Raw genomic sequence first — 288,358 nt, 5'->3', positions numbered from 1 at the left:
TTTGCGACACCGTCGGCCGGATCACCAGGTGGCGGATCACACGCAGCACCACTGCGGATCCCAAACACCACCTCCGGCACCACCGACGACGCCGCCCCCAGCCACTGAAGGAGCGACTGGCGCAGCCGCAAGCCTCAAAACGGCCACTTTGCGACACCGTCGGCCGGATCACCAGGTGGCGGATCACACGCAGCACCACTGCGGATCCCGAACACCACCTCCGGCACCACCGACGACGCCGCCCCCAGCCACTGAAGGATCAACTGGCGCGGCCGCAAGCCTCAAAACGGCCACTTTGCGACACCGTCGGCCGGATCACCAGGTGGCGGATCACACGCAGCACCACTGCGGATCCCGAAAACCACCTCCGGCACCACCGACGACGCCGCCCCCAGCCACTGAAGGAGCAACTGGCGCTGCCGCAAGCCTCAAAACGGCCAATTTGCGACACCGTCGGCCGGATCACCAGGTGGCGGATCACACGCAGCACCACTGCGGATCCCGAACACCATCTCCGGCACCACCGACGACGCCGCCCCCAGCCATTGAGAGCGCAGCTGACGCGGCCTCGTGTCGCAAAATCACCACATCGCGACCTGGTCCGGCAGATCACCAGGTGGCGGATCACACGCAGCACCACTGCGGATCCCGAACACCACCTCCGGCACCACCGACGACGCCGCCCCCAGCCACTGAAGGAGCAACTGGCGCGGCCGCAAGCCTCAAAACGACCACTTTGCGACTACGTCGGCCAGATCACCAGGTGGCGGATCACACGCAGCACCACTGCGGATCCCGAACACCACCTCCGAAACCACCGACGACGCCGCCCCTAGCCACTGAAGGATAACTGGCGCGGCCGCAAGCCTCAAAATGGCCACTTTGCGACACCGTCGGCCGGATCACCAGGTGGCGCATCACACGCAGCACCACTGCGGATCCCGAACACCACCTCCGGCACCACCGACGACGCCACCCCCAGCCACTGAAGGAGCAACTGGCGCGGCCGTAAGCCTCAAAACGGCCAATTTGCGACACCGTCGGCCGGATCACCAGGTGGCGGATCACACGCAGCGCCACTGCGGATCCCGAACACCACCTCCGGCACCACCGACGACGTCGCCCCCAGCCACCGAGAAAGCACGTGGCGCGGCCGCTTGTCTCAAAAGCGCCACATTTCGACCTAGTCTGGCAGACCACCGGGTTGTCGACGCCGTGCCACAAGGCACCGAGGCGGACTTGACAGCCACGACGCCGCCGCCGCCGACGCCGCCCCCAACTGCCGTGAAGGCTCACGGGGGGTGGGCGCGATGCAGACCGGCCGTGCTCCCACTCGCGCCGCAGAAGGCGCCATACCGTCGCCTGCCGCAGAGGGCGCCACCATGCGCGCCACCTTGGGCGCGCCGCCACCTGCCGCTGAGGGCGCCACCACGCGCGCCACCTTGGGCGCAACGCCGCCTGCCGCTGAGCGCGTCACCACGCGCGCCACCTTGGGCGCGCCGCCGCCTGCAGCTGAGGGCGCCACCACGCGCGCCACCTTGGATGCGACGCCGCCTGCCGCTGAGGGTGCCACCACGCGCGCCACCTTGGGCGCGCCGCCGCCTGCCGCTGAGGGCGCCACCACGCGCGCCACCTTGGGCGTGCCGCCGCCTGCTGCTGAGGGCACCACCTTGGGCGCGCCGCCGCCTGCCGCTGAGGGCGCCACCTCAAACGTGCCGCCGCCTGCCGCCGAAGGCGCCGCCACGCCGCCGCTGCCCACCTCGGCCGCAGCTGACGCTGACGCACAGGTACCTGACGCCGCCCAATGGACAGCCGCCACGGGTCTACCAGGTCAGTGTGCCGGCGTATCTTTAAGTGTGTGTGTAAGGTGTTGAGGCACAGAACGGCCTCGTCGAGGGGGGGGCATTTGACGCCGTCGTCGGTGCTCCCTCTGAGAGCACAGGCCGTTATGTGTCCTCAACACCTTTTCAGTGCCGCGCCTCGAACACGCCCGCGCGGCAACATAGTGCAGTGCCCCGAACGGCGTGACGTCAGTCACGGCCTCCTACGTGTGCAAAGCACCCGGCCGGGTGTGGCACTGCGCAAGGGTATTATTTATTCATGCATTTGATAAGAGAAACAGAAACTATTAAGTCTAAGACCATTAATAATTAATGTTAATTTAACTATCATTTTATAAAGGGTTATCATTCACAAAACTGGCCGAAGTCATCTTCCCGCGCTCCGCAGTTTTCCCGCGGAATTTCCCCCCCTCCCTGGCCCCGGCGGCCAGGGAGGTTAGTCAGTCGCCATCCAGCACTCGCCCGGGCCGGCAGCCCAAACACGGGGAGCCTTCAACTTTCGCGCCAACATCCTGTAACTGCAATAGGTAATTATAGCCAAACCGTTTTTATATCAGCTCCCAGGTCGGCCCAAATCGGCCGTTAGCGACCTCTGGCGGTCTATTAATAAAGTGTGTAGTCCATCCAGGGACTTTTTATATCCTACGTAATTAATTAGGTGGCCCATCGTGGCACCTGCGCCTCACGCTATAACGCCCCACATCGGGACATAGTTCATTGCCCACGCAGGGCGGCACTGCGCCAAACGTGTTACCTAAACATTCGGACGAGTCATCAACTGGGACGTGCCACGGCCACGTGTGTGATATCATACAAGATTCCACCGTGTCCGTACCCAGCATAACGTGGCCCTCGCCACCTCGCGGAATAGCCGCCTTTGCATATCCACCTGAGCGGGACTTACCACAGTGATTTAGTGTAATGTGTTATTTTAAGTAATTTTACGGGACCTATCGCCCACGCACTTCACGTAGCGTCCACGTACATTAGCATAAGCCAGAACAGGTTCATCGTGCGTGGAGCTTAGGTCGACGATGAAGCGGCCAGTTACGTGAGTGTGTGACGTGTAGATTGTGCTACGCAATAAAAGAGCTACAAGTACGTGTGTGTTTCATTAATCAGGCGTCCTGGGAGGCCATAACAGCCCGGGGGGCCCTTTGTCGCCGCGTCCCTGCCTGCAGCCACGAGGCCAGGAACCCCACCCTTGAGATCCAAAATTAATCAAACAGTTTAAATTCACGTAGAATCAGATCAGGCAACGGGGACGGCGTCAATATTAAGTTAATCATTAAGTTTTATTGTATGAATTTAGAGCCACTTGCTTTTTATTATTAACGTAATTTTTTACGAATAACGGAACTTTAGAAACTCTGGCGCGACAGGGAGCTCACCCCTCCCCTCGCGCCAGGGCCAGACGCTAGTACAGCGCGACTCGCGGACCGGGACGGACGCACGTCCCACGGGGAGCCATCATCTATTGTATTCATCGAACTTTAATCTGGTAATTATAGTCACACCCGAAACCTTTTTTAAATACTCCCCGTGTGCGCCCGGTCCTTTTCCGGTGTAGGGCCTAACCCAGCCGCGTCAATTTAACACGCCCCACACAAAGCATTACGTGGGGCCGTGCAATATACGGCACGGGCCGACTCCCGCCAACACAGACTTTCGCTTAATCGCCAAGTGCACAGTCACTGGCTACATCCAATAGTAGACGTGTTCTTAATTTAATACCGAGCCACAGTCCACACAGGTGGGCCCGCGCGTCGCCGATTACCAATTACGGAATTAGCCGACTCTAATCAAACACTCTCCCTCAACTGCAACTGGCGTGAGTGCATAAAGTTAGTGACGGCGCATTAGAGCGCCTCGTGTGTAATTGACAATGTACTTTATGTTAGGGAATTCGGGTGATTGTAAGTGCCGTATAATTTGCCAACGTAATTAAAAATCCACTCGCACACTCCGTGCGCGAGGTGTGAACGACAGTGCAAACCGTGTACATTTTTCCTAAACCTCACCAATCCAGTTAGGGATCAGCGTCCTATGCTGTGTATAGGGCCAGTGGGGCAACAGGCATTAAGGATCCCTAGCATCATCACCACCGCCGCCGTTCCTAGCGGGCCACGCAGGGGCTTCCGGACCTCACGACCCACCTCGTGGCTAGCCACCGCGTTAGCCTGGCGCCCTCCCGGACACGTTTCCCCGCAACAGAACAGCCTTTCCGCTAGGAACACCGCCGAGTCTCGCACACGAGAACCCGGGCGACGGCACGTTAATACATTTGTGAGTGCTCCCCTTGCGGTCTTCAGCCTAAATTAATTTGAGTATTGTATGATGTAATAATGACCTCCCCAATTTTTTTGTGTAACTCACCACTGGAGCAGTCAACAAGTGATGAACAGCCTCCAGTGTGACTCGTATTATTCAAACCTAATTACTGTAAACTTGTTAAATCTAATTCTTAGAGAGTATCTGCAAATTAGGTTTATCTTTATTATTTAATGTATAATTTAGAGCCACTTTCAATCTCTTGTTAATTTAATAATTTCCGAATAACAGAACTTTAGAAACTTTGGCGCGAGAGAACGCTGAGGATTTCCCCTCGCACCAAGGCCATACACTAGTACCGAGCGACTCGCGTACCGGGGCGGATGTGCGTCCCATAGGGAGTCTTCACTACTGGTAACTATAGTCAGGGCCGCAACTAGAGTGTCTGGCAACCGGAGCATGAATGGATTAATGCGCCCACCACTCTATTTTTGCACATAGGTACCACACCAATAAAGCGGATGTCCAGGGGCCCTCCCACGGAAAAATGGTGCTATTTAAGCATTTTCCATACCTACATGTAAAAGTTTCTGTGCTACTGTAACTTCCATGCAAAAACTTTTTACCAGTTACCAGTTGTAGTAGGAATTACAATGCAAGCGATTTCGGCGCCCCCGACAGCTTTGCACCCGGGGCGTATGCCCTGCTTACCCCCCCCCCCCCCCCAAAAAGTTTAGGCCCTGACTATAGTCATTCTTCCAATCCTCATCATTGTTTAAACTCCCCGTGCGTACCCGGTCCATTTTACTGTGTAGGGCCTAACCCAGCCGCTTACGTGTAAATTCCCCACACAAAGCATTTCGCGGGGCAGTTCAGGCCTGTAATGTGTAAATAGCATAGGCGTACCCGCGTGGGAGGGGGGATATTTTGGGGGTTCAAACACCCCCCCCCCCCCCCTCCAAAAAAAATAAGGCAGGAAAATTATGAACACTCATGTAATTCGAGCTCAATTTCTAAACACAGAGCAACGAGAGAAATAACGTCACCAAGCAGCCCAATTGGTAATTAAACGTAAACAAATTTGAATTGCAGTGGTTGTTTCATGATAGGTCATTCTAAATTCTCAAATCGCAGTGATTGTTCTATAGAATAATCAGTTTAACTCTACTTTGATTATGTTTTACAATTGCTTAGTAGAATTGGGCATTGAGTAACAGTAGTGATTGCGACCTAATTTCATTAAAAACTCTATAAAACTATTAAAACATGGGGGGGTGGGGGGGATGGGATGTTTTTTGGTCGTTTTGTCAAGTCAGGTGCTTTCATTTAAATACTGTACATCTCTACAAATAACACGAAGAAAAAAGTTTGATTATCGCAAGGTGCGTAATTTTAAACGAATGCTACAAACATTGACAAGCTGAAATGTAAATGTCTCGCCTCAGATGAAACGGAACTCGTTTAGTGCAAAGTGGTGTTGACGTCGGCCCAAGTGTCTCCCCGGCTCCTCCAGGCCGTTATGCCTCGTCAGCGTCCTCTCTTGCATTAAGTGAAGTGCATTGTGGTGGTTACGATCAGGGACGCACCCGTGTGCGCCAAGGAACGTCCCTAAACGAATACGTGTTTTGTAAATAATTCCTTCTATCTTGTAATTATCGTGTCAGTGTATTTCCTGTTGTCAAATACGTTTTTTATAATACTTTGTAATGTTCTTAACTTTTGTTTACGTTGACGCCAACCATTAGTACTCCTCGAATCCGCACGGACCGCTATGGCGCGTCGCCGCCTCGACCCGAGTGTGTGCGACGTGAACGCACCTGGGTGCAGGGTGGTGCAAAACCTCGAAGATAAGCTGCCTCGCCTAATCGACTGTCGCCCGTGCGATAGTCGACCACGGGGGTACTGTGAGGTGACCTGATTATCTGGACTTTGTAATTAACTTTCAGCGCTCTTAAAAGCAATCTAAATTGAGTAATGGCTATGTTTAATTATTATTTGTAATTCTGGACTTAAGCGCGATCAGGCGGCGTGCATGGCCTGGGATTACTTTTGCACACGACACGTTTTCGCGGGAGCTAGGCTGGAGAGTCGTGCGGACGCCACATCCATCGTCAGTTGATCACCGCCCTCCAAGGAGACTAGTCGTGAGTCGCCCGCGGAGCCTCTCAACCTCCGCCCTTGCCATCTCTACTGGAATTGCGTGAGCTTTCAACCCGTCAGCTCCTAGCCTCACGGACAGTCCGGCTAGTCGACCTGAGTTCACCCCTTACTTAATTCGTACTCATCACCGGAATTCCCAGTATTACTAAATACTGTTTAAGGTTAGTTGAGTGTGAAGTGTGCACTGAACATTAGGGTAGCGCGGCACAAGCCCATCAGAAACGTGGCCTGTAGAGTGCGGCTCCCAGTTAGCGGGCCATGCACGACGCAGCGCATGTATAGCGTGCCTTATAATAAAACACTTTAAATTAAGCCTCCGCGTATCTGTCACAAACCCGTAGAATAGCTTCCCTGGTGGCTAAAACAGCCGGGGGTTACTCTCACGGAACGACCCTTACTGCTTGCCGGCCACGTAGCGACGTCACGCCCTGAGTTAAGAGTCTCGGCTAGGCACTAGCACGTAGTTAATATTGCTAGTTGGCGCCCAAAAGCAACTCCACACACTTAACATCACCTCGGCAGAAGGCAGATGGCAACAAATGGCGCCCACCTAGTGTGGCAACATAACAACGCTGCAAACGCCATCCGAATAGCAGCAAATCCGGCAGAGTTACGCGTAGGAACAGCACAAAGGGGAGAGAAAGCGCGCACAGATGTGCAGTAGCCGCAGAACGGGACGCGCCGGGTAATCAGGCCACACAACCCCCCTACCGCCCACAGATCATTCGCTCACTCCCTCCCGCATTCCACGGTTCCACACCCCCCTCCTCACGCATTCAAATCGTTCGCTCACCCCTCCTGCATTTCACGGTCCCACCAAACCCCTCGCGGGAGAGTGTACTGCCCCGACCGATCGCGCACCGAGGACAAATGAGCTCGCCCGAAGATCACCGAGACGCCAGAGTACGTCACCAGCAGCGGCCGCGTAAACAACCACGAGGCACGTACGTGCGGGCAAGACCGCTCGGTCGTAAGCGCAAGGGGGCGCATCCCCGGTTCTGCCCGCGCCCGCCACCGACGCTTCAACCCGACGTTCGGGTCGGACAGACACGGATCGCCCATGGACAAGAGGCCGGACATAGCCATCACCATGAAGAGCTATTGCGCCGGGTGCTGTAAACCCCACACCACCAGCCACAGCACCTGTGAGTACCCCCAACTGTACTGCACCTGCGAAACGGTACGCGTCAAGTCGGAGGGGCAGCCCAGAACCCAAGAGGATCCCCAGTGCGCCGCTGTCCACTGTCCTGGTTACTGAGGCGAGGTAGCGAAATGCCAGCAGTGCGGCACAATTAAACACCACGCATGCGCAGACGCGCTGGAGTTCGTAAATTTCCGGGACGGACTTTTTGTGTGTGGGGGTGCGAGCGACGCGCACGAGGGCACCCAGGGGGTCAGCTAGCTACCACGTCCCGCCCCCTCACCGGGCCTATTACCCTCCCGGAGTTAGCGGGCCTCAACCACGAGGATCCGCGCGTGTTTTTGCGAGCATGCGAGGCGAGGCTCGTGCGGCATCAGATACCGCAGGAAGAGTGGGCGGAACGCGTGAGTGCGCAGCTGCGCGGGGAGGCGCGCGAGTGGTGGGCCCAGGCGGGCAGCTACGACGCAGACTGGGAAGACTTCGCCCGCCAGCTGGAGGCGCGCTTCAATGACACCCGAGCCCTGAACACATGTCGGAGTGAGATGTTCAGCCGTTGCCAAGGGGACGGGGAGGCGGTGGAGACGTTTGTTTATAACAAGCTCAGACTATACCGCCGCCAAACACCCGGGGGTAAAACTAGAGACATACTCCCCTTCATAGTGGAGCTAGTGTCCCCCGAACTTCGCCCATTCTTGCGCGAAGCAGTGACTCGCGGGCTGGAGCCGTAGAGCATGCCCTCCAATCAGCTCGCAGCGCCAAGGGCGTCGCGACGCCCCGGTCAGCCCCGTCCACCAAGGGAGCGGCGCGCGCAGAGGTCGAACGTGCCGTAGTGCCGTACACGGGCCCGCCGCCGCCGAGGGGCAACTACCGGCCCACCGACCCGTCCCCGATGGGGGAGGGGATGCCCCAACCGGGCCCTCCTCACCGTGGCGCTGTACAGACTCGTCGCGACGACCACCGCGGGGGAACACAGGGCACCCAGGACAGCCGGCCACCCCGCTGCCGCTACTGCGCGACAGAGCAGTACCACTGGCACACGGTGTGCCCGTCCCGCGAGGCAGTCTGGCGAACGCGAGGGGCGAGGTGAAGTTCCCGGGAAACTCCGTCTAGGGGGCGGTGACGCAGCTGGCCACCACCCCCCAATTATCAGCCCAGCTCCGTGGAGAGACGCACCCCGGTGCCGCGGAACCACCCAGCCGCCACCCCGCCCACCTATCACAGCTGGAGAGGGTCCGCCCCACCAGGTCGCGATGTTCACGTCCCGCCCCAGGTCGCCTGCGAGAGACGCCGTCCACCTGACGTCGGCGCCGCCCACGCACACTGCTGCGGGGGCCACCCAGCTGCCGTCCCATCCACCTGGCGCGGGTGAGGGCGGCCCGCCTCACCTGGTCGCGATGTTCGCGTCCCGCCCCAGGTCGCCTGCGAGAGACGCCGTCGACCTGACGTCGGCGCCGCCCACGCACACTGCTGCGGGGGCCACCCAGCTGCCGTCTTATCCACCTGGCGCGGGTGAGGGCGGCCCGCATCACCTGGTCGCGATGTTCGCATCCCGCCCCAGGTCGCCTGCGAGAGACGCTGTCCACCTGAATTCGGCGCCGCCCACGCACGCTGCTGCGGGGGCCACCCAGCTGCCGTCCCATCCACCTGGCGCGGGTGGGGGCGGCCCGCCTCACCTGGTCGCGATGTTCGCGTCCCGCCCCAGGTCGCCTGCGAGCGACGCCGTCCACCTGACGTCGGCGCCGCCCACGCACGCTGCTGCGGGGGCCACCCAGCTGCCGTCCCATCCACCTGGCGCGGGTGGGGGCGGCCCGCCTCACATGTTCGCGGCCTGCCCCAGGTCGCCGGCGAGCGACGCCGTCCACCTGACGTTGGCGCCGCCCCCGCATGCTGCTGCGGGGGCCACACAGCAGCCGTCCCATCCACCTAGTGCGGGTGGGGGCGGCCCGCCTCACCCGTTCGCGGCCAGCCCCAGGTCGCCGGCGAGCGACGCCGTCCACCTGGCGTCGGCGCCGCCCCCGCACGCTGCTGCGGGGGCCACCCAGCTGCCGTCCCATCCACCTAGCGCGGGTGGGGGCGGCCCGCCTCACCCATTCGCGGCCTGCCCCAGGTCGCCAGCGAGCGACGCCGTCCACCTGGCGTCGGCGCCGCCCCCGCACGCTGCTGCGGGGGCCACCCAGCTGCCGTCCCATCCACCTAGTGCGGGTGGGGGCGGCCCGCCTCACATGTTCGCGGCCTGCCCCAGGGCGCCGGCGAGCGATGCCGTCCACCTGGCGTCGGCGCCGCCCCCGCACGCTGCTGCGGGGGCCACCCAGCTGCCGTCCCATCCACCTAGCGCGGGTGGGGGCGGCCCGCCTCACCTGGTCGCGATGTTCGCGTCCCACACCAGGTCGCCGGCGAGCTACACCAGCCACCGGGTGCCCCCGGCGACCCCGACAGCACCTGCGGTGCCTCCTTATGCACCGGCGTACCTCGTCAGGACTGACGGGGATGACCAGTACTACCCGTCAGCGGCCCGCACCAGGTCGCCGGCGAGCTACACCAGCCACAAGGTGCCCCCGGCGACCCCGACAGCAACTGCAGTGCCTCCTTATGCACCGGCGTACCCCGTCAGGACGGACGGGGATGACCAGCGCCACTCGTCAGCGGCCCGCACCAGGTCGCCGGCGAGCTACACCAGCTACCAGGTGCCCCCGGCGACCCCGACAGCACTTGCGGTGCCTCCTTATGCACCGGCGTACCCCGTCAGGACGGACGGGGATGACCAGTACTACCCGTCAGCGGCCCGCACCAGGTCGCCGGCGAGCTACTCCAGCCACCGGGTGCCCCCGGCGACCCCGACAGCAACTGCGGTGCCTCCTTATGCACCGGCGTACCCCGTCAGGACGGATGTGGATGACCAGCGCCACCCGTCAGCGGCCCGCACCAGGTCGCCGGCGAGCTACACCAGCTACCAGGTGCTCCCGGCGACCCCGACAGCACCTGCGGTGCCTCCTTATGCACCGGCGTACCCCGTCAGGACGGATGGGGATGACCAGCGCTACCCGTCAGTGGCCCGCACCAGGTCGCCGGCGAGCTACACCAGCCACCGGGTGCCCCCGGCGACCCCGACAGCACCTGCGGTGCCTCCTTATGCACCGGCGTACCCCGTCAGGACGGACGGGGATGACCAGCGCTACCCCTCAGCGGCCCGCACCAGGTCGCCGGCGAGCTACACCAGCCACCGGGTGCCCCCGGCGACCACGGCAGCACCTGCGGTGCCTCCTAATGCACCGGCGTACCCCGTCACGACGGGCGGGGATGACCAGCGCCACCCGTCAGCGGCCCGCACCAGGTCGTCGGCGAGCTACACCAGCCACCACGTGCCTCTGACGACGTCGGCAGCGCCCTTGGAGCAGTCGCGTGAGTCGCCTCACATGGGACAGTTGGGACCTGAGGCTGGGTACCTACTTAGGATACCGGTGGCCATGAATGGGCAACCTGAACATGCATTAGTGGACACGGCTGCCAGTCATTCCTACGTGTCAGCTCAACTCATACCCGAGGGGGACCTGATCCCGGAGCGTGAGAATGTACAATTAGCCACCGAGGGGGCGAAGGCACTTACGGTCGGCTGCACCCAAATAGCCCTTGCCATTAGAGATCACACAAGTCAAACCACCGCCCTCGTGATGGATGGGCTCAGGGACCAGTTGATTTTAGGTTTGCCATGGTTAGCCCAGGAGGATGCTACAGTAGAAGTGCGGGCGGGGAGGGTGCACGTCGGCAAGCAGGAAGGGCGTACCGTATACGGCCTGGGTCGGCGGCTACCACCTCGGCGAGAGAACCCCATCACCCTAGATGAATTGCAAAATGGCGTACCACCCGAGCAGATAGACCTAATTAACCGGGTATTGGCACAACAACCGCAAGTGTTTGCTGCTACTGATATGCTACGACGCACCACGGTCGCTGAGCACGCCATTCCGACCAGGCCACATGAACCCCGGTTCGTCAAACCGTTCGGGTTCGGGCCCAAGGAGAACGAGGTCATCCAGACGCAGATCGCTGAGATGTTGCGCGATGGCGTCATTGAGCCAAGTGAGTCCCGTTACAATTGTTTGATTGTGATGGCCAGTAAGAAGGATGGCTCAATGCGCTTTGTGTCAACTTCAAGCCAATTAACGCAGTCACCATACCTGCCCCCCCTCCCCTCATCAACATCACGGATGCCTTGGCGTGGCTGGGCGATGCATGTTTCTTTACCTCGCTAGACCTAAAATCAGGATATTGGCAGGTGCCGGTACGCCCGGAGGACCGGCACAAAACAGCTTTCACCGCGCCTGATGGGAGGCGTTTCCAGTTCTGCGCCATGCCGTTCGGGCTGATGGACGCCCCTGCGACCTTCCAGGCCATGATGGTCCGCGTCTTGGATGGCTACGCCGGCGAGTTTGCTGCAGCGTACCTAGACGACGTCATCATCTGGTCGTGGTCGTGGGAGGACCACGCACGCCACCTAGGCCTGGTCCTTGAGCGGCTGGCCAGACATGGACTCACATGCGCCCCCCACAAATGCCACGTGGGTGCGCGAGAGATTGAGTACCTGGGGCACCTCATGGATGCCGAAGGCTGTCGGCCGCTGCCCAAACACCTGAACCTCATTGAATCCAAACCTGCACCCAGCACCTGTAAGCAGCTACAAAAACTCCTAGGTCTCTTTAACTGGCTAAGATCCTTTGTACCCCACTTTGCCAGAATAGTTGCCCCTATGACCGACCTATTGTCACCGAAGACCCGGTTTCGGTGGACAGAGGAGGCAGATCATGCACTGGCCACCGTCAAGCACGAGTTCCGGGAGTGCCACCGACTCGCCCGCTTGCGGCCCGACTCCCCGCTATACTTGCAGACAGATGCAAGCCAAGAGGGCATGGGGGCTGTCCTATACCAGGTAGGGGAAAACGAGGAACGCCAGATAGTGGGGTACGCGAGCGCCAAGTTCGGCCAGCCCGAGCGGCGGTACCATGTGAACGAACAGGAGTGCATGGCCGTCGTTTGGGCGATGCGGCGGTACCGACACCACCTGGAGGGCCGGCGTTTCACGTTGAGGACAGACAGTCAGTGTCTAAGCTGGCTGGATTCCGCCCAAGGCGGCAAGTCGAAGTTCACGCGGTGGGCACTCATGCTCCAGAGCTTCGACTTCGCGGTCGAGCATGTGAAGGGGCAGGACAACCAGCTCGCTGACGAGCTGTCACGTCACCCCGACCCTAGGTCCATTTTTCAGGACGACCACAGCTGGGAGGGGCTACTACCCCCACCAGGTACCCTACCTGTCGCCACCGGGGAGGAGGCACCAGCGGTGTTGTGCGCCGTGACCACGCCCCCGGACATTGCCCCAATCCAGGTGCTCGAGACCCTCACTGCCCTAGTGGCGGCCGTGCAGCATGCCCAGCAGACGGACGAGTCCACTCAGACCGAAGTGCAGGCGGGTGAGGGAACAGTCCACCCCTACCAATGGGTAGTAGACGGAGTGCTACAGACACGGGTGCCTGGCGACATGGAGGCATGGCGTCTCTACGTACCCGGGTGCGCACGAGCTGGCGTACTACATTTTCACCACGACCATGACTTGGCTGGCCACCCCGGGGCAGACCAGACGCAGACGGACATCCGCAAAACATTTCATTGGCCAGGCATCACTCGCGACGTTAGGGGTTATGTGCGACAGTGTCAGCGCTGCCAACAGCGGAAGGCGCGGCGGATGGACGGAGTGGAGCAACAGCGCCCCCGTCGACCCCAGGACCCGTTCCACACACTGGCACTCGACATCATGAGGCCATATCCCCAGACCACTCGGGGCAAAAGATTTTTAGTGGTCATCACGGACATCTTCACAAGGTGGGTTGAGGCCTTCCCAGTGTCCAATGTGCGAGCTGGGACCATAGCAGCTCTACTGGACCAGGAAATTTTCCCGCGCTACGGCTTCGCGAGGGTACTACTGACAGACAATGGGTGTCAATTCACTGGGAAGCGCTGGCGAGCTGACTGTCGTCGGTGGGGCCTAAACCACCACACCAACCCTGTCTATCACCCCCAGGCCAATCCGACCGAGCGTCGGAACCAAGAAGTAAAAGCACAGTTAAGATTGTGCCTGGGGGACGACCATTCTAAGTGGGATGTACATATACCCAAGTTACTGTATTGTCTTAGGCGCCGTACGAATGCCGTCACAGGCTACATCCCGGCCGAGCTGCTGTATGGACAGAACCTCGCCCTACCAGGGGAGTGCCGGGTGGCAGCGGCCATCACGGACACTCTAATCCGTCCGGAGATTGAGGAAGGGAGGGAACAGGCCAGGCAACAGCAAAACCAATTCCTATCGGAGCACACACCACAGACCAGTCACCCCCCAACGCCCCTACAACCTGGACAGTGGGTGTACGTGAGGCAGCACCATCTGTCATCGGTCGCTCGCAATTTCTGTGCGGGGCTGGCCCCCAAGTGGTCGGAGCCAAGGGAAGTGCTCTGGAAATCCGGACCCACGTCATACGCGGTCCGTACCCCCCGGGGACGGCCTGCCAAGGTCCACAGGGATGACCTGCGGTTGGTAGCACCCGGGGTAATGGAAGGCGTGTCACCAGGGCCCAACTCGAGGGTGCCTCAATCAGAGGGCCAGCAGGTAACGAACCAGCAAGTTCTGCCAAAGGGCTCCGCCCCACCATCTGATGATAACATGGGACTTGAGCCGATACATATTGCCCCCCCCCGAACTGGAAACTCCAACTGCCCATACACTGAGCCCTCCGATCGACACCGCGGGTGGCTCCCATCAGGACTCCCCGATATGGCAACAGAATGACGAGGAGGAGACAGAGGAATGGGATGAGCCATCATGGATGCTGAACATGAGCTTGGTAGATGCCAACCCGCAGATGTCTGTCGACGAGTCAGGTGATGAGTCAGAAGGGGGGGAGGAAGGAACTGACATTGGGGGAAGGTACCCATCACGCACGCGGCGGGCTCCAGTCCGGACGTGCTGTCTAGACGAACATGAGTCCATGGATATCACGCCCCTGGACGAGCCCGGGAAATACATAATTGAGGATGTCACCCCCCCGGACGAGCCTGAGAGAGACCAAGCTAGCCATGCCTACACCCTGGCCGAACATGGGACATACATAATTGAGGATGTCACCCCCCCCCCGGACGAGCCTGAGAGAGACCAAGTTAGCCATGCCTACACCCTGGCCGAACCTGGGACATACATAATTGAGGATGTCACCCCCCCCCCCCCCCGGACGAGCCTGAGAGAGACCAAGCTAGCCAGGCCTACACCCTGGCCGAGCCCGGGAGATACATTATTGAGGATATCACTCCCCTGGACGAGACTGAGGACAATACCTCGGACAAGTTCTTGCCCCTGAAGGTGTTCCTCCCGCCGAACATCACACCCGAGCAAGCGGCAGCCCCCTCCCCTCCACTGCGGCCACAGAGGACCCGCAGGGCTCCGGTTCACCTTGCTGAGTACGAATGGACCAATCATCAGGGCCAGGCCAGGGACCCTACAGTGCCACCACAGTGCAACTCAATGGAGCTTATCCACATCAAAACATCACTGCCCCTACTGAGGGGGAACGAGCATAGTGAGGGAGGCACACAGTCATTTTCTTGTTTGAAGAGAGATGCTCAGGGCCTAGAATCTCACCCCAGGCATAGTACACCACCCCAGTGCCGTGCTTCGAGTGCATAACTCCCGTGCGATCATTGTGAGGCGTCGGTGCACATAGCGGCCTCAGATAGAGGGGGGCATTTGACGCCAGCCGATAGTGCGCCTCTTGGTCGCACAGGCCGCGATGCCTCTCCTACGCCTCTCAAAGCCGTGTGCCACGAACACGCCCGCGCGTGCAACATGGTGCAACGAGTGTGAGTGCACCGAACGACCCACAGCTAGCACCACTACCGGCCACCTCGGCGGAAGCACTCCGCCGGGTGTGGCAATGTGCTTCCGCCGGACTATAGCATCAAGGGCACATGTTTTCTCTCACAGACATAAACTATGTAATGTATATTTCATCAAATGTTTTTATTTGTTAATTCCATTGTTCAACGTGCGAATAGGTCCTAAACTTGGCCGCGTCTGTTTCCCGCGCGCTGCGCTTCTGGCGCGCAATTGGCAGGCCTGCTGTAGCGCTGTGCTACACGAGTGAGTCAGTACCCACCGGGAGCTCGAAGAGGCTGGTCGTCTTCGCGCCAATTCCGCAACCGCATCTAGATCGTGAGTTACAACACCACTGGCCGTGCATCACCACGCATCACCGCGCAGGTCTTAGCAGCAACGTCCGCCACGTACTGTTCGCTCAAAACTCCCCCCTCTCCATAGTAAGCGGGGTCATCGCCGAACAGCCGTACACGCGCAGAGCTCTCTAACCCCGAACAGTCGCGGCCAGGGGATGGATAGCACCATGAAGAGGTTGATGTGTAATAAAAACCACACTTCACGTAGCGGAGTGCATCATTTGTAGTATAAGGCGTCTTGGGTGGCCTAAACAGCCCAAGGATCAGCTCTACGGACACGTCCCTGCCTCCCGCCACTTGGCTGAACCCAAACCCCGAGACCCATCCCGCAAAACTTGATAGCTTTGACGGGGAGGCAGCCGGAACGGTGTCAAACGTCTCTGAAATTACGCAGACACGCCAGCTGGAGACGTACACGTAAAAGTCCCTTGGAAATGAAAGTTATTTAGATAAAACACACGTTACACATTACACGTTTATAATGATGATAATTAAAAGGCGAAAGTTAGTCATAATTATTCTCAACACTTATTACGGAGGATCTACGACGTTGACGATTAATTGCTAATGAGCCGAAAATTGCGTACCACTACTACGCGGTCCTTAAACTGGACATGGAATTACGTATGAAAATAAAGTACCTTGATGGGAAGAATTTAATAAGTTAAGAGTCGCACGAAATATCGTGCGACTGGGTTGGGGTCGGCGCCGAGCTGATTAAAAGATTTACAAAACTTACACTATTGCTGAAATGTTGAAGAGATGCTAAAGTTGATGACCCGACGTTCGCGGAGCGCCCGACCCCTTCGAGCTCCAGACGGTAACTGAGCACGAGACCGCCCTGCGGCCTCGCGCCTAACCACGTGAAACGTGGGAAAACCGACCCGGCCAGTTTTGGACTTAAAGACAAGTTACAAAATATATGCTTATAAAACCATTAGACATAATTTCCCTTACATGGATCCTCTTTTAAATTGTTATTAATTTAGTTGTTTTAATTTGACAAAATAATTATATAATTAATTAGGCGCATTACCACACCCGGCCTGGCGCTGACGTCGCTTTGGTGTTCGCCGCGGCGCACTTACACACACTCGGCGGACATCACGCTCGGGCGTGTTCGATGCACTTAGGAGCAAGTGTTGTTGTGGCATAACGACCTTTGCGGACCAGAGGGAGCACCGGCGGTTGGCGTCAGCATCCATACGGAGACGTAACCATGCCTAAAGAAATTTAAAAACGACTTTGATCAGCTATAAACATCCTAATTGTTGCAACGAAACATTATACGAGCTTTCCAGCCATATTAAATAATTACAATTGCATAAAACTTGGAAAAAACCTGACGCCACTCCCACTGCCTGATTATGTTTAGAATAAATATTGAATTGAAAATGATCACTGTTGAAGGGGCGAGGGGTAAATTCGACCTCGTGGCTGCAGGAAGAAGTGCGTCGTTAGTTTAAACTACCTGGGCTGTTCAGGCCACCCAGAACACCTTGAAATAAAAGGAAAATGACTGAGAAAACACTGTACTTTATTACTGCTTGATACACTTGCTTGTCCAATGCCTGGCCGAGTCTGTCGTCAGACCTTCGCTTCACGATCATTTTAACACATTGACGTTGCGCGCGAACAGGTTAGGCTGCAAACATGTGTATAAAGTTCTATCCTGAGGCCGGCACTGACAAAACTAAGGGTGTGGCAAATTACTGCAGAACTGATAGGTTGCAACTATATTTATATTGTAATTGAAGTTAAAATAAAATGGCAAAAGCATACGATCAAAAGTTCTTAAACATGAGCGCAATCTAACCTACTACAATACGAATGTTTCAGCTTTTGCATAAGCGCGGCTAGATGAAAATTATACTAGAGTCACAGTAGCTCCTTAAAGGTTGATAAAGTTCTTATTACGAGGGTAGATTGCAAATACACATATTACCATTGGCGAAGCTTGGGCAGGGGGGGTTTAGGGGTTTAAACCCCCCCCCCCCTTCTTAGCACCAAATCTTTTAATAATTTCTTATTAATCTCTCAAACAAATTTCATATTAAAATTAATAAAATTTTTACCATTACAATATTTAAATTTAAGTACCGAAAACTGCTAAAATAGCACTATTTTACACTTTAAAATCCTAATTTTCCTGGGGGAGGACCCCTGGACCGACCGCTTTAATACCAGGAGGAGGGGGGGGGGGCGGCATGCTTCTTAACACCCCCCATACACAAATCCTGGCTACACCACTGCATATTACACAGTCAAAGTTAATTAAATCGAAAACACGTTTACTAAAGTGTTAGAACACCATGACACTAAAGGCTTGCCAGAAGCCCTAATCAACGACGATGAACTGGTGTCGAAGCCTGGAGAAATGTGTAAGACTGAAGTCCGCTGCCCGAGTACTTTGAACATTAAATTTACGTAATATGCCGAAATATCCCTGTTGGGATTTAAATGATTAAGCGAAAAGCCACACATAAGAATGTACAGCTAAGTGGGGTCGGGCACAGAGCTAATTGAAAAAGATTAGGTAAACTTACGTCTATGGCGATGAACTGGAAAAGTGGCGCGAAAACTGTAGGCTCTGCTTTCACTGAGCGACCAACCCGAGTGAGCATCCGGCGGCAACTGCCGCTAAAGCATCGCGCGACTCGCGCCAAGACGCATGTCGCAATCGCGCGGGAAAACAGGCACGACCAGTTTTGGACTTAGTTGTTAAATTTTGTGATATTACATGATTATTTTACAATTGCACATAATAATCATATAACTTCAGTATCTTTTAATTGTTATTATTTTGGTTTTCTAAAAAGAGGAATTACTTATTTAATTACACACTAGCACATTGCCACATTTGACTGGGCGCTTTGGTTGACTTGCTGTTCGTCGCGGCGCACTTCAACTCACACGGCGGACATCACGCATGGGCGTGTTCGTTGCACTTACGAGTAAGTGTTTTTGGGACGTAACGGTCTGTGTGACCCAGAGGGAGCACCCGTGGCTGGCGTCGAAACATACATTTAAAATTGCCAAAATACCCTTACACAAATGTGCTAATGCGATATGATCAGGTGCTGCTGCTAAAGTGCTCTGTGTAACGTGGCTGCTGTTTTTCAACGTATTTACTATTTTGTCATACTTCAATATTTGCTTAAACATTAACTATTTACATGCAGTAGGTATTTTTATAGGCATTCGAAAAAGTGATAAAACTCATTGGAAACAAGAATGTCTTTTGCCATGTAAAATATTTCAAATATAGAAAGTATAATAAATTGTGCTTTTTTTTTTTTTTTTTTTTTTGGCAAATTGTATATTCATTTTCTCTTTTTTTTATACCTCTCTTCCAATTTGCGTCTTTTAGCACATTGTTATCTTTAAAATGCACTAACCTTTTGTGTTCGTATTGAATATAATTGTAACTCTTGTAAATTTCCATCAACATGTAAAGAATTTTTTAATTTTTTAAATGTGTTCAAAAGTTAATTTCCATTGACCTTAAAATACATTATAACATTTGGAGGGAAAGCTAACTTTTTTTATTGTACTTTTATCTAAGATTTAAGTTTTCTTTTATTATATAACCGAATAATTATACGATTTACCAATAAATTCTAGCTTTCTGAACATAGCATCGTTTTTGACAAATGAGCATCGGCATGCGTCAGGCATTTCTATGAGCATATGTGTATCCTGTGGGTTACAATTTTAACACGTACTTAATCAACAAAATACAACAAAGTGGAAGGCGAGAATAGTATGTCCAGACAGATGAGTGACGAAAGCCATCCTCGGACCTTGTACGTAGGTAATTTGGATACTTCTGTTACGGACGATCTTTTGTGTGCCTTGTTCTCGCACATTGGACCCGTCAAAGGCTGCAAGATCATTCGTGAGCCCGGAAATGATCCGTACGCTTTCCTCGAGTTTATGACACATCAGGGGGCTGCTACAGCCCTGGCAGCGATGAACAAAAGAGTCTTCTTAGAAAAGGAAATGAAGGTAAACTGGGCAACTTCTCCAGGTAATCAACCTAAACAAGATACTAGTAACCATTACCATATATTTGTTGGTGACCTCAGTCCGGAAATTGAAACACAAACGCTTAGAGAAGCTTTTGCACCATTCGGTGAAATATCTAATTGCAGAATAGTTAGAGATCCTCAAACTTTGAAATCTAAAGGTTATGCTTTTGTATCATTTGTTAAAAAAGCTGAAGCAGAGAATGCAATCTCTGCCATGAATGGCCAGTGGTTGGGTAGCCGGAGTATTAGAACAAATTGGTCGACTCGAAAACCTCCACCTCCGAGGAGTGAACGTCCAAGGCATAACAATCAAAAGCAACCAACATTTGATGAAGTTTATAATCAGTCAAGCCCGACAAATTGTACCGTGTACTGTGGAGGATTTGTTAATGGTGCAATTTCAGATGACTTAATGCAGAAAACATTTGCTCCTTTCGGCACCATTCAAGACATTAGAGTTTTCAAGGACAAAGGCTATGCATTCATTAGATTTTCAACAAAAGAGTCTGCTACGCATGCAATTGAAGCGATACACAACACGGAGGTTAACGGACAGACGGTGAAATGCTTTTGGGGGAAAGAAACGGGTGATCCAAATCACTCTCAAGCAGCACCCCAAGCTCCTGCCGGTACACAGTACCCATACGCGTACGGTCAACAGATGGGTTACTGGTACCCACAAGCATACCAAGCTTCTGCAGCCACAGCAGCTGCGCAAATGCAAGGCCAGTACTTGCAAGGAATGCAGGGATACCCATACGGGCAGTTCACCGGCTATCAACAAGGCTACATGGGGAGAATGGGCATGCAGATTCCGACCGCAGCATGGCAGGGCATGCCTGCCCAGACGCAGATGCCAGCAGCTCCCCAGCAGATGGCGGTTGCCCAGGGAGCAGCCATGCAACAGCCTGCCGGCATGATGGCGTACACCATGCAACAGTTCCCGACGCAGTGATGCATGCTCGCCAACTAGATGCCGCGACACACGACTTTGCGAACTGTTTTGGTTCAACAGTGCTTGAGGTAAAAGTATCTGTGTTAAGTTATGAAAACTGTGGAACATTATAAACACGAGGTGCCACGATGCTCGAAATTATGTGAATTGTGGCTAATAGTTTTGAGGTCTTGCCCAAACTAATGGCTGAAGAATGCTTGGTTTTGGGAAACATTTTTCTTCATCCATTAGTTTACTGTCTTGTGTGGAGTATGTCTGCGAACACATTGTGGTCCCCTTGTTTACCATAATTTTTATCATTTATTTGTACTATCCAGTAGACCACATAGCCTAGCATGTTACAGTTCTTTTGTTACTAGTAAAATTAAAAGAAAAAAAGGACAGGACTGATTATGAAACAGTGACAAACATAACCTCTTCTTAAAGTGATGTAACTTAATAGAAAGCTAGAACAAACTGTAAAAATTTTTATGCTCATGTCAGATTTGAAAAGTAATTTTTTTCAGGAAGTAAACCTAGTGAAGGCTTATTGAAAATTGTAAGAGATACTGGTTGTTTCAGCTCATGCCAGGTGTAAATATGTTGGGCAATGTGTGGGTGTACGTAGTAGACTTGTGCCGTGCGTTGAGAGTGGCTTGTCACAGTTCCGCTAACTGGAGTGAGTGCTTCCTTGTGTCCGACGTCGCTCGTTGGTGTCGTGCACCGCTTGCTGACAAACACTTAGATTAGCAAACAATAAAGTTGGTGACAGCAGAATGTTTTTAGAGTGCACCAACTCTGTACGCGAGCTCAAAAAAGTGTCACTAACGATGATGGTATAAATATTAGGTGTAAGTTACAGTCAGTAATCCTGTCAAAAGTGTGAAATGTATTCCATTGGAAACTGATGCCCTGAATTTTTTTGATTGTTATAATAAAAATGTTTGGGCCTGGGAGCCTTTTGAGCTCATTTTCTACTGATTGGTCATAACCAGGATTTTTTAATAGCCTAATATACTTCAGATGGAGAATTTAGTTAGCAGAAATGTGTTCGAAATGGATCTCTGAACGTATTGTGATTGATTTTCACAGCTTTTTAACTCTGGTCTTGAAATTTTGTAAATAACTCATTGTGGCTGTTTTATTCCTGGTTATGGCAGTTGGAACATTCCTGCTTCATTCCTCCTCTTTCTATAAAAGTTTTGAAAAAGTAGGCCTAACAGTAGAGCCCAGATATTTTTGCAATTTTTGATTTTTTGCCCCTTTTGGAAAAATACTTGCAAAATTTTGAGCATGAATTGTAATAAGGCTCAAGGCTTGATAGTTTACTATCGCAAACAACATTATCGAGAGTTGAAGGTTATTCCAAGGAAATTGTTGTGATACCAGAGTTATTTAAGTTATTTTCTAGCCATGTTTCTGTTTGCATTCTGAAGTGTTAATTGGAAACTCAATTTCGCTCAAAACTATTGAATCTAAATGGGTTTAAAAAAAAGTACAGTATTATTGTATTAATAATGCCCATCACACTTATTTGCAAAAAAATTAAGTGGGGCCAGTGTGTCATATTTTGTATCCAGTGGCTCTGGCGTCTGTCGACTAGCTACTCGCCTATCTGTAACTCTCTGTTCCCTCCGACAGGAAAGTAGTGTCGCTTGGTGTACCAATGTTATTGGATTGGTCTTTACTAGCACTCCTCTCCCACTCCCAGGCAGCGTGACAGAGTCCGCGTATCCGTCCATTGTGTGACTTGGTTTGAATACAGCTTGTACGTGTCGAAGCGCTGGATACACCATGTGGGACAATGCCCTGTAGAGCAGTTAATTCAATCTTTTCACACTTAGTCCATGTTAATTCTGTTCTTGCACAGAGAAAACAAACTAATCTCAGGTTAAGATTTCATTAAAGGTAAAAGTTTTACTAATGAGTCTTTAAACCGTATGGTTTATGGCAGAAACTAAAAATTTTGTGTGTTTTTATATTGAAAAATAGTGATGGGCATGACTAGGCTACTTTTGTATTTTCTTAATTGGTAAAAAATAATTGTTAAAATTAATATTCCATTTAGCACAAAGCAATGCAGATTCAAAATTGATTAAAGTAAATGTTTGAAATTCGTACACATTTTGTGTGTTGTGCATTCACGAGTGTGTAAAGTGCAAACACTGTGTAACTGTTCAGCAGTGGAGGTTTATTTGATTTAGTTCAACACGTTACGAACAGGAGCAAGCTAGATGGCTTTGTTAGACTTGAAATCTCTGTTGGCCACTGTTCTAAACTATAATTTATGTGAAATAAAACCCATTTGAGCGAGTGAAATCTGTATAATTAATTGCTTTAATTCCTAATCAGAGTTCAAAGTACCTTTAAATTTAATCTGAAATTGTGTGAAATATAAGTTTCATGTTTTTGGAGGCAACTAAAATAGTATGAGCGAGAGACTTAATTCTGACATTCTTGTTTTTTCAAAAATTCCTCACATCCTGAGCATGGTGAGGTCTGGCTCATATATGAGCAAGTGATGTGTGTTAACTAAGATTGTATGCTGCTGTGTGTTGGTTCTTTCTCAAGCACCTGTTAAGATCTGACCACCTGCAGCTGTGAATGTGACTGCATCACATTTCAGATCAGGATTCAACCCACCACGGGGAAGGCAACTGTTTTATTTTGGTATCTTTTAATTGTGGACAAAATTTTTAGTCATTAATTATTTGTGAGGTAATATTTTTGCAAAACAAAGGTAGGTAATTATCTAGGAGAGAGACTCATCTGAAAAAAAAATATCTGAAAATGCATTTTTCTACTTTCTAAATTTTGTTATAATATCTTTATTAAAGGGCAAAGCTATAATTTTATTATTTAATTTATTTAGACAGTTATTTTTCAGTAAAAGTTCTGTATCACATATCAAAGTTTATCCCTTGGTCCTGATGGCATGATCCTGTACATTTGATCCTGTGGTACATGATGCTTGCTGTTTTAATTTAGTATGTCGAAAGATCCTGCACATAACAAAAACTTGTCATATAACAATAAATTATGAAGTTGAATAAAAAGGAAAATCTATTTTCTAGTCACCTTAATATCATTCATTGTTATACCACAAGTTTTTTTTGACGGGCCAGGATCTTTCAACGTACAACTTAAAACGGCAGGCATCATATATTCATTCCGGATCATGCTGTCAGGATCAAGAGATTAACTTGGATACGTGATATGGATCTTTTACCTATTTTTCTATAGCATGTTTGTAGTAGGATATGATTTTGGCCATGTCAAATACTTGAAACAATATGCTCGCATGTCTTTTGAAATGTGTGTTGTGAGCATTTGTAACTGGTTACAAAGGTGGTTTATTTACTTCTTCGTATTTTGTAGAACTAGTGATTGATTGTAGTCAGTATATGTTGCCAAGGTTGGAATTTCTAAAATTTCGTTGATTATTGCTTACAAAAAGTTTGGTTAGATGACCATACACAATAAATAAACAATTTAGCTGGACTAATCTAACCAATGTTCACTTGTTTGTACATTATTTTAATCTTTACCATAGCTATTGTCAATATAAATTTTTTTAGTTCTATTTCTTACAAGCTGTTTGCAACCTTTATTGGCAGGTTATATTTTGACTTGGTTACAAACTTTGTCTTGTAAATTTTTTAGTATCATACTTCCCGTTTCCTTCTTTATCTAATATAGCTGGGATATGCGTCTTGATTATTTGATGTAGGCCTAAATGTCTGCTTAAAGTTTAAAACCCCATTATTAGGCCCAAGTTTTTTTAAAGCAATTTTAACATAAAAAACATACAAATTTTTATTAAAATATAAATACCTATTGTATAACATATTTTTTCTATACTTTTACCTTTGTGTTGTCAATAGCTAGGTACAACAAAGTTTTGTTTTGTGACTGACAGTATTTCTGAATAGCAGCTACTGTTGTGTATATTTAATTTACTAAATATTGTTTTATCTGTTTTTTTTTTAAAAAACAATCAATTTTTAAGTCTATAAATGTTAAATGAGTGTCTTTATCAGGGTTTCCATATCATGGAAAATCAAGAAATATTAAGGGAAGTTTTAACATTGGTCAGGGGAAGTCAGGGAATTTACTTTGAAACCTGGAAAATTCATGGAAAATCCTCAGTGATAGTAATTTGAGGGTAATATTTAATGCTTCTGTATGTGATCATGTAGACTCTGAGCACATTTTTTGAAGGGAAACTACTGTGAGCGTGAAGAGAGTAAAATTTTAAGACCGAATTTTAATGCAATGTTTTCGTGAAACATTTTTGTAAAAAGTTTCTAATGCAAAAAGGACAGAGAATGGGTACTTGGCAAAAGAGATATATAGTCAAGATTTGAATTGCCAAAGAAGTTTCACTTCTATCACGTGTACTGAGTTACACATGATTTTTTTTTTTACCCCTGATGGTGTTTCAGCCCATAGTCATACACTAAAATGACAAAGCAAGGTCCTATTTGAACTCAGTATTACTGCTATAGGGGTGGTGGAGGCTAGATTGTCTTTTTTTTTCTTCGGAAAATTGGAAAATAGTTACATTAAAAAATATATTTGTCAGGGAAATTTGTAATTTTGGACATGAAAAGTCTGAATGTGAGGGAAATGTTTCTAAAGATTTGTGTGAACTCCCTGCAAAGTATTTAAGTAACTTTCTTTTGCTGTGATAATTTATACATTGATTAATTGAAAGTAGAGATTGTCAGAAAATTTTAAAGTAAAAATTTTAATTTAGTTAAAATAAACAAATTAAACAGTTTTTTTTTGGTTAACTGTGTTCACCTAAGTTAGTTCAGCAATTAGTATTAGATCTATTTTCAAAGTAACACGAAGAGAAAAACAAACCAAATGTGCATGTGCTGGAAGGGTTTCTGCTTGTGCCCTGGGAAACAGAATGGGGCTAATTTGCAACGGGTAAAAAAATCTTACTGGCATGTGAAATTAGAATATGAATTTTGTGCTATGTAACATAGTACTAGAAATAATTTTTTTTTAATTTTTAGACCATAAATATTGTAATATTTATACTTAAGTTTACAAACTTATTTCTTAAAAATGGTATGATTCTCTAACTGTATCTCAGGGAACCTTTTTAAGGGTTTTCATTGATGATGAAACCAAAATTTTTATTTATTTTACGCATTTCTACAGTGAGTCTTATTTTAGACAGTTACCAGGTGTGCTAACCTAGCATAGGTAGGGACGTCAGTCACAAGAGATGAATGCTAACCTAAGTGAGATGGTTGATGGGATGGCCTTGGAAACAGCTGCAGAGGATGATTTACTGAAACATCATGAGTGGAAACTACAAATTGTTTGGAGGGAGTATAGATGTAGCTAGAGAGTTTCCCGTGGGAATTGCATCTAACTTTTGTCTGCCGTGAACTCGCTTACAACTGGATAGAGTTGGTACCAGTGTGGGCACAGGCAGTGTAGCCAGCCTTGTGGTGGAGCGGTCTGCATTCAGCTGTCTAGTATCCGCGTTGGGAAACAGCCAGTACCTGGCAGGGCTTAAAGCTGCTAGGACCGTGTCTGTTGCACACATCCTCTTGCGATCTGTTATCCACCCTCGGTACCTTGTCAACACACCAGATTCCTTTTACTTGGCCTGACAAAAAGATGTAGCATATTTAAAAAAAACCACACTGGGAAAATTTGGATTTTAAGGTGTAAAATAGTGCTATTTTAGCAGTTTTCGGTACTTAAATTTAAATATTGTAATGGCAAAAATTTTATTTTTTTAATATGAAATTTGTTTGAGTTATGAATAAGAAACTAATTAAAGATTTGTAGCAAAGGGGGGGGGGGTGTTCGAACCCCTAAACCCCCCCCCCCCCCCCTGGTTACGCCCCTGGCCTAACGGTTTGTCTGCTTGCTCTCATGTGCATGTATGAATAATTTGATGGTTACTTCTCATCAATCATAATTGTAGTATCTGTGCATGTGCAGCCAAAATTGGGAGTCAGTTGCCAGATTGTACTCAACATGCCACATTTACAGGAAAAAAAAAGCTGAATTGACAAACATTTTCCCAGTGTGGCAACCCTGCAGCCAGAGATGCAATGGTAGGGTGGTTGAAGGGCAGAGCTACAAAGGAAGAATAATACATTTTCATGTTCTATTGATCATAGATGGATGTGTGGTTCCTTTCAACATTTTGCATGTTTGCATAGTCTAATGAAGTTCCTTCAGTCAAACACAACCTTGCTGGAAGGCAGGTGTGTTTTTGTAGAATCCAGCACAAGATAAATGCACTCAAGATTATGGTGCTATGGTTAACACATTAGAGCACAGAGGTGAAGTAATTTTCTTGGGCTCTGGTTCAGGGCACTAAATATTGAAATGTTTTTTGTTTTGTGAAAAAATAATAATTTTTACTAGAAACACCACCACAACTTTTTTGTACTACTATTTTGAATAGTAGGGATCGTCCATCCATTAATCACATGAGGCTCAAAAAGGGGGGGGGGGGGGGGGGGTCAGGAAAAATCACGAAATATCACAAAGGGGGGGGGGGGGGGTGTAGAGAGATATCACGTGTATTTTTTTTTTTCGCCCGATTTCTACTAAACCGAAAAGCGATGCGTGACCTAGAGTCGCCGTAGCCAGACAACAATATCCCTGCCCGCCGCAACATGAACCACCCGGCTCGGCTTGCCAGTCGCCAGTAAGACTGTGATTTTGGCGCCGAATACATGCGTAAATCACATATAAGCCTTTCCTTTATTATTTTTATGCCAGTGAGAATAAACCTGCAACCTAAATGTGTGTCTGGACATTTTTATCACTGTGCTTAATTTTCCAGAATTAAATTAGATTATACCTATATTTAAAGATAATATTCCAAAATTTTAAAAATATTTTGTACCAAAAAAATACACGTGATTTATTGGGGAAGGGGGGGGGGGGGGAGTTACTCTGAAACCTCACCACAAATCACTAGGGGGGAGGGGGGGGTTAAAAATTTGCTAAAAAAACATCACGTGATTAATGGACGACCCCTTACAATGTTCATTTTTGCTTACACATTACAAATTCAAAAAGCTTAGTTTTTAGTTATATTCTTGATGATAAAATACTGTTGAGTATTATTTTGAAGTAATTACATTTACAGAAAATTGTATTTCTAAAAGCTTCCTGATCTAATTGATAATTATACAAGTTGTGTCGCAAAGCACTTGTAATTTTCCAGATGATGGTTTTATTGTAAAAGTTGAAAGGTTGTTCATGCGAGGTCATGGAAAAGTGTCGAAACTGAATGGTAGGACACAAAAAAATTCCTAAATAAACAGTAACTGTGTTGGAAGTCACTATAATTTAATTTCCAGCAAACTTAATGCAACTTGGAATATGGTTTTTTGATGATAGAAGGATCTATTTTGAATTGTGTGTAATTTTGCTGATAATATATGCAAAAAAAGTTGTATGAAAATTTTATTCAAAGTTTTTGTTTACCAGGTTTTTTAGACAGCATGTAACAGAACTACTACCCATGCTTGAACACAAGCAATTATAGGAATTTTAATGGGATAATCTGTCATGCTGTACTCACAGCTTATGCAATGTTTATTAATGCAAAAAGCTGGAAGTACATCTACAGAATAAATTCCCAGTATTTTTAATTTGTATTAGTTATGAGTCAAATCCCCAGTTTCTGTAATTCAGTTTTAAATATGAATTATGTACAAAGCATACCTCAAATCTTGGACTCAAGAATAAAAAATAAAATAATGTACATTAATAAGGGGGTTAAAAATTAAACTTTTTAAATGTTTGTTTCACAAACTAAATTTTTCAAATCAATACATATTGACATTGTATTTACATTATTTATATATTAAAAGTACAATATATTGGATAGGTAAATAAAAACACAATTACACCTAGTAAACTTAAGAGTTGTCAGGGTAGAATTTTTTAATTTACTACATTTCCTGAAAAAAATTTCTTGAATCTTGTATTTTCAAAATATTAATGGTTCATTTGTAATGGAGGATTTGACAGGCCCATCCCTATTGATTATACTATTGCATCTTTTCTCCCCATTACCTTGAGAAGCTTAATTGAGTTTCACACTAGTTAAGTAACTATTAACAAGCACTAATCATAACAGTGGACTGTTAATCGTTCAAGAGAGTATAGTAAAGAATTTGAGAAGAAACACTCCACCTAACTGAAGTTCAAGAGCAGATAAATTTTACTTTACATTAATTCTAGAATGATATTGTAAATGAAAAATGGAAAGATGAATGCACAAACAAGGTGTCAACATTCTACAACAGCCAGGGACGTTGTCGTCGCTCCGCTCGCCCTCCCTCGTCGCTCGACGCCCGGTTGCTCAGTTGTACTAGGTAGAGTGGGGTTCGGCCAGTGTGGCCCGGGAGGGACAAGCTAGGATGTAGAATTAATATCCACCAGTCCGTGACGTACACCCGATTTATTGTTACAAGGCCCTATACATGGGGCTGTCCCCACACCGCCTGTGACAGTCTGGTTGGCGCGTGGCGACGCGAAGGTTTATCCCCTGACTGAATACTCCACGTGACGCTCTGGCTAACCTGCACCGTGCTAAATCCGGCAGTTCAGAGGCACCCGGAAAGGTGACGTGACACTAACACACTATGCCATGAGCTACTGTATGAAAGCCTAATGTCCCGCGAGATATTATATGCACAGTAGAAGCTACTACTCTCCGCCACATAAAAGAGCAAGCTATAATTAGGAAGCTGATGCCTAGCTGCCCCTATGCCTGCATCGCGATGCACTTACTAGTCGTTGGCTTATAGCTCAGCGACCGTCTCGAGGCACGACACACTCGTGACACGACCACTCCTCGCGCCTGCCTGGCAACGACTCTCACTTCCACTGACTGTCTCGAGGCACGACTCCTCAGCGACGCGACCGCTCCTCGTGCCGGCCTGATCTCAACTGACTTCCCCTCCGCGCTGCGGCTCATCCCTTCCCCTCTCTTGCGTCCCGCGCCTCACCTGACGTGTCGCAGGCGGGTGGCACGTCGTCGCCCGGTGAACATGGTAGGAAAACATAAGGACTTCAAATAATATAATAAACTATTTACAATAAAAGAATGTTAATGAATATTTACAATAATTAGTCTTGCTGTAACACAGCGTCCAGTCCTTATGTATTTACCGCTGATTCCCTTGGCGCGCGCGAATCTCTCGTCTCCCCCCCTGCCCTAGCCGCACTGCACAATCGGCGCACACGCAACACAGGGCAGGAGAAGGCGTTGGCGTGGCATAACGGGCTGTGAGAGCTGGGTCGACACTTGGGTCGACGTCAAAGTTAGGATTGGTCAGGGATCTTACCTGTAATTCTGGAAATGTGATGATAATTAGCAGGGAAAATATGCTTCCAGTCTGCTATCACCCAGACTACGAAAACACCTTTTTTTTTTTTTCTGATTGCGTTTAGATGTATGCAAGGTTTTATTTGAAATAAAGTGGCAGGAACACTAGGGCAGCTATAGGGATGGTGGAGGCTGAATTTTTTTTTACTTCTTCTAGAAAACTATTTAAAAAGAAAAAAAATAAGGGAAATTTTTATTACAGATTTGTATGGACACCCAGAATTTATAATAGAAGGCAATTAATTTGAATTATTGATTGAAATGCTGTAAACAAATGTGAAAAAAAGGACATTTAGGGCCAACAACATAATGTTTAAAATGAATTAAGAAGTTGATTGTGTCTCAAGGATCGGTGCAAGCCGGGCGACCCTCCAGGGTCCCGTACCAGCCCTGTTATTGCCGATACACATGTAGTATCAACATTTTTTAGGATAAATTAGCCAAACCATTATTTAATAAGTTCCAAATTGGCTTAAAAACATGGTTCTAAAGAATTTATTTTTTAAGTTTTCCACAGGAGGGCCCCTTAAACTAACCTCCTTTTCTCTGGGGACTTTTCCTTATCTACCAGGTCCCCTTGATAGCTCCCCTCCAAAATATCCAGGCCCTGCAGAAGGCTATGGCTCCAATGTGAGGAACTCGTAGATGCTAGTGCCTCACGCTTGAAAATCAGTTCACTATGTAGAAAAATAGTATGAGAAACAAGTACAATGACAAGTCTTTGATCTGGCATTCTATGGTTCAGGATATTCTGTAACCCAGTAACAATAGAGCCAATCGTGCTCAAATTTTTTTGGGTGGGTTCCGGCATTTGTTCACTTTGACTGCGAGGTCACGTTAATACGCTGCTGGCTTTTTTTTAACTAGCTAAGAGTTTATCGTTACTTTTGGGATTCATTTTAGTGCAGTGGTCATTGTCTAGCGAGTTAAGTTTCACATTTGGTATTCCCATTAAAACTATATTGACGTTTGCTAATCCGGCATGGCTGTGGTTCCGAATGTGCCGGATTAAAGACTTCTCGCTGTGTTTGTCAATAGTAACATATGAGTTAGGAAGTGTATCTTACGTGAGTCACTGTATGTAAGTACAGGAAACTGTCCTTGCTTTCATTTCATCTCACTAAAGAATCCAAACTCTTTTTTTCATTTCTCCTCCATTTTACTTGGAGTGGGCAATGCAACCCATCTCAACCATTTAAAGTGCTTTACTCAGCTAGAGCAAAACCATCAAAAATGGTCCACTTGAAACTTAATATTCTGGCAAAAGGCAATTATTCAAACTATACCAACACTAATTAGCCGGATGGATGGTGAAGTTGTAAAACATTGATTTTCGATTATAGAGGACTCTGGTTCGAATCTCAGCCCAGCCATCCTGATTTTGGTCAAGTTTAACAACACTTTTTATGATTTTTGAATAGGTTATTGCTGACATCAGATAGGGGGGGATCAATCACTTGAAATCTGTTAAAGGCATCATTAACATAGGAAAACCAGTTCTGTTAGTTATCAAATATAAAATATAATTCAGTGTCAATGTCTAGATATGAATTTAAGAGATGTAATTTTCCTTGGTGATCAGAATGTTCTCCAGCATAGCATGATTCTGAAAAAACAGTCCCATGACTACACCTTAAAAAACTTTGTAGTATTCTCTTTGGAATCGAGGCCTTATTTCCAGTGTTGTTAAGTAAGGAATTACAAGTAATCGGATTACTTGTAACGATTACTTTTCAAGTAATTTATACTTGTAACGAATTACATTTAAAAAATGTGATTCGTACTTGTAATCGGAATACATAACATTAATTGTAATCGATACATTAAGGTAATGAATACTTTATATTTACTTGCTGTTACTTTTATTCTCGGAACGTTTAATGAATACAATTAAGAACAAGAAGATCATACACTTTTGTATTAGTAAAGTTTATAATTTTACGCTTGTAGTGCTACGATCGTATGCACATCATCTCTGATCAAAAATGAAGAGCCATAGTGACTTGCAGTGTCTCCATCATTACCCTATCCTAAAATCTGCATTTTAAAAATTTAACACATCACTGCCGTCAAGTGCTCCCGTTGAGCATCTTTTTAGTGTTGGTAAAGATGTTTTTGCCATCAAGAGAGGGAATCTATCTGATGAGAACTTTAAAATGCAATTGTTTTGTAAGGTCAATTCCACTACTTGTATGAAGTCTTTTGATGTTATTCAAGCAAGTTTGTCCTCAAATATTATTCATTTAATTAAAGATAATAAATTTAATAATTACATGAAATCATTTTTTTAACAAAACATATATGTATGTATGTTTATTAATGTAACAAAGTGTAAAAAAATTGAATCGTAGGTCAGTTTTAAAATGGTAGCAGAAAGTAATTGTAATTTTACTGATTACTTCTGTGTAAAGTAATTTTTACTTGTAATTAGTTACATTATCACCACAGTAATTGCAATTGAGCCCAATTACTTTTTCCGAGTACTTTTAACAACACTGCTTATTTCCTTCGCTCTAGTGAACTGCTGCCATACCTGTCAAATTTGCCTCTGGCTTATCTACATTCCTCTTGACCTGAAGATGCAAGACAATACAGATAGTCATGTAATCTACAGTAAAGTTCTCTCTCTAATCTTCTCTTCATCCATTGAAGGAAATACTTCATTCACATATTTTAAAAGAAATTTCATATCAAAAAACAAAATAAATATGCATCATAACTGGAGGAAGCTGTGAGAAGAAAATGTAATACTATTGCCAGAGAAAACTGTTGGGAGGAAATAAATTATATTTTAGTGCTGACCATTACACAATTTCGGAAAACTTTACACATCATTAATAACTTATATTTTAATAATCGCACAAATTTGAAGTGGTGCATAGCGATCTATCTGCACTCTTCCACCCTCCTTGCATCAAAATCCACAATGCTCTAAAAGCATTTCCAGTGATGGAAAGTAACAAATCAAAAGAATTATGCATCCATAATATTGTGCGGTTTTAGTAAAAATGTATTAAAAAAGTGACTATTAAACAGAAAGAAAACCATCCTCTTCATTAAGTGTAAAGTGCAGTGCACAAGTTGGACCGGAAAACTCATCATGGATAAATGCCACCGACCAGATAGAAAATAATAGCTACGAAACATTGTTTAACTGAATTTTAATGTGTTAATATTTACCTGATTTACAGTTTTCAAATACAAGCATAAGCTTCTTAAGGAAATATAATAATTATAAAAGTTTGTTTATAACACACACATTAGTTCAAAATTTTCACAGCACTTAGATAATGAGATATACACTGTGAACGACCTTTCAAGTACAACAAAACCAATTAAGTTTACCACACACCACTTGAGTGAATAGAACACAATGTTTTAATGACTACTCAAATGAATATTGCACTAGACAAAAAAAAATGCTTACCGCAAATTGTAAGCAAGTTATGAATTACATAACTTAAACAAGTATCATTATTATACATCAAATTTTTCTGTAACATAATTATATGTTACATGGTTTCAGATGCAATACTGATAGTTCACTCTGGATAAGTTAAGATAAAATATAATTGTATTTTTGCCAAGAAGAATACTTATTAACTTGACCCATGCTATGTAATTTCATACACTGCATTTAAAAAGCTTTATCATATCAGATGCACATTTCTGTTTATCGTTGCAATGGGTTCTCCTCATGTTATGACATATCATCACTTCAGCACACTGCCGGGAGGCTGGCTGGGGTGTCGCTGACAGAGGACTTGGAAAGGAGCCCCAACACGGACCAACCCTGTAGTCACAGCCTGATATTCCTCCGTGGAGCGCAGCAGTAAGATCCGAGTTTGAAACCCATCCGGCCAACCTGATCTCAGTTCTGCGTGATTTCTCAAAATCACTCCGAGCAAATGCTGGGATGGTACCTCGCTACAGGCCAGAGGTGGCTGCCCCAGGCTCGTGGGCCGAGGCTTGTATGGTGGCCCACCACACTATCAAGAAACTACCACAGTACTACAAGACTGCTAAAAAAAAAAAAAAAAAAAAAAAAAAAAAAAAAAAAAATCAGCCAAACACAGTAACTCATTCTGACAAAAATAAAATTTGTGAACATTCTTCTCATTTGGTATTTTTGAGAGCAATAGTTTGTTGTTTGCACTTAAAACTGTTCTATTACAGTAAATTGGCTTTCAAAATATTTTAATTCTTTAGTATGACTTCTTCAAAGGCTGGCCACTTCTGCTATAGACATGGCTGATACCAATTCCCAATATTCCTGGTTCGTGTTGCTATTCACTACCTTTAATGAACGTGCTGTTGATCATATGTTATAACCCTAATAATAATAATTACTATTCATCTTGTCCTAGCATCATACCTTTGCACACGACCTGCCAAGCATACGTGCACAACGTGGCGGCAAGCCTAATTAGTCCTGTCTCTCGAGTGACCGTCAGCTAGCGGTTGACCAAGGCGAATGCACCAGTCAGGGTGTCTACAAATACTTGGTCAACCAATTTTTTGCACTTTTTCAAGACCTATTTATATCATACGGTCATTTTTTATTGTACAAAAAAAACTAAACATAATACGTAATAAATCCACTATTTGCAGGAACCTTCCGATTTTTTAGGTAAATAGTCAACGCCAGTACTGCTTTCACCTTGTACCTACCCAAGACACAGTAGAGGCCTCCCTTCTCACTAGTGGCTCTAACAGACGACCCTAGCACGACTGCCACGGGCTGAGAGAGTGAGAGAGCTCTGTCGTAGCCACACGGGACACATCTACTGCTCCGAGGAGCCTGGCTGCGGCCTGCCTGCAGACCCCGCCCGCTTCCTACACTGCGTTACCTGTCAAACCCCTGGTTAATAAACCAGGTTCTCCAGTGGTGGATTGTGCCGACTTGACGCGGCAAGGTGAGGGCGCGAGATGCAAGTGGGAAAATTATAACCACACAATTTTCGGGAAAATTTCCCTTTTTCCCATTATCAATATAGAGTTAAATAATTTAAGATATATTGATATATGTTGTACAACAATTTATTTTCTGCAGATTCGTAGGTACTGTTTAAATACAAATTTATTTGTGCCTGTAAATTGCTAGTGGGTAGCATGGGTCCTACCCAACTCTGAAATGTTAAGTAAGCCATAAGGTGGTAAAGAAAGACAAAATGTTATGTTTTATTTTCTTCTGTTTGAATTAAAAAGTTGATAAATTTATGTTTATTTCTGTGAAAGTATAACTCGGAAAATTTTCCCACAGATACTATTCTGGAAAACTAACATCTCTAGTAAGGGCAGGCAGCACTCCTGTGTGCATGCCCGTGCATCAAGGCTCACTCAGAACCACCAATATTACTGCATAAAACATCACTATGTACAAACTAATCAAATAATTACACATAGGGTTAAGTAGAAGTACCAACAGTTCAAACCATTAACAGAAACCATTTACAGCATTTATAGTTCTCTATAAAAATTTCACCAACATAAATAACATGAGTTTATGTTCATGAAACAAACTAAAAATGAATAATGACATCTTAAATTAATAATAATGATGATAAATTTGCTGTAAATTACCATTATGATGTGTGTACTTTTGCCAAATATTTATGTAATGAGTCACATTTTCAAAGATACTATTTAGTATAATCAAGAACTATCCATGAAACTTAACATGATTTCAGGTAGCTTTATACTTACTCTAACACACAATACAAGGCTAAATGAATTCATAACAGTAACTTTCTGAACTATTCATAACAAAAACATCTGAACAAGACTAATCCAAATGTACCATACAGAGTTCTCAGGGTTCCTGTAGTCCATTAAAGTCCTTTCCAATTTTTATTCAAGGGCTTTAAAATTCCCTTTATTTTTTATTAACAATGTATTGCAGTAAAGAAGAAAATTGTGGCTTATTGACAAAATATCATCAGCAGTTTTGTGTTTGTTAAAAAATTAAGGGTATAAAAATCATATTTTACTAACACATTATAAATTGTTCAACCCTTTGAATGTAAGATCGTTAGCTGTACCACTATTACTGCAGTCGTACCACTTGAATGGTACTTGCACCATGGACTTTGTGGCCACCGAGGAATGCAAAGGTATCGTGTTATTCTCCAACACGCATAACACAGTGTTTTACACATCTGAAATTTACCATTACCTTGTGCCATTGTACAGTAATTATGCACAATTGTAGTATGAAATCCAGTCCCTTCCTGCACAAAGTTATGATCTGGTTTTGAATCATGTCTCTTTAAAATGGTTTGGATCAAGTGAAATAAAGGCCCAGAATTGTAGGGAAAGCATATATTTAATAAATCGTTCGAAAAAGAAATTTATAAATTATAGTAGATCAAGGAATTATATTAAAAAATCCACAGAAGTTGAGCATCTAAAGGAAACATCTTATGTATCCATGTTACATAGTCTGAGACATTATTTATTATGGTTACATTCATACTGTACCGATTAAAGATCTAAGGATATTATTGATAGTGAGTACTTGAAATGAAAGTAGAGTCTTTCACAAAAAGTAGAAGTTTTCAGAGACAGTGTGTTGTTCATTCAGTGCAACATAATTAGAAAGACAATAATTGTTGAAAATAAGCATTAGTTATGTAAATTCAAATATAACCTTCGTTAACGGTTAGGCAAGAGTCAAAACAAGTTAAAATAATTTCAGTCTACATTATCATTACTGATATTGTTGCATCCAAAATTTATTAATGAAACACTGTCTATCGCTTGTCAATAGTAAAAAACTGTTTTACTTTTTATAATGTGTTTTATCTTCAGAAAGACTGCAAACTGATAAGTTCATCATTTTTCACCCCCTTAAAGTTACATATTATTTTTTGTAGCATTTGTTTTTGATAGGCCCTTAAAGTCTTTAAAGTCCTTAATTCTTTTGATTACAAAGGAATCTGAACCAGATACTAATTACATAAAATCATAATTTTTAAAGCAGTAATTGAGCGTGCTCTGAAACTCATCCAGGAATCTGTCATAGTAACTAAGATTGCAGATTACAGCTCTTGTCAACACAGATGAATGCTAAAATATCAAACTGCTAATACACATCAGTTTGTACTACATCTTGTATTACATACTTCTTACATAAGAGTGCACAAATTTGCCTATACGTACAATGTTTTGTATAAAAGTAGCAAAACACAATTATTCCATAATGCAAAATAATTAAGGCTAAGGTTGAACATTGTATGTAGCATGCTGTGTTAGGCCATGTAAACAATCAAAGCAACACTACTAAAAATAACATGCAGAGATGCACTGAAACTGGCTTGCCAGTGTCAGACGGAAACTGTTCTACTGCCATCTGTTCTAAACACACAAGCACGTCACATCTAGCAGGCTACATCTGCGATTCGTTGTTAGTGTTCCACACTGACTAGCAACAATCTACGAGGTACTGACAACTAATTCACTAATTCACAAGTCCTGTCCATGCTGACAACCGTCATATCCTCTCACTTGTCATCAGCTTCACTAAAACACTACTGCAATCGGCGGTGGATCCAAGGAGGGCTTGAAGTGCTGACACCCTCTCCCTTCTGCCGGCAACTTATTATGGGTAAAATAAAAATCCTGGACATCCTAAGTTTCGTCTTTGAGCTGCTCAATCTGCCTCAAGAGTGCAGTACCATTTCAGAACTCCGTGCATCATGAGTACAATCACAAAGAAAATAACTATAGCAGTCCATTTTGCGAAATTTATTGCTGCATTTGATACAATACCTCGAACTTCTAAGCCCCCCTTCATGACTGTTGTACCTACCTATATTTTAAGATGCCAACCCTGGTAACAGCAAATTATAAGTCCATCTTAACAGTAGAACTCATGTACTTAACATAAAACATTAAAACAATAAATTTTTAATGACATCTGCAAAGAAAAAATACAAAACATGCACTATAGTTATAGTTTCTTTGATACCTACCAGTAAGAAGTTATAGGGTAGTTATGGATACATGTACTCCGCAATTGCACTACAGAATATTAAAACTGTGATAATGCACTGTATTAACTAGCATAATAACAGCATGTATTGACCACAATTATGTGACAAAGCCAGAATTATAGTTACACTATCATAATTAAACTTATTAAAAAGGTATAATGTTCAGAATTGTATTTTTTGTAGCCTATAACAGAAATTCAGTGATTCATAAGATTTTAACCATCCTATCAGAAGGAAATTCTATTTACATATTCTGAAGACTGATTGTTTGGACAGACATATATTATTTTCATCATATTGTCACATCATCTTCACAAGTAGTCAGAAGCACACTGAAAGCAAAACATAATTTGTGTACTTTTTAAAAAATTACGTTCACAGCTTTAGCCATTTTATTCTTGAATTCAATAGAGTTTAGTGGCAAAAAATTTCTAGACTGAAGTGGTTAATATTAATCACTTATTCCTAACAAGATTGAGTTAAAGTGCATGGATGAACACAAAATAGAATTACGTAATCAAATTGACATGATGAATAATCAAGATTAAAATGCAGAGATTTAATTGGCTACACAGACCCAACAACCGAGAAAGTTTAAGAAGGAAAAGGCAAGAAAGGAGCCGAAATATTTTTCGTACAAGAAAGAAATAAAAGAGGATGTCACAGTACTGGAACCTGTTAACCATCAGTTTAATCAGCCTGTGTTGGCAGATATAGTCTGTGCCATGTAACTTGTCTCAAATCTGATATTTTCTCGCAAGTAGTACCAATGGTCAAAGCATTCTTTTGCTACTGTTAAACTGATACTGCCTTCTGAGCTTGACATTTCCTTGCCAAGTGACCTGTCTGCAGACACTTGTTATACTGGCATTGTGATTATGGGCATGTTGCTGCCATATGGTCCTCATTATCACAACGAACCTTCAGACCCCCTCCAAATCATTTCTTCATGTATGCTGAGTTTGGTTTATGTTGGAATCGCACTAAACACACTTCTTTGCTGCCTTCATCTGATTCCACTGGAGTATCCTGGAATAGCTTCCTCTGTTTTTCAGCCTGCTCCAAAGTCGAAGCCAACGCATAAACTTGTTCCAAACTGTATTAGGGTTCTAATAGTTTCATAAAGCTTTTAGCAACAATGTGCCAAAATTGCATGTTGCTGCTAAATGCTTAGTGGCAACTGATTTTCTTTCTGCACCCAAGCATGAAATTTAGGTCTTTCTGCGATTACAAATGTCTGAGATCTGTAATGGGTTTTAAGCAACTGATCAAAACTTAGTGCCAGGATCGTCCAGGACCTCTGAATACCGTATAACGCCGAACGCATGGTTCCTAATCACCAACAATATAACTGCCACTTGCTTTTTTTCCAGTACCGAGTTTGCATCAATGTCATTTAAATGTTCGTCAAACTCTTCCACAGACCCAATTGATGCCATCTTATCACAATATCGCACTTCCCGTCAAAAATTAACATCTCGTCGCCACTGTTATGTATCTCGTTCAACCATCATTGTTCACACACACACCCTTGCAAACACCTGCCCAAAACATTCCTACACTACAGTGAACAATTTTATTTGGTTGTCAGTGTTTGAAACATCATGCAAAGCTCTGCAAATGACACTTGGGAAATGGGAACACAGGTACTACGTACTTTTTAAAACATCGAAATTAAAAACAAGTTACATGAGACAAGCTATAACAAGAGCCGCTTCCTCTTGTATTCTTCATCAGGGATAGCCAACTTCAAGCGTTACCTGCTTTGTTGTAGAGAACCAATGCGGACGTACTGCAAATTTTCAAAGAAACCTTACTATCTTTGAAAATATGACTGCTGACATGATGACCAAAAAAAGACACAGCTGAATAACTGTGGAAATGTCCTTGGAACTGAGAAAGTGGGAACCTACCCACGAGCTAATCAACAAGTTCAGACAGCCTCCAGGTCCAAAGATGACACTTCATTGACAATACCCTCCTATCTGGCCATTTCCTATCCTAGGATTTACATTTTAGTTTACATGGTTAAAATGTCCCACCACATTGTAGTTTGCCTCAATAAACACAAATTCTGCACTGTCAGGCAGTTAAATCATATTGAAAAAAATCCCTGTACATGAATATTTTGCTACAAATTAATTTTTAAAATTTGAATTTAAACACATACAATTTATTATACCCCTTTAATAAGTTTTGCCATTAATACGTCCAAATTTCTAAGTACCTTGAGCAACTTTCTTAAAGGAGTTTTACTTTATAAATATTAAATAAAGTTTAGATAATGTTTGAAATAGCTTTGTCAAGTAGGTAATAAACACTGTCAATGTGACAGGTTTTCTAAAATATTTAAGGTTATCTGTGCAACATGGTTTTTTGGTAGGATTTGAAACTTTGAAAGTTATATTTCCTCATAAACATTACATTTAAAACTTAAGTCAAATACAGCTGGAGCCTAAAATACAATTTTCAATTAAGATCTGATTTTAAGTAAAAAAAAATTAGCACCTAGATGCCCAGGCCTTAGTTTAATGCTCGAGTTTCATACTGCGTAAGAGCGAGTGGCTTGCACTAGGAATGTGTCGTGGCATTGCCGTCTGCTGCAGGCATGTCGCCCAGTTTTCCAGGTCCTAGATCCGGATTTAAGGGTGTACCTTGGCCAATGAAGATGTTTAGTCTCGTGAGGAGCCATGCTGCAGGTAATACATAGGCCTGGTAAAGCATTTACTCACACTGTTAGAATATTTTTATATGATTGTTTAGTGGTTTATCATCACAATATTTAAAGTTTTTAATGAAACATTAATTTATTTACATACAGTAACTCATCCAAACAAATCAATGCTTTAGGAGACTCATATCCAAATGATACATGAACACGAAATTGTGCTGAACTCAGTCAGTTTTAAGCAGCCTGTTGTTCAAGTTATTTTTTTTTATTTCATTAGTTACATGTCTTTCAAAATCAAAAAATATCAAACATGTACATTCAGAATATGTAATCGCAAAAAAACTAAACATAAGCACAGAGTGATGATTAAATCATTAAATTTTAGCAAAATGCATGCATGATTTATATTTTTATATGATTATAATGGAAAATTAATTTGAAATTTGATTGAAATGAGAATTAAAAGTAGGTATATGTCTCCAAACCCATAAAAGGAGGAAAAAAAAAACCTTTTGTGACTAAAAGAATGCATAAACAAGTAGCTTTGAGCAAGCTGCCAGGAATAAATGGCTCGATGCAAAAAAAAAAGTTTTATTAAAAAAAACCTTTTTACATTCGTCACCAAGCAAAGCAAACTTTTAGCAAAGTGAGAGCAAAGTTCATTTTCTGTGGCTTCTTACAAGTTGAATTATATCTTACTGAGAATTAAATTTGTTTCCGTAGATCAAGAATCCTTGGGAATAAAATATGTTACAACGAAAGAAATACAGGCCTCTGGTGTAAAATAGAATTGTAAAAGTCAAGCTGTGACCAACTTAGTGTTTATGCAGCAATGCATTGTGAGTGTCTGGGGGTGAGCAGCCAGTGAGACTGTGGACAGTCGGTCATCTCCTCTAGCAAGGGGAAGAGAACAAAGAGGCACAGTGTGCCGCGATGTCACAAGCGCAGGTACCTTCAAGGCGGGCATGAGCTGAGTACCTAGTGTACTGGAAGCATTCTAGCCGCCAAACTTGCAGTTTTTAAATTTATTACATTTGCAATTGACTTTTTTTTTGAACTAACAGTGGCATATAAATTAAAGCTAGTGACAATACTACTTCTAGAATTAAACATAGTTCATTAGAAAAAAAAGTCCATAAATTTATTATTTTGATGTTATTTCTTCCATGTTTGCTTGGATTTTTTGGGAATTAATAGTTTTCAGCAGTTATATAGGTGCCATGGATAAAGCAATAAAGCAGCAAAGGAGATAATCAAAAGGTGAAAATCAAGTTTACAATTAATGTTCAAAATAATTTACTGCTAAATAAGTGTTAAAAATCCACATACATTTAATGGATATGTATGTACAGTATATATATTTTCCTGACAAAATAACATTATGAGGTTTTTTACTTCACAATATCATAGTAGTACTGGTGGAAATCAATGCTGAAATAAGTAATCAAACAATATAAATACTCAATATTATTACATCAAACTGTAAAAGTATCATTTATTATTCAAAAACTTTTGTGTTCTTATAACTAGGTAAGCTTTCTGTAATCACTTCCTTAAAGTATTTGTATATTCACTTAAAGAATAATTTTCCTAATTATATAAAAATAATTCTATCATTCATCTTTAGCCTGGTCTTGAGAGTTTCTACATCTTTATCATCCACAATTTGCAAGGTGTGGGAATGTAACAACAGGCACCAAACCATTCTCCAGCATCTTCTGTGAGAGGGGGAAAAATAAAACACCTGTTTATTAAGCATACACTAATGAAGCAATACTGCCCTCAGCATTGTAATCTATCGGTATCAAATGAGTTTCTCAATGATACCTTAACCAAATCAAAACACTGGCTCAGCACTACTTTTACCATGCAGTTATGACTTTTAACTAAATGCTTCTATTCTATATACATACTATGTAGTATTAACCAATGCAGACAATACAAATGTTTGATTATAAGTTTATTGAATCAGATGACAGTGTAAACAAAACTAGGACAGAAAACACTGCTGCATTCATATCAGAACAAACTAACCAATATACCGTATTTACTCGCATATAGGTCGCACCCATAATTTGAGGTCTTGAATTTGGTATTTAAGATTCCCCCCATATAGGTTGCACCGGTAATTTAATGACGCAAACGGCCGGCGCGCCGTTCACGAAAGAGTTAACGGGTACTGTAAAACTCCGCTACAATGAGAGCTGATAATGGCGCGATAAATTGTTGTAACAACAAGTACTCGTAATAACCGAATATAGAAAAATGAAGTCAAGTTAGATTCCTGACTTCTTAAAATGTCTTAATTGTAGACTATAACTCGAAAACAGTGCTTTGTATTGAAAAAATGAACATTTTAAATCGCAAAATATACATATTTTATAACATGAAAAGTTGCTTTTATTTCTAAACATGTAATAATTTAAGCCTAGGCGTGTAAAAGTACGAGTAATTATAGCAGGAGACAATCTAAAATGTACTAGGGAAAAACGTAAAACCACTAATGTATAAACGTAAGGGGATCATCGGGAATATTACGTGGCTGCTGATACTGTATTTATGTCACAACTTAGCTGAAATACTGGTACGAGACATAAACTTCACAAGGTAAAATGAGCATAGTCTTGGTAACTGTTTTATACGTATTTTATAATTTCGGAAGTATTGTACAGTTGACTCATATTTTTTAAACTAACCATTTATATCTGGGGATCGTAAATAATTAATTATTGGTATCAAGACATCAAGATAAACGTAAACTTGAACACGTCACGGCAGCGAGAAAACTGGTGCGTATACCAATAAACTGGTATTAGAACTAGACAAAACTGGTACACGGGAGGTGGAGCTTATATGTTTTTCCCCTAAGCTCGCATCTATTGGCTGGCTGCTGATGGAAGGTCACGAGTCTGGGCGGAGCGTTGAGTGAGTTATACTGCGCATGCCCAGCTCAGAGAACAGAGAGAGCCAGCCGGCGACTACGCCGCGCCATAACAGCAGCTGACCGAGTACAATGACCTTTCTCCGCGCGCGGCTCGCTATTGACGGTAAATTTCCAATTTGCGGCCCTTTTTTTTAAATTTTTTTACTGTGGTGCAATGCGTATGTGTATTGTAGCCCGTGTATTTGTGTGTATGTGTACTTGTTCTGAACGCTGCAGGATGCGACTGTATTTTAATTAACTTTAACGAATTTCTTACTTTTCCCTTTATTTACACTTTCCCGCTTTTTACATTTTTTTACTTTGTCCCCATGAAAAGTGCAAAGAAGGGGTTTAGCTGTAAACTTCTTTTTCGCATTTTAAAGCAAAATATTGCAACAAAAAAAATTCCTCAAAAGTTTTAAAAAATTTTTCTTCACATATAGGTCGCACTTCATTTCCCCCCCATCAAATCTGGTAAAATTGCCGCGACCTATATGCGAGTAAATACGGTATGCCAGAAACACACAGACAAAAGCTCCAATGCACACCTTCCCATTACATATTGAAGTCCATGTGATAGCAAAAATAGCTCAGTCAATGCGGCCCAATATCATGGACAATAATTGATGCAAGCAATCTAGACTGAATCATAAATAACTAGGGCCTGGAAAATTTCGGTGTTTTCAGTACGCAAAAAGCGGTACTTTCAAATTAGAAAAGCGGTGGTTTAAAGTCAGTATTTTCGTTATGCAATGGAAATTTTACCGGTATTTTAAATGTTGACTAAATTGTGCAGTTATTAAATATACAGCAAAACCCCTTATTTGCACTTTTCATGGGGACAAAGTAAAAAAGTGTAAAAAGCGGGAAAGTGTAAATAAAGGGAAAAGTATAAAAAGGAGTACAGTTTACCTTATTTAGAATTTTTTTCCTTTTGTTTAATAGCACATACTACAATGCAGGTACAAACACACTAACAACAAATTTTACTTTAGTATTTAATCAATTATTAATTTACCACATTTGACAAAAATAAAAAAAGAATGAAAGCCAAAATGTTTTTCTGATTACTTCCTAAAAAATAAATTTGAAATTTTCTTCTGCTTGCTTTTTTGGCTGTTCAAGGAGATTATTTGCCTCTCCAAATTATAAATACAGTTGCAACCGGCAGGGTTTATAACAAATACGGGCTACATACACATTGCTCACAGTAAAAAAATTTTTAAGAAAAGGCCGCAAATTGATGAATGTTTACCGTCAATAGCGCGCCAAACGCGGAGAAAGGTCATTGTACTCGGTCAGCTGCTGTAACGACGCGGCGGCGCATGCGCACTCTATGCTCCGCCCAGACTCATGACGCCATCAGCCGCCAACCAATAGATGCGAGCTTAGCGGAAAAAAATATAAGCTCCACCTCCCGTGTACCAATTTTATCCAGTTCTAATACCAGTTTATTGGTATACGCACCAGTTTTCTCGCTGCCGTGACATGTTCAAGTTTATGTTTATATTATCATGATGTCTTGGTACCAATAATTAATTATTTACGATCCCCAGAAATAAATTGTTAGTTTAAAAAATATGGCGTCAACTGTACAATACTTCCCAAATTATAAAAGACGTATAAAACAGTTACCAAGACACCGCTCATTTTATCTTGTGAAGTTTATGTCTCGTACCAGTATTTCGGCTAAGTTGTGACATAAATACAGTATCAGAACTTACAAGCAGCCATGTTTGTACATTCATGAGTTTACGTTTTTCCCTCGTGCATTTTAGATTGTCTCCTGCTATAATTACTCGTACTTTTACACGCCTAGGCTTAAATTATTACATGTTTAGAAATAAAAGCAACTTTTCATGTTATAAAATATGTATATTTTGCTATTTAAAATGTTCATTGCCTACTAGCTCCACGGTATTTTCTGGTTGTTTATGGTTGTTACGTGACGTAAATAGCGGGATTGATTCGATTTTTGAGACGTAATTCGCAAGAAAGTATTGTATTGGACTATATGGGAACCAAACGGGACCTGAAGAATATAGTGCAAATAACGGGAAAACGTAAATAACGGTAACGTAAATAAGGGGTTTCGCTGTAATAGTTTATTATTTAATAAACAATCCATGTATACTAGGAATAGGCTAATATGCATAATAACAGCCAATTAAATCCAAAACAGTTACACAAAACAGACACGTTGCTATAGATGTTTGCAACTACAAATTTTTTTTTTTTTTTGGCTGCCAATGCCACATGCTTAGCCGACTTTAGGTGTTTGTCAATGAAATCTTTTCTATCCCATGAAACTTTACAGTTGCAAAATTTGCACATCACTGTGCTATTATCAGTACAATAAAACCCATGTTTCTGATACTGATATGCTCGTATTTAATGGAGTGGAGGAACACGGGGTTGCCACTTGAACAAACCCCAGCGCACAAATGAGAAGAAACTTAGTGTGAACTATACCCCAGATCAATTTTGAGCATCAAAACCATACACGAACACGGCTTATGTAAAAATAAGGTAATTATGCTGAAACACAAGACTTGGGTTAAAGGATACTTTAACCTTGTGTGGATCAAGTAGAAAACATTCGGCTATAAACGAAAGAAATAACAATGCTAACCTGAAATGCTGTGACATGTTTTTGGAGTAGATAATCACAGCGACAGACCGACAGGATGCGCTCCTGCCCTTGCCGTCAGCGATGTTTATTTTGACAGCTCAAGCAATTATCTTTTCCACGTCCCTTCGCAGCGTAAAAAAAAAAAGAGAAAAAAAATACGCTGACAGTTTCTCACACAGAAGGTTGAAATAAGGGAGGGAATGTGTTGAAATGTTAGTTGGATATGGAGGGAGGGGGGGGGGAATTGTTTTTACATGGTTTGTGGCTCTGGGAGGGATGAGCCTTGAAGAATTAGCAGGGGATGGGAGAGGTAAGCGTCGCGTCACGTCACGTATGACGTCAAGCCGCCGGGCGGGTAAGATAACATCAGTGGCGTCTCGTCAGGGCAAGCAAGGCAAGCAGTGCTTGCCCAGGCAGTTTCCAGACAATGTATTTTTTAAATAAATATTTTATTCAGAATAGTATTTTACTTTGGCTCGTGCAGTTAGGTGTATGTATTTTTTACACTATCTTCTTGGGACCCAATACTGTGCGCTGTGAGCTATAAGAAAAGAACTCGTTGACACACAAAACATGCTGTTTTAGAAGCGTTGCTAGGTTTAGAAGCGCTGGTAGGACCGCTTTCAGCAGGAAGGCTGCCGCAGTAGTTTCCTTTCGGAAGGGGGGTGGCATGGTACAAAGGTTCGAGGAGGGGATTGGCTGTAAAAATACGTGGTAGAAGCTACGAAGGTAACGCTTTCTTGCTGAACTGAAGCGAACATGGCTGAAGCAGACGGTGGAATTCTTCCGCCGACTGCTGCGGCTATGTCCGCTACAGTTCGGCACGGCCAGTTTCTTGGTACACGTACTAGTTAACAGAGTTTCTGATCACGTATGAAGAATTAATTTCTTTCGTGTTGGTACGAAAAATACCAACATTTAATTTTTACTATTCTAGTACATTTTTATGAGGTTCTTCTCTTTAGTAGGTACTTACTTTGCCATGTGTTGTCTGTTTATATATTTTGTACCAGATATTGATGATACTACACTCCCACTAAGTATATAAATAATGTAGAGTAGGTATTTTATTATCAGAATAATGTAAGTCAAACATTATTTTTCAAAAATAATTTATAATTTAAAAAAATGTAAATTTTTCTACCTGTGGAATAGTCAATGTTCGGTTAAGAAAACTACTTAAATAGCACCCTTTTGTACCTTGAAATCCATATTTTCCCGGGGGAGGGCCCCCCCCGGCCGTGTTTTGGGGTGAACGGAGTTGCTTCCCCTCATGTAAACCTCACGCCTCGCCACTGGATAACATGAAAGCTGAGACGGCTTTTCGTGCGATAGTGGAGGCGCCGAGCTCGTCTAGACACTGCCGCGTGGCCAGTCTAGAGGGGTGGTATCTATTTTTAGACGTCTTTTGTATGCCTGGCTGCTTACAGTACAGCTCTCGCCAAGATAAACATGAACACATAGAGCCCAACAAAGTGTAACAGACTTGTTTTTCAGCCGATTTTACTCAAATTTTCGACTTTCTCTGCTCAAATTTTTCATGTTTTCTCAAAAAACAGTCATATAAACGGAATGGACGCATCAGAGGGGGCTTGCATCGGCGGGATTCTACTGTAATGGTACTTTTCGGGGATATATTCGCAGTGTAATATAGAAATGTTGTGGTTTTCGCGAATGTACTTACTTTTCGCGTTTTCATGCGAAATTCGCGTGAATTTTCGCAAAATTCGCGATCGCGAAAAATTCCAGGCCCTATAAATAACAATTCTGACAACCAAACACTTGATTGTTGCATGTTTTGAAAGATAAGCCCACAATTTCTTAAGCAGGATCAGGCCCACCATCTTGAATTTTTCAATGAATTTCCACAACTCGCAGAAGTTTCCATACTATAATTTAAATTTATTTTTGATTTGAGAGTTATATTCATTCCCATGAAATAATAATATATTTTCCTTCTAGCAATTACAGACTGGAGTCTAATAATGAATACTAGACTATTAGAAGGTAAAAACTTGGGAAGATATAAATTATGCTTTGTTATATCAAAAACTTGGAAAAAAAAAAAAATGAATTTGTCAAAACAATTAAAAAATAAAAGATGGTGGGGATGGTAATTTCCACAGCATGTCTTATCCTGATCAGAACAGTGCTGAATATGGGATTACAACTCGACAGCAGGTATTCATTGCATAATGTAATCTTGTCTTCAGCAGTCACAGTTTAAGTCTCCTGGAATAAAGATAGTTGAATGAGTAACCAATCAGAACACCACATGAAACCTAAATCCAATAAAACCTGTTTGATAATCACCATGACTTCTTGCTGGGCAGGAAGAACCCACAATCTTCCACCATCCACCCAGTCTGTCCCTCTCTTCACTTGTCAATCACTGACTGTTGAATTTACCCAGTTAAGTCCACCACATGCTGTACAGGCTGGGTGCTCACCCCCTACAAGATTCGCGCACAGCCAACTTAACATCTTGGCCAGCATATGGCAGTCCACTATGCCAACAGGTACGGCCAAACCTGTAGGACCAAGATGTCATCTATTCGCATAACCTATCAGCACGAATAACATTCAGTGATCTATCTGGCCGGGACCTAGATATAAAAGGTAGTATTTGAATGTGTACTAGAATGCATTGCAGGCACTTAGGAAATTGTAGGTTTGATGTCAACCAACAACAGTGAAGTGGTTTCCCATTGCCACTACAGGCTTAAGACCTGCTAGTGCATAACTGAAATACTAATTGAGGTGCAATAATACCAAAAAGCTGCAAAGGGCAACCCATAAAAAAGCCAATGCCAGTAGATATCAAAGTCAACAAAGTTGTTTCAAAACAAAGATTTTTCTTTCTTGTGAAAATTCGTTGTTTGAGTTTTTCATTCTTTTATAAATGAAGGATTAGCTAAGGGGCCCACCTAGTCAGGGGTGTATCTGTGTTAGTGAGGTGAGAAGTGCAATGCTTTCTGGTGCTTCTAGTGCAGTGTGTCGCCTCTAAGTGCAAGGCTCTGAATTGGTATGCAGTCTTCTCATCAAGCATAGGGTAACTATAAAATTTAAGCAGTGACCATAACATTATGAGGTGAAGAAATTAAGATAAAGGTGTAAGAGCTTTCAAGAATCTGTATTGGTTGTTTTATGCCTAAAACTTACTCTAAAAACAAGCCTTTTGCCTTTTTCACTCATAAAAATACACTTTAAAATCTCAATTCAGAAACCAAACTACTTATCAGCCCTCAGCAAACTCTTAAATGCTTTTCGTAAATGTACCCCCCTCAGATATCATGAGCAGTTTTCAGATTGTATTTTTTTCCTGATGCTCTGCACTGTATTTTTGCTCCAGTAGGCGGCACCCTTAATTACTTGTAATTCTTGGTTTTGAAATTTCATGAATTTCTTAAGTTATATAATTAAGTTCATTACTACCAAATGATGCAAAAACATTAATTACATTAACCACTAATCAAATAAAAACATGCTAAGAATATTAAGTTTATGAGAGAGAAATATCACAACCATATTTGATTTTGACTTCTTACATAGCTCAAAAGATACTTGCATGCAAAACAAAAGCAAATAAAAAACACAACACACACATTAAAACTGCTATTCATTCTAAGTGGTAGTACACTGAAGATATTACAGAAAATATTACAATATCTACAATTATTTTAAACACAAGCACTAATAAATATAAGTTTGTGTGTGACTTATACAAACAAATAAATTATTCATAGTTCAAAAATTGTTCTCCTAAGCCTACCAATTACAAAATTGTATGTACAAATTCTACTATACCATACAAAGCAAAGAACATATTTGTTAATAATATTAACATTTTTTGACTAATAGTGGTAGAAAAAGCTAAATTACACAGTACAAGAAACTTAAGGTAGTAAGAGTTCTAATATAAAATGTGCTTGAAAATGGTTGCATATAAGCACTTCACAAATTGAAATTATTATTGCCATAAAAATACATAAATGGTATGATGCATATTACAAGATAACATAAAATTTAAAAATATATATTTTAAATGAAGTCTCATTCAAGTAAAGTCTCATAAAATAAATTTGCGACGAAACAAACACAAAAATAGAACACTTTGCAGTCTTACAGCATTGTGCAAAATTACAAAAATTTCAATAAAACATTTTTTATAGTCTATTAGACTTCCACACAAAACTATTCAGAATTGTGACTGCTAGGTAACATTCCTCCTAAAATAATAATATAATGACTATCATATAACCATTATTACAGAACTATCTCCACTGGCAAGAATACTACAGAAAAGCACATCTATAATTGCAATAACAAAACTATGTTTAATAAGTAACAAATATTGTGTTTTTAAGATACTTTCATTTTGTGAAACCCTAACGCACAAAATTTTTGCTTGAAAAGCATACATTTTTTTCCCCATAATTGTCAGCAAACTAAAATAACAACTCTCACTAAATTCTTGAAGGGACGTATTATTCTTTTTCCATGAAGTGGATTCCACAAGCGAGTCAAACCATGACCTCTGCTGCGATAGTGATCAGGCGCGACCATCTGAGAAGCAGAAGCATTAACTAAGCGACAGTTACAGGAGCTTCGCGGCAAGTGCGCGGAGCCACAGATCAGAGGCTGACGTCGCCAAACTCCTGGTTCCACTTCTCGTACAACTGCAGACTGCCCGGCGACACAGAACGCCGAATTCGCTTCAAGGAATCCACAAAGTCCTGGAAGTTAATGTTGCGCACTTTGCCAGGATCTAAGCAACGCAGTTCTTCCGGATTCAATTCTGCGCACAAAAAGAAAAATAGTTAATGTAATATAAACAAAAATGAAAAATTTATAGTTTTCTAGAGTTACCTTATTTTGGGTGGTAGAAACAATATATATATTTATTTTTAAAGCTAACTTGAAGACAATATACTAAATAAATAAATAAAACAAAAACACACACATTCAAAGTCAATCAGAATATTGAAGCAATGCTGTCAGGCGTACATAAATAATACTGAGTAGTAGAGACATGCATTTTTGTGGTTTTATTTTATGGCAAAAAGTGGTGTTATTTTCCCCCAGTTATTATGTAAACCTATGTCAATTTTTAGTTAGATATTTACATCTTAATTTTAAAAATACAAATAAAATTTGGTAATTAACACAGCAGTACAGCTTATCATTAGTACCAGCATTTCAAATAAATGCATCACTCTGCAAAATGATATCTACACATACTATAATATAATAAAAAATTGCATAACAGTACATTATGCTAAAGAATGCAAATGCACCATCAGGAATGCTCGAGGTGGAACATAAATAATGTAACTAAATGGTGCCAAAATAATGGAATGAAATTAAATGTAAATAAGATTAAAATCATAACATATTCTCGGAAACCATACACAGAAAATGTTAAACATGTAATAAATAACATGATACAAAAAACTCAATGTCAGTCATCTAGAACTAAGTATTAAAAAGACTTGAAAACATACAAAAAAAAGTTTGGATACATTTTCAACAAACATTTAGTATATGATAAGCTAGAGCAATTTAACTATGACCTAACCCTGGAAACCCTAAACATGCAAGCATTGCAGTTTAGAAGAAATGTGGCAGATACTGTTTTAGTGATTAATTGTTTTACAAGTGTCTATAAGTGTTTATCTATATTAAACAAAATGGGACTTAAGAGTTCCGGTTTTCTAACACAGAATCTTACAACTATTTCGAACTCAAAAAGTCAATGAGTTACCCAAATGTAGCACTGATAACTGCAATGATTGCTTAAAATGTTATAAGATTTGGACTGCTTTTAAAATCAAAAAAATTTCAATGAAAGACATTTTGAATTCACATGTTTAGGGTAGTTCAGTAACTATTTAATTATAATGTATATATTTTATTAATTTTATTTAATTATTTAAAATTGTTTCTTTTGTATTTTATTTTTTTAGTGTCATTATTTGCATTTGTCATTCTATTTTAAGTTTAAGTTGTCCAATGTTCATTATGTGATTGTCTATGAACTTTGTATTATTTGTTAAGTGCCTGCCTATTAATGTTTATGACTGTTGGCATGCACTCAAATTATAAATAAAATAAAAAAGAATAAATCATCATTATTATCATTATGAATATTATACAATACTATGAAATTATTAACTCTCAATCGCGTTACTTAATTTGTAGATTTACAATGGTAGTGTAGTAGACTATTGTATGTAGGAACAGAAAAACGTTTAAATTCTGGTATTTCAGTCACGTATATAGTCGCTGTTTTAAACTTTTAAACTGCAGATGATACGGACTGATAAAAACCAAAGAATAGTACCTAGAACAATCACACATGTTTTCTTTTTAATTGTTTTCTTGCAATTTTTTTAACCCAAAATTATCATTTAAATCACAGTAAATTCATTTTTAAAAGTTTCTGCAGTATTTCCTGTTTTTGGATGTGAATTCTCACAATTTCCTAGAAAGTATTAAATTCATGTTAGCTATAACAAAAATTCTAAATTACATAAAAATTTGTTTTATTGCAAACGTTAAAAATTAATGTCCCAGCCAATTAGCACTCACTCAATGCAGCTCTACTAAGTATCTAGAATCTTTGGATGCAACCAATTGTAAGGGAATATAATTTCAGAGAAATTGTTTCGTTTCAACTCTGCTAAAACAACGACGCACAGTTGTCGAGTCAGCAAGTCTTGGTGCATTGACCGCGTGCCGAGAATTACAGCCCTTGCTTGGCTGTGCGGCAGAGGTGAGGGGAGTTCCAAGAAGATATTTCATTATGCAAAGACACGAGATTGTTGGGTACAAAGAGCCGATGTGAGGCCAGTGCAATATTGCTAGGTTACTAAGTGTACTAGAAATGTGTGAAGCAACTAAGAAGCAGAGTAGAGTCTGCAAGTCTTACAGCAATACGCAGAGCGGCGGGTGCTAGCAGTGAGGTTCTAGGTTCGACCCTCAGGTAGAGTAGAACCTACAGCTACTAGATTTCATGTACATACATGCAGAGATGAGATGATGAATAAATAGGAAGGTCCCTGGAAAATACCTGTCAGTGTATTAACTGAAGGACTCTATGACTAACTCCAAAGAAACCTTACAGGCAGGCGACAAGTGCGAAGATCACGAACCCAGCACCCTCATCTCCCCATCCCCTCCGCTTCCATCCCTAACCAGCATCCTTATTTACCTCATTCATTTTTAGTCCAGGTTTACCCTGGTGGTATCAGAACTTTTGTTTACGTTACATTGATTGAAAGAACATTTTGGGACCCATTAAAAATATTATCATAAGTTAGGCCCCTTACACAATTTTGTTATTACTGATCATTACAAGCAAGTACAGTGAAACCCTGTTAAGAAAATAATGGAAACTGCTTCTTAAGTAGGAACACTTATAAAAACGGTAGTACTAAAAATGGTGTTACTTTCATGGGTTAAATAGCTGTGATACATGGAAAATAAACAGAAGTATGTTCTATATGGAATTGAAGTTTACTTGCAGCATTTTTAGAGGGAGAGGAAATTTGAGCAAACTGCAAAATAATGTGAATTTTTTTTAATAACAGCTCTAAAAGAGGAAAACTGACAAAAGATATCCAATTTACATTTTAAAAACTAGAATCCCCTGTTTTGGTTAACGGCAGCCACACAAACTGAATTTTAGTTCAACAATATACAGAAACATTAAGTACAATTTCCTCTCAAGTCTGGAACTTTTATTTACATATTTTTTGAGTCGCAACATCCGTTTTATCATAGATAAATGAGGCAACTAAGCTACTATTGCGTGGATGGTGGTAGATTGATTGTAACTAGCGATTTATGCACTGTGGCAACTATCGCATGCACTTCTTTTATTGTCCATGGCAAAAGCGTGTCAGCATAATCTGTTGTAGTCCATAGTTCTAGTCTTATATTTTTCTCTTTATAATGCTTGAGGAAACAAAAGCGTATAGCCCATATTATTATTTCCCTTGAACTTTGAAACAACAAAAATATTAAGTATTTTTACAAATCCATGCTATTTTATCAGCTACAGTTTTGAGAGACAGCTTTGATTACTCGTATGTTTAAATGCCAAGAATAGTTAATGTTTTTGATAGTGCTTAAGAATGTTTTTACCCCATTGTAATTTGTTTTGAAATGGTGGATTGTTTATAGGATGCATGAATACACAGAAAGTAACCTCTGAAAATTGCGCTATGTTAAACACCATTATTTGAGAAACAGAATATAACATTTTTGTGTTATTGTTATTTGACTACAACACAAATGTTGTCACTACAGTTACAATGCATTCAAGCATGTATTATGCAAGGATTTTTGATATACAATGAATTTTTGGAGTAATTTTGTGTTTATTTGGTGCTTATTTAACAAGAAATTCTAAATACTCCAAAAACGTGTTAAAAGACGGATGTCAGATTAATGGTATGAAAAACTTTTGATGCAATATTAATCTGACATTTCAGAGGCGAAAAACATCTTAAGCTGTGTCGTTTTAAAAAGTTTTTTTTTTTCAGTATAATGATGTAAAACATAATAGCTAGAAATAATATGAAAGTATTAATAAAAAATTAAGAACTATTTATACATAACTGTGTACAAAGAAAGGCTGGTATCTTATTTTAGTACTTCAGATCTTACCATTATTAGCAATGAATTGTAGTTCACATAATTGTAAGTTTACTGGTTTTCCAAACCAAACAATTTATCAATAAGGCTTTGTCCCCTGATTTGAATGAATGCAAATTCAAACTGGTGGATTCCTTCAACGTTACAAACATGTGTACAAAGCAGTTGAGTTCGTCACAATTGGACCAGGTGCGACCGACCTCTGATGGGACCGAGGGCAGCGTCCTTGGCCAGGCTGGTGAGGTCGCTGCCCGAGTAGCCGTCCGTGAGACGCGCCAGCCGCTGCAGCTCGTCCCCCGACAGCGGGCTGTGGTGCTTGCCGAGCAGCCGGCTCAGCAGCAGGACGCGGGTCGTCTGGTCGGGCAGCGTCACGTATATGCGCTTCGAGAACCTCCTGCACACAGCGTTGCACCGCACCCGTCATGGCCAGTCCCACGTTAAACGTTTATGCAGAGAAAGATCTTTCATTCAGCACGTTAGGGACCACCGCCATGCTAGATTAAGGATTTTGCGGGATTACCGAAAATCAAAATAGTTGGAACGAAAAAAAAAAAAATTAATACAAAGTACAATTAGAATCTAAAAAAAAACAAGCTGCAATAAGGTTCTCTAAAAACAAAATTTCAATGGGTAAAGTATCCGATATCAGTTGCATGTGCAATATATAACATGCCAGGTAACAGGGAATTCTTATGGTGGCAGGGGGGGGAAAAGTACAACATATTCTGACAAACTCAAAATGCCATCAGTGCAGTAACACGACCTTGTGGCGAAAGTCGACAAATGCCAGAAATCACCAGAAAAATATTGAATATGAGCAGTTCAAAAGATGTTAGATTAAAGAATGTACAGAATGACACAAGATTATCATTGAGGCAATGGGAATTAAGTTTGCAAAAAGCATTTAATGACAGCAGAGATATAATAAAAAAAAATTAGGAGAGAAGAGAAAGAGGAAATATTGGCAGGTGCAAGAATCAGAGTAGCAGTAAACAAAAGAGGTGCATGGAACAGAGATGTAGACTGGGAGAAATGACCCGGTAGCAAGCTGCTAACAAATATGGATGGTGGTGGTGAGGATGACAACAGTACTTATAAAACAAATTAATTCAACATAAGTTGAAGAGATCTAAAAAATATAAAAATATGCTGTAAAATATTTTAAACATTAATCATTTTTAAAATTTGAGGAGTGTAAAAAATAAACCTATGGTGCTAGAGGCCTCTTATCTCCAAAAATGATTTAAAATAACCATTTAAGTGTTTTTTTTACTACAAAGTGATAATTATATTGATAATTTTTACTGTGCCTCGGAAATTATATTAATATTAACACCACGAAGAAAGACCTTTATTTTTTTTATCACAATGTATATTGTGATATATCTTTATGGTGAATTATTTAAATCTTACTCGGGAAAAAGGGACCATAGCACTAGCCAATTGCATCAAACTGTTTGGTAGAGCTGGGCCGATCACCTATTTTGCCGATCATGCCGATGCCGATCATCTGCTGCCGATCTTGCCGATCTTCTGAGCCGATTAGAGCCTTTCAAGTACCTCTGATTACACGTTGCTTTTGATGGATCACTATAAACGGTGAAATATTCCCAGACAAAACTACTTTTCATTGACATTATTACTTATAAATCACCACACACACGTACACACAATTAACTGCGTTAAAATGTAATAAGGTCAAACCAAATCTTCAACCTAATCACAACTCCGTCATTCTGTGATCCGTGTGTGCCGGTAGACGTCAGCTATGATAATTTTATTCCCCCCAGTGCCGCCAACAAACTTTCAATAATTCCCGATTGTAAGTTAATTTGTGAATACGAAATACAGTAGAACCTCGTTAATTCGTAATGGTCGGGACCAAGATAATCACGGATTACCGAATTTCACGGACTAGCGATTATAAGCCCGGAAGGTCTTGTCAAGCTTCTTAGACACCAGCGTGCAGCTGGGTTAAGGCCAAGGTCATGTGATGTAACATCTCCTGAGGCTTACTGCGCCTTGGCAGCAGATGGATAAAAATAGTAAACTCCCCATTATTCATGTTAATTGGGACCCGCCGATGCCCGGATGATAGAAATTCTGTAAAAAAAATAATACTAATAATAAACCCGGATAATCCGTTCACGGTAAGGGTCGTCTTCGAATTAGTGTCTCGGCTTAAAAAAATACGGCACTGCCTAGCCATTAGTTCACGGTCATTTACAACAGCCGAAGAGAGAAAGATAAGATCGTGCTGACCTTGCACACATAAATATTGGGTAGCACCCCACCCCCCTCCCTTCATTCGACCAGCCGAATGCCAGCCAGACACGTCACTCGCCAGGCGCCTGCTGTGCGTTGGCGGGCGGAAAGTAACTCAGCAGCACGTGAAACAACATTCAAACAAACGGGAGACGGGAAGCAGAAGTCAGGACATCCCCTCAAGTTCAAAGAGTGACAAATGTGACAGCTGAAAGGGGGGCGACACAAAGGGTCGGTACAAACAGCGTAGCAGAGTTTGACGGCCCACGCGATGGCTTGCAGTGTTTGCCGGCCACCGGCCCGCGTGACGTAAATTTTAAGCTCTGACAATTTTAGATTCTCTTTTTTTTCTGCACTTTTAAATCGTCCCGGATTATCCGATTCCCGAATTAGCGCATCACGGATTAACAAGGTTCTACTGTACCACTAAATGGGGAACAAAACTCTTCTTCAACCAGGTTTTTATACAAAAGAAAAATAAGCTCTATTTCCCGCTAAACAGGGTAAGAAGATTAATTTCGCTAAACAAAACTTTCAATAGGCCATATTTAGCGAGAAAAAACTAAATAGATGAATTCCCGAAGAGGTAGACTAACCACAAGACTACTAGCGCTATTAATCTGTACGATTTCCGTCGCACGACGCGCGTCACTCTAATCTCTGGCGTCACATAACCAACCTAAACAACAGTCGCCATTCGCCATTGCGGTAATATTAACCGTAAATGGCTAAACAAATACATAGTTTTCGGTTCGTAAATGATAAATAACTTTGCAAATAGTATAATGGAAAATTATTTTACCGAAAGTACCGTAAATATACGTGGAAATTGATACTTAGGTATGTAACTGTTCAATGTTTATAAAACATACGCTGTTTGTTTACTTTATTGGTATATTTTTTTCGTGTGCGGTTAGTTTTAAATTATTAAATCCTATTATTTTTCGATGAATAATTGAATTTTCTTCCCGAAAAGTACCGTAAACAAACATGGAAATTCGTTAGATATAGGTAATTATTCAATGTTATAAGTTTGCAGTAGGATACCAATGATCGGCTCAAATAATCGGCTACGTTTTGCCGATCATTATGATCGGCAAAATTAACAAAATCGGCCGATTATTACGATCGGGGATCGGCATCGGCCCAGCTCTACTGTTTGGAAAACACCTCCACTAAGGTACAGCCTCCCTAAGCACACATGAATGTAGAGCCTAGCATAAATAAGTGCATGGCTCCATAAGTTATTGGTAGAAGCGATGCCAGTAAGCTAATAAGCCAACCTGGCCACGAGACAACATGGCCTCACCTGAGCGCAGCCTCATCCAGCTCCTGAGGGCGATTGGTGGCAGCCATCACCAGCACTCGCTCCTCCGAGCTCGACGGCAGGCCGTCAAACTCCACCAAGAACTCAGTCTTCAACCGGCGGCTAGCTTCATGCTCTCCCTCCCTCCTCTCCGACAGCAGCGAGTCGACCTCGTCGATGAAGATTATGGATGGCTGACGACAACAAATCATCACACAATGCACCATGGAGAAAGACTACAAAGTCCACCAACACAATTTCAATAAGTGGCAAAATAACTTAAGGGGAGCGAGTACCTTTTTTTTATTGAAAAAATCAAAATTTCAAATTTATTTTATAAAAAAAACTTAATTTCCTGCTGTTTTAAATGATGTATGACACTTAACATTTTGATATATATTTTTAGACCATAAATGTATTTGAAACATTGTGATGTTTCCATTTTTTGAGATACTGAAGGCCTGGAACCTTACAATGTTTGTTTTATGGTTTTATTTATTCACTGACAATTTTTATCACTATATTTATGTCTGCATTATTTCTAATTCCTATTACAAAGTTGGCAGCACATTCCTCAATATTATCCTAAGTTGGCAACACTTCAAAATTGGTTTTCTTTTGTTTGGGTAAACAACTAACCCATTCATTGTTGTGTTTATTTGTGTTGGTGTAACAGTCATGAGTTTTATTTCATTTTATGATTATCTTGTGCTAACTGGTTAGTAGGACTACATTGTGTATTATTGTATCTGGTTACAATCATGGCAAGGATAAGGAAATTCAATCCAAAACGGACTTTCAGAGGTAATCAACATACAAAGGAACATAATTCTAAAAGTAGGTGTTCAGCATCAACATATACAGATTCTGTGCAAATAAGTCCAAAGAAGTCTTCTAGTTCGCAAAAACTGAAACATTCCAAACTTCAAAAAGATTTTGATGAAGAGACTGGTGTGAATGTCATTGTTGATTTAGAACTTATTTCTAGGTTAGTACAGTCTTCAGCAAAGTGTAAATATTGTGGTAGTGAAAATAGCCTTGTGGTGACTCTCGATGAACAGTTCAAATGTTGTTTGGCTCATAGAATTGTAATAAAATGTAGTATTTGCGACGAAAATGGACAAGGAATGAGTTCAAAGTGCATTAGAAATATGTATGAAATAAATCTGAGATATGCATATGCACTTCGTTCCATTGGCAGAGGTAAAGCATCTGGGAAGATTTTTTCAGCTGTAATGAATTTGTCAGCACCAAACACAAAATTTGAAAAATACAACACAAAGCTTCTTGCAGCTGTTACTGAAGTTTGTGACGCATCTATGAGAAATGCAGCAAAAGAGGTTGTTATGAAAAATGAAGGAAAATCAGATGTGGCTGCTGCTTTTGATGGTACATGGCAAAAGCGGGGGCACACATCTATGAATGGAGTGGTGACTGTAACCTCTTTTGACACAGGCAAAGTGTTAGATTTTGAATGCTTCTCTAAATTTTGTACTGGCTGTGTTCACAAAACAAATGTACAAAATCCAGAGAAAATGGAGGAGCACAAAAAGGCATGTGCGGCAAATTACGAGGGCTCAAGTGGAGGTATGGAGGTTGCTGGAGCCACTACTCTATGTGCTCGATCTGAAAATAAACTTGGCCTGCGTTATGTTCAGTACTTAGGAGATGGAAATTCTAAAGGATTTGCTGCTGTTCTAGGAAACAAGCCTTATGGAAATCATATTGAGATTACCAAGCTTGAATGTGTTGGGCATGTACAGAAACGTGTTGGCACCCGACTAAGACGGCTGAAACGTGATATGAAAGGACAAAAACTTAGTGATGGTAAAGGGGTTTGGGGTAAAAGGAAGACTCACTGATGCTGAAATAGACCAGATACAGCGTTATTATGGCCAGGCCATAAGGAAAAATCTAACTGATACAGAAGCTATGAGGAAAGCTATTTGGGCAACTTATTTTCATAAGAAATCAACAGATGCAAACCCTCAGCATTTCCTTTGTCCATCTGGTGCAAATTCTTGGTGCAAATTCAATAGTGCTAAAGCAAAAAATCAAGAAAATGAATACAGACACCAGAACTCACTGCCAGAAGCAGTTATGGATGCTATAAAACCAGTTTTCAAAGACTTATCCAAAATAGACCTCTTGAAGCGGTGTCTCCACGGGAAAACTCAAAATCCCAACGAGAGTTTCAACAGCACAATATGGCAAAGGCTTCCAAAAACAGTCTACATTGGGCTCCAGACCATGAAACTTGGGGTCGCTGATGCAGTGATTTGTTTCAATGAGGGTTCTGTTGCCAAAGCCAATGTTCTGGAGAGATTGAACATCAAAGATGGGAAATTTATGATGAATGGTCTCAAGGAAATAGATGCAGAAAGAAGAAAAAAGGCTGACAAAGAAGTTGTAGAAGAAAATAAAAAGAAAAGAGTGAAAAGAAGGCTGGGAAAAAGGAAGAGGGAAGACAGCGAATGTTATTGTCCAGGAGGGTTTTGAAATGAAAAGGTGCACCTTCATCTTAAAACTTGATTTTCCGAAAGTGTTGTTTTTTCATGTTAAGGTACATGTTTCTCAAAAACTATTTGAGCTACAGACTTCAAACTTGGCACAAATATTTCTTTTTGCTATATAAGGCTATGTTACCAATCTGATAAAAATTAGTGTTATTTTACTATTTAAAAAAATTAATTTCTCATTTTAAAAAATAATAATAATTACTCTAAAATTTAAGATTTTTTTTTCTTGTGAACTAAAGGTGCTAATTTTACTATTCTGGTAGGGAAGTTGTAATGATGTTTGCTAAATAATTAGTAAAAATCGCAAGTTGGTAGGACCAGTGTAATTCAAAATAACTGTACCTAATTAAGGGTGGTTTTCCCATTTAAAATACATGTGAACCAAAAAAGGTACTCGCTCCCCTTAATAAAGGTAGTTCTGAAAATTTAGAAATATTGCAGAAAGTAAACTGGTAGGCTACCAATAACTCAAGCTGGATGCTACTACCTACACAACATAACAAATGTACACATTCAAGACATTCATACCATAATGGTACAAGGTGAACGTGCGTGTTAGGATGGCTTAAGTTCCATCTGATCTGTAACTAATCCCTGTGGGCAACCCTACATAAGTACTATGCTAGGACATCTGGCCTTCAGTTTTTGATCGCCTTTGAAGATGGCTGCAGCATGGCAGCTGAAACATCTGGTGCATCATCATTTCAACAGACGTGGTCTAACCAAAAAGCCAAGAAGTAACTAAAAACTCAGGCCACCAATGGCGACAATCAAAGAATATGAGATTTTCCAATTTTTACTGCTAGAATAAGACGAGCTTTTAAAATACAGAGAAATGGTAAGTTATCAAAAATAATAGAGGCCTGCATGAGTATTCATAAAATATTCTATATTAGTGAATAATTTTATATTTGATTATTTGTTACCAATAGTCAATAGATACACCAAGTAGCATTCATTCCAAAAACTTTTTTAATGAAAAAAAAAAAATCATTCTGATTTGTTTTCTGCACCACAATAAAAAACTTTTAGTATGTAACAAATAATCTGTGATTACGAATAAAATATTATTAAAAATACTTTATTTTTATGTATATATGTAAACATTAAGATCAACAAAACATTTTTAAAACTTAAAATTTTACTGGCTTAAAAAATGCATTGCCAGGTTTTTTTTATTCTTGTATTTTCTACTACTCTATTATGATTGTATGTATTTTACTATATTTAGCTTTAAATTCTCTTGAATTCCAGTGAATGTGAAAAAAAATAAGTTTTCAATATATGTTAGATTCAATTCAATGAATATTCATGAATAATTTGGACATTCAATTTGAATATTAAAAAAAAAAAACACAAGATTTGTAGAAGCCTTGCCATGATCGGCAGAAGAGGAGCCGGCGAGCGTACCTGCAGCTCCCTGGCAACCGCGAACAGCGCCCGCACCAGCTTCTCCCCCTCGCCGACGTACTTGGAGGTGAGGCTGGCGGCGCTGATGCTGAAGAAGGTGGCGTTGCACTCCGTGGCGACGGCCCGGGCGAGCAGCGTCTTGCCGTTGCCCGGCGGCCCGAACAGCAGCAGGCCCCGCGAGGGCGTCCTCAGTCCCGTGAACAGCTCTGGTCTCAGCGCGGGGTAGATCACCATCTCCTGCAGGGCCTGCTTGGCCACCTGCGAGCACACCGCGGAGCAGGCGGCCGTCACAAGCAAGGACCAGTTACTGCAGCTGTACCAATGTGAGTCTTCAATCTGGGATTATACAATCGGCACACACTGCAATCTGGCACTAATTGAGCTGCTCCTTTTCAGATTTTTTTTGCAGGTTACCTTGGACATTATGGAGCTGCTGACGTTTTTTAGTTCGCTCAGAGTTCATCATTACTGTCAGTTTTCGTTTCACTGCAGTGTTTCCTATTTTTTTTAGCAGGTCACATTTCACATTTTCACACTAGATGTTCCCTTTAAAACCACAATGACATTTGATAAACCAGTGAAATCACTAATCTGGGCATGGCCGAGGGCTTGAGCGTGCTGGATTTAAGACCTTTCACTGGATCGACGAATTTCATAGACCGATTAGCAAACAGCAAGTATAATGATGTGAATCACATACGGACCACAAATTCAAAATGACATAAGAAACGTTACTCTCTTACCTAAGTACTTCAGATCTTACCATTATTAACAATGAATGGGAGATCAAAATAGTCATATATTACATTTTCTTCCTCAACAAGATAATTTAATATAAATTAATATCAGTGGCCTGAGTTTTACTAATATCAATAAGGCTTTATCAACCAGTTCAAATGAATACACATTAAAATTGGTACACGTAAAAAAAAATAGAGAGATGGCATGGGGAATAAGATAATAAGTATAAAAAAATTACAAAAATTAGGAAAAAAGAAGTGGGTAGAAGATACATATCGGGAAACAAGACAGTATGGAGAGCCAGAGGAAGACTGGCCACTAGCTTAGCTGGCTCCACCAGGAGCAAGGGTGAATTAATAAATCCACTGCTTCAACACAAAACAATTATTACAATGCTAGACCTCTTCCACTCTTTTTCTTCTGTAGTCAACAACACACAGAGAAAGAAATTTAATGTGACGAAGCGATCATTGCTTGCATAACGTCAGATTCTAGCCTTTGATACATACAATATTACAAAATAAAAATATGCAGTAGAAAAGTAGATAATTTTACTTGCTGTTTGCTTAGTGAATCTGAAATGAACTGTAGACAAGGAATTTATAATTATACGTACGTACTGAAATTTGTTACGAATTAACCACCCCTTTTAAAATTGTTTTGTAGACACATTTCTGGGCAGCAAATAAAGGACATTTTTTGCAGCATGGTTGAAAAGCATAGACACATTCCTTAGCCATTCCTGTGGGGTATATAACTTCGTCAACGGACCAGTCGAGTCAGTCTTTTGGTTAGCAATTAAGTATAACTTCCAGGTTACGAGCGACTGTTCGGCTGGAAAAGAGGCTTTGAGTAGAAGAGAGCAGGACCTGAGGAGCCGGTTGCAACGCAAGGTACGAATGAATGGTGGTGAGAAAGTATTCTGGAATAGTGGTGTGTGGACACAGACCAACAATAGATGTGTGTAAAAGTGGGCTAATTAGGATATTATTATTTTATGGAGAGACTAAGTGGTGAAATAAGAGATGTGTATTAGGGGTATAAAGTATAACAAATTAGGCTATCATTCGAACCATTGTGGAGAAATATTCTCATAACTTTTAATTATTATTTAATTATTTTTCTTCTTTCTTGTTAAAGCTCATAGAGTAATACCAGGTTATAATACTGATGTTTAATAGTCTTTGGAGTAACCTTTATGTATGAAAACTGTATAAACATACTTCTTATATTGAAATTTATTGGACCTATACAATATTTTTTGTTAAGTTTAATTTTTATTATTTTACTTAAAAACTACTGACTGGGAGCGGAAAAAAACAAAAAAAAAAACAAGAAGTTTTGCTCATTTGATAGACACTTCCAGTTGGTCTACATATGGTTTGTGCAAGAATTATAAAGAAAGAGCAAAGGACCGTTAAAGAATCGTCGTTGTTGGTAGAACAAACTTTTGAGTGAATTATTTGTCAATAATGAGTTATGGAGCTAGTCAAGGTATACACTCCACCAACATAATTCTAAGGGACATGTGGATAATCAAGTCAAGAGATACACTGTCAACACTACGCTTGAACTACGACATTCTGAAGAATGATGACATGACGATCCATCCGAGTGCTGTGAATTTTTCGTCAGTCTCATCGAGAGGACTCTTGGTGTCTGCGGCAAGCCACTGCTTCAAATCATATTCAACTTTGTGACCACACCTCATCGAACATTCACCGCTACCGGGATTCACAAGGTCAACCGACAATCAGAAATCGCTTCGCTCCACAAGTCAAGGTTGTAATTATTTCTGACGATTGGACTCTCCACAAAATTCACATTGTATTGTGGCAAATTAAGGTATGGTCCATGGTATGTAAAACTTGTCATTTTGTTTCAGTGTAAATGTTACATTACATAATATTAGGTAACTAGCATTTACTTTCGAAAAGTTAGACAGATTAACTTTGATTGCTTCTTCAATTTAATTTTTCACATGAATTGCTAATAGATGTTTGAAACCATATTTTAACATTAAAAAATTTAGTTTCTCACTATATTCCAGAGATTATCTATTAACTTTCTGTTGTTTATTTACTGTACTGACTGACTAGTTGTGCAAAAAGTAATTTGTAATATTTGAACACTATCACACATAAATGATTAAAGTTATTATTTTTAGTCAACTTGAAAACACGAAACCAACTGATTTACAGATGTCAAGTGTATTTGATCAACAAATTGTTTAATTTGGCATTGAGTTTTTTGTAACCAAGTTGTTTTTTTTATGAACTGGGAGTAGTATATGCTGATATCTAGTTGTCATTGTTTTGGAGAATATATAGTAAAACTATGCTTTTCTATTGGTTTTAATTATCTCTTGAGTTTAAGTAATAGTAGTTTGATTTGAGCTTAGTTTTTACTTATAAAGTTTTCTATAGCACCCAGACTTAACAAATATTACAGTTTCCTTTTGAGTGATGATAGTAACCTGATATTTTTAAAGACTGTTGACAGTATATCTTGAAATTTTGAATTAAACTAATTTAAGATAGTGGAACACATGTGACGAGTTATTAAAATGAAATACGAGTATTTTAATTATATAGAATGTGACGCTAGTCAACTTGAGATGTGAGAGCGTTTATTTAGTTTTCAAGAAAGTAAGTTCCACAATGAGTGGCATAAGCAACAAAGTTCTTACTTTAGACTACGAAGTTAGGTATTGTCAGAGGACGTTATGCTATGATTTAGTTGCAGGCACTATTTTATCTAGCCAATGACATATTGTCACACCCAAAACATTGTTGAATTGGTGCTTGACCTCAAGTGGTGATGGTTAGTAAGTATGAATTAGAATCACAGTCATTAAACAGTACCTTCCATAAAATTCAGTTACTTAAAAACCGTTTCCACAATGAAAACATTACACTTCAGCCAATGTTTTGGGCACCTAACCAACACAGCGCTGACCGTGAGCTGAAGAAAAAGCTTCACCTGGTTACCCATATAAATATGTATACATATCTACCCCATGCTTCAAACCCTTTATTCCTCACCTGTAAGAGAACAATTAATACATCCATCTGATTACACAGAGCCAGATGTCCAACATATGGGGTCAGTGATTAGAGATTCTGGCTAATGAGCCAAAGGTCGTAGGTTTTCTTCCAGATGTGTCCACACTGCGAATGGCAATGGCAAACTGCCGCGAAAGCTCAGGATGCCTCAGTCACGCAGTGCCCATCGCCCCGTGACGGTTGCCTCCAGGCCTATCACCTCCATCGTCACCCGTGCAGCGTGGCAACACTCGGGGCACGTACCTCCTGGCCGGCAATGTCTTCCCAGTGCACTGGCGCACCTCCCTCCAACACCTCGTCCAGGATGATCTGAGCAAGTTTGGGATCGACCCCCTTGAGGGCAGGAGTGGATGTCCGGCGGGATGGCGTGCCTCTGTTGCTACTGCTGTGGTTCCCTGGCCTCCTCACGGGCGAACTGCTAGGCCCCTGGAACACCACACACACACACACACATGAGCACTGTAAAACAAAAAAATTAAAAAATGAACCAGGAAAGTCTAAGGGGTTCATAAACAGTTTTGCCTTTAGTTCGGACTAACAGGTTGAACTGAGACAGTTTCACCTTTCCTGGCTTCTCTCCACACACCCACACACCTACAATTCGAACTGACAGTTAACGATCATCAGTCCACATTGCAACCATGAATTGCGTGCTGTTACTGACAGTGACTTTTATCAAAAGCTGATTTCAGAAGTGTTGAGATGAGCCTGAATGGACTGTACACACAAAGACTGCGTACAAGTACCTCTTAGCAAGAACTATACAGATATGCTGTTTCTTGTCGTGACTGTGATTTTGCTTTCCATACAACATAGAAATTTTTCTGCACCTACAAGAAATTGTTTGAGCAATGCCAACTACTTAATTCAATTTTAAGCCATATGTCATTTGTCGATAAAAACCTATTTATGCACCACTTAGAGCTTAATAACTTACAACAAGTACGAGAGCAAAGAATAGTTATTCCGTTCCATTTAAGGGTCTTGAGTGGTCGTGATCACCACACCTCACGTCGAGGGTTCGATCCCAACACCCCAACATGACAAATACATGAGCAGACCAGCAATTCGGAGCCCACTATGATCAAAAGGGTCCCATCGCTTTAAGCCTCTACGCGTAACCCAGCAGCGTAAAACCTTACGAAACAAATCCACCCCAGATACAGGTACTGTTACTGAATTCCTATTTGAAAGACCCTTTAGCTTAAAAGATCCTTGAAACATGCATCTTAAAGGATGTCAGCCATTTTTGTTGACCTTCTGAATGGCTGTAAGGTCTTTACAAAATCACCAATGCACCCTTTGGTAAAAGGACGAGTATATAGCATCATTACATGCATTCTTTTGGCCTGTAATAGGTTTGTGACGCTATATTTTGGTAAGCCAGCTAACTGCTGCTTACACAGATAGAAAAAAAATAGATGCTGTATTTATTTAGACAATTTTTTTTTACTTTTTTTTAAAAATGAAAATTGGCCTTCTTTAAAGCATAGACTGCATGTTTAGAATTTTACAAAGACTACAAAATGGTGTTTATAAACAGTGTTATTTCAGTTGTAGTCATTCACAAGAATAAATTTAATAATAAATGCCAATGACTTCACAGGGGATATTATTTGTAGGAGCCTCTCACTGTCAACTTCAGGAATTCCACTAAATTATATAACTGACCTATATTTTAACAAAGTAACATTTTGAAGGAAAACCTATAGAAAATTGTTACAGCTTATAAACTGCTGAAGCTAAGATAGCATATTTTATTTCCTATCTCTTCTGCTATATTTAATTTAATACTTTAAAACAATTAACTTGAGCTTTGAAAAAATTAATTTTGGCTTGAAAAAGTATGAAAAATCTTCAAGTGCAAACAAATGACTACCGAAAATGTGATTATTTTTTTTAGACACGAGGTTGTGTTGACAACGAAAGAATATGGATGTCCTTTCACGAATAATTTCTACTCGAGCCGCCTTTATATTCAAGCAAGGGTCAACGAGCACTTACAGACAGCTGGCGCTTGATGGCCGGTGGCGTGGAGCTGGGCTTGCTGGGAGCAGGCACCGGGACGTTGTTGCGCGTTCGTGAGCCCATGCTGCGGGGGAGGGTCTGGCTCTTGCTGGTCGCTGTGCCGGGGGGCCTCTTCATGGGGATCATCAGCTTGCGGCCCAAGGCTGTACAACAACGTGCACACACGGTGCATCACCTTCCCCATGATTACAGCTTCATAACTACAGGTGAGTCTCCATTAACCAAATAAATGTGTCAGTAGCAACCTCAGATAAGCAAAATCTCGGATAACATGGACATAATAAATAAATTGTCTTGGGTTTTCAATTGGCCGGTGATATCATTTTTCAGGGTGACATTTTTCCAGCCTTATTTTTAGTGTAGATTCTTTCATGTCACTCCATGATTTACCCAACCAGTAAAAAAAGGATCTTTGAGATTAATTTTCTTTAGGCCTTTAACAACTGTTAGATCATTATCTAGGTCCTCAAGCAAATGGTTCAACAGTTTTACTGGTAATGGCAGTTTAGGTCAGCTCAGATAATAGGAACTTCTGTTAATCGAGACACTACCGTATATGCAAGTTTTGCATGCATCTCCACTGTTGGAGATGAACGTGAATCTGAGTATGACGGAACATGCAGTGCAGTAACAAATACTAAACTGAGAAACTCTCTCTGAATATTTTTAAAACTCCGTATAGAAGTTTTTCACACTCAAAAAAACTAGGAAAAAACTACTTCAAAGGGTTACATTACATTATACAGAAAGGTCAAAAGAGTGAAATTAAACTTATTAAATACAAAAAAAAATTCATAGAAACTTCCTAAAGAATAAAATGGATTCAAGGATATAGATGATTTAAGCAGAAAATATTTAGATATGATTGTTTGAGCAAAGTATCAATATAAATATTATAAGAGATTAAGGCATAACTAACTTAGATCTTATATGATCATCAGCTGAATGTCAAGAAGTCATAAAGTAATTCTTGTAATTTGTAAAAGTCAGTACCACCTAATATTTTAATCAATCGTAACTTGTGTTTAAAGAAGATGCTCTTTCAAACATGTTAGGATTTTTACTTGAGTACTGAGTAAGTGGTGGATAATATTTCTTGACTGGACTAGCATTAGTTTCGTAACCACAATACTCCTACTTACAATAAGTAAACACAAAATGAATATTCAGCAGTCTGCCTGCATTAAAGCATCCTGGAGGATATTTTTTTAGTAAAAAATGCTTTCTATACAATTTAAAAATTCATTTTTGTTTTGAGCCCAAATGTCTAGGAACATAAGATTGTTGATTATATTTTCAGTGAACTCAACCTATCCTATAAGAAAGTAGCCAAACTTGGAACAAAATTAATATATTTGCTACCTCTTATATATATATATATATATATATATATATATATATATATATATATATATATATATATATAATCACCAACACAGTTCTTTTTAATCTAGTGGGTGCCTAATTAGCCCTTTTTATGGGGGAAACTACATCCTGACCATATTGTGGGTAATGAATCTAATACTGAAAATCCCGGTGATAAAGGTAGGGGTAGGCCCCCAAACCTATCCCAGCAAGTGGGACTGCTTCGACCTCATCTCAGGTGCCTGGAGGAGCATCATTAATTTCTTCTGTGTCTTCCAATGTTACGGAGTGTGAAGTATAATATCAGAACATCAGAGGCCTAAGAACCAAATCTATTGAATTATTTTAAAATCTTAATTACTTCTTATCTTATCAAGATATTATCTGCCTTACAGAAACCTGTTTTTATTGAATTTAGTATTAATTCGCACTACTTCACCGATCAATATAACACATTTATAGAAATGATAGAAATGCATTCCATCTAAATAACATGGTGTTTGTGTCTTAATAGCAGTTAAAAAACTCAAATTTGTATCTGTTCAACCACTTCATACTGTCGACAATCCTGGAATTCAATTAAAGCTGTTTGGTTGGAAATTAATTTATCTCTAAACAAATTCTTTATTCTCGGTAATATCTAATTACCTCTTAAATCATCACCAAAAACCTATCTTTCTTATTTTTTGATGCCTTAGACGATAAACTTACTGCACATCAAGATGATTTAATGATAATCTATGACTTCACTTGACCAACAAACAAGCTGCTCAAATAATATATGCTCACATCAAAAACAAGGCTTTTTTTTTCTCACGGGCCGCGGGGCCCCTAGGCGGCGAGGGGCCAATAGGCAGTTGCCTAAACTGCCTAAATGGATAATTCAGGACTGACCTTATGTATTGACTTTTTACAACTATAACCTTTATGTATTAACTGTGCCACAACTGTAATGGATACCAAAAGAAGTAAAATAAAAAAGGAGATAAAAAACCAAAACTTAATGATAATGTGTGCTTTTCCCGAACATGAACATGACCATAAAAAAAGGGATAATGGTTTATTCAGACCAACAAATATAAATTTACTGTACTAATTTGACAACTTTTGGCATTTGAATCAAGTTATATTATTTTCTTGACTAACAACTTACACAAACTTATTTTGTGAAAAGAGCCTACCTCTCTACAGGCTTTAAAAAATAGAATTAAAGTATAACACAAAGTAACACGAAAGGACGAGTATTCAGAAAAAAATGTTTCCAACAGTAAAAAAAAATGCAAAATATGGTAATGTTTTCTCAGCAGGAAAATCTCAAGCTATACATTCTGTCAAAAATAAATTCAATTTTATGTAATGAAAAAAAAAAAGACAATCTGACACTAGCAAATGTGAATGGAATATGCAGTCACAATCAGAGATTTCATAATTATTTAAAATTTAGTTTAAAAATTGTGGCAGAATCTGTATATTTTAAGACCAAGTCTGAAACCCAGAAAGTTCTGCCCACTAAATCAATTTTCATAAAATGTCAGCACTATATGGAATAACAACATGCAAATGCACAGCCCAAGTCAGCCAGGATACAATTCAGAAGAAAATATTTGAGAACACTGCATACATACCCTGCAAACTCAAAATGCAAGCGTGCTTAAAATATTATTATTTTTTCTACAAGAAGAGTTTAGAACTCCAACTAACCTTCCAGCACCATGAAGTTAGTAAACAAACTGAATTTTCATGCTGTTAGTAAAAAATATCTATATCTAGTTAGCTCATCTAAGAAAGTTGATGGGAACCACTAACAGAGACTGTAAGCAGAGGTCAAGCAGAGGTCGTTAAGAGACAGGCCAGGAGACGACGATGCGAAGAGATGCAAGCCATGCTGTACCTGAAGGGGGCACGATGGTTTTAGGCTGGAGAAGCCGAGACTTGTTCGTGTCAACGTGATTGGTGTATGTCTGTAAGGCAGGCGGAGGGTGGGAGATCAAGCGAGGGCGGCGTGCCTTGCTTGTCGCATCGTCCATGTCCTGCTCATTGCAAACAGCTAACTGGCCGAGGTGCACTATGCTCGCTACAAAACAAACAAGAAAAAGTGAAAATAAAGTTACAGAAGAAAAAAGAAAAAAATCTTAGAAAAGAACATTAAAAAATAAAATTTACAATAAAAATTAAACTTACGAATAGCCAACATGACAGCAGACATGCACTTATTTTTCACCTAAAATAAGTAAAATTTAAAAAATATATAATTTTTGTACATTTTCTAATTTTTCTGCTAAAAAAGACCATGAAATAGCATCACACTCTTTACTACTTGACAGCAGGCCCGGTGTAGAAACCAACACTTGCCAAAGCTTATATATATTTAAAATATAGAAGAAGTAACACATTTTTCATACTTTTGAAAATTACTGCTGAATTAAAATGCAAAATAACAACACAGAACTAAATTAGATGGTTCAGTAATCTGGAACAGGTGTTATAGTTACTGGAAAGAATTTTGAAAATAACACTTGATTAACACTGTACATATATAAAATACTATAGAACACTTACAAAGTAGCAAAACTATAACAAAATAAATGAGCAGGCAATAAACTTGTTTAAATACAATGAACTCCACTTTTTAATAAAAAAATTTAAAAAATGTTTATAACGGCGTACGTGTTTCATGGCCTGAAACGTAAACCAATAATGCCAAACATAACAATAATAAGCTTGCAGATAAAGAGAACGTACCTAGGAAGTCCAGCCTGTCTTTGGCCATGGACAGGTTAGTCTTCATTTTCTCGTGTAGCCTCTGGGCTCGCTCCCAAACTTCTCCCTTTCCACCCACACAATCCACTGCAATTCCTTTCTCCAGTTCGCTGATTCCCTTCTTGTACAGCTCAATGGCCATTTCTTTGTGTCCTGCAACAATTCACAAAAACAAACTCAACTACACCACTGCATAACTAGTTCTAGGCTACAGAGACGAGAAAAAATATATGTTTATGATAGCAACACCTTACACCTGCTATCTGGCAAACTCCTAAACTGTTCACTAACTTCAGAAAATGTGTTACAATATTAAACATTTAAAAAATCATGTGGCTTAAATTTTAGATGTATGATGACATCATGATTATACACAAAGGCCTATCCAGCTCAAAACAGAAGATGAAGTCGATCAATCAATCAATAAAAATAAAAAAAGAAATTGAACCCCTTTTATGGGGGAGGAGGATCCATGGTGCCATAAAATAATAAAAATAAAAAAGAACATAACTCACTAAAAAAAATGTTTTGAACAAGAGTTCATAAGGATTAGTTACCGATTTTCTTACAGTTTATTGATTTTTGGTTCTTGTTGTCCACCCCGGATATGCTTGAATATACACCGTTATAAATACAAAGATACAAGAAGCAACCTGTCTCCCTAACCTTCACTTCAACTACATGCATAAACAAAATTAATTTAAAAAAATGTAATCCTTATGTAGTTGAATATAACAATAATTTATTTTATTTTAATAATTTTACAAGAAAAAAGTAAACAAAATGACAACATTAACCATAAAAATGCCACATAATCACCTAATTTGTTCCCAGGCATCATCATAATTTTACATACTTTCTATCTGGCCAATCCCATATCTGCAGCTGCTTAGTTCAGCATTGATGGTAGTTCGAGTTCCCTTTGTGTTATGGTTTCCTTGGTATCGTGTAAATGAAAATGACAGGCCAGACACTGCAATAGAACCAATTTCAAAGTCTAGCAAATATAAAGCTACTTCTGATTCTGACAAGCCTTCCCACTTCTTCTGCTTAGCCTAAAAGGTTATTTTCAATACAGAAAAGCTTTAAGGGGTGAACTGCAAGTGGAGGTTTTTTTTGGAATATTCCTCGTAAACATTTATGACACTTGGTATGGATTGATAAGGATGTTGTTGTAGTCTGCTGGCTTTTTCATGAAGATTTGGTTTTGGTCATGTAAAATTTACTGTGAAAGATTTTTTCAAAAGAGTAATACTACAGATACCTACAGATATTAGATGTCATGAGTGTAGTAGGCATGTTTTTAAAAAAACAGAAAAAGTGATCATTATTATTTAAAAGATAATGACTATATTGAAAATTATTGTCAAAATTTATGTTTTAATACAAATAAAAGTATGATTCACCACAATATGATGAACATGAGAATTGGCATAAGAAATATGTATTGCAGAGTTAGTGAACGAAGTTATCATATCGTCGATTAGCAAATAACACAGCTTAATTAACATTTCAATAACTTTTCAAGGGGGTCAAAGAACTGCTTATTTTTGAATATGTATAGTGTGTATTTAATGTAATGGTATTTTTTTTATTTTTAAACATTCTGAATATTTTTTTTTTACTATAAAGCAAGGGTAACCAACAAATCTTGTCCTATTACCTCAGCATAGAGCCTAGTGCAGTTATGTGTATTTAGGTGGTTCCATTTCTGTGTGATGGTGCTGCTATATCTAGGATTATTGCCGCAAAAATTGTATCAGTGGATGCGAAACATTCACCAGAATGCATTGGAACCAAAAAAGTAAATTTCGTTAAAAATGTCAGTTAAGTGTTATTTTTTGCTAACCGACAATATAATACTTACTAAACTTAAAAAAATTTGCACAATTTACACAACTGCAGAATGTCAGGTTATTGTTGTTGGATACAGTCAGCTATTTTGAAAAGAAACTGGACTATATACTGATAAGACCTATCCATTATGACAAGCATTTAAATTATGAAGATAATTTTTTTTTACTGTGGGCAAATGAAAAAGCTGATCCAGTAATTTTTGATCAAAAACACTTTGTGTGCAAAGTGGTAATTTTTATTACCAATATCCAATTTATTATTCTTTAAAACAAAATAGCTAATACAAGCAACATAAATTACAGTACATCACAACTAAAATACTGAAAAAATGACTACAGTGGTCACTTGGCTACAATGTTTTCCATCCAGAACAAGCTGAGAATAATAATAATTTATTGTTTTTGAATGCTTAAGAAATTTGTCAGGACTCAAGCAAACTGTGTTTGGGGAATTAAAGTTGAAAGTAAATGAATAGCAACTAAAATCCTAGGATCATTAGGTAGCAAGAATAAATTTTCCCTTCATGAAAAGAGAACTGTGAATGGGTGGGCTTATAAAAGATATTAATTAGCTCTAGCTGTGGGGAAATTTTGTGTAGGGCATAATTTCAGGGGATTGCCTTACAACTGCACCATTTTTCAGAGGGTCTCATCATGCATGGATTTACTGAAGTAACTGCATAAAGTTTTTAGACATGTAACCCTTAATCATATCATCATCATTTGTAGGAATGGAGACAGAATTTTATGTGGTACATCACCCTCTTTCCATTAAAAGTATCAAAAGCTTAAGGTAGATAAAAATAACAAGCAACTTCCTGTTGCCTATTTATAACTTCATTCTGAATATGATTAATGTAATTAAGTAGATTGGTAGCAGTGCAAATTTGGAAAAGCCATTGAGTACTGATATAGATCTATAATTAAAAACATTCAATTTGGTACCACTTTAATGAATCTCAATTACCTTGGCTATTTTCCATTTTGAGAGAAAAACTTGAAATTTTATACTTGTATTAAATAAATGTTTCAATAAAGGCACGAGCAAGTAAGAGCAACCTTTCAAAATGAAATTTGTTATTCCATTAGGCCCTGTAGACAGAGGATTTTAAGGCTTTAATGCCCCAAGGTACGTGGTTTTCAGAAATGATAAAAACATATGAAGTATCTGGCACTTATTGGGGACTGGAACTTAGAGAGTATTGTTCGACGACACATAAACACTTGAATATTTTTGGGCAAAAACATTTGATAACATAATATGATCACTAGATACACCACCACCGTTCAATTTTAGAGATTGTTTTTCATAAAAGCTGTCTTTCACTACTTTGACATAGCACCAAAATTTTAGCACCTAAAAATTATTCTGAAAACACTTGTTTTAAGCCATTTTCACTATTCTAAAAATACAGTTTCAAACTGAAATACAGAAACAGAACTACTCATCCCCCTTAGAATACTATTAAATGTTTTTTTTTTTTCATAAACAGATACTACTAGGATATCTAGGATACATCTCATATTATGTGTGCCCCGGTTTTCGGGACCCTTAACACATGGACTTGAAAATGAAGTCGGCAGCCACTGAATTCTGATGCACCGCGCGATTCCGCCAACTCGGGAGCTGCCGAGCTGGGGACGTCAAACGCAATAATTGTGTTAATGGAGACGTTCCCCCCCACGGGGCGCCGGTCGCAACATCTGTCGGCGAGAGAGGACGTGCCACGCCGCATCTAATGAGCTCCTTGCCAGCCTGCTCACTCGTCTGGTGTGGTACAGGTGGCAGGGGAAACATTGTCCCAGTGCGGCCTCATCCGCCAATCACGAAGAAAATGTGTCTGGCTGCCCTTTGCCACCAGCGGAATCTGGAGCGGCATGTTACCACTTTACTTTAGCAGCACCTTTAAACTTCGCTAGCATTCACCCACCACAAGATCGTGGTGGAATCGTAACTACCTCGCTATCGCCTCCGTGCCCGCAAGATGTCAAGACAACGCTACTCACAACCTTAGAAACGACAAATGCTACTCGTAAATAGATAAATGAAACTTTTATATCACATGTGTGTGTAAGTAAATGTAAACAATCCATCCATTTCTTTACCCACCATCCGAATCCGGCATCTGAAAGTTCTATAAAAACCAGTCGGAGATCGACATAACATGCATTTTGATACACAATTACAGCTCAGTATGTCTCTTTACGTTACAAACACGTATTTAACCAACAAGTGCTACGATTTCCGCAACCAATCTTAGTAAACTGGTTAGAGATAAAGTGGCACAAATTTGTTGTTGAATTCACCATGAAGTACATACGAAATAAAGGTTTCTGTACATGCTCACGTTAAAACTGAATATGTGAGCATATATAATTTAGTGTTTTTTACGACATAAGACATCCGCACTTGTCACCGCCAGAAAAGTTCTGCGGAGCAGAATATAAGCATAAAGTAATCTCTATTTATACCTTTAATAGTTTTTACTGTACTGTTTTCATACATTTTGTCTCGACGCATCATTTCGCCTTCCTTCCGGCAATCTCGCCGCGCAGAAGCAGTTTCCGTGCGAACCAAGCTTTAGTAAACAATATTTAAAGTACAGCCAACTACAGACCTGTATTTCTTCCCGTCCTCTACTGATTGCGGTTTTCAGCAATTTTCTACTTCCTTAGTCCATTTCACTCTCGGTTTACAGAGATGACCTTTATATATAAAGGCTCTTTACAGTGCAGGGAGTTCTGCTGGTGTGGAAGAAAGCTTTTTCTTTCCAGCCCTGTTTATCAATCAAAATAAAACGGGCCTTACTTGTTCGATAACGAAGGAAAACCTATACAGAATTTCATTGGTAAACGTTTTTCTTTTCTTTAGCACTTCATGAAATCACCAAGACTTAACGACGATGCAAATTAAAAATATTTACTAAATATATTTATTATGCTGAAATTAGATCATCGCTGCTGGTCCAGGCTAGGCTCGATATTTAATTTCCCAGTAATTATTACAATGATTCTAGTTTAAAATAATTTTTTGTATTGCATATGCTAGGGCCTATTTGGTTTCTGGTCTGTACCTGCAGCACCAAGCCTCAAACACTTCCTCAACCCGACAGCCACATCAGACAGAACGAGTGTAAAATCATGCCGGTGGCAAATTGGTGCGGCCCCAACGATATAAAATTCGATAAATCTTGTATGAGAATTAGTTAAGGGAATTTATTTATTTTTCCATTGAACGCGTAACACAATTGGAACTTAATTTTTTTTATAAGAAGCATGTTTCTACGACATTCATGAAGGTAACTAACTTGGAAAACAGAGAGGGTAGATGAAAAACTCTTGCAATGTAAAAGCTTCTCTACCGAAGGTGACGCATACGGCGTGTAGCCGGGCGACAGCAGCTAGGGGAAGGTTGTCGACACCGCGACACGTGCGGGCATCGCTGCTATTATTGGCGGCGGCACGCGAGGCTTCGGCCGGCGACCCGGCGACCCGGGCCGAGCCTGCAGTCCGCATGCAGTCTGCAGTCTTGCTGCAGCTGCAGCGTCACGCTCTCCGCCTCCACCTCCACTTACCTCAACTGCATTCACTCTATCTAGGCAATTCCGACATCAAGACTATAGAAATAGTGTCTTGTGTAATCTTATATACACATTATTTCTCTAGTCTGTTTTTCTGTCGGTCCGCGAGATATTTCTTATTCCTTTATCAAACTACCTGATTTAACCCTCATTTAAAAGCTTATCGTGCCGGCTAATGATGAAAAATAGACTCACGGTCTAAAAATGTACCCCTCCACTTAAATTTGAGAATTAAAATCATCTAAGAAGTGGTCCTTTAATGGATGCGTCGATTTTTCGATAGATATCGAATCGGATTCGATAAAAAATATTGAATCGGATATCCACTTGAAACATCAGCGTTTACATATTTCAGTTTTAAATTGCACTTCCGTCATATTAAACAGAACTTATGATAAAGAAAAAAAACGTCTGGAACGTCAGATTTTTCTTATAAGCAAGTATGTAGGCCTACTTTTGAAATTACTGTTGATATTTTGTATCACAAACATAACCTCTTATATTTACTTCTCACAGCATCAGATAGTATTGAAGATACGTACAACCAAAAAGTGAACGATGATCACATAATCACTTCCAACATTGTATTTAAAGATGTTTTGTAAACGCTTATATTATTGGTATGTGTGAATATAATACTTCTGTAAAAAATAATGTGTAACAGCTATCAGTCTATTTGTCTATTTGCTACATGTCTTCTTTTGTACCAACACCCGTATACTTTTTTCTATTTTTTCTTCAACATGTCATTTCTCCCAAATTTTTAAGGAATGGAATGTCACACAAAACGATTTGGTGTGCACTGCGGAATTCCGCAAAGGGTCGACTAGTAATACTTATTATAGATGTCCACACAAACCTACTGACAGAATTACCTTACTTCTCTTGGAATTTTTAAATTTTCAATGGCCAAAACATGCGATATTTCCATGGAGAATCGCCAGTATAAATTTCTGCGCTACTTCTTAAAACTGCCTTATCACAATATATCCTAGTTACGGGTTGTTAAATGTCGTAACAAACTGTTTACACAGAAATCCAAATCCTGGGAACTATGGTCAAAGTGATGTTTCTTACGTCATCCTATGAGGCCCCATTACAGATGGAATTCGGCTTCACTTACCAAACTACACAACTCTGCTCAGAAATTCTTGGCAAAACAACATTGCATAAAATACAATAACTTGACCCCAACACAATACGCATGGCACAGTTAACTCATAAACGATACTCAATCAGCCTAAATCTAACCATTTCATTTAAATTCCCAGGCCTAACATATATTTCCCTGACTATTCCCTGAAACAATTCTAAGTTTTCCATGTTTTCCCCGATGCTCGACTCCCTGTTACATAAATATACATATAGCCTACACATATACACGCACTGCAATAGCCAATAATCTGCCTCAGTAGTGAAGTGGTCTGAGCGCATCTCTTCTAGCCTTGTAGCCTTGGGGTAGTGTATCCCAGTTCACCTCGGACTCAAAAGTACACGGGATTAGTTCGTTTGTAAGCTGTTGCGTCCCGTTAAGCCGCAAGGCTGGCTTAAGACAGGAACGTTGATAATCTACTTTCAAAGTATCTTTAAAAAATAAATAACACTTCCTAACCACCCCCCCCCCCCCCTTTTCCACCCTCGGGGGGACAATCCAAGAATTAGCCGCGGCACCACGACGCCGATACCGATGTTAACTACTCACATACAACACACACGGATCTATGAAAGACAAACCAATACCGCTCAGCTTGAACCTCAGGGCAAAAATTGCGATACTACAAAACTGCACTTGGAAAAAATAAAATAAGTGTTTCGATGTATTGATCTGTGTGCAACACGTTTTACTTTTTACTCTTATCATCGTGGTGATTGCAAATGGATTGCACACAATCTTTCAGGAAAACCAAATTTAAAAAAAAGTTGCCACATTTCTAAGCAACTGAGGGGATAGAGTACCGAAAAATGGACGTAACACAATAAATCAAGTTTTAATAAATTTGCTTTTGAATCATGGAAGAAGCTACACGAAACTACAATTTTTTTAAATGCACGAATAGAGAGAGTTGTATATTCAATAGTATATTGAAAAAAAAAAAATTCTCTCGTAGGCAAATGTCTGTGCAATAAATTGAACATTTTTATTGATTAAATAGTCTTGCGATTCTCTTTTTTTTTTTTCAGTGCACATTTTCCTGCACTGCTGGTAAACTCGGCTATTTATAAATAAAATAAAAAAATAGGATATGTACTTCAATTAAATTTTCAACTGGGCATCGCGTATCAAACACTCAACTGTGACGAGCTGAAGTGCACCGATCCTTGCGTGTCTTGCAGTATCGGCCCCGGTAACTCTGCCGCAAGCGGGCTTCCACTGCCTGCCTCGACATTCGATATCTAGCAACTCTGCGGGGCCCATTTTTGTCGGTTTTTTATGTGTAAACATCTTAGCTCTCGGTATACGGCATTTGATAGGAGTAATTTCGTGAATGGAACTGAGGTCGATTGGAACCGAAATGTGTAAACACGGTGTTGTCATCTGTGGAAATCTTAGAAATCTCGAAAAGATGGCGGACTCGCGTGATTTATCCGTACTTTTATATTAAATTTCGCGAACATCGGAGAATGTACTAAGCGTATTAGTGTGAAAAAAACAAATCTTTATAAATATAACAACTATCCTTTAGTACTTTGTTATAATTTATAATCATAATAAAAAGCAGGGTAGGAAAACATCCTGATTTTTTAAAAAAATAAAAACAAATCGATTTTTTTATTAAAATATACAAAATTGTAATCTGTGTAATATACAGTACATTTTCATGACTTTTCATGACTTGACTTTGCTCTACAGTACAATTAATAACAGATTAATTCATTTTGTAAAGACAACTAGCCTAATTTTCTTTCTTTGAAATAACCACATTTTACATTGCATAATGTTTTAAGGAAACATTAATTATGTCACTTTATGAAAATTTTTAGTACAGTAACACAGTTAACATTAGTAAAAAAAGATGTCTAATAGAAAATAACTACATCATTGAAAATATATCATATTTAAATGTAACTTTGTCACTTCTGTCATCCCTTATAGTCTTATGGTCCAATTGTTCTAAATAAAGTAATTTAAACCAAAACCACAACTTCCTTTTTTTTCTCTTCCTTCTTCTCAGAATTGCACACATACGAGAGTATTCAAAGTAAAACTTCTACATAAAATATTACTTATTTAAAATTTGAAACAAAAATACAAGTTTTGCAGCTTTTTCTGTACCCAGTCGATTTCTTAATGATGACTGAACCAAACCAGACATACCAAAGAACTGAAAATTTCCTTCCTACAGTTCTAAAAATAGCATTTGACATTGTTGGAAGACAAACCTGTTGCCAAGGAATATATGACACACACACAACACAAACACATGAGGTAGAGGAGAGAAGAGAGAAAATGAGGTGGCATTTAAAGGTACATTCCACCCACCTTTATTTAACAATTGTTTCAAAATAACTAAAAAATACATTGTAGAAGAAATTAAGTAGGTACTATTCAATTTTCATTCTATCTTTGCAGCAGTCAATTTTTATGTAAGTAGGCATGATTACTTGGTTTAAACAATACAGTATAGGAAATATTAACGTTCATAATTATCATATTACAAATTGATTTTAATCACTGATTTAAAAAAAATAACATGATTTAAATCATGATTAAAATCACGATTTAAATCATGCTGATTAAAATCAACATACCCTGATAAAAAGTAATGACAGTTCAAAATTAGCATTAGAATTTCGACAATTCTTAGTTAACATTGAAAAGTAGAAATAGCGCAGCGTTTGTCAAACTGTAGACACACAACAAATTTTTAGCCTACATATATTCACGCCAGGTTGACTAAAAGAATTTCGTGATTGAATTTTTACAGTACAATCTTAAATGTTAAATCTGCTCAATAATGTTAAGGTTTTTTGTAGGAAGTATTTACAGGCTGATTCTGTCGATTAAGCCAAAAAAAATTTACGTACACGTTATAATATGAATTTCAAATGTTTCAGGTTAATTTTGTTTTAATGTATCTATTGGGCTCCTAAATTTTAGTTTGAAAAACACTTAAAAGTCAGCGCCGTGTTTCTAATGCTTAAAAGAACCAACAAAATGTTAAATATCTTTGACGCCATGTTTGTTCCAACACAATTTTCCTGGCTAATAATTTTTATGTATTTTTTAAGTTGCAATATATCTTATGACTATCAAGTTTAAAACATGTATTCCAGGATAGTTTCACTACCATAGTGTTTACTTGGCACACCAATACGCTCAGTACATCCCGATGTTCAGGAAAGTTAATATATATATGTGAATGTTGCCACGCATGGGTCCAGCATCTTGACGACTTCGGCTCAATGCGCCTAAGGAAGTATAATGTTAAAAACGCAGGCGATGATAATTCCAGTCCAGGGAGAAATGGCGCAGATTCAGCGTTGAGACACTTACATGCGACGCTTTCGGTACTCCTATTGTTCGGTTAGCCCTGGGAAATCAATAGTACCATCTAGTTGAACAGAATTATAGTTAGGTTTAAAACGGAGAAATATTTTTACCGTTTTAACCTACACTGACTACTTTTCGTATATTTTATCACGCTCGGCATTATTTGTAAGGTTTCTACGTTAAATTTCGTGTCCGAGTTTCTTATTATAAGTTTATTTGCAAAATGAGAAAACATGAATTAGCTCGTTACCGAGGTAAGATGTTTACACATCATTGGCGAGTACTGAAGGACTCGCTCACTTTTTTTTTTTTACGTTTAACGCAAAGTTTCAGAAATGCGACAAGGCACGCGGGTTGAAAATGTCGCCAGGAGCAGCATAACTTATGGATTTTCGCTTCCTTGCTTCCGGCGAGCACTGCGACGCAGACTGCTGCTTCGACCCTTGCCACGATGTCAGAATTTCCCCTCAGGTGAAATAAGTGATATGTGCAAGGGGGGGGGGGAGAGAGAGAGAGAGAGAGAGAGAGAGAGAGAGAGAGAAACCAAAATTTCAAAGTCGTGCACTGTGAACACGTCGATGGAACAATATTGCTACATAACAAAACAATTTTTTTTTAACTCCAACCCGGCCACGTTATCTGGTGTCAACCAAAACCCGAAACAATTTGCACAAAACTGGCAACAATTTTACAGAAATTCCTATAGAGTACAGCGCTCCAAATAATAGTCCAACTTTACAAGAAAACTTTAGTAGAAAAGTTAGTAAATCAGGTGGAAAGCAGTGCCTAATAATAACATTGAATATAGCTGTTTTCTACGGGCTTACTTTCCAGTTCACCTGAGATAATATTTTAGGGAACATTAACGTATCCACCTTATGCTGGGAGACTATGCAGGGGATTGCTTGTAAACTGACTAATTCTGCCGATAAACTTTCAAATGTATTCCATCTAGCTGAATAGTTTTTTTTTTGCATGTGCTCTACGTTAAATATTTTAGTGCAATCGTATTCCAGTCGTGCGTTTATGAACTTGCATTACGTGCCATATAATACGATATATTATTAATATTGTTGCAAGTGGGAAAACAGGCTCCAAAAGGAGAGCCGATTTAATTAAATACAGTTTTATTTACTACCTAATAATAAAACTATGATTGAAGTTATGCTAAATTCTCTATCCACAAATTTATATCTTTCATGAGGTCCACAATTTACTCTCCCCACTGGAGCTTGGCTCGACAGTGGCTCTAACGAATACTCGTCTCTTACCGCTTACCTCAGTCCCAACACACCGCCTCGCACTTCTCACTCGTCCGCCGCACACCCACCACAGTCCCGGATGCTTCGGTCCCCGATGCACCAGTCTCCGCGCACGAAGTCCATCGTTCGTCGTCCACCTTCGCTCACCAAGGGCTCACTCGCCCTCTTCACTTAACTTCCTCGGAGGCCGGCGTCCCCATTTTTATACTCCTTGGTCTCCTTCTGGAATAGTCCTTCGCCCCTTCGATGTGTGGCGTCATCAGAGTTGACTATATAGCCGAAGCTCCCAGAACAATGGCGTCCTAGTTACGTCACTCTACGCGGCGGCCAACAGGAACTAGCAGAATACTCCAAAGGGACGAGGAGGCGCTGCGAAATCTTTAGGAAGGCCGCTACTCATGTTTACGGCAGGGGATGGGCGAGGGGGAAGAGGGGTGTCCCAAGGTATCTGCTTGGCCTGCGCAACGGTCTGGCTGGCCGGACCTCGCTTCTGGAAGCCTCGTAACAATGTGTCAGCTTGCCACATTTATGGTTTTTAAATCATGGTGTTCATAAAAAATTAAATTGCCAGATTTTTTCTGGTTCACAGGACATCTGTTAAGTGCGTTTGATTCCAACCCTTTCGGAAATTTTTATGGCGCAGAAAATTCCTCTTGGGTTCAAAGGTGGGTGTCGTATTTGTCTTATCCACAGCAGCTAAATATTTAGTGTATTTAAAACTGTTGGATACAACAATTTGTCTTCTGAGGTAGAGCTCATATGTATTTAAATAGCCTAGGCCTAGGCTAAAACCAGATCTCCAGCCATTATATGCCACTATGCAAACAGACATCCTGTGTAATTTTTTTTACATACGAATTTTATACTTAAGTTAAACCATAACATACAAAAGTTACAATCTTAACATTTGGTTTCAATTACAAAATAAACATGATATCATCTTTACGCTTAGTTTGAATAATAAAATATACATGTCATTTATTTGTAAAAAGTAATCTGAAGATTAAAGACGAAATTCCTATTAATTGATGCCATCTAAATTAATCCAGTAAAAGTATTTCTTCTAAATTATGTCCAATGTGAATTTTTTTTTAAATAATGTATTTCATTTAAGATTATATTATTTTAACTAAACCTGCCATTTCAAGTTTTAAAAAAAAACAGTAACGTAATACAATCCAGCACGAGAAATACGACAAACATTTACGAGCAGCGACGTGGCGTGGTCTGTTCGTTACGGCCTAGCCTGGGAGTCCCAAGCCAATTACGGGGCACGATCGAGCTTATTGAAGCTGAAACTGAAAACCCCACAGTGGTTATAACGGGGTGAGAGAGAGCCACGAGAAGAGGGCGAGGGAAGAAAAACCCGGTAATTTGATTGGCGCCGCTCCCGCTGCAACCGCCGAACACGACGCTACGGCACCGGAAATACGCAGCGCCCGCAGGGCAGGGGCAGGCTCCCGCGTCCAAATGAAATTGTCTCTGAAACCACTTTTATCTGCACACCCGGCGAAAACTGAAAGGTGGAGCGAGAGGGAGGGCACCCAGAAACTACGAGGGGTTGGAAATAATTAAACCCACAAATCAATAACACTTCAATATGGACTGAAAATTTTATCCAATTCGCTTCTGGCGTTATAAAACACGCTTGCTCAATTAAAGGCAACTTCAAATTAAAAAAAAACAGGTAATGGCATAAAAATGTATTGGGGGGGGGGGGGGGCGTCGGGTAAAGGAACAGCCTCGTTGTATCGTTTCATCAGAAGCGAGGACGATATTTACACCAAACTTCCAGCTTTCGATTCTTTTTGCTCGGACGTGTCGAAATGACTAATGGAAAATGTCATATATTTAGCTGTCAATGTTGGAGCTGAAGTATCAAATTCAATTCAATGTGTACTGCAGTCAAATTTTTGTGATAGCATTCCTAAATGTGATGGAAGTTATTAACCTATACAGTTCAGTACCATACAAGTACGGTATAACCTCAATGCATTTTATTTTTTCAGAAATACATATAGGAGATAAATCATATCTATATGTACATTTCCCATACAAGTTCCTTGTTTAGGGACGATACCAAAAGATTTTTTATTATTTTATTTTTAGAGTAACTACCTAGAGGCGCACGGCAAGACAAATGGAGCAGAAAACCCACCAGCGTCTAGACGCTAAGATTCAACCAAACCACCGTAATCCTGAATTTAAATACAAGTGTTTGCGGAAATTCACAGCTATAGGCAATGCCACGCAATTCTAGGGTCAAATATAAGTGGAGAATACACTTAATTAAAATAAAAATACTTATAAAATAAATATACTTAATTAAGCTGACTACGTAGGTTTCGAGAAAAGTGACTTGGAAAGTCAAGTGAAACAGATGTTTGTTGTACGTACATGTATAGGCTGAAATATTTCGATCGAGATACCACTGGGAACTTTATTGTATTTCCTACTTCGTCGTATGAAATATTCATTATGTTTTCCTGGGCACAATTTGAACTCTGTCGTACGCGGTAGAGTGCGTGCTACCAGCTAGCAGCTGGAAACAACTACAATGATCTCCAACGTGCACTGTTTGTCCAGGCCAATAGCTTCCTTGTAATGTGCGATGACAGCCCTGTCGAACTGCCTTCACCACTGTTGGTCACTTTCTCTGGAGTTGCTGGCCGCATGGTAGAGCAACGGCGATGCTCTCCGACTGCTTCCAAATTAGCTCGTGCAGTAAGCAAAACGAGTTAAAATAACTACTTATTGGCTTCAGATTTCAGCTTTTTGATGAGTAAGAAGTTGTTTTTTTATTGCCCTCGAAGATGGCTGAAACAAAGCATGCCGAAACTCCAGGCACACTATCAATTCAAAGGACGCGTGGCCTTTCAACCCAGAAGCCTAGTAGAAGTTCGTGACTGCCCACGAAATCCTACGAACCAATAGTAAAAAAATATGTTTAATATTTAATATTTTTAATATTCGTAATAATTTGTTTACACTATTATTAATTAACTAGCTGCCCGACCCGGCTTCGCACTGCTATACTAATGGAATAAAAATTAAGCCACATCTCCCATTTACAGTAATGGTAAATAAAAAAATTCAGTGAAAATTTATTACAATGCTGTATAATGTACCGGAGAGAAAATGAATAGCACCGATGGTTTCCCGACTAGTGCACGCAACGTACAACTGATGTACCCGTACTTCGCTACGGCAGTCTACAGGCAGATCACTCTTACGCCGCTCATTATACATGCCCCTCCTTGTGGGTACGCCACTGCCGCGCGATGCCCATTGCCATGGAGACGCAGAAGGCATGAACAATGCAAAATCCTGTTCTCATGCAGACAAAGTAGTATATTTCATTTTGTTCTCCATGCGATAGAAAATAAGGCACCATATGTTGCAAACTTGGACTATCCAAGGCGTGACGACAGACAGCTAAGGGTCCCCCAAAGCCACCTGATCCCTGCAGGAGGGGGTAAGACCCAGTATTCACTTCTCAGGTTAGGGAGAGGGCTCACCTGGTGTGGCGCGGTAAGGAGGGGAAAATAGGGTGTGCAGTATTCATGATCACGGCAACCCTTCAAAGACCGCGACCCAGGGGGATGAAACCACGGGGAGGACGAGGACGTAAAGAACACCACGCAAGAAACAGGAGATATTCGGCTAAGGGGGAAGGGAGCACGCAGAGTTGACGACGCCGAATGCAGGTGAAGACGAAATGACCAAACCCTACTTCAGACTAAGTAGAAATATGTTCAGCGTACGGGTGCCAGATATATAGTGTATGATACACCACGAAAGTACTTACGTAAATGTTATGGTCTGTTTCAAAACTGCGGGTCATGTTGATACTTGTGTTTTTGCGACACATTAAATAAAGCTGGACAAAATGCGTGCTTATGACACAAATGCAAATTTTTTTACACATTATTAGCAAAAACCATACCACATACAATGCCAATAAATCAGTTGAACTAATTTTTGATGTACGTTCATCATAATAGGGAATTTCATAAAAGAAAATTATACACGCATGAATGAACACACAGATACAGCAATGTATCATTCTTAAAGGCTGTTCAAATCAAGCAAACTTAAAAAAAATGTCCAAAAGTTCTTTTTTGATAAATATCTATGGATTTGCCTCTTTAGCACCAAGTTGGTAGTCAAGCAATAATGTACACATTCTATGCCTTTACTAATGAGTTTGCCGTGAGCTCCTGTTGAGTGCAGACGTAGGTATCTCGTGTGTGCGCCTTCCAGCAATGAGTTTATGGAGAATCTCTAATAGTGTGTTAGACTCCAAATATGCATTAGGGCAGTGTGTACAGGTATGCTTCCTTGTGATGATTTATGCCTAGTTTGCGGAAGGCCCCTTTTTGGTAAACAAAAATTGATTGCCTGCTCTGGTGATTGTGATTCCCCAATACATGAGAAATAAATAAATGTTGATAATAAATTTAATATCGTGTGTTATATTGTAAGATTTCTTGTCACCGAAAGTATATTTTTCATTGTATGTTTGTGTTAACACTGTGTTTTGTGTATTTGTATGTATTGTATGTGTCATTCTGTTAATGGCCCTCAGCTGTTGGATGGCACATTACACAAAATAAAATAAAATAATTCAATATGTTTGAGTTACGTCTAAAAGTGCAGTTTATCATGCCCTGACATAGCAAACAATTCTTTCAAGCATCGGGAAAGGCTAGGAAGTGTTATAAGCTGTAGTTAAAAAATAATTTACTTCCGTGGTACGTGCCTGTATCGATTTATCGATTAAACAAGGTTTATCCTATAGAATGTATCTTACCGACAGAGCCCATGAACTGCGTATACCACCAGGTTCGAAGTTTTGGGACAAGCGCTCGGGTGTACATGTAGTACGAATTATGCATGGCCTTTAGGGAACTGCTGTGAAATTTCGAAGTAACGACGTCAAGTCACGGGCCTAGCAGAGGGTAAATAACAGTATTGTACACGTGATGGGAAAGGTTGCAACACTGCACATACACATTTATAACCGAACGGGGAGAACAAATTACAGAGACTCTGGACAATCTAAACTTAGTATAAATGTCGTATTATCATAAATATTATGTCTAATTTCTAAGACAAAATGGTTGTAATGTTTGTTTACTCATTGGTAGTATAGTTTTCTATTTCATTTCATACCAATTCGTCTCATACAAATTATTAATTTGACACCCGAAGTTGCAGTCAGAGGATTATATATTGCCAAATGATTTTTTTTTTTTTTTTGCTATCACTGTTTGGGATTTTAAAAATCGGCGCATGGCCTTCGTTAGAAGTGAAAATTCAAACTTTAATAATCCAATCAGACGATAACACTGAACAATTAAGTACATACTGGATATTCACAATTGTAACAAACATGGCGACGAAAGAACTTCAAAGCATCTTACAGTTGTCTGATCTTTACTCGTTATTCCCCCTCCCCCAACGTGGAGCGCCCATCTCCTGAGCGTTGCATTTTACGTTACGCTCGGATGAGTCACTACCTCTACTTCTAAAGATTACAACTTACGCCTTTCAATGTTTCTCCTGATTTTTCCAGGTGTTCTATACCTGTAGCAACCCTGAAACACGAGATTACAATAAAATTTAGCAGAGCAAAATTGTTATTGCCAAAACAATAGCATTACATACACCCGGTGCTGTCACAGGGTGTGAAACAAAACTGACATCTGTTCACGAAACGTCGCAACTGTTTGTCTTATTTCAATTTGTATAATCACCTACAAATACAACATTCAAACTAAAACTTAATTTTTTTTTTTAAGTTATACGCATTATATCCACTATAATCAATATGGTGACTAAATGTACATAAAGCATGAAGGATATGATGCCACAGTGCAATTAAAAATAGTGTGCATGCCATTTGCTACTTTCTTGAGTATACCGAATAGTTTTATATATAGGCTAAATTACACTACGGATTTCTAGACAGATTTTTTTTGCCCCTAACTTCCTCTGATGGTTTCCGAGATCTCAAAGAAAATTAAGAACTCAAAAATGTTTAATTGAAATATGAGGTTAGGCTAAATGAAAACCGGATAAGGGCTATTACATTATTTACATCTTCACAACTTTAACATTATCTCCTTCAATATCCTCCCCTCCACGACCATTACACCGCTCCATGCGAATTTTCAATTGTTAAAAGCAATTATTGGAGTTATTTTCTGAAAGCATGTTCATGATCCCCGTCGTTTTTTTTTTCTTCTATCTTCCACGACTTTAACCGTCTCAAATTTCATTCATGGTTCCCACTCCTTTTAGCTAAAAAAAATTCAAGCACATTCAAGAACATTTTCAAAAATTTGAAGGACCCAAATATTATGAAATAATTTTAGTACGTATTTTTTGAACACGTGCAGAATTGTTTTTTTTTCTGTCTATTACTTACAAACAGAAATATAAAAGCTTATCGGAGGAACAGTAACATTGCAAACTGGCTGAGTTTAACATTATACCGAACTTTTATCTAAGTAAATCTATGTAAAAACTATTTGAACGTACCATAAATATCGTAAAGTTAAATTGCGGTGCCCCACTTTTAACTTGTCCTAAATAAATACAACGTAATTATAACTCTTACAAACAGTGTAAATTTTATCAAGCACTTTTAAGCACCTAAATGTTTTTTCAAGAACTTGTAAGGGCCCTTGATTACTTCAAACCATTTCAAGCACTTTTCAAGGACTTTCAAGGAGCGTGGGAACCCTGTCATTCCTTTCAGAGCAGATTTCACTTTCGGAAACAGTAAACAGTCACACGGAGCAAGATCTGGTGAGTAGGGTGAATGGTAAAACACAGGGAATCACGCTTAGCCAAAAAACTAATCGACAACCAATGCAATATAGGCAGGGGCGTTGTCCTGATGAAGAATCCATGACTTGTTTTTCCACAACTCATGTTGCTTTCTTCTTACTTGTTCATGGAGTGTAGATAGGACTCCAAGATGATATTATTCACAGTTGGCCTTCTGGCACCCAATTCGCGTACACAATCCAAAGGATGTCAAAAAAATACAATCATTGCTTTGAATTTTGATTTTGACACTCTTCCAGTGCATTGATTGGCGCATAGTATTCGGATCATAAGTGAAAAATCATGATTCATCAATATGTTTTTCAGAGTTCCAGTGAGAAACCACGATTCATAAAGCAATTAAGGATATTTTTGATGGATTTCAGTGTGTCGCCACAAATGTTCATTACAGAGACTTTTTGTTCAGGCATTAGGTTCTGGAGCACCATTTTCGAACAAACCTCCCTCATGTGCAAATGTTCATGTAAAATCAGCCGAACTGTTTCTTTGTCGATTCTTGCAATATTAGCAACCGCACGAACACTCAACCGACTGTCTTTTGGGATGACATCTCCTAATTTTTCAATATTTTTGTCCGTTGTTGACGTTGAGGATCGCCTTGCACGTGGGTCATCTTCAATTACTTCTCCTCCCTCTTTGAACAGCTTAAACTACTCAAAAACTTGAGTGCGAGAGAAGACATTCATCACAGTACACCTTTTTAAACAAAGAATCGACCTCTATGGCGAACTTTCCAAGGTAAATGAAAAATGTCACATTAATCCATTGGTTTTTCAAAACGCTAAGCTTTTTTTCGACAAACTGACGATATGTGGTCTGACGGCCCGACTAAGGGGTCGGTGGGTGGCAGGAATATAGAGAGGGGATGTCACGTGATGGCAGTGTAGCGTTTGACCTCGAGGCCAGCTATGTTTCTGTTAAAAAATCAGCCCGGTTATTGTTTAGCCAATTCTCATAAAAGTAGTACAATTTTAAAGAACTTTTAGTATCCAAAGGAAGGAGAAGGTACTGCCCATTTTGTCCCAAATTCACATTACAAGAACTAAACGAAAAAAACTCAATTAAAAATTTTAACCTTCAACACTCCGTCCCCCAACCACCGAAAAAGGAAAAAAAAAATCAAACTGTAATAAAGTAACAACACTGAATAAAAGTGGGTTGGGTGGAGGGAAACTGTGGCTTGCCGCAAGCCCTGTCAGCGATATCGATGGATACTGAGTAGTAATAAGAGGCTGAGTGCACGAACACATTAAACCGCTAGAGACAGGTTGAATAGCTTGTAATTTATTACCTATAAGTTACGCGATCGCAATAATAACAATCATTAAAAATTATTTTTATCCACAGAAAACTTTTCTTTGGATAAGCAGCCAATTTCAGTAAATAGTATCACAACACGTTGATTTCAGGGGGGGGGGGGGGGGAGGAACAGAGTTTCAAGTTTAAAACTTACTTTCAAAACAAGCTTTAACTGTCTGTACCACAATATTTAAATAGTGCACAACTTATATTTAACTGTACCTGATAAAAGTACTATTCATTATTTAGATTTAGTATTGTCTGTACGTAATAACAACGAACTTACGCGCTAACCAAATAAATTTACTGATAATTTAGCGACTGGATTACTCGTAGAAGTTGCAAAGTTCGTTGCCGTGGCAACAGCGCAGTGACGTCATGTTTGCTGGCACCCAAAGAGCACGGTACGAGACCTTTGCCGAAACACAAAAAGGCACCTCCTTGTGGGGTAGGTATTAGGGCGGATTTTATAATTAAGGTTTCGCCGCCCCCCCCCCCCCCAGAACCACGAATGCGGAAAAGTTTCCTCCTATAATAAAATAATAATAAAATTACTTAAAATAAATTCAAAATCGGGGGACATCTACATGTCACGCCCTGCACCATATGTTTATATAAACAGTCGTATTTAACATATTTCGTAAAGTCGGAGTATTACTTAAAACTCATACTATCGACACGCTTTAGTTTATGTTAATTTTATAGTTCAATTAAGTTGTATAAATTTGATCGTTATTGATATTGCAATATTTTCAAAGCGTGACCGGAATACAATTTTTAAGAAAAAGAAATTTATTTTCCTTAAATTTTTAAGAATACACAATAACTACTATTCCAAACAATACACCCATTTTGGTGAATAATGAACCCCTTGCTTAATTATTGCAGCTTCTGAAACAGGTAACAAGCAATCTAAATACCCGTGAACATTATTTTTCATGTTTTTATCACTAATCATTTCAAACTAAAAAAAATTCAAATTGTACTAGTAATCTACTAAGAAATTTTGAAACATTATCATTACAGTTCGTTACTTGTTCTGTCTAAATAAAAAATAGCATTTTTTATTCAATTCTAAATAGCGGCTGAGCATACTCAGTTTCTTGAGAAAAGTGATTTTTGTTTCCGGATTTATCTTGTAATAAATTTCACGTGTAGTGTTCGCCTAGCCGTGTACCGGGCACAGCATTTTGTAGAATGAGAGGTAGGCTAAATCGGATAAATTGTGCATATCTGTACTGCAATATAATTAGACAGTAAGCGATACAGCATGTACCGTGCCTCATAAAGAAAAACTTAACTACCATTGTAACGATAAATATTAAAACTTCTCCCTTAAGCCTTTTATCGCAGCCGAAAGAATTGTGAAACCATCCGGGGGGGGGGGGGGACAATAACATTACTTCACATCGAAAGTCTCAATTCTATGTTACATTGCAAAAACATGTATATACTGGAATTTATATTAACCTATAAATTACATGAAAAATCGCTGTAAAATATGAGATATAGCCTACTATGGATTCATGGTAAATATATTGTTGCGAGTGTGAGAATACAGGTCCGGAAAGGATAGCTGAATTAATTAAATACAGTTTTGTCTATATACTAATTGTTACACGATTGATTACAATACTTTAAATGTCTATTAAAAAAGTATAACACTTTTAATAAGTCCACTATTTATTCACCCCACTAGAACTCGGCTCGACAGTGGCTCTCTCGGCTGCTCGGTCCCAACACACTGTCTCGCACTACTCACTCGTCCGCGCCGCGACACTGTCCCCGAAGCACCAACCTTCACACACGAATCCCATCGCTTGTCGCCTGCTAAGGGGTCGCTCACCCTCTTCACTTCACTGGCCTAGCAGGTCATTCTCCCCGTCTGTATACATCTCATTTCCGTCTCTTAGCCATTCTAAGTGTCACGACATCAGAATCCCGACTTAACACTCGAAGCTGCGAGAACAATGGCGTCCTAGTTACGCCACTTTACGCAGACGGGGCTCTGGGAACGTACCGAACCCTCGAGAGACAGAGAGGCGCCGCTGCTAATCGGATTACCACAGGTGGAGGGCGTTAACAGCATCACATCCCTCCGGCTAACTGGCCAGCCTCGTCGCTAGCTTCCTCGTAATAATATTTAACCTTCATTAAATGTTTAGGAAAGTAAATATTTTCACAATGTATAACTGGACCACGTTCACGAAGTGGTGATAATGGAGCTATAAGGCGTTGACGAACAACAGCTCCGCGGTGGCTTGGTTACATCGCAACGAAATTGCGTCCTCCGATCGTCGACGTGTGTATACCGGTTGCCGAAGACTAATGCAAGGCACCTACGCGACCGAGGAAGAGATGTCGCAGTGGGAAGAGACGGAAAGATTTGCCCGGTGAGGAGATTGCCGCCGCAGCAGCCCTATTTGCTTGTCGCGCGCGAGTTGAACGAAGAGAAGAGATGAACGCGCATGGGGAATCACTAGATCGATACTCGGGCGCGCAAGCAGATAACCAGACAACAGACCCGGGAATACATGCCTCGCACATGCATGCGTTTCCAGATTACAGTCTGATCGCCTTATTGCAACTACGGGGGAATATGACATGAAGCGCAAATATTATCTCCTCCTGCGTCATGTTGATTATTTTCCCCATTGTTATTTCTGAAATTTTACCACGATACCCCCCTTGCATTTGTTTTTGTACCACAAATGTTTTCAAAAGATATTCAATAAGAATAATATATGTTTTGACAGATGCATTGTGTATAAATATGTATACACACACTAGCTAATACCCGGCATGCGCTGCAATGCCTCAATAAATATTTTTCTACTTTGATTGAAGTAGGTACACATATACAAAGTATATTTCTATATATATCTCTCTATGTATACTCCGATCGCTTGGAGCAGACTCCAAGGGTTCTCTAGCCCTATGCGGAGTCGACGCAGTGAGTGGCGATACAACTCCAGTACTATCCTGGACAGTTAGTAGAGGTTGGATAGTCCTCCACCGGACCACGGGTTCACCGTGTGATTGAGGGGTCCACGTGTGATGGGGTAGAACGGGGTAGGCGCCAGCAGTGCTGATAACATCTAAGAGCTTAGGACGCAGCCACTTGTCTGGTTAGCTTAGTGAGTCCGGGGGGGGGGGGATGAAGGTGGTGGCTAAGCTCTGGGATGGGTAGCCTCAGCCTCTGGTCACAGCTGGATCTCTACCACCTCTCCTGTTTCTCGTATCCACGCCCGTGGGGGCCCCAGGCCGGTAAGGTTCACGCTAAGAGGGTGTAGCTGAAGTCTCTGCTCCCGGTGCACATCGCGACACCAGGGGCCACTCACGAGCGCAAGTCGCTCGAGTTTTGAGCAGCTGCCTAAGGCAGAACCTGGGACGATGACGTCACAAGTGGTGGCGTGGCCCGGGAAGGACTGCTACGGCAATACAAGGCAAGTGACGAAGAGTACCAGCCCGCAAGCATCAGCGGGCTTTACGTAAACGAGTCCTATATGAGAAGTTAAATTTACAATGAAAGAAAATAACTCTGACAGTATTAGTACGGGAAGCAAACTATACCTTAAAGCAAGTGTTGTAAATCACTTTTTAATTGTAAATGAATTTTATGCCTGCCACATTTTCTGTAACGTAACTTTGTTGTGAAGTAAGCATTTAGCTCGTTAATCAGTTAGCACAGTTTGTTGTAAACATTATTTTCTTACACCTAGTCGCTAGGCATAATGTGTAGGGATGAGAGTGACACATAAATGTAGTATTTGGATGCCACCACACATAATTTTGTTTGTAACATATTGTTTCTGAAAGGCTCCCTTAATAATAGGTACACGCAATTTGTAAGCGAAATGAATTTTAATGATAAAAGTTTAATTTTATACTATCCTGTTTCAGCGCTTCGTGTGAACAAGCCTTCGACCCATCAAAATAAAACCCAATGTCACGCTGTCGAGGGACAACCTCCTCCTCAAGTTCACAGAGCGCTGTTCACATGGGTGGCTTTAATATATTTGTAACCCGAACAGGGAATGAGAATGTTTGTGAATAAATTTTACTTGGCACACCTCGCTTTGATACCTTTTTCAGTTCATAAAAGAAAGAGGCATAAACCCCGACATTTCAGGTTCATCCTCATGACCTTCATTACATATAAGTGTAGATTGACTGCCATTATGCAAGCAACATACGAACAAATAATTTGTTTGATTTTAAGTCTTTCAATTTAAACTCTTCTGGTATTTACAGCAGTCCCTATATTACAATTATTCATTCGCATGTCTGCGACCACAGGCGTAGCTGGTACATTTGTCTTCCGAACATCAGGAATAAATTCTTCAAATTAAGATTTAGTTACGTTTAGTAGAAGAAACCTCATAGCATAAAAACATAATATTTCTATTTTCTAAGGATGAAAATGTATAATCATACACATACATAATACTATATAGATACATTTCTTGCAAGCGCAAAAATACAAACGCACAGAGAGATGGAGTTATTAGACATTCACCCGGAGGGAGTTGGATTCCAAGAAACTGGTCATTACGATAAATATTGTAAACATAAGTCAAAAGTCACTAATGAGGGGTTGTTAACCCAGCGCTCCTAACCATAAGGCACTGCCGCCCTGAGGCCCCTGTTGGCGTGGAAACTGATATGCCGTTTACGCAATCGGAAAAGCCGGTAGTCTCGGCTGTAACGAGAGGCTGAAGCTACCTCATCCCAGCATCGTCACTCCCTCGTCCACCCCTCCTTGCTCGCTCAGCTAACCAGACAGTTGACTATGTCCTCAGTCTCAAGACCTATCAGTACTGCTAGCGCCTACCCCGATCCACCACTTCATAATGGGACTCCTCAGTCACCCAGGCAACCCGTGGTCCGGTGGAGGCCTATCCAACCTCTACTAGCTGTCCAGGCTAGTACCGAAGCTGTGTCGCCGCTCACCGCAGCTCTTCACAGGGCTAGGGAACCCTCCGAGCTTGCTCCAAGCGATAGCAGCACAGCTGCCAAGTGCGAGTCCTACATCAATCTGATCCTGGGCCGACAGAGGAAACCTCATCCATCCACACAAAGGAACATCCCGCATATCGTGACACATGCACGGAGCCACTAGAAGGGGAATAATTATTGTTCTGTAGCTATAAGATATGCAAAGACCTTCGCCTTCCATAACCCTAGGAAATAACGTTAAGTAGGCTAAATGATTCTTAAATAAATAAAAACATTTACCCTCTTAGATAGTAGGGAGATCGCACTCCATGCAGATTTACCCATTTCAGGTGGGAAGAACGTGACATGACTACCTGCAAATGTCACTCTGTGCAAGTAATTTAATTTCCAGGAAGGAAAAAAGGGAGGGGGGATACGTAAACACGCAAATGAATTTCCACATGGTTAAGCCAAAATACTCATCACACCTGCAATACATAAATCTGTCTACTTTGCAACAACTTAACGCAAAGAAGTTACAGCAAGGAATATAAAAAATTTATCTGAATAACTGATAATAATATCCTATTTTTTCTATACAACGAAGGCGTTTCCAGAAGAAAAAAAATCAATGTCATGCTGACGGCTTGACTATTTTTAATAACCTAACCCATCTCCCTAGGCGCAGGAGGCATTTTGAAAAACCAGATTATAATTCTTCGTAGTATTTCAGCCCCGGGAGCGCTAAAGCGCCACTTCTTACAGGACTAACTAAACTCTAAAAACAAATGCCTCTTATTTTCTTTAGCGTAAAAAGCACTATAACAGTTGCCTCGCGAACTACTGATCTCGACTCTTCGGCTAATAACTTGTCATACTTACAGTATGTACTTTTCTTGTGAGTACAGGTTTTTGAGGGAATACAGTATGTACTTTTCTTGTGTGTATAGGTTTTTGAGGGAATAAAGTACATAATTATGGATGCGTAGTCAGTTTCACTTTCATTTCCTTTTAAGTCATGAATCAGCTCTTGCCTCTTCCCCATGGTTAAGACAAATGTGTTAATACACCACAGCGAACAGCATTATCATTCCTAGCATACATAAGCACAGATGTCGACGATGTATGAAGAGATTACGGTATTGGATGACCGAGTACTCATGTGTATGCTTGGAAACGGTACATAACAAGTGTGCGATTATGTTATTATTTACGAATTTTGTGAGTGAAATTACCAACTTATTAACTTTATATTATTTATTATGTTCTAAAAGTGTCATATTATATCGAATGGAAATACGCATTAAATAAACCTTAGAATCGAGCATTTGTTACGATATTTGCGCTACAGGTCTTAACACCCAAGAAAGAAACAATGTACACTAGTTGCAGTCTTACTAACCATAACTGCAGCCTTTGGGAAAGCTCAAGTGATACGCGAGTAATATTAAATCGAAACGAGGGCAGAGAATAAATATGTTTTTAACCGTGCTATCGTATTGCATCGCAGATCTCCAAACAATCACACCAGTCGCGATAAAAGCAGCATTTTATTCAACTTCGTTAAACCGTTGTTAAACAGTGCTAATTTGGTAGCATCTAGTTGAATCCGCAAGCGAAAACCTCGTATATAATCTCGCTCGGTGTAACAGAGGCTTAGCAGACGATCCTTTGAGCTTAGAACAAGTTAAAATGAACGCTGAACCTGCCACGAGGAAGTTCCGTCGACGGCCGCTAAAGAAAACATGGGGGGGGGAGGTTCATTTTTAATTAAAGGTGGCGCCTGGTGGACCGGACTCACGTACGTAGCCAGGGCAGGAGATCAGGAGATGGAGGAAGAAGGGAAGGGGGTGTGGCAAGGAAAGATTGGCCGAGGCCTGGACGCGGCGGTCCCGTGGAGAGAACAGATGCATTGCATGCCAGCTCCAAAGTAACAGGCTTAGGCAATTTAAGCTTTGCTGGAATTCAATTTATGCACGGATTATACATAAATATATCCAACAAAATAAACTTACATAAACTGCTATGTTTTATGCACGGATTATACATAAATATATCCACCAAAATAAACTTACATAAACTGCTCTTAGTATAATTAAACAGTCTGTGTTCCGTTTAGCCTTATTCTTGGGTAGATCACTCGAATGTTAAAATAAAAATGGTTAATGGCAGCTAATTGGTTATGTAGGCAATATGCAACACACACACGAAAATAACTTGAAGTATACAAATCCAACAATGTGTAACGTAAGTGCCAAAGAAGGCCAATCGAAATCAGTAAACTCATCACTAACGGTGAAAAGACGGTCCACGAAGCCAATAGCCGCTGGCCAAGCGTGGAACAGAGGGTTGCCATGGGAGCAACGGCGGACTTTACGAAGCCGGCGGCACTTCGTGTTGCTGCATAATGTGTCCGCCCTAATTCTTTATCTCTCTGGCCCTACAACGCCCGCAAGTAATTCGCTACCACGCGCGACACAAATTTAACGCGGTAATTAAACGTCCGCCCTACAACAGTAAGGATTTAAAGGCTAAGTAAAAAAAAAATCACTGAGAACTTCATTAGCATTTTAAAACACCGACGTTACCGAAATATTATTTGTTTTTATTATGTACCTCAGCATCAACGCACCTAAGTCCAAATTTGGCGTTTGTTTTACTGGAGATTATGTATTGAAGATTATTCCATCAAATCATAACATGGTAAATCACAAAATTTTTCCAAAGAATTTACCGATAACTGTCAAGAGCCTGAGCTAGAAGCTTTAGTTTAGCCACAGAAACATAAATTTAATTAAAATGTTATGTACCTGTGGTTATTGAAAAAGTATTCTGTTTGGAAGAAAAAAATCATAAGTTTTTTCTTGCCGGATACACGAGTATGGAGGTTTATGTAAAACACAGTATTATTGGCAGGGCAGGTTTTTTTAATTTCCTGTGAAGTTCTCAGATTGTAACATATAGGCTCGCTTGATTGTGCGGGACAGATATTGACGGCAACTCCGCCCTTCTCAAAAAATTTCAGTTTGATCTTCTAAGAAGCACTGGTTACATCACTTCATCTCAGGTACGTCTACTACACTCAAACAATAACCATGACTGTAGCTCTTTGAGAAAGCTACACTGATACAATTGTAATATGAAATCGAACCAAGGACATAGAACAAAGCCTGTTGCAAACCATTTCACGAATGGCGTCATGCCATTTCACGAATGGCGTCATGCCGTTTCACGTATTTCATGAGTAAAGAAATCGTTAATTGCAAAAACAAGGGCCTGCTTCCGCCATCATACGCCCGGAAGTGTCTGCAAAAAAATCGCGTACCTACTGTGTGCCATTTGTATACAAGACATTCAGATTAAAACGAAACATAAATAAATTCCATGTGGGCATCTACTTCATCCCTGACGTGATGAATTGTTGCGTCCGAAACAATGTACCATATAAATTTAGGATAATTAGAACGTATTAAGTTACGTACTTATTTTTACAGTAGTGAACAGTTGTCTGGGCGATTTTGAGCCCATTTAGACGCTACCTATAGGCCTTTATGTATGTGATGGTACATGAAATAGCAGTACCTTTCTCTTTTTGAGAGTCACCCACCCAGTGGCAGGATCAACATAAGGAACTTAAGTTGGAGCCTGAGAGAAAGAAGAGGTTGAGGTCACAGTGAAGGAACATCCAACATTGTGATGGGCCTCGAACCACCTGCACACCAACTCAGTGTTAGTAAATACAGTCAGCCAGAGTCATGGAGTGGGTTGGGACATTTCTTTGACGAGGCCGTCGAGAGAGAATGGAGATGTAGGGACAAAGGAGACGAAAACTGTATACGTAGAGATTTTTCTAGTCGAAATTGTTATAACATTAAAAAAAACTATAAGCAATCACATACATTTAGTCTGTTTTTAAATTAATTAAATTGCAATTTATAAAATTCCTAATATACTTTATTCACAATAAAAATTTTAGCATGGTATTTGTGGGAGTCTGGCTCCGTATTTTTTTTTATTTTGTTCGCTTCCCCAAGATTGCGGCACAATTTTAAGGGTAAACGATACGCAGATAGGCCTCATTACAATGAGCGAGTTTACTAGCTAGTCGTTTCGATGCTCACTTTGGTACGTATGTCTAGTAAAATTTCAGACTGGTCTACTATTCTCGCTACTTCCTTTACATGATTTTTGATTGACCGTTCAAGGCCCGATAAACAGTTTGGGTACGGAATTGTTCAAAAATAAACTAAACCGTTATTGTTTTATTTAATTTAAAAATGAAATTATTTTAAAAAAATGGGTGAGTGGCCCTCACGTGCGTTTATAAGTGAAACTTAAACTGAGGGATAGGACATGTGCAGGAGTACACAGATATTTGAAACGCCTGTTAGAGTGTGCAAATGTACCAGCGTTTAGGCGAGTGTAAAGGTACGCGAATGTACGAGAGTGTGCACAAGTATGCGAGTGAGCAAGTATGCGAGTGAGCAAGTATGCGAGTGAGCAAGTATGCGAATGAGCTAGTATGCGAATGAGCTAGTATGCGAGTGAGCTAGTATGCGAGTGAGCTAGTATGCGAGTGAGCTAGTATGCGAGTGAGCTAGTATGCGAGTGAGCTAGTATGCGAGTGCACCAGTAAGCGAGTATACAAGTGCGCCAGTATGTTAGTGAGCTATAATACAAACATGCCATCGAGCGATGCTGCTGTCATCTTGTGTTTTCAGCAAAGTAAAGCGTTAACTAATAAAGTACATAATGTAGGTTCACATTAAATGTTTACAATTGTAGGAAACATAACGGCTAAAAAAAAACTGCTAAGATTATTACAGTAATCTGACTCTACTTTGTACGCTCTGAAGTTGCTTTTTTTTTTTTTTTTTTCGTTACGCTCTGATGACGTCATTGCCTCGACTTACCCTTCCCACTATAAAACAAGCAGCAAGCAACGTGAAACAACAACAAAAATATAACCTCGCTTCAAACCACTTGCGAGCTAGGACACTACATGAGATTTGTTCGTTCTTGTGTAATTGACACTCGCTAAGCTGGTCACAACATGCGCACACCCGAGGCTAGTAAACTCGCACGTGACACAGTTTACAGAGATTATTTGAAAAATACGTGAGCAGGAGTGGTACAGCACTCGGGAGACTTACGTAAGCCAAGAGGAGCGCAACAGTTGCGCAACGCCAGAGACAGCAACTACACTGTTAGAAATTACAGTAAATTTACGGATTTTTCAAACGAATTATTTAACTGAAATAAACGAGGAGTTCTTCGTAATTTCAAATAACTGAATCTTCGCAGAAACTACGACGTATTTAGACTTCTGGATTCATGTCCAAAGTAAGTGAGCTCAGTGTCCGTAAATCTACGGAGATCCCTGGATAATTTGTAACCAGGGTTCTTCGTAAAGTGAAGGTGAGAAATTGTTACAGTGTAGTGCACGCTAACAGCGGCGCCGTAAGCCTACAGGTACACGCGGACTGACGGGCGCCTCCAGGCTAGCCCCGCGACTCTTGCGAGGTGTTCAGCGCGCCTCAAGGACGCTGCGCTCCAAGTACTGAATGCACCGCAGAGTGAAGTACAGAGGCAGAGCTCGGACGAAGCTGCGAAGTAGCGCAGTTCCGTGGGCTACATCTGCGGAGCCTAAAAAAGGTGACAAGTCCGGTTGACTTATCAGCGTGAATGTTACACACTGAAACATTTTAAGTACATTGAGCTTCATGCAAACTTAAACAAACAAAAATTAACCTGTTATTAAAACTGCTTTATACCTTTATTTCATATTTGTATTTCGTGGCCAGAAATAGTCTGTAATCACTCAACACACACAAAAAAAAAACTGGCCGCCAAGAGCGATGTAGGTAAAATTTTACACTACAATAATCCACTTCAACGATAAAACAAAATATTTAATAATACACTTTAAAGATTAAAAAAAGTACATTATTGAGGTTCGCAATCGTAGCATTGTGACGAAACACTTACGTCTGATCCTCTTCTTTATTCGTTATTCCCCCTCCCGCTCAATCAAACCATTTAACGAGCGTCACACTTCAAAAGGTTGCACTTTTTGTTACGCTCCGATGAGTCATCGCCTGGACTTACCCTACCGGCTGTGAAGAAGTTTTCATGTCAAAAATCGACACAAATATTAATTGATCCTACTTGGGCTCGGATTTTACTATCAATAGTTTTGGTGGAAAGAACGTTTCGCCAACGCAGTGAGACATTTTGACTTTTGCCAAAACTATATATATGCACTCCACGGATCGAAGACTACCACGACGCGAGCATAATGCTAGTTAGACGGCCAAGTATAAAGTTAATTGTCAGGAGATGGTTGAAGTCACCTCTTACTCCAACATCGTCATATTGCAACGGCCAAAATCATTGCGGAAGTGGTGCCTGACCACGCCTGATAGTGGTTAACGGGAAGCCTAAGATGTACATCTAGTTCTGTCCCTGCCCGATTACACCCGAACAATTCACCTTCGGCCAACCTCGGGTTTATTTATATATATTTATATTTCTCTGTTTATTTTAATGTAGCTATACTAACCTAACTAACCTTCCATAGTGTTTTAAAGTGTTTTAATGTAGCTAACCTAACCGACCACTTTTAATATTTGAATTCATTTTTCCTGCGCAAAAATAAAACAAATCCCGAAGTTGGCCGAAGGTGAATTGTTCGGGTGTAATCGGGAAGGGACAGAACTTGATGTACATCTTAGGCTTCTCGTGGTTAACAAGTATGAATGCGAATTTCCGTCGTTAAACACAGCCACTACCATAAAGTACAGTCCTTAGAACCTGTTTCCACAATGCGAACACTACGCTTCAGCCAATGTTTCGGGTGTTCCGTGGACCATCATCGGCTTCACACAGCACCCAAGTTATAATGGTCACACTGTCACAGGCAATTTCAGCCACGGTCAACGTGTGAAACAAATGGTTAAATGACGACTTTTTAAGGGCTTAGTTTAGCTTAGTCACTTGAGGAACAAAACTACATATATGCACAGAATCAAAGTTATGATGAAGCGACACTAACGCGCACCACCAAATAAATCATAAATTCAGCCTAAACACGCAAAAAAGTAGATTCGCTCGAAATGTATATTATAAATATATAAATTATCATAGAACTGGAAAACAAATAATTGTGTATCAGAATTTTCCACATAAACTTTTGTATTTACAATAATCTTGAACAAGCTACAGTTTGACAATAAAAAAAAAACACAATAATAACGAAAACTCCCACTCATGAACTTAGGTAAACCGCGAAATGTTTTTGTAACTGCTAGCCTGAGACCCAAGTACTGCTAACAAAAGCAAACAAGATGTTTCACATAAAAGCTGCATACCAGACGGAAGCAAGTTTTGTAATGCAAGTAGAAACACGTCCTTTTGTCGGGTCTGCAGCCTCTTGACCTAAGAGGACTTGTTTGCAGAGCATAGTTTCGATCGAGCAACGAGCCCCTGGCAGTTTAGAAACTCTTCCGTGAATTTGGGCGGCTGCCAGTTCAGACACACAGGAGTTTCAGTGTGTGACAAGACAAAGGGCTGGAGATAACAGTACGTGCGCAGACCTCGACAAGTGGAGAAGTTTCACTCTGCCAGCCAAGTGCCTGATATCAGTAGGAAGCATCTGTGGCCGACAGAACCTGCCGCGACTCACTGTAGTCTACAGGCATTATGACTCATATAATTTCGGTAAGATAACACATACGTAAGTTGTTTAGTTATTGCAGCCCCGAGTCGTATATTTTCTGTGGTAAAATGCATATACGAATACTAAACTACTTAAAAAAAACTGAAACCCTTTTGTCTACTATATTATATGTCTACTATACATTTTTAATATTTTTAGGCAAAATGACCCCACTGTACTAATGAACTCTTTCTTGAAAGATCATAAAATGTCTAAATGAATACGTTTCAAATATTTAGAATAAAACTAACTTTGCAGTAGTTATGGTTAGGAATAAAAGTATAATTAAAAGATTTAGTATTAGCGCAGGCATAACTATCATAGATTTCGAATTTTATCGCAGTATTTTTGAGGCGAAGTGTACTTGTGAGACTCGGAACCGCCTACAGGTATATTTCGAAGTACCTACTTATTCTATAAATGTTCTGGGAACTTCTATAAACTTCTGGGACATTTTAAAAACTTCATGTAAAGAACATCCTGTATATTCTCCAATATTTCAAAATGATCGATAAAACATTTTTTTAAATTTCCATGCAGCGAAAATATTTCGAATGTTTTAAACTCAATGTATCCAGCTCAGAACGATTTTTCATATTATGCCTACTAAGGTACTAAGGTAGTAGTGATTTTTTTGACCCTCAAACACTATTTTTTATCACTTGCACTAATACGTGGGCGTATAAAAATTTGTTTTCGACAAAGGCTTAGGATAGCATGGTTAAAATAAATTGGAACAAATTTGATATTAAGGAAGTTTGAGGATTTTAGTTAGTCTCATCAAAAACTGTTGATGCCAAAGGTTTTAGATAATGTTTAGGATTTTTACAATAAATAATAATGAATTTGATAGTATAACTAATAAAGACTCATGATTTTTTATATCTTTCAATCCTTGTTATTTATTTACACTCCTGGTTTTAGACCAAATTTAGGGGGTTCAAATAAATACGAATGTACATGGTATGGAAGATTTATTCATATTTTTATTCCAACCCCTGTTTTCTACCCCTTACATAATGGTTCGTCTTAACAAAAATAGTTTCAGACAAAAGTTTTAGATAAAATTTATACGCTTTACAAACAATTTGAACGGATTCGATAGTGTGTCTACTAATGGAGTTATGAATTTTTTTTGTCCTTCAACCCTCGATTTATTTCCACCCCTTGCTATAATGTTTGGTCGTATTAAAAATTATTTTGAACGAAATTTATAGGCCTAGATGATATTTTAAGGTTTTACACTAAATAGGAACGGATATGATAGTATACTTGTTACGGAAATTATGAATTTTTTTTTAAGTCTACCCCTGCCTTTTCAGCCCTTTTCTGCAGTGGTTCGTTATATCAAAAATTGTTTCAGGCAAAAGTTATAAATAAAAACTACACCATTTACAAACAATTATAACGGATTCGATAGTGTGCTTACTAAGGGAGTTATGAAATTTTTTGTCTTCCCGCCCTTTATTTTTCCACCCCTTGCAGTTATGGTAGGTCGTATCAAAAATATATTTGGAACATATTATTGGGTATTGCTCTTACTAGTCACAATACATTCAAATGGATGCGATATTTCTAATATTACGAGAGTTATACCCAATTTTTTGTTTTTAAAAAATTTTCCCCAATTCTACCGCTTTGGTGAAATTTTGCCCATTAACGAACTCGGCTGAGATATTCCATTACTATATACTATGTATAAGCTTGGAAGTAATTTGTGAAAAATTAGGACGGTTATCGTGTCCATAAAAATGTGATATATATGAGAGAGAGAGAGAGAGAGAGAGAGAGAGAGGTGTTTTGGGGTCTATGGACCATGAAAAGATAAACTAATAAAATTTTTCCGGAAGACGCACCAGGGTAACGAATACAATAGGTAGAACTTCTTTGAAACATACCTAAAATAGCCTACAGTAATTTCAAAAATATTTTCTTCGTTGAACTACTCTGATTGCCGAATCTTCTTCTAATACTGCCATCAGCAGCCGATCTTGCTGGGAAAGGGCTTGCACAAATACACCGCACTAAATCACGCAAACCAACACTGTAAGTACAACAGTGATGGAATACAACATACTTCGATTCCTTCTCCCCCCTCCCCTCGGCCCCATTTCCTTTGCTTCAATGGGAATACATGCCAACTTCCTCTTACGCGCTGAAAACGTAAAGGGTTCAGTAACCAATGGGTGCGTGGCGGGTGAAAATACACACATATGCACGCCTCAATACTCACGGGAAAATTCTGACAGTACTCTAGGCTGGAAAAAAAGTTGTTGTAGGGAGCGAAGAACAGGCTGAAAGCAAAGACGGCGGCATGGTCGCAGAATTTCTCTTCAGTTAATTACTCTTCAGTAATTACTGCAGCAGATTATTAATAGACATGCAAGCCATACGAAATTGGTACATTTTATTAATTACGCTGGGCCTTCATTGCTTGCAAGTACTTAAATAAATAAAATAATAATTTATTCATGCTCTGCTTTATGTTGGTGCTTTATGTTTAAGAACTAAAAAAAAAGTATAAATTTAATACAACGAAAGTTAATCAACTACAGAGATTCCCAATATTTCTAATTGTAATTAATAGAAAAGCATTTTAAGACATAAATTATTATACCAGATTTATTCCTTCATGGAAGACAAAATTAAAACTAATGAATCACAATATGTTTATAAAAATGGGCCTACTTGATGCAACTAAATGTTCTAAGGGAAATATCAACAGCACAATTGCTTCCTTTATGACGGTGATGTAACTTTATGGCAAACTGAAAGTTTTGAAATCGAAATACCTGTTTCTCCTCTCTGTTCACAAGTTGTAGCCTGGAAGTTAAATTGAGCAGATAAATTTTAATAGTTTTAATTATTTTAATTTTTAGTTCAAAGAACGATCGAAAGTCGGTCGTTACTAAGCATGGAAAGCTAGCCATTTATTGTCTGAGCTGAGGTAAAGCTATTTGAAGTCAGAGGCTAGGTCCAAAAGCAACAAGGAGCACACTTACTGAGAGCTCCACGTTCACGCCTACTTTGCACTTCACTCACACGCTAATTTCGAATATTTATAGCCTACAGTCAAAATGCCATCCTTAGTGATTATATATAAAACATAATTAACTTTAAAATTTTCGCAATTACATTAATGAACAAGAAAAGTATAGTGCGCCTACCTTGAAGATGATAAATTTGTAATGTACTCTTTAAAAACTGCACTGCAGAGCCACATCTTACCTGAAACAGAAAAGGTGAAATTAGTATATATACACTATTCTTAGTATCATGGTAAATACACTCTCTAATACCACTCTGAAATGACACGTTAAATGCAGATTTTTTTTTAACTTTGACAGCAAACAATATAAATCCAAATACATTAAATCAAAAAGGTAGCAAATATCTGTAGTCACTTGATCATTCATTTTGAGTCATTCCAATACCATCTATTTTAAAATTCAAAAGTTTTACAGCTAAATATATACAACATACATAAACAAACAACGTGTTCTCATACATCACAGAAAATCTACTCCAAACTCTACAGGTCCGTGTTTTAATTCTTGCTGAGACTTAAGAGGCCACTCCAGTGTTTCAGGGGCACTACGCAACCCCCGTTAACCTCATAAGATTCAATGCTATTTTCATTTTGCTTATAACTTATTAACTAATATAGATTTCGAAATGATGCTTGCTTGATATGTAAGACAACGATGTTCTTATCAAAGCCCCTTTCTTCAAAAACGTGCATCAATTATGGTTTAATACTAATCTTTACTAATATGTATAAGTGTATTGTCTAGGTTTGAACCATAATTTATGCACGTTTTTGAAGAAAGAGGCTTTGATAAGAACATCGTTGTCTTACATATCAAGCAAGCATCATTTCGAAATCTATAATAGTTAATTAGTTATAAGCAAAATGAAAATAGCATTGAATCTTATGAGGTTAACGCAGGTTGCGTAGTGCCCCTGAAACACTGGAGTGGCCTCTTAAGGGCTCCGCCTACCCGGGCACACACAAGGTGCGCAGAGCTTCAGGAAAAACAACGCGATTTGAAAACTACTCAAGATATCCGAGTGGAGTCTGCTTACGAAAAGCATTTAAGAGTTCGCTGAGGACCGAAAAGAACTTTTGATTTTGGATTAAGTTTTTAAACTATATTTTTAGAAGAGTTAAAATGGCTAAAACGCATGTTTTCAGAGTAATTTTTAGGCGTAAAACAACCAGTACAGATTCTTGAAAGCACTTAAGGGACTTGCATTACACCTTTATCTTCATTTCTCAGCTATATAATGTTACGATCACCGCTCAAATTTCACAGCTATCCTGTGCACGACGAGAAGACTGCGCGCCAGTTCAGAGCCTTGCGCTTATAGTGTGGTGGCTTAGCGGAATAATCGTGACCTGCTGGATTAAAGCGTCAGATTTTGTACAGCTCATATATACATTTGGTACTACCAAACTATGGGGTGGTGCCCGATTTTTGGGCCCGCCATCTTGAAATACGACGCCATTTTGTTTTTCTCCCAAATTTTTCGTCACTTGTTAAAAAACTGCTGAATATCGCCCTAACTGTCGGGTTTTTGACAAAACATGTAGGCATATGTTTTATTAACAATTCAAGTTGTTACAATTTGAGCCCAAGAACGTCTTTGTAGGTTGAATATTTCGCGACAAATAAATTATTTAACTTTAATTTAGTTTTAAAATTTTTGTCATTCGTCCAAAAATATCTGTATAGCACCCAAACTGTTGGGTTTATGGCAAAACGTGTGAGCATGTGTTTTATTAACAATTAAATTTTCTGCAATATGAGCCCACTACCATCTTTGTAGGTTGAATAGTTCGTGAGAAACAAATTTTCAAACTTTTATTTCATTGTCAATTTTTTTACTTGCACCGAAAAATAGCACCAACTGTAACCCCAACTGTAGGGTTAACAATGAAGAAATCCACAAAACAGATGTAATAGCTTCAATGTTTTTCTATATAATTATAAGTTATTTAGATTTTAATTATTTATAGGTCATTGCAGTGAACCACAAAATTGAGATTTTTTCTGATAATATAAAATGCAGTTAGTGTTCAAATTAAACATTTCTCCAATAACTTGCAATGTGGTTGAAAGAAGTATAAATAAGTGTACAATCATAAAAAATAGCTAAATCATGCATTTGGGCACCTGCAATACGACAAATATCAGAGCTGTAATGTTACATTGATAATATTTGAAATGTTTATATTTTAACATAAAGATGCTTACAGTTCATTCACAATTCCACTTTCCACAATGGCCTTTGCAGTGACAAAGAGCAGTGCAGGCAAGTGCGGCCTTTTTACAAAAACAACTGTTAGAACAGAGGGGTTCAACCTTACAACCACATTTTATAAATTCTCTACAACTGTTACTCGCTTCGGGTATGGACATCCAGATCGGTTGCCAAGTTTCTTCGTTATATTTCCATCCAAAATTATCTGGATTAGGTGTATCCTGAAACGATTTCTAACTATTTAGCCAAATGCTGACTGTGGTCCAACGAGAACGCAGTTCAAGTGTTAAAATTTCATGCATTCCGGCCTCTTTACAAATACTAAGGCGACTTTTCTAAGCCTCTGGAGTCATAGATAGGGCCATGTTCTTTTCGTGAAAAGCTTACTTGTGTGTTTAAACTTCGTAGCATTGCCTGTGTTTCATGGATGGCTGGCTTTATACCAGGTGCATGTCTACCGCCAGCACACCAATCATGGGGAAAAAAAAACAGTGCGGAAGCAAACGCGCCTTGATGCATCATCTTAACTTGTCTTCCTTGTGTAAACACATCCTGTCTCACCTTGTTAATCCACCGAGTTCTGTGGTGCCATCGTACATGATGCATGTGAATCTCTCGATGAGTTCAAACTCCTTTGTTTTATTATCCACTGGCTTATAAGGATGTTTTGCAGGAAAAATAAATCCTTCAGTAGCTGAAGGGTATGCATTCCGTGTTTTCCATGCGTTTTTTTTTTCCCTTTACCAGCAAATTGAGATGTGTTATCTTATCCCGTAAATGCATGGAAAAATGATAATGCTTGTGACCTGTTTTCTCCAAGCTCTTGGCAAATGTCATTTATATGATAATATCGGATTTTTACCATTACCGAATGCAACCCACAGTTGAAAATGAGGTTTGTAAGTAAGTAGCTTGAAAAATATGCTTACTAGTATTACAACCACATCTGTATCCACAGTGCTTATAAGGATGTTAGTTGCACCTTTTTGTAATGCATCCAGTATATGAAGGCACATTCTGGTATCAGCCTCTTCGTGATCAGTTTCGGGCATGGGCGTACCACTGGTTTTAGAAATGACACATTTACCATGCGTGATGAACAAATGCTTATCTTCTTGTATATTGTGCATAGAGATTGTATCACTTAGTAGGGCAAAGAGCTCAGTTTTGTTTTCTGAATTTTGAAGGAATATAACAAAGTTTTTAGGAAGTTTAGTTTCTCTTGTTACTTTTCTACTTTCTCCCTTCCCTCTCTTAGCACGGGTAGCTCCTTTCAGACTGTCTTTTTTGTAAGTGTCCCATACAACATCTATTCTGGAACAGTCATTAAGTTGATTATCGATCCATGGTAAGAATACGATATCACAATAATAGTCTCCAAAAGTATTTGCCTCATATCTAGGAAGTGCATGTACAATGCAAGGTCCATCAAATATTTTGACATCAAATTTAGGTGGTTCAAGATTTTTGCTAGGAGGAAGGCAAGACAGCAAATCTGACTTATCGCTTGTAAGTCTCAAATTTCCATGTTTACTTATAGATGGAGGCCATGGGTGGTTTCCGTGAGAAAAGAACTCGGAAAGATCACTTTGAAACACTTGGCATGCTACAAACAGTTGAGCGAAAAGTCCATAGTCACTTTTCAAGTCAGTGCTCACATCACATTTTTTTCGTTGTGCACTAACTTCCAGGTTGCTGAAAGAGAGTTACATGATTCTTTTTGAGTGGTCTGTTTATTGAAACTGTCCTATCGATGATATCATCTTTTACATATGCTGAATATTGGTTTGTTGCAGTATCCAGCATTGTGCGTAGCTCGCTTACCATTTCCTTTCCGACACAGTCGTGATTGTAAATGTTGATTAGTTCGTCACATTCAAGGAAGGGGTTGAACTTTTATGAGATACATTCAACTAAATTGTTGACTTGATCTTTGACTGTCTTTTGTGTAGAAAAGCCCTGTTCATGATTTTTATCATCGGTGTTGGACTCTTCTGTGATGTCTTCAAATTCATTCAAAATACGTGAAATTTCAGGACCCGAAACCATCCACCTTCTAAAAGCATCTCGATTCTCCATCAGACTAACTGCACCACCTGCAACTTTGACCATCTTGTTATTTTGTTCGTGTGCCTGGTCCAAAGGCATGCTTGAAAATGCCCTGCTGGTCTTCGGAAAAGACCAACAGCTCTGAAACTGATCTTTGATGACATCTGGAATACACTTCATATCTCTAATGTGAATGGGAAGCCAACGGGCATAATTTATGTGATCTAAAATTAAAAACCAAGGGACTAATTATTCCATAACTTCAACATAAAGAGGGAAGTTTCTCTGGCGGTGTGAACGTACAAACATCAAAACTTTGAGTTCTAGTTCCAAAATCAGATTCCAGAACTCAAATGTAGGGTTTCTTCCAATCATGTCTTTCTTCCACTGTACAAAAGCCTCGTCATCATGTGGTCCAGGTAAAGATTTGAATTCTTTGTCCTGAAGCACTGCCAAAGAAAGAGCTGTTACTTGATGTGCGTGTCTTGTTCTAGTAAGATGCGATGTCGTTAAGAAAGAATTGGCCATTCCGGATGATGCAAATTTGGCTTCAGTAAGAAATTCTATACATCCAGAATCCTGCAGCAGATCACCAACCATACTCCACATAGCCATCTCAATATGAAGCCCACCCATAATTACAACATACTTATCTTCTCCATACATTTCTGGCCAACGCCACTGAACGTACTTAGCTAAGGCGAATATTGGTTGATCGACGGCAATGACTGGAACCTGGCTCGGATTGCAGCTTTCGGTAATAGCTCTTACAATATCCATGCCATGTTTTACCATGGTTATGCTTGCAGCTTTTTCTTCGAACAAAGGTAAAAGGGATGTTATACCAGGTATAACATTAGCCTCAGTTTAACGAGATGCATGATAAAAACCCCAGGCCACCCTAGGCCACTACATCATCAGTTTCTATCTTTACTTTCTGGAGGATGGGAATACTATTTTGATCCACTGCAGTTCTGAAACAAGCAAATAAAGTTTCTTAAAAGACCTTTCCAAAAAGATTAAATATTAGACATTTTTATTAGAAACTTGTATCTTACAAAATGTTTAGCGCAAAATTTTAAGAAAGGACTGAAAATTTTAAATATTATAAGCAATTAAACACATCAATTTTGAATATTTAATCAAAATTAAAAAGTTGTTCGTACCATGAACTGTTGGTGTTATTTTTCAGTGCAAGTAAAAAAATTGACAATGAAATAAAAGTTTGAAAATTTGTTTCTCACAAACTATTCAACCTACAAAGATGGTAGTGGGCTCATATTGCAGCAAATTTAATTGTTAATAAAACACATGCTTACACGTTTTGCCATAAATCCAACAGTTTGGGTGCTATACAGCTATTTTTGGACGAATGACAAAAATTTTAAAACTAAATTAAAGTTAAATAATTTATTTGTCACGAAATATTCAACCTACAAAGACGTTCTTGGGCTCAAATTGTAACAAATTGAATTGTTAATAAAACATATGCCTACATGTTTTGCCAAAAACACGACAGTTAGGGCGATATTCAGCAGTTTTTTAACAAGTGACGAAAAATTTGGGAGAAAACCAAAATGGCGTCGTATTTCAAGATGGCGGACCCAAAAATCGGGCACCACCCCATAGTTTGGTAGTACCAAATGTATATATGAGCTGTACAAAATCTGACGCTTTAATCCAGCAGGTCACGATTCTGACAAATATTGGCTCTAAGCCACCACACTATTAGAGGCGACACCGCGCTAGAAGCACCAACAGGCGTCGCGCTTATCAACCCGCCTCACTAACACACATACACCCCTGACGAGGCGGGCCCCTTAACTAAATTTACGAGTGTTCAGTTTTATGCGACGTCGAAATTGCCCGAAAGATACAATGCCGATTGAGTTGAACCTTTGAGTAACCAAACATAAATCTACTTCTGAGTAATGCGTGACATTAGTATGTTTATACGTTCTATGACTGGTTCTTGCAATAGAGAAGATTGATTAAAAAATGTTTTTTGACATACTTAATTGCTAGTCACACTGTATGCCATAAGAAGTCTCAATAATGGACAAAAAATATGAATATGCAATCACACAAAGAAAACAAAGCCAAAATCAGCCGATGTCGAACGGTTAAAAGCACTCACAGCACAGCAAATTCCGTGGGTGGAAGTGAACAAAAATATTATAGTACAGTGGGTTTGTATGTGTGTTTGCATATTCATATTTTTTGTCTGTTATTGAGGTTCCTTATTACAGTGTAAACAGCAAAACCGTAAGTCTAAAAAAATATTTACAGCGTAAACAAAGCGTGAGAAAATTCATATGGGAATAATAATAATAATTAATAAAATAAATAGGGTAATAAACGCTTAGGGAGGAAAAAAAACATTCGCAAGGAGCAAAACAGAAAATAGTGCTTATATTTCTCTTTAAAAAAAACGAACAGTTTATTTTTGAGATTAATTTGCATTGTCGTATTGACAAAACCAGTTATAGGATTTAGTTTCTTGTGTCACGAGTCATCATTAACGATAGTAATTTAGTAGTATTAATTTCCTCCAGAAATGGGAAAGGACGCGACTAATGTCTTCCAATACCCAGCCTCCTCCAAAACAAATACACATAGTTTTAGTTAGGTTAAAAAAAAAAGTGTTTGTGAGGCGGATTGATAAGATGCGACGCTCGCTGATGCTTCTAGCGCGGTATCGCTTCTAAGCACTTTTTTTGTTGCCATTTTCCCTCTTCTAAAAAAATAATTTAAGAATGAAGTCCGTAAACATAGCGCCTCGTTCGTCTTCGGCGTATTCTTAAAAACATTTTCGTAAACAGACAACAATCTTAATATCTTGAGCAGTTTTCAAATAGCGTTGTTTCTTCTGAAGATTCGATGATCTGCACACTGTACGGGTTATCTCTATCTGATAACAGTATAGTACAGTATAGTAGTTTTATTGTCCAAATCGACTACAAAAATATACAATTATATTGTACATGTAGTATAGGACTCGTTCAGAATATTTAACATTATGAATACACATTTAAGTACAATCATATACACATAAACAAAAATAATAGTAAAAAACAAATAATGTACATCATATCATAATAATAATACATTTTAGCATAGTTTTGCTTCCATAAAATCATTAATAGAATAAAAACTGAATTCCAACAGCAAATCTTTCAGTTTTTTTTTTAATGCACAAAGTTGGTTTTCTGATTTAAAATGTGGTGGAAGTTTGTTATAAAGACATATAGCAGAGTATCTCGGACTATTTGCAAAACATTTTGTACGATGTTGTAATATATGAAAATTATTTTTTTTTCTAGTCGAATAATTATGTAAATTGAAATTCTGCAGTTCATTCAACTGTGAATGAGCAAATATGAGTAATTCATAAATGTATAATGATGGTAATGTTAAGACACCTAAGCTTTTGAAAAGTTGTCTTCATGAGGTACGATAATTTACATATATTATTATACGTACAAATCTTTTCTGTATTTGAAAAATTTTAGATGAGCCCGTGGAATTACCCCAAAGTATTATTCCATATCGTTAAGTGAGGTTCAACATAAACAAAGTAAATAATTTTTAAAGCATTTAGATTAGTCAGTTTTGAAAATGTTCTCATAGCAAATAATATTGAGCTCATTTTTTTTAGTTAAATGAGCAATATGATATTTCCAATTAAGGTTCTTGTCAATATATATCTAGTATTTTGGTTGAATTTGATTGAGATATATTATCACCATTAATCGATACAATTGGGTCTTGCAAATTGTATAAGTTATTAAGTTTAAAATGCACCCACGTTGTTTTTGTGTTACTAAGAATTAATTCATTAGCCTTAAACCAATCTATGATGTCCCTAGTTAAAATTTTGATATTTGCAATTAAACTTAAAGGGTTATCCCCATGTATAGATATATTAGTTTCGTCAGCATATAATACAATTTTCCCACTCTTAACATTTTTAGGCAAATCGTTAACGTATATAAGAAAAAGCAAAGGTCCTAGTACAGAACCCTGAGGAACACCAACAGATATGTTTTGCCTATCTGAATGAACATTATATGTTATGTTGGTTAAGGGATCTATATGTTGTACTACGACTACTTGTGAACGCTGAGACAAGTAAGATGTTAACCAATTAAGCGCTGTACCTCTTACACCATATGTGCTTAACCTTTTAATTAATATTTTATGGTTTACACTATCAAAAGCCTTACTTAGGTCACAAAATAGCCCAACAGGATGATTCTTTCTGTCTAGGTCCATAGTTATATTGCTGATAAATTCATAAAGTGCAGTTATCGTCGATTTACCACGCCTGAATCCATGTTGACTGTCCATTAAATTTTTATTTTTCTCAAAAAACGACATTAATCTATGAAACATTAATAATTCTAATATTTTTGAGAATGAAGACAGAAGAGATATTGGCCTATAATTCTGACAGGCGTCACGAGGACCTTTTTTATGGAAGGGAATAACTTTCGAACACTTCCATAAGGTAGGAAAATAACCTTGCATAAAAGATTCATTATAAAGATATAACAATGGGTCAACTATATAATCAATACAGGTCGTAATAATAAAGCAGGTACAGCATCTAAACCTGATGAACGTTTACCTTTTGATTTATGAACTACTGGCAATAACTCCGTTTTAGTTACAGGAAATATGAAAATAATGTTAAAATCACCACATATTAGTATTTTTTTTTAATGTTAAGGTTACTCTATTTAATAATACATCTAGGGAATTGAAAAATAAAGCAATGTTAGAATTAGGTGATCTATAAACAACAATCATTAATAATTTTAAATTATTACTTTTAACAATATCAGATGACTCAAAGTACTTTTCATAACTCTCAACGTTAAATAATTCTGCATTCACACCATATTTGGCATATATACAAGCCGTGCCCCCCCCCCCCCTTTTGTGATTGTAATCGCTACGTTTATTCATATTTCGCAATCGACCTCAAGTAAAAATCTATAGTTTCACTTGCATTTGCACATGACGTATTCAAGTGTGAGCTTAACCCTGAAATTACTGATCAATAAAATATTATAAATAATCTTTAAATATAAAAGTTTTGCACCAAACAATATTAGTAAATAATGAGGCTACGCTAATGCCCCCGCAATCTCAAAGGTTAAGACGTGTTCGCCGGGTTATGTCGCGCGATGAACTATTCAGCGGACAAGAGGAGCGGCGGGCGCCCGGTAATGAAGAGTCAACAGGCCGGAATGGGTAACGAGGCCTTCGCGAGTCGGCGTAGGCCTGCTACGGGAGCCGCGCGCTCTGCTGGACGTACAGTCATCGCAAATCCAAGTCATAAGCCTCTTTTTTTTTTTTTTTTTACGATTTATAATAATTCTTGTATTGCATGTTATACAGGTGATCCACATAAATAGGTTAAAATTTTTCCCCGACTTTATCCTTATCAAGATTTAAAATCTCCTTTTTTTTTAACTATTTACACATTAAAATATTTTCTGAATGAAGGAAAATCCTGCTTCCACCATCCATAGTTCTCTCAACACTTTCTTTGCTTCAAAAAGAACCTTGCATACGGAATTTCATAGTGTATAACTAACTATGCACTCCAATACCAACTGGAAAAAAAATTGTATCGCAGTATTGGTAATTTCAGAATACAGCATGGTGTTTCACCCTAAAATTACTATCACTGGGGAATTTCCATGACTTTTCCAGGATTTCAAGAAGATTCCCTGTTATTTCCCTGACTAATTCATAGTTCCCAGATAATTTTAGGAAGTTCGGCAAGTGTTCATAATGAACACTTTTTGTTTGACTATCTGCAATTATGATCGCTCTTCAGCAGTTAATTGTGTTTTTCGTTGCTGGTTAAAGCATACGGCTTAACTTCTAATCACAGTTTAGAATCTTAATTAAAAATCTCAAAGAAAAAAAATTTAAAATTAACACTGCTGCCCTCAAACAGCGTAAAGAGTTTCGAATTAACCAACGCGAATTAAAGTAACTGCTCAAGGTATCGGATTAAAATACTGCAGTATTCTACACGTATACGAACATACTGATTCAGTGATAAAAAAAATTCGCGGTGTAGAATTAATGTTGTTAAGCTCCGGGGTGCCGGAGACGGTGGGGTATCTGAGGGTCTGGACCTACGAGACAAGTTGCCCAGGCATTCCCTGAGTGTCGAACTAGAGCAGTTACCGTGCTATTTTAAGGGCACGCAAGTGTATGAAAATCTAGGTAATAGTGCGGGGTGAACCTTTTGACGCTGGGATTCCTCACTTAGGGGGAAAGGGATACCTCACCATGCGACCTGGGCCGGTCGCATGGTGAGGTATCGCAAAGGCAGTTGATGAATCTTATCACTTGGAGCACGTCCATTGAAGAGCAGAGCAGTGAGCTGCGAAACAACTTCAGTACTAGCCTGGTAAGCTAGTAGAAGTTTGATGCAATCCGGCCAGATCACAGGCTCACCGAATACTGAGGGGTCCCAGAGATGTGGTATAGTTGGTTAAGCACCTTGAGATACTCAACATGAACCTTTGAGTCAACCACAGGTTAGGGTAATTAGATTAATTAGGTGGGCGACGATGCTGAGATGGGTTGGCTCAGCCTCTCATTATAGCTACTCCTCAAACACCTCCAAGTCGCGATGAAATGGCATATCCATTTCCCTACAGCCCTAGGGAGCTCGTATCGGTGGTGATCCAGCCCTAATGGGAATAGTTGCCATCAAATCCGGCCTGTTATGAAACAATCACACAGCTGTTCGCTGAATGATTGTCGCGCCAGTAAACCTCTCGGACAAGTAGTCTGAATATTTTATGTAACGTACTTCGTTGGTCCTCTTAGTATTTAATAGTCTAACGGCTGCACCATGTCAAACCACAATCAGAAAGGTCGGATATGGATTTGAACTAAGGTCCTGCCCATTGCGCCACCTCGCTCGGTCTTATTTTCTGACGGCCAACCATCCGTTCGAGATGACATTTGCAATTCCACGCTGCTTGCTTCCACTGGCCTCCATTGTGATGTTCCCTACCGAAACAGCACCAGCTCGCTTGCCCTTCACTGTGCATAAATAAAAGCTATAGCCTGCATTTCCCGCACACTTCCAATTACGATAGTACTTCAGTTCAAAAATGTGCCATTATGCAAGCAACATAAGAACAAATAATAACTTCAATATACTGTTCCCTTCTACTTTCATCCCAAAAAGCTAAGAAATTAAAAACACTTTTTTTCTCGCCTAAACATGAAGTCAACAAGAGAATCGTAGCAAATCATGATGACCATTTTGGGGGCTGCTTTAAAAAGTTATTTTCTAAAAATTAGCACATTGCGACTCTCGAATGCAAAATTGCAAACGCGCATGATAGTAATCCATGTAAAGTCGCGTGCAGAGTGGATAGTATGTTTTATAGGATTAAAGCGAGAAATTATTCATGTGTATCTTACCTAACAACACAATGTAGTTGATTGAACGTGTGTGTGTGTGTGTGTGTGTGTGTTAGGATGATCCTTATTTATAGGGGTGAAAAATAACTTCGTAATTCCGGGTTACCCACCCCTCATTTTTTTCCCCTTTCCCTTTAAAATGACGATATACAAATGATCTTTTGAAAATTTTAACGTTAACACGTGCCGCATCGCCATTGAATATGGCAATGTAGGGTTTAAAATTAAAACGCGCTAATAAATTTAAAATGCTGCTATATTTTTTATTATTTTTTAATGAATTTTTTTTAAGTAAAATAAATACAGATTTGTAATGTTTATAAAAAAACTTCTTAGTTCAAACTTAAACAAATTTACGTCTTAATGATTTTTTTTTCTTGCATTCCAGGAATTTCTTCCTGTAATAGTCGACACAGCCTTTTGGGGGGGGGGGAATAAACAACTACGTAATTCTAGGTTCCCCACCCCTTATTTTTTCCCCTTATCCGTTAAATGACAATATATAAAATTCCTTTAGTAAATTTAAATTTTGCCCGTGCAACATCGGCCTTGAATATGGGAGGGAAAAAGGGTTACAAATTAAAATATGTAAATAAATTAAAGATGCTAATAGATATCATTTTATTTTCTATATATATGGCATATACATAAAATATTATTATTATAGAGTATAATAAAAAATGGTTACGGATTTTTTTTTCTTTTTGTTTCAGATAAAAATAGTGAAGACTTCATTTCTCAAAAAAGTTTAAATTTCCTGAAAAAAATTAGAAATCAACACAAATTTTTTGAATCATAGCCCAGACTTTTGGGACGCATACGATGGCTATTTAGAGAGTCAAAAAATAATTAGTAATTTAAGAGTAGTTAATGACACGGCAGAGAGGGACGTGAAATTAATACAAGATTTTAACGGACTGTTCACAGCTAATGAAGAACAAAGACAATTCCTTTTTCACAGTGTTGAAGACCACAAGAAGCAATTCCCTGATTGCAAAAAAAAAAACTTCATTAAAACGAAAATTTGTTTAAGTTGGAATTATTATTTTATTAAGCACCTAAATGTTCATTATATATATATATAATGTTCATGTTGCCTTCTCCCAAAAAATGAAACACTCCCTTATCACTAAATTAGCACTTTCGGCAAGAGACAACTTCACTTCTTCCCGTAAATTATAAAATAAAACTGAAAGTACTTGCTTGTTTGAGGGTAGCTTGCAACCACGAATTTGGTGAGACACTGAACCCACTAAATAAACGTTTTTATCGGCACTTCTCAAATTGGAACACATGCTTGCTTCATATCGGGGACTTGTAACACGCACAACAGCTCGAGATCTGAGAAGTGCGGGAGGACCTGGGCTCGGACATGTCGAGGCTTGCACGGACACGCCCGCGCGTGTAGCGGCTCGCGCCGGGAAGCGCTTCGTCCTCCCAACTTCAGGCTCGATGCGGCACGGGGTCCCGACCTCTCATCCTGATGAGTGAGGGCTCGTTTTTTTATCTTTTAACAGAAGGAAAAAATAATTGGGGGTGGGCGATTTGAAATTAATTAAGACTGAAAAATAACGACCACCCTAATTATATATATATATATATATATATATATATATATATATATATATATATATATATATATATATATATATATTCAGTCTGTCACATGTAACTTGGTTCAAACTTAACCATTCTCACAAGTAGTTTCAGAGATACCAATTTTCCCAACTGTCACTTGCAAATGATTACATGATGTTTTTTTACGAACACGGCTGACAGAACAGTGGCAGAATGATACGAAGACCATTGATACTACTTTTGAGCCCCATCAATTTTGAGACAAGTTAACTGACACAGACTATCAACATCTCTGCTATTTCACACAGAGGTAGAATGTCGGATGCTGAAGACGGGGAGAGCCTCGCAGCGGCCGGATGATCCGAGGATTGCGAGAGTGCCGGAGCCGCCTTCCCAGCCCGCGATAAATGAGGCGGCACTAGAGGGGGGAGCACAACCCTCCAGATTTATGTGCGGCACCGGCCGGCGAAAGGGGCAGAGATACGCGGGGAGGAATGGCGAGGGCTCCAGCTGCGAGTGAAGGCATGGGAGAGAGGGAAAAAAACCTCCGGCGCCCAAAGCCCCATCCCCTCCCGCCATTAGACCAAGGGTATTACCAGCGACTTGCAGGAGAAGCGACTGCTCGGGTGATAACGCCGCACCAACTCCCCGTCGAGACGAGTTTTAATGTCATTAGCCTGCGAACTGAAGGGAACTGCGGTAGGATTTTCGTGTGCTGTTTATGGATCACGTCAATTTCTTTAAACCAAAAAATTACTCAAACAAACCAATAAGCTATATGAAATGTTTCTACCTACTGAATACTAACAACTGTACAAACAAAACAACGACTTAAGTAAGTAAAACCTCAACACATGTATAATGAAACTCATTACTATAATTTCCTTTGACAAAAACTGTAAAAAAGAAAACATTTTAATCTCAATATCTATCGCAAACGTTTTATTTTCATAAGATCAAAAATCATTTATCACAAATGGACAGATGTATTATCCATTTATATTTTTAAAAATATCCATTATTCGTTAATATTTAATAATAAGGTTTATAACTGAACAAACAACTGTTTTAAATGTTTCGTGAAACAGTAGTTTTCATGAAACATGGCTATTATTTAAAAAAACAAAATTACAGAACTAGGACACTGCAAAACTATGCCACAATTACTGAGGGGTGCTGATAAAGTATTAAGATGGTTAAAAATACATAATGACCTAATTGTGGACTTAAGTAGTGTATGTATTTTTGTTTATTTCTTAATTCTCAGTTTGGTTCACTTCCTTAAAAAAATGCTTTTACAGCATTTTATGTGCTGATTGATAATTTCACGGCAATTGTGAGTTTCTTGCCCCTAATATAAATTGAATAGCTGTAAAAACTTAACTAAACATGATGTGTTCAGGAATCGATGAAAACCGATTCCGTCCTTTCAGTTGTTATTAGATTTTGATATATTGATCTATGTGCCTTATTAAGTGAAGCCATATGTCGTTCCGAAGATTCCAAATTATCACAGAGAACAAATGAAATACAATTTACATTCCTGAGAATTTGTTTTCGTTCTACCGCTAAGCAGTATAAAAATGGTTCAAATAATGATGGGAATTATATTAGGCCTATTAAATAGAGCAATGCATTTTTAAAAGGGATATTAAAGATGTTACTATATGACAAAATGAAACTAACCTCCTCCAAAAATTAAGTTGGCAAGTAGTGTTTGGCCAAAATACAAATACCGTTTAGCACACTAACAGTCACCTATTACAACTGTGACGAAAATTTGTAAATCTGTCCCATTTTTCTTCTGACCTTTTCACCTTAATGTTTAGTTATTAAATCCTTAGTATTTTCATAACATTTTGACGTGACGTCTAATAAATCGATGAACGCCGGCTGCACGCACGAAAAAGTGTCCCGTTTCGCTCATTTTATATCGCTCTTTGCTAACCTGAACCTCCTAGCATTGCGACCAAGTCCGTGGCGTAATTCTGTTTTCATGCATTTCAATGTAACATTTTCATTGCTCTTTGCTAACCCGTTCCTCCTAGCATTGCTGCAGAGTCCGTGGCGCAAATATATTATTTTTTACTGTCTCTTGGTGTTCGGTAAGCCATTTTCCTTCACATCATCCTTGAAACACTCCCATTCGTTTCCTACTTTTCCTATCATCGTCCTATCCTCAACAGAATAACACAGATTGGAAGAAGTTAAATAACAAACATGTATAAAAGTTATAGTTAAAATAATCTCTTCGTTAAAGTAATAAACATATTTGAATTAATGAGTGCAAATATAAGTAAATTTATCAATTAAATTGTAGATTTCATTTCACTCCTTCTTTGTATCCATACAAAATAGTGATAATTCAAAAAAAATGATTCAATTTTATTCATAAAAGTATGCAATCATTTCATCAATGTTTTGTTATGACGTTGTCACGTTAAACTATCGTCCGTAAACCGACTTTACAGGCAACCAATTTTCTTTTATGTTTTATTATTTTATATATTATCATACTTTTATCTGGCCTCTATTTGCAGTATTAATTTCTCCCAACCATTATTTTTTCTAATACTTCTTGAAAACAATATCTATCTTTACCTTCTAGTGAATTAAGGTCTCCCATAACCACTTGTTTTTTTGTTTTTTTTCATATTCTCCTTACAAGTTGTAGTTTACACTTACTTCTCCTCACTTGGGCATCCTACCTGCGGTGCACAAACACTTAAGTTCTGAAAAATAAGCTCATCTCAAACTGTCGCTTATTCTTTCACCTCCATTCTCCGCTCATCCTGCCTCTCCCTTCATTCCAAATAAATCAATATTTCCTTTATCCATAACATCTATTGTATCTTCTGTCCTTGCCGTCAACGTTCCAATACACGCCGCTTCTTAACAATGCAGACTTGATCGTTTCCAGTTTATTTAAATCCTGTGTTGTTTTTTAGTTTACATTCCTAGAATGATTAGGCTACTATAGCCCGTCCCACTCTTAGATTGCAGTACACGGCTTATGGCGCGCGCTGTTGCCAAATCTCTAACACATTACGAATTTCAGGAGATGCGTGACTATGTAATTTGGATCGAACAAGAAGCATTTTAAGATATCATATCGTAATTTATAATATTTTATACTCTTACACATATAAATTTGTAATAATGCCACTTTTACGTAAATTTCAAATAAAAACTACCTATTGTAGACGAAAATTTGTTATAGTTTTCTTTTCTGTTCTAAAAATCCCATATATATAGATATATATATATATATCGCATTTTCATGGGCCCGATAAATGCCGTATTTTTGGACAAGTCATGTCCAAAATTATAAATAAAATACGGTAATGGAAATTCTCGGTCGAGTAAGTTATGGGAAAAATCCGAACAATTGGTTCGAAATGGGGAAGATTTTTTGAAAAACAGAAAAATCGCAACAACTCCCATAATATGAATAATATCGAATCCGTTTTAACGTATGATAACTCGGATTACCTAATGCCGAAAAATGTTTTCTAAATACATTTTTGATACGACCAGCCATAACTGCATGGGTTCGAAAAAAATTTCACCGGACAAAAAAACGTAACTGCCTTAGTAAACACCTTATCAAATCTGTTTAAATTGTTTGTAATAATATCATAATTATTTTCCAAAACTTTGTCTAAAACAATGTTTGATAAGATGCTTGGTGTTGAGGATAGAAAAATAATTCGAAATTTTGTACCATGATCGCTATTGAATTCCTTCGTATTTATTTCATACATTTTACATATTATGTTCAAGAATCGATTATAATATTTTTTGTTGACTAAGGAAGCCATGTATTTGAAATTGCTTGAAGGACAGAACCCCACTTATCTAAACACACGACCCTGTTTCCTCTTACGACGGCAGCGCGCGCTCTTGTACTGATAAGACACATCTTTAACAGCTATTTCCACGGAAACTGTAGAAGCAATTGAGATGGGGCTGCTTTTAAAAACTAATTCAATTCATTGTGAACATTTTTCTCGCTTTCGTCCCCCATCTATCTTTAACAGAAAAAAAGTTTTCCGCGGGTCAATTTTTTGATGTGTCAGGTTGTGAGAAAATGCATTTCAATATATTAAAAAAATTATTTAAGTGAAACCTGTACAGTTTTTGTCTTAACATTTGTTCGGTGGCGTCCTAAGGCATTAATTTACTAATAAAAAAATCTGAATGAAATACACAAATAGGTTTTCTTTTTTTGATGTGAAACATATCGGAATACTTCAAAACAGTTCGCAGCGAATAAGTTATGTTTTTTTAATTTTTTCGGACACTTAAAATATTGTTAAGTATTCAAAATAAGCATTGCCTGATGCCTATTTTGATTCTATACAATATGAAAAAAAGCTTGGTCCAAAAATTAAAATTTTAAATTTCGTTTGATATTTGGCAACAACGCACGAAGAAACAAGGACAGTGCTAACGGCAATCGGCGTGTGTTAGAGAGAGAGAGAGAGAGAGAGAATGCGCCCATTTACTTCCACACTGCAATCTAAGAGTGGGATGCTCTATAGATATGAACACAGCTGCGAAGTGTTATCGGCTGTACGCGCACAGGTAAAGTGCAGGCGTGGATTGAGCGAGTGGCGGACCGGAGAACATAGCGACGGGAACTGCATGCAATGAACATTTGGAGTCGGTCACCTCGCATGAGACCATTGCTCACACAGGCATATAAAGCTGCGCGTCTTCAATAGGCTGAAATCATCGACGTGAACAGTGGCTGACTGGCGGAATGTAATGGTCTGACGAATTATGTTTTTGCCTGTATTCCAATGATGCACGTCGAGTGCACGGAAAGCCAAATAAAGCATTTCATCCTGGATGTGTGCAAGGCCAGGTTCAAGCCGGAGGTGGGTCTGTGATGTTTTGGGGGTGTTTTTCGTATCATGGATTGGGCACGCTCACTGCGGTGACCACTAACATGAACCAGCATGTTTATTTAACCATTCTGGATGGACAGGTGTTGCCTTTCAGTCAACATCTGCATGATGAGTATACCCCGAGTTTTCAAGATGACAACAGCAAAGTTCATCGGGCTGGAAGCATATTTGACTGATTTTATGAACACTCCCCCACCCTAATACATCTTGATTGACCCGCAAAATTACCTTACTTGAACCCCATTGAAAATATTGGGACATGTTGGAACAGCAGGTAAAATGCCGCCATCAGCATCCCCGCAATTTGGTGGAATTGCGCGATCAAATCCTCAGCGAATGACTTAACCTGGATGCAACATATGTGTACAACCTTGTGGACTCAATTCCTAACCGAATCCAGGCGGTTATGAAGTCCAGAGGCGGAGTTACATTGTATTAAATGATGCTTGTGATGATTTCTCCAGGGGTGACCAAATATTTTTGTCGGGTGGGCTTATAAAGTTCCTAACTTTGGTTTTGGAGCAATTAATCGCAAAATTCCCAAGTGAAAATGGGTTACGTTGGAAAAAAAGAAAAAAGCGAAATCGCCACGAGCAGAAGGAATTTAAAATACAGAAAATTGTCGTTAGGTATCGAATAAGGCAAAAATTAGCCAAGATAATTGAGCCAGTGGGGCAAAACGAGCCCTCCTAATGAGGCGAGAAATTTGCGCTCGAGCAAGCCTCAGCCGTCTACCTGGCGAGAAGGGATGGGGAATGCAGAAAATTGTTTTTGTAATGGATGTGGATATAATCTCTGATGATGATGCGGAGTCAGTTGAGCCAGTGGTTGTGAACGATGGGCCGTTCAGCGCGATGTCAATTCATGAAACAACCCTCTGGTGGCTGTAGTCTAAACTACAGCATACCTACTCAGAATTTTTTATATCAACCTTCAAAATTAGTCAGTACTCGTCACTGTATATAATAAATGCAAACACAGCCAGTTTTACGCCCTGTAAAGTTGGCAGAATTTCAAGAAAAGTAGTTCCACATCTTAATGTCCTATTGGAATGCTAACGTTATAAATGGCTAGACACTGAAACGTGTATTTTCGCTATTGAACATTGAAGAGGAAAAGTGGATCTTTCAACATCAAAAAAAAACTGCAGGTTCGATGGGCGGTCAATAAAATAAAGTATCAACAGCCTATTTACTTCAGAAAAAACTCACGCAGCAAAAGGAGCATTTCATAGTAGAAAAAGTGGTGTCTAATTCACATGAGTTTGCCTAAACTGAATGTAATTTCGGGACACGCAACAGGTAAACGAACATGTAATACAACTATCCGTCAGGTATTGTAAAGAGACGCAACAGTAAGAATGCCAAGGAAAAAGCACTATGGTAGTCAAATAAACCGAGCTCGTAGGCTGATTTGACAAGTACTATGTAAATGGGCTTTAAGATTTCTGGGGCAATGTAAACTGTACTGATGAAACCAACATTCACATATTTTAGTGTTATGGTATCCCGAATGTGTGGAGCAAAACAATACCGTCGACAACGTGGCAAACATGCTTCCCATTGTATAGCATGGTGACGAATCCATAATGGTTTAGGGCTCCATGCCGTTCAAAAGAGTTTGGAACACTAAATTTACAGATGGTATCATCGATGGTATAGTCTATAACATTTCATTAGAAAATGTGAAACCAAGTGCTAGCGACATGGATTACCAACAGTGGATAACGTTCAGCAGGACGACAGTAAACATACAGTCGCCATAAATAGGAAGTGGTTAATCTGTAATATTCCGAAGTAACTAAAAACTTACTCCATAATAGACGAACGTAAGTCCTATAGAGTATTTATATGCCATTTTGAAGAGGAATGTTCGACGACGGAATGTGAGTAAGCTGGTGGTCTTACAAGACCCCAACGACCTGCCAATTCCAAGCGAAGAAAGTGACAAAAGTCATTAAAGTTAAGGATACGATACCAAATATTAAGTGCCTAAGTAAACAACTAATTTAGGGTTTTTAAGTGAAAAAATGTGGGCATTGTGCTTTCCATTTTATTTTTAAGTGATTTTACGAATCTATTTATTTTGTTTGCGATGTATACATTGTGCGAGTAGCATAGAACACGCCTCCGAACGAACAGATAAAATTAATTACGCACCTACAATGTGTACTATACTTACTCCACAGCTCTGTATGCACAAAAAAGGTACCAACTGTATAGGTTCAATTTTAAATATTTGGAAATCATCAATTTACAATTACAAATAGCATAAGCATGCAGACACTCCTAGCCTTACGACAGAATGTTTTCACAAATAAACGGATCCCTACCAGCATGCAACTCGCCTAATGACAGTCATTTCACAACCATTTTGGCGAAATTGGTCGTGGTTAGAACTATCTTGACTGATCGGTATAGCGTGACACTTCAATCTGAGTCAATTCTGTTAAGGAACGAAAACATTATGGCATTCATGGTGGCCGAAACACAGACAAAAAAGTAGATAATTTTAAATTTACATATGCGCGAGGTCAAGTGTTCTATCAATATTTTCCGTGACCAATAGTTCATTGCTATATTTATTCGTACGAACTACGATAATTCACTTCACAGCTCTCCATCAATAAAATGCTATAGCTGTATAAGCATTTGAAAAGAGCTGAGGCTGTCCTGACCCCAAAAATAAAGTGGTTTGGTCTAGCCTATTTTTGGCGGACACGAACGGTGTTGGGATCGATACTAGGTGCGGGAGAGCCAGTGAAAAGTGTTGGTCCTATTTTTGTGAATCTGCTAGTACCCAAAGGACTATGGAATTTATGAAAGCATATTTAGTACCTAAATTGAATGCTAAGTTACCACTTTCAAACTGTTGTATGATCGTTGGTTTCAACATAGTATATTTCCCTCACGTCAGTTTTTTTAAACGTGCTGGTGAGCATACACGTTAAGAAAAAAATAAAATAATAATAATACACACTGATACCTTCTTAAAAATAATTACTTTAATAGGAAATTTTACTAATTTCGGCTAGTAAAACAACATTAGCACACTATTATAAAAAAAGTCCGTATAATCACGGGAAAGTACCTACTGGTAAAAAACATTCTCCTCGCACATTTCGGTAAATTTTCATATCTTTTTCATATAAATTTACGGAATGTATAATAAATAACTTGTTTTTATTGTGTTGTTTTGAAATGGAATTTAGAAGAAAATTTTTTTGGGGGAATGAGGCTAGTGCAATGCATAAAACCTAATCAAGTAAAATAAATATTTTTAAGTGGTTTTATTTTTAATTCTAGCGGAAAAAAATGAGCCACTGTCACATACGCTAAGAGATAAAGTTTACATTCAAAAATATTTTCTGGTGGTTTGTACCACATTTAAATGTTTTTTTTTCTTTCGTTTTGTGTCAAGTCGAGATAATAAAGTGCTTCCCTAAATATGTTTCTCATTCATTTAAAATTTTAGGAGTTAAACCCAACTACCGTTCATTAACGAAGTGTCGACTTCAAAATTTTTAATAGAGCGCTCGTGAGAAAAATTATTGAAAGTTTTACATGGACACATCTATAATGGATTAACCTCACGCGCAGCAGAAATATATCTACCACGTCGTATAACGACGATCTGCAGTCGAACGAAACATCGGCCGATCGCCGATCTCGATAGCGCAATTGGTTAAAGCGCCAAGTTCAGTGCAAGATTGGTTCCTAGTTCAAATTCCGAGTAAGGCGCAACATTTGTTGCCTTTTAAATGTAATATATTGTTTAGTTTGCCAGACGCTTCCTGATTAGCCAACCGTAAAATAAACAGGGAAGAAAAATGTCTAACAAAATAAAAATAAAATGTAGACCATCGAATAAAAATTGACAATGTGAAAGTTTAGAGAGCATGTATAAAATAAGCAATATGTTGACTTCCGTTTTCCTAAAACTCGACTTTATCTGTCAATTGTATTTTTGTTTTAACTATAATTTTTTTTAAGTATGCTTAAAAATTAGACCACACAAGCAACTATGAATGTTTTACCCACTTGTGAAAACATTTCAAATAAACATGTGTAAGTAAGCACCAGGTACCAATTATCTCAGCAAAAATTTTAATAGTTAATAAATGTCTGACTTTCAACAAAAAAGCGATTCATTTACAGCTCATATTCCATGACAAAATAGGCAAATCAAAAAATATTTGTCGTGCTTGACTAACAAAACCAAAATTTATACGGAGAAAATGCAAAAAGCAAAAAATGGCGTGTACGGCCGTCAGGGGCGGTGCAGGCACGTGTCGAGCGGCCACCGCCGCCACCCGACGCCAGACGCCACAGTCGACACACAAATATCGATTAGTCCGCCCTCGAAGCTGCGAGACCTCGCCGCTGTCGCCCCAGCCTCGTGGCCAACCCTGGTTGCTCGCCGTACATGGGAGACGATACAACGTCAAAAGCACTTCAGGCATTACAGGACTGCGTGTTTTAACATTGAACTAACTCCAGTGAAGCAAAACTCCTTATGGATTGACAGAAATATTCCAATACCTAGATAACCTAACTTCATTTACAATACGGAATCCAAAATTCAACATAAATTTTTAAATGCTGAAATTTTTATTTTTTACTATATTGTATCTTTTTATAAACGAAACTTCTTTCTACCTAAGTTTTGGAGTAAAACGATTACACTATTACATTGATTTGGCAATACTATTAAAAATTCATGTTTAGTTTTAATCATCTTGCGCAGCAAGGAATTATAAATTTAAAAAAATAAAATATTTATTATTTTTTGAATACAACAAAATGGATTTACCTGAATTATGAACGTTTTTATTTATGATTGGTAACCGAGCATTCACAATCAGTCAGTGTTTTACCGACTATGAACAATTTATTTTGCATGCCACTTTCGCCATCACGAATATTTCGTGGATAATATATCATCGCCTCGCTCATTCACAGAAAGCGAGAGGTTTCGAATTTCAGCCGGATCGTGGACTGTTCACTCGTATTAGTGCATTCCAGTTACATGGTTCGTACCCTCTTGTACCCCCCCCCCCCCCCACCGGAACAAAATGTTAAATAGTTAACGCACAAAAATAGGTTCCGTGGTTAGTTCAATTCTTAAAGATACGGTCCTATTGTCCATAATTATCTCTGGAACACATATCTAATTCAAGCATAGTATCGAGCAGAAATTTGAAGCCTATCATTTAATTTGATCACAATGACATTCACTTTATAAGTTCAAAGTAAGACAGTAAAACACTCGTTTCCAGTTGAAAGGTTGGATACAAAATACAAATAATAAATTCATAATGTTTTTAATACATAAAATAACTTGGGCCCGAAATACGCCAATTGCACTGAGCATACGCAAAGCGTTGTTTTCTGCCGAGTTGAAAACAGCAGAACATGAAAATGCCAGCATTTTTACATTACTTGAATGCTATCAGATCTTACTTAAGAGTTTTTAAGGATTCTTAGAGAAACGTAAGGACTTTTAAGGGCCATTATCTAACAAGATAAACTAAGGAATTTTTAAGGATACTAAGGAGGCTTACGAACCCTGAGTTAATCTGAACAGAACAATTTAGAGTTCTTGCTGAACGTTTTATCTCTATTCAGTAGTGTCAGACATAGAAATTTGAAACTACTTACTTGCCTTGGAATGTCGTCAGTTGGAACAGTTATGGAACAGACTGTGTTTTTATGGCTGCATGCATTGGGCAGCTGTACGAAAACAAAACAAAAATGAACTTCTATAATGAGATCATTCCTTTTTATGGTGTTTTACGAACGGTAATACAAGTAAAGTACATAACATAGTGAAATAATTCCGTAGGAAATGCCCTAAAACAGAAATACTGACATGAAATTGCACTAGCACAACACATAGGGTGCAGTCGGTCGGAATGACTATGGGATCATCGGGCCCAGACGGGGGCCGATGATCCTCGAATGTCGCGACGCCTCTGGCCACGGGGGCAGGTCGAGGCACGTGTCGACGCGCGCGAGAGCCGCTCCGCCGACGGAGAGAGCGCAGGTTCGATCCCCTCGAGCGACAGGACGTTGCCCGACCTCGTTCCCGACTGGTCAGGTTGGAATAAGTCAGTATGCAAGACATCTTCCACTAAGCCCGCCGGCATGAACGTCGGGTCGGAGTCGTCGCCCTCTAGTCCCCATACAAGCCGTTATCAACCACTGTTAAGTTCGTTAAACAAAGCACTTTAAATATATTGTATAGTATTGTTAAAAACTTCAATAAATACAATAGCTTAGTTCCCTTATTTAACAACAAACTAAACGCAAGGAAAATAGTAGTTTACCACCATAATTATTTACCCTAGATCAATTATATGTAATCCATGATAGAATCAGTGTTTATTTTATGTATTGTCCTGTTTCGTTTTTAGTGTTGTTAAATTCTGTGTACTTTTGTATTGATTTAATGTCTCTGTACCTATGTGCTTTCGTTCTAATGTAGTTTTGTATTATGTATTTAATGTTGAGCCGAAAATCAGTAATTTAATGGCTCAATTTTTCAACTTTTATTTATTAAAATATTTTTGCTTTCCCATAAGCTAGAGTTCTCAGCTATACCACCCAGGGCTATACATATTAAAACTTTACTAGTGGGTTTTAGAGAGTCTCAACGTCTCAGCAGAGACATGCAGACGCTTACACGCAGCGTAGGCTAGCCAAGTCAATTTTATCTCGCCGGCATGCAGGAACAGACATGATAACTCTCCCTGCCTAACGTGCCTTCCGCCTTGTTTCTCACGCAGGGGTACCTGCCTCGTCAGGCGAGCCTAGCTCGCTTTCCCAGGCTCGAGGCCCTGGCGAGAAAAGCGGATGTGCTGGTCTCGGCATAAAACAAGCACTTCCCCGCTTGCCCCTGGCACTCTTAGGTTTTCTGCTATGCTTCCAGGAACCATGACCGAGGCAAGACCATGCCCCTTCCCTCGTCAACCCCTCCTCTCCTTTAGGAACAAGCCACGCCTATGCTTGCGCTCCATGCACGAGGCTTGTGCGCGATCTCTCGAGCACAACCGAAACTAAGCATGCTAATGTCTGTTTCTCCCGCCAGGGAACACCACCTTCCAATCCCCCTTTGCCTTAGACGGCATACAGCAACGCCACCGCCCGGTGCGCTATCTCATGGCGCCTGTCCCAACTAAAGATAGTGGACGTCTACCATCATGGATAGAAGTACCACCGACCTACCCCACAATTTGGTGAGTAGAGATTTTAGTACCCTTTTGATTTCCTGTTTTCTTGAGCCCTTTGTGGCCGAGAACTTTCCCACTGGCCATAACCACTTAATGACGCTGTGCGAACTTTTGTTTTCACAGTGGGGTTTTCCATCCCCAGTGATGGGTAGACAACCACATCTACCCGCACTGAGTTCCTGATTTCGGCCATCTAAATTCCACGCATCGTGCTGTCAACTTTAGTCCGCTATCCGCCCCGTCACGCCGTTCGGATGTCAGCACTTCGCATGCAGCTAAGTCTATGTTTGGAAGACACAATGTAAGAAATCTTAAAGTTTTAAATTCTCTACGAACAATTTGCTAACTATTCAACTACCAATTAAAGAAAAAGGTATAAAATATAGTAATCAAAGGTACTTGTCAATCCAAATAATGAAAAATTGTTTATTTTTGATTTTATTACTCTGAAACCTTGTTTGTGCAACTTGCTTTAAAATAAATGTAATCTGTAAAGTAATTATCAAAGTATCCGCGGCCGGCCTGCGCGTGTTAAAATTCAATTCTATTATAATTTAATGTACTAAACTTTGAGTTTACTGAACCTGTGGATTTTGATAAAAATATATATTGTCACTAGTTTGTAAGTCATTAAACTACCATACCTATTATGAAAAATCTGGCTTGTTCAAAATAAAATAAGTTAACCATTAAAATAAGCTAGAAGTAACCAGATTTAATTGTTTTATTTATATTTTTATAGATTACGATCCACCTTAACACCCACCAACCTTTTGGAGTGTTAACACCTAAATTCTTTGTATTGTACCTGTGTTCCGCCTCTGTTCACTGTTCATATGTCTTCTTGACGTATGCCATGGCCCGTACGTTTCTAGGCCTTTTTTGTTTTTTTTAAGTACCTACTAAGTCTACAGGAACACAGGTCAATTACAATGTGTCATCTAGGGCATTCTGGCCGTATGTAGGCATGTAAGAATCATAAATAAATTACATTATTTAAAAGCTCTTTAACAAAACTTCGGACATAATGGTATAAGTCAGGAATGTTGCAGCTTCGAATTAATTACATATTTTAACTCTGAAATGTCCAGATATTATCATCAAATATGCAAAATTCTTGACTGAAACCACTATCTTCTGGAGACCCTAAAATGCACTAAGACATCTTCTCTATGATTTAATAGGTACGCATTCATCTATGCCGAAAAAACCTGACGTGCGGTGGGAAAGAAAGCCGAATAATTAGATAGGTTAGTTAAATTGATATGTATTAATGATAAGATTACATCCATTACGCACTACGTAAAGTAGTTTTCAATTTTCTTCCCACTGTTTTTTGCGTTCGTTTAAAGAGCTCGCCAATTTGCTATGATACAAATTCGTAATTATATATATATATATATATATACACATAAAAAATTAAGACCTCAAGTGTATAAAGTGAACCATCATTCTTTTTAATTGGGGCCACAGTGAAGTTGATGTTTAGAAATCAGTGAGGACAAATTTTATGAACCATTGTTCTTTGAATTTTACAAAGAACTTGTATACCCTAAACTTAGTTTCAGAAATGTACACATCTCATGATCAACACTTAAAACGGGACTTAAGTACTTTATTTTGAGAGTTATCAATATTACCACCCAACACTAAGGAAATTTTCTGGTTATTTTCGTACATATTGTTTTCAATAAAAATTTACATAAAATGAAAAATAATGTTACAACATACCCGTACACAAAATAATAATTTTATAACATGCATAGTCTTGGTATTATAAAATCTTCTAGTAATTTTTGTAAGCCTAATTTAAAATTTTCAAGCCAACAGAAAAAAAAAAAACAATACGGCAGATCAAGCGGGATACTGGCTTCAAAGCTTTTGATATCTGAATCATGTTCCAGAAGCTCCCAAAACAAGCTTAGCGTTGGTTTTCTTAGCAGACGAAGGAGTTTGCGTCTTCTAGGCTGTAAGTCACTGAATTTCACCTAAAACTCTGTTTTTATACTGAAAGACACTTTCTTAATATCTGTTGAAATCACAAAACGATGACAGAAGTATAGGAATGTATGTTCGGCGTCAGGAGTAGGAGTGAGGAGAATGACCAACCGCCCTAATTTCACGGCGGCCATCTTGGATGAGTGACCTTGGATCCACCATCTTGTTTTCCACCATTTTTAATTTTGCAATTTGGTTTCTAGAACTTTCCATCATCTTGAATTCCACCACTGTCATCAAGCGCCCAAATCCCCGAACGTTGCAACATTTGTTACGGCCACAATCTTGAATTCTAATAAAATGTCAGCCATCTTGGATCTGATTTCACAGCCACCTTTTTCGATACTGATGTAATGTCCAATATCTTGTTTTCGTCTGATGGAGCCGCCATCTTGAATTCCGTCATCTTTGTTTCTGCTATTTGTTCTTAGAGAGCATCAGCATCGTTCTTTTTCATACACATAAGGTCGATGTTCCATTACCTGAAATGTTGTGGTGCTTATCGGCACAATAATAATATTATTTTTTTTTTTTTTACAAAATACATAGGAAGTGCTGTGATTCGAACCATGACAGCTCATACCTCTGGGTTGGAAAACATATATGCCCTTGACAGCACGGCCATCAAGACATTTACCAGTTTGAGAATTAATTAAGGTATATAAAATAATAACATACATTTTAATTTGTAGGCATAATATGATCACCTATTCGAACCCGAGTAGCCATATTTTTTTTCAATTCATGCTACCAGGAGTGCTAGCATACACAACATCTGCCAGGGTGTGGTGCCACCATACTAGTTTAAATTTTGTATGCTAGAGTGCAGGAATCATTTATTACCGTGATGTCCGCCATCTTGTCGGTCGTCTTAACCACCATCTTGAATTTTTTTTAATTGTTAAGCTAGAAATTCGGAAAAAATTCCAAAATTTATCAAACAAATTATTTGTTACTTTAGTGATTCGATCACATAGTGCTTAGTTCGATCCTTGATCAATAAGAAAAAGCTAATTTAATTAAAATCAGCAAAAAAGAGCAGGTTCGAGAAACAAAACAAGTACAAATAAAAAAATTTATTACATAATTTCTACACTACTGCAAGTACAAACACATCACTAGCGTTTATCGACAAATACAGTCTTCTTAGAGTACGACGCTAGTCCTTTACATGTCTTGATATGTATTCTATTTTCAGTTTATCAGGTCGACTAACTGGTACACCACATTTTTCACAGAGAAGAATTTTCGATTTCATTAAAAGGACAGTAATATATTTCATGTCGTATTGCACTTGGAATATTTGCTCATGCTTTGTCAGAGAATATACAGTTGAATTCCAATGAACTATTAATCAGTCCTTTGCAAAACCACATGTGCATTTTCAAGTTCCATCGTGTATAAAATGACAACACCTGTTGCACTGATATTTAATGCGTTCACAATTATTATTACAATTGTGTATTACATAATCACAAATTTTCAAGTTTTTGATTTCACAGTATGTAGTCAGGTGATGGAACACCTTCAGTTGCTGCTTCCTTTACCGCTCGCTGTCGCTGGCACTGTTGACAACCATTGCAACACTGGTAAAACATGAGCCACGGAAGTCATTAAGGTCTGATCTGCTGTCGATACTGCATGCATCAAAATCTCCTGCCGGGGTCAAGGTCAAAGGTCAAGATCAATGTCATCAGAGATGGCCGCCGTTGACTTCAGGGCAGTCGGTCATTGACTCCACCTCACACCTCACTCCTACTCCTGGTGCCAGACATACATCCCTATACTACTGATGACAACAAAAATTTCAAGTAAATAAATTTGTTTTATAAAATTTCTAAGAAAATAATTATAAAATTATCTTATTAACTGTCTTAGTTTCGTTAGTCGAGGAAGAGATTATACACACCTTCTCCCTGGGTTCAACACTGAGTGTTTGTGATGCCAATTTCACCTCCATTACGCGAAAGCCAATGGTAAACCACAGCAGAATGAATCATCCTGCCTTGCCAATCATAGGGACGTCAAGGCTGTCATCACCGTGGCGTTGCCTGTGCTCACGGCCCAGTAATGGGCTAAAATGTAAAATGACTCAACATCATCAGCATCATCTGCTGTCTTTATTTATGCATCTATATCAAAGGAAAGTACCCAAGCTCTTAAACGCAGTGAAAAATGCGAGGGATGGCAGCGGTAAAACACTTAGCAATGCGTGAAACTTGTCAATTTATATGCACATCAAAGCGAGACTTCACTAGTTCCAGTTGGAGCTCGAAAGTTATTGCTGGCTAGCACTGTCGCGTGACTTGAGAACGGAAGTATTAATCCATTAAAATAACCTGAGAGTTTTCTTCGGTGTCTTACTTGGGGCCCAACAAGTTACAAGTTTGTGAAAATATCCAGTTACAAGTGTTTCACAAAGGAACTCTTGTAAAATTGTAACTACAAGTGAATTCACAAGTTACCAAGTGATTTACTACTACAAAAACTTGAGTTATCGATGACTGTATCTTACTATCTTATAGATGACAATTGTTGTTTATTAGTATTTTTCTACCTATACATACCTCATAATGTAGTAGGTTACAATTACAAGTTTAATAATTACGAGTATATTCCTATAAAAATGTTGAGGTGTAGTTCTTCCCCTACTGAGTTAAAATTAACTAAACAGATTAAGTAGGATCATAAACGATTTAATGCAACAACTTAACAAAAATTACTGTTACTAGTACATTAATTGAATTTGATTGTGGTGCAAAAACTTGTTTGTATTTTTTTTTATAAATATACTAAATGTACTAGTCACACGTCTGAAACGTTTTTCTTGTGACAACTTTCTTTAGAAAATCCATGTAAAACACCTGTTCGAAACAACTTGAGATTACAAGATCTTATTTCTTTACAACTGTTCTTTGTGAAACTTGTCGCTGGTCACTCAAGCCATCCAGTGCCGCTGCAGAACCCTAAATAGAGCACTTTCTCGCCTCTCACTTGCAAAGGGGCAGACCTACGCATGGTTCCACGTCTGCCCCGTGGTTCCATTTCAGCTGCAATCAAGTTAGATTGGGTCCTCAGCCGACGGCCGGCCACGCAGCTTTCCTCGTCCGCTCTTGACCTGGTAATTTCCTCGGGAAACAGCGCGGCCTCAAAGAGGCCACGGCCGCCAGAACATTCCCTCACCTCGGTGGACGTGTACCCGAGACGAGCTGGGGTCCATTTCACGAAGGTACGAGTCTTTTAAGTAACAATTATAACAAATAAGCACTTGTAATCACAGGCTGTTATAAACAGGAAATTCACATAGATTCTCTAAAATTGTCACAAACCAGTACCAGTTTTGGATGTGTAAGACAAGCGTAATAGTTGGTACATTTATTTGTAACCAACAAGGCTTCCCGACATAACCACGCTTTAAACTTACAAGATCTGGCAAAATATCAACTTATTTAATAGATGTCCTTATTAATAGTCATAACTGTTTATTTGCGACATTTTTTTTTTCATTTTAACTCAGTAGGAGGGGAAATATTGACTTGACTTTTTCCTGACAGAATTATTAGTTAACTTGTAATTGTAACAAACCTACCTACCATTTGAGGTAGGTAAAAAAATGAAATTATAAGTACAAGTGTCAGCTTCAAGTTTATAAGCTACAACTGCCAATAAACCAGCAGTCTACAAGCCTTGTAAACTTGTGAAAATTCACTTGTCACTGCAGATTTACAAAAGTGCTTCTGTGAAACACTTGTAACTTAAAATTATAAGAAACTTGCACAATGTTACTTGTTAGTTACAAACTTGTGCTCTTGCGAAATGGTCCCTTGTTCTGCAGGTGTGGGGAGAAGACTCGAGAGGAATCAGCGGCCCCATTTAGTCGCGACCAACAAGAAGCCCTCCAGAGCTTCGAACATTCGGCAACAAGGCAACTCTTCGCATACATATTTTTAATTTTTATTTCAGCATAACATCTCGAAGACAGCGAGGTCCTCACAGAAGGTAACACACAACAAAGACAAAAAATATTGGGAAAGCAAATCGGCAATATCCTACAGCAAGAGACCATCACAGGATTTCCTGGAGTGATTTTGGAAAAGGACGGAAAACTGAAATCAGGATGATCGAACTGGAATTCTAACCCGGGTACTCTGGAAAACGATTCCAGTCTAGCATGGCGTCGAGATCGTACTAGCGAGCATACAAGCGGATACAATAATTATTTACTTGCAACGTTATAGTAACGTTAAAAGTGTTAGGTATTACAGTAATTGAAACCTTTTCAGATTAATTCCCCTTCTTCCAGAATTTTGAACATGTGGTTGTCGACAATATTAAGGTCAAGCGACGCCTGACTACGATAATGCATTAGCAAGGCCCATTGGGCAAACGTAAAATTTAATTTGGAAGTGTGCAAACTGATCGCTACGGAGGTACTGTTGTTCTGTTAACAAAACAGAAAAAAGGAAAGAAAACTGTGCTCAGAAAAAAATAATAACCGGAAGTTTTCACCCACTTGTGGAGGAGAAACTATTGCTCATGAGCGTCATGCTCATTGTGCTCTTAATTATAATTATAATTGTAAATATAATTATAAGTGCTTCCCCGCGTCCCCTAAAATTATTGCATGGTATCCGAACGCAACGCGCGCAAAACCATTTAAATGATAATACACAAGTTTTCCCTAAATGATTCTTGCAATAGGGAAGATTTATTTCAAATTTATTTATTTATTGGACATACGCCATTGATGGTTACAGTGTTTGTCAAAGATAAACCTTTCTAACGGTGGGGTGGGGGGAGGGAATATGTCTTAGGTAACCTACGTGTTCGTCTATGTTGTCGTTGTGGTGTTCAGAATATCATCGTTGAGTTCATCTGTTTATCGCTGTTGTCAAAGGCCGTTTTTCGTCTTTATTTACTGTTCTTGTTGCAACTGTCACGACGTTTTCAGTCTACTGTGTTCGTCTTGTGCTGTGACATGTTTTTCTGACTAATTCGTTCCACCGAATTTTCTGTGCGGTCTATGCGTTTAACTTTTGACATCGGCTTAATTTATTTGTGTCTGCAATGACATGTGTCCAAAAAAAACATTTTAAATCACACAAGATACAATTAAATTATTAACACAGGATTAAATTGACTTTCATTCGTCACGACGTTGAAGTTTTCGCTAAAAATACTCTAAGTAGTTATTTAGAACAACTGAAGCGTGGCATTGAAATAATATCGGCACATCACCACTACATATTAACTGTTAGCCATTGACACAGACGCCTGTATTCTTGACATACTTTCCATGACGCGGCGTGATAATCACGGCTGTTTTCCTTGACAAGATGACCGAAGGGTCATGATATTTTGCCTTACAAGGTGCATAGAGTCCCGTACAGTCGCCTTGCACGCTCCAAGCTGGAAAAAGCCTTCACAGGGTCCTTGAGATAATTACAACACAACTTCGAATTAGGTAACTAAGAAAAAATTTTAAATTTAAAAAAAAATCTATTAAAACTAATATTATATAATTTACTATTGTTAACAAAAACATTTTTATTCAAACGGGAAAATAAGATAGGTGTAGGTCAGATTAATCTATGCCATTATGACATTAACGAGGTCATATGAATTTGTTATGCTAACAGTAATAAAGCTAAACGCTCACAGTGAAAAATTACAAGAAAGATTACACCAAAAGAATTAAAAACAAACTAACTAAAAACTTGAGTTTCATAACCTCGAAAACATGTTTAATTTATTATTTTAAAGCATTAAAAATTTAATTTTCGTAATTAAACATTCAGTGTTAATGTTGAATTTTTAGACAAAGTTTTGTGTTCCTGTGTAGCTCTTACGCACTCTAAAAATTGATATCAAATAAATTTATAATTTTATACGAAAATTATATACACAACGGTCTCTGCAATTTAAATATCTAATAAGTAAAATTAACACAATCAAAAGAAGATCAAAAGTAAAACTTTTATGCTTGACTGAACATTCACAGTGTGGAAAAAAAAACTGAAAGCCCTCCGCGACCAGTAAGTTTATATGACGTCTTCAATCTGGCATGATTAGTGGTGACACAGCTTACAAGTCGGTTCTTTGATTACTCGCTACTGCTACTCCATCATCTGCCGCATCCCCCCCCCCCCCCCAAGAGAGTCAGGATACCTCACACCGGCTTCTTTGTAGAAACAACGTACAAACACCTAGAGACTGAATGAGAGAGATTATTATCTCCCTAAAGACAGCTAGGAAAACGAGAGCAAAAAAGTTTTTAACTAATTTAATGAACATACGCCATTTGTATAAGCCAATTATTAATTGATGTTCCACACCTAGACGGCGACAGATAATTCCGTGGAGGGAAGTGAAAGAACATTACACCCCCGACGAACACAGTGGGCTTTCGAGACAGTCGTTATTAGCCTACAACAGGAATTACAATAGTCCGTCGTTTCCGTCCATCAATCACGTGACTTGCAGCCAATAGGATAGCTCGAAAAATTCCATCCGTCCGTCCGTCCGTCAAAAGTTCATAATTTTTTACGGACGGATGAAATTATACTCTCCAAATGTCTGCAAGGTGTTTGCATGTCATATATTGTTATATTAGAATGTTTCGAAGTTTGTTTGACTGACAAGCTGTTTCCGTTCTTTTATTTTTACGTCTGAACACATTTTAAAGATTATTTTTTGAAACAAATAAAAATCGTCCGAGACAAAGACGTGTAATTATTACACATGGTAACTCTGAACGTTTTAAGATAAATACTAGACTGAAAAAAAAAATTGAATTTAATGTGTTATAAGTGCTTAACTTACATGCTTGTAAAGCTAATCTAATAATAAAAGATGAATTATCTAATAAATGTAAGTTTTCTCAATAGTTGGCAGTGTTGAAATGGAAAAAAAAAATGTGTCACTCGGCGATTGACGGACGTGACGGGCATTGTGATTCCGGCTATTATTAATTATTTTTAATTATTATTAATTTGAATCTATTTGAAGTTGGTTTAGGATTTTGTTTTGTCGAGGATTTGGCAAGCAATAGGCTTAAAAAAAAGTAAAGTTTTCATGTTTCTACCTATTATAACGATGCGTGGATAGCGACACGCGGTAAGGACGTGTTGTGAAAGCTTATTGCTATCCGCGGTCAAAACACGAAAAGGTCTGATTTATTTATTTTCTTAGAGAGGAAAAACCCATTGGTTTTGAAATGCCTCAAACATACGATGCGTTAAAGCAGGGCATATAGTTTTGATTTACGTTTTGCGTGGAAATGTTGCACGGTTTGTGTTGATTATATGGAAACTGTTGGCTGATAACTAAAAAAAATTTGATTTCCTCCAAAACACAGCGTTTCGAAATTCCTAGTGGATTCTGAAATACTAGAAGTGTGGAGGGCAATATTGTTCATGGAAATGGTGAGGGAAAAAAAAAACATTAAAAACGAGAAAAATATTTGAAATTAATATAATAATAATAATAATCGTTGTAACATTATACTCAGAAATGCCATTTTCCAACTTATCTCTAGTTTTACCATTCCGGGCCGCACTGTGTTTTTATAGGGCTTATGCACTGTATAATTATTGGATCTAGAAAAAATTAACACGTACAAATTTATTTGCTACGCTGATTTTGTTTATTACCGAGTTGTGTTGTATCTAATCACAAGAGCACACACACACGAACACACACACACAGAGACACACACACCTGGTCAAAGAAAAGAACAAAACCCAGATGAGTTAACAGCACGCGATAAAATTTCACAGCAGGATACCTCTATTTGTGACGGGATTCGTAGCAAAGCTACTCTGATCCCACGCAAGCCAGCAGGGAGGTCGGGAGTCGCGCGCCGGCTCCCGGCGTGATTAAATTCCCTATTCCAGGCGTAATGGGTGCGCGTTCGCACTTCCCCGGCGCTTCACCAGCTGCCAGGTACCCCAACCTCCATAGGGAACGACGACTAGCAACCAGGGAAACACTTCCCCCAAAGTACGAGTTTACAACTCATAAGTTCAATTTTACAAGTGTTAGATCTTGCAACTAAACAATAACAATCTGTACCAGTACATTAATTAAATAAGGTTAAGTTGCCATATCTTGTTAATTAAAAGTGTACCAACTACTATACTTAGCCCATTACAAGAACATAATATAACAGCATAACAAGAAGTTTAGAAAAATCTAAGTTATTTTCCAGTGCATAATTTAAGACTTTGCCTCGTTGCCGGTTCACTTCAGCCAGTCTTATTATATTAACGAAGTCCATAACTAACCACCAATATTTCTCGAGCATCCAGAACATAAATGGGTGTGTAACGAATGTGATATTTTATTATTTTACAGGAACATCTGCTTAGTGTATGCTAAAAGTAAAAGCTCGATAATTATCAATAAATCTATTTCAAAGGCAATTTTAAGTTTTAAAATCTTTAAATATATAAATACACTCTTGCGTGACCGAAAAAACACTTCTAATAATAGTGTGATCATAGATCCGAGAAAACATTGGTATGAGGCATATCTAGAAAGTCCGTGAAAAATCTCATTTTAGCCTTTTTTTTCACCGCCTCAAAAAATACATGTCAAAGACAAAACCACGAAACGAAAAAATTTTAGACAAGTTCAATGGCTCTTAAATGCTATTTGTAATTAGTCATTTTCAATCAATCTTGAACGGTTTGTAAATGACGCGCTAACACCTGAAGCTCTGCAAGCCATTTAACGACATAGCCAGGCGGCCCCCAACTTGACATTGACTAGTTGCTCAGATAAGGAGTCAAGCTGCGTGGGTTTGGATTGAACTACCAACCCTCGACCCATAAACGTAACACCCTATAGCCACCGAAAATCCCACCCTGCTTGTTACTGCCTAAATACTAAGGAATTATAAAAACTTAAAACTAACCCAACGGCGTAGATATTTCCCTACGCTCGTCTGATGCGAAAAGCGACTGTTTCTTTTTGTATACCGATGGCTTTCATGCCCACCAAACAAGTGTTATAGCTTTCGGTAGGCATGTTACAAATGTAAATAAATAAATCTTGGATTTCATGTCCGTGATAATGATAATATACCTGAAGTTTCGGCGTGCCTTCTACAGCCATCTTCAAGAACGATAAACAACTGATTAACAAAAAACAAGTGCCAATCACCCTTAGAGATGGCTGCCACAAGGCACGTCGAAACGTCGAGCAATCCATCATTTCAACAGATGTGGTCTCAATACAGTGATAATGCCTATAAGAAGCGAAATCAGGATGGGCTCCCGCCGACAGGAGGGGAAGGGATGGCATCTTGCACGCTCAGCTCGCGAGAGGGTCGATAATGCCTGTTGCTCGCACACGCACTTCCCACCTGTCTCCCGCGCCCGCGTCGACCAGGGGACGATCCTTTATCTCCTTCCACGCACAGCGCCTGCATCTTCTCGAGCAGCCAGGACAGGGCTGATAGCAGAAATCGTGCATTGGAAAGAGAAAGTAAATGCCCCAATAAAACTACACCCTGCGAGCTAAGGATTAAACATGCTATAGTGTGTGATATTGCACGCATCAATCAGTATTAAAAACTATCTACAGTAGTTGTAAAATATTTTAGAGAAAAATCACTGCCCTACAATTAAGTTACAAAGCGGGCACTATAAAACATTACTTGGTTCGAAAATATTTATTTCTTGGAGGTTCTTCACTATAAAAAACATAGCAAAAAAATCATTCTGCAGTATTAGTTTTTTTTTTAATACGAGCTGTCCAATTTTGTTTCGTTAAAGAGAGCACCTAATCTGATACTTTGCAAAAAGCGCGATAGAAATGTGTAGTAGCCATCGTGTATGGTTTCTTTTTTTACTTGGTGCCTTATGCCTTAAATGTGTGACATCGACATTTTTCCCAACGACTGAAGTGAAATTTTTTTTTAAATATTAATAGTCGAGCTTGTCCAATGTTATATTTCTATTCTTTAAGGTATACTTTCATACATTAAGGACTAAAATTTGTTAAAAATAATATTCCCCTTATGACTATATATATATATATAAATTAAATTATTTACTATATATATATATATATATATATATATATATAGTAAATAATTTAATTTTTTTTGTCATTGTTAATTATTTCAGAACTGATGATTTCTTGAAAGAACCTAATTTTATAAGGTTTGTATACCTTTTATTTTGGAAAATATGTTATTTGAAAAAATTACTTACAAGTATCAGGCATAATAATTGTGAGCGAATTTCACATGCGTATAGAAATGACACTAACACTGCATTTTGTAATTTATTTTTGCATGTAAAGTATTTGATTGATTCCTAATGTACCGTATAAAATTTTACATGAAATAATAAATGGATCATCAAGCCATTAATTAAAGTCATCTTACGAGAAAAAGTAATCCAGGTTTGTGGTTGGCCAAAGACTACGTTTTAAAAATATTATGGAGCAATTAATTGTCATTATAATAGCTGGATCATGCTGTGTGTTAATGTTACACTACTAAATATAAAATACTTGGAAATATAATTACAAATTATTAATTATCTGTATATACAATGTGATACTTTACAATAGTAACGATTTATTGTTTTGAAAAAGGAACGAATATTTTTAAAAATAAAGAACCTGGTTTCATTTGAAGCTACTGGTATTAGCGAGATTAATAATTAAGCTAATAATAACCAACCAGAAATCTGATTGGTAAATAAAAGGTAAAATTTTGTTACTTTAATAGCTGGTGTAAAGTGATAACTCAACCCAAACAAAAAATCTGGGCACGCTCACGGAGGTAGGTTTCGCAGTCGAACGACACTGGACTCTCATTCCAGAACACACGGGTTCGAATTACGGTCCGGACCTCCTGATTTCGGTTTTCGAAACCTCTCCAGGCAAATGCTGGGGTGGTTCCTAAAGGAGCGTTCACACGAGTACAGTAAACAGGATGGCAACTAGGACAAGTAATGCTATCCCGTTTATTCTGCCCGTGTAAACGCTGCTTTACTTTAGGCCATGAAAGATTCCTTCTCCAGTTTCCTTGAACTGTGTTTAGTTTATTTGTCAATAATGACCTCGCTGTCAACGATACATTAAGTACAATCAGCGACATAACCCATCTTGCAACAAAAAAAAATATATATAACAAAATTTATTTATGCAATTCTACACGTACAACCGATATACTGGTAAAAAAATTAAAGAGCTGAAAATGTACTGTAACCTTTTGTTTCGCTATCTGTTAGATTACTTTCTTATTGCTATTCTTACTTGTGGGAGCACATATTTGTCGCCATTTCAGTTTAGCCGATTTTAGCTCAACATTAAAGAAATCCGAAATATACTCGCGCTAAATGTAGGGTTCAATGCCCCGAATGTAGATACGTGAACTAGAAATGCAATCTGCGTTACTTCCTGTGCCACTTTAAATGATTGTGTACAGCTTCGAACTTCCGCCTATCCGTTCGCGTGTCATTCACTCACATTTCCGGACCTTTTCTGCTTTGTCGTCAGCATCCGGGACCTACTCTCATTACATCGAGACGAGCACCCAAACAAAACCTAGATTCATTCTCAACAGAAGAAATGTAACTATGCGATATCAATAATTTCAATAATTTAGTAAGTCAAATTACACAACATTACAGAGAAAAAAGTATATATGTAAGTATCACAGTCTAATAATAACGAACTGTTAAGTAAATAACCAGTAAAATATTGTAAGCCTGCAAGAGCTATGAAATTATATACATATGATGATGGTATGCATGTATGACGTCGATAAACTATGACTTCGTTTGATCGATCGCCATGAAAATTGGCAAATCTTACTATAACTCACCACTAGATAGCGCTACAACGCATCAACTTCTATTCCGTTCAACTGATCGCCATGAAAATTGGTATATTGTGATTTCTACGTCTTTAATCCTCAATAACAAATAGTGATTATAACTGTGAGTAGTAATTGGTTATTGAGTTTAAAAATGGAATACCATTTCAAACGCTTTATAGATTGAAGATTACATACAGACCATCAATTTTAGATAGAGGTAAAGTCAGGACAACGTTTGAAGGGTTCTGCTAGTACGTTATAAAAATAAATCTAACACGAAACAGGAGATAAGAAATATAACTTATAGACGTATTTGTTTCTAGCAGCATAAAGGAATTAATTCAAACTACCAATATTAATAACTATTATTTTACTTTAAGACTATTGTGGTCTACTTTTATTAATCCCTTAAATCTTTTTAGTCTGACCGCTCCATTATCTTATCTCTTTGACAGTTTCAGTTGTTCAGAGGAAGAAGAAAAATGTTTTTATTGCACTCAACCGCGAATAATTTTATTCCTGAAGTGAAGCCGGTAGGATAAGCCGAGGCCATGACACCAATAGAGCATAACGCAAGTGTAACGCTCAGGCGGCAGCGAAAAGAGCAACGATCAGGAGTAGAACGCTCGATGACGGAGACGGAGAGGGCACTTGGGAGTGTGGGGCGACGGAATGTTTGCATTATAGCACACTCGCATAAATGCGCAATCGAATAATCGCTCACTCACACTTGCACACATTCTCTATCTGTGGGGTTTCAATTCTAACGCGCGCGGCAACCACGCACCCATGTGTGTTTTATATATTATATTGAGTACCTGGTATTTTCCCGTGTTTTGCTTTTAGGAGAAAAAAACGCTGATTCCAGCTCCATAAACTACATGGCATTAAAAGAAAATCACTGGAATTATGAATTAGACAAAAACCAATCACATGTCTTTTTTTTTTAAAATGAAATTAGGAACATATAGTAGTCAAAGCTTAATCTACATTATATCTCTCGAATGACCAAACGTGATGACGTCTAGTATAATTTACGTGACAAGGTATGGTTTTAATAACATATGAAATGATTTCGTATAAATAGATCCCATAGGCATAAGGTTTTTAGTATAAAAACACTTTAAATTTTTTTTTCGTGGTTTAGACTATATAAGTTATTATTTTCTGAATGTAATCAACACAAACAAATGCTTGTTCCTATGACATTATGTGCGTTGCTCCTAACATAACTAATGTGGAACCCACAAAACCAAAGTATGTGGCTGGGTCATTCCATGTCAGTTCATCCAAAAATTTGGTGAAATGAAACCCATCACCTCAGAATTCACCAAAAAATTTTCTGTGTAAAGTTTTTGTACTTGTAAGAAATGAAACAAAATCTTAAATAAATATCAGAAATGGTTTAAAAGTTATGGCCTGTCAAAGTAAGGCATGAATATCATGTGTTCTACTTTGACACTCCAGATGTACAAATGTACAAGAATGTTAAAATATCAATATAACTGTTATAAAACATGCTAGAAGCATAAATATTTTTTTTTGTTTTTTAGCTCAAGAAACATATATTAACATAAATGATAAAAAAAATAAAATGAGGCTAGCCAAAAATTTAAAATATTGGATATAAACCAATAAAACGTCATTTTTCTTTTATGAAAATAACACATTTTAAATTACTGCATATAAGAAGAAGCAGATGTGAAAACCAATCCAAAACTTGTTTACAGGATGTAAAGATAGTACTCTTTGAATATACAAAGTATAGTTTTGGCTTTCTTGTTTCTTCCATAACTATGATGCACTATTAGTCCAGTAGCATAAATAAAAAATATGCAATTAACATTACCATTACCTTTACTTTAGAATAATCTATCATTAAGCACTTATTATAAACACACATTTAGTGTTCATAATTAGCATCTTTGAATGAAAGGCATTTAGCTTCACAGATGTCCATGTCACTTCCAGAAAAAATGTAATTTCTGGCAGAACTTGTAGTTGTCGGAGCATCTAATACATGTAATACATGTGGAAGTGGAACATTGCACTCATCGATGCGCGAGGGCCAGAAAAATGAACTTGATGGACCATTTGGATGCATGAATTCCACTAAAACATCACCTTCTTCTTCACTAATACTTTGTACAATACCAACATACCACTTTTGATCATAGATGCAAGCGACATAACAATGTATTCGTAGTTGTTGCTGAATTTGCAATTGCTGTCCAAAGTCAAATATCAGAGAAAAGTGGTCTTCTAGACTTGTTCTTTTACCACCAATTTTATTCTGAGATAAAGGAATAAAGTTATGAAAATTCCTTGTACCAGGTATAGTTTTTCCTGTAGAAAAACGCTGCTCACACTTTGGGCGTGAATTTGCAATTATAAGTTCTGGAATAAAATGAAAGTTAACATTAGCAATATATTTGCAGCAGAACTCATAAACACCACATGCTGTGATCAGTTGTTCATTGAGAGGGCGTTGAAGACTAGCTCTTCCTACGATACGCTTAACGGTGCCACCTATTCCATCACATGATGACTTGCCGTGACTGGTTGAGAAAAAAGACCATGTTGCAGAGAGTCCAAAATCACTTTCATGAAAGCACAAATTTAAAAAGTTTTTAAAATTTTTATATTGACCTGCACAGCCATCAGTGAAATAATGCAGCAGTGTTACATCTGGTATATTCATTTTTATAAAATTAACTATGCCTTCTTGGATTTTGTACACCATACAAACATCATGACAGAGATCATCAGATATAAAACAGTGACTTGAAACACTTATAGTTTGTGAAGCAGAACTTTAGTAGTAAATGACAACAGGGTGAAGTGTACAAGCACCATGAGTCCAATGATAACCTTGTACCTCGTCTTGAATTACGTAAGAATAATTTTCACTGAAGTCCATTAGAACTATTGCTGTTTCAGACTGTAATGTTGATTTAAGTTTTGACAAATATTTAGACTGTGCTTTTGTCACATATGAATGTGGTATCAGCTTCTCTATTTTATCCACTATGAGCTCAGTAAATTCGCCCGCACTACAAGACATTTTTTTCAGCTCTGTGCGGTCTACTGATATCCACTTTTAAAACTCGATCTCATCATCAGGATCATATTCTTCAAATTTTTCTTCCAAAATAACTTTCAAAATACTTGCATCTGGACAGCTTTCACAATGTCTTAACATACACTTTCCATTTTCTGTACTACATACCACCATATTGATAAGGTCATGATATGACTCTTCCAGTTGTATAGCGCTGATTAGCAGTTGGACGTTCTGATGTATAGTACAAACACATACTGAATGTGTTCCAGAAGAACCTGCCAAAACACAATATTTGGGCCTTAAAGAACAAAACTTGGAAAACCCAACCTTAATGCATGGATATTTGTGTTTGAATTGCTGATATAATTCTTTCAAATTGCATAGTACAAGTCTTTTTTGTACATGCTCATTTTTTCTCACACTCACTTTGTCTTTCATGCCTGGCAATAACCTGGAATATTCATCATCCTCATAAAATTCAGTAACTAGTTTAACTGTATCAGGGGAGAGTGTTTTTCCATTCCTTGGATCCGGCTGTGCAAATATCCCTCTTTCTTCTCGAAGCTTTCTTGACTGTCGCACTACATATTCAGATACCTTAAATTCTTGGGATACTTTTTTTCTAGACCATGAAGATGGAATAAGTGTAAGCATTTGTATTTTCTTGTTTCTGTTTACTTGTGGTACTTTTTGCTTAATCAAGGTAATTAATTCATCATACTCTACAGCTTTTTGTTTCCATTCCATAGTTGATTGCACATCATCACTATCATTTGAGGAGTCTTGTGATGAAATAGCTAGTACTTTCGATATTTTGCATTTGAGAGCTGAATTAGCAGCTTTGAATTTTCCCTAGTAATTTTGTATGCCGTCTAAAACAACACAAGCAAAAAGTTATACAAAAATTGACATGCTATGTAGATTTATCAACGATACCGGGTCAAAACTAAAAAAGATAGTTCCTAGTACAGCCGTGGCCGGACCGGTTGCCCACTGAGCGTGTTGCGGACGTCATGGTCGCACGGACCCGAGGCGAAGGAGAACCCACCACCTCTGGTCATGTGATAAGATTTGACTATGGCGAGGAAAATGCTACTAGAAATTACTATGATATAGTTAGGAAAGACAGGAAATGGCCAAGGTCTCCCTCCCGAGGACGCAGTCTTGTTCTGTGCGGAGTACTGAGCGGCATGGGAAACCTACTCCCTGTTCACCGACCCCAAATAATCCGCGTCCGTGCATATTCACCCCCCCCCCCCGGGCCCACTTACAAACGTTTACAAGTAAAAGTAGGTTAGATGTGATACACAAACAAAATTTATTTTCTTTGGATGATTCTTGCAATGGGTAAGAGTGATTTAAATCATTATTTTGGACATACGCTATTACTAGTTTGCACTTTATGTCAAAGAGAAAACCTGAAGACCAGACAAACAAATGAGCCAAAAATCAGCACAGAGGATTTAGTGATGGGAATTAGTTTGGACAACACAGCGACAGACAGGGGAACCCAACTATGATACTAAACAGATAATCTGGATAATACATCGACAATACAGCAAAGCACATGAGAACCCAGAGATGTAATCAAACACAACACAACGAAAACGACAACACAGACGAACATAGTTTGGCTTCCTAAGACAAAACAGTTCCGACGTTTCGGAAACAGATCTGTGCCCGTCATTAGGTAAAAACAGACTGACAGATGGATTGTTTTCTGTGTGTTAGTGTATTCGTCTATCTTTGTACAAACTAGCAATGGCGAATGTTCAAAATAATGATTTAAAGAAAGAAAGTTCTCGAAAAACCCTTTTATTTTCTGGAGGGTATGATTTAATCCGACCAAATAGTTGCAACTAAAATTGAGGTTATTATCAAAGACGTGATGATTACACAGTAAAACACGTCTACATGCTGACAAGAACTTTGCCGTGAGTTTATACTTTATTCTGGAAACACAAAGCTTTCTATATGTGTTTTTTTATTTGTTAACCAAATTTAACAGACGAAAGCAATATTGTTAAAAAAAATTTAATTCGTACGTCAACATTTTAATGAAAAAAGTAGACCAGCCTTCAACGCTACTCGCTGGATCAAAGCGAGCTGCAAGTTATTACATTAAACGAGTTTGTACGCAACGAATGGATTCGCATGCGAACAAACTCGCTCAACATAATGAACACTTAACTGATGTATAAGCGTGTTTACCCTATCTGAGGATTACACAATGCTATCAAATCCAGCTGTAGTGAGCGTGACGATGGGACATTTAGTTCAACATTCTATGTTTATCAAAATTTTCGCTAAAGAGTCTGTGCTATCTTCGCTGTGTCATTCAGAATGGTTTGCACATTTTCTGTATTTTAATGTCGTAGTTATTCGTTCATTACTCGTTCTAATTTTTTTTTATGGACCTCAATACTTCTGTGAAATTTTCTTGATGTTAACTTATTTACGTTATTTTTGAAACACCTAATGTCGGTTAGTTTTCTTCAGTTTTGTATTGTATGTACATTATTTTTGGTTTTGTGTGACATCAATTTATCGTATAAAACTTTAGTTGGATCGACAAGGACAATGTGGACACAAGTAGACTTCCTGCGTGTAATAACATTGTTACATAGCCTATGCCGGACGTATGGTGGTTATAAAAAATATAAAAAAGGAGCACATCAACACACCGGAACTTCAACCGCGAAGTGTCTCTTTCAAAACCCTCAACCTAACTGAAGGTGATCAGGCTCCTGCTAAACCACAATTGGTCGGTTGGCCTTAGAATGGGAACCTCGACCTGATGCAAACCACGAGGGACAGTAACTCGGAAGCACATCGGAAATTTCCTCCAATCTTCGACCCTGCATGTTTCATGCGATCGATATCACATAAATAAAATTATATTTTAAAAAAACTAAAAAAAGCTTTGATTGTAGAATGAACTAAAAAGTAAAAAATAATCTTTAAATTTAGTAATTTGTTCAACAGCGACAGAATTAACTACAGCTCCCGTTTAACGTAGTTTTTTAGTAGGCCTATACTAAAAATAAGAATCAAGTAATAAACAAAACAATTAATTTTAATTAAAAAAGCGTGGGCTATCTTTTTTTCATTTTCATAATGACCCTGTACTAACGAATATACATTAGTGGCAAAAAATTTAAGACAACTGATATCAAGCAACACACGCTTTTTTCATTAAAAATGTTTTACTTTATTTTTATTTTTATCTTATTAAAAAAATTTTTATTCAGTTGTAGTTAATTCTGTCGCTTTTGAACAAAAAACTTTTTAAAGAATTTTGATACCTTTCAGTTCATAAAACAATTAAAGAGTGTTTTTAATATAAATTCATTTTTACTTTTTAATTAATATATAATTTATTTTTTATATAAATTCCTCGAAATGCACTACAAAATCAATTTTCAGTGTCCGAAAATTTCGAGGGAATTGACTTCCCCCCCCCCCCCCCAGGTCTTTGGTGGCTTAAAGCCCCGGAAGCAGGTCAAAATAAATGTATTTTAATTGTCCCGACTTACAAAAATCGGGGATAATAACCTCTCCCCTGCGGAGGGGGGGGGGGAGGTTGAGGACACCGAATGGCTCGTAACGCTCCAAATTGAAAAAGAATGGTTTTGATTTCCTCCCCCCCCCCCCCCTTGAGGGGGCAGTCAACTTCGGGCCAATTTCCCATTATGCCCCGGACTCATGAATATACAAAAAGCATGGTTATTGCTCATAGCACGAAAGTAGTGGTTTTTTGCCCCTATAACCCCCCCCCCCCTTTTTTTTCACTCTTCGGGTCATAGTCATGAAATAATTGTATTTTCATCCGGATTATATATATATATATATATATATATATATATATATATATATATATATATATATATATATATATATGGTAGAGTGGGGCTATTTGGATCGAAATAAGAAAAAGAAAAAAACACCACTTTTGTTTTTAGCTAAGACCCCATTTACCGCGTGAGAGTTTGTGAGTGAAGTTGTAAATGGAAGTGCTAGAAGGTTTAACTAAATATCTGTAATGTATCTCATGTGGTATCAATTCAAAATTTGTGAGGTAAGTATTTCCTGTGAATAAATGGCATTGATGTAGTTTCCGATGTTCGTTATTTAAGATCTTACGGGAAAAATAATTGAAACTCTGTGCATGTTGTGTTTGTATCACGGCCTGCAAGGACCACTTCGTCGTTCTATATGACAACTAGCGACATGTGTTGCTTGGTTTCGGAACTATTTGAAGTTTTGAACTTTGTATCCCGGGGGGCTATTTGAACCATTTCTGGCGGGGCTATTTGAATCACACTGGATTTTTCCTTCGTTTACGTTTATATTGCCTTTATGGTTTTTAGATTTAAGGTAAAGAGATTAAATTTAAAAAAAAATACAATACTTGATACAACAAAATAAGAATTTAGGTTTAATTGTTAAAAGTATATACTTAAATGGTATAAAAGTATTATAATTAGAATTTATTTATTTTAATGTTTATTGTGAATTTATTAATAGCAATATTGTTTGTAGTTAGTATAAATTAGTATTTTTTTATTCCTGAAAAAATAAACTTTAATAATTACTGCTTTTGCATACAGATAAAATTAGTTTTTGATATTTACAGAGGAAGGGTGCAACTGTTGGCAACGCATTAAAGGGATTCAAATGCACTGGTATTTATCCGTTTCATGCAGATAAAGTGTCTCCATAACAGTTCCTTCCTTCAGCAATTTTTGACAATACACTTCCTAGCGACCATGACAATGGAACTGAATTACAAAATGAGGAATCATCAGAAATGCCAACTTCGTCAGCCAATTTATCTGCGCAACAAAATTATGAAAACCAAAAATCTTCCATTGCAACCACATCCTTTTCTGTAGTACTGCCAACACCAGAAAAAGGGAAAAAGAAGAAAATATTGACCAGAGCAAAGGGATCAGCGTGTCATATAACATCTCCGGAACACATTGAAAAAACAAGGACAAAAATAAATTATTTTTAATAAATCAGCACAGACAAGAAACAAGACAAGTTCTATCGAACAGTTTCATAGAAAACAGAAGCGACAGCGCAGAATGAGGAAACAAAGTGAGAGCTCTACGAGCTCCGAAGAAATTTTGTCAGAAACATCAGATGAAGAAAATACACCATGTGGCTTCTCTGGTGTTAGATATTTGGAAGAAAAGTCACAGAGTAAAGGTGACTGGATAAGTTGCCAAAAGTGCTGCATATGGTTCCATGAAACCTGTGTTGGTGCTTATGAAGAAAGAAAAAAAAGAAAAAAAATCTTTGTGGTAAATGTGTTTGATGATTTTGAGAACTGTTTCAGACTTTATTATTGTGTTAATACCTGCACTATTAAGCAACAAATTACGTGATCCAAATAGCCCCACGATTTTTGGATGGTCATGTTGGAGTAGTGCTGTAGTTAATAATTTTTTATCAGGAAATGACTTGACTAAAAATTTTGAATTTGATTTCATATGATGCAAAAATTTTTTGTATTTTATCGGATACAATGTTGAATTATTATTAAGCTTTAAACTTGAAATTATTCAAATAGCCCCACCTTACCCTATATATATTATATATATATATAATCGATACTGCAATTACAAGTAGGTTACAATCGACTTACAAGATTTGATTGCATAGTTTCAAGTGAAGCTAATAAAAGCGTGTTAATAAAACAATCTATTGTTGGCGAAATTCTCCAAGCGAACATCACGACCGAAGCATCACTTCGCAGCTGGCAGTTGTCTCGCTGGACGCCAAGAACAGCAGTTGCGGCAGAAAGTTCAAACCCGTTCCCGGCTCGCAGTCCTTACACGCGGACAAGCGAGGTTGTGGTGGGCGGGTTGAATCACGCGCCATGATGCAATACTGGACAACGCTAAAGCTCTGTAGCACTTGACGTGAGCATGCTGCCGCTGTCTCTCGAACACGCGCGATACTTTCTCCAGATATGTATCGTCATGTATGTATCTTTGCGAAATTAGTACCATAAACTAAAAAATAATTATAATACTGACATGTAATACTTTACTAAAATATATGGTAAATGTTGCTAATACGTTGTTTTCGGGAGATTGTCTTGTTTGAACATGCCTACGAACAGCAGAGAAGCCTTAAATGGTACGAACAATAAAAAAAACACTAATCCATAAACATAAAAATTACAGAAACAAAAACAAAAATAGACAAAAATACGACAAAAGATCTAATTTACTCAACACGTAATATTCATACGATATCATAAGGTTCAAATTTACAGAATTAATGAATAATTATTTACTGAAGCTATACACATTAATGTACATTTTAAGATTTAGTCAACTTCACATTTCCACTTACCCCCATTTCCCCGCCTGCTCCGCCTCCCCGCTTTGTCACTCACTCATACTACGCCACTAACCCATAAGTTCCGCTTTGTTCCTCGTACATCTACACTTATCCCATTTCGAAGACACCTCAAACACGGATTAATTCACTCGATATCAACAGCCCGATTTCAGCAATTCGGACTTTCCTTGATGGCCTTATTTACACTTGCAGACGTAAATAAAATGTAACGGACACCACAAGTCGCAATTGCATTTAGGTGCAATTAGTTAAGATTTTAGTATCTATGGAATATTTATTTTTCAAAAGTTAGCAGAATTATATTGTACATATCTTGTTACACAATAAATGAACTGATACAATTACAACACATAAAATAAATACCTCTCATATTCTATTTTATGACATCAATAATAACTCAGTAATGAGTGTCAAAATCAGCTTAACAATAGATTATCAAATACGTGTGCATATTATTTATGTAGACTACAACCAAGGGCGCATGCTCTTCTCTATCATTCCTAACAACAAAACAAAAGAATTCAAAAGCAAAAAGCGGGCAAAGGGGTTCTATCCCCCCCCCCCCATCACCCAACGGAAAAGAAATTCTGTGTACGCTCTTGGCAACATCGCACGGGTGGACGCAACTTCGAATATTTGTAAAGGCGAACTAATGGAGGATTTTTGGTGGTATGAAGTTAAAATTTTGAAAATAACATTTTGAAAGTTATATAATAAATATAATATAATAATATACAATATAATAAAAATATTATAATAATTTTGAAAGTAATAGCACCATTAAAATGCTACTTTAAACTAATTTCTCAGTTCTTTAAACTTTATAATCAAAGTTACTAGGTAGATTAGTTGATTTTTATCTCTACAGTTTTTTTTAGATCCAAGGTGAATTTTGGGAAGGGGATGGGGGGCATTGGACGCCACTGCCACAGTGTAGACTACCTCAGGCACCGGTAAGTCTTAAGGCTCGTACACACTGCGCTGACGTTTCGTGTTTACACGTGTCATCACATCACGTCAGATTGCGACATAACACGACATAACACGGCAAAGTGTGCACATTGTTCTGATACTGTCAGATGACGTGTTGATACGGAACAGGGTGCACGGTTTTGTGAAAGGTATTTGAAATGGCTGAAATCACTGTACTTATGGATGAACTTGATGAAGAAGAAGATTGTGCAGTAGCAGTATGCATCATGTTAAATAAAAAAAAAAGGAACGAGAGTGGGTGCATCCTATAAACGCAGACAGGCCAATTGTTGGCGAATTTCATCATTTGATGCCTCAACTACTGGACGATGAGGAGAGGTTCTTAATGTACTACCGCATGACGAAAAATAAGTTTTATAAGCTACTAAATTGTTGAAAACGTACAACAACTCGTACGTATGCACAAGTTCTATCAGTTGCTCCTCCATACTCGTGTCTGACGCATAACACGTCTGACGAAAATCTGGGAGCCTAGATATTGTTGTGACGCGTGTAATGACGTGTTATGACGCGCTCCGCGTCAGCTTACGCAATAACACATCATAACACGTCACATCACAACAATGTGCGCACTCCCATATAAAAGTCATGACGACTTTTTTCTGCAACACGTGTTAACATGTGTTTACACGTGTTAATGCGTGTTAACACGAAACGTCAGCGCAGTGTGTACGAGCCTTTACTCTCGTTTACGATACTGCCTGCCAAACATTCTGGAAAGGCAAATGGAGAAAAACATTCTCTATACTGAAGGGAGAATAAAATAATAGCAGCCAACCAGGAGGCGGCTGCTTCACGGGGTCCCTCACGGAATTTTCTCAAGCTTTGTATCCCTTGGTGCAATCGCAATCTCTTCATCCTTGGCGCCGATATTGATTTCGTATCATCGGGGCGAACGTGGAAGGCTTTGCAACACATTTTGGTGAAGGACAGCGAGAAAATAGGGCCATACTCAGAGAGTGAGAGTGGTTGTGTAATCGATAGACCCAATGCGAGCTTATTCTTTTCCTTAAAAAAAAAACTTGGAGCCTCTTCGTCCTTCAATTTACCGCACTTACCAAACACTTCTAGTCATTTTTTTCCTCTTCAAAATTTGAATATATATTTTAAATGACAATTTGCGCCTTTTCACTGCAAAGTTACATTCGTCTAGTGATTAATAATCTGACTTGTCATGTGCAAAGCTGATTTTTTTTCTGGTCTGTCTTCATATAAATAGGATTTACAAACCATTTTGGTTTAACTTATACATTTATACTACATTCATAATGTCAAAAATAAGCTACCCCTGCAAATCCCTTGAAATACTACACTTGATCCACTCAACGTACGGCAAATGCGGTGTTTGCAGGAGGTACATTAGTGGCTAAAAATCTTGTAAAAATTGTGTACACTTCCGCTGCAGGCAGCTTCTTTTTCTTTTTGTCTGCTGGGAGCAGTTTAAATCAATCATATTTCCTTTCATTAATGCCGATCTTTAAACCAGTTTTGTGTGATGTTCGGAAAAGTGCCAAATATTCATTAGAAACTTCCTTAAAATAGCAACAAATTCCGCGAAACTACGGAACTATCCGCATTTGTTTCATTATTAGTTTATGTTTATTATAGCACTTTAAAAGAATTTTTATTTCGTGGCCAGACTAGTTTCAAGAAAAATATAAAACTGGTTTGGATTTGAACTATAATAAAAAATATTATTACTAATCTGTCGTTATAACTTTACCATACGACTACAGGATGCCTAGAAAAACCCACAAACAGAATAAACTGACATTTCCCATACTTCTCTAGGTATTGAATGATATTTTTCCCTGACAAAAACATGTAAATTTTCTATAGAAACCAGCCTTTTTAGCTTCTTTCTAACACTGCCTCACAGATTCTTCAATGTTGTGGCAAAAATGTTACCGCAGTACCAAAAAGTATGTACATAGTGATGTTTTCCACATTGCACTCCGAAGCACCATCGCAAACTATAAATTTAGTTTTGCATAACGTAAAATATGATTCTCTTCAAAAACATCAAATATCTGTCCAATACAATATGCATAACACAGGTAATGGGTTACCGATTTACCACGTTTAGGGTAAAATTTCAATCCGGATTGAACCTGGAGTGGAATGAACTCGGAGTGAATGTGTAACGAACATAGACTGACGAAATGCGTTTATGGTAAATATCACAATCCAGATTGAAATGTAAACAAGATCGAAGTTGGAGTCAACATGGACTGGATATGTTGTGGTTTTTTCCGTCCAGCAATCTTAAAATATGTTTTTCAATCATTACGTCCAACAATAACTCTACTTCCATCTCTGTCCACACATTCCTCTGCTCTTTTTTTGCCATTTTCACAAATTATGCCTGAAATGCAACGAGACCAATAACAAACAATGAAATATGGCGGCGGCTAGCTCGTGCGTGTTGTCTTTTCACTCCAGTCCGTGTTTAAAGTAAAATCTCAATCCGGATTTTTCAGTCCAGTCCACCTCAACAAGTGGAGTGGATTATCTCACTTCACTCCAACTTCAGTCCACAACAAAGTGTTTTAAGTAATATTTCAATCTAGATTCCTCACTCCACTCCAGGTTCAATCCGGATTGAAATTTTACCCTAAACGAGGTAATAGATAACAAGCATTTTCTTTTTTTTTGTGATTTCATTAATTCCCTAACTACGCCGTGATTTTTCCATTAATTCAAAATTCTCTGATAGTACAGAAAGCTGTCAACAGTTAAAATTTTTTACAAATGCAAATAATAACGAATGCAGTTTTCTATCGTGTTGAGTACTTTCAAGCGCGTTTCACTATTTCCTGTCGTTTGCGCCACATGTTTATACTTCAATATACAGGTGCCAGTGGTGTGATTGTCTCAGTTGCAAAAGGAATGAGCGAATTTGAGGGGGGGGGGGGGCGGAGTTTCCCATGAAATATTCCAGAAGTCCACCAAACTCAAACAGCGTAAAACGAAATAAAAATGTTTTGATTCGTTATATTATAATCGATAGCTTCTGGGGAACAACACTGACAGACACCGTTCACTTACAGTTTTCACACAGATGACTTGGGAGAGTGAACACAGTGCCGGATCTAGGTACTTTTGTGTTTACCTTTCTTTTCTATAAGTTGCGATCAACTCCTCCTGGATGCCACAGAACTGCACATGAAATTTAAATAACTTGAACTTGCATGTGTTACACGGAGCTCCCGAGCGGGGTGTTCCTATAGTCTGTCTCACGCTTAGATTGCAGAACAGAGCAAATATCGTCCACTGTTGGTATTACCCGGCTTGTTCATTAAAATTCTTAACTTTGCTATTTGTTAAGTTTTCTAAGACCACAAATTAGTGCCCATTGACAGGTGTTATTACATATGTAGTAAATCTAAAAAAAAAAAATTTAAAAAAATCAATGCTAAAGCCCAATTATTATTTCACAGGAGAAACTATTTGTAGCCGTCGGGCACTATTAATAACAAAGCATAACAAGAGCAAAAAAATGTACATTAAATTACATAAAAAATTGTTTACAAAACCAGTTGAAACACAGATGGCGTCATTCAATAACAACTCCTTAGAAATAACAATTTAACATAGAAGATGCTCTTGATGAAATTTAAATATATATATATATATATATATATATATATATATATATACATACATATATATCCAGAATTCGCATTCAATATTATATTTTCTTAAAAACTGATTTTGTAAATTAAATTTAAAAAATTAATTACATTAAGTAAGTAGTATTTAAAACTGCTGCGTTCTTTGGATATATCTGGCAACAGAGCAGGCCGAAACAAGGACAGCGCTCACAGCAGAACTCGTGCATTGGAAAGAGAGTAAACGCCCATTTAAATGCAGGCGAGGTCCCGGCGGGGACAAGGGCGCCTCCGCTCGTCTTCTGGCGGCGCGCCATCTCATAATTTTTTTTTTGCCACGTGCCCTGCGAGAGCCACTATCGTTGCCCCTCGCAGTCGCGTTTCTGCCGCAGCAGCATCGATTCAAATAATTGACGATTAATCAACCCTGCTACAACGAATCTATTACATAATTAATTTAATAATAGCTGTACCCGCGACATGTTCTAATGGGGGAGAATAATTCGCAATGATCACCTACATTATTGTTTTTTTTTAATAATTTTTACAATAACGGTATTATTAGCACATATACAAGTCATGATTGTTATTAGAAGGCACGAATCGTAACCTTTTTAATGCTGAATAAGATAAATAATATATTTTATGTGAATTTAAATATAAATAAAATGTTTTAAAATAATGCGTTTACTATCACACATACTCTATACGTATATAATATGCCATTAAGATATAACTTCGCGTTAGTATACCAAACAGAAATCGTTTTTTGTTAAAACATTTCGTACAAACAGGCAATTTTTTAAAGGTATTAAATGATCAGGTACGTGTAATATGACCGGCAATCAGTGCTCTGCTTGGTTTATGATTTTGGCACAGACTGTATTACAGAGTTGGAAATGTACATGCTGTATATTTCCACAGAATTGGAAAATGCCCTTTCCATGCGCATACCACGTGAAACTATGAGAAGCCATTCCCTTCTGCTCATGAAAGGTCTGTCTTTTTGGGTGATTTGATAGGGTTTAACCAAATACACCAGAAACCAATACGGGAAAGCTTCATGACTTGTTACACTAATCGAACAGATGGTAGAAGACATGTGCAGCAGTGATATTTCAAAGCGAATATTTTAAATTTATTTATCAGTATATTTATCACGCTCGGCATTATTTTAAAGAAATCTACTTTAAAATTACGTGTCGGAGTTTCGCATAAGTTTATTTGCAACATGAGAATACATTAATTGGCTCGTTAGAGGTTAGATATTTACACATCACTGGCGAGTACTGAAAGACTAGATCACTTTTTTTATGATCTTTTTTCGATTAGCAAAATATGTTTTTATGGATACACAAATTGATTGCAAAAATAAACAATTAGAGCTTCAAATTTCCTTTTAAATGTTTAAAAAAAAATCTTCCGTCACCAGTCAATAAAATACATCATTAACCACTAACTGATAAAAAAAAATACTACAGTCTCTCTCCACGCAACTAGTAAGTCGCACGCTGACCTGTGTTGATAGCATAGAGCTCGAAACCACTTTTTTAATAACTGTTTTTTTTTATAGAACCCAATACTCTTCGCCACATGTGCGTGTTCCCTCGAACTCTTGGAGAAGGGTGTACTTGCAAAAGCATAAGTAGCGTTTCGATCTGCATATTCCTCCGCAGAGAAACATGCGTAACAGTAAACACGTCAACCAGATTGATGCTTATGTATATCTAGAAAAGGACCCATCTAACCTCGGTAACGAGCAAATTCATGTGTTCTCATGTTGTTCACACTGCAAATAAATTTATAATACGAAACTCGGACACGAAATTTAACGTAGAATTATTTAAAATAACGCAGGGCAGCATAAATATACTGATAAATAAAATATTCGCTTTTCAAGTAACAAAATTTCTGGACGCAAATTATACACGACCATCTGCGTCCGCCAGAATCGTAAACGTTGCTTGCCCCCATTACGCGCAGATAGCAGCACGAAACAGGAAATGTTAAATTATTAAAAACAGATACGATAAAAGCAAAAATATTTTTAAAAATCTTAAACACTAGCTTTGGACCTGATTTTAAACAAGGAATTTAATTAAAAGACTATCCATTTTGTTAAAAAAAATCACTAAACTGTTTATTCTAAAATGTTTCCGCACAAGTCATAAGTTAAATATCAACCTGAAAATTTTTAAAACACATATTATAAAACTAAATATGTTTGTATTTTTTTTGCCTGAACAACTGAAATTAGTCTGTAAATACTTCCTACAAATAAACCTTAACCTTATTGAGCTGATTCAACATTATATTATGTTACTAAATAAGGTGTTTCCAGTGACAAAATTTAAACCACGACCCTGAGGTCATGATGTGCATGCTCTACCGCTGTGCTACTAAGTCTATTGGGAATTAAGAAGCAGAATATGTATTATCATTGTAATGCCAGTTTTAGTACATATTTTAAAACATTGAAATTATTTTTTACTATGACTGTATTAGTTAACCAAATGTATTCCAAGGTAGTTTTACTATCATAGAGTTACATTTGGTAGACTAATATGTTTGGTATGTCTCCCCTAATACTTACAAAGGTGACTATATACAGGTTTATGTTGCTTCACGTGGGTCTTCCATTTTATTTACACATTTCCGTTCAACTTTCGTTCGATTTTTACAAAATTACTCCTACTTACACATCAATTAGAAAAAATTTAAAAACACAATCAGAAGCTAGGAACCCACAAGTAGAAAAGCCAAACATGAGCTTAGAGATTTGCCTTCAACTTATGTCAACCTTATTGCAACTTTTGATAACAAAGAGTTACATATAATATTGTGAAATATTGTTGTTACACAAAGACGTGAATAAAACAGATAGTATGGCTATGAAATAGGGTACATTCATTTAGCAGGATTGGATTGGAATAGATCTATTAGTAGGTGGTAAAAGAACCTTAGGGGCTTAGTTCCATCCATTCTGGATGTTTTCCTAAGTTTCTTTGCAATAATTTGCCTTTTTAATTACCTAAACAAATTGTTGGCATGACAAGGCATAAATTATATTCCTCCAAGCCTTTATAACTTGTTACAATAATATGATGTTCACGTGAGGGACTGTAACTGACATAATAATCCCACAGACTCCAAATCTCGACATCAAAAAGTGCCAAAAGCTAGGACTATGTTCTGTAAGGCTTTTTAAAAAAAAATAATAATAAAAGATGAGGGAGCTGTATTCCAAGTTGTGGCAAAATATTTTAAGAACCAAGTTGACAGGGTGATACACGTGATTGCTTACTAGCCATCTCACACATCACTGAAGTATAAGATGGATTTCTTAAATAACTTTTTTCAATCAAGCAAACAAAGTACCAATTTTATCCTTCATGAAAAAAAAAAAAAAAGATCATTTGTACACATTTTTAAATTTATCTTCATTTGCAATTGTAAATGACTGAGGACTTCTTAAATTGGTAAGTTTTTAATTTTTGGAATTTGGTAGATTTCAATGCTGAAGCATTTATAGTGCACTTGTTTTTCACTCATTATTATGCTGTGATGAAATTGATATAATTAGCTTATTAAAAATAGTTTTTAAGGTTCCCGAAATAAAAATTGTGCTGTTATTTAAAGTAAAACATCTCTTAAATGACAGTTAAAATTCAACTATATTAAAATTATGTAACTAATAAGTTTTCATTGAAGTTTTGTTATGAATAAATTAAGTCAAATCTTATGGCACACTGCAATTTATGATGTTAGTGTTGAAAGCGGCAGCTAAATGAAACTAAGTGGTAAAAATTTACGAAACATAATTTTTATGAATTTTGTATCTAAAAAATAAAGTTGTAGCTAAGTTAGCTACAAAATATACCATTTTTAACACAGCTTTTTTCAGTCTTTCCACCATGCATACTTTTTTAAAAATCATTCTGAAAAGAAACATGCATACTAGGCTGTACATTTTAAAAATATATTAATCTTATTAATGACTTGCACATTAAGTTGCCTTCAATCATTAACATTTAGCTTAAGGGGATTGGTGCAGGACAAAAAACAGTCATTCGTCAGAATTTGTTGGAAATTAGCTTAAGTGTTTCATAAATGCTTGTTTATTACTACTGTATGGCCAGCCAGCACATATATAAGCTAGCGGGTGAGATTTGGCAAGTTAGTGGCGAGAGAGCTTCTGTGAGGGGAGGTTGTCGAATGTTGCAGCTCTGAGGCCTGCCATCTAGCGGGAATCTTTCGAAGGTCTTCCACAATATCGCCTTTCTCTCTCTCTCTATCTCTGTCTCCAACACCATTGAATATATATAATGTATAGAAGTCGCGAGCCCAGGTTAAATTTTCTGTCTGGTTTCTCAGAAGAATTGTTGTAGTTCCAAGCTCCGCCGCTGCGATCGCTTTCATCGCTGGGTATCGGCCGTATACGCCCCTGGTGGTATTTGGCAGAACTAGGTTAACCAGCCCAGTCGTGACATCATCCTTCACCCCCCCCCCCCCCCAGACACCCAAATCAAAGACCGATTCAAATTACCCGGCAGGTCTTATCAGCATCGTTAGGCGACCTTGAAGAGGAGCTTCCTTTACCGTCGTTTGAGAATGATGAAATCCCAAAAGAAGCTAGCCACGGAAATCACTGAATGATGGGATTCTGTACCCGAGTGAAGTGAAAATTAGCTATTAAATCTTTGTATTGGGCCAATAGTCAGTGTTCCGTTCAAAATATGGTTTTATTTTAAAAGTAAAATACTTATTTAAATTATATTTCGCGTTTGTACAAATTTACTTTTAGATATTGGCAAGGAAAATCAACATACCTTAAACAACCTTCTCTTATTCAACATTATCTATTAAGTAGTAAAAGGGGTAGATATTATTTTTAAAAATAAAAAAATGGATCCCACTAAATCAGTATTGGCAAGATATATATATAAATTCAATAATTAAATACGCATATTAAAATTTTTTGTATTTAACTTTTTTCGGTAATAAAAATTCAGGATGATTTTGGTTTAATTGGTTTACGTATATTGCTATATTTTCTAAATCACATAGAAAAGGGAAAAGAGTACATCAGTGAAAATTCAAAAATTTAGTTTAAGTAATAATAGCCATACCAAAAAATCAATATGCGAGATAAGAAATTTGGTAACTGCTCTACATTCCAAATAAAAATGCACTGGTTTCATGAATACTGAAATGTATGCGTAATAAGGCATATTATGTTATTATCCTAAGCATGACTATAACTAAAAAAATTACAGTAATTTCAAACGATGGCAGTCTTAACATACAATAAGTGCGCGAGTCTTAGTTTATATTTTAATTGGCTTCTTCGTCAGATGGAAAAGAGTTAAGAATTCATCAAGGAAATATATATTCTCAAAGTCACTAAACCGGGAGATAGAAAATAAGGTAGGTACTTAATTTTAAATAAAAGTTAAAATAGGCTTACGCTAAACCAATTAAAAATAAGTCGTAAAAATATTTTTATTTATTAAATATGTTCTATACTTGACAGTTCTTTGTGTATAATTCTTCAAAAATCTTAGGGAATTTAATTCATACTTTTCTTAAAATGGTAGAATATCAGCAAATACCCGGAAATTACGTGAGCAAAGTCACGGGTTATTAGATATACTTTTACTATAAAATAAAAACAACTATACCTACATTTGTAGTTCACGAATGTGATATTTTGTTTATTGCTTCACAACATTCATTTGCCAGTCTCAAATTTCATCGTACCACTTGTCAGAAATGTCACCAAAAATGAGAGATAGATTTTTTTTGACGAATTTCAATTACGAGGAAACCTTTCGCAAGATTTTTTTCTTCGCAGTAGTCACTGGGACACCATTTATTTAAATCCACTAAGATAATAAAATTGTATGTATAATGATTTGTTTTTGTGTATTTATATAACTTCCCAACCAATTTTTAATGATTTGCATGTGAATAAAAACTTGTAAAGCAATTTAATTAACTGTGTCATAATTCTTCTGATTAGATGGAAATACAAACTTTTCATCCGAAATATACGATGATAAAATATATTTATTATTGAAAAATAATATTCACTGTTCAAATGCAAATTTAAATAGATTATTCATACATGTTTCCTGCTAATTAATGGTTTAACATAATAATTTTTAGTATAAAATCCTTTTTCTCTTGTGTTAAAATGGGTTGCTAAAATGAGGAATTATAAATATATCACTTACTAAGTCCGTGCACAGATTTACACAAAACAGCAATGTAGATAATCTTTTTTGGTAGTTTCTAATGTTCTGCCCTGAATAACATGAATTTGGTTGAATTCATACCAAAGCGAATTTTTTGAACAACTTAAATTGATGTCATAAATAAATATTTATTTTATATTAAAAATCCACAAACTGTTTTTAAAATATAATATTTATCACGCCAGATGGAATATTAAACAAAAAATAGCTCCTATATGTTGTCTGTGTTTAAATAATTGTATTATATTTCATGGAAATAATATTTACCTTTCGGTTATTAAAAGAAAATATATTTGTATTCAAAATACTTGCGCATCGTTTTTACGAGCATAACTTGTGTATCTAACCTCAAAGCAAGGAATATAAAGAGTGGCAACTCAATGCTATAACAAAAACTCTTATTTTCTTTGGAGATCCGGGAAATGTGCGTTATTTATAAGCAACTTAGCATAGTAAATCGTTAACTTTTCAGATCTATGTTGGCAAAATTGATTTTTTTAGTGGTCATTCGTTACTGGGAATATTCACCATATAACGTTTAAGATTATTTATTTTGAATTACGAAACAACCAAAACATTATGTAAAAATGCTTCATCTTATGTTAAAAAAATTATAAACTGCATAGCCACAAAGTATGACATCATACCATTAGTTTCAGTTACTAATAACATTACGTGCACGCGTTTCAACAGTCATCGCAGCCATAGTTGTTTCATAGCTACCAAAATCATTCAACGTTGTCAAGAATTATTCCAAATTATGTTTTGCCATTTTACTCAATGCGCCACTCCGTTAACACAACATTTTATAAATTCTGAACTACGAATGTCAGTATTTTTTTTTACGTTATTACGTTTAAGAAATTTCTGTAGTTTTCTTATAATTAAAACTTAAATTTTTATGTTGGCATCTTTTAACAGCACTTTTTTTTTCGGTGGTCGTACTCCTCCAATTCAGTTGCGCCCGCCCGTATCTAAGCGCTCGGATTTCAACAAAAGGCACCGCCTCTCGATAGAGTGAGACAGAAAATTACGCGCATGACCTTGAAAAAAGCGACGCTACAGCGCTCTGGCGTGGAAGCTGGTAACTACGAGTACCCTCTTGTGGAAAGAAGAGCTGTCTAGCGGCGGAGCTAACAACTACCACAGTTTTGGATCCGAAAATTGGAATAATAAATCCTATCCCCTCGCGACTTCTATAAGTTATATATATTCAATGCCAACACGGACACCCAACCAGCTCTTATCGCTTCCCATCTCGCCTTATCCTTCATTCTCGGATCAGGTAGCCGCCCTTCCCCGCGTAGACTTTCGTGTTACTCCAGGAAACCAAGACAACCTGTGAACAATTTGTCCAAAGCTGAATTTTTGTACTGTGGTAGAATTGACTATGCTTAATAACATACCGAAAGTTTACCGCTGTAGACCTTGTGCGTTATCACCGAAAATTTGCATTTAAGTCCTAGGTGACAGCAACTTGCATCAGTCCATTAAAATGCTACCCATTTATACAGTTTTTAATTTAGACTGTCCATAAACTTACCAAAATAATCTAGAAACTTTAATACACCCATTAATGTTAGAAAAAATTTAAATTTTTAATATATATGATATAAAGCGATTAATTCACGACATATTTTTTTTTTATCTTTGCCACCCAGATAAAAATACGATTTACACCGATTTGAAGAGCCCAATGCGAAAAAATGTCTAAATAAATGTTTTTAATTATACTTTTAGCTTTAAGATAGTATATTTATAAAGAGTCTAGCATAATTATTTGCCTCATTAAAGCTGCCCGAGCGTTGCAGTGTACTGCGGCCGTACTGATCTTTCACGGCCGGCGGGCTTTGAAACACGCTGCGTACTGCGACACTCAATAAACTTGGTCTTATTTATGGATTACTTAAAATATATTTAATGCATATAATAGGGTGTATTCATGTTACATCTATTGAGATATACATATTATTTTTTTATATATGAATGATTTTTGATACAATAAAATTAACAATAAACAATTTCTGCTTGGAACTTGTAAATCAAAATTCTAGAGGACCTCTGGTTTTATATATGTGTGTTAGTGTGTTCGTATTTTGTTACAAAAATTTTATTATTAAAAATTATTTTAATACCAAAAAATATAATTATTTTTTATTTCTAATACATTATATTATTTTAGATCAGAACTGTGCAAAATTTTAATGTAGCCTATATTATAATATATATATATATATATATATATATATATATAATTGTATGAAATTATTTTACTATATAACAATTGAAGAAAACGATACACCGTTAATGTGCTTATTGAGTTTTGTCACTTTTATAACATAATTCGGGTGATAATATTATTTTTTTCCAGAAAATAAATAATACATAAGTTGTGTTGTAAAATGTATTGATAGAATTACATATTTAGTAATTTTTTTTCTAAGTTAATTCATTGGAGTGCTGCGCCTAGCTTACTTCGTTGAATTGCTAGTGGCAAAGAGCGGTGGTGGATGTTTTTGCAAGAGTTTGACCGTATTTTATGACCCCAGCTGTGAGAGGGTGTTCGTCCCAGAAATCCTAACGGTCAAGGAAAATAGCCTTTCTCTGTAGTCACGTACGGGTCTGCTACTCGCGCAATATCGTCAGTTTATCACAACTTTCCGGGAAGTTCTATTGTTGTTATTTATTTATAATTTAGAAATTAAAGAGTCGATCATACTAACATTTTTACCTAAGCAAATTGCATCCTGGAAGATTTTTATCTACGTTTGCAGCAAAAATCACTTGCAGTTAGGAAACTTTTATTCTTTCAGAGTAAAATTCAGTCTGGAATTACCATACATTAAAAACCTTAGTTTTCTGGAGCAAAAAACGTTCCAGCACGAGCGACTTTAACACTGCTGCACCACACACTACGCAGCTTGAAATACATCAGTGGTCAGACTATTGTACCAGACACTCAAAATATACACATTTAAACCTTAAAAAAAAAAAAAACACAGACAATATTTATGAAGTGATTTTGACGTTACGCTCAACATATTTATGTAACATGTAGTCAAATTTCTATAAAAAAATATATTTTTTTCTTACCTTTTATGATTAAAATTACCAATTTAATAATAGGACATTTTAACTTTGAGGTGTTTATCACAGTTACCATGTAGGACATTATTTTATATTACTTTGGTGCCATAATGAGAACCGACTTAAAAAAGTATTAAAGTTATTAAATTTACGAAACATTTTTGTGGATCATTGTAGAAATTATCATTAAGGACTCAACTGCTCATTTATTGGTGTGATCACAAGGTTTCATCGGTAAACTTTTGACGTGTTACTAAGAAATGTTCATTCTACTACTGTACAAAATTTTTCCTTTGGGATAATTTTCCATGTATTAAAAATTTTTGTTTCTTAACAGCGAAATTCGTCTCGACCCGAACCTACTTCGACAACCTCGCAGTAGTATACACTACGCGGCTCGGATCGCTTTAGTGGTCAGACTAATTGTATGAGACACTTAAAAAATATACCAATTTAAAGATGAATAAATTTGCAACAACGATTACTTTAAGCGATTTCCACGTTGGGCTCTTTAAGTTTATGTAATATGTATTTATATTTCCTTAAAATTGAATGAAAGTGAATTCGTTAACTTTAATGATTTAAAAGGTCTATTTTATAGAAACATGTTAAACTTTGTGCTTTTTATCACTATCCTCAGATAGGGCAATGTTTCTAGATTATTTTGGGTTCCATACTGAGGTCTACTCCATAAACTGCATTTGCAATATCCATTATTGTGGATCGTTGCAAAAAAATTTAATTTTGGACTTAACTACTCATTTTCGGTGTGACACACAAGGTTTGCGGCAGTACTTACACTTTTGACGTGTTACTAAGAAATGTTCATTCTACTACTGTACAAATTTCGGCTTTGGGATAATTTTATATGTATTAAAAACCTTTGTTTCTTCACAGCGAAATTCGTCCCGACCCGAGCCTACTTCTGCAACCTCGCAGTAGTATACACTACGCGGCTCGGATTGCTTTAGTGGTCAGATACATTGTACCAGGCTCTCAACAAATAAACTAATTTAAAATTTAAGAACTAAATCGTGATCGTAAATTGGCCGCCATGGTGATTTGCGAATTTATGGAGAAATAAAAGCAGTTAAAATCTTATGTAGTTTCCAAGAGACATTATTACATCACCAATCATCTAAGTAACAGGTTTACAAAATTTCAACATATTCATTAACTAGTCAGTTTTTTTTCAAATGTGTTAGTATTAACAATCTGGACCATATCTAGTCGGTGAGGTCTGTATTGTTACAGACTATCTGTATTCCGGTATTTGGATTTTGAAGCTACTTAATGATTCGCTTTCAATGTCTATTAAAATATACCTAATGCTAATTGCAGGAATATTTCTACTCGATTTCAAAATTATAATTCCTGAACATTTGTAGCGGACACATTTCAATGTAACACTCACTGATTTTCGAGTTGTGTTGAGGTTTCGCATGCCACTTCGTGTACACGAGATGGCCCCTGCTCTGGTAACAATGAGTAGGGACACCTGTATTTCGCGAATACATTTCGTGTCAAGGTATTTCACAAAATACTGTAGCTTTTTATAAGAGGAAAGGCAAATTGTGAGGGTGCAGCAGTACTGTGACCACATTCTCATTGGCCTCGTCAAGAGCGGGACGACACCTCTCACCGACCTCAGCCAATAACCACAGGAGAAAAGCTACAGTATTTTGTGAAATACCTTGACACGAAATGTATTCTCGAAATACAGGTGTCCCTAACAATGAGTCATCACAACCGGTGCCGTCTGTACGAGCGTCTTCACAAGTTATCCTGAAATATGTTCTTAAATATTAATTCAAGTGAATTCTTAAAATCCTACACACGTTATCTTAAGTGTCGTAAATGAATCGTTATATTTTGTAAATCCATATAATATAGGAGCCACCATGGCGCGAAGCGATGGACGCGATACGAATAATATTTTTTTTTACCAACCACTACATCAGTAAATATTTGTGGTTTCCATTCGCTATGAATTCAAGCATGTAACATTTGTACTGCTTCTTCAATTCGGCCACAGTTAAATGGGAGGCTCTGAATCCCTGAAAACTCCTCAACAAAATCAACGATGAATCACAGGCATTACAACAAACAGTTGTCACAAGTCAAGTAGCCAATGAGCAGGTGACATTTTTCGAGTCCGTAGAGGATTGACTATCGTACAGGTCATTGGCAACACGCCCTTACGCGCATGGTTAATACCCGCATGAGTAGAGCAGAGGTGCCCACCTCCCCCCAAACACTATGACTCCCCCCCCCTAAACTAATTATGCCCCCCCCCCCCCCGAATTTTTTTATGCCATTTTCTAAATGATTTACTCAATTATTTTATAATATTATACTTTTTTAGTATTATATTTTATCACATTTTGCATTAATTAAAACTGATTTTCTAATAATAATTTTGGTAATATCAGGTAATATTTCCATCCTGAACCGACAGATGCCAAACTGCTTTTGTTGAGGAAAGTGCGGGGTTGCCAATTTGATTTACAAGATCCCTTTCATTTATCAAAGCACCAGAATCGTATTTTCACATTAGAAGCTATAATTATGTAAATAATATATACATTTTTCTCGTCTTTTAGCCACCCCCCCCCCCTTAAAAATTTTAATGACGCAGTCTGCGTCGTTACCCCCCCTTGTGGGCACCCCTGAGTAGAGTGTAAAGGCGTAAGCATGATACACATCTGGTCCTCATCTAACCGCGCACACTTAGATTTAACTCAGGATAGGGTGAAAAATGTTTACTAATTTTGCAGTCCTAACAGTCACCAACGAAACGCCAGCAAAATAAATAAATAAGGCCACGAATATTGTTCGTGAATGAAGGCGAAGCTGATACTTTGGAAACGTTACCAGCATATATTAAATAATGTTTAACTATTATTTACGAAGCTTACTTCTTAAAACTGCATTCATGTAAACTGATTTTGTGTGAGACTATGTTGAGTGTTTTCTGCTACACTTATTTTTCTGAAAAAAAGTATATTGTGGCTTAATAAACTTGTTAACATTGATGCCTGTAATAAAAAAAATTCAAACGTAATCATACGGATACATGTTGAGTATAGTTTATGAATGGTTCACGCATTGCTGGAAAAAAAAAGCATGTTTACAATTTTACACATCTTTATGTTGTCGCATCGCGTCCATCGCGTTGTACATACGCAACTCTGAAAAATAAATGTATGGTAAAAAAGCTATAATAAAATAATCTCTTATCTTTCTTTATTCTTTTTTTCTAAGCGCTCTAATGGCTTTCGATAGTTTTGTTCTTTTGTGTACTATGCTTGGTTTTATTCCTGAATAAATCTCACGCTTACAACAAAAAACATCTAGCTAAATCACTGTGCTCAATAATAACAGAGAATAACCATTCAATTATACGCCGAGCTAGACCAAACACGTTCTCTTATCTACTGAAAATGAGTACGTTGACCTTCATATCAGTTTCGCGCGAAATCCCGTCTCCCCTTCGTAAACAGCAGACAGCTGAGGCAGGGTGGGAACGAGAGAAAACACTGGCTGCAAACAGTTCGGGAAACTGTCGCAAGGTGTCACTACTGTCCAGCGCGCTCCATAATTTCTCGTATCCGAGCTTGCACGCTGCTCAAACTTCTACAGCTACGTTTTTACTTTAGGTCCGACTGCAATAAGCTAAAGACTAAAATAAAGTCAATCATTCAGCCGACAGATATATTGGCGTTTGAATTACAAATGAAAACGCGAATGTTATTAAATTCGCAAATGAATATCACGCAATTTCGTAGCAGCTCATTTATTAAAATTCAAATTGTAAATACGTTAAATTAATAATGATTACAGATAAAATAATGGTCACAGTCATATCTCCCGTGTCTGAAAATTTATCTGCGAAAGTTTTACCACTGAATTCTTTATAGTTTATTAATAAAGCTTGAATTTAAAAAATTCCCGAAAATCAGCAATAACTTAATTAAAATAAAAAAATTTAAAAAATAATTTTACACCAGAATGGTTCAAATCTTCTGTAGTAGCTGAATCATTAACAAATATATTGTTTTTTTAATACGATGCTGGTGCACCAATCCCCTTAAGGTAATGTACCAATCCCATTGTAACCAAGACACATTTGGTTTTAATTGTTTCTTAAATTACCTTTTTTTATCCCAGTATTTTGGTCATTGTTCTTACCTTTATTACTTAATACTAGATCATAGGCTTTTGTTGCCAGAGTAAATGGGTTGAGGCAGTTTTTGTGAAGATATGTGAAAAGTCAAGAACTAGTAACTATAGTGATCATTTATAAGGAGTGCAGGGTTTTCAATATATAATTAACTTACATTAGATGTTTCACAATACTATTTGTTTAATATAAGTAATATTCAACATAGTTAATCGATTTTAATGTACTACCTACATTTCTGAGGTATATGATCTCAACAGTGAAAATAAATTGACGAGCAAATGTGTGTTGTAGAAATTTGTTGGCTTTCTAAAAATAAAATGTATTAACTAACAAAAAAAAATATTGTCATTTATAGAACTTGTAATTTTATTTTTTCCCAGCAGTTTTTACAATAACTTGTTTCATTTCATAGCCGTGTTGTGGTCCTAACCTTTGTCATGTTATTGATCAAACACCTACACAATAAAACTGTCATTTCAGCCTGTGGAAAATAAATGACTTGTGTATCAGTCACAGTGCCATTACTACTAATAGCATTTGCCTATCAATGAATTCATATCCTATTTAAAAACTCATATACAGGCAATGTGTTCATTATTTTTTGCTGAGTGCTATTGTACCAATTTTGTTTTTAATTTCTTTACTTTTCAAACTATACTCCTTTGTATAAGCATAAAATGTTTCACCTCATTAATAATGTCCAACTGTAAATGAAAGATATAATGTAGGCCTACTATTTTTTTTCTTTTAAGAAATTTTACTCACAAATGTTATATTATTTCTGTCTGTTTCTATAATTAAAAACACAACAAATGTTAACTAGCCAGATACTGAATTTATTTTGTGTCAAACCAATTAATAAATTAAAACTTTACTTTGCAACAAAAAAGATCTTCAAAATAAGGTTTTTTTATAACTATCTGTTTCAAAAATGTTGTTACTCAACAGTAGATATAATGTACGTCACAATGAGAAATTACATGTTTCACCACGAGACCTTGTCAATAAAAACCTAGGTATTTAAATTTATTTTTTTCTTCTGAGTATTATTTTAATTTTTGTAATACTTAAGTAATCAATCATTAGTCTTGTGAAATCACTATCAAATTTATATTATTGTTTTAGCTTTTTATCTGTGTAGTTTTGCATTTGTAACAAATTACTGATATTTTTACTGTCCTATAACATTGTGTAGAAACATTTGAATAGTCTAATGGACAAAAATAAAATTTAAAAAATCAATAAACATGCTTCTCTATTCTATAAGACATTAAGGGACAAATAAAAAATGTCTTGACCATATTTCTTTCTCTTTTATTTAAAAATTGCATCATACTTTTTAGTACCTAGCCTAATTATCTACCGAATAGAATATCCAAAAAAAAAAAAAAGGTGTATAAAAATTTGAAAATTCTATTTTTACTTCCTGACATTTTTCTAATCATTTCATAAAATGGCAGAGCTATGTATAATTTCATTATCTATTATTCAATTATCTGAGACAGGATTATCTTCCAGTAACATGTCCATGGCTGACTTTAGCAAAAAAGAAAAAGATTTTTAATTAACGTAGTTGACCTAACCTAACCAACAGTCTCCACGTTTTTACAGTATTTTTAATGTAGTAAACGAACATAACCAACCATCAAACACTGTAAACTACTAATAAACTGCTCGCAATATCCCAATACAGTTTCACAGAATGATTATAAAATATGGCGGACTGAACAAATGCATTTTCAGAATTTTTCTTTGCTATGCACCCCACTACTGAATTACCATCATTTTGATTGTCGGTTTGATGATGCTATCATTAGTTAACTATATGACATTTGTGCAATGATCAGTAAACATTCACACGGATTTGTAAATTTAGTGGTGTTCAGTGCAACTTTCCTCTCCTTTTTACAAGTGGAGAGTGCTGAGCAGCTACACTCACTACAGTACCAATGGCAGTTACAGAAATGGAAAATAATTTTACTTATTGTGTTTGCAATATTGCACTTTTTGTAAAAGATGACTAGTGCAAAATTATTGCTGTGTAATGTAAATAAAAATTAATTTAATGGATGAAATACGAAACGTTACAGAGGAGAAGAAGAGTGGAAAGGTTGGTCAGGATGTTCAAGGTGCTGAAGGGGGAAGGGGGATGGGGGCAATTGGGAAGCAAAGTACATAGAGGGGAGTACAGAGGACGAAGAGACCACAGATGTAAGCTCCAGAGGGTGTGGAGGCGGACAGAGAGAGGGCGGAACACCTTCCTGGTGAGGACGGGGAGGGAGTGGAATGGGCTGGGGGAGGAAATGGTGGAGGTCAGGGATGGGAGGGAGCTGAGGAGAAAGCTGATGGAGGGGGGGGGGGGGGAGAGGGGAGTGAGTGGGAGTTCTTGCCACCGGGTGAAAGCCCAATTGCAGGTTAATAAGTAATAATAAAATAAACAAAAAGTTACCTAAACTACACAAATGTAACTTAGAGTGAAAGGTTTTTAATCCGGCATGTTTAGGACGATGGCTATGCCAGATTAGCAATTTTTGCAGGAATACTGAATGTCAATATAGTTTAAAAACAAAAATACCATAGAAAAATTAATATAGGCCTAGGTACAGTACAATGGAATTTAAAACAAGTTTTATATATATATATATATATGTATATATATATATGCATCTCAGTAGAAAGAAAAATACAGATGCACTAACTAAAAATGCCTGCTACACAGTAATGCAATCTGTCAGCCACTGTAATCAACAGAATGCATCATAGAAATCTGAACACGAGCAGTTTGATTGGGGCTTGATTACAGAATGTGCAAAACCAGAAAGTTGGAATAAAAACCTTTCATTGTACTTCACTAAAAATCAATTAAAATTTGACACACTATTGTTTGTTAACTATGTAGCATTTCATTTGTGATAACAAAAAAATCTTAAAGGGCATTTAGAAGAAAAATTTCATGTTAGGTTTGTGAGTAAGCAATGGTTATTATTGCTTGCTGTTACTGTGTAATTTGATTTTATATTCGAAATTTTGTTTCTCAAAAAACCCCAAAATATGGACATTTCATGTTCATTGCTAAACAATTTTATCAGGTTGGTTAGGTTACGCCCGTTACATTAATTCCTACGAATGAATAAGGAAAAGTTCCAAATAGATATAGGCCAGTTAGTATTACATCAACGGTGGGTAAGATAATGGAGAGGATAGTTCACAGGTATGTAGTAGGATAAATGGACCTAAGACAGTGGAAAGACAGGAGGCAACATGTTTTCAAAGGGGATACTCTTGTGAAACAAAGTTGGCAGGCCTGTTGGAGGAGTTGGTGAAGGGTGAAGACATGGCACAGCAGATGCCTGCTTCATAGACAAGGTGCCTCAAAAGACCTTGATGACGAAAGTGGAATGGGTCATAAAGGACAAAAGGATGGTGGAGTGGATTGGAGATTTCCTAAGGGACAGGAAACAGAGGGTACGTGTAGAGGGAAAGATGTCTGAGGGAAGTGTCATGTCAGGAGTGCCGCAGAGCAGTATACTGGGACCGCTGCTCTTCACCATCACTGTGAATGACTTAGGGGAGGAAATGAAAGGGGCATCTGAGACTCTTCGCAAATGACTGCGTTGTGTATGGGTATGCTGAGGAGGAAGGGTTGCAGGATTTAAATAGGCTGGAAGAGTGGGTGGAGAGGAATGTTCTTAAGAGGGACTACCACTGGAGAGGAAATATTATAGGTGAGGCTCCAAGCTATAATACCTATGGGTAGTGCTGCATGGAAACCTGAGGTGGGAAGAACCAGTGGAGAAGGTAGTCAAGAAAAGCAGACAGGCCCTGGGAATGCTGGGAAGAGTACTTAGGGGCAAAAGTAGTTTATTAAAAGAAAAGGCCTGCATTACAATGGTGGAGTATGCAGCTGCAGTGTGGGACCCATATACAGCAGGGCTTGAGAGGGAACTAGAGGGGATGCAGAGAAGAGCAGCTAGGTGGGTGAAGGGTAAGTGGAGGGGAATTGAAAATAATGAAAAGGGAGAGTATAGTCCAAAATAGATGATGAAGGAAATGGGGTGAGAGCCTAAAGGACAGGAGGCAGGAGAGGCTAGTAAGGATGTACCAAGTACTAAAGGAAAAAAAAAAGGGGGGGGGAGGGGAGCAGAGGAGACAAGTTGTGATGGGGATTCCTAGAAGTAGGAAGGAGAACATGAAAAAGATCTTTAAGGAACAAAGATAGAAAGGGGTATAAATGCTATGGTTGCAAGAACAATAGGGGATTGTAATTTGTCAGATAAGAGTGTGTACCTATTGGCTAGTAGTGTGGCTCAGTTCAGAAGAGTGACAAGGAAGTAAGGGTAATGCTTGCCACTGGTATTTTGACCATTAGCAACAATAACAATAATAATTATCACGTATCCATGTTTATCCCTTGATGATGATGGCATGATCCTGTATACTTTGATTCTGTGGTACATGATGCTTGCAGTTTTAATCAAATAGGAAGATCCTGCACATAAAAATTTGTGTTATAACAAATAATGATCTCAATTGAAGTTGAAATTGAAATATATATTCAACTTAAGATCATAATTTATTGTTATATCTCAAGTTTTTATTGCAGGATTTTTTGCTCATTTAATTAAAACAGCAAGCAGGACCAACAGGATCAAAATGTACAGGATCATGCCAAAAGGATCAAGGGGTAAACTTAGATAAGTGATATGGAACAAATACCATGAATAATAATAAAATTCAAGATTGGTTAGTTCAGCTACATTAACTACGTATTAACTATTCATTACGTATCCAATCATTTTTTATTAATGTAGCTGACCAAAACCAACTAAGTTTACCTACACTTCGCAATAAGCACCACCATGTGCGAAAACCTAACATCAAAAACATAATTAGTTTTGTCTTATTTGTATGATAATCAACAGATATTTTAAATAAACAAAATACTTTTTTATATTTTCATTAAATTCTTAACAGAAAAAAATTAACTTCAAAAATATTATTTTACAGAAATTTGTTTTTCGCAACAGCAAACTTTAAACATGTACATTGAAGGTTTTAAAATCAATAACAATTTTTAGGTAAGATTTATTAAGATCATGTAAATATAAATACAAAATTATTAAAATTACTTTAGTACAATAATATAGCTATTTTAAAATTTTCATATTTGAATGATTTTCACCCCACTATTTCCCTGGACTTCATGGTACTAAATTAAATTGAGATTTAAGGATCCAGTCAGTAATTAAAAATGCTCCTTTGCAAAATATTCAAGCAACATTATTAATAGTCAAGAGAACCACTTTCAGAACCAAACAATTACCACTCCAGAATAAGTGTTTTAGCCAAATAAAACACAAGGTTATGTAACTTGTAGTTGTATCTTAGTACAGCTGCAATAACATTTTTTTTAACAATTTTTTCTTTTGAAATGGCACGTTTAAATTATGCTTTGATGAATATCACAGGAACCATGGCAAAACACGTATTTATTGCATGAACAGCTAGACGGTGTTATATTATGTAAATGAATCATCTTGTATATGATGGGCTTTCCTTGTAAATTACTAGTGTTTAGTTTAGCATCCATTAATTCTTTTTAGTGTAGGTGACACAAGTTTATACAAAAATATTGGACTTCATGATTCAAAAATACAATAACAAATAATATATTCATGCATACAAAGTTTTTGCAGATATATTAAAATTCACCTTAATCCTTAATTTAAATACAAAGTTTTAAGAGCCACAGCTCATTTGTTATATAGTGACTTAAAACGTACCTTCATTTTCTTCATCAATTTTAAGTGCCTTGGAAATATATTCAAAAGCTCTCCTGTGGTGATGTTTTTGTTTCGCCAGTAAAGGATCGCCTGGTCCTGGTCCTGTGGGATGTTTTGGGTGAAGCTGCGACATGTCTTGCGTATATTCTTGTGCCTCACTTTCACTATCTGGCACTACAATCTCTACATTACAATTTAAATTTTTTGTCTTTGGACGGTGAACAAACCGCGAAGTTGACGCGTACAAATATTTGAATATCACAAAAAGCTGATACAGCAAAGTCCTTAAAATATTAAATAATAATATCACTGGGTAAGAAACAAAATACAAGTTTTTCTGATGCACCGACTGCGACTCGTACTTCCACGCTTTTTCCTCAGTTTTCCGTGATTTTTTGGGCGACTTCGAGCTACCTTTACGTAGCATCCGGCCGCCATCACTATTCGACATGGACATAACACTCACTTGTTATGACGTCATGTTTTCATGCGACTGTTGTTTGTGTGTTCGAGAGGTATACTAGCAGCGAGTTTGAAACTCACTCTCGCAGCGGGAAAGCCAATGCGCTCTAGCGGCAACCTTAAACACTATCTCGTCGGCCTCGTAATCAATGTCAAGACCTCGGAAACATAAGTTTTGAGCTGTGGTCGCTGTGGTTTACCTTGCTTTGTGGCTGTGGTTGAACATTGAACTAATGAGTCCTTTTGTCTTTTACGTATTATAAAAAACCCCAACTCCCCACCCACTAGTAAAAGTTTTATGTATCATAAAACCCCGGTAACTGATTAATTGAACATACAGTAAATTACGAAATTCGTTGATTGTTAAAAAGCGTTCAATGAAACTGCTGGCCAGCAAGGGCGCCCATACCCGGGGGCAGGGGGGGGCCGTGGCCCCCCCCTAGCTTTCAGGGATTGAAAAAAATATATAGTGTAGTCAGGGGTTTAAAGAAAATTATTTAAATTCGGTATTATGTAGAAGTGGTTCAACACGAAGATATTATTATATATCGTTTTTCACATGTTTACTTCATTTTTTATGTTAGTTCAAGCATTAGTTTCTCCTGCTGCGATATAAGGTGTTGTGTACAGGGAGAAAACGCTGTTCAAGCGCAACGCCCGTGGCGAGTATTTCCCCTTCGTAATCCTGCCCAAGCTCACGCGATAACACAACACAACAGATTTAGACCAGTCAGAGTTAGATGACGCGTAAGTTGACATGTACTTGTAGACGGCGAAATGTTTTGCTACTTTTTCGTCATAATAATGTGTATGTTCACAAATAACGTCTCAAAACAGAGATTTTTCAATAGTCTTTAGGTCTACCTACAGTTTTATGCATCTGGTCTAGATTTAGTTTAGTGTATTCAGTCAGTATAAATAACTAAAGTGTAAATAAATAAGTGAAAAGTGTAAAGATAAAAACCATTGTTATTATGTAGTGTTTCTTAGTTTTCCTCATTCGTCACATCCGCTCAGAATATTCGCAATTTTTAAGGTAAGTTAAAGTTACACAAATAAGAATTATTGTTCAGAAAAGTCTACAACATAAAATTTATTTTGGAATTTTGAATTTAGAGGAAAACCACTTTTTCCCTTATAAAGTGTTTAAAAGGATAAGGATTCCGCTACCTTCAGTAGACTCGGAAGCAATTTACACTGGAATCTCGATTTTACGTACGCTCACGGTCGCTTGGATTGCATTCGTAAAATCGTTATCTTCATAAAATTTTAATCACCCCACCCCGTGAAGATACAGGTTATAATTTATTGAACGGAATATATGTAATATTAAATAGTAAAAACAATGACTGCCCTCTGCCCTCCCCTGCGTTCCTCTTATTTTTTTTTTTTTTAATATTCCACGACTTGCCTCATTGCACGAGTGATATAAAAGTGACATCAAGCGACTAAACACAGTTGCACCACGCATTGCATAATGTTAACTTTCGTGTGGTGACAGTAGGTTGTCCGACATGCCTTTCTTGGATATCTTTCCTTTTCGTAAGACGCGTGCTACTAAAATAAATTTATATTTGAGTTTGCAAACTTGTCCACTCCTTGCCAGAGACGACTGAACACAGACGAGACTATCCAGGGTAGGGTTGATGAGCTGGAAGAATTCCCTGCCTTGCATTTTTATGGACTTCACCTTATCATATTTATCAGTTAATCTTTAACAGATCGGCTTGAAAAATATTAATGAACGCACTTTTAGTAACATAATCGAGGAGAACAAGCACACAGTTCAGTGTACACCTGTACTGTTTCATAAAAGTGATCATAGGTAGAGACTGGAAAAATTCGCGGTTTCAATGACCACTAGGATAGACTCCACAATTCTCCTATTTACTCGGGCAACTATCACCTAGTCATTGGCTACCGACTCGGGAGAACTGTTTACTGCGATTCTTATGATTCGATAATTCTTCTATTGAGTGTTTGCCATTGGCTCAAAGTCTTTCAGGTAAATTGCGGTCCAATCACTGACGCAGCATTAAGCTAAACGAGTTTGGATTCCAGCCTGTCTCGAAAGGAATCCGCGAATTTTTACGGTCTCTAATCATAGGCTTATTTGGTGAAGGAAAATCGCTGCTCTGTAACGACAGACATTCATTAAAAACACAGTATATTTTAGTGCGAGAAGCCCTTGAATTTGTGATAGCCATAGGGAATTATTTGTTTGTATAGTAAGTTAAAAAAAGCTTAGTTGAAAATCCGCTCGTCACGTCTACTTGCTGCGTCACTTGTACCATTTTTGAGCGTTTTTACTGGGAAACCGATGCAGAGAAGGTAATGAATGCGACACATGTCAAGATAATGCCTAATGGCATGGGTTGCTGGATATTAGCGTAAAGGAGAGGAAGTAGCTACTCAATATCGTTTCTTACTCTCACGCTTCACAAGGTTTCAAGCTCAGTTGCTATGCTCTGAAGCTGGAAATGTTGGAATGGGTAAGGAATGTCGAGTATAGTTCATTTGCGGTAAAATAAATATTTTTACGACCTTGACATAATTTTATAATCGAAGAAATTTCAAACTTTGCGACAAATAAAGTGTACCTAGTCCATTTTTTCTTCTCGATTTTGAGTTTGAAGCCGCAGTAACTTATACAATATTCACTAACGGTAAATGGCTGTTGTATTAGCTTTAAAATATGAATACGCTGTGCATTAAAATAAATATTTTTATATGTTTTTATAGTGTTTTTTTAATTAATATATTTTGGTGTCAAATTTTCCGAATTTTAGATGGTTCCTGAAAAATATATTCGTAAAATCGCGGCTTCGTTGAGTCCGGGCTCCGTAAAATCGAGGTTCTAATGTACTCTTAATTCTGAAGTTAAGTACTGAACATGTTATTTGAGGGTTTATTAGAGCCGTATTTACGCGCAGGCTATCTAGGCTGTAGCCTATGAGCCCGCACCACAAATGGGGGCCAGTAGTATATAATAGCCGGTCCTGAAACTGGTTTCTGGTTGTGGTGCTTGGTGCCGAGCCACATCTCTGACGTCACGTCTATCTGTGACGTCACGGCGGCCATCTTGGACGAGCGTAACGTGACAATATGCGTATCGTGACACTTTTTCGTGCGTGCAGCCGGCGTAACGGGGCACACTGTAACGGGACACAGCGTAACGGGACATAACGTAACGGGACAAGTAGATCACGGCAGCCATCTTGGATCCGCCATCTTGGATCCGCCATTTTGGATGACGTCATTTTGTTTTCTAGAAAATTCCGGCATTGTGTTGTCCGCCATATTGGATGATGACGTCACCGTTGCAATTTTCGTTACGGCCGCCATCTTTAACTTTTTTATTTATTATCCGATTTTAATGAAATTTTTTTTTAAAAATTATAAAAAAATTTAAATAATATAAATTTAATAAAATATTTATAAAAAACAAACATTATCGATACGGAGCTCGGAGTCCTCGGTTCGAACCCGACGAGGTCAAAAAATTAAAAATGGCGACCGATCCTTCCCCCTGTGGTGGCTGCTGACAGAATGACCCCCACCACTTTTTTCAAAGCATATATATCGACAGTGAGCATGACGTCATGTCCGCCATCTTGAAATCTGGACGCCATCTTGAAAATCTTTATTTATTATCCGATTTTAATGAAAAAAATTCCAAAATTCATCAAAAAATTAATGTATTTGAATTCTGTTTGATAATATCGATGTACGTCCTTGGCTCGATTCCCGACGAGAGTAAACGGTCGATCCTTCCTCCACAGAAGCCACCTACAGACTGACCTACCACCACCAATAACTAGGTATTTACCATCAGCTGGTATGACATCATGTCCGCCATCTTGTCTTCATCCGCTGGAGTCCACCATCTTGTTTTCGTCTGCTAGAGTGTGCCGTTACCATGTAGTATAATTATCTGGTCACCATACTTTTGTCCTCAACTGTTGACATTGATCATTGACCTTGGCCTTTGACCTTGACCTTGAACTTTGACCTTGACCTTGAAATTTGACCTTGACCTTCAACTTTGACCTTGACCTTCAACTTTGACCTTGACCTTGAAATTTGACCTTGACCTTGAAATTTGACCTTGACCTTGAAATTTGACCTTGACCTTGAAATTTGACCTTGACATTGAAATTTGACCTTGACCTTGAAATTTGACCTTGACATTGAAATTTGACTTTGTCCTCGAAATTTGACTTTGTCCTTGTCGACCATCATGGATCCAACATTTTATGTTCAGTAGATGCTACCAGGAGCTACCACCTGCTGGAGTATGCCATCTTGTGTGTGTGTACTCGTATTATAGAGTACATTTCCATCTGGATAAATTTATTCTAACCCGCTACAGTGCAGTAATCATTTATTACTGTGACACACGCCATCTTGAAATTTGGACGCCATCTTGAAAATCCGTAATTTTAATGCTAGATATTCGGGAAAAAGTTAAAAATTCATTAAATAAATTTGTAATCTATATACTGATTGATTGGATCGACTAAGGTCCTTGGTTCGATCACTGACCGATAAAAAAAACTCTAATATTTTAAAAAGAACCACTAAAGTGACAGGTTTGAGAAAATAAAAAACACCACAAGTTCTATTAAAAAAAATTTATTACATAAATTCAATACACTACTACAAGTACATAAAAAAACACTGACAAATTACTAAAGCCTTTTTGGATTCCTCGATTCAAACAGTCTTCTTATTGTACGGACTAAGCCTTTTACATGTCTTTAAATGTCTATCCGATCAGGTCATCACCGCAGCCAGAGACGGACTGAAGTTCATATCACTTATATTATCTCATTAGACGGTACAACACATGAGTCAAATCAATAACCATGTTCATTATATGTCTCGGAGCATTTTTTATAATGACGATGTAAGCTATCGAGACGTGAAATTAGTTTATTGCACTTATTGCACTGAAATTGTATTCTTTGATAATTATTAGAACAACCGCTTCTTTCATGTCTGCGAGCATTTGAGGTGATAGTAAATGATGCTCCACAGTATTTGCACTGATGCGAAGTACGCTCTTCATTAATTGAAGAATCCATTGCTGATGATGAAACTTCAGCTGATGGTGGAACAGCACATATCGGTTCGCAAGAACAGGTAATTACGCGACTTATGCACCAGAAGAAACAAACTAGGCGATCCTTACACCACCGACGTCAGTAACAAACCGAGCGTCCTGCTGTCTAGGACTCGCTTATATACATGCACCGTATGGAATAATACGATAGTCAAATCAATATCAATTTACTAAAATACTAGAGTCAAAACAACATTAAAAAATAGAAGCACCATCAACAAAAAAGGAAGCAAATTTGGACGCACCTACAAAAAAGGAAAAACAAAAGGAAGCACCGACAACGAAAAGGAAGCACCGCCAACGAAAAGGAAGCACATTTGGAAGCACCGACAACGAAAAGACAGCACCGACATCGAAATGAAAGCACATTTGGAAGCACCGACAACGAAAAGGCAGCACCGACAACGAAAAGGAAGCACATTTGGAAGCACCGACAACGAAAAGACAGCACCGACATCGAAAAGGCAGCACATTTGGAAGCACCGACAACGAAAAGGCAGCACCGACAACGAAAAGGCAGCACCGGCATCGAAAAGGAAGCACATTTGGAAGCACCGACAACGAAAAGGCAGCACCGGCATCGAAAAGGAAGCACATTTGGAAGCACCGACAACGAAAAGGCAGCACCGGCATCGAAAAGGAAGCACATTTGGAAGCACCGACAAAGAAAAGGCAGCACCGACAACGAAAAAGAAGCACATTTGGAAGCACTGACAACGAAAAGACAGCACCGCCATCGAAAAGGAAGCACATTTGGAAGCACTGACAACGAAAAGGTAGCACCGACAACGAAAAGGAAGCACATTTGGAAGTACTGACAACGAAAAGGCAGCACATTTGGAAGCACTGACAACGAAAAGGTAGCACCGACAACAAAAAGGAAGCACATTTGGAAGCACTGACAACGAAAAGGCAGCACCGACAACGAAAAGGAAGCACATTTGGAAGCACTGACAACGAAAAGGCAGCACCGTCAACGAAAAGGAAGCACATTTGGAAGCACTGACAACGAAAAGACAGCACCGACAACGAAAAGGAAGCACATTTGGAAGCACTGACAACGAAAAGGCAGCACAGCCAACGAAAATGCAGCTCATTTGGAAGCACCGACATCGAAAAGGAAGCACCATCAACGAAAAGGCCGCACCATCAACGAAAAGGAAGCACATTTGGAAGCACAAGTTACGAGAACTTAGTCTTAGTTAGAAATCTGAATACAAGAAAAAAAAAACATTAAATTTTTATAATTGCAATTATTTATTTCTTTACATTATACAAATACAAGTAAAACAAGCCATTATTATATGTAGCCAGCTTTCCTCAGTTCTTTGAGTATGATTGATATTTCTTTGATGCACGAATAGTTTCCTGCACAAAGCGAGTCATGTAGAAGTCTTAGCCGGTCAACCAATATGTTTGGATCGTTCCATGAAGTGTAATCAGTCTCTTCTACCACCATCTTCATTGCTTGATTATTATAAATATTATTTTCTCTGGTGTCTTCCGTTTTAACACCATCCTCAGGGTTACTTTCATCATCTAGCCAGCGATCATCACAAGCTTGATCCGATTTATTTAATATATCACGTTGTTTCCATCGTTTCGGTCTCAGGACACCACCACAGTCTTCGATCTTGCCTGCTTTAGTTGCTTCATCACAGTCTATACCTTTGTCAACAGCCGCAGAGTCGCTGTAGCAATCACCGTAGAAGGCATCATCTTCACCTAGATTACCGTAAGAATTCGATGTCGATGATGTCGAAGCGTCTTCATCGTCTTCATGCTTCCTTTTTAGGAGTCCATCATTTTTACAAAGTAGGAAAGATCTACTTGAATTCGGCTGGAATGTATTCTCACTTTTTACGTTAAAGATTCTTCCATTGTCTTCATTCTTCCATAAATCATAATTGTCCTTCAATTTAAGTTCTTTGTCGAGATCGGAAGAACCGCAATCATAATCTCTCCCAAGACAAGGAAAATTATTGTCGTAATGCAGATCACTCTTCCTTAGTCTAGTAGAGCCATCGTTGTCCTCTAGCTTGTACACAGGCTTGACGTTACAAGTTCTGTCATGTCTTTTTAAGCTCTCTCTCCGCGTAAACGACTTGCTACATCGAACAAAACTTATCATATTACGTAGTGGATTTTTATCACAGTCATTCTTCTCGTGTTGTCTTCCATTCTTTCTCAAGATAAATTCTTTGCTGCAAAACTTACACCTGTGTCCTTTCGTTACAGCAACAGTCACCGAATCAGGATTCATATTAGTTACTGAGACTATGGTCAGATGCAAACTGAATTAATTAAATTAGATACAAAACTTAAATATAATTTTTAATATTTCATCTGCAAGAATTAAGTTACATCATACAAAAGAAATTGTTACATGTGGTCTCGATTATTAGCATGTGATGTCGCCACGTGTTGTGTTGAGTCATAATTTATTTAGTTGTTTTATGTGGTATGCGGGAAGCTCACTAACGATCGCAAAACAAGGATGGCTTCGCTAGACATCAAGGAGAAGGAAGTTTGTCTTACATGTTAGTGCTCCACGGATGTCTCATGACATATTATTTGACTGAGTAATGGTTGCTTAATTTTTATTTCCACCTGGTAAAAAAATTACAAGTGCTGATTTAGTAACAGATATTCTCGAATTAAATGTAACTCTAAATAACACGTCATGACTCATTAGGTAAAAAATCCGTCATGCAGAGAGCGGTTTCTCATAATAGACAGAAACACTTGAAGAAACCACAGGAATAATCAGGAGTTCATGGAGAAATCCATCATAATATTGAAAAAATAATAGGGAGCACACGGAGAAAACCATCTCACGTTTCTTTGTTATCATATAAATACAGAAAAAATATTTAATAATAAAATAAATTAATAAAAAAATTTAAATTAAAAACAAATTAAATTGAAAGCAGGAAATAATCAGGAGCACACGGAGAAAACCATCATATTATTGACATGGATAATCAGATGCACTCGGAGAAAACCACCACACGTTTTCTTTGAAATCATAAAATTACAGGGAAAAAATTTTTTAAAAATAAATAAAAAAAATTCAAAAAAGGAAAAAATTACCAAAATACATAAATAGATTCTGCTAGCTTGTGAACTTCTCATTGTGTAACAAAGATAGAGTTCTAGTACAAGCCAGAATTTTATGTATTTTGGTAATTTTTTCCTTTTTTGAATTTTTTTTATTTATTTTTAAAAAAAATTTTCCCTGTAATTTTATGATTTCAAAGAAAACGTGTGGTGGTTTTCTCCGAGTGCATCTGATTATCCATGTCAATAATATAATGGTTTTCTCCGTGTGCTCCTGATTATTTCCTGCTTTCAATTTAATTTGTTTTTAATTTAAATTTTTTTATTAATTTATTTTATTATTAAATATTTTTTCTGTATTTATATGATAACAAAGAAACGTGAGATGGTTTTCTCCGTGTGCTCCCTATTATTTTTTCAATATTATGATGGATTTCTCCATGAACTCCTGATTATTCCTGTGGTTTCTTCAAGTGTTTCTGTCTATTATGAGAAACCGCTCTCTGCATGACGGATTTTTTACCTAATGAGTCATGACGTGTTATTTAGAGTTACATTTAATTCGAGAATATCTGTTACTAAATCAGCACTTGTAATTTTTTTACCAGGTGGAAATAAAAATTAAGCAACCATTACTCAGTCAAATAATATGTCATGAGACATCCGTGGAGCACTAACATGTAAGACAAACTTCCTTCTCCTTGATGTCTAGCGAAGCCATCCTTGTTTTGCGATCGTTAGTGAGCTTCCCGCATACCACATAAAACAACTAAATAAATTATGACTCAACACAACACGTGGCGACATCACATGCTAATAATCGAGACCACATGTAACAATTTCTTTTGTATGATGTAACTTAATTCTTGCAGATGAAATATTAAAAATTATATTTAAGTAATGTATCTAATTTAATTAATTCAGTTTGCATCTGACCATAGTCTCAGTAACTAATATGAATCCTGATTCGGTGACTGTTGCTGTAACGAAAGGACACAGGTGTAAGTTTTGCAGCAAAGAATTTATCTTGAGAAAGAATGGAAGACAACACGAGAAGAATGACTGTGATAAAAATCCACTACGTAATATGATAAGTTGTGTTCGATGTAGCAAGTCGTTTACGCGGAGAGAGAGCTTAAAAAGACATGACAGAACTTGTAACGTCAAGCCTGTGTACAAGCTAGAGGACAACGATGGCTCTACTAGACTAAGGAAGAGTGATCTGCATTACGACAATAATTTTCCTTGTCTTGGGAGAGATTATGATTGCGGTTCTTCCGATCTCGACAAAGAACTTAAATTGAAGGACAATTATGATTTATGGAAGAATGAAGACAATGGAAGAATCTTTAACGTAAAAAGTGAGAATACATTCCAGCCGAATTCAAGTAGATCTTTCCTACTTTGTAAAAATGATGGACTCCTAAAAAGGAAGCATGAAGACGATGAAGACGCTTCGACATCATCGACATCGAATTCTTACGGTAATCTAGGTGAAGATGATGCCTTCTACGGTGATTGCTACAGCGACTCTGCGGCTGTTGACAAAGGTATAGACTGTGATGAAGCAACTAAAGCAGGCAAGATCGAAGACTGTGGTGGTGTCCTGAGACCGAAACGATGGAAACAACGTGATATATTAAATAAATCGGATCAAGCTTGTGATGATCGCTGGTTAGATGATGAAAGTAACCCTGAGGATGGTGTTAAAACGGAAGACACCAGAGAAAATAATATTTATAATAATCAAGCAATGAAGATGGTGGTAGAAGAGACTGATTACACTTCATGGAACGATCCAAACATATTGGTTGACCGGCTAAGACTTCTACATGACTCGCTTTGTGCAGGAAACTATTCGTGCATCAAAGAAATATCAATCATACTCAAAGAACTGAGGAAAGCTGGCTACATATAATAATGGCTTGTTTTACTTGTATTTGTATAATGTAAAGAAATAAATAATTGCAATTATAAACATTTAATGTTTTTTTTTTCTTGTATTCAGATTTCTAACTAAGACTAAGTTCTCGTAACTTGTGCTTCCAAATGTGCTTCCTTTTCGTTGATGGTGCGGCCTTTTCGTTGATGGTGCTTCCTTTTCGATGTCGGTGCTTCCAAATGAGCTGCATTTTCGTTGGCTGTGCTGCCTTTTCGTTGTCAGTGCTTCCAAATGTGCTTCCTTTTCGTTGTCGGTGCTGTCTTTTCGTTGTCAGTGCTTCCAAATGTGCTTCCTTTTCGTTGACGGTGCTGCCTTTTCGTTGTCAGTGCTTCCAAATGTGCTTCCTTTTCGTTGTCGGTGCTGCCTTTTCGTTGTCAGTGCTTCCAAATGTGCTTCCTTTTTGTTGTCGGTGCTACCTTTTCGTTGTCAGTGCTTCCAAATGTGCTGCCTTTTCGTTGTCAGTACTTCCAAATGTGCTTCCTTTTCGTTGTCGGTGCTACCTTTTCGTTGTCAGTGCTTCCAAATGTGCTTCCTTTTCGATGGCGGTGCTGTCTTTTCGTTGTCAGTGCTTCCAAATGTGCTTCTTTTTCGTTGTCGGTGCTGCCTTTTCTTTGTCGGTGCTTCCAAATGTGCTTCCTTTTCGATGCCGGTGCTGCCTTTTCGTTGTCGGTGCTTCCAAATGTGCTTCCTTTTCGATGCCGGTGCTGCCTTTTCGTTGTCGGTGCTTCCAAATGTGCTTCCTTTTCGATGCCGGTGCTGCCTTTTCGTTGTCGGTGCTGCCTTTTCGTTGTCGGTGCTTCCAAATGTGCTGCCTTTTCGATGTCGGTGCTGTCTTTTCGTTGTCGGTGCTTCCAAATGTGCTTCCTTTTCGTTGTCGGTGCTGCCTTTTCGTTGTCGGTGCTTCCAAATGTGCTTTCATTTCGATGTCGGTGCTGTCTTTTCGTTGTCGGTGCTTCCAAATGTGCTTCCTTTTCGTTGGCGGTGCTTCCTTTTCGTTGTCGGTGCTTCCTTTTGTTTTTCCTTTTTTGTAGGTGCGTCCAAATTTGCTTCCTTTTTTGTTGATGGTGCTTCTATTTTTTAATGTTGTTTTGACTCTAGTATTTTAGTAAATTGATATTGATTTGACTATCGTATTATTCCATACGGTGCATGTATATAAGCGAGTCCTAGACAGCAGGACGCTCGGTTTGTTACTGACGTCGGTGGTGTAAGGATCGCCTAGTTTGTTTCTTCTGGTGCATAAGTCGCGTAATTACCTGTTCTTGCGAACCGATATGTGCTGTTCCACCATCAGCTGAAGTTTCATCATCAGCAATGGATTCTTCAATTAATGAAGAGCGTACTTCGCATCAGTGCAAATACTGTGGAGCATCATTTACTATCACCTCAAATGCTCGCAGACATGAAAGAAGCGGTTGTTCTAATAATTATCAAAGAATACAATTTCAGTGCAATAAGTGCAATAAACTAATTTCACGTCTCGATAGCTTACATCGTCATTATAAAAAATGCTCCGAGACATATAATGAACATGGTTATTGATTTGACTCATGTGTTGTACCGTCTAATGAGATAATATAAGTGATATGAACTTCAGTCCGTCTCTGGCTGCGGTGATGACCTGATCGGATAGACATTTAAAGACATGTAAAAGGCTTAGTCCGTACAATAAGAAGACTGTTTGAATCGAGGAATCCAAAAAGGCTTTAGTAATTTGTCAGTGTTTTTTTATGTACTTGTAGTAGTGTATTGAATTTATGTAATAAATTTTTTTTAATAGAACTTGTGGTGTTTTTTATTTTCTCAAACCTGTCACTTTAGTGGTTCTTTTTAAAATATTAGAGTTTTTTTTATCGGTCAGTGATCGAACCAAGGACCTTAGTCGATCCAATCAATCAGTATATAGATTACAAATTTATTTAATGAATTTTTAACTTTTTCCCGAATATCTAGCATTAAAATTACGGATTTTCAAGATGGCGTCCAAATTTCAAGATGGCGTGTGTCACAGTAATAAATGATTACTGCACTGTAGCGGGTTAGAATAAATTTATCCAGATGGAAATGTACTCTATAATACGAGTACACACACACAAGATGGCATACTCCAGCAGGTGGTAGCTCCTGGTAGCATCTACTGAACATAAAATGTTGGATCCATGATGGTCGACAAGGACAAAGTCAAATTTCGAGGACAAAGTCAAATTTCAATGTCAAGGTCAAATTTCAAGGTCAAGGTCAAATTTCAATGTCAAGGTCAAATTTCAAGGTCAAGGTCAAATTTCAAGGTCAAGGTCAAGGTCAAATTTCAAGGTCAAGGTCAAAGTTGAAGGTCAAGGTCAAATTTCAAGGTCAAGGTCAAAGTTCAAGGTCAAGGTCAAAGGCCAAGGTCAATGATCAATGTCAACAGTTGAGGACAAAAGTATGGTGACCAGATAATTATACTACATGGTAACGGCACACTCTAGCAGACGAAAACAAGATGGTGGACTCCAGCGGATGAAGACAAGATGGCGGACATGATGTCATACCAGCTGATGGTAAATACCTAGTTATTGGTGGTGGTAGGTCAGTCTGTAGGTGGCTTCTGTGGAGGAAGGATCGACCGTTTACTCTCGTCGGGAATCGAGCCAAGGACGTACATCGATATTATCAAACAGAATTCAAATACATTAATTTTTTGATGAATTTTGGAATTTTTTTCATTAAAATCGGATAATAAATAAAGATTTTCAAGATGGCGTCCAGATTTCAAGATGGCGGACATGACGTCATGCTCACTGTCGATATATATGCTTTGAAAAAAGTGGTGGGGGTCATTCTGTCAGCAGCCACCACAGGGGGAAGGATCGGTCGCCATTTTTAATTTTTTGACCTCGTCGGGTTCGAACCGAGGACTCCGAGCTCCGTATCGATAATGTTTGTTTTTTATAAATATTTTATTAAATTTATATTATTTAAATTTTTTTATAATTTTTAAAAAAAAATTTCATTAAAATCGGATAATAAATAAAAAAGTTAAAGATGGCGGCCGTAACGAAAATTGCAACGGTGACGTCATCATCCAATATGGCGGACAACACAATGCCGGAATTTTCTAGAAAACAAAATGACGTCATCCAAAATGGCGGATCCAAGATGGCGGATCCAAGATGGCTGCCGTGATCTACTTGTCCCGTTACGTTATGTCCCGTTACGCTGTGTCCCGTTACAGTGTGCCCCGTTACGCCGGCTGCACGCACGAAAAAGTGTCACGATACGCATATTGTCACGTTACGCTCGTCCAAGATGGCCGCCGTGACGTCACAGATAGACGTGACGTCAGAGATGTGGCTCGGCACCAAGCACCACAACCAGAAACCAGTTTCAGGACCGGCTATTATATACTACTGGGGCCCGCACCACACGACACGAAAAAAAAAAAAATTATAGTGCGATGTGGATCTTCTTATATTCTTAAAATACGCGTCGACATAGTGTCCAGTTGTTTTGTGTGGATTAATTGCGTCGAACTAAACTCTTCTGTGGAAAGCTGATATATGAGTTGTGTCAGCATTTAGAAATTTTAGATTATTTTCATTGGTTTTGGTGTCACTTAATTCCTTAACATCTAAATAATGTTTGGTTAAATTGTCCAGTTTGATAATAAACTAATTTTTTCTGCGCTTTACTATCACTAAATAAACTTATAGTCCTCGACTACTGAATCCATCTGTGCTAATTCTAAATGATAAGCAATTATGATTCATATCGAAACATAGTAATATTCATTTAATTGTGAAACAATTTTTGACTATAGTTATAAGCATAGTTCAGGTGTTACATTTAAAAACAACTGTTTTCTGACTGTGATAACATATTTAAATCGTTTCTCTCCCAAAGTTGAATCTTTTGACCAACACGTTTTAAACTTTATAATTATTTTAATTTAATTTGTACGCGATATTTATTTAGGGGTAAAGAGAGCAATTAGTTGAAGGACTGTATTCTTGATATCCGTGTACCCGAGACGCTGCAAAAGTATAAGGACTGTATTCCTGCATTTGTGTTGCTAAAAATTCATTTGTTTCAATAAAATAGTTAATATTTAATTAATAAAGTAGCCAATAAAGATTTTTTTATGGCGAATGAGTACTGTGGTCTAGTATTTTAGTAACAGGACAAAAAAATTTTAACAGGGTCAGAACTGGAACTATTTTATGGCTAGTAACAAGCCGCAGTTAAGTCTTCCAAAATATTAAAAATACTTCATACCCATAAGTCTGCCCCCCCCCCCCCTACAAATTATCATATGGGCGCCCTTGCTGGCCAGTAACCGATAGCAAGGGTGTATCCAGCGGAATGGAAAAGTAAGGGGAAGGGCAACGAAACACATCTCATTCGTACATTCCGTTGAGTTTATTTGAGTAGTCCATTTGCAAACAGTGTTATGTCCTTGCTAAAAAAGTTGTGGGAAATCACGAAAAACTGTGGCAGACAAAGAAATGGTTTTAGATATGGAAATATTTTTTATAACGTAATAGTAAATAAAGGAAACGGGATATCCATGCCATACAAATCATATTCAATTATAAAAATTATAAAATTGAAAAAACCATTGGACAAAACACATTTCGCATTTGTGGTGTGGACTTAACACATTTTGCATATGTGATGTGGAATTAACACATTTTATATCAGTCCGTATATTAGGTACTGTAACACATTTTTTTAATAAAATCATACAAGGGATAAGTTGTATAGTTTGAAGATATATTTATTATTAATGAACATAAAATATTAACCAATATTGACTTTGATTGCTAAAAATATGACGTATCACAAAAAAATAAAGGGAAAAAAATGTTTGCAATCTGCTGCATAAACATACACTCATTGCCTGATGTTTGCTCCTCGTGTACTTTTCATTAAAATGTTAAACGGTATTATAAACACTAATCTACACTTTGAACTAGCAATGAATAAAAAATAAAACAAACAAAATAATAGAGTTTGTCACATTTTCCAACGATCTACTGCATCAATTATGCACAATCATTGTCTGATTCTGTTTGTCAGTATGTTTTATCAACTTGCTAAACAGTCTTGTAAAACACTGACACTTAGGACTAACAATGAAGTATTACAAAAAATAGTTATAGCCAACGAACCCAGGCTTAAATCTGAATTGCGACATCTTCTTCTGGAAGTACATCAAAGTCGGAATCATTTTCAACTTCTGCAGCATCTTCATTAGCGTGTAGAACAGTTTTGTAGTACTTTAGCCTTTCAACACTTTCCCATTGTTCGCCATAATGTGTCATCAGTAACCTGCATACATCGTCCCGTTTAGGTCTTCCAATTTGAATACCCCTCGCTATGGTTGTTGGCTCCAAATTTCTTGCACGTTTTCACCTCTTCACAATGCTCTTCGGTTCTCCAACCTCTATTCAGAAATGCGGCTCTCCCTGGACTACTACATTCCCGTCTTTGGAGCGAGTGAGAATCATTCTTTTGGACTTTTGGAATTGGAAATGCCATGAGCTTGTTGGTTTCAGAACATCCTCTGCTGCTGATTTCGAGTCATAAACAGAGCAAGTATCTCCTAGATTATTAACAGATCCAAATTTACTAATCACAGTTTCATATTCTATAGGGGCAACAATTTCTGGAATCTTCTTAAGAGCACGCTCAATTTTTCCAAACACACGATCTGGCGGGATGAAGGAATATACAACAATGGGAAACACCAAAATTACTGTCTTCAGTGGCCGACTTTTAGTTCTGTTTTCAGATCACCTATTCTCTGATGGTCTGTACAGTTTTTGATAACTTCCTTCAGTCGCAAACAAGTGGAACAGCAATATCAGTTGCAGGTATTGCAAAACTGATGTTGTAGTCAGTAACAAAACTAGATCTAAAATATTCATACGTCACATGTAAATCTTCTTCATGAACTTCATTATATTGCTGCCACATTGCAGTAATGCTCTAACTGCTAGGGAGATACTGCTTTGCTACAGTTTTTGACCTGGTGTAGTGACTCTGTATGGGTTTATATGTCTCAATGAAGCTCTTAACAGACTGTTTCCTTTCACCATACTTCTCACAACTAGTGTCACCACCTCTTTTTTCTTTAGGCAGTATGTCTTCCACCAAAAATTTCTTACATAAGTTCTGAAGTCGTGATCTTCCGATTTGGAAAACCTCTATGAACATTTGTTTGCATACATGTACGTTTACTGCTCGGCCCTCACGTTTTTTTGGCAGATAATATTTTGTTGTCACTGCGGGATCTTTTCCGGGCTGGTGTCTCAACTGTTGCATATTTCAAAAGAAACGAATTTTGTACTTGCCTGTCGGGTTCCTGGTAGAAGTTCTGGTTCGTTCTCCTTAAATCCTGCATTGTTATTTCGCTGCATTTGAATCGTGACTTATTAGGATTTTGACAATTTATACGCTTCAGTAAACCCTTTGCGGAATATCCTCAACAATAACAATCATTAATATTACATTAGCAAACATCAAGATAAATATTATGATTGTTAATTTGCGTAAATTGGTTTTAAAACAGGATCGAACAAAAATACTAACTTCATTCTATTAGCTTTGTTTCTTTTCCACGAACTTTCATTCCTCCTTTTTTTCCGTGACCTTCCTGGCCTCATTAATGTTTTCTACTATGTATTATAACTGCAAAAAGATAGCAAACTTTATTTCAAGCAACTAAATAATACGATCTCATTGTCTTGACAGCTGATACACTGTTGCAACATTGGCATGGACACAATATTAATTCTCTTCACAGACATTGTAATCACAAAATGTATTTTCACATAAATAAAAACATTTCCATTACATTGACAGGACCATAAAGTGTACACTATATTAATATCCATACCGCATGAATGTGAAAAGAAAAATTCGGGATATAATCAGGACATAACACCATATGCAACAGTAAATAAAATGTCTATGACTTTTACATTGGACATAACATGTTTTGCAGACATATTACCTGTTGGACAAAACACGATTTGCTACTCAATCACAGAAGGACATAACATACTTTGCATCTGTAGGTAACTTTTAACATTGATTTTAATAAGGTTTTAACACATTTTTCAGGAATCTGTTTAGCTTAGCCAAATTCGTACTTCCCAAAGAACAACATAGGGCAATAAAACATTTTTTTTTATTTTTGGTGGACATAACACTGTTTGCAAATGGACTACTCATTTTATTATGGTTGGTACCATAAGGCTATAGAATCTGTCATTTACACATAAATCATTGTAGTATTTACAGTTTATATGCGTTATCCAAAACATGCAACAATCAAAAGTGATCATTAATATTGAAATATACAATGACAAAAAAATACCATGACATTCGCTTTAAAAAATAAAAAGTATCTTTTTCTTTTTGCATTTAATTTATAAGATCAACAATTATATATGCATACATATTTTGTATTAACACATCTGTTATACATTTTAACATGTTTAACGTTTACGAAATGTACACTATCTATGGACTAAAACAAGTAGTTATGATCCGTATGATATAATTACTATGTACTTATTTATACTTTGGAAACTGAACACGATTTAGGATATTGCTCGTTGCTCAGTACTCAGTGTAACTGCACGAAGGAAACTTCAAATAATCTTACCCCACTATCACAATGTACCGAAAAATACTTTACTAAATTAATTCCCCCCTTTATTTTCATTCAGCAAACTATACCATAAACTCTTTTAAATTGTAAAATCGATGAAATAAAAGTATCTCGTAGTCAACCCTCTTAGTGGTAAGGGGGAGAAGAGATCTTATGTTATGACATCTCACAGATAATGCTGTACCTCTGTTTCGTAATTAGTTTCTTTCAACGTGTTTGAATGCCAACAATCAGCCTATTAATATTTTTTTATATACATAATTTTTTTTGTTCGTAGATAATTTGATGTTTTTTTTTTGTTTGCGTCCTCCATTTTCCAGTGGATACTCTCGTGTCCATCAGTTCTGGCTTCTGCTAGACTTTCATGACATTTATGTTGATATTTGTGGGCGCGTGTGTTTGTGTGTGCGTATTGCGTACACGTGTCTGTGGGTGTTTCTTATTACTGGTGGTCATCGCTGACCTTGCCAGAAGTAGCTACTCCTCTGCCGAGAGTTACGTAAGTGTAATGAAAATGACCTTTGCCGTTCACATGTTGGTTTCTTCCTCCAGGCTGAAGTGGCAGCTGTTAACATTACCCAAACCTTCCACTGCGCGGCGACAGTAGCCTACACAACATCTCACTGCGACCTTCGACTCTACGGTAAGTGGAACCAGTGGATAAGAACTTGTTTTTCAGAGGATAGTCAGATGTGTTAGTGAGGCGGGATGATAAGTGCGATGCTCCCTGGTGTTTTCTAGCGCGGTATCGCCTCTAAGCGCAAACAAATATTGTAGTAGTTATGCCGGTACTACAGTATTTGGTGTTTGGCGCAAGGCTGTGGACTGGTGCGTAATATTCTCGTCGTACACAGGGTTACTATCAGTATAGGCAAGATTATATGGTGAATAGCGATAAAACCGAAATAACAGAGAAATTGAAGTCAATAAATACACCGCCAAACACCGAAATGTACGTCAATACACTGCATAGCACTGAAATGCAGCAAAAGTACCGCCGTTTGCCTCAATTTGTCTATTAAATTATAGAATCAATAAATAAAAAAATATTTTGTTTTACCTTTTTTAAGAACCCAAAATATTATTTACTAATTTAAAAAAAATATTTAGTCTCTATGTATAGATTTTACAATTTAAAGCATAGTAGACTATAGCTATAGAGCATCCCACTCTTAGATTGCAGTGTGGAAGTAAATGGGCGCATTCTCTCTCTCTCTAACACACGCCGATTGCCGTTAGCACTGTCCTTGTTTCTTCGTGCGTTGTTGCCAAATATCAAACGAAATTTAAAATTTTAATTTTTGGACCAAGCTTTTTTTCATATTGTATAGAATCAAAATACGCATCAGGCAATGCTTATTTTGAATACTTAACAATATTTTAAGTGTCCGAAAAAATTAAAAAACATAACTTATTCGCTGCGAACTGTTTTGAAGTATTCCGATATGTTTCACATCAAAAAAAGAAAACCTACATGTGTATTTCATTCAGATTTTTTTATTAGTAAATTAATGCCTTAGGACGCCACCGAACAAATGTTAAGACAAAAACTGTACAGGTTTCACTTAAATAATTTTTTTAATATATTGAAATGCATTTTCTCACAAACTGAAACATCAAAAAGTTGACCCGCGGAAAATTTTTTTTCTATTAAAGATAGATGGGGGACGAAAGCGAGAAAAATGTTCACAATGAATTGAATTAGTTTTTAAAAGCAGCCCCATCTCAATTGCTTCTACAGTTTCCGTGGAAATAGCTGTTAAAGATGTGTCTTATCAGTACAAGAGCGCGCGCTGCCGTCGTAAGAGGAAACAGGGTCGTGTGTTTAGATAAGTGGGGTTCTGTCCTACAAGCAATTTCAAATACATGGCTTCCTTAGTCAACAAAAAATATTATAATCGATTCTTGAACATAATATGTAAAATGTATGAAATAAATACGAAGGAATTCAATAGCGATCATGGTACAAAATTTTGAATTACTTTTCTATCCTTCTCAACACCAAGCATCTTATCAAACATTGTTTTAGACAAAGTTTTGGAAAATAACTATGATATTATTACAAACAATTTAAACAGATTTGATAAGGTGTTTACTAAGGCAGTTACGTTTTTTTGTCCGGTGAAAATTTTTTTCGAACCCATGCAGTTATGGCTGGTCGTATCAAAAATGTATTTAGAAAACATTTTTCGGCATTAGGTAATCCGAGTTATCATACGTTAAAACGGATTCGATATTATTCATATTATGGGAGTTGTTGCGATTTTTCTGTTTTTCAAAAAATCTTCCCCATTTCGAACCAATTGTTCGGATTTTTCCCATAACTTACTCGACCGAGAATTTCCATTACCGTATTTTATTTATAATTTTGGACATGACCTGTCCAAAAATACGGCATTTATATATATATATATATATATATGGGATTTTTAGAACAGAAAAGCAAACTATAAGAAATTTTCGTCTACAATAGGTAGTTTTTATTTGAAATTTACATACAAGTGGTATTATTACAATTTTATATGTGTAATAGTATAAAATATTATAAATTACGATATGATATCTTAAAATGCTTCTTGTTCGATCCAAATTACATAGACACGCATCTCCTGAAATTCGTAATGTGTTAGAGATTTGGCAACAGCGCGCGCCATAAGCCGTGTACTGCAATCTAAGAGTGGGACGGGCTTTTTATATATATATATATATATATATATATATATATATATATATATATATATATATATATATAGCAATGGCTAAAGGCTTTCAGAAAAACATCGCAAGGAAATGTATAATATTGTAATGATTTCGGGTTTTTAACATTGCGTTTTTTTTTATGTCAATTCTACACTAAACAGTAAACAAGATTACATAATATTGAATGTTATAGTTGCAGTTTTCTATTTAACTTCCTCTTATCAATAGTTGTAGTACTATTGTTTTATTTATTCATTTTAAGGGTCTTACCACAAATTGTTAAAGCAGTTGATAAAAGTTATTGTGCTTGATAGGTACCAATTATTACAGGTTATTTTAATTTTTAATGTCGATAAAGACGAAATTTTCAATTTTTAATGACGAAACTTGCTTTTTGTTATAACACCATTCAATCTTGCTCTAGCTATCAGTTCTGAACTGAGTTGTAACCATAACATTATATGGCGGGAAAATGAAGGTAAAGATGTATTGCAAGTCCCTAAGTGCCTTAATTAATCTAACGCGGAAGGTTCATGCCTAAAAATTGTACTGAAAATACGCGTTATAGCAGTTTTTACTCTTATAAAAATACAGTTTCAGAACCAAATTCGGAAACAAAACTACTCATCCGACCTCAGCGCAGTGCTTTTCGTAAACAAACACCACTCGGATATCTTGCGTAGTCTTAAATAGTGTGGTTTCTGCTGAAGCCCTGTATACTTTATGTTTGTCCAGGTCGGCGGGACCTAACAGTTATCGATTAGTGCTGGAATACAACATCGCGATAGACGCGACATGAATGACGCAATACGACAGCAATATATCGCATTATTGTGAACTTTCAGTTTTTAACCGAGTGACAATCCGCAAAGAAAATCAACTGGGTAAAACAGTTGTCATATATATATTACAAATTAAATACTGATACATACGAATCATTGTAGTGAATACAAATGTTATGCTGATTTTAATTATACATACCTATACACACACACACACTCAGCATCGTAAAAATCGCACCTATTGAAAAATCTTATTCAAAGTTTGAAAGGTGACTAAATAAACTTAAAAAAATAAATAAATTGTATGATTTGTTGTTTATAAGTGTTTAAAAAAGGGTTGAGGTCTGAACTTCTCGCCGACCGCTGCATAACAGGGATCCCAACCTCTTCCAGATAATTTCTTGCAGTTAATGCGGTGTGGGAACGAGCATCTTCGAATCCCGGGCCGACCATCCTAAGGAATGTACTCCTGCAGGCTGATTACGAGCACACACTTTGCGTTATAAAATGCGATAAATAACGAAGGTTTGCGAAGAATATCGCAGGAACCAGCAACGTGATTACGAACACATCCTCAATATCCATGTGTGGTATCGTTGCGTCCAGTGGCGGCTCTAATCTTTGCCGGGCCATTATAATTTTGAGAGGGGCCTTATCGAGGGGAGGGTTTATGAAACAGCCCCAAGGAAAAATAGCAGTTCTGGAACCATCCTTCGGAATATTATATTTTAAAAAAACTTAAAACAACATATTTAAACGAGGTAATTTTTTCCCTTAAGTTTTGATATCCTTATAAAATTATAATAAACTATTAACACGCTATAAAATAAATTATACAATACATATAAATAAAAAAATTCTACAATTTAATGACAAACCTTTTCTTCGGTAATAACAGGGCTGGGGCGGGGCCCCGGGCGGTTGCCCGGCTTGTCCTGCCCTAGAGCCGCCCTTGGTTGTCTCTTGTCACTAATCAAGAGCGTACGCATGAGGATTTGGGGGGGGGGGGGAAATAGAACCTCTTTACCCGCTGTTTGCTTTTTAAATTTTTTCCTTTTGTTGGTGGGAGTAATAGATTTTTTTTTAAGATTTGAAGGTGGCATCCTTCTTTTCCCCCTCCTTTTTATCTCCTCCCTTGGTTCTCTAATGACCTTTCGCTGTTGACTTGATACTAAGCCCACGTAATATTGTTGTAAATAAAATTAATCAAACCACAATCGCATACAAGTGTACTAAATGTTCTACGGGATTAGTACCGGCCAAGTTGACAGCAGATCAGAGAAGTCTGTTCGGTACATTCGCTGTAAAAAAAAAAAAAAGTAATGTTTCAATTGGTATCTACTAAAATAGCAAATAGTTTATGTGCATACGAACACAGGGCCGTCGAGAGAAACTAAGGTCCTGGGGTACAATATATTCTTAATAATTTACACTTTCGCACACTCTACAATTTATATATATAAATATATATATTAAGATAAAAGGTGACCATGGCCATGCTTTTAAACGTGATCTGGAAAAAAAATTGTATAACTTGTAGGTAATGTTTCCAATGAAATTTGTTAGCAATAGAGTTGTAATGTTTGTACTACTTACTATCAGGATAAACACAAGCATAAAATACATTTCGGGCTCCTCGTCCAGTGGCGTAGCCAAGATTTGTGTATGGGGGGTGTTAAGAAGCATTTCCCCCCCCCCCCCCCGTTTTAAAGCCGTGGGTCCGGGGGTCCTCCCCCGGGAAAATTTGGATTTTAAGGTGTAAAATAGTGCTATTTTAGCAGTTTTCGGTACTTAAATTTAAATATTGTAATGGTAAAAATTGTATTAATTTTAATATGAAATTTGTTTGAGTGATGAATAACAAATTAATTAAAGATTTGGTGCTAAGGGGGGGGGGGTTGAACCCCTAACCTCCCCCCCCCCCCCCGGCTACGCCCCTGTCCTCGTCTCGACGGCTCTGATATAAATAGTAGTTATTACATACACACTTATGTTTGTAAAAAAAATTGTTTTATGTGGTTGACGTTTAGGTAAAGATATAGATTAATTGTGATTCCACGTCGCACGGAAGCGCTCAAGAGTGCTCTGATACACGTGAATTATAGATGAATTAGGACACTTGGAATTTCAGCTCACAAGCCTCTCATGCTCACCAGCACGACACTTCAACATGTCAGTTAGAGCTGTTCTGATTGGTGGGGGAGTACCCTTCCCCCCCCCTCCCCCTCCCCCCGGGGGCCGAAAACCAAAACGTAACTTTATCCTTTTGTTTGCTGAAAATATATTTAACAAAACAGGCACTTGCAGCCTTTTTTTTATTTCCAGTCTTCAACTAGTTATTTGATAGTGTCGGGGAGGCACTCAGCCTCGAAAGCCTAAAGAACGAGGCCTAACTGCTGCAAGATGGGAACCTCTTCCTCTTGGAACAGAGCAGCTGCAAACCAAGACGAGAAAGAAGATGTCTGAAGACGGCGCTTCTACGCTGTTCTGCTGGCGACGCGACGCACCAATACTTCAAATGTACCTCTGGAAAATTGTTATTCAAATTTGGTCAAGGAGTGGGGTTTGTACTGCACGGTCGTTAGAAGGCGTAGGAGATTAGTGCGCCGCACTTTGTTCCAAACTGAAGCTGCTTGCAAGTAATGGACCAGGGGATACGCCTTGTGTTAGTGAGGCGGGATGATAAGTGCGACGCTCACTTGTGTTTCTAGCGCGGTATCACCTCTAAGCGCAAGGCCATGGAATGGCACGCTTTTTCATAGATCATAAGACAACTAGCAGTTCTGAAATGAACTGTAACCATAACATTATATGGCGGGGAAACGAAGATAAAGGCATATTGCAAGTTCCTTGAAATCCTTAATTTATCTTTAGCGGAAGATTCATGCCTAAATATTGTACGGAAAATACACGTTATAGCAGTTTTCACGCTCCTTAAAAATCAGTTTAAAAACTAAATCTCTAAACAATATACCCCACTCGGATATCTTGAGCGGTTTAAAAAAAAAGTTTTTTTTTTTTTTCGTCAACAGGTAGGCATGTTATTTGTAGTCTCCAGAAACTACAGCTAACGTGCTAAAATACAGCTAGCGAGAACCGAGGGCGCTGGCAGGAAACACACTCCATGTTCTGACTCCTGGCCCTCTCAGGCCGCCATTTTCACAAAGAAACGGCGATGGAAACGTGCAGCAACGAAGTATCGCCAGAAATCACGCAATGGTACACACTTCAATACATTTACTCAGGTAAATGAAATGTTGTTTTATTGTTGATTATTTGACCATTTGTTGTACACTCACATGAAACAAACTTAGGATTAACACCATTATTTTCTGTATGCTTTCGGCAATCAGCAGAAGTTTTCCAAATCATCTGATCGAAGCTGCTATTCACAACGGAATACTGTACCTCAGTGATGGATAGAAAAATTGTTTCATGCGGTAGGTAAGTGGAGAGTTAAAAAATAAAATAAAATTTTTATATTCAAACAGTTTACATCAACATCATTCTTATTGTTCATCACTTCCTGTGTGGTTTGTAGTTCCAGGTGTTGTAACAGCTCACTTTGCATCACCAAAAATAACATAATGTCTTCACCGAATAGCGACTTTTACCGTAACTTCAGGGTGGAAAAAGTGTGTGTGGGATGGGGGGAGGGGGGAGGTGGCGTTCGCCACTGTGCACCCGTCATTTACTCTATAAATAATATGCATTTTTTAAAGATTAATGCAAATAAAAATTTCTTATGATTTTTAATTAGTTAGCCAGTAACAGTTTAAGATTAAAATTTAATAAAAAAATTATTTTCATGTTTGAGATTCCTTCTCCTTCATCTTCCCTTTCACTGTACAACCACTAAGAAAGTTTCAAGCTAATAATATCTCTGAACCCGTAACTGAGCTTGAGCATGATAATTTCATTTTTGCAGCCAATTCAATTTGACAAGTTTCTTACGAGTTAGTGAATCCCACAAATGTTTGTTTATTGGGGCCATTGGTGAGTTACAGGACATGGACAGCCCACGGATTGCTGTGATTGGTGCGGGCATAATAGGTCTCACCTCAGCAGTTGCACTTCAGGAACAGTTTCCTAGCCTGCCCATCACCGTAATTGCCGAGAAGTTCTCTCCAGAAACCACTGCCGATGGAGCTGCAGGCTTGTGGGAGCCACACCTCACAGGGTCCACCGACGTTAAACTTGTCAGGTTGTGTTTAGAATAGGCTATATGAGTTTTAATATAATTGCTGTTTCCGAACAGTGAGAATGTGTTCTATTTCGATGCAGCCTTGATCAAAGGCAGCATTCCGACATAAACTAGCCGTGAATAGATATCAGAATCCTTCAAATGCTTACGCACATAACCTGGTTTATCAAAAAAATAAATAATTACAAAAAAAATATTTAAAAAATTTCACTCTCTACAAGTTATCATTTAACATTAATAGATGAACATAAAAGGGTATAAACATCAGTTGTTTGTCTAAGAAACAGATTGTCGTTCCATTTTACTTAAAGCTCGCCCCACGGATGCATGAAAGAACACGAGCAATTAATCCTTTCACGAAATGATATGCACAGATGATTCTGTAAGGAACCTCGCGACTATATGTAAGGACGACAAAAATGGCTGTTATCCTTTTAGATGCACTTTTCAAGGATCTTCTAAGCTAATTGGTCATTTAATGAAGTATGCGGAAACAGTAACTCTAGTTTTCACTGTACCTAAAGTCATAATCACACGAGAAAAATAAACAATGTATCTGTTCCACCTGTAAAAAAAGCTATAGAGTCGTTAAAAAGAAATTAAAGGATGGACATTACATCGCACTGCTACGCACAAAAGCTTGACGACGTCCGACCGAAGGCCACCCCAAAGCCCGACCTGCAACCGCCAGTATTCGACCCCGCTAACGGAACGCACCTCTAGCCATGGCCCACCCGAGTCAGGCGAGCACCGGTGCAACAGGTAGAATCAAAGACCACCCCCTAATTAATCAGCCACCTCGACCCCAGTTCATGATAAATCAGACACACATTAATGGTAACGTCACTTTTTATTAAAAACCCCGTTCAAGGGAAGTGCGACGTAGGAGTGCCCGGGTCACTCACGTGTGAATTTACGTCAATACATTTGTGAGTGTCCCCCTTTCGGCCTTTTGCCTAAATTAATTAGGATATTGTGTAACGTAAATATGACCTCCCCGTTTTTTGTGTATCATTTGCCACTGGAGCAGTCAACAAGTGACGAACAGTCTCCGGTGTGACTCGTACCTATTATTTAAACTTAATTTAGATAAACATGTTAAATCTAATTCTTAGAGAGTATCTGCAAACTAGGTTAATTTTTATTATTTAATGTATGAATTTAGAGCCACTTTCAATCTCTTGTTAATTTAATAATTTCCGAATAACGGAACTTTAGAAACTTTGGCGCGAGAGAACGCCGAGCCCTTCCCTTGCGCCAAGGGCAAACGCCAGTACTGAGCGACTCGTGGACCGGGGCGGACGTGCGTCCCACGGGGAGTCCTCATCTTTTGTCTCCACTGAAATTCGCTACTGGTAGGTAATTATAGTCATTCTTCAAATCCTTTTCGTTTATTAAACTCCCCGTGTTTACCCGGCCCTTTTTAAGGTGTAGGGCCTAACCCAGCCGCTTAAATATCAACTCCCCACACAAAGCATCACGCGGGGCAGTGCAGCATACGGCACGGGCCGACTCCCGCCACCAAAGACTTTTGGATAATCGCCGAGTGCACAGGCACCGGCAACACCGACGTAAAGACTTGTAATAAATTTAATAGCGAACCGCGGTCCACACAGGTGGGCCCGAGTATCACCGTTTTGCAATTTACGGGATTGGCCGTCTCCAATCGACCCTCCCCCCCCCCCCGAACCACGACTGGCGTGAGGATTTAAGATTAGTGACGGCGCATCAGAACGCCCAGTGTCAATTTAGTGTAATTTTTGTAGGGAAATTCAATGTGCAAAGTGCAACTGTAAACTGCAAGTGTAACTGTTCGATTCAATTAAACATCCACTCCGCACACTCCGTGCGCGACGTGTATACGACAGTGCAAAAAACTGAACCCGTGTACGTTATTGTGTGAACTTCCCTAATCCAGTCAGGGATCAGCGTGCTGTGCTGTGCAGGGCCCGTAACGTGTCAATAGCCAGGGATCCCTCCAACCACGACCACCGCCGACGGTCCTAGCGGGCCACGCAGGGGCATTCGCAACCAACGACCCAACTCTCGGTTGGACACATAGCTAGCCTGGCGCCCTCCCGGATACACTTTCATTAAAAAACAAGCCTTCCCGCTAGGAACCACGCCGGCTCTCGAACACGAGAACCCGGACGACGGCAAGCTTAAGGCGAGATTTCCAACATTACAGTGACATCCAAACACTTATTTCCCGACGCAGTGAAGGTCCATCTTAGTCGTGTAGGGGTGTTGAAATCAAAACCATTACTCCACGCCTCGTGAGCGTGACGCTAATAATATAATTTCCGAAGACTATCAAATAAATTCTTTCCTAACCTAGCTAAAACTAAGTGTATTTGGGAGGGGTCCGGGTTAGGGGAGAAACCTAGGTGCGTCTCAGGCCGAAGCCCATACGCCTAGTCATTTTTGTAGGAGGGCTCGCGATCACTTCGGTTGTGCAAGACTGACTTCAGCGTGGAGGGGCTGTAGTCTTTTTTTTTTTAAAAAAAAAAAAAAAAAAAAAAACACACATGGAAAAACCTGGGCACTGTCATGCGGGATGCAAATTTGCATGCATTAAGTGTAGGAGAATACAGGAGACAGATGATGGTCTGGATGAAGAGTTGGACAGAGTAGAAAAGAGTCTACCATGCGGGGGGTTGGGCACCTGGACTCGTGGTCCGCTTTGTATTTTATCCAGGGATGGATTTATAGACCAGGGACGCCAGCGTCCTGGTGGTGAGTTGCTACACTGACCACTCACTCCGCTGCCAGTCAGCACAAGACTATCACGTTCGCCACATCTATGAGGCAGTGCGTCAAAATTCGCGAGCGCGAAAGACATTCAGATTAGAAAGATTTTTTTATTTCCATCGCATTGCAACCTTCTATTCACATGATGTATTTGGGTTTTAAAAGTTTTCAAAACACTTCTTTTCACACATGGAAGGCAGAAACGCTAGCTGGAACACAAGAAGTTGAAAGTTGGCGGATGCTTGCATTGATAGTTTATAAATGAGTATTTGAAAACGTTGTTGAAATATCTGCTGACTATAAGTATTTGCCCCTGCGCTATTAGTTTCTCTTGACGGCCCTGTATCTGCTGAGTGGAAGTACTGGCCCATGGGCCCTTAGAATCTCTCGACGGCCCTGCTTCTGCTCCCTGGAAGTACTCGCCCTTGAGCCATTAGTTTCTCTCGACGGCCCTACATCTGCTGAGTGAAAGTACTTTCCCCTGGGCCATTAGTTTCTCTCATCTGCTGAGTGGAAGTACACATCCTGAAGTTATGGAAAACAGATTTAGTCAGTAAATGTATAGCCTGTTTACTATGAGGCACTTTCATCTTGCAAAGTTTGCTTTGTATGATCACTATGATTGGTTCGTTGTTGATTAGCAACAAGGATTTACAAAATGACTCTTCTATCTTAAATAGAAGGATGGACATAAGACCTTCTGAATGTTTCAATTGGTGTGACAACTTTGTTGTAGGAAATCTTGAGTACAGGTATTTACACATTTTTAATCTGTAATGTATGATTTATTATAATAGGTACCTACTTTGAGTACATATGCAACAATGTAACAATATTTTTTTCACTTGATAATAATAATAATAATAATAATTTCATTTTTTGTTATCCAGAAAATGGTCTCATGCAACATACAACATGTTTCAAGAGTTATGGCAAAGCAAACAAGGCTCAAAAGTGGGACTAAAATTTATGCCATTAACATGTGTAAGTAACCAAGAGTTTAACGAAGATGTAAAAATATTGCACCAAGGAATACCTGAATACAAAGTACTAAATGGGAATCAACTTGCAAAGTTAAGCAGAGAACACGGAAATGAATACAGGTAGGTTAACTACAACACTCAAAGACTTTATTTTTTAAAAGTATTTTGAGATTTGAAAAATATTTTATAAATACTTATTTGATATGTCCAGATAAAAAAAAGCATATGGCAGTTGGATGTGTCAATGTGCTTGCCAAAATTATGACTTTAATGTCCTGTCAGTGTGTAAAACTAAATATTTTTATTGTTACACACACACACACACACACATGAAACTCCATGTGAGAAGTCCCCAAAAAGTGAAAGTTTGGATGAAAAGTTGAAAGGCCTCTAATGGAGGTAAGCTACCAGTGGTAGTGATGCCTGCAATTGGGAATTTTGGGGAAAGTCTCCAAAAAATAGAATTATAAGGGCAAAGCCCCCAATGAGTAGAAGTTTCGGGAAAAGCCTTCTACGGGGGGTGAAGACTTCAATGAGCTTATATGTATATAATATTATTTGAGACCTAAGAATTAATGTACTTGATAACCACCACAAATATAATTTAAAATTTGTCTACTTCTAATTGCTTATTGCTTTACAGACATAAACTTTTTAATTGAAGCAAATTGTATTAATAAAAAATTAATTCAGAAGCATAAGAACATATCATGCTTAATGCCCGCATTTTTTATATAGCCTACATATTTGGTGTTTAAATTATACTTGCACACCATCACAGGTACTTGCTTAACACCGTCACATGAAGTGTCACTATAAATCTGCTTTCCTGACAAGTTGTTTCTCACAACATACCTAACTATCAACCCTGAAAGTTGAACACGATGGTTGACAAACAGGGGCGGCTCCAGATGAGCAACCGCCCAGACCCTGCGCCTGCCCTCTTTCATTTAAAGACACATCAATCATGTAAAATGTTTGTCATTAAACTGAATAATCCTATTAATTATTTAACAAAGGTAATTTGTTAGAATTTTGATAGTGTTAAAATCATTATTGCTTATATTATCTATATGTTTACCATCGCCCAGCGGTCCCGTGGCTGAGAATCGGGTTGAACTTAGTGACGCAGAAGTAATTTAAATGTGAGATTGGTTCAGGAGGGCGCCAGGTTAGCCCGGACGTCTAACCCAAGGGTTTGTGTGGTATTTTAAACTCCACGGTGCGATCGCACGGCAAAGGAGAAGTTACGGTGGGAGGGTCACGCCCTGCACCACAAACTGGTCTAAGTATTCGTGGTGAATTAAGAACCAAAGATTTTGGTTGATTAATAAGATTTACCGGCACGCAGAACTCACAAGGGGACCACCAAGTATGGTACAAACGGATTTTAATAGGTCTTATATAGGTTGTGGAAGGAGGCCCGCAGAGTACTAAGCTAAAAGGGTTTTGTCCAATGCGCCTTAGTTTTCGCGAAAATGGCGTTTTAAGTTTTATAAGAACATTTTACACCGGTACATTCATTAGTTGGCAAGGTTCTTGCCTAGCAGCCGGCCGGTCAGGGTTCGCTTCCTGCTCATAGAAATTTTGTTTTTCGATTATTTCATAATTTTATAATAACTCTTATTTTAACGCTGAAATAAATAGTCAAATAATATTTTATTTTTGCGTGATGTATTTTTTTTCAATCATACTTGGGCAACGATTGCTACCTGATTTTTCGTTCCCAATCACATTGAATAGCATTAAATATAACAACGAGTGAATTATGTGTTATAGTTCATTACTTCTTGACCATTTATTTCCCCTTTAAAAGATTAGAATCCCATTAGGACTCGCCTACCGTAACTACGGCATAAGAGCGATTATTAAAAGAAAGGGTTGGAACGGCAAAATCAGGTAGCAATCGTTGCCCAAGTATGATTGAAAAAAATACACCACACAAAAATAAAATATTTTTTGACTATTTATTTCAGCGTTAAAATAAGAATTATTATAAAATTACGAAATAATCAAAAAACAAAACTTCTATGAGCAGGAAGCGAATCCTGGCCGGCCGACTGCTAGGCAAGAGCCTTACCAACTAGGCAAGGCTGGCTCGCCTGGTGCGACGGAAAATGTACCGGTGTGTTCGTATAAAACTTTAACCGCCATTTTCGCGAAAACTAAGGCGCATTGGACAAAACCCTTTTAGCTTAGTACTCTGGGGGCCTCCCTCCACCACATATATGAGACCTATTAAAATCCGTTTGTACCATACTTGGTGGTCCACTTGTCAGTGATGTAATCGTAACAGCTTCCACACGTGACGGTCACGTCCGCCTTGTACCGTGAACACCTGACTGCCGCAAGAGGGGATGGACAGCGCCCTCTCACGCCACATCCATAAAAAACGTACTTCTGTAACTAAATAAAACTGTGTTTGTTTGATTTTATATTTTAGTCCTCAGAAAACATGTTATTTGCTGCTAACTACTCGTTGCTCTGTAGCGCATAAAAAATAAAAAATTTGGTTGTCTAAAGTCAGTTTACGGACGATAGTTTAACGTGACGTCATAACAAAACATTGATGAAATGATTGCATAGTTTTATAATAAAATCTAAAATTTAATTGATAAATTTACTTTTATTTGCACTCATTAATTCAAATATGTTTATTACTTTAACGAACAGATTATTTTAACCATAACGTTTATACATGTTTGCTATTTAAATTCTTCCAATCTGTGTTATTCTGTTAAGGATAGGACGATGATAGGAAAAATAGGAAACAAATGGGAGTGTTTCAAGTTTAATGTGCCTCGAAAAAGTCAAATCGATGGTTGTTCCAATCGAGTGGAAGCGAGATAGATGCGGCGCAAGCGTACAATTAGCGTAATGGGACAAAGCGTAACGGGACAATGAGTCGTCCTTTTTTCGTGCGTGCATCCGGTGTTCATCGATTTGTTAGATGTTGTCACGTCAAAAATTAATACATGTTTTACGTAAAATTTTACGTCTAAAAATCCTAACATTTACTTGGTTAAATTCCCGATGTGGGAACCACTATAACAAAAGGTCTAACTATGTGTGTTTTTACCTATATGGTAATTTTTTAATTGACAAACACCAGTCAAACCAGAGACTGTTTCCCGCTTGTGGGCTACTCCGTTACCTGGAGCCAGACTATTAATAAATTTTTTAATACACTCAGTGAGCACTATGATTAAATCTGGCCTGCGACGTTCATCAAAACCAGGTTCACTTAAGGGAGCACACATATTTAACGATGCACTTTCTTTTGTGAATATTATGACTATCCATAAATTCTTACAGGAATTAAATACACTAGTAGTAATACAGGTGCCTAACACACGGCATAGAGCACTTACTTAGTTGCAGACACAATCACTATCTTGACTCATGCGGACGTGATACAAGGGTGCGTTCTGCCAGTGGGGACTGGTACTGGTGGGGTGGAGACCGGGCTTTACTATCTTGGGAGATACGGCGTCACGTTACATCTACTTTTAACATATAAATAATTTAGCAAAACCATCAATGAAATTTAAGTCCCTGGTTGGCTTATAAAGTTGTTTCAAAAGAGTTTATTTTAAAAACGTTCTGAAAGAGGCCATCCACTCATCTCCCCCCATCTCTGGGTGTTATTCCATAGCCCCCAGAGCCGTGGTACAGCTTATCTCCAAAAAGTCTCTCCCCGCCAAGTCTAAGGCCGCCACTATTCGTGAACAACTGGTGCGTGTGTTCCTGTAGGTCCGGTTTCGAGTTCAACACTTTTACGTGCGTGCCCCGTAAACTCATGCAACACCTGCTGGCCAAGTTTGTGAGTAGAGGGGGTAGAGTTGAGCAGCGCAAAGTAGCTTCCCTCAGAGAGCTGGCACTGGAAGGGTACAGCGTGGTTGTCAACTGCCCTGGGCTACAAGCAGAGGAGCTGGTGGCTGATAAGAACATGTTCCCCATCAGGGGACAGGTTGTCATGGTGAGAACTGGATACAGTGCATGTCAATTACAAATATTTATACACCTTTTTTAATGGAAATAAATGTATTTTCATAATTTATTGTGATAATAGTCTAGAAATTTGACTGTTCAAAATACCTCATGCTTTGTGAAAACATGACCACATGTCTTGTTCAAAGTATCATGTACACAGTAACCATTACTTTAAGTCTATTCTTCCACTTAAGTGTACAATATACATATCCATGATACACAGATTTGATCAAACCTTGAAAGTGTACCTAAATTCTAGTGGACATCAAACTATGGCTATGAAGTAAATAGATAAATTTTATTTATTAATTATTTTAAAATGATTGAACAATAAAAACAATTAGGTATCTCTTAGAAATTGACAGTGTGTGCATAAAAGGGTTAAGATATTAATCTTTCTCGTTCAAGCACAAACGGTTAATAATTCTGTACGTTAATTATGTTCACTGAAAGAAACTACATCTGTAAATAGCACCCCACAATGTGTTGAGGGCGTACCGGTGTTGAGGTGAAATTATCGGTGGAAATTAATGGGCGCCACCACGTGAGTGGGCACGTGGACCCGGCTGAAAGACTCTACTCAGGGCGTTACGTGGCCCGTGTGCGGCGAGATATTAGCCCTCCAGATGTTATACGCAGCTCCTGTCCCTACCTAAGCCCGCTCTCAGCGTCGGGCACCCTTCTAATTCCCGCAGTGGGCTCTCAGGGCGCCCCACACGCCGCTGACCAGGTTAGGGACCCACGTGGCCCCCCCGAACACAAAACACGTAACACAGTTAATTGGCTTTTATTCTACTCACGGTACACGTCCTTACACGATCCTCCACTGATAAAACTGAAAAACGCCCGAGGCACGAATCAGCTTAGGTGAGGAGGCGAACCACGTACGTGGTCGCCTCAAGGCAGTGACACGACCGCCCTCGGCCGGTGCGAGAGAAAGACTGGGCTGAGCTCATCGCTCGCAGGTGGCAACATGGCGCCCCTTTGCGCCGAACACAATTACCGTTACACTTTGCTGTAGCGTGCCCCGGGTTACTCTTAGAAAATACATAACAAATTTTACAATAATTACTTATAAACATAAAACAGGGTTCAAATGAGTTTCATGTTAGTTCCTCCGTCGCCCGCTAGGGAGCGTTCTTGTTCGTGCTTGGACTTATAAAATAATAAAAGATCATGAAGTTATTAATTAAAAACACATACATGCATAGCCATCGTTACACTGTTTTGGGGCGGAAAGAAAAAGGATTACAATATTAATTAACATATTTTAGGGGTGCGGCGCACTGCATCTAGCGCCCTCTTGCCGGGCTAGAAACACACACACGCACGCACGAGCGGGAGGTTTGAACAGAGATGGTGGTTGGGCGGTGTCATATCGGGCTCAAAGGGGCCGCAGGCCCGGACGACGTCAGTGTGTTTGACGTTTATATTACGAAGGGTGAGGAAAAGGGGCAAAAATCTGGGGGCCTGATTACCCCAAGGGGGGGCCCAGGTGGGTTCTGAAATATTTTTTATGCTTGGGTTTACCATGATAGTAGAACAAAAATTACAATTCTAATTCTAATAAATTTCATTTGAACCCTTACAAGCTAAGTAATTATATCCAGATCACATTTATACATAGTTATGGCCACAATAACTTTTAGGCTTTAGATATTTTTTAAATTGTTAGGTTTGAAAAAATGTACATTAAGTAATTCACTCAGTTTCTCTCAAAGACCTTGCATCTAGAAATATACTCCTTTCGCTCCCCGTTCACAATTTTTAAAAAAAAGTAATATTAAAATAGTAAACAGTTCTGCCACACTGGCTCAATGTTAGCTATTCGAGTAGCTTGTGCACAAAAATCATTTCAAGAGGCTTAATACATAACAGTTTAGATTTTACACGTAACTTTGCACATACTCATTTAGATAGTTCTTATCAATGTTGAAGCCCATCAAAGTTCCATAAACAACAGACCACATAAAATCAGAAACTGTGTATTGAAAATTATAATGCTATATGTTCTAGCTCAGAATAAATTTTCATTTAAGACCCATGGATTGGATTGCCAAGAGAAATTTAATTTTTAGATGAGTTTGCAAAGGACACATTTGGCTACTGGAGCCATAAGTATATGAACAGTAAAAGGACTGTCCTAAGAGAACTTTTGCAAGTACTATTGGTAGACTAAAACAAAAACATTTCCAATATGCTGACAACAGTTTTTAGCAAAGGATGGTTAGCAAAAAAAGTGATGAATGAAGGTCATTCTCTGCAGCCTGTCCAAGAAATACCTCCATGTGCACCAGCAGTTCCACTACTTGAATTCAAAACTTGCAGGAGCCAAGTCGTGTCTTTAAATAGGTCACTGTCACAATAGACTCGACTCAAGTTGACTAAAAAAGCGATAGGAAACCAACCTATACTATCAATTTTACGTATTTTTTTTTTAAAAATTGTTTATAACATTCTGTGAGACGAATGTAACTTTTAAAATTATCATACAGAACACACTTCTAACATTCGGTTTAGTTTGTTATACATTTAAGATATTCACATTCAACCTCAGTGAAACTCTTAGGCAACAAGTAAAATTACATCTATAACATAAAGAGCTAAGCAGTCAAAAATGGAGTAAATTTTATGTCTAGTAAAATAATACAAAATGAAAAAAAAAAATCTTCAAACATCAGTTTACAATGAAAGGTTGATTGGAATGGTTTAGCAAATGGAAACTGCAATAGTTATTATTGGAACTATGAAAACAGCACACAGAGAACTAAATAAATTTTAAATCTCATTTTTTTATTTTTTTCTTAAAAAATAAATACTCATTCTAATAACCAATCCATGCAGGTCTATGTTATGCCTGTGTTTAATAAATCATTATATCATTGGAGGCTTGCAAAATTCACATTTTTTGGTACTTACCAGGCTTGACTCACACACTTGTACATAGTCAATGTTTTATATACATTAGCTGCTGTCACAGTTTACCTTCACAATGGACTGCATATGGTTGGGTCAAATTTATTCTCTCATTGACTTATCACACTACAAGATGTGTCAAAGTACCCACAATCCATTGGAAATTAAAAGTGTGTAATGGTATTCTTTCTAACCTGTTTCCAACATTAAAACAAATTTGCAAGTCTCTAGTACAGTAGAGTCCCGCTATTGCGAACTGATTGGGACCGAATAGGCGGATTTCATGAATAATATCAACGTATTGACTTGTTAAGGTGTAAATTAAGTGCAGGGACATCTGCTAATTTCAGCTCTATACAACGTTGATCGGCTCATGAACAGGTTCAGTTACTCAGATGGGCAGTGACCTTTGACGACTCATAGTGCAGACGCCCTACCTATCCCTATCCTTCTCCCTCCTGTATTCCAAACACACGACTCACTGCACTGAGCACTGTCTAGTCGTATCTAGGTCAGTGTTTACTCTAGCGGAGTTTGATGAACTGTGTGCGCTTGTTGCAAATTTATTGTAAAGCTTTGTTCCGTGAGTGTTGAGTTACTTTACTGAGTCACTGTGCCTTTTTTATTTATGTTCGTAGTCCTTTACATCAGCTGTTAAACATTAAACACGGCAAGTAAAGGAAGTCATCCTTAGTGTTCTTTAAAAGAAAAACTTGGAAGTGTTAAAAAGACTGGACAAGGGAGAACGTGCTACTAAATTATCACTCAAATATGGTGTCGGAAAAACAATTAGTGAACGGGGGAAAAAAAATCACGTTAAAATTAAGCAGTTTTGTTATGCTTCAAGTGGAAAAAACTCTTGGGGAAAAAAATTGATGAGGCCTTATTCTTGTGGTTCACTCAATAAAGACAATAAGGAATCCCATTTCTAGTCTTTTGGTAAAAGAAAAGTTGCTTCAACTAAACAAGCTTATGGATGGTGACCCATCATTTTCAACTTGCTGTGGTTATTTGGATCTTTGGAAGAAAATACACGGAATTAGACAGCTCACAATTGCTGGGGAGAAGCTGTCAGCTGAAAATGAAGCAGCTGCCAATTACCTAAAAGAATTTAAAGACCCTGTTTCTTCCGAAAACTGCTCACCGCAGCAAGTTACAACGCGGATGAAACAAAACTGTATTTTAAGGCTTTGCCTACCCAAAGTCATGCTTCGCAAGAAGAGGAATCTGCACCAGGGTTTAAAATGGACAAACATCTGTCTTAGCTTGCAGCAACGCCTCGGCACAAACAAACTTCCGCTGATGGTAATGGGCAAATCTGTGAAAACACGATCGTTCAAAAACATTATCATCTCACTTCCTGTGTATTATAAGAATAAAAAAAAAAAGCTTGGATGGAAATAGACTTGTTCAAGGAATGGTTTGAGCATCAATTTGTCCCTAAAGTGTGTGTTCAATAGAGAAAATGGATTGCCTAATCATGCTCTGCTGTTTCTGGACAATGCTCCGTCCTACCCAGATGAAATTAAACTTGTTTGTGGAAACATAAAGCAGTTTTTCTGACAACCAATGTAACTTCAATTATTCAGCCTATGGACTAGAGTGTGTTGCAGGCCATTAAACAAAAATACAGAAAAATGCTGCTAATCACTATAGAGGTATTTGAGAAGCCCTCAATAGAAATGAATTTTATGTTTATTATTTTACTTCTTACCTCTATGACTTTGTCTTAGTCCTGTTATGAATTATATTTACCAGTATTGTATCTCTATGGTCAGGTCAATTTGGTTTTACTCTTTAAGTATTTTCATGTTTTATCTAAGTAATAATTTTATGAAATGTCTTTGCAAACATTTGTTAAACGGCGACGAATAGGAAATGAGCTTACACCTTTTAATATTGTTTTTGGGTCATTACTGAGGAAAGAGTATATGTGATTGGACGCTCGACTGCGCATATATTTTATTTAAAGAATTTAGTATTTCCAGTGTGATTTCGGAGAGTGTTCAATAGAGAAAGCTTTGACTGTTTGAAACAAATTGGAACGGGAGTTTCTGTTCTACTATCATGGGAGAAGGATTAGAGAGAAAGAGCTCCGTGATTTAGTCATAAATGAATGTAAGAATATCACGTAAAACATTGGTACGACGACTGAATAACTAGAATCTACGTGAAATTGATGATTTTATAATAAATACCGGAACTACACAATGAAGAAGAGGTAGTTACCGATGTTCGAAGCTCTACTAAAGAATCGACGACGACGATAAGTTTTGACTAACAGCATAAATAGAACTGGATCAACAACGAATTAAGAAGAAAAGAAGAAAAGGACTATCAATCTTCGAGATGGAAGGAGTTCGACAGCGGTAGACGGCATCGTAGACGGTGTACCGGAGGACATCATCCTTCTAGACGACTCCAGGTGACCGACGCCAGTCCTGCTGGAGTACCAGCAGCACGAGAGGAGGTGCATCGAGACGGAGACCCAACCAGCGACATCGGAGGAGAGTGAGATCTAACCAGCAACATCGGAGGAGAGACAGGGGTTCGGAGAGGTTTTCCACAGCCTCTTGGTATTGTAACGACGCGACGAGGTTTGTTTGCCCCATCCCCGAATTAACAAGAACAGCGAGAAGTTACCTGTCCTATTTTAATGGCAAGATATCTTAAACTATGATGTTTACGATCAAGACCTAATTTGAAACTCGCTAAAACAACTTAATACTACTTAACTACGTAAAGACTTGTAGCTTGTACATACTGGACCTGGTTAACTGACATTGATCAGTAATATGTACGATATCAAAGTTAAAATCTGTTAAAGTCATTAATTGTCTTGAATGTTTAAAGAATAGTCCCAGGTCCAGAAGTCTTGAGACAGTTTGATCTACCGAAAGAGACTGAGCTAGTAAAAACAAAGAAAAGACTAATTTGCCAGTTAAAATGTGTTTCAATAATATTTAAAATATTGACTGATAACCAAACTATTATTCAGTGATACAATTACGTAAAACGTAATTAGTTCTGAAAGACATTTAAGTATAACGGATATTGAAATTTTGTTTAATGAAAAACCTATGTAAACATGAATAATTGTCTCAAAGGTATTTGTATGTTGCTTGCTAATCATTGACTCTGTCACTTTTCATGTTACAGTTGGATATGTTGCAAAAGAGTATTGTCACCCATACAACCATGATTTTGACCCTAGTAAAAAGTTAAATTTTCATTATATTTTATTTTTCCGATTGATAACCATACTTACATATCATGTGTATGTTAAACCAGATAGACAGAAATATTTAGCTTGGATTGTCTTGAAAGAATAATTAGTTTTTATTACACTGAGATCAGCAGTCATAGAGAAGTTAATGCTTTTAAACACACTACTTATATTTGTTGATTTTAAGGTCAGAATACTTACACCAAAGAGAAGGAGACATACTGCTAAGGAATTATACGACATTTTATTGTTTGGTATTCACACTGAGTCAAACTACACCAGTACATACAACTTGAGAATAATTTATTTTCACTATCAACATAACAAGACATATTTTAGTTAATATTCTGTAGAGGTTAGTAGTTGTGCTACATACACAATCACAGCACTAGTACTTTATAGAGTTTTCACGGCGCCCAACTAGACCACATTTTACATCAGAGATTTTGGCATTTTAGGAAAAATACTTATAGAATTTTTGATCACCCAACGGTGACACACCCTTTTGAAATTTTGGTCGCTCATCCTTGGAGCTGTCTGAAAAATAACAGAAGAAAAGGGAAAATTCTGAAAACACTTCAGAATTTTTGGCGCACAACGTGTAAGCCAACGTTAGGGACTATTTTATGATTTTTTTTTGAACAACTCAAGACACTTTGAAAAATACAGACAATAATTTTATTTTGTCAAGATGACAGACACAGGTAGGAAGTCATATTTTTTGAGAGGTAGCAATGACACTTCTGACTCTAGTCCTGAACGAGAACCTAGAGAAGTAGTACCAGAACAGCACATCGAGACTACTGGTATGGAGTCACAGCAGGAAATGGAGTTGGGTCATTCGCCGCCGACACCAACTGTTACCCTAGATGCACTGTTCCAGTTCATGAATAAGGAGAAATTAGAACGGGAGCGTAAAGAACAGGAGCGAGAAAACGCCGAAAGACTAGACAATTTAGTGCAAGTCTTAAATAACACTTTAGGCAGGATTGCAGATGAAACAGCAGAAATCAGGCATGACTTAACTGAAACACAGCACGAGATGCAACAGAAGTTTTCCAGTGTACACACTCGTATTGAAGGTGTAGAAATATTCAGTAAACGCACTGACGATAAAGTAGTACACTTAAGCGAGCGTCTAACAGGAAGGTTAGATATGGTAGAGGCGAAAATAGGGGAAATAGAAAGAGAATCCAGACACATCGCAACATTCTCGCCCCAACTAACGACTCACCACACTAGCGAATGTAATACCGACAAGGAAGACACGCCGGTAAACAAATCGATAACGATAGAAGCCGAGCGAAATCCCGCGAATATTAGTACTGCAATTATGTCAGCAGATCCGGTACTTACACTACACCACCCTTCTAAGAAATGGTTGGATGACGTTCCAACATATTCAGGGAAAAGTAATGAAAACCCTCGAAGATTCTTAAATCAGTTTGGAGAATATTGCCACACATTTAAGTTAACAGACGCAGAAAAATTGAAATGCGTTAGCCACTGCTTGAAAAACACGGCATATTATTGGTGGGAGTTGGCGAAAGATTCGGTACACGCATACGAATCGTTTCAGAAAGCTTTCATATCCCAATTTTGGAATACTCGTATCCAAAGCAATTTGCGAATACAGTTGCATTCTGAAAAATTCGAAAATCGTAAATTTCAAAATTTAGAGGCGCATATCAGCGATATGTACGAGAGAACTCGTTATCTTGATTGCCGTATGGAAGACGAAGAGTTTATTGCCATGATAATTTCGCAATTACCACTCAATTATCAATTACAACTTAGTGGACGGCAATACAGTAATATTGTAGATTTCAAGGAACAACTGTTAACGTATGAACGACTCGTTAAGCTCGATAAAACGGTAACGCACAAAGAAACTAACGAGCGCAAGAACACGAACCAACAGACACCGTTATACAATAACTGGCGCAACCGAAATGAAGGGCAGAACAGCGGACACAAACAACCTCAAATTCACACACTGAACGTTGAAAACTGCGGAAGTAATTGGTATCACAATGGATATCGAGGTCAGCGATATGGTAACGGATTTTATAAACCACAGTACTATCGTCGTAGAAACGAGAAGCGACAAGACAGACGCGAAAATGAATCACAGTGGGAGAATAAACGTCAGGAGGGGACAGTTAATTTCAGAGAGAATTCAGGCGAAAATCGAACAACGAAAGAACGATCGGCAAATTACAATAATCATTCCGGAGGTCAGTACAGCATAAATGCACAAACGTTTGTACCGTCTGAAAAAGGGAACAGCTTTAGCACCACCATTCACGACGCGCGACAAGGAGAAAGAAATTCATATTCTATAGCGCCAAGTCACGAGCAAAGCAACACGGAATGGCCGCGCATGCAATCTAGCAGAAGCTCAGATACAAACCAAGGAGGTAATAACACATTTTTGATTTCACCGAATGCAAATAATGGATTTGCTAATTTGTCACAAGAGCAAATTAGAGGATTTAAGGACAGTGCGGTAAACTAATTAGGGATGGCGAAAACCCGCTCCGCACGTCAGTCCCTAATTGTAAGTTAGACGGGGCTAGTATAAAATTGGATCCCGACGCAAATGACAAGAATAATTGTCGAAGCATACACACCATTATGTTCAAAGAAAACGAGCGTGAATTTTTACTCAGCGAGCCCACAGAAACCGAAGTTCAAGCGAAACAAGCACTATGTCCGGAGATATCGTTAACTTTAAACGGAGTTAAAGTGCCTGTACTATTAGACAGCGGCGCAGAGATATCCTGCATCAGCGAAGACTGCGTAGCCATGATAGAGAGCACCGGAATATCATTACCGAGAATGCCAGTACCGAGTTTAAAGATTCTAGGGGTTACATCAAGGGCTAGTCCCATCATTAATCGTCAGACCTTATTGGAAGTAGAAGGGTTAGGTAGCACCAAGTACATTAATGTATTAATCGTAAAAGGATTGGCCAAACCAGTAATTTTCGGTGTAGACTTTCTAACTAGCCATAAAATAATTTTGAATTTTGCAAGTTGGATGGTAACTGCTATGGATGACACAGAAAATACGAAAACTACTGAAAATTGGGAAGTTTCGGAAAAATGCATTTTGAATAATACTGTACACAGTTCTACCATGGTGACTCCATATGAAGCGTTAACAGGAAAAAGATCATTGATAATACCGTCATCGTTACTACCGAGACATCACGATGAAGCTCTGGCCGCAGAAGATAAAGAATTAGTCGAGATACAGAAGGAAACTGAAGAGTTGGTCGCAGCCAAGTTTACATCCACGGCGGATCTTCGGAGAAAATACCAGAAAGATTCCAGCAAGATGAGTTTTAATTGTGGAGATTTAGTACTCAAGAGAACGAATCCAGTAAGCCAATTTTGGAAGTACGTTACTAAGAAGCTATTTCTACTCTTCGATGGACCATATATGATCACGAAGATTATTAGAAGTAACTGTTACGAACTGTCTGACATTAAAACGAAACAAGTAATAGGACACTATAATATAACGCAGTTGAGGAAATATTACACTCCTGTAGAATAGTATACACTGTTACACATATGTCCGTTTGAAGACATATATCGGTGACAATACTCTATGTTTGCAAGTAAGTATGTAAATAAGGTCAATAATATGAAATGTAAATTTTCTGCAAATAATTAGAATATAGATGAGATGTTTGTATGATGATAAATGGTCCTAAGACCTATATCAGAGTATAGTTCGTTAGTCACATTTCTGAAGGGGACTATTCTATAGAGGTATTTGAGAAGCCCTCAATAGAAATGAATTTTATGTTTATTATTTTACTTCTTACCTCTATGACTTTGTCTTAGTCCTGTTATGAATTATATTTACCAGTATTGTATCTCTATGGTCAGGTCAATTTGGTTTTACTCTTTAAGTATTTTCATGTTTTATCTAAGTAATAATTTTATGAAATGTCTTTGCAAACATTTGTTAAACGGCGACGAATAGGAAATGAGCTTACACCTTTTAATATTGTTTTTGGGTCATTACTGAGGAAAGAGTATATGTGATTGGACGCTCGACTGCGCATATATTTTATTTAAAGAATTTAGTATTTCCAGTGTGATTTCGGAGAGTGTTCAATAGAGAAAGCTTTGACTGTTTGAAACAAATTGGAACGGGAGTTTCTGTTCTACTATCATGGGAGAAGGATTAGAGAGAAAGAGCTCCGTGATTTAGTCATAAATGAATGTAAGAATATCACGTAAAACATTGGTACGACGACTGAATAACTAGAATCTACGTGAAATTGATGATTTTATAATAAATACCGGAACTACACAATGAAGAAGAGGTAGTTACCGATGTTCGAAGCTCTACTAAAGAATCGACGACGACGATAAGTTTTGACTAACAGCATAAATAGAACTGGATCAACAACGAATTAAGAAGAAAAGAAGAAAAGGACTATCAATCTTCGAGATGGAAGGAGTTCGACAGCGGTAGACGGCATCGTAGACGGTGTACCGGAGGACATCATCCTTCTAGACGACTCCAGGTGACCGACGCCAGTCCTGCTGGAGTACCAGCAGCACGAGAGGAGGTGCATCGAGACGGAGACCCAACCAGCGACATCGGAGGAGAGTGAGATCTAACCAGCAACATCGGAGGAGAGACAGGGGTTCGGAGAGGTTTTCCACAGCCTCTTGGTATTGTAACGACGCGACGAGGTTTGTTTGCCCCATCCCCGAATTAACAAGAACAGCGAGAAGTTACCTGTCCTATTTTAATGGCAAGATATCTTAAACTATGATGTTTACGATCAAGACCTAATTTGAAACTCGCTAAAACAACTTAATACTACTTAACTACGTAAAGACTTGTAGCTTGTACATACTGGACCTGGTTAACTGACATTGATCAGTAATATGTACGATATCAAAGTTAAAATCTGTTAAAGTCATTAATTGTCTTGAATGTTTAAAGAATAGTCCCAGTTCCAGAAGTCTTGAGACAGTTTGATCTACCGAAAGAGACTGAGCTAGTAAAAACAAAGAAAAGACTAATTTGCCAGTTAAAATGTGTTTCAATAATATTTAAAATATTGACTGATAACCAAACTATTATTCAGTGATACAATTACGTAAAACGTAATTAGTTCTGAAAGACATTTAAGTATAACGGATATTGAAATTTTGTTTAATGAAAAACCTATGTAAACATGAATAATTGTCTCAAAGGTATTTGTATGTTGCTTGCTAATCATTGACTCTGTCACTTTTCATGTTACAGTTGGATATGTTGCAAAAGAGTATTGTCACCCATACAACCATGATTTTGACCCTAGTAAAAAGTTAAATTTTCATTATATTTTATTTTTCCGATTGATAACCATACTTACATATCATGTGTATGTTAAACCAGATAGACAGAAATATTTAGCTTGGATTGTCTTGAAAGAATAATTAGTTTTTATTACACTGAGATCAGCAGTCATAGAGAAGTTAATGCTTTTAAACACACTACTTATATTTGTTGATTTTAAGGTCAGAATACTTACACCAAAGAGAAGGAGACATACTGCTAAGGAATTATACGACATTTTATTGTTTGGTATTCACACTGAGTCAAACTACACCAGTACATACAACTTGAGAATAATTTATTTTCACTATCAACATAACAAGACATATTTTAGTTAATATTCTGTAGAGGTTAGTAGTTGTGCTACATACACAATCACAGCACTAGTACTTTATAGAGTTTTCACGGCGCCCAACTAGACCACATTTTACATCAGAGATTTTGGCATTTTAGGAAAAATACTTATAGAATTTTTGATCACCCAACGGTGACACACCCTTTTGAAATTTTGGTCGCTCATCCTTGGAGCTGTCTGAAAAATAACAGAAGAAAAGGGAAAATTCTGAAAACACTTCATCACATTACTTTAAAAGGATGAAAATGAACTCACAATCCATCAAAAACTTAAGAACATTACAATAAAATGTGAGATTTACTGGGCGGCTGAAGCATGGGTTAACACCACTAAAGGCACATTACAAAAATCACAGAAAAATCTCTGGCCTACATTGGAATTTGTTGAAACAACTTTTACGCCAGTAAAAGACCGACTTTCTTCCACTAGCCAAGAAAATACCTGGCTGTGAAGATGCAGAAGAAAGCTGTGTTGACAATAGCCACAAGGAGTACGGAGCCGAAGTCATCGTAGCAATAGTGCTGAGCTCATCAGCACAGATCGACTGAGGAAAGCAAGGAGGAGGTGAATGCTCAAACTGAACTCATATCACACACAGAGGTGACAAATGCTCGACCTTGCCTTACGCTACGTCGAACAACATGCTTCAACACTAAATAAAATGTTCATACGGCGATGGCGGAACATAACATTCTCAAGTCGATTCAGTACTCGTCGGACAAAAATCACCGACTTTACTTTTTAAGTGTGTGTGAATTAGTTATTTTGTGTGTTGAGCAGTGATTAAAAATAATTATACAGAATTGTATACGTAAATGGAACCGACATGAGCTGTAAGTAACCGGCTTTCATTCCAATTTGGTTTCAGGCGTTTTCATCAAGGTTAGGCTTATGTACATCTCTATTTAACTTCTTTGTATAACAATAAATGTACGTTTTTTTCACGAATGTCTTTTTAATTTCATTTCTCCTGTTTTCAAGTTAAACTGAATTCTGTTCAGAATAGCGGGACTCTACTGTAGTTATATCAGTTTTCAAGTAAAGTGCAAATCAGTTTTTTTTTTTTTAAATATTTGTGTTGCAGTTATTTAATTTCACGAGCACTGCAGAAGATATGTGAATGTATAACCAGTACTAGCATTTCTAAGAGCCTTTAATACAAAAGTGATTTGTGAGTTAAAAATCAGAGCTAGCTCTAAGTTGCATTCACTGCATTTCATACATTAAAAATATATTTTTTTCTTCCAAGGTGCAAGCACCATGGCAGCAGGAAGTTTTAGTTCAGCATTCAGACGAATCTTCCTATGTGGTGATACCCAAGTAAGTAATGTATGTACTCTTCTATGTTAAAATTGCAGCGTTAGGAAGCCATACACTAACCCAATCTCTTGGTTTCCTTGAATACACATTTACTTATCGACATTTAGCAAGGCAGGTAATTTTATGTACAGTTAATTAAAATTAAGTGACTAGGTAAAACTAATAACAGGTATAATTATCAAGGTATTATCATCAATCTCAAAAATTATTGGCGAGATAATATTTTAAACTATCCTGGAAAAAAAATCAGAAAATACTTTGGACTTTTTTGCTTCAGTAATACTATAAATTGCCGTCTATTAAAAAAAAACCTCTTGGAAGTCAAATTTAACACAGTAATGCCAAAAACTTGATGGTACCACTAATTTACAAAAAAATTCTTAAGGAATATAGTACTGTAATTCCCAATTCTTTATAAAAAAAAAAGACTGTACCTTAATTATAAAATTCCACTTTACTTTGTAAAAATCAGAAATTGAGCAAGCTGATAACAAATTTTTCTTTTAGTCCACAAATACAACTGTACAAAGTTTGCATAACTGACTTGCTAAACAGTATCTATGACAATTTTACTACAGCGTCTTTAATTACTTATATCCATAATTTTCAGTCAAGATTCTGTATTCCTGGGTGGGACAAGCCAGAAAAATAATCGCGATATCACAGTGAACCCTTCAGACAGCAGAAAAATTCTTGATGAATGCTACAAGATGATACCACGTCTTAAGGTATGTCACTTAGGTACTTTCAATGGAATTAAATAAACAGGATTTAGAGTCCATATACTTGATTTATTTTACTTGAAATTATTTTAATTATGCCTCTTCTAGCTCACTAATACAGTGTTGCTGAAATTTAAAGTTTTGAAGGTTGGTATTCTCAGTGATTGGCAGGCGTTACAATGGTGAGTGACACAATTGTAAAAACTCTACCGATTCTGGCAGTTTGTCTCCAACCCAATCATAGTTACATAAGCGATTAAACTGTTTAGATGCAGCTTTTTATATACAAAAACTATTAAATAGATTTTCTTGTATAATAAAAAATATTTTATTTATTCCGACATTATTATGTAAAACCTTTTAAATATGAAATTGTGTAGTTAAAAGTAATTTTAAAAGTAATCTTAAATGTAATGTGTTAAAAGCATAATAATTTTACAGGTATTCATTAATTTTTTACAAAAAGAAATCGTAATTGTGAAAAAGTTACATCTAAAAAAGTTTACGGCCCAGCCCTGGTAAATGACTTTTCGCTTTTCTTTCCATATGATGAGAAGGTTGTTCCGCTGTTCAACTGTGCTTCTACACAATCGCAGGCCAGCAGGCAAACTTCAAACATCCTAGCTTGCTCAAGAACAGCCAGTGTTTAACACTTCTCCATTATTGAATTGTTGATTGTAGAAGACAGTTTGTTATTGAAAAGTGGGCACAAAAACGTTTTTGCGAAATATTCTAATAAAGATTGCATGTACAGCAGTTTAGCCAGTAAATAATTTTGTGTTTGTTCCAATACTTTTGCTAGTCAGAGTTTCCACTCTCTTACTCTAGAGTCTAGACAATCTCCTGGAGTTTTCCATATTTTTCCTGCCCAAACAATCTTTCTTCCAAAATAACATAAATATGTTAAACTACAAACAATTATAAAAACATAATTCAACCACAAATAGCATGTCAAATTGACCTCAGAATTTTTCCCAGCACAACATACAGTTTACACTGTTATTCATACCTATGCTGAGCAACCAAAGCTGCCAGTATGTAACATACCTTAAACCACTATGTTTGATCAAATTTTGAGAAGAAAAAAAAAACCATATTTTTGATATATTGACCATGTGAATGACTATGGACATTTTACTGTGATTAAAATCATTAAATCAATATCAGATTCGTTGATTGTTTTGCTTATGTTTAATTAATAATGAAAACCGATTGGTTCTCAACTAAAAATAAATTTGTGTTTAAAAACTGACTCATTTTATTTCAAGACATTAACCCATTCGCTCACTTTATTTTTCACTACAAACGCGGCCCTTTTACACCAATTAATTTAGTCCAAAATCACAAAAATTATCATGGGAAAAATTACTGGTTAAAAATAGTTTCGATTACAACATATTAAAATTTATTTTAAGAACCACTTATTACAGAACTGTGCATTGATTAAATAAACATATCAAACCATAATTAAGATTCAATAATTGGTTTTTGTATGATAAATCTCAAAACATTCTGGCACGTGAAGCGCAACCACACAGCGCTTGCATTCCCACCGTGTTTCGCTCCTTTTATTATGAGCACTGCACACAACACAACGTCTGGATGGGTTTTGCTTGCCAGGATTCGGTGGAATGAATCTTGGGAAATGAGCCCAGTGAGCAGCTTGAAGCCTCATTGGAGTGTCACCCGCAGATCTGCGTCCCCGCCGTTGATAGTGTGGCAAAGTCAGTGATGCCATCAGTTCTTCCATGACATCAATTCTGAATGCACTGTACTTGGCCTTTTTTCCAGTAACTGACATCCACAGCAAATATGTGTTGTAAAGTGCCATGTCCATTACATAAAAGAAAACTTTTTTGTAACCTTTTACATACCGCCGCATGATGGGAAAGGATGCTAACTGTTGGTCCTGCTTATCTACACCTCCCATCCAAGTATTGTAGTTGATTACAACTCTCGGCTTCATGACAGCCATCTTTGTTTTCCTGTCTACCTTTTTTGTCATAGCATAGTCAATTTCACTATTGCATGTAGACAACACTAACACTGGTTTTTTGTCCATCCACTTTACAACGCTCATACTTTCACTGTACCTGATCATACTTTCCCCTCTGTGCAACTTCTGTTTGAATTCAGTATCTTTAGGCATGTTTTTTCTGTTATGCCTAACAGTGCCAACAGCATTAGTTCCATGATTATGTAACTCTTCAAAAAGTTTTGGCGAACTGTACCAGTTATCCACAAACAGTGTGTGACCAACCCCTTGATATGGCTCCATTAGCTTCATTACAATAGCTTCACTGGCTAGTGTAGCTTGTTTGCCTTCTGTTTTCCCTGTGTAAATAGAAAAGGAAAAACAGTACCCAGTTTTCGAGTCACAAAGTTTGTATATTTTTATTCCAAACCTAGCTCGCTTTGAAGGGTTATATTGTACAAAACACAAATGGCCTCGAAACTTCATCAGGGACTCGTCCAATGAAAGGTTTTCCCCTGGACAATTTAGCTCAGGAAATTTTTTCCTGAAATAATCTAGCACTGGTGCTATTTTACACAAACGATCATGTTTGTTCAGAGCATTGTTGTTTTGGAAGTGAAGATACCTGGAGATGTCCAGAAACCTCTTCAAAGACATAACTTCACGAATGCCTGGTGTACGAGTCATACCTTTGCCACTCCAATATGAACGAATGCTGTGTTTTTTTGCTTGTGCCATCATAACACACAAAGTGAAGTATGCTTGTATTTCGTCACAAGTGGTGGGAAACCAATTAGAATTTGGTTTTACTGCAATGCACTCTGTGGCATAGTCATTGGTTTCAGTGCAGATTGACTGCCACAAATCATGATCAAACACTAACCGAAAACAGTCTAATTTTGTAGGGTTTGGTGGAAAATTGTGGGTGAGTAAAGCCACTGGATTTACACCAACATTACTGTGAAATGGTATTTTAGTTATAATTTTATTACCTTTTTCGTTGGACCATTCGCGAGAACCGATAGGCGCAGATGTGTCAGATTTTGACAGATTGTCGCCTTGGCCGCACTCTTCTAATTCAGAAATGTTCACTGATGAAGAATAACTACTTTCACTGTCACTATCACTATTATCTGACATTTCCACAACATCAGAATCACTTTCATCCACCGCATTGCTGTCATCAAAAATCCGCTTACGTTTTGAACACATTGTCACGTGTCACCAAATGTCATAACAAAAACACGTGCGTGAATAAAAACAAATATATTTGTTTACAGCAAAGATTAGAATAAGACTTAACCACCAAAGCAAAGAATAATACTTAGGAAAGAGAGTAAACACGCATTCTAGTGAAAAATCGAGGAACTAAATTTGTAAAAAAAGTTTAAAAATGCTATGAATTTTGGACGTCTGTCAGACCGACTCGTGCACGAGGTCATTTAGGAATGCGACGGCTGACAGACCGATCTGTGCACGAATGGGTTAGAGGAACAAACTAGTATTACAATTTACTAATCCAGTTTAGTTATTAACATTTTGTGGTTTTTCTGGTTTTAAGACACCTTTTCAATTCGTTGAGTTTTCCATTGTCTGTGGGGATCCTGTGTAGTGTACTAAACTGCTACTTCTTCATGGTTACAGACTGCCAAAATTTTGAAGGAGTGGGTTGGCTTGAGGCCAGGCCGCATCAATGTCCGCCTCGAGTTGGGAGATTCAATGACTAACAGTAACGGATATACAACATTTGTGAGTACCCTTTCATTTTGCCATTAAACCCTGTGTATACATTACATTAAGATACTCACAAATTTTATCTAACCACATAAATAGTTTCAAGAGCTCCAATCCCAATGAAATGCATACCATACATTAAGTGAGAGCAACTGGATGCATGTGTAAAATTGCAAAGGAATTTTGTTTAAAACTCTTGAAATTTTGCAAAAAATCATCTTTACGAGTAGTTTGTAAAATTAAAACCAAGTAGAAATAAGCTTACTATTTATTATGTAGTACTATTTTATTTTCAGAGTTTAATCAAAATTTTAATTCAAAAACATAATACTCCAGAGGAGAAGTAGGAACATTTCTGACTCTCTGACAATACATTGCATGAAGCAGAATTTATCTCAACAAACTCTCCAAGCATGAATGATTGATTTCAAAATAAAATGTGTCTAAATAATCACACAGTGCCAGACGGAAAAACCTTTTACAGTAGTGTTCCGTTAAACTGGACTAGATAGGACTGACACGCCCTGGATCACAGAAAGAAAAAGTCAGGATAAAATGGAATTTTCCTTAAAATGCACGCAATACAAGTTTAAGATTGGAGAGAAAAGGATTTTTTTTGGGGGGGGGGGGGGGGGGAAGAGAGAGAGAGAGAGAGTTTTCTTCTCTCTTGATAAATACAATTTTACCACACTACATTACTGATAAATTTTCAGTTGAGTAAATCCTGCTTTTTTTTAAAAAAAAAATCCTATCCCAATTACCTGGATGTCTGAATGATCAGGGTCCCAATTAGTGGGACTCTAGGATAGGAACAGTGAACAGATATTTTACAGACTGTTGGGACACTGCTTTGTAAACATTTAACTCGCTGCTCAAACGTCACCTAAGCACGATACAAAATACGGTATTATGTAGTCTTGTTTCAAGGCATTTTCCCCTGCATGTTCCAGGTCGTCCACAATTATGGTCATGGTGGCAGTGGAGTGACTCTGTCCTGGGGCTGCGCTCTCGAAGTCGTCGCCCTACTGCGGGACGTAGAGCTCATACGCTCTCATTCCAAACTGTAATATTAACTTGCAGACACTGCAAATATGAGGAGAACCAAAGACAACTGGTCGGTCCACGTAAAAGAAAATTTTCTCATCTGAAGCATTACTGCTCGACTTCAAAATTACAATTTATAGCATTCTGACAATGTCTGACTGCAATGATATGTGTGTGTCTACAGATCTTTTGAAAAATGCTTCACTAGATGCTCATTTTTGCAGCAAGTGCCAAAAAGGTGAATTAATTCATAGAAACCTAACAGATGATTCTTTTTCACCAAAACAAACATATAAAAATGCTAATAACTGGATAGTAACTTTTGAAAAGACATTATAATTATCTTCAAAACAAAATTTGTTACTCACAAACCTGAACTAGCCAGCATGTATGCATGTAACATATATTTTTATAGCATCTCTCTCTTCTCTGTATACCAGTAGGCAAGTTAATTAGTGGTACACGCCAAACAAATCAAAGTTCGTTGCAGTAGTAATTTGGATTCTCTATGTACAATTTCAGTTATTAAAACTTATAAATGACTAATCATATTTTGTTTTGCAGGCATCAATTCTCTGCAAATTTATTATTTTTCGTAAAATTTAAAAAATATATTAAAAAGTAAAAATAAACCACACACACAATTAGGAAATGCATGTAGGGTTCAGAATATTTATTTTAGCTGAAACAAGCAACTCACATGAAAAATATTTGCTACTTAAATACAAAATTGCAGTTTGTAGACTTCGTTCCTTTTTTTCTAAGTATCATAACATCTATCAGTATAGGCAAGAGCAAAAAATTAAAACTGATACATGAAAAGCTAATACAAGCAACTGCAAAACTTTGTTCTTTAATTACTGTAGCATGCAACTTGATTTATGGCACCAACATGCCATATGCTGGGTAAAAGCAGATCAGATCAATTGGTTGCCGTTAGGTCCAGAAATTAGCCATTCACGTTTTTTTAGGTACAAACGTGAAGACTACTGCTCCTCTTGGAGGAAACGAGATAGCATGGGACTGTGATGTTCTGGAATCAGAGCCAAAGAAGAGTCAACTTTTGGCAGCACACAACACTAAAATGCTAAAACTAACCTTACACAAGTCTTTTGGGAACACTTCCTACTGTCTGAAGTAATTCCTTGAGAGAAAATAAATCAAACCAAAAATACACATAGAAAATTTAAATTTAAAACCGAATTTGCTAAAATACAGTGATGGGTCTAATCCCACTCTTAATGAATCAGAAACTTGAATTTTATTCTCAGAGTGTGTTAAATACACCCTTCAACTCTGAAACGAAACCTTTAGTCGGAAATAAAACGGAAACTTAGTTTTGAGATATTAGTGTTTGAATTGAATGATTTATATTAAATTCTTTTTAATAATAAATATTTGCACATACACCTGGTCCACACCTATTAAAATACTATTTAACTACTAGGGATATCAAAATAAATATACAAGTTATGAGTAGAACTAATACTGTATTGTTTTTATATGTAGAAAAATTTCATTTAAAAGGTGCGTTAGTTTTATTTTAAAAATATAGTTTCTCAACAGAGATAGCACAATATTTCATGGTTTGTACCCTTTTAGCAATCAACAACTAAGGAATTTTCTAGAACTCCTTTACATCATCCCTTCAGCACTATCGAGAGATAGAAAAATAGTATTTGTAATATCACAAAGTCCCTCAATAAAATAACAATGTTAAATAATAAATGGACAAAAAAATAATTTCATTGATTGGTTCAACTTTCTTTTTTTTCATAAGCCCCTATTGTGCAGAATTATCTTTGGAACACATATTAATCTAAAGTATAGGGTCAACCTGCAATTTGTGGCCCTAAAATTTAATTTGATCACTAATTACATTTATGTACTTTATAAGTTCAAAGTAAGATCATTAAATACACACCTTTTTAGCTTAAATCTGGGAAGAAAAAAAAAGTACAATAAATGAAAGGAAAAAAAAAAACATTTTTATAAACTCTTAACTGCATGGCCTGAAATTCGCCAATTTGTACCTGGCATGGTTAAAATGAAAGTGTTTCACAAGCTGTACCTAACCTATACAACCGGGGTCAGCAATCACATGCACCTGCTATACACTGATGGAAAACTTAAAATTATTTAAATGCACAAGTTGAAAAAAACTAACATGACCACAAAAAAAATTGGCATGTTGCATTTCTCAGACATGAAACAAATAAAAAGGCCACATGTTCATATATGCTAACTACAAAGCATGTGTACTTTCAAAGCACTTTGACCCATCATGTCAACACCCAACACTTTATCATCCTGTTTTATCGCATAATCACCGTACATGCATAATCGTCTCACCTATAATTCAGGGCGTAAAAATTTGGTTAAAAAAACCTCTCGCATAAACGTCTCATGATTAGGGATGGTGATTTTATTTTTCGCGAAATAGATGCGAAAATATGCTAAATTATATTTTTTCCGCTATAAAATGCGAAATCTAGACTATTCCGAGATAAATGCAACATTAAGGTAAAAAACGTAGATTTTGTAAAGGCAGGAAAGCCAGTAAATAAACAAGATGGCTGAACGGCCTAGTGAAGTACTACAGATCTGTGTTATTTCCTTTCCTAGCATAAGATAACAGTACATGGTGGCAGCGGTAGTTCTTCGGACCTAAAGACGAGTAAGGAACACGTTGTTGTAGCAACCAGAATCATGGAGAACACTTAAAGAATGGAAAGAGAAGGGGGAGACCAGCAGGCTGGGCGAACGCCTAACCTCCATCCACCCCCAGCATTGGATTTTGCAGTGCCTGCGGCGTGGGAAGCTTGGGAGAGAAGATTTTCTAGATACATGTCGGTGGCAGGCCATAGTCAAAAAAAGGATGACGAAAAAATTGATCTGTTGCTTTACATCATGGGTGACCGAGCAGAGGAAATATGGGCGCAGCTCCAACCTCAACCTACATCATATGATCAGGTGTTAAAGGCATTTAAAATGTATTTTAATCCCAGGAGAAACATTATCTTTGAGCGTTTTCAGTTCAATTCGAGGTCACAAATGCCAGGAGAGACAGTAGCAGATTTCATCACCGCATTACACGAGTTGGCAGACAATTGTAACTATGGCCAGTTGAAACCAGAATTAATAAGGGACAGAATAGTCGTGGGTATGGCGGATACCAAAACAAGTGAGCAGTTACAGCTGAGGCCAGATTTAACACTGGAGCAAGCGATTCTAGCAGCAAAGCAAGCGGAACTGCAGAGTAGCCATTCTGCGGTGTTATACAAGGAACAGCAGAATCGTCGTGGGGAGGTTCACCGAGTTCAAGTGGACAATAGACATCGCCAAGAGGACAATAGACATCAACAGCCCATTTCCTTTAAGCATCAGTCAACAGCCAGGGGTGAGATCCGGCCCTCAGGTCAGTGCCAGTTTTGCGGTTTGAAAGACCACGAGCGTTCTAAGTGTCCAGCAAGAAATGTCAAGTGCTTTAAGTGTGATAAAGGCGGTCACTGGGCGGTGGTATGTAAAGCAAGCAAGCCAGGTGGCAGTTCTCAAGTGCGTCTGGTGTCAGAAACAGGCACAGTACCGGAAATGGAGAAAGAATGTTTCTTGGGTAGTTTAGTACTTGGGTCTGGGGGCACCAACAAGTGGACTGCCTCGGTTAGCATCACTAATTTTAAGTCTACAGTAGAATTCCTAATTGACACGGGGGCAGACATAACCTGTGTTCCTCCAGAAACAGTTCCAGAAGAGTTCAGAAAACGGTTGAAACAGTGCACGAAAACTCTTTCAGGACCGGATGGCAGTATGTTGTCGATTCTGGGGTGGTTGGTTCTGGAACTACAATGTAGCAGTAAAAAATGTATGTCAGAGGTTTACGTAATAGAGGGGTTAAAAACACCTATCTTAGGAAGAAGGTCTTTGATAAGTCTTGAAATTGTTCAGTTCACGGGTGAGCAATGCATGTTATCACAAATATCGGCACCCGATAAAGCAGTATACACTGAAGTACAGGTGTCTAGGGAGTTTCCAGGAGTGATCAAGGGACTAGGGAAAATGAAGGGGGAAGTGAAGTTAGCAGTAAAAAAGAATGCTCAACCTTTTGTACAGTCACTACCAAGGGTGGTGGCTTTGCCCCTATTTGATAAACTCAAACAGGAGCTGGACAGACTGATTAAATTAGACATCATAGAACAAGTAACTGAGCTAACTGATTGGGTGGCTCATATTGTGGTTGTTCCCAAGGGTGACTCAGTGCACATTTGTGGTGATAATTCAGAATTAAATAAATATGTCAGTCGTCCTCATTTTCCAATAACAGGGGTAGAAATCAAGCTAGCACAACTCAAAGGGGCAAGGTTTTTCTCAAAAATTGATTGCAACTGCGGGTTCTACCAAATGGCGCTAGACAAAGAAAGTCAGCCTTTAACAACTTTCATCACGTCATTCGGAAGGTATATGTTCAAGAGGCTCCCATTCGGGCTTACAAGTGCACCGGAAAACTTTTCTCTAAAAATTGCTCAGGTGTTAGAGGGTATAGCTGGGGTGGTCTTTCACATGGATGACATATTGGTATTCGCGGCAACTATAAGGGAACACGATAACATTTTGAGACAGGTTTTGGGGAGGCTGGAGACAGAAGGAATCACGCTAAATACCAGCAAGAGTTGTTTCGGGGTCACTAAGGTAAAGTATTTAGGATTTTCGTTGTCGGCGGAGGGTATTCAAATAGACTGAAAGAGTCGAGGGTATAAGTAACTTCCCTCAACCTACTACAAAGAACGAACTTCAGCAGTTTATAGGGCTAGTAAATTTTTCAGCGCAGTTTCTTTCAAACAAATCGCAGGTGTTAGAGCCATTGTTCGTACTTCTAAAAAAAGATGTGGATTTTGTGTGGGAAGAAGCCCAGAAAACGTCATTTAGCAAAATCAAGCAAATGCTTTCCAATGCACCCACCTTGGCCTTTTTTAATCCCAACATGCAGATCATCTTGAGTGCAGATGCCAGCTCTTTTGGGCTGGGGTGCTGTGTTCTTCAGCAATCGGGAGATTTACGCCAGGTTATAGCGTATGGTTCGCGTACACTCACAGCAACAGAAAAACGGTACTCGCAGATAGAAAAGGAGGCTCTAGCTTTGACTTGGGGGGCGGAAAAGTTCAGGCAGTACCTGACAGGCATACCCATTATTTTGGAAACTGACCACAAGCCGTTATTACAAATCTTGCATACGAAACCCTTAGATGAGTTGTCACTTAGATTGCAGCGTTTTCGGATCCGCTTAATGCGGTATGACTACACAGTCCAGTATGTGCCAGGAAAAAATTTAGTGGTAGCCGACTCCTTATCCCGTAATCCGGGGAATTCATTCCAGAGGGAACAAGAGCAAGAACTGACACATGAGATAGAGGCTTTTGTAAGGTACATGATAGAGGCGTGTCCGGTAAAGGACGAATTTTTGCAGGTTATCAGACAAGAAGAGGGACGGGACCCCACCTGTAGAAAACTACGGCAATATGCTGAGACAGGATGGCCGGAGAAGAGGGAAGTATCGGAAGAAATGAGGTCATATTATCAGTTCAGGCATGAGATTACGGTAGAAGAGGAGTTATTAGTGAAAGGTACCCGTCTGGTTATACCACTCCCTCTTCAGCAGAAATGTTTACAATTCATACATGCAGGACATCAGGGAATATCAAAATGTCGGGAAAGGGCCAAAATGTCGGTGTGGTGGATAGGATTGTCCACGCAGCTAGAGGAACTGATAAGAAGTTGCCCTAGATGCATAGAGGAAAGGGTGAACCCAAGGGAACCATTATTGCAGGAGCAGTTTCCGTCCAGGGCATGGGAGAAAGTGGGGATTGACTTCTTTAAGCAGCAGCGATGGTACATGATAGTTACTGACTACTACTCGCGTTACTTTGAAATCATACCTATGTCTTCATTGGGGGATGAATTGGTCATCAAGAGTCTCGCGGAAGTCTTTGCAAGGTTTGGTATCCCGAACGTCGTTAGAGCGGACAGGGGATCACAGTTTCTCTCAGAGAAATTCAGAAAATTCAGCTCCTCATATAACTTTAGTATCATCACATCATCTCCACGCTATCACCAGTCTAATGGGGAAGTGGAGTCGGCGGTGAAAGTGGCCAAGCAATTAATAAAGAAGAATGAGGATCTTACTTTGGCACTGTTGGCGTAACGTACAACGCCGTTAGCTAATGGATTCAGCCCAGGCGAATTACTCATGGGACGGCGCTTGCGATCTACCCTTCCGATGATGCCATCTAAGCTATCTAGGCCAGGGGTCGGCAACCTGCGGCTCGCGAGCCACATGCGGCTCTTTGGATGTGAAGCTGTGGCTCTTTAGTTCCGTACCAGAAATACTGCATCACCAGATTATTTATACAGAAAATACTTTTTTTTATTACAAACCAGTAGTAAGCCTGTTTTTTTTCCCACGCTTGTTATATTTTACTAAACAATATGTCATCAAGCAGTTAAATTATCAATTTAAAGCTATCCATCCGCCCGAGGTGTTCGTTTTACTAGTACTTACGGGCCCACCCAACAGATAGCGCCACTTGACGCGCAAACATGTTTTCAGTTTCCAACATATCAGTCGCACTTCTATATCTCCCTCCTTGTTCTGTGGTCCGTCGGAAGCTCTCGAATGACGCCGTCGTCTGATGTTTCTATGTAGGATTTAATTCGTTTCGACGAAAGACAGTTTGGCGTCTTCACCAGTGCTTTGGCTGTGACGTATAGCTTGTTGATTCTAGTAGAAGAGTTAGAAGCGAATTATCTTCTCAGGGGTATGTATGTACATATATTATAATAATAATAAAAAAACCGAAGTAAAGCTAGGTAACATAATAAGTATTATATTTTTAATATACATATTATACATATTTTTTTTAATAAGATACCAAACTTCTTTTTTGAAGTCAATAAGAAGTGTCAAAAAAGAAACAAAGTACATTTTTTGATATTACCGCGAAAGTGTTTTTATTAAAATAGTAAATAATTGCAAAACTTGTCATCTGCTGTTTTGGATACCTAAATAATAATTTTAAAAATTATTTATTAGAGCTTCACCGCAAGCATGGCATCTACAAAAAAAAAAGAGAAGAACTGAAGAAGGGCATCGAGAATTCAATCGGGATTGGACGGAGTCGTTCGCTTTCATATGCAACTCAGATGGCCTTCCGACCTGTCTCATTTGCCACGAAAAACTCGCACACAATAAGAAATTAAATTTAGAGAGACACTTCACTACAAAACATACTCAGTTTGCTAGTAAATATCCAGCCGGTGAAGAACGAAAAAAAGCTGTCGACGAGCTCCAAAAACAAAAACAGCAATCAAGTTCCATGTTAAGTAACTGGACGCAATCTACAAGTAATGTTAATCTGGCAAGCTTCGCGGCATCACTAGAAATCGCAAAAAAAAAAAAACGCAAACTATTCACAGATTGTGAGTATGTATTAGACGATAACCTGCAATTGGGCTTTCACCCGGTGGCAAGAACTCCCACTCACTCCCCTCTCCCCCCCCCCTCCATCAGCTTTTCGTACGTCAAGTAGACGAGATTCGTCAAGTAGACGAGATGTCAAAGATTGCTTCATACGTGCATCTGAAGAATTGTTTAGTGATTTCAAAAACAAACCAGAAATCTTGAAAAAAAATCAAAGATATGCCACTACCTGCTAAAACAGTACAAGACAGAAAGGCAAAAATTTCTTCAAATGTAACATATTTGCAGGTGGAAGACATTCAACTGGCTTCTTCCTTATCACTTGCTATAGATGAGTCTTGCGACATAAAAGACACGGCACAAGTTGCCTTTTTGTTAGGTATATGTCTTCCCAAAGTCCAAAAGAAGAACTTCTAGGATTTCTACCACTCTCGGGACAAACTAGAGGGGAAGATATAGCGAATGCCGTGCATAAATGCCTCGAAGATAATAAGATCGATTTAAATAAAATCGTTTCAATAGCAACTGATGGAGGCAGAAGTATGACAGGGAAAAATAAAGGGACAACAACGATTCTTCAGAGTAAAATAAACCACGAAATTCTTACGTTTCACTGCATAATACACCAAGAAGCACTTTGTGCCCAAACATTTCTGTCTGAAATAGTTGAGGTCATGAATTTGGTAATCACGATTGTTAACAGCATCTTGTCAAAAGCACTCTGCCATCGTCAGTTTAAAGAATTCTTAAACGAAATGGAGACTCAGTATTCCGACCTCCTTCTTCACAATAAAGTGCAATGGCTTTCCAAAGGTAAGGTGTTGAAACGTTTTGCTTTGTGCTTGAATGAAATAAATACATTCCTCAATGAAAAAGGCATTAATCACCCTAATTAGAGGACGGCAAATGGTTGCAAAAATTTTACTTTATGGTGGATATCACAGCGAAATTAAATGAGCTGAATCTAAAACTGCAAGGAAAGGGAAACCCAGCCTATGTTTTGGTAGAAGAATTGGTTAGTTTCGAAGAAAAATTAATTATTTTTGCAGAAGATATTCAGAGCGGTAAATTACTTCATTTTAGATTTCTAAAGCAATATCGTGATAAAACCAGTGCAACTGTTGACACGAAATACTTCAGCACAGTTATAAAAAAAATTAAAGATGAATTTGCTGACAGATTTCAACAATTCAAAACCAAAAAAACCACTCTAGTATTCATAGTAAATCATCTCAACACAAATGGTAACGAAATCCACATTGAGCCATTTGTAGTTGATACTGGATCTCTAGAAATGCAATTATTCGATTTAAAAAGTAAAGCTTTGTGGAGTGGAAAATTTACATAGTTAAAAAGCAAGTTGGAAGAGTTGGAGGTTCAGAAATGTATGTACGTAACGCAACAAAAGTGGACAGCTTTAAAAGAAATGCCGCGAGTTGAGGCACTTATATTTGACGCATGGAATAGTCTTCCTGATTGCTACAGTGATGTGAAGAAGTTGGCATTTGGAGTGCTGACTATCTTCGGATCGACATATTCGTGCGAGCAAGCGTTCTCTTGCATGAATATAATTAAATGTAAAGTAAGAAGCCAACTAACAAATGAAAGTTTAGAGTCGTGTTTGAAACTTAAAACCAAAAGTTATGAGCCAAATTTATCCACTCTTTCTAAAACAATGCAAAGCCAACGCTCCCATTGAATGTGTTTGCGCAATTAATTGTTTTTGAAGTACAAGTTAGTGCTGTAAGTAAGTGTTTGATTGTTTTAATTTTTTACATATATAATAAGTTATTATCTAATAAGACCATATATGATCTAATTTGTTGTGAAAAAACACTACTAATACATGAATAAATATTTCTTATGAATAAATAGATTAGTTTTCTTATCAAAAAACTTGATTTATGCAAGTACTATTTATTGTTGGCAAGAAAAAATTTTGTGGCTCTTTAAAAACTTTGAAACTTTGTAAATTGTAATTTTTGGCTCTTCCGACTCAAAAGGTTGCCGACCCCTGATCTAGGCAGATCAACCATGAGCAGGTGGTACAGAAGGAAAAACAGAGACAAATCCAACAGGCGGACAGTTATAACCACAGGCACAAGGCTAGAAAATTACCGGACCTAGAAGTAGGAGAGAGGGTTTGGGTTTCGGATCGCAGAGAGTATGGGGAAATTGAAGCAGTGGGGCAGGAACCCAGGTCTTACATAGTGAAATTAGGCCAGCGAAAGTATAGGCGAAACAGAAGGTTTTTAGTGCCAGCACCATTCCCAGGGAAAATTACACAGGCAGAGAAGGGACGAGAAGGGGGGTCGAACATAGAGTTCAAGGAAAATCAGGGGCCGAACATAGAGTTCAAGGAAAATCATAGGGAAGTAGTACAAGAGCAAGAGGGACGAGAAGGGGGGTCGAACATAGAGTTCAAGGAAAATCATAGGGACGTAGTACAAGAGCAAGATAAATCCAGCAGGAGGGACAAGAGGGAAGGAGAAGAGGAGTTTAGAGGATTTGGGGAGGAGGACTTGCAGGGGCTACAGGGTGAGAAATATGGGCCACCCAGAAATTCACAGAATCATGCAAGGGGGTTAATAGAGGATAATTATGGAGGGATAGAGTTAAGGGAGACGGATGCAAGGACATCAAAAAGACAGAGGAAGCCACCCAGTTGGTTGAGTAATTTTCATTGGAAAGGAGAGAACAGTCTGGACAGCTAAGTAATGTATCAGGTTAAAGCTAAGTAATGTATCAGGTTAATATGTATCAGGTTAATTGTAAAGAGTATTGTGTCATATAAGGGACTGCTTGAGAGGAAGGATGTAAAGGCGGGAAAGCCAGTAAATAAAAGCTAAGTAATGTATCAGGTTAATTGTAAAGAGTATTGTGTCATATAAGGGACTGCTTGAGAGGAAGGATGTAAAGGTGGGAAAGCCAGTAAATAAACAAGATGGCTGAATGGCCTAGTGAAGTACTACAGATCTGTGTTATTTCCTTTCCTAGCATAAGATAACAGTACAGATTTGTCTTCACTCTACACAATTTATTTACCGATTGTATTTCGTTTCAGTTCAGTATCAAAAGAAACCATCATTTTATGGTGTATTCAGCACAAGTATCTTATTGTCACGTTATTCACAACACTATTGTTCGTAAATATTGAATGAAGAATGGCCATCCATGCCTCGCGATTGTAAGCATAGCAAAGAACAACTAGCTGGAAGAGTGTCCGTCATCTTGCAGAGTACAAGTTTTTAGGCCACCATATTGTGACAACTCTGCTTCGCCACGCTAACAATTGTAAGTCCCATTTTCTGGCTGTGTTTCACGTGAAAGCCGCGTTCTTGTGTAGTCTGTGTAAGGTGGTGTGTTTACAAATACGTGTAAACTCGTGAATGTGTTGTATACTGTTACTTCTCGTGGTAAAAATGGGACGAAACGTAATTTCCATTCGCGATCGCATAAATGAATACAAAAGTGAACAGTTCTACAAAAGTGATACAAATATTTTAATTAGCAATTTATGTAATAGTGAAAAAAAAAGAAAAAAAAGATGTACTTGAAAAGCACATTAAATCTGAGGGACATCAGGCTGCAAAAAAAAGATTCACCGGGAAATCGGATGAAGAAAGAAAGTCGGTAAAACGGCAAACAACGGTTTCTGGCATGATCGAAAACCAAAAGAAGGCGAAAATTGAAAAATCGAAAAAAAAACGAGTTTCAATAATATTATTTGTGCACTCTACATCAACTATGGTCATGAACACGGCTAAAAAATGTTTATTGTAATTTTAAGTATTCAATTTATTGCACTCATAAGTGCTACAAAGTTGTCAAACCTGCCAAGATTGGCTATCTTTGTAGTTGTGCTAGATATTTATTTCTGTGGTTGTTAATAATTAATATGTGTATTATTTAATGCTTTTTAAAAATACACTTTCCTTTGGTAATGTAAAATGAGAGAATTGGATAAATCTTGTTTTTAAAAATGCTACAAAATACTAAATTTTATTATTTTAAATGCTATTAATCACCATCTCTACGCATGATGATTTTGGTCCCGCTCTTAGATTCAGAGCGCTTTGTGTAGGTATCTTTTCCGTATAAAACAGTGTTTTAAAGTAGAAATATAATATTTATTCGAACATTACTACTTAGTTATTTAATTAACGGAAATACGAAGTTGTCTGATGTGTAAATTGTTTTTAAAGACATTTTTAAACGTTATAACCTTTATCTCTTTTTCTGCGTCGCCGTGGTGTACCGCTCATAAAAATGTTGCCAGCGCTAGTTGGCATCATTCATGATTGGTTATGTTGCTTCCCGTAGACTGTGCGCACGTAGTTGAATATTGATACTGATCTCTTGCCGATTGCATGCAACGCGCGCTCTGTGTTGTTGGCCCGCACTCTTTCGTGGTGTGTACTACGACAGTTATGCCTTAGTTTAGGTTTGCATTCACATTTTGTTTTTCTATTTAAAGTTGAAGAAAGGTTTTCGTTGCACCACTTATTAATTTCAATTGTTCTGTGTGCGTTTATATACTCCAATTTTTAAATAAACATTCTTTCCATCAATGGAATTTATTTTTATGAATAACTTTACCTAACAATTTTTTTTTCTCTCACATAAACATCGCTCCCCTACTTTTCAAACTTGATTTTAGTATAAAATGTGCTATGATTATGCGATAAAATACGGTACTCTGAACACACATGAATTGATGTTTAAATTTTTTCATTTATTTATATTCAATAAATTCTAGACTATGAAATTTTTCCAAAACTATGCTAATAACGTTAACTACAATTCCAGCACTTACCTATCTGCCCCATTATTGTAGAAATTGACGCTATGTATCTGCACTGTTAGCTCATCAGGCAAACCATTTATTGTTGTCAAATCAACTGTAACATTGTTGTTGGATGGATTGAAGGCCAACAGGTAACCTGGATTACTGCTCTTCAACCTATTTAAAATTAAATAAAAAATATATTAATTAAATTACTCAAATGAATTACAGATGTGGCATCATAACACACTTTGTACAATTTTACACACAAAGTCTACAAATGCACAGTGAACCAATTTTAGGACTTTTTCAGGATATATTAATAAAACTGTCTTACAACCTTTTTTATCACAAGGTATATTTTTGTATACAATAACCAAATCAAACAATATTAAATAGATACACAATCCACAGCAACATGCGTATTTTTATGTTGGAAAGCTAAAACCTTTGAAGGGATGATTTCCACACAATTTAAATAGTCTGATTATTTATATCTACTGTGCAACTACAAACTAAAGATATGCATAAAAAAAAATGCAAGTTAGCTGCTGGAAATAAAGTTTCCTGACTTCCAGCACCATTACTGTTTATTTTGGGACATTCAAACCACTTTCGTGTTATTACTGTGATTAATAGAGAGTGCTTAATGCAAAATAGGCAGAGCTTTACTTAAAAGAGAACATATGTCCAATCTTTGAATGAAAATTTTGAAAGAAAGGTGACTTCTGCAGTTCTACAAATGGAAATAAATATCTTGAAAAGGCACTGCCACCTACGACTTCATCCTGCAACTAACATCATTTCATTTGCAAAGGCACACAAATGTATGTAGCTCTTCCCCAAACTGGCTAGCAATCCACTTAATCTTGCTAACTTGCAAGTTTCTAAGGCTCATAGAGCAACTCAAATTGTTTCACAAAACAAATCCCTGATGGTATCGTATTTGTCAATAATTTCATCCAAGCGATACAGTGCTGGTAAACCAGCAGTTTTGAGGCAATAAATACGTTATGCTCAGAGCTGCCAACCACACCAACAATACGTACTGGCCATGTCTGACTTTCCTTGTTTGGAGAGAGCTGGATGCTGAAGTTTTAAGCAGCACAAAAACTAACCTAATTAAAGTTCCACACTCCAACATATCCCAAAAGCCTTCACTGAATTATTTTTCATCAAGCACTAAGCTTTTTGAAGACTTTCATGCTTTCAAAAAATGTAGAGTGACCATTAATGACAAATGTTAAAAGTTTAAACCCACTTTTCAACATTAGCTGTAGTAATTGTTTCTTAATTCTCACAGCAAAAAGAAGAATTTATTCCTGCATGGACTAAAACTTTCCAGACAGGACTATCACTGATAATTAAAAGCTAGAAAAATAGGCTGTGTACAAAGCACAACATATAATCGGAAAAGCTATTGTCACTGAAACCAACAGGGGCATAAACGGGTGAGGGAGTTATGAGTATGGACTCCTCCCTCCCAAATGACATTCTGCATACGCTCCTGAAAGCCGGACAGTTGGCGATTAGATTTTCTGTAGTATAAGAACTTGAAGCACAAACACACTGAAACTATAATGCACATCTACTTGATTTCCTCTACACAAACACTAAATAGGACCTGCACAACAATACCTATTTCTTTGCAAGTAGCCAATCAACTGACTGCAGTCCATCACATACTACGACAACATCCTTTGAAGATAACACATACAAATATAAATGCTGCACAAATGCTGAACAACATGTTTTTAACTTTTTATTTATCTCAGCTTTCTTGTTTAAGAGCACAAAAGTATACAGAAAGAGTGATATACTTATTCATACATGGTTAAGTCTCCCTAAAGCGTATCCCCTGATGTAATACATACAATTTTTTTTACAGAAGCTTCTACATTCACAATTACTTAACCATTCACAATCGAAAAGGGTCAACATATGTGGCTTAAAAATTGTTCCCTACTTTGCATGCCAAATGCACTAACAACCACACACACAAAAACATCAAGAGGAACTGTTTACTATGAGGTAATCAAGGAAAATATCAGCCAATTTTAGCATGTCAGTAGCTTCAGATCTGCAACAAGTTTTACTTTTTGGTAGAAGAAGACTGCTCCTGTTTCGAACAGTATGCATACTCAATACACAAAATATCAAGAAAAATATTAACTACATACAAGTTGAGATGAAATATCAGTAGGACTTTACATTTAATTGCCACAAAAAAAAGTTGCTAATGAGTGGCACATGCCACATCAGTTTGTAAATAAAAGAGCTCTGTGTGACAAAATTTATGAGCGAAATCCACTCCAGTATGACAGTACAACACAGTGAAACATTGCAGCTAGACACACAGCTGAAATCTTTTAAAATTGTGCATAATGCTTTCAGTTGCCTGAAAACTTCACTTTCCTATTCAAGAACTTTGAGCAAAAGCATGCAGGTGATACAGAGCTAAATTATAGTGTTCATACATCTAACTGTAAGTAAGTTGCAGCTACATCATGCTCCATCAACTATCTATGAATTTAGTTTATATTTCAAGTACTGTCAAAATATACATCCTTGAATATTATGTTACAAAACTGAATTTTTTATGGACCTTTCTAATGACATGCAAACCAGCAGAAAATCACTCTTACCACAGCCTTGTTAGCAAGAAACAAATACATTTGACATAATTTACATGTTTTTTGGTCCTCCTCTACGAAAGCATTGTGATACTTTTAAGTAGTTTAACATTAGCTCACCGTTTTAAGAGTAAATTGAAAAATAGCATCAAATTGTGAGAACAGTTAGTTGATTAAGTTAGGATAGCTACGATAAAAATTAAATGAAATATAAATTTTAACAACAGCTATTTTAACTTCACCTATTACTATTTTAAAGTATTTTTAACATAGCTAATCAAACAATTTTACAATATTTTTAATGTAGCTAACCCAATGTAATAAACCATTTCAGTGTTTATGTAGAATACCTAAACTGAACCACCATTCTCACCATTTGTAATGTAGAAAACCTAATCTCTATTTAAAAAATAAATCTACTGGTACTCTACCTCATGTATCACAACTCTCTATTAGAAAACAATTTGGGGGGGGGGGGGAATGTGCGAGCAAGTTCACAAAAAAGATTTTGATTATTTTTTCACAAAAATACCCTTTCCTTCAGAATTAACATCTAGGGGAATTTTAGGGTTAAAATCCTTAAAGATTAGAAAAAAAATTGTTTAATTAATTGTAATTTTCAATATTTTCTACCTTTAACTCACCTATCACAATTTTTCTAAACTTCAAGAACCTTCACATCAAGTGAGTATTCCAGAATACAGTGGGAATAAAATTCTAAATTTTAAAAGAAATCATTGTGATTGATGTTATATTTTACTTATTCTCCAATGACTCATTCATTGAATGACATATATGAACTTTAATCTAATGATAATGGTAAATTAACATCAACACCAGGAACATAAAATTATCCCCCAAAATATCTGTAATTACTCTTGTACGGCTCAATTTTTTAAGGACTCGACTCAACAAAAAATTATCAAGCGTGGACTCGACTCGACGGTATTATTACTGAACTCGGCTTTGACTCATTCTTGAATCTAAGGTATTATTAGATTACTGAACTTGACTCGACCCAAAAATTTGCAGACTCATCCAACTTTCCTCAATTCTTTAACTCTTTTCTTTTCTTGAACAATTATACTTCCAGATTTTACACCACTTTTGTAGACATATCAAATGCTAATGGATTTTACACAATTTTTTTTTTTTTGTTTCTAAAGAAACTTATCTACAAGGTGAAAATGCCTTGCTTACCAAGTGATGGTAAACAGCGTGTTGTTGACCAGTGACATGTTGTAGTCACCATGCATAATGGACTGCTCCTCCCGTAACTTGGCCATCTCTGTGAACACTTTCCAGTGTGTCTCTCCCTCAGCAGCGCGCTGAGCTTCGACACTCAGATCTTCCTCACCTAGTGGACACCACGTTAAGCTTATACCATTTTCAAGTTTGCCTGCTTCCAAATGACATGTTACAGAGAGTATTATCTACATAAAGCATCAGTATCAGAGACTAAAATCCACTACTTAAAAATACAAAAATAATTTTTCATCCATGTAGACTTAGTACAAATCTTAACATTACATATCAGTTAATAATTTTTAATTACTTAAAAAAATTAAAATTTAACTTTTTATCTTTAAATATAACATTTAATACAACATAAAAGTTCTAGAGCTTTCCTAAATAGAGCAAACCAAAATACCCGTGAAACACCATTTTCTTAACTACATACTTACATCAATGAGTGGAGTGGTGTGGAGTAAGTGAATGAATGAATGAAAGAAAGAACTGAAGATAATGTCTCGTCAACATCAAGTTATTATAGATGGCAAAGCACAAAATTAGCAAAAAAATGATAAAATTTGCCAGTTTAAAATTTTTTTCACTAAATTTCAACATTGTTGTGGAAACAAAGTTTAGCACAAAACTATTTCCACAAGTTGATCTATCTATGCCATTTATGAAAACATCACATGGAACATTTTGTAACACAGGAAACAAATTTCAAGAACAAATATTTATATTTTCAAAAGTTGTATTTTTTCAACTACAGTGCCAATTGATAGTATGTACTTAGGAATGGCACAAACATACATGATACAATACTTTTTGTGCTGTGCTTACAAAATATAAGTTTATACATACTCTTTATATCTTTGGTTATTTAATAAAAATAACCGGGATGGCATTGTTCAGAGAGGGCGCAACTGTATGTGTGAAATATGGTGACTAAAATTAACTGGTTGTGGAATACCAACATTGAAGATTAAGTTTTTAAATATGAGGAAAACGTAAAAATATTTTTAAACATAATAATGGAAATAATTTTATGCTCATTCTTAGTTAAGAATTTATGGACTGTTTTAATAACTTAGTGGTGTATTGAGTATAATGGCTTAACATTATAATTTTGCCAAAGTTGAATTATTTAGGTAGCAATTAAATAAGCATGCACTTAACTCTCTGTTCATATCATATAAATTTAATGACAACACTTTTGTACTATCTATTTTTTCTTGAGAGAAATGCTTAAGTGATGATGCAGGTGCTTTCTTAGCAGGTTAGGGATAAAAATGAAATGCGTAAATACTCACTTCTAATGACTGCATTATCTACATTTTCAGTTTTCACAAAATAATTCTGAATTTTCTTGTTTTTCTTTGCCACTTTTCATCATACTGTTGTGTTTTGTAGTTATGCCATGATTTTTAATATAGTTTTTTTCTCGTCATATGCAATGTTTATATCACGACACACCATACAGAAAGCATACATATTACCTTGATCAGACTTGATAATCTACGTAAACTCTTACACATACACGGCTCTGAAAACCTGAAAGTATCGCTTGACTTTTCCGCTCATATAGTAAATATTAATATAATCGTACTGATGCCACAAATGTAATTACTTTCATGCATATATAAATATTTATTCATGCAGCACTAAGCATCAAGTTTCATGCAAGCTAAATAAAACAATGAATTATATAACTTAAAAATTTTCATCCAAGCCACATTACCACTTTGCACACTAATTCACTTAACGAATTCAGACAAATATAGATGCTCCACAGCCAGAGCCCAAAAGATAAACAAAAAAATGAAACTAAGCAATGATTGACTTGTGGCAGCCAATGGGCAAACATAGGACAGATTAATTTTTTTGTTTGACCTTGATATTGGATTACTGATACAATACCAAACTCTTCCAAATTAATTTTAATAATGTAAAAATGTCAGAAAACCAGTAAAATAATACATATGGCAGTACAATCCTACAATAACACATTTTCCGTATATTTTACGGGTAAATTGTACAATTTGGCAAGTATGTAACTGTGATACAAACCAATTTTAAACAACATAATCAAATGCCCTTTTCAGTTATATATGTGGAAGCCTTAAATATATTTGAATAATTAAGATGGTAATGTCAAATCCTAAAAGAGTAATTATTTGTTTAAGAATATATTCATGTATTGTTTTAATAAAACCAAATAAGAATTAATTTTAAATGCAGCATTATGATACTTTTATCACAAAATAATGCAGCACAGTAAAATTATTTAGCTGGTACCTTTCTCTGCCATTAATAACTTTTCGTTCTACGAACACAGTTAAAGGTTTATACACATACAAAATAAAATACTTTTTAATTGAGCTTAATTAATGTCTTGTTGCAGCAAGTTCATTAGAAACGGAAACACACAACACAATAAGGAAAACTCTATATTTTGCATAAATTTTTAGTTGACGTCTGTGAAGTTGGAAAAAAAAAAAAAATGTTTTATTTTGTAAAAAATATTCCACTTACGAATAATTGAATATTTGATTTGAATTCGCAGAAACCATACAAGACAGAAACCAGGGATTCCAACCTGCGGTAGTGTTGGTCCTGTCCCAGAGGAGCGGGCGGGACCGCGGCTCCTGCCCCAGCTCCTCCCCGGCCAGGTACACCGGAGTGCCCGGGAGCATCGCAGCCACCATGTTCAAGGGGTCGACGTAGTCAGGCCCCAGGCGGGCGGCCAGACCGCCGAGCTGCCAGGCCGGCCGCGACTCGTTGCCGGCGTGGTTCAGCTGCAGCAGCACGCGGTCCAGCAAGGCTTGTGCCGAGAAGTCCTCCTTCAGCTCCGAGAACAGCTGCGAGTTGAGCAGCAGGTCGCTGGCGTTCTTGCCGAATGGCTCCAGGCTCGTGATTCGCTCCGCCACGAACAGTCTGCACCGTACCAACCAGAACTGTAGTCTAGTACAGCCACCACGATGACATGGGCGCGACATCAGGGTCATTAGAGACGAGACGATGAGGGGTAATCAAATGAGAGCATCCCCAGAATAGCACTGTCATAAAACTACTAACTTATTTTTGTATATTGTGACACACCATACGCTAAGTGTAGGTAATGAATTTAACTCTACAATATTTAGAAATTATAATATTTACTGATAATTTTGAAGCATGTGCTTGACAACATAGCATGGTTAATGTAATGAGTAGGCATGTGCAAATATACAAAATTTCAAAAATCAAAATCAATAATTTATTAATCATATTAGATTTGATTTCAAATACTTTCACCTTGACATAACATATAATAGTTTATATTTAAAGCAAAGCTTTTGTATATCACCTTGTGTAATTATCAAAATTTAAGTTATTACGAATTAATCATTGTTGTACCATATAAATGACAACATCCCAGTTTCAATTTATTAATGGGCAACTTCTAAAAAGTTCATACTGTGGATCAATCTGTTATCCGTAAATTTTTTCACGAGTAGAAAACGTGCAAACTCTGCAAAAAAAAAAATTACCTAAAAATATTTTAAAGTGAACTCTTTTTAGAGTTGTGTTTAATACTTAAATATTTATAACCATCCACCTGAAATACCACGTTGACATGTCCTGGGTTCCGCCCACTAAGCCAGATACAACTCCACCTTCCTTCCCCTACCCTCTCCCCAGCTCCTTTTCGGGATGTAAACAAACCCTGTGATCAGCAAGCCAACTGTGCGAAAAAATTCAAAAAGTGTAGCTATTACTCCGTGACACGTATCCTAAAATATAAGTAAACAGAATTGTAATAAGTTTATTTTCATCCCCAAGGGTTATGTTCTTGACAGCTACCTCATCGACCTTGCATTTGTTTTATTGTCTCCAAGTGGGCTAGAACATTTCTAAAAGCACCTATAAGCTGCAAAAAATTTTCATTATTTATATTCTTGAGTGCAAATATTACAAAAGATCTGTGCAAATTTAGTAACATGTTTTAATTATGCGATGCATTTTATGACGTGCTTTTCTCATATGCATATTGAAAATGGTACAATTTAATGGTCATCAGCAAGGGCAGTCAATTTTTTTGATATCAAGCCAGTCTGAAACCCTCATCCCCAAGGCAGGCCGCCTTCTGCACCAGAGGACTTCATTATAGGTCATTCCTGACCATGTCTTTCTGTTTATTCAATATTAATATCTTAAGTACTTTCTAAATATCCTTGGTATCTATCTCGGAGCCAAAATGCATGAATAATAATTTTTTTAACACTTTTTTAAAGGACTTTGAAAGTAGGGATGGGGAATATTTACTGTCACTGTGACTTTGTCACAGCGACTGCAATGTCACATGTCACGGTGGTGACTTTAGCTATAAGTAACAGGGCCAATGTCACGTCTCTTCGCGCTTGTCGCTGCAATCCGTGTCATGGGTCACGTGTCGCTACGAGTGTGTCACCGCGGTGCGAGTCGCTGCGGCGTGGGTCGCAGGTCCCTAAGAGTAACGGCGCGGTTGGCATGTCACGGGTCTCGTGTCGCTGCAGAGCGTGTCACTGGCGCAAGTCGCTGCGGGCGTGTCACTGCGGTGCGAGTCACAGGTCCCTAAGAGTAACGGCGCCGGGAAATTAATGGTGACTTGCCGCAGCAGCGACACGTGACACACGAGTACTTTCTCGGAGAGGTATGCGACACTGGTGTGTCCAGTTACTCTGTTCAAAATCATTTGTGAATCTGAACTAAATGTTATTGTCCAAATTGAAAAAAAAAGCCAAACAAACACTGTTAATTCGGTGAAGTAGGATATTGCCCAGTTTTCGTGTTTTGAGTATTATTAAAAAAATGTGATGATTAATATAATATTTTAATAAAAGTATTTTATTTAAAAATATTTTATTTAAAAATATTTATAAATAATATAGAAGATATTTATTTCATTTGTAAAAATGCATAGTTAATAATTCCAATAAACTATGAACTAATTTGGTTTATCAATGATTACATGTTGTATGTCACATATATAAAAATATACAATTATTAGGAGATTATGCTACACTATATTTATTATAAAAAACTCCAGTTTTACATTTTAGCAACAAGGTCACTAACAGTGACAATGTCACGGTGACTTGACCCTGTGACTTTCATGTCACTGGTCACGGCGTGTCACAGGAACAAAATTTGTCACTGCTCCCATCACTATTTGAAAGCAACATGTAGATATCTGTTTGGCCACAAGAATAGCACAGTTATATATCAAAAAGTAATGAGGCAGTGCAAGTAATGAGACGGTGCAAGTACAAATGTGAATTAAAATGTAATGCATTATGATTTTGAGTTAGATATTGACCACATGTCTGCGGCCCTCAGGTCTAAGGTGTATGGTAGAGCTCCTGATGTAACTACACCGATACGCGTGTCCACCATGCAGAGCGAGCCAAGTCTTTTGAGCATTGAGGTAGCTTAAAAGGGGATTAATTAAAGTCTCGTTCCCCACATGGGCATAGTTACAATCCTGTAACAAGAATCTCAACCCTTAATTATAAGTGGCACCCATCATAAACATTACACCATGAGCATAATCCTCCCTGATGTATTTGTATTTGTTAAAATATTACTTTTAAACTAAAACATATGTTGCCAGTAATAACTTTCCCAAATATGAACTTTGAATTCAATATTTGTATTTGAATATATTTTGATAATTATACTATAATATGAGTTGAACAAAAAAAAAATGATATTTGCACAGGCCTAGTAATGTGGCATCAAGAAGAACTGGACAAGTATTTCAATAAAAAAATGTTAGTGTTGAAATGTTTAACGTAAAATCAATGGTAATGTGTAGGTGATAAGATATTCTAAATTCTAATGGCAAACTAAATAAATATTCTTTGATTTAATTTGTCATTAAAAGTTAATTAAATTTCAATATTAAATTCCACTGAAAAAAATCACATGATCCCAAGGCTGAATTTATATAACAAAAAATACATTGTAAAACCTATACTTTTAGAGCAGTGACACTTAAATCCTAAAGGATTCAGGACCTCTGGGTAATGTATAGCCTTGTGGGCAAAATAATTTCAGGATGAAAATTGAAAAAGTTCAGTTGATTTTAAAAACACTTGTTGCAAAGTAGAAAATCGGTAATCACCCAATCTTAAATATATATGATGATTCCAGGCACTGTTGTTTTTACATTATAGCTTCGACATCAGCATTTTCACATACTTTCGTATTGCAGAAATAGGCAAAATACTATGACACCTATACTAAACTACCATCGAAACCCCTGTTCGATAATGTTTTGTGGTCAAAAGGTCAAGTGGGCCACAACCTTATAATGACCACTGTTATCACTCGGACCAAAATACCTAACAAACCAAATAGGCCATGACTAACGCACTACAATAAGAATTGACCCAACAATATATAATTTAAGTTCTATTCAAAATCACAATCTTTAAGGGAGAAGCTAGCCCACCCCTGGGCACAAATGATGACACTTACCCCGTTTCACCCGTCTTGTTCACCACCACTTCCTTCCACTCAGACAGCAACCCCTCTAAGCCATCCTGGTTGGTGGTGCGGTAGTGGGTGTAGAAGTTATAGCTGTCATGTGTCGCGCTGTTTGGGCCCACCGTGTCTGTGCTTTCATCTCTCTTATCAGGATCTTCCAGGAGATAATCCACTTTCTCCAACAGAAATCCACTTGCTCCTTGTTCAAGCCAGAATTTTAATATGTCCTACCAACAACATGTTCCGGTTGGTCAGTTTCCACTTAGTGTTACAATGACACACATCTATCACATGGAACTTAATTCAACGGTCCCCACAAACAATCTACAATTATGAATAAAAATAGTTTTTTTTTTCCAAGTAAACCACACAATGTTCATACATTAAATCTTTATTTCACTGATCAAAGTCATTCCTTTCTTGTCAAGTTGATTTTAATATCATTAACATGACATTATGGGAGAAAGCAGTGCCTTGGCTGGACCACAATGAAACACTGAAGGGCGCTAAAGGTTTTTTTTTATATATAGTTTAGATGAAGTCAGGGAAGGAATCTGCCATGGTCTATGGTGAGACACTATCCCAGAATTTGCCTAGCGTGACTTCAGGAAACAATGAGAAAACAAAATCCGGTCGGATGGAACAGGATTTGAACCCGGGTCTTCCTGAACGGGATTCCAATGTTCTACCCTTGCACCACCTCGCTCGGTCGTGTCCGAGGCAAACCATGACTTCGAACAAGAGAACTCTTGAATGTATAGACTGTTACGTTTCGTGCCCTAGTGGATAAGAGCCATGCTCAGTTTTAAATCCCATAGAGTACTATTGACTGGAAATGAAAGAATGTGCGATGAGTGTTGGTAATCAGCTTCGCGTTAACACACAACAAAAGTTAGTGGAAAAATAATTAGAATGTTGGAGTTTACAAGTAAATATTTTACGTGCAATAAAGATGCAATCTCAATCAAAGAAAAGAACTTTCGTATCATTTAAACTCATCGGATCCAGTGAGATAGGTAAAAATGAGCAAAATTCAACGAAGAAAAGAAAATAACATTAGCCACATTAATGAATTGCTAATAACATACACAATGTAAATTGAGGATTGTAGGTCTCTTTGCCCTTTAAATCATGGCTAAATGTCTAACTAAGTAAGCTAAAAATTAAATCCAGCTTTGAAGCAATTAGCAAGAAATGGTTACATCGCTGTCATTTAATGAGGCACAAGATGAACAGTAGTCACCTCTGCAGGCATAGGAACCATAGAACAAGGAGGGAAACATAGAAGTCAGACTTACAGTGGAAACTGAAACCATGTTTGGTGCAACATGTGATGCTATCTGTTGGGTGGGCCCATAACTACTAGCAAAAAAAAAAACCTCTGGCAGGAGGTTCATTTCATTAGCTTTAAAATGATAACGGACTGCTTAGTAGAAGAGATTTAAACTGAGCAAAAAAACACTTAATACGGTTTTGTAGCAAAAAAGCATGTTCTATATAAATGAGTAGGAGATTTAAGTATTTCTGGTATGTCGCACCACAAAATAAAGTGAATTATTTTCACTGGTTTGTTTGCCTGATAATAGTTAATGCATTACATCTCACAATCAATGCAGCTATGTTAAAAAAAAAAAGGAAAGCAACTATCTAATGGGTGAGCCCAAAACTACTTAAAAAGCTAGGTCTCAGTCTCGACAATTACAGAGTTTCTCCAGCATGATAGAAACTACTAGTTGTTGACCATAATGTTGAGACGTCATAGAACACCTTGAAGTTGGTCAACAATAAAAACTTTCTAAAGGTGCAAAAGAAAAGTAAGAGATAAAATGAGAGAGATAACCACATCAATCATTTCTTTGGAAGTGTAATTTGACAACAATAAATTATTCTTATGTTTGGAATTTTTAATGGTAGTAAAAGAATTAAGGTGTTAGTGATGAAATAGAACGAAAAAATGAGTTGGTGTTATTTTTGATATCTTAAATCTGTTTTGTTAATCATATAATATTTTTTTTGGTCCTCTAAGCCATATTTGAGTACATTATTTATATTATTGCAGTTTAGTTGTTTTTGAGCACATTTTCATTTATGAAAGCTTTTGTTGTATTGTACACATATGTTGTATACTTCATGTAGGTGGCTTAAGTGAACACTGAGGAACTGAAATTTGTTAAACTCAAAATGAGTGAAATAAGCTCGGCACTGATGCACATTCATGTGGTAGAATACTGTATCCAATGTACTTATGATCTTGCATAGTGTATGTGTGTGTGTGTGTGTGTGTGTGTGTGTGAGGATATGTCAAAACAGCCTTTGTTCGTGGCTACAACAGGTGACTTAGCAAATCTCCATGACCAATTTGATGTGAATTACGTTACTGTCATGACAGCCACCCATACTACACCAGATTTTGACTCTGCTGCACATGCAGCTCGCATGCCGGACTTTGAAGATAAGTAATGAGCAATTATGGCAATCATACTATCACCAGTCCCATGGAGTCATGCAGGACACTCAAGTTAGTATACCCAAAAATAACACTTCCCTATTTTGATGGTGTACCAAAAAAATTGCCTAGTTTTTTTAACTTATTCAATATCCTCGTCATTGATAACAGTGAAATTTCCCAGTGGAACAACATGCCAACTCGAAAGTTTCACTCACGCCATGGTGAGGTTTTGGGTGTGAATGAAATGATAAAGACTGTAACCTCCTCAAGCTTACAGTCACTACTTTTGCCACACCAGGTCAAATTGATCTGCTGATTGATGATATTTTTCCTTGTCTTCTGACAGGATACAAGCGTGAGGGGATGCCTATTGCTCTAGAATCTGCATTTGGCTGGATTTTGATGAAAAAGTGCCTTCTGAAAGTACTGTTAAAGATTCAACATCCTTTTGCTGTTCCCATCTCTCTTCATTTTCAAAAAAATACTGAAAAGTCCCTGGGAGATTTAAAAATGTCCAACAAAAAATGAAAGAAGGAAGGAAAGAAAAACATTTTTTCCACACACACTCTACGGACAGTGTGGACCAATAAACATATTCGATGCAACCAGATCTCAAGCAATCACTCTTCTACTTCGTATAGACACACGGTTGACGAAAGGGACTACGTCGAGACAATGAAAGAACACTTCGACAATAAACACAAGGCAATTATTCCAAATCCACCATCTGCTGCAGTGTCACCAGTTTATTATCTCTCGCACCACTGTGAGGTAAAACCAGATAGCTCCACCACCAAGCTAAGAGTGGTTTTCGATGCCTCATCAAATTAATATGTGTGGTACCTATCTCCCGAAATGATATGCTATGATAGGGTATAAACTTCAAAATGACATTGTGACTGCACTGTTGCAGGTGTTTAGTATCACCTCTTCAAGATACACCACCAAAACTGGGATTCTCAGCAGATTGTATGGAACTTCTGTGATGGTTATAACATTCAAGAGTTTTGACTAGAAAATCAACCTATGGAGTTGCTTCAGTGCACTTCTTAGCTTTTTGCATATTATAGAAGCTGGTACATTAAGAATTTTCCAGTAGCATCAGAGGTTTTAAAGTAAGATGTATATGTAGATAACGTAGTCTCTGGTTTGGTGGAATATGCTTTGAAATTACAACAAGAGCTTATTACCGTGTCTGCAAGTGGAGGGTTCAAGCTGAGAAATTTTGTCAATAACCAATCAGTGCTTCTTAAATGGTTGCCATCTGAAAATGTGGAGTTCACAATATCACGTCCATGGGATGATCATGAAAGTAGTTAGAGGAACTGGAATGGAATCCCAGCACAGATACTTTCTTGAACAAAACTGAAAACAACTCAATGCCAGCAATGAAGAAAATCATTTCATCTGACATGGCTAGACTTCTTGACCTGCTCATTTGGCTTGCCTCATTACTCATTAGTCCTGCTGATCACGCTTTTGGTCCAGACATTTTGGTTGAAAAGGATTGACTGGGATGAACTACTGCCATTTGACATCACCAAGAAATGAAAGCGCTTCAATGGAGAACTACCTATGTCATCACCACTTGACATTTCCAGGCTAATGAGAGGGCTGCCTGGTGGCTCCTACCAATTTCCATGCCTTTCTGGCAGCTCTACAAATAGTTATGCTGCTGGAGTCTACGTATCAATGGTCCTGGGAACGAAACAACTACTTTCCTCATTACAGCTCAATCCAAGGTGGAAGTTTTATTTATACCCCCTACATGTTATTTTTAGAACATTTCAAAAATAACAACAAAACACATATTCTATATCAGATCACGTAGTACACTGGTCTGCAGCTAAGCCAGAGGAACTGCAGTTGGCATTATTACAGTTTAGTTACCTATGGATTCCTTGTAGAGTGCTCTCTCAAATGATAAACTATGTAAATAAAAACCCTTACCACCAAACCGTATTTTGTTTACCGATGACATGTACCCCTGCATAAGGACAGAGGCGTGTGGAACACCCAAAGAGCCCATCAGTGATCAACATTTGCAGAGAGGGCCGAAAGGGTAGGTTTCAACACCGTATAGGGGGATTCAAGCCTAGTACCCACGTGGGTCACATCACGACCCAGAAAGAGAGTAGCGAACTGGGTCCACATGCCCATTCACATAGTGGCGTCCAAGTACACGATCAATCAACAACCTAAATAATTGTGTAAATTCCCCCTTGACAAATATTTATATTCAATGGGAGTAGTTAGAAATTATTGTTATAAAGTCTCGTTACAATTATTTTTATGCAAACTATTTCTGATGAAAATTCTACTCAAAAATTCCAAATGCTATACCTACTTGGTTACTAAGTTTGTAGCTTCTTACTTGATTAAAAATTAAATTTATGTACACAGAAAAATAATGCAGGAACAAATTCAGTTTATAAAACTGCCAATACAACAGAAGATAAGAATCTACTCAAAGTAACAGCCTGAATATAATTTCACAACTGTATTCATTGAATAAAGCTATAAACATGTAATATAATTTACATACCTTAAACTCCAGAACAACATCTTGGTTGGCAAAGTTAAGATCTGGTTGGCTCGTGTCAAACTGGTGCAAATAGTATTGCTTTCTGACATCATTCCACTTCCATGCTGAATTTCCATTCAGACTCAACTGAGAAAGAACCCACACGTTTATCAGATCAGCTGCTCAACAAAAAATAACACTCGTAAAATATCAACTGTAATTAAACTACATTTTATGAAAATATAATTCAAAAGTTCAATATTTTGCAAATATAAATAAAGGGACCAACTATGTTTATTAGGTATTGGGTCATTCCAAATCAAATCATCCAGAGAAAACAAAATTTTGCACCCCACCCTCACCGATTTTTATGAAATTTTTTATACAGCATCTATGAACAAATATAACAACGCGTGTTTTTTATTATGGCCAAATTCGCTTTAGTTTTTATTTTATAATTTTTTAGAAAATGGTGCATTTTAACCAATCTGTTATTTGAGGTGCAAGATGAAAAAGGCACTTTTCAGGAAATATCTAATTGTGAAGTTATTATTTAATAATAACTAATGAATTTTACAATTCTTACTTGAAATTTCATCAGGGTTCCAAAAATCAGGTTAAAAATGACATTAGACTCATATTAAACCCTGTTTTCACTCTTTAAAGTTGGCGCTCTGTAATTTTTTTCATCTGTACAGCTATTTCTGTAAATGTTCATAACTTTTTTCTGGCTGATCCAATGAGGCTGAGAAATGTCTCATTTGAAAGAGGATAAAAAGTACTATAATAAAATAAAATAAAATTCATGGGTATTTGATGTTATCATTTGATAAAACGGGAAAAAATTATTATATTGCTGAAAATATGCAGGTTAGCTCTAAATCATTATGAAATCAATAGTTAGAACAATCATATTAATTTTATTTATTTATTATTACACATAACACATAGTTTGTGTACACTTTAAAATTAGTTAACCTTCTTTTACTTGAGATTTACATTTACAGTAAACTCTCGATTATCCATGTTAATTAGAACCCACCAATGTAAAAACCCTGGATAATCCTTTTCATGCTAAGAGCCCTCGAATTTGGATTGCACCATATATTTTCCTTCAGTAGAATTCTGAGCACAAGAGAAGTCTTTGTATTTTTTTCTCAGCTATTGGAATGTAAACCTTACAGCACTGCCCCCTGTCCCCTGCTCGCACACATGTATTTCTCCATCTGCTGGAGAGGCCCCCTTCTCCCTCCTTCCTTGTATTTCATTTTTTTTTCCTTGGTGGAAAGTTATTATTTCTTCTCAGTCCCTTGCCAGTTAGTCACATGACCATAGAAAAAAATGGTTGGCGGGAAGGGGGGGGGGGGGGTGGTTTCCAGTCAGACAGGGGCAGGCTAAAACAAAACAGGCGGCTGTGAAGCAGCTTTCAGGCCCCCCACCCCCCCTGTAATCTTGAGGAACTGTACTCAACTTTTAAAGAAATGTACCCTAATGCCAAAATTGGACTATCAAAGTTTTGTGAACTTAGGCCCAAGTGGTGTGTAACAGTTAATCAAAGAGGAGTTCATTCAGTATGTGTTTGTTGCATTGATCAAAATCCTGTACTACTTATAAGTCCAATGAATCTGGATGAAATAAAACTGAAGGAATTAACTAAAATGTTAATGTGTGAAGATGTAAAAAGAGAATGCATGTTAAGAATGTGTGATAAATGTCCTAATTCTGACAAATTGAATGATTTAGTTAAAACAACACTGGAAGACTATGATGATAAAGACCAAATAATATTCAAGCAATGGACAAATACTGACCGGAGCCAGCTTCAAACAATGGTCCTACGATTGTCCGAGTATATTACACTTTTAAATGAAAAACTTGAAACCTTGATACCTCATTCTTATATTTCAAAGCAACAATCTGAATACATAAAAAAGAGGAAAGAAAATGTATCCCAAAACTAAGTGCTTTGCTTTATGGATTTTTCTGAAAATTACGGATTTATCCTTCAAGATGAGATTCAAAGTTATCATCGGTCCCATGCATCTTGCACACTACATCCATTAGTAATTTATTACAGAGACAAAGATAGCTCCTCTGTTTCACAGCAATCATTTTTCCTTTTTATCAGATTACATGAAACATGATGTAAACTTTGTTTATGAAGTACAAAGCAGAATTTGCAGTTACATGAAAGCAAAAAAACCAAAAGTAACAACAGTAGAATACATCACAGATGGCTGTTCTGCACTATACAAAAATTTCAAGAGTTTAGTCAATCTTTGTTTTCATGAAGCAGATTTTAGTCTAAAAACTTCCTGGACTTTTCATGCAATGTTACAAGAGCCAACCTCTAAAGACCATATAAAGACCAAATTTGCACACCAGAAGAAATGTTTAAGTTTTGTAGCAAACACTTTTCAAAAATAATATTTCAATTCATTAATATAGATAGTGTAGAAAATGTAGAACCAAAGTTGACTCAGCGTTTTAGTCAACATAAAACTGTACCTGGCACAAGATCTTTCCATTTTTTCCAACCTCTATCTAATACTGTAATAGCAGCAAAATGGATAAGCAGTGACAAATTTTTTTCATTGAGGTATAGTTTATCACAAAAACTAGAACTTCCAAATTTCCAACCAAATACCTACATAGGCTGTGTGTATGAAGATAAGTGCTTCATTGGACTCATTTTGGAGCTTGATGATGACAATAAAGATGATTATATCAATTTTATGCACCCTCACTGGCCATCACAGACATTTTTTTGGCCAGAAAACCAAAATGTTGGAAGAGAGGATAAGTGCTGGGTCCCTTTTACAAACATAATTTGCTCCATAGATGTTCGACAATTAAGTGCTCAAATTGGACGAATGATGTTCAGTCCTTCTAAAAAAAAAGTGTTTAAAACATTAATGCTGCCTGGCCAAGGAAATATTAAGTTTCATATCAACAAAAAAGGTAAGCCAAAAAATTAAAAAACTTTATTAATACCTATAATTTTTAACACACTTTAACTACCTACTCGACACTTGAATATTACCCAAAAATCCTAAGTAGTATCCTTTACAAAATTAAAACTATATGATTAGTTTCATTAGCCTATTAAAGTGTAAAAGCTATTTGTTATGTGTAATAATAAAATTAAAATAATTGTTCCAACCATTGATTTGATAACGATTTACAGCTAATATGCATCTTTTCAGCAATATAATATGTTTTCCCCTTTTTATCGAATGATAACATCAAATACCCATGAATTTTATTTTATATTATTATAGTACTTTTCATCCTCTTTCAAATGAGACATTTCTCAGCCTCATTGGATCAGCCAGAAAAAAGTTATGAACATTTACGAAAATAGCTGTACAGATGAAAAAAATTACAGAGCGCCAACTTTAAAGAGTGAAAACAGGGTTTAATATGAGTCTAATGTTATTTTTAACCTGGGTTTTGGAACCCTGATGAAATTTCAAGTAAGAATTGTAAAATTCATTAGTTATTATTAAATAATAACTTCACAATTAGATATTTCCTGAAAAGTGCCTTTTTCATCTTGCACCTCAAACAACAGATCAGTTAAAAAGGAACCATTTACTAAAAAAAATATATAAAATAAAAACTAAATCGAATTTGTCCAAAATAAAAAATACGTGTTGTTATATTTGTTCATAGGTGCTGTAAAAAAAATTTCAAGAAAATCTGAGGGGGTGGGGTGTAGACCCCTGGATGATTTGAAATGGATTGACCCTATTACGTCTCAAGCTGCACAAGTCTTTTCACAGTTTAAGATAATCTTCATAATTTGTGTTCACACAAAACTTCTGAAATACTAGTGTATCAAACTTTCTTATCACCCTTCACTCCTACATACAATAGAATACTATATATATGTATGTCAGTACGTACAAGCTACTCACTATCCTGGTCACGTAGCACCAGACTGGCAGTGTCATTGGTAAGGGAAATGATTATATGGTGAATTGTGATAAAATAGAAATAACACTGCTAAGTATTTCAATATAATACATCTTATACTTATAGCAAGGATGTAGCTAGACTAGTTTCTACCAGGGGCATGAACTCATTTTGCTACTTTAATGAATAAAGACAACCAATAAAAAAACATTAACTAAACCTCTTTTTGAAAACAAAAAAAAAACTTTAAAAAAATAAAAATAAAACATATTTTTCTTGTCCCTAGGCATTGGCTAACAAACTGTAAGGAAGCAGCTGGTTATATGAATGAAAAAATAAAATTGAAAAGGCAATCAATATGATTATGAAGTTCAGTCACTATGTGAATTAAAAAGCAGAAATAGTGTAGATAAGAGATTTGATATTTTCTGTATATCAGTGGGATTTTAACAGTTTCTGTTTCACCAGCCTTTATCAATGCTTCAAATCAAAATATTTTCAATTATAAAATTTAAAGATTTAAACAATGTGCCTGGAAGCTCGCACTTTTCTCTGCTTGAGTTTTAATAGTTTTGGGACGGCACTGGACATGCATTCACTCAGTGCTGTCATCTGGAAAATGCTGTTAAGACTTCTTCCTGCATATTTAACAGTAAAAACTACTGAATTAAAAAAGACACTGCATTATACAAACGTCCTAAATGAATTCAATGTGAACGATGGCATGGAATGGAACTTGCCCATTTGTTTGGTGGCAGCTTATTTCCTTCAGCATCAACTCGAGAAGAAGAAGCCCACACGTAATAGTCTGTGTATGGTTGTTCGCTGTGCACAGACTTGTTGAACCACGAGTGCTGATCACTGGAGAAGTTGGGCACCAAACTCATTACCAGGTGCATCCCTGGGGGCAGGTTCAAAACAGTTCATGTACACCAATACCTCACTTAGCACGTCTTCAAATTGCGCAAATTCATGTAGCGCAATGTTATTTTTACTGCCCCAGTCTTGAAAAGCATGTCTGTAAATTTCAGTTAGCACGAAATAGCCACAGGCAAAAAAAAGTCGGGCATGACACCACGAAGTCTGTTTCAACTCGGCACAGATGAACTGGGGCATACAGTTAGCTATACAAGGGGGGAAGAGATGCGTGTGCAGGTCTGACTACGCTATGGGCTGCTGTACAAACATCATCTATGGCAAGTTAGGTTGCGGATATGGAGTATGAAGTACCAAATGTTTTTGTGTCTGCGCATATGCCGCTGGGCTGTAATGTTGCCGCTCGGCCACAGACCGGGCCGTGATGAACTTCAGTCTAGCCAGTGGCAGGGAACTTGCACACACAAACACAAAGCAACATCTACCCATTCGTCTGCAGGTAACTGACAACTGTACATTTGCAAGCACCTGCAGTTGGAATCATATTACAATCATGGTTTCCAAGTGAGAGCATAATGCATCATGTTAAAGTATTTGAGACAAAACTAAAAGTATTATAGCGTGCAAGAATGTCATGAAGGCCACACTTATGTTGGTCGCACTTTGGTTTTAAGAAAGTCAACTGTGCGCACAATCATACGAAATAAGGACTATCAAATGTTTATATCAGTCTGATGCTGTTGGTTGTACTAGCAGAAATATATATTGACATTAGAAACCAGAACAGAAATGAACAGATGATAGACATGGAAAAGGTTGTTAAATGAATGGTGAAATGAAAAAAAAAAATCACTGGCCTGACAGGATTGGTGTGAACCAAGCGGTGATATGCGAATGACTAATATTTGAAATTAAAATGTAAATATCCGGACAATATTGGTTTCACTGCCAGTACAGGATGGTTTGGAAAGTTCATGGTAAGGTATGCAACATGAGTTGAAGGTCACACCTGGGCGGGCAAGTCAACCAGCCGAATTATGATAAATATCTCCAGTTACGCGGTATCATATTTGTCAAAGTATTCTATGGTAGGTTTATAAAGATAAATGGTGTGATATATTTATTGCTGAGTATTATTATTTGCATTTATATTACATAAAGAATATTTCCCTACACATTTTGGAACACTAAGTGAATCAACCTTGCTATTTATGATTTATGGAGACTAATGCTTCAGAATACGTGATTTTGATTAACACAAACATTTTTAAGAATGCATTAGTCGTGCTAAGTGAGGGATTGGTGTATCAGAAAGACGTTTGGTAGCACTTTTGTGAATGCTAATCGTTTATTGAATGCATTTTATAACTGGTAACAATAAATCTTTCCTAATTTCATTATATTCATCAAATTATTATATATTAAAATGTTAGAAAAAAGAGACAAGTCTACATCTTGATACCGGTAAGAAGTGAATGTGTATATTTATGGCCAGAAAAAATGTAAGCGAATTATATAATGTCATTGATGTTGGCCAATGAAAACAGACTTGAACGGAGGAACGAAGGGAATTATAGTATGTAATATTGGCAACAGCAAAATATTAATATTGGTGTGAAAATAAACATGAATGATAATGGTAGTTAAGGAGTGAAAAATAGCAGTGTTGGTACGAGTAGGAGTTAAGTAATAAATTTTAATATACTAATATAATTGCTCATGGTACATGTTAACCCACCACTCCAGGTATTAGCAACAGGCAAAAAACAGTTTATTACAACCCAGATTCACATGGCTAAAAGATGACCTGACTTGCAACATTCATGAAACACTTCAAAAAATAATAAATAAAAACAATGTTCACCAAAAAGGTTTCTAAATGTTTTTAATTTAGACGTTAAGAACAAACTTGGTTATGCAGTTTTTACTGAAGAAAAAGAGTTAGCAGAACTTTTACATTTATTTATTTTTTAGATCTGCACAAAAACAAAACACAGTCTGCCATTACACAATGTTTGCAAAATGTCCTCAGAGTATTCTTAGCAACACAACCAAAATTTTCCCTGCTCAGAAAAAAATTAATTTTTGTTATTTTGATATGCCGAAAAATGTTCTTAATACTCGCACACATTAGAAATCTAGTAGATAAGCCCCGAAGTCGCTTGGCATCGACGGTACTAGCCCAGGACAGAAGTGTCCTTGGGTTGGTGGCAAAAATATCCCTTATGCTCCCTTGTGGGCTGAGTGCTGATGACTGTGGTCGATGAGAATTCAAAATAAATGTTCCAAACGAGGTCGATTACCGGCGCAGCACCGACCACAGCCGTGAAGTTTGTCCCTTAGTACATATTAATTAATGCTTGAGCCCCTGCCAAACGTGACTTACTCAGAAAACATCTAGCAGAGAACTGGCGATATGACACCACTGCCTCCCGCCACACAGGGAGGAGGAAGCCATGTTACCCGCCCAATCACAACACCGCTTACACAAAACAACCAATCATAATACATTTCACTACAAAAAAATTCCAGAAGCCAGTGCATGTTTTAGGCCCGAATTCAGAGTTGACCTTCGAAAGCGCATCCAACTCTCATTCATCTGGCAGACTCTCCACCTCTCATACTTCAAAAACGCCTTTCGAATGACTGCCAGCTGAAAGCTTGTTCCCATCCACTTTCAGTGAAGATCTGGCAACATGGCACAAAAATTTTCTTAGATCAAGTACTTGGAGTGTGTGTGGAAAAGCGCCCTATTTCATTTTGATTGTCTTTTGTTTGCTCTCCCGCTGAAAATAATATTTTGTTTGGATTGGACACGAGGTTAGGGTTACCAGACACTGATAATAAAAAAGGACGACATTCATCTCGCAAAAGGAGGACATTTCACTAAAAAGGAGGACAATATATATATTTTTTAAAAAAGCCATGAATTAATTACAATGGAGTACGATATTTTACAATGTTTTGGCTTTTAATACAGTTTCAGTATAAAGAATCAAACAAACTAAGCATATACAGCATATTAAAAACACGTACTTCTGCATGTGCTGCTACCTGTCAAGCTGTCATAGTACTACTTACTAGTGGGATGACTCTGCGGACAGCGCGCGCTTTGCCCAGAGTGTAACTGCAGGAATTATCTCACTTTATAAAAAAGCCGGACATTTTGGAGCATTAAGGAAAATCCGGCCGGATGCAAAAAAACACATAAAAAGGAGGACATGTCCTCCTTTTGCCGGACGTCTGGTAACCCTACACCAGGTTGAGAAATTTTCTTAAGATGGATACGTTGCCTAAAATTATAGTGTTTTCTCCAGATGAAAAAGAGATTATTTTTGATCTCGTGAGAAAGCACAAAACCGTAATAAAAAAAAAAAAACAGATGCAGTTTCTTACAGAGGAAAAAAATTGTGTTTCGAACTCTTGATCCCGACAAAAATCAAACGGATCTGCTAAATTTCTTATATACCTTCGCGGAACTGGATTTTCATTTTTAAGATCATCAAAAAATTCAAAAACCTCGTCAATGTGATTTGGAAATTCATCCATATCTTTTGCCATCGCTACAAAACACGTGTCTGATGCAAACTTTGCGGGGGAAAGATTTCTTTAAAAACGCATATTTAATTCCAAAACATATTTTACATATCTGCCATATGAAAAAAATGTTTTAAACAATTACAAACATACATGAACACGTTTTTATGTGGGAATTATATATTAAAACCATCAACTGCTCCGCCGATTTTCAACTGAACAGGCATTCGAATGAGCTTCAGACCACATTCACTTTCAAGTGGTTGGCTCTCCTTATCCAGCAGTCAACCAACCACTGAAAAACGTCTCTGCAGAGCAGCTTCAATGGAAAAGCCTTTTGGTGTGTGGATAACCGTCGAAAGAGCTCTCTGAATTCGGCCCTTACTGTCTCTCTTTCTATAGTCAAATGATAAGCTCCACAGGAGACACACGAATTAAACTTTCTCATCATAAGATTACATACAGAAATTTCCAGAAAGCCTCAGCACTGATAAAACCCTGGCGCTGCTGAGTGACGCACCCGTCTCTCGTCTTTTCTTTTACTCAAACAATACCAAATGTTCTAGAAATGTAATAAAAACTTCCACATTAATACAAATTTAAAATATAAACATAAAAAAATATTTAAAGTAAATAACCTAATGAAAAATTGCATTTCCACACACAACTGTAAAAATTATTTACTCAAATATTAATAATGACAAAAAAAAAAAAACAAGTATAAAAACTAGTTCACAATAATTTGCAACTATATAATCAGCTGATACCCTCTGAATGAATAAAATATCATATTAATTACTCAAAAATTGTTTTAAAGGCTGGAGAAGGCAGGGTCTTGCAACATTACAAGTTTTGGAATGTGTACGGAATATTGTACATCAAACAAGTATATTATGCCTACAGGTGTTTGGAATCCAGAATGAACAACATTCAAGAAAGTAAAATCCTTGTTAACACTCCAACACTCTTTACAAGGAAAAGAAAATTGAAATTTGATTTCAGGAATTTAATTTTTAAGAAAATGGCACTATTAAAAACAAATAGAATAAAGATAATTTCTGAAAGAACTCCATAATGACATGTAATATTATATTAGCTTTGAAAACTTAACATTGGTGTGATCTTATCTGGAATATACAATCACTAGGTACTGGAATTATGTAACCGAGTATTCACAGGAATTACATAACAAGAGATTTTTGGAGCATTCACTTTTTTGACCATGTGCTGTTTTAAGCAGTTTTGGCAACGTTAATATTTGCAGTGCTGATTTTTGTGATATTGATATTAGTGAATTATCACCTATTTTCAATGTTTAATTTGAACAGCTATGTATCGCATCAATACAGATATAGCGTCCTTGTACCAGAACTATAATTGAAAGGGGACATCCTAAAATTAAATTAATTAGCCATAAAAACCTTTACCAGTATTAAGAGGAATCACAACAAACCTTTTGGCAGCCTCTACACTGTGGGTACTACACTTGTATCTGGACTACAGTTCTTGTACATATACACAATTAACAATGTTAATTTTAGAATAAAAACACCAACTTAGTGACTTACCTGCATCTTTGATTTTACTGGTAATATTCTTGAAAGTGTCTAATGTACCAAGTAATGGGTCCACTTCCTTGAAGTCTACAGCAGACTTTGTAAGGGAATCAGACTTGATAATAGACTCCACTATTATGCCTTTGACTCCAAGATCCTTGAAATAGTCAATCTTGGCTTGCAAACCTGACATGGTAAAAAAAATTTTTTGTTAATAATTATAAAATTAGTAAAACTAGAATTAAGTCATAGAGTGATAACTTGCTGAAATAAGCAGCTTCACTATAACTGTGCTATCCTATCAGGATTAGGTGGACTGAACTCTATTGCTGCTCAGCACCATTGCAAGCAGAAACTAGGAAGCCAGAAGCCATAAGCTAATGCCAATCACAGTAACAGATAGCTCACGTGGCTAATGGTGTAATTGAATACTTCAGCATGTTTCAAACTGTGCAATGCGATTGGATCTACAAACATCTTAAACCTCAACTATTCAAAAGTTTAATGGCTGAAGGTAAACATGCTGTTCCTCCTTTCTAATACACTGGCGACGAGCATCAGAAGTATTGTCTGACGCTCATGCAACGCTCTCAAAGTCAACCGCCACCCTCAAAATTCATACTGCCAAGCGAGTCACCCTATGCTGCATCATGCTCCTGTGAAACCCTCTTTAAAGGTAGAGTGCCAGAATATTTATAATGAAGAAAATTTGGGTAATTGTGGAGATGGGGATTTCCCTAAAATATTATAAAAAGTTCTAAAAATTGTGTACTGCTTAAGACGGTTGGTTAAAATTTTCCTGCTTTGATTTAGCATATTATTGAAAGCAGTGGTCTTCTACCTGCTGCCTGCCAGATGGATTGTTTTGGCTAGTGGATGATGTTACAGCCAGCATTATTTCTCTTGCAACCTTTGCAAGTATGAGGCAGACTGTGTACGAAAGACATTTGGTAGCACTTTTATGAATGCTCATTATTTATTGGATGCATTTTATAAATAATAACAATTAATCTAACTTGAGTTCATTTCATTTATCAAATTATTAAAAAAATTAAAATTTTAGAAAAAGAAAGGGCCAAGTCTACATCTTGATACCAGTATTTATGACCAGAAAAAAAGTAGGTAATGATATGTGATCATTGAAATTGGCCAATGAAAACAGATTTGAATGGAGGAACGAAGGGAATCGTATATAATATTGGTAACAGTGAAAGAATGAATATCACAATGAAAATAAAAATGAATGATAAGTGTGAATTTTGGAGTGAAAGTATCAGACTGAGGATAAGTTAGATTTGAATCTGAAAAATTACCGGATCATACCATAATTATCGTACACACCTTAAAAACCCAGAAAATCGTTTGTGCCACAACAGCCTAAGTCAATTCCTTATATTGATGTGTATAAAATAGGAAAAAAAATTATATATGCATGTTCATGAACTTAGACGTGTTAATAAAATGTTTGCAAGTCAGATCTTCAAAATTAAATAAAAATATTAATGTTTAATTAAGATAAAAAATTTTTGAAAACAAGAGTAATTTTGATATGTAAATATTAAAATAGACAATGGTGCAACATTCAGCTTGATGCAAACGTTTAAGGAGACCGTTGGGTACACCACACAACCTTCAGAACTGGGGGATATAACACCATTTTTTACCACGAGCCCCCCCCCCCCTTTTGTGGTGATTGTGTTTATTTTGATCAGACTTGTAAATAAATAAATTAATAAAAGTTAAACTAGACAATGGTGCAACATTCAGCTTGGTGCAAACGTTTAAGGAGACCCTTGGGTACACCACACAACCTTCAGAACTGGGGGATATGGCACCATTTTTTACCACGAGCCCCCCTTTGTTTTGATTGTGTTTATTTTGATCAGACTTGTCAATAAAAAAATTAATAACAACTATACTAGACAATGGTGCAACATTCAAATTGGTGCAAACGTTTAAGGAGACCTTTGGGTACACCACACGACCTTCAGAACTGGGGGATATGGCACCATTTTGTAACACGAGCCCCTTTGTGGTAAAACTGTGTTTTTATTTCAGATTTGTAAATAAATGAATTAATAAAAGTTAGACAATGGTGCAACATTCAGTTTGGTATAAACGTTTAAGGAGACCCTTGGGTACACCACACAACCTTCAGAACTGGGGGATATAACACCATTTTTTACCACGAGCCCCCTTTTGTGGTGATTGTGTTTATTTTGATCAGACTTGTAAATAAATTAATTAATAAAAGTTAAACTAGACAATGGTGCAACATTCAGCTTGGTGCAAACGTTTAAGGAGACCCTTGGGTACACCACACAACCTTCAGAACTGAGGGATATGGCACCAATTTTTACCACGAGCCCCTCTTTGTGGTAAAATTGTGTTTTTATTTCAGACTTGTAAATAAATAAATTAATAAAAATTAAACTAGACAATGGTGCAAAATTCGTCTTAGTGCAAACGTTTAAGGTGACACTTGGGTACACCATACAACCTTCAGAACTGGGGGATATGGCATCATTTTTTACCACGAGCCCCATTTTTGTGGTGATTGTGTTTATTTTGATCAGACTTGCCAAGCCGAATGTTGCACTAATGTCTAATTTAATTGTTATTAATTTTTTTATTGCCAAGTCTGATCAAAATAAACACAAACACCACAAAGGGGGGCTCGTGGTAGAAAATGGTGCCTTCTCCCCCAGTTCTATAGGTTGTGTGGTGTACCCAAGGGTCTCCTTAAAATTTGCACCAAGCCGAAAGTTGCACCATAATCTAGTTTAATTTTAATTAATTAATTTATTTACAAGTCTGATCAAAATAAACACAATCACCACAAAAGGGGGCTCGTGGTAATAAATGGTGCCATATCCCCCAGTTCTGAAGGTTGTGTGGTGTACCCAAGTGTCTCCTTAAACGTTTGCACCAAGCCGAATGTTGCACCATTGTCTAGTTTATTTGTTATTAATTTTTTTATCGACAAGCCTGAAACAAAAATACACTTTTACCACAAAGGGGGGCTCGTGGTACAAAATGTTGCTATATCCCCCAGTTCTGAAGGTTGTGTGGTGTACGCATGGGTCTCCTTAAACGTTTGCACCAAGCCGAATGTTGCACCATTGTCTATTTTAATATTTATATATCAAAATTACGCTTGTTTTCAAATTCGAATTTCAGTTTCGATTATTTTTTATCCTAATTAAACATTTATATTTTTATTTAATTTTGACGATCTGACTTTCAAACATTTTATTTTCACGTCTAAGTTCATGACCATTAATAGGTATATAATTTTTTTTTTCCTATTTTATACACATCAATTTAAGTAATTGACTTAGGCTGTTGTTGCACGAACGAATATCTGAGTTTTTAAGGTGTGTACGATCCGGTAATTTTTCAGATTCGAATCTGAGATTAGAATCTAACTTATCCTCAGTAAATATTAGTTATGGTACGAATAAGTGGATGCTGATAATAGGTGAATGTAAATGTTTAAGTAAGTAGAAAATAAGTATTTAGCAGGTAGTAATAAATTAATTGGATGTGTGGTAATGAGTGTAGTAGTTCCAAGAGAAAGGAAACTCTGTATTTCTTTACACTGAATATATTTGATGTTATGGTGTTGAGAATGAATGTGTGGTTGTGACTGTAGTAGTGATCAGGACAGTGAACGAAGTGTAGTGTTTTGCAACACTGAATGAATTTAATTGTTGAATGGCTAATAATTTTGCCTAAAATTAAAATACATACAATAGTAATAATAATAGTAAATGATAATGCATAAAGCCAAGAAAAGTAATGGTTTTTAAAGGAATTTTGCGTTAATTTAGTTAACTGTGTTACATGAGAAGTGCATTTTATTTTGTATTAATTTGGTTTGCTGTTAAGTGAGTGTGTGGTGTGTTTTGTTAGTGATGTTAGGAGGAAAATTTGCCTTTAGTAGGTTAGTCATTAATAAATTTATTAGGTAACATAAAAAGTCTTGTTATCATAGGGTATATATTAGTGTTACACTATAAGAAATAACAAAAAAAAAAAGCAAAATGTTTGGTGAGAGTAGGACAGCTAAAAAAATATTTATTTTGTAAGTTTATATTACAATATTATAAGGATATTGATGAAGTTGCCAACAAGGTAGTGCTGAAGGAATAAAGACAGGCAAGTTCTTATAGTACAAGTACACAATAGGGTGTTTTGGATGGTGAAGATACACATGCTTGTTGAGCCACAATATGTTTCTTGAGGAAATTATGCTTCTGATAGCAATAAATTAGAATCCATTCAGAATAAATTTTATAAAATAATTAAACTTAAAAACTTCTCTCAGATTCTTTCTTAACACCGTACCTATCTTGATTATGTATTTATTAAAAACTGTTACTGTTCAAAATTGAATTGTTAAGTTCATTCTTGATAATAATGACATTAGAATTCCCCCATTTAACATCTAGGACTACCCTATGCACATACCATAAAAAGGATGATATAATTTTTCGACTCATTTCTAATTTCAATAAAATTGATAATCTTAATCTGTAAAAGTGTTGCTATATAATGTAATTATTTTTTTACATAAGCCTATAATATGGGTTATTCTCTTATCAATTTATTACAATGTCGGCAATTAGTAATTTCATTATAATGTCTATGTTTTGTATTTCTTTTTATGTGTTTTATTTTTTGATGTTTATCTTTAATAGGTAGATTTTAAACTTTGTTTGTTTGTATTTAGTTTGTATTGTTTATATTGTTACGAACGTTAGCAAGGCCACGTCATGCGCAGGTGCAGAGCTAGCTGGGCTGCATCAAATGCCACCGTAACATGAGATGTACCGTGCGCACCTGGGTCGCTGCTTTATCTCCCTCCAGCCTTCCGCTCCCCCCGCGCAGAACTGTTAGTTTGACATCCGAACCTGCCAGCTGCGGAGTTACGCGAGCCGCCGACACGTGTTTTCGAGAGATTTCTGCCGTCGGGACGGCTCGCGATGACGCGACTGGCCCCGGCCGTTCTCGTGAGTTCTGGAATTGCGCCGAGTCTTATATATATGCCCGAGGACGTCAGGGCAGGGAGTCAGTTCAGAGTGTTCAGTCGGGAATTCTCCTGCGGCGGAGTTTCCGGGCGATAGTGCCGCAAGTGCGGCAGAGTGGCGAAGTTCTTGGGCGAAGGTTCCAGGGCAGGGAGTGAGTGAGAGTTCAGTGGAGTCGGGAGTTTTCCCGCGGCGGAGTTTCCGGGCGATAGAGTCGTGGGCGCGACGGAGTCCTGAGTGAAGTTGCGAGCGAGGAGTCGAGCGGATCCTCGGCAAAGGGAAAGTGGGTCGGCGGCGGCGGAGACACACGAGGGGTGCTGCGGCGAGAGTTGTGCCAGAGGTGCGGCCCAGCGAGGTGTGTGGAACGAGTGACTGGGGAATAGACCTTTCTTTAAGTGTAATTAATTATTTGCCATTTTAGAAGATTTTTGTAAGTGACATAAGTAGTGGCAATAAATAAAACTGTTTGTGTAATAAAATCTTTAATTGGGCTATCCTTTAAGAACCCGCGGTAAATCATAACAATATGTTGTCCTTGTATATATGTGTCGTGCCCACCGCTAAAGCCCTCAGCTGTTGGTGGACATGTTACAACATTAATAAATAAATAAATAAATAAATAAATAAACAAATAATAGAGAAATAGTGATTTTTATGGTGATAAATCATGTTTATGATACAGTGTGGCCCATTACACTTTTGCTAAGAAAGCAAGGGTTGATAAGGGTTGCAAGATAAACTAAGGGCCCAAGTGCAAATAATTTTGTCGGACACCCTTCCTATTAATTATTGTACAACCTTTTAAACCCCACAAACAACCAAAAAATAAGCTTTTAAATGTTACTGTGGCAATAACTGTAAATGTGATCTGTGTATACCACGTAACTCATTTCCTATGACTTTTATTAACTTAAGAATCATAATTTTCAACCTATGTAGGTAAACCCAAACATTAAAAATCTTCTGAAACTCACACCTCTTTCTTTCACTTTTTCGCTCTCTCATCAGACCTGCCCTCGATTCAAAAAAGGCTGAAAACCAGATTTAAAACTAGAATGCACTCCATGCTTTTGTATTACAAATGTGCAAGGATGGAAAAGAGAGGTTAAAATTAATGTTGCAGTGCGTATAATTAACTAAGATTATTAGTATGATACACAAACAACATTTTCATTAATTTTATTTTAAAAGTCTCAAAACTATACAACTGTAAGTAATATTCGTGAGTAGGCACTCATTAAAAAATTTATTTAATAACAATAAAAGTTGTTTTTGAATACTACTTGTCGCAAAAATTCCAAGGAGTACCTATTTTAAATTTTAACCACATTGTTCACACCAATTTTAAGTATTTTGCTAATTTCAGTAAAATGTATCCAAGTTGATCCTTAGATTCTGATGGAATAATCTTGTATGCATTGATCCTGGACATAGCAAAAAAATTTGTGATTTAACAATGATTTATGATCATAATTTGAATAAAAAAAATTTCCATGACTTAATAATTGGTTTCTATTGTAATATTTTTGTTTCACCAGAATCTTCATATACTAAATTAAAACAGCAAGCATCCTGTACCACAGGACCTTATACATGATCATGCCATCAGGATCAAAGGATAAACTTGGATAAGCGATACAGAATAATCAATAATTTTAATGCCGCTAAACTAACCAACTTTTTTTTAAAATGTAGCTAACCTAAAAAAATTCAAATGATTTGCAGTATTTTAAATTTAGCTAAATAACATAATTTTTCAAAACGGTAAACAAATTCAAATAGGCCTATGCCATTTTGAAGAATCATTAAATATAGTAAGAGGAACACAAAAATACATTTATAAAATATCATTTTTATTTGTTGATATGATAAAAATGTATAGTTACCCTTTAGATTCCCGCTGAAGGAAGCCACATCAACTTTGTAGAGGGGCCCTTGCTCCCACCATTTGAGTGGAGCAGGAGCAGCGCACTTGGGAGCAACTACTACGATGGCTATTGCACCGGCAAGCATTCCGACCCACAATAACCAGAACAGAATGAAGAAAGTCCAGCGAATACGGACCCAAAAAGGATCGTTTGCGAATTTCATTAATTCTTCTTTTCCCATTCCCGCAAAAGCGGCTTTAACATTCTCTAAGTTGATTTTTGCATCTCCATTTATTGAATTTGCTGGTACATACTTAACGCCGCTCACATCGCCTTCTTCTTCTTCATCATTATTTGACATTAAATTCTGCTTAACTTCATTTTCCTTGTCAAAATGTTTAGAACTTCTTGCAGACATTTTGCCTTCTTGGATGTCTTTCTCTTTCTCCAACAGATTTGTTTCTACAGAACTCTCTTTTGAATTGTCATGCTCCATTGTATGTCTTGTTTGGAAACACTATCTAATCTAATTAGCAACAATATTCGTACAAATGATAATTGGACCTAACAACAATTATTTTCGAACCACTTGCCTCAACTACCCTTCGAGATGAAACAGCTGAGAGCTGCTAAAAAGGAAATCCCGTCACACCCAGCATAGGAAAGAGTGAGACATTGGGGTAGTGATAGCTGATGTAATAAAATGAGTTTTTATGTCATCAGTATATTGATTTTTTTAACATACTTCAAGATATATATATTTTTTTATTTCTAGTGAATATTTGTATAACAATGCAGCAGAACATAAAAAATTTTAATACTATTATTTAACTTAAATAAAATTTAATGTACCAAATAATGTATACGAGAGTATTTAAGGAAATAACATAGATAAAGTTGAGCATAATGTTTTTAAATTTATCGCCTACTATCTGTTACCCACCTGATACACTAGGGATGAATCAGAGTTTAGTAATAATTGATCTAATTTTATTTTTTCTATAATTATCTTATGATCAAATTACGAGGGGTACAAAAATATAAAATTTAAATAAATACAATAAAAGTAAAATTTATACTACTTGTACAAAATAAATAATGTTCACTTTCCATTCCAATAATCATGTCCACTAAGAATTGATTTAGAAGTTTCATACGATGCAGTAACAAATTGAAGTCATTCCTTCTCACCATTATTTTGAATGCATAAAATTCCATACATGACACTGACGCAGACCGCCAATGCTCCTCTATGTCGCATAGACAGCTATGCCTCATCAACGTCTCACGAAGGCGTGTGCATTGAACGCTCTCGGGCGCGCACCAGAGTGTAGAATGTGCAACGGGGCGAACGCCAAGTAACAAGTGCCACGTCGGCGGAAGGATCCGGCCAGGTGTGGCATATCCCTCCGCCGAACTACAACAAATGTTTATGTATTTTCCCACAGGAACATATTAGACTATTTTCATTGTTTAACACTTTATTTCTTTCAAAATTATGTTTTACCGTGCGCCTTGTCCCAAATCTGGCCGCCTCAGTTTCCCGCGAAAATCACATGTTTCCGCGGGAGGGCTGGCGGGGAAGAGAGTCGCGCGCGGCGAGAGCGGCAGTATCCTTCCGGAGCTCACAGAGGCCGGCAGCCTCCACGCGACACAGGACCAGCATTTCTTATTTTCACTGATATGTAGTTTTCAGTAGTTGTATAATTCCGTAAACCTTTTCTTTTAGTTCCGTGGTCGGTCACGACTTACCGAGTGGTATGTAACCTAATTATTCAGTGCTCGTAACCTAATTATTCAGTGCTCGTAACCTAATTATTCAGTGCTCCAAGACGAGCGTTCGATGTGATATGTAAGTACTGCCGTCGTCCAGGGTCTCGGGCTCGAGTCCCGGTGCGGCTCCTAGCGGGAATGGCTGTTGTCGATGTAGTGTTTCCGGGTGGGTGCCAGACTAGCTCTGTTTCTAGTCGATAGGTGGGTAGTGGGGTCGATTGCCCTGCGTGGCCCACTAGGATCGTCGGCGGTGTTGCGTGGGATATGAGGAGCTCCCTACTTGGCGGTGGTTGGGAGTCGTATGGTTAATTAATTAGGCGTTGAAGTAGTGCAACAAATGACATGCGTCGTTTATTCATGCGTCTGTGGGTTTGGTGTAATACCGTTGATTACACACCACGTCGTACAGAGGGTGACGTCACACAATACAGGAGTTACACAATTACACAAAGTTAGTTAAAAAAGTTACGTAATAAGACGTGGCACAAGTTTACAGAAAATGTTACGTGATGTGAAGTTGCACAAGTTTACTGAATGTTACGTGGTGGCGCGCCGCACAAGTTTACTAATGTTCCAGATTTAAGGCGTCGCACAAAATTACTAATTATTACGTATTAGCGTGGCACTAGGCGGTTCTGAGCCTGGTTACTCAAAAAGGGATGAGGGCGATTGGAGGCGGCCAATCCCGTATATCAATGTCTCGAGGTGGTGTTCGCGTCCACTGTAGTGGAGCGCGGACCGCAGCTAAATTCGTCCAAGTTCCCTTACAGGGTGGTGTCAGCGCCGGAGCGACTGGTTTTAGTTCAAATTCTGTGGTTCGGGAGGCGGCCCGTACCGTATACTGAAACTACCCCGCAGACCAAGTGTGGTGCAGGGGGTTTTAAAAGTTATGCGGCCGGATTAAGTCCTGGACCGAAAATTGGACCGGGTACGCACAGAGAGATAAGTAAAAAGAGGTTTCGAGGAAGTGACTATAATTACCAGAAGTGAGTTCAATGCAGACAATGGATGATGTCTCTCCGTGGGACGTTCGTCCGCCCCGGTCCACGAGTCGCGCTGTACTGGCGTCATGTCATGGCGTCCGGCCGAGGCTCGGTGCCCCTCGCGCCAGGGTTGACCTCATTATGTTAGTTTCTGATGTGACACGTTAATAAGAGATTTTAAGGGCGCTAAATTCCTACATTAATTATTAAGGCTAAATTAAAATTACTCATCCTTTCTACAATTTAGAGTTAGTATGTTTACGAATTATGTCCTTTAAATTATACGTCACACCAGCGACTGTTCGTCTCTTGCCGGACTGCTCTGGTGGGGGGTAATAACGAAACACAAGGGTTAATAATTATGTCATATGGGTTAATTAACTAATCTAGGCAGAAGGCCGCCAGGGGGACACTCACACACATATCGACGTATTTACACACGTGAGTGCCCGGGCACTCCTACGTCGCACTTTCGTTAATCAACTTTTAATTTATACATAATATTGTTTAATATTCTGTGTTTGTTTTTGCAACGTGGTCGGCTGTAATGTCGGTCTGTTTATTAGGAGGCGGGTTCTACCTTGGTTGCTGGTGGCTCGCCTGACTCGGGTGGGCCATAGCTAGGGGCGCGTTCCGTAAGCGGGGTTGAATACTGGCGGTTGCAGGTCGGGCTTTAGGGTGGCCTTCGGTCGGACGACGTCAGTACTATGTGCGAAGTGCGAGATGGTACGTCGGCACTTCACGGGATATCCTAGCCAATCTGCTAATTAGTTTCAGCCTGCACGGCGCAGCCAGTAAGCAACACATAACAATCTTACTAATGTGTCAATTTCTGGGTCAGTCCTAAGATTCATGTAGCGTCGCCAGAGTTACGGGCCTAGGCGTTCTTAGCCCAGTGTACTACGTAATTATAGTTGTGAAGTGTAATCTTGCTCAGGATTCTAGTGTGTTATGTTAGGGTTTGTTTTTTGTAATCACAGCATCGTGTCCAAAGTGAATGACCTTACCGGGTAGTAAAATCGTGAGCCGCCACTGAATGAGTGGTCGCGCGTGTGACGATTCGTTTCGGGACAACAGTTATGACCAGGACAGGCAGCACTATGTATAGGGCTATGCTGTAATAAATTAATAAGAAATCAGACGGTATTTCCTTGTTCTTTTCAGGCGTCCCGAGTAGCCGAAACAGCTCGGGGGGCCCTACTGTGTCGTGTGACGCCTGTGACGGCGTCACAAATTTATTTTTGTTCGTGTCCGCGCTTTGTCGGAAAGTGTGGCTTATCGCGCCATCTTGTAGTGGTTTGTTCGAGAGTTGTACGCTAGCAGACGGGCGAATCCGTGCAGCGCCGCGGGCGGTTGACTGTTGGAATTAGCTACCGCGCATGCGAGGTAAGAGACCGGTCGAGCACAGCGCAGGACAGTGGGGAGAGGGAAAGAAAGAGGACTAGTGAGTTGGCAGTGGAGGCAGACGGTCAGAGTGGGTCTATGATAGGTACCTCCGGTGAATAATGCACATTACGACTTCAAGAAATGATTTTCACTTTACTTGATTTACGTGTAAATCGTGGACGAGAGGAGAAGAGAGCTTTCAGCGCTTTTAAGGCTGGAGAGCGCAACGCGAGGCTCGTGCAGGGAAATGGAGCGCAGTTAACCCCCAGTCGAGGCCTCGATCGCCGAGGAAAATATCAGCATAGACCCGGGCTAGTTATGAGGAGAAGAAAAGAAGCTACGATTGAGCTGTGGCAAAATTTTTTGTAACAAGATAATAGTGGTATTTTTTTTTAAATACGAGTAAGCATCGGCGCGTGCGAGAGAATTATTTTAAGAAGTTATGAAATTTTTTTATGTAATATTTTTTTTTGGAGTTCGACACGACATGGCGGGTTGTGGAATGAGCGAGAAGGTGTGAGACTAGTCTACCGAGTCAACTTGAGCAGCTGGCACAGGAGGAGGACAACATTTTATAAACTTAAATTTGGTCTATGATTTTATTTTTCCTGTTAATTGCGGAGGAAGGGAATAAATCGTCTCGACTGATTATTTTTTTTGAAATGAAATTTGGGAAGAAATGAAGTTTCGTCAGTAGCTGAGCGAACGCAATTCCACGAAGTTTAAATGGTTCGTCGTATGGAATGCAGCTGGTTCGAGAGTCGGTGCTTGCAGTCGGCGTCCCAGATGTGCAGATGTCCTTAAATTGTATAATGGTGGTGTAGTGATCTTTTCTTTTAAATGGCCTTTTTAAATTATTTTTATTGTGCGTCGTCCTGTTCCCGATGGCAACTGAAGGGGTGAGTCTTGAAAAATATATTTCCTTGGGTCGCTGCGCATGGTGAAGAGCTAGTAAGAAGTTATGAGATATTAAAAAGGGTTTAAAATTATATGCCTAAGGGTTGTGTGAGAGAGCAAACCGCGTGACTTTTTGAATTAAATCGTACTAGATTCCTTTAATAAGTTATAGAATTTTTGGTGATTTAAGTTTTGCCGGAAATATTTTAGGCATTTTATTGTTGGTATGCTGCCCGCCACCTTAGGTTGGAGTGCAATTAAAATAGACCTGTGGTTCTATGATTATCTCAATCGTGAACTTATGATCTCCTGGAGCTAATATGGTTGTAATGAAGTTGGCAGTTAAAAAAGCCTTCCATGCGTGATTAGTGAGATTATAATTTTGTTATATCGTGTTTATTATATAAATTTTTATAGAACTATATATTTATATTGTTGGTACTTTGAGTGGTATGAAGCTTTATGAGCTGTAAGAAATTAAAATAATAGAGAACTGATAAATTATGGTCAGATATAAATTATTACCATATATGTTTTATTGAATGTTAAATGTACGATAGCTAAAATATTTTATTCAGGCTTATCTGAGGCTGCTGTGTGTGATTGATGAAATTATGACATTTTTGTTATAATATTTGGGTCTTTTATATAAAATTTTATAGAACTATATAGTCATACTGTTGGTAGATTACCGTAATTAAATTATTGTTTAGAGTGTCGGGACTTGCTATAGGAGAGCTCTCGGGGTGGGATAAGCGGAAATTTAATAGTATTGTTTCAAAATTTTTGTCAGGTAAATTGTTATTGTATTTGACATATGAAAATGAAGTAAGAGTTCATGAACAACGTTGAACTTGTGGTGAAGCCTGTGAACCCACAAAAAAAAAAAAAAAAAAAACAAGAAAGAAAACTCTACCCACCCCTATAAAAGTTTTTGTCTTGTACCTGAATTTTGAGATTATTAAGTTTACTCTGATTGTTGTAGTAAAGCCATTTTTGTATTTGAGCGCTGTTGAGATGCGCATATTAGTAGTTGTTTGCAAAATAATCAAAATATATTTATACCACTGAGCTCTGCTCTTTGTTTTGTTTAATGTAACCCTTTCTTTCCCTTTGATTTAGTTCCCTTGGGCCAATTGTGAGGCCAGGTTCTCCCTGCTGTAAGGGTAATAGGTAGAGAAGGGTTACAGGCTGCGCCACTCTGCTCAATAGAGCAGTAGTCTTAGTGGTGAACGTTTTGGGTATTTCTGTGACCTACGGTTGTGGGTATTCATAGCACTCGCCATGCCCACTGCGTGGATTCAGAAGTTAAGCAAGGCTGAGCTTAAGGTTAATTTGACAGCTGCGGGTTTTGATGTTGATGAGTCAGAAGATATAGATTCACTGAGGAAAAAGTTTGTTAAGTATTTAAAGGGAAATAAGGTGGAGCAGGATGAAGAAGACAGGGGTGGCAGGTCCATGAGGGGGGACGCAAATTTGGCGTTAGCATTATCATCCGTGAAAAATATTCCTTCCTTGCATAGTTACGAGCCAACCACCATTTTGCAGTTCATCATAGAGGTCGATAAGGTGAAGCGCAGTCTATTATGGGAGTCGGACGTAAATCTGCTTCAAGGTTTATTATCCAAATGTTCCGGTTTAGTACTGGAGTTGATGCTAGAAGGGGTCGAGAAGAAAGAGTCTTGGAATGAGGTGAAGAGTAGGTTATGGAGGGTGATGTGTCCGGTAAGAGAAAAAGAAGATCTCATCAACTGTTGCATCCGTCGCTTTCAACGCAAGGGGGAGCCCATGGTTGAGTACATCCAATCTCTTAAAGAAAATGCTACAGCCTTGGGGGTGAGTAGGAGTACTGAGGATCTCATTGCGTGGGTTATAGATAATATGGATCCAGGGGTGCGGCCACAGTGTGCTTTCATCAATGGCCCAAGAAACGACGAGGAATTGGGATCCTGGGCCATACAAGTCGACAACCTGGTGTATACGTGTAGGGTCTACGATGAGCGAACTGGTGGAATGAACGGGGGAAAGGTTCCATCCACAAGAGATGTTAGGAGCGCTCAGGAAAGTGTTCCTGGGTATCCAAAAAGGGGAGTTTGTATTAATTGCTATAAACCGGGGCATTCTTCAAGAGACTGTTGGAATCGTAAACGTCAAACTAAGAGATGTTTTCATTGTGGAAAAATGGGGCATCTGGTCAAGGATTTTCGGATTAAGTCTGCTGATGAGAGGATGAGAAGGGACGGAGAAGTGAAGAGAGACTTTCGGGTTGGACAAGAGGGGCAAGTAGTAAAGGGGTGGCAAAATCGAAATGTAAGGGAGCCAAGTAAAGCAGAGAAAATTTCAGAGAAGGAGGACGGAGGGCAAGTCGCTGTAATTAAAGCCAAGTCTGGGGGGAAAAGGTATAGAAGTTTTTGGGTAGATATTCAAGTGGGTGAGAATAAGTTCCAAGCTATGGTAGACACAGGGGCTAGTGCCAGCTTTGTCAGCCAACATTTTGTCAGTAAACTTGTGGGGATGATGCCGGAATTGAAGACCCGGGTGCAAGTAGGAAGGGGGTTCGAGTTGCAAGTTGCAAATGGGGAAAGTTATCAAGTCAAGGTTTTCTTTTTAATGCATTTTAAAATCGCGAAATTCTCTTGGACACAGAGGTTTTGGATTCTCCCTGAACTGGTTAGTGATGTGATCTTGGGACTTGATTTTCTTGAAGAGACTCGAGCGATTCTCAACTGCGGCAACCACCAGCTCACATTTGATTTTGATAAGGATTTCATTATAGAGGTCGTGGAGAAGAGGTCCAAGAAAGAAAATTGTTCTCGAATACAGGTCGAGGAGGGGAGGTTGAGCCAGAAACAAGAACAGCAAATCCAGAAAGTTATTGAGGCTTTTCCTGATGTTCTAACTTCAAGGCTGGGAAAGTGTGAATTGCTACCATACCAAATTAAAGTCAGCGACGAAGAACCCGTTAAATGCAAACCATACCAGTGTTCTCCTCCTAAGTTGTTGGCTTTTAAAGAAATAATCCGTGATTTAGAAGAGCAGAAGATCATCAAACGAACTTTATCTCCGTATGCATCGCCTGCCTTCTTGGTTAAGAAGAAAGAGCCTGGAAAGTACAGACTCGTGCTCGACTACCGGCTCCTGAATCAAAAGGTTAAGGTGGACCTGTTCCCGTTGCCTAACATCGAAGTTCTATTTCAGTATCTCAGTAAAGGGAGATACTTTATGGTTTTTGATCTAAACTCTGCCTTCCATCAATGTGTTTTGGATAAAGCAAGCTGAAAGTATACAGGATTCGTCACTCCATGGTGACACTATGAATGGGAGAGTGTGCCCTTTGGCATAAATTTCGGGGGACAGTGCCTCTCGAGAATTCTGCACTCCTTGTTAGAGGAGTACCAGTTCGACTTCCTTGTATCTTTTCTAGACGATATTTTGGTATTTTCGGAGACCTTTGAAAAGCATTTGGTCCATGTAGAGAAGGTATTGAAGAAGTTAAGGTTTGCCGGATTTACAGTCAACCCCGAGAAGGTGGTTTGGGCCAAACAACAGGTCAGGTTCCTGGGTTTTCTCGTGACAGGTGGTAACCTGGTGATGGATCCGGAAAAGATAGGCCCGATCGTAAATTTTCCTGTTCCCAAGAATGTGAAAGGGGTGATGCGTTTTCTGGGAATGCTAGGATATTTTTCGAAATTTATTTCAAACTATGCGGGACGATGTGCTCTCTTGAACTCATTAAAGAAAAAAGATGTTGATTTCGTGTGGGGTAGTGAACAGCAAAAGGCTTTTGAGGATTTGAAGTACGCTATTTCGCATCCTCCAGTTCTCAGACTGCCTGATTTCGACCAGGCGTTCACGCTTCAAGTAGATGCTAGTAGCTTAGCATTAGGGGCGGTATTGTTGCAAGGTGAGAATGGAAATTTAAGACCAGTTGCCTATGCCGGAAGAGCGTTGAACAGGTGCGAACAGATGTATAGTAGCTATGAAAAAGAAGCTCTCGCGTGCATTTTCGGAATGGAACGTTTTTCAAACTACCTCGAACATACAGAGTTTCACTTGATTACAGATAATCAAGCGCTTACCTGGTTATTCTCACACCCCAGACAGCTGGGTAAAGTTGGCCGCTGGATTATGCGGTTATCCAGGTTCCGGTTTAAGATCGCACACGTCAAGGGTAGTAACAACGGGGTAGCCGATGCAATTTCACGGATGTATGATCCAGGGGAGTTTGAAGTTGAGAAGAAGGAGGACCAGGAAGGAGAATTAGATAAAGCCCGTGCAGTCTGGGAAAAGGAACAGCAGAAGCAAGAAGAGGGTAGGTGCTTGGCAATTCATACTATTCCCCAGTCCTTTGTGGATATAGCTAGATGGCAACAGGAGGATGAGGAAGGCCGAGAGTTGAGATCAAAAAAATAGAGAAGGGAGAAACAAATGATTACATTTTACAGAGAGACATCATCCACCATGTGAATAGGAAGGGGAATAAGAGTGTATGGGCGCCTAGGGCTATTAGGGAAATGCTTCTTCGTTATTTTCATGATTCCGTGGTGGGAGCGCAGATGGGAATTAAAAAGACAGAGCAAGATTAGGCAAGAGTTTTTCTGGGACGATATGCACGAGGAGGTGAGGAAGTATGTGAAGGAATGTAAACACTGCCAGTTAGTTAAACAACCGCTAAATAGCAAGGTAGGGCAGTACTCCGTGCAAACACCTCGAAGAGTTTGGGAACGGGTGTTTATCGATATCTTTGGCCCCCTTCCTAGGTCTAGCAAAGGGATGAACTGCATACTTATTCTGGTGGATGCTTTTTCCCGGTTCGTGATTCTGTTAGCATTAAGAGACATGAAGGCCATTTCGGTCAGTACTAAGTTGGAAAATGAGGTATGGAAAATTTTTGGGAGTCCGGAGATCCTCGTTTCAGATAATGCTACATACTTCACCTCTTCAACTATGAGAAATATGTGTTTCCGATGGGGGATCAAGCAGGTGCACACGAGCCCCTACTATCCTTGTCCAAATCTGGTAGAGAGGGTAAACAAGACGGTGAAAGTGGCGCTGACCATTTTCCACCATAGAAATCAAAGAGCTTGGGATTCAGAGTTGTCTTCTCTTAATGTTGCCCTGAACTCTGTAATGCATGGTGCTACGAGTAAATCGCCCAGTTTGGTGATGTTTGGGCGGCAGTTGCCACACCCCTTGTTGAGTATCTGGGGGATTCCCCCAGAGTGTTTGGAAAATTCTGGAAAGGAGTTGGAAGAGATCTGGATGGAAACGGATCAGGCTCTAGAGAAGGCGCGCACTGTGATAGCGAAGAAGTATAACAAAGAAAGGATAGAGTCAGAAATCAAGAAAGGCGATTTAGTGGTATGCAGGAAGGTCGTGTCAAGTAAAAAGGTTGATTTTATTACCAGTAAGTTGAGCCCTGCATATGATGGTCCTTGCCGAGTGCTTTCGTTCCTTACGCCGGTCACTGTGAGCTTGGGAGATCCTGATAAGGGGTTCATTATTAAGAAGGCACATGTTTCTGCAGTGAAGAAAATTGTCTCTTCTCAGTAACTTGTGATTGTCGACGTTTAGGATTCTTGCTTTTGTATTCTATTGTTTGTTGTTAAGTTAGGGTTTTTTCTTCTGGAGTTTCTCAGCAGTCGTTGTTCTCTCCTAGTGATTGAGTATTCTTCTGGTTGTTGAAGGTGGTTGTATGTTGTGTTTTCCTCCTCTATTTGTCCCACCGGCAGGGGATGGTTTAGGAGGGTGGCTTTGACGCCTGTGACGGCGTCACAAAATTATTTTTGTTCGTTCGTTTCACACAGTACACACTTAGGAAATGGAACGTACACACAGTACACACAGGAAACGGAATGTACACACAGTACACACAGGAAACGGAACGTACACACAGCACGCACAGGAAACGGAACGTATACACACAGTACACACAGGAAACGGAACGTACACACAGTACACACAGGAAACGGAACGTATACACACAGTACACACACAGGAAATGAAACGTACACACAGTACACACAGGAATCGAAACGTACACACAGTACACACACAGGAAACGGAACGTACACACAGTACACACAGGAAACGAAACATACACACAGTACACACAGGAAACGGAACGTACACACAGGAAACAGAACGTTCACACAGTACACGCAGGAAAATGGAACGTACACGCAAGAAAACGGAATGATCACACATACAGTAGCGGAAACACACAGGCTTAGTTGGAAATCAGAATACAAGAAATAAAAACACTAAATTTTTACTTTCAATATTTAATTACTTCTCAACATTACACAAATACAAGTAAAAGAAGCCATTATTGTATGTAGCCAGCTTTCCTCAGTTCTTTGAGTATGAAGGATATTTCTTTGATGCACGAATAGTTTCCTGCACAAAGCGAGCCATGTAGAAGTCTTAACCGGTCAACCAATATGTTTGGATCTTTCCATGATGTGTAATCAATCTCTTCTACAACCATCTTACTTGCTTGTTTATTATAAATACTGTTAATATCACAATCGTCCCAGT

The 288,358-nt window shown here is 38.1% G+C and overlaps 4 protein-coding genes across 9 annotated transcripts; 2 read left to right on the top strand and 2 right to left on the bottom strand.

The window, feature by feature from the left end:
- The first annotated feature begins 19,362 nt into the window (after nucleotides 1–19,362).
- Nucleotides 19,363–20,781, top strand: LOC134535763 (nucleolysin TIAR). Its single transcript, XM_063375009.1, has one exon. The coding sequence runs from the start codon at nucleotides 19,447–19,449 to the stop codon at nucleotides 20,665–20,667; it is 1,221 nt and encodes a 406-aa protein (XP_063231079.1). The 5' UTR covers nucleotides 19,363–19,446; the 3' UTR covers nucleotides 20,668–20,781.
- Nucleotides 20,782–49,857: 29,076 nt separating this feature from the next.
- LOC134535722 (spastin) lies at nucleotides 49,858–214,571 on the bottom strand. Of its 5 annotated transcripts, XM_063374970.1 has the most exons (10): nucleotides 214,542–214,571; nucleotides 107,548–107,608; nucleotides 72,360–72,530; nucleotides 71,509–71,691; nucleotides 68,229–68,395; nucleotides 66,468–66,650; nucleotides 62,419–62,676; nucleotides 58,493–58,683; nucleotides 55,119–55,312; nucleotides 49,858–51,055 (listed from the first exon to the last, which is right to left on the bottom strand). In XM_063374970.1, the coding sequence occupies exons 3-10, from the start codon at nucleotides 72,517–72,519 to the stop codon at nucleotides 50,892–50,894; spliced, it is 1,500 nt and encodes a 499-aa protein (XP_063231040.1). In that variant the 5' UTR covers nucleotides 72,520–72,530; nucleotides 107,548–107,608; nucleotides 214,542–214,571; the 3' UTR covers nucleotides 49,858–50,891. The 5 variants fall into 5 exon arrangements, with proteins under 5 accessions (XP_063231040.1, XP_063231014.1, XP_063231030.1 ...); XM_063374944.1 differs by lacking the exons at nucleotides 107,548–107,608; nucleotides 214,542–214,571 and adding an exon at nucleotides 180,080–180,639; XM_063374960.1 differs by lacking the exons at nucleotides 107,548–107,608; nucleotides 214,542–214,571 and adding an exon at nucleotides 89,117–89,210.
- On the top strand, nucleotides 178,606–233,215 carry LOC134535755 (D-amino-acid oxidase). 2 transcript variants are annotated; one of them, XM_063374989.1, is made up of 11 exons: nucleotides 178,606–178,627; nucleotides 198,881–198,971; nucleotides 204,843–205,055; nucleotides 205,164–205,254; nucleotides 205,818–206,014; nucleotides 209,656–209,868; nucleotides 213,502–213,727; nucleotides 226,843–226,913; nucleotides 227,524–227,641; nucleotides 231,255–231,359; nucleotides 232,295–232,949. In XM_063374989.1, exons 5-11 carry the CDS (start codon nucleotides 205,821–205,823, stop codon nucleotides 232,409–232,411), a joined length of 1,044 nt encoding a protein of 347 aa, XP_063231059.1. In that variant the 5' UTR covers nucleotides 178,606–178,627; nucleotides 198,881–198,971; nucleotides 204,843–205,055; nucleotides 205,164–205,254; nucleotides 205,818–205,820; the 3' UTR covers nucleotides 232,412–232,949. The 2 variants fall into 2 exon arrangements, with proteins under 2 accessions (XP_063231059.1, XP_063231067.1); XM_063374997.1 differs by lacking the exons at nucleotides 178,606–178,627; nucleotides 198,881–198,971; nucleotides 204,843–205,055; nucleotides 205,164–205,254; nucleotides 205,818–206,014 and adding an exon at nucleotides 209,316–209,517 and having other exon boundaries at nucleotides 232,295–233,215.
- LOC134535746 (amino acid transporter heavy chain SLC3A1) lies at nucleotides 233,047–277,483 on the bottom strand. The gene is made up of 9 exons (XM_063374980.1): nucleotides 276,798–277,483; nucleotides 269,894–270,067; nucleotides 264,653–264,813; nucleotides 260,016–260,141; nucleotides 255,013–255,248; nucleotides 251,108–251,445; nucleotides 248,479–248,635; nucleotides 244,676–244,822; nucleotides 233,047–233,421 (listed from the first exon to the last, which is right to left on the bottom strand). Exons 1-9 carry the CDS (start codon nucleotides 277,273–277,275, stop codon nucleotides 233,346–233,348), a joined length of 1,893 nt encoding a protein of 630 aa, XP_063231050.1. The 5' UTR covers nucleotides 277,276–277,483; the 3' UTR covers nucleotides 233,047–233,345.
- Between the last annotated feature and the right edge of the window lie 10,875 nt (nucleotides 277,484–288,358).

This window comes from Bacillus rossius, chromosome 1, assembly GCF_032445375.1.
Source record: "Bacillus rossius redtenbacheri isolate Brsri chromosome 1, Brsri_v3, whole genome shotgun sequence".
In the NCBI taxonomy this organism is placed as follows: Eukaryota; Metazoa; Arthropoda; class Insecta; order Phasmatodea; family Bacillidae; genus Bacillus; species Bacillus rossius.
This window is presented reverse-complemented; position numbering and strand designations above follow the sequence as displayed.

What these genes read in the sequence shown, in the direction of transcription:
- LOC134535755 (XM_063374989.1), top strand. Translation starts at nt 205,821, where the DNA reads ATGGACAGCCCACGGATTGCTGTGATTGGTGCGGGCATAATAGGTCTC. An exon ending in GAACACGGAAATGAATACAG is followed by an intron (nt 209,869 to 213,501) that starts GTAGGTTAACTA and finishes GTGTTCCTGTAG; the next exon opens with GTCCGGTTTCGAGTTCAACA. An exon ending in AGATGATACCACGTCTTAAG is followed by an intron (nt 227,642 to 231,254) that starts GTATGTCACTTA and finishes TCATGGTTACAG; the next exon opens with ACTGCCAAAATTTTGAAGGA.
- LOC134535722 (XM_063374944.1), bottom strand. Translation starts at nt 180,536, where the DNA reads ATGTCCATGTCGAATAGTGATGGCGGCCGGATGCTACGTAAAGGTAGC. An exon ending in CCATCAAGCGCCAGCTGTCT is followed by an intron (nt 66,651 to 68,228) that starts GTAAGTGCTCGT and finishes GTGGTGTTCCAG; the next exon opens with GGGCCTAGCAGTTCGCCCGT. An exon ending in TGCCCTCGGTCCCATCAGAG is followed by an intron (nt 51,056 to 55,118) that starts GTCGGTCGCACC and finishes TTTTGTGCGCAG; the next exon opens with AATTGAATCCGGAAGAACTG.
- LOC134535746 (XM_063374980.1), bottom strand. Translation starts at nt 277,275, where the DNA reads ATGGAGCATGACAATTCAAAAGAGAGTTCTGTAGAAACAAATCTGTTG. An exon ending in CAGGACCAACACTACCGCAG is followed by an intron (nt 248,636 to 251,107) that starts GTTGGAATCCCT and finishes GGTGTCCACTAG; the next exon opens with GTGAGGAAGATCTGAGTGTC. An exon ending in ACGCTGTTTACCATCACTTG is followed by an intron (nt 244,823 to 248,478) that starts GTAAGCAAGGCA and finishes AATTTTAAATAG; the next exon opens with GTTGAAGAGCAGTAATCCAG.
- LOC134535763 (XM_063375009.1), top strand. Translation starts at nt 19,447, where the DNA reads ATGTCCAGACAGATGAGTGACGAAAGCCATCCTCGGACCTTGTACGTA.